Raw genomic sequence first — 240,255 nt, forward strand, 5'->3', positions numbered from 1 at the left:
ATTAAATTTTGCCATTAACCAAAAATGTGTAGATTTTCCCAAGAAAGAGGGATCTATTATTATATTTCATTTTTTATTTCAACTTTTATAACGCACGCTGGCCCTGTTTTTGTAGAAAACGTATGTTTTTATAAATACTCTGATTTAAGGTTTAAAAAAAACATACATTGGATTTTTCATCATATTTAAAAACTATTGTCGAATTAAAATGGAAGCTTAAAACTAAAGCCAGTGTTTTTCGACAAAAAATACACAGGTGTAGATTCTCCTTAAAGCTATAGTTAACATATTTTATAAACATGCACTAACACAGCATAAAGTCAAATCCGACCATTACACAACGGATTTGTTTTTTTTTTTTGATAAAAATATTATATCAGACTAAATGTGTACGTTTTGAAGAAGAGTGTTATTGTAAAAGTACATTAAAAAAAACTAATTTCAGACAATACCAGCGCAGTATAACCCATCACAGTATAAAATATCAACTACAGTTTTTTACAACCTTTAATTAAACAAAGAAATACACAAACAACTTGAAATATGTGCCGTGAATGTTTTTATTTATTATAATTTTTTCCCCTAACGACGATATATGTGGAGGTAATATGTTGATATAAATTATAGTAAAACTATAAAAATTTTAAATCGATTTTTAAACCTTTGAATTTTTTAGGAAAAAACCATGAATTTTTGCTCCATAATTCCAATGTTTTATGATTAACTATACTCATAAAACATATCCCATGCGGGATTTAGTAATCCCATATGGGAGAAACCGCAAGATATGTTAGTGGTCGATTAGTTGTTTTCAGATTTAAAGACTTCAAAAGCCAAAAACATTTATACTATGCCCTAAACCCAAAACGAATGATTTGATCCCTTAAATATATGTAGTATTTTTTTTTAAAAGATAAATCAACGCATATTCCGTAAAATTATAAAAAAGTTATTAGGTAAAGGTAATATTACCTATTGACTTGGTGGTGGGTTGAGTAGCTCTAGTATATTTGAGATGGTGGCATGGTACGTCCCCAAGGCACTGTAAATATACATTTTCAAATTAAGTTTCAATAAATCAACAGTGTCATGTACAATATACGACAAGTTATCTAATCGACGCTGTTGCTTACTTATGAGGCACGTGTTGGCCAAATACTATTTGCTGCTCGTTGCTAGACGAACTGCACGTCAAGCTGATTGCGTTGTCGTTGTCTCGGTCCAACAAAAATATGTTTTCGGCGTTTCGAGTCAATTGTCTGATCTGACGACAGGGCTGTGCGTATATCTTGTCATTGTTAATGGACGCGACGAAGAATAAGACCGAAGACACGTGCGAGCAAATCGTCGGTTCCTCCATGGCGGACGGCATACCCAAGAAGCCTGTAACTGTGTTGACCGAAAAATGTGTTAGACAACCACAGTGGGCTAAAAGTCTCATTATATGTGTTATTAGTATATTAATCATTTTTTGAAAATAAAATAAACAATAGTTGCACTTTTATTATTGTATATGAGTGGTATCGCGGTTATATTTTACCACAGTAGGTGTGTTAGAAGAATAGCATTTCCGGACATCACATACCGCATCGGATGCATTTTATCAGACGGCGCGTGCATCATTGTCTATTAATCGAAATCGCGTCAAGATATGCGAGCTCGGCGCTTTAGTTTTTAAAAAATCTGAAGCGAAAATCTAAATATTTTCCCTTGAAACAGACCCCCGAGAGATGAATTTTCACGTACGGCTACAATTAGTGGTTCTTACCGGCGTCGGCGTTGGTCAGGCAAATGGGCTGTACGATGCCGTTGTTCAAGTACACGTCGACGTGTCCCACCGGCGCCACGAGGCCGAACCAACCGGCGTTGGTGTGTATCGCGTCCACGAAAATGGCACTGTCTCTGCTGATTTCCGGGGACTGCTCGAAACAAGTGCCGGCAGCGTCCAAAGCTGATGGCGACGGAGGGTAAAAAATGATTAATTGTGTGGCGATAGGCCTCGTTTTTACATACCGGTGACTCTGTTCAACGTGCGGCCGGTGATTTCTTTGTACCGCCTCCCGGTTTTGCCGGCTATCTGGGCGCCCAGACTGAGCCCGACCAAATGCGTGTGGCTGATTCGCGCGACGACTTCTTGTATGAGCGATATCATCTCCGCGAGTCTGTCGGCGATTCTCGGCAAATAACAGTACCTGGACCGCGGAAAAGACGAGGCGAAGTCGTACAGAGTGAAGCCCCTCGCCATCGACATGCCCGAATAGTCCACCAGAACAACGTTGAGGTCCTCTGTCCCGTTTAAGTAGGCTGTAACCGTGAACCGACGTGTAAAAATGTACTTACCGACAGTGTGTGTGTGTGTGTGTGTTGCCGACTTAGAATTATATTGTCTAACCGTCTCGAACAATCTTAGGGCCTGCCACGTCCACGGACTCGGCGAAACCGTGTAAATACAAAACGAGTTTGTTGGAATCGGCAAATGGCGCTGCGTTTATCGAATCTTTGTCCACGGTTAACTCGGCCGAAGACTTTCTAGAACGTTGTTTAGCGTTTAACGACGATTACAGCCAACAGTTTACCAAATCGTACGCGAATCATAAGCGTAGTGTACAATTCGTTATTATAAATTAAGTCGTTCCAAAATTCGGAACAGTTTCTCTCACTTTGTGTACAAGTAGAACTTGATACTGTTTTGGTCCGAGGGCAAAGATTCGCAAATCGCACCGCTATCCGTGTTCAAAGGGTTCGGTTTGGAACTTCTCAGCAACGTCAAAACAATTAAAACGATACTCAACATTGTATAATTCATCTTTGCCGTTATAGTGTAGTAAGCCCACGACGGAAAAGAAGCAACTATGAAACGCTCTTCCGTTAACGCGTGAAGACTGAAGTTCTCGAGTGTCGACACTCATCGACTTAGGTTAGTGGACCGTATTAAGTACTTGTGTAATTATTCATTTTCGTTGGCAATTTGCATAGTATTTTTAGCAGTTCGTGATTATTAACGCTATATTATTTTTGCAACCTTGTTGGTTTTATTTAAATTATAGAATAATTTAAATAATTTTTTTTAAGAACAACTTAACTCGTGACATGTTTATTAATTATTATTCGAAATTTACTCAACGTACATAATAGATTATTGTAATGAAGGCATGTAGCACATGCCTGTCATTCACGTGTATAATGAGACCGATTAGGATAGTCCGATTTCAATTCTGTAAAGATATACGACGAGTTTTTTGGCAACTTTACTAGGTTACAGCGAAAAAATATTTTTGATTTTTTGCTTTTTTTAAGGAAAAAAATTGGGTTTTAATAATGAAAAAAAATTGCAAATTTAATTGATTTAATTATAAAAAACTGAAATTTTTAAATGGAAAGTGGCTTAAAAATTAAATTAAATTAAATTAAAAATAATACCTTAAAGCTTATACAAATTAATCGGTAAATTAATTGATATAGTCGAAATGTATTAAAATCTCTTTTTTCTTAACTATGTGCTCGGTGAAGATGAGACATCAGGCGTAGGTGTCGTAGTGCTCGGTGAAGGTGTTACATCAGGCGTAGGTGTCATGGTGCTCGGTGAAGATGATATATCAGTCGTAGGTGTCATAGTGCTCGAAGAAGTTGTTACATCAGGCGTAGGTGTCATAGTGCTCGAAGAAGTTGTTACATCAGGCGTAGGTGTCATAGTGCTCGGTGAAGGTGATATATCAGTCGTAGGTGTCATAGTGCTCGAAGAAGTTGTTACATCAGGCGTAGGTGTCATAGTGCTCGAAGAAGTTGTTACATCAGGCGTAGGTGTCATAGTGCTCGGTGAAGGTGATATATCAGTCGTAGGTGTCATAGTGCTCGAAGAAGTTGTTACATCAGGCGTAGGTGTCATAGTGCTCGAAGAAGTTGTTACATCAGGCGTAGGTGTCATAGTGCTCGGTGAAGGTGATATTTCAGTCGTAGGTGTCATAGTGCTCGAAGAAGTTGTTACATCAGGCGTAGGTGTCATGGTGCTCGGTGGCGATGCTGTTGTTGTTGGAGATGATGGTGTAGGTATTGGCGGAATTGGTGGAATAGGTGGAATTGGTGGAATCGGAGGAAATGGTGGAATTGACGGAAATGGAGGAAATGGTGGAAATGGAGGAATTGGCGGATTGGCGGATTGGTGGAATTGGTGGAATTAGTGCTGGAGATGGTGGTAATGGTTGCATAAAATATGATATCGGCAACGGCAGCATTGGATATGAAGGCGGTGGCGGAGGTCGCGAAACTATGTTGTTTATCAACCCCAAAATGTTCACTAAAATACTCAAACTGATAATAAAGTTCATTGTAATTTGCGTCAAGTATATATCAAGTAGTTACACCAAAAGACGAACGAAAAGTCACTGTTCGGAACGAATGGAGTCAAAGCCAAGTCTTCTGTGTTATATATAGGATTCGAAAAGTACTTGATGATCAGTTATCAAATATTCTAAATAGCTTTATTTTAAAAACAGACTCGACATTCCGATTGAAACCGCCTGTTTTTAATCGTCGATAGAATTATTATTTTATTTGTTGCTGAAAAATGATTTACGATACGCATGATAAAGAGTGTCGTATAATGGTGTCATTGAATTTGTGATATATTGACAAAATAGTATTATGATTTATATAGATACCATTTAGATGAAGTCTAATAAATATAAGACATCTTAAATTTAGTTTATAAAACGAACTAATTAAATTCAGGCATAATGTGTCGCAGTTCTTTTTATTTTCGGCAATCCTAGTTACCTATTAAAATGTGAATTTAAATTTAAAAGCAAACGACTATTTTATATTTTTTTAAATACGATAAATAAATAAATGGGACAAATGAGCTTGCAGTATTTTTTTTATAGAAACAACCAGGCAACTCTATAATTTATTTATTTAATTTTCTAAATAATAATAACATTATAAATTTCTAATTTTTTTCAATTATAATTACAAATTAGTGTTGATTATTATTATTTAAAAAAAAACTTTCACAGCATCAAAATATTTGTCAACTCATTTAATATGTATTCATGTACCTACTAATAAATAATTGTTTTAATATTTACTGTTTAAGTTCTATAGTTCTGTAAGTATTTTGGTTACACTAGTCATTCGCATTTCATGTAAGTAATAAAACTAAAAATCATAATTCCTAAAGAAATTAAACTAGTATTTAAAATATGTAAAAAAATACGAATAACTAAAAGTTGAACAATTATTTGTAATAAAATTATACAAATGAAAAATTATTAAAATAGCTTTGCACATTACAATTTTTCACATGCCCAGATATCAATACCCTGTAAATGTTATGATGAATTCAAATGTTTTTTTCAAAATTTGTATTGACATATTTCCAGGAACGGTCTTTTCGAAGTAGAAACATAAGGGTTAACGCACACCTAAAGAGCAAAACTGCATTAAACAGTGTTAGTCAGCCTAATACAGTGTTGCTAAAATTAGAATAACCGAGATTAAATAGTGTACGCATATTAATAACACAAAAACATTTTTGCTGTAGTTTGTGAACAACACCGGTCACGACTAATACTGTCTGAAGTGTTTGCATTTTTCTTTAGTCATTGTTGACAACGAATATTTTTTTGAGTTTTATAATAGTTTTTAGTATTTGTAAATATTATATTGTAAAGTGTATTTACTTATTCCTAATGCAAAAATAAAACGTGTATGCGTTATAAAAATTGAAAATTGTTTTTTATATATTAGGTAGCTTCCTCTTTTCTGTGTTAATAAGTTTACAGATTCTAATGGAATGTTAAGTTACGGTGAAGCATTCTTGTGCGTTTTAATAAATGCTAGCGTAGTGACCCTTAAGGTATTTGAAGAAAACTTTCTAAAAATGTACATGTTTTTCAATTTTAAACACATTTCTGACCCTACTCGGTTAGATTTTTCTATTTTACCATACAATATGATACTTTTCTGTTTAAGAAAACCAACCCGAATTCAGCAAAACAAGTCTTTATTTTCATTTCCAGTAATATATTTCAACTTTTTCTGAACTATGAAGTTAAAATCAATATACTCTAAAATCTAAAAGCGCTGTTTTACACTATGCATTTAGTGAATACAATAATGTCTACGTTTTTATCATCTTCCATAAAAAAAATAAACGCAAAAATCTTAATTATTCTCTATTTATACATTTTTACTCTGAACTTGATATATTCTACGAAAATGATTGTTTTATTTTACATCATTGCCACTAGTAATTTGTGTCGGGTGAAAAGAATGCAATTTGCTGCAAGTTGTTACTACAACAATATTAGTCCATCGAGTCATTGACATAACTTTAAGTGCCAACCTCAGTACTTTTTTTTATAATCCCGTAAATAGCACTACTGAAAAGTGAAAAGATATGATTTTTAAGTAATAGATTTAGTTTTTAAATAAACAATAGTACCTACTTGACGATATTTATACAGTACTTTTTGTCATTCCAATTAATAATTTCAATATATAGGAGTGTAAATATCACCATTTTATTATTTTAAAAAATTATTATTAAATCAACATTGACAATATGAGTGTTTTATTATTGTTTAAATTTCAATACAGTTACAAGTGTTATTAGACATTGTGATATAATGTCTATAAAGTGTAAAATGGTTATTTAACGATATCCCAAATAATTTACCGGTCCTGTCTTGTTCTTTCTTGTTATCATTTTGTGTATTATTGTGAGTGTTATTTTGTACGTTCTCAATCTGAGACCGTAATATTTTTAATGAAAATCGAACACATTATGCTTTATGCTAATACAATTATATTATACTATTTATCGTTACACGTGGGAAGCATTATACGGCAAAAAATATACTAATAAACATTTGTTGAGTCTCAAGTGAGGTCGGTGTCGAAATAACTCTCAGAAAAAAGCGTCGATGCGAATCGGTAGCTGGTAGAAATATTAAATATCGATAAAAGTCGTTGTATAGTCAATGACTATTGCATAAGGAATGTGCTTAAAATCGTGTATATAGCTATTAGCCATTAGTGTACATTTATAAGGGACTTGACTTCTACACACTAAGACTTGTGCAGTGCGGACTTTATCCACGGATACCGTATTGCCTAGCTGCAGTCGAACACCTATAAATGCAATCAAGCAAGCGATTCCGTCCACTAACTCTCGCTATAATTTGTTTACTGCGTAATACTTACTTTTTTTTAGATAACACTCCCACAAATCCTGAAAGGACTTGGCTATTAATAAAAAATAGTAGGTGATTTTACAACATAAAAATGCAAAACATCGAAGCTAAAACTAAATACCGTATAAACCAGCACAGAAACAATAATATTCTCGATATATCACCAATGACTTAACCGTTATACGACACTCTTAACCGTGTATGATTAACGAATTTTATATTGGCAAAAAAAAAATTATAATCCTATCAACGATTACAAACGGCGGCTTTGATCGAAAAGGCGTGGTTGTTTTTTTATATAAAACGATTTAGATTATTTGATAACTGATCAGCGAGTACTTTCCGAACCTATATATATAATACAGAAGACTTTGGATTTTACTCCATTAGTTTTGAACAGTGACTTTTTGTCCGTATTTTGGTGTAACTACTTTGATGTATACTTTATGCAAATTACAATGAATTTCATCATCAGTTTGAGTGTTTTAGTGAACATTTTGGCGTTGTTAAACAACACAGTTTCACGATCTCCGACTCCACCGTTATATCCAATGCTACCGCCGCTGATATCATATTTTATGCAACCATTACTACCAAATCATATGCCACCATCTCCACCTCATTCTATGCGACGTCCTCTACCAAGACCTACACTACCATTTCCACGAAAGACTACACCATCCACTCCGCCATCACCTAGACCATCATCTCCACGATATTCAACAACAACTTCTCCTTCGAGTACCATCTATCATACACCATCATCTCCATCATCACCTAGACCATCATCTCCACGATATTCAACAACACGGTTTCCATCAAGTACCATATATCATACACCATCATCTCCATCATCACCTAGACCATCATCTCCACATTATTCAACAACAACAACATCTCCATCAAGCACCAACAATTCCATCATCTCCATCAAGCACCATCATACACCTGAAGAATACAAGGTATAATCATAGCAAGTTAATTTTTTTATGATTTTTTATGTAGTTTAGTATTTATTATTAACGTTTGGGCAATGTAGTACCAACACAAAATTGTAATGCTTAACCAGTTTAAGATAATATTAAAAAATTAAAACTGTTTAGCCTTTGATTTTTTCACATGATAAATAAAAATAATACGTATGTAGTTATGTAGTATTTCAATAATAGTTGTTAAAATGTATTATTAATCATTTATTACTACGACAAAATAACAGTTATTAACATTGTATTTATTTTTAACATTATACACATAACAATAAATCTAATCATAATTTAATTTAGTATTAATAAAACTGTTTTAACTAAATGTACCTAATATAAATTAATAACAATCCGCATTATTTTTATTTTTTTCAAATATTAATAAGTTCGAAATACTTTTGATCTGATGATTGGCAAAATGTTTTCAACACCATCGAGTCTTTATATTACCCTGTGGTTATTGAACAAAGTTCTGATAAAAAAAATGTTTTATGTCATTAGTCCTTACCAATACAAATTATCAATTATAATCAATGAAATTACTTGAATATAATGAATAAGGTAGTAGAAATTCTCCAGGTTCACATTGCGCCTTTTTTTTTATGTTTTTAATGTCGAGTTTTTTTAAAACACATTAGGTTTTTTTTTTTAAATGACTTATTAGAAATGTACATCATTTACGCCACTATTCAATTTATTGCTTAGTATAACTTTGTTAAAAAATCAAAATACAATATTATAGATAAAGCGCATGTTAATTGATAGTGACAATATTTTGTACTATGTAGGTATGGATTAATTTTTGGAAAATATTAGTAAAAGATAAAAATTAAAATTAAATGCATTTGGTAATGGCTCATAATTTTAATTTGTTGATTCATGTGATGTTACATAAAATGACCCAATAGTGTTATTATTTCATGTCGTTATTGTTATTTATGTTAATATTTCACAACATTCAATGACTAATTGTTATACGACACTCTTGATCGTGTGTGTATTTAACGAATTTTATAGCAACAAATAAAATACCTATCTTCTCGACGATTACAAACGGTGATTTTACAAGAAATGGCCTGTCTGTTTTTGATATAAAACGATTTAGATTATTTGATAACTGATCAGCAAGTACTTTCCGAATCGTATATATAATACAGAAGACTTGGCTTCGACTCCATACGTTTCAAACAGTGGCTTTTTGTCCGTATTTTGGTGTAACTACTTTGATATATACTTGATGTAATTTACGATGAATTTCATAATCAGTTTGTGTGTTTTAGTTAACATTTTGGTGTTGATAAACAACACGGTTTCACAACTTCCGTCACCGACTTATCCAATGCTGCCGACGCCAATATCGTATTTTATGCAAACATTACCACCAAATTCTAAGTCACGACCTCCACGATCGCCACCAACACCACCATCTTCACCACCAATTCCACCACCATCTCCATCATCGCCTATACCTTCAACTCTTCGATATTCGACAACAGTGGCGGCTCGTGGATATGTGCATGGCCGCACCCCCTACGGAAATAACGAAATATTAGACATAGTATAATTGATTTGATATTTTATGTTAAGGTTAGGTTAGATTAGGTTTATATAGTTTATTATAGAAGTTAATTATTAACATTTTTAGGAAGTAAGGTAAGAAATTGCAGGTAAAACATTTAGCAAGTCCGTTCATTTTTTTTTTTTTTTAATTTCTATGTAGTTTAGTATTAACGTTAAGACAAGTTAATTACCAGTTTAAGATAATATTTAAAAACTAAAACTGTTTATACTTGGATTTTTTCAAAAGATAAATTAATATAATACATAAATCAACACTAGTAAAGATAATAAAATTCTTTTGGTAAACATGTAGTATTTAAATTTTAATTGTTAAAATAAATTATCAATCATTTTTTACATTGACAAAACAAAATTATAATTATTTTTAACATTTAATACGTAACAATAAATTATATTATACTTTAATTAAGTTTTAATAAATCTGCTTTAACTAAATATACCTAATATAAATCAATAAATATCCGCATTATTTTTATTTTTTAATATTTAATATTTAATTATCTCGTTATACTTTTGATTTGATAATTGGCCAAACATTTTTAGCACCATCAAGTCTTTATATTTCCCTTTGGATATTGGAATAAGTTCTGATAAATAAATGTTGTCATGCACTTCCCCATTAGAATTTTAAATAGTTAATGAAATTACAAGAATATAATGGACTAGGTAGTACAAATTCTATTATAAGATAGTTGTTATATTTAATATTTATGCTATATTTAAGTGATATCATTAAATATTACTCTAATCAGTGATTAAATTGAAGGAAGTCGCGAAGGGTGACCTCTAATATTTTTTATTTTTATTTTAAATACTGATTACCACCCCTCCTGATAATTATCCTGTATAAATTAATAACTACCATATTATAATAACAAGATATTTAAGTTTTTTTTTTTAATTTTTCAAATCTTTTCATAAAACTATTGAATTTTTTTTGGTACATTTTACGGTTATACGTTTTTTGAAAAATCAAATGCAACAATAGATATTTTGTTGTATATGAAGCATTTTATTTTCTATCATAAAAAAACAAATAAAATTCGTCGTACGACATACACCAACCGATTGTCATAGAATGCAAAAATAATTTTTAAAAAAACTAGGTATAAATAATACTAAAAACAACAGAAAACGCGCTTATAATATATTCGATTGTAATAATATTATTTGATTTACATAAATAAACAAGTTTTGAAAAAATCGATAAACGTTTTGAATGTAGTCGTTGATAATAGCTTATCTGACATAAAAAAAATAGGTTTAAATAATAAATCTGTATTAACAGCTAAATTAAAAGTACTATTAACCTAATATGTTAATATATAATAAACAATGTATTATATAATTGCATGTTATGTAATGTTTATACACAATGTTATTGTGAAATGGTATAGAAAATACAAATAACAATAAAATACATTTAAATTAAAATACGTTTTAAGTATTCAAAAACTTATAGTCTTATCAAAGGTTTATGTTTTTACACTGAAATATGTTCGTAGTTGTTTGTTATGGCGCATATACCAATTAAGAACTGTCGAACAAATTAAGATCATAGTTCGATAAAATCTCAATTGGTAGAAAAACCATAACTGGCATAAACTTTGTCGATATTATAACAGTCGAGAGGATCAGTTTCAATATTTGTTCAAACCCTATAAGAACACTCATCATTGTGTATACATTGTTGTTATCTTACATTAAAAAAATACATCTCTACTACTATATTAATTTAAAAAAATTATCTTGCTGATAATAAAACTTAAATTGAGAACTAAATATGAGATTGGCTATTTTAGACTCGCAGTACAGCTATAATTGTTGTTCCGGTAGTTCCATCATCGACATTATTACCAATACAGATGATCAGCCAAATATTTTGCGTGCACAACATTTATTGGCGTACATCTTAGTACCATTTATATGATTTATTTAAGTGCTTTTTAAATGTCTGCAAACCTCATAATAACAGTTGTAGTCTGTAGTTGAATTTTCTGAAAGTTTAAAGTTAACATTACTACATAGTAGTTTAATAAAGACTTTTTTAATTTCGAGAAATTCGAAAATTCCTAGACTTAAAATCCACGATAAAGGCTTCCTGAAACTAAAAGGCCAATAACATTTTTCTTGTCACTAATAAATGGTCTTACAAATATTAATACATCATAAATTACATAATAATGTACTTAACTTTTATTCTACTTAAAAATCAGCCTAAATAAACAATGTCGTTACTCACAATCAGTAGTCGTCTGTTTAAGTTAATCCACTAGAGAAAGAATTATCTTAACGAAATTAAAACAACGATTCGATTACTCCTGTTAGATGATTGTAATTGCAAAGTATGAATGAACATTAAAAAAATACTTACATTTTTCCGAATTATCAACATTAAACATGTTGCACTTTGTAATCATCATCGGCCATCGTAGTTGTTTTTCTCCATTGGCTCCTGCTGTAAAATTATACAAATACTAATTAGGTATACAACCGTTCTGATGTTTGTTAATACATAAAAAAACTTACCTTTCTGTGTTAATTTTCTTGCTACAACTCGCATATTTTGCAAGTACCTACAACAATTTATATATTAAAAAATACATTCAAATTAAGTTTACTTACAACATGGGAAAAAAATATAAAGTTGAATCAACTAAAATCGTGACTAATATAGGTACACAATTCATAGTACATTTATAGTTGCAAAAAAAGAATAAATAATTCGGCTAAATAATGGTTTAGTTAAAGCAATTATTTATTTAGACATTTCAACTATACGTTTATTGTGTCACTATATTAACCATAATTTTAGTTGGTCAAGCCATATATTTTTTCCGCGAAATTATACACTATTATAGTCTTAATGCAAGTGATCGAATTCTAAAATTACTATTTTTTTTTATTTTTACTGCTCATAAACATAAAAAATACCTACAGGTATGTATAATTTATATTTAAAGTTTACCTAAGTACAATAATCGTTAACAAACAAAAAATACTTAGTAGGTCCTCGTAGTCACTTGACTAAGCTTACATATCAAAATAGAAATACCTCAACAAATTTAAATTAAAGCTGAAATAAGTCTATCTCGATAGGTAAATCATTAGTATTGTCAATATTAATACATATTATATATATACACTATAAAAGGAATATAGTTACAAAATACATTATTTATTAAATTCCTATATAATAAGATTAGTAAAAGCTAAGGTTCTCTCTGTAGTCACTTGACTAAGCTTACATATCAAAATAGAAATTTCTCAACAAATTTAAATTAAAGCTGAAATAAGTCTATCTCGATAGGTAAATCATTAGTATTGTCAATATTAATACATATTATATATATACACTATAAAAGGAATATAGTTACAAAATACATTATTTATTAAATTCCTATATAATAAGATTAGTTAAAGCTAAGGTTCTCTCTGTAGTCATTTGTCTAAGCTTACATATCACAACAGAAATACCTCAACGAATTTAAATTAAAGTTGGGATAAATCTGTCATGATAAGTAAATCATTAGCATTGTCAATAATAATATACATATATATTTACACTATAATAATAATATAGTTACAAAATAATATTGTTTATTAAATTTCTATACAATAAGATAAGTGAAACCTAAGGTTCTCTCTGCAGTCATTTGTCTAAGCTTACAAATCAGCAACAGAAATAACTAAAGAAGTTCAAGCTCTATTGACAGTATTTTTTTGGTAAAATATAAATCAACAAGTACAAAAAATATCACAACTATTTTTAAATGTGTGTTTGTGATAGCTTTCATCATTATTGACCAATCCAACATTTTTTCGGGCCAACTCCTTCAACACATTTAAATAATTGATACAACTTAAAAATAATTGTTTTATAACAAGTTCCTTATGTTGGGATAAAGATAAGAACACCAATATGAGTAATGCGCAAATGCAATTCCTATAGAATGCAATCAAATAGATTTATGGAGTAAATTCATTTTACAATAAAAAAACAATTCAAAAACAAAAATTCCTTCGGACGAGCAAAATTTTACGCCGGCTACTAACCCTATTTAGTCGCCTTTTACTACAAGCGAGTGGTCCCTAAATGCATACTGATCTATCAATATACATAATATCAAAGCTTACAATATATAACAATAGAAATTACAAATGAAAACTATTTTTTTTAATTTATTCAATACTTAATTTTACAATAAAACAGAACAACTTACATTGTGCCGTTCTATGTATAGCGTCGTTTTTTTCTCTGGATCGCATCGGGACAAGTCCTGTGACAGATTCTGCCTGTAAACCTCACTCTGTGGAGTCTTTTCAACCCATTACAACGCTGTCTCCATCATCGTGTACGATGATTCCAGTGAATAAACTTCCTTCCTCGTAGACTTAATTTCCAAATTGTTGTTGGATCCGAAATGGCTCATAATCCAATTTCCTAGACAACTAAAAAAGTTTTTTACAGTTTTAAGTATAAATTCGTTTAGCAATATAAAAAAAAAAATAAAAACTATATAGATACAAGTAATAAATATACAACTCAAAAAGTAAAATTAGTATCAACAGTCGTCAAAAAAATGGTCTTAAGCCAAACCCTAGTCGTGGTCGTTTGTCGTATAGCTTACCAGATAGGAATATAATATCTTAACAAATACAAATCAATGTTTAAATATAAATATAACAATTCTGTAGGATAAACCATCATTCATGTAAACTAAAAGACAACAGCCCGTACCTATTCGCCTGTAGTAACCGATCATTGAATAGCAGATATTTTGGACGATATTACATTTATAAAAGGTCACAATAAATCTTTATTAAAGGATAACTATTAACGTTATGATATTCAAATCGTCTTTTCTTTAAATACAATGTTCTTAAAATAAAACTTAATTAAAATCAGTATATTATTATAACTTAAATAACAAAGTTCGATTTTTGTGTTACTTGTTAGTTGTTAGTTACAAACAAAAAAAATGTTACAATATGTTTTAAAACCAAAGTAGAAAATGGTAGTTACAAAAAAATATTGTTATTAATAATTAATTTTAACAAACTCTTGGCACAATGAATTATACATGTAAGGCAGTTTTTTAATTCTTGTTAAAAAGTAACAAATTAACTCAACAAACCATTATTAACCAACAATTATTATTAACGGATACAATAACGGTGATATTACTAAGATCTCAACTTGAATATTTATAAAACAACAATTTGCGATATTCATTTTCAAGTTATCTTCTAATGCTTAGAAGCAAATAACAATTTACTGTACAGACATAGTCTGAGTACACATAATCTCTCTTAATTTGTTTATTGGGAAACCATTTAAAACAAATCATTGTAACAGTCTATAGTTAAATCTTTAAATCATTAAGTTTAACAGCATTACCCGATTACAAGTTTACAAAAACTGATTTATTCATGTGGTTCAAATACAGTAGTCGTCTGTCATAGCTTACCATACAGAAAATTAAGTTCTAAACAATTAAAAAGTAATGTTTGAGCAAAAATGTTCTGTAGGCTAAACTATCAACGTAAACATCAATAAATGATTATAATTTGAGTACATTTTTTCTGAGAGTTAAATTGAGGCGCCAAGTTTCAAAACCAACTAAAATACATCTTAAAAACGCGTGAAAAAATGGCAATACTGTATTACATCGTACGCAAAACTATTATTGGAAATCAAATAAAGACAAACAAACTTTAACTGTATTGGGAAATTATTGGTTGGTTTAAAAATCGTCCACCTGAAGAAACTATTTGTTATTTGTGAACATTTTCAAAAATCGCTTTTAGTTGGTTTGGAAGCTAGACGCCTCAATTATCACTAGGCAATATTAATACTATATTAATAAAAAAAATAATAATCTAAACAAAATATTAACTATCATTTATCAATTACTAAAACTGGCAAACATTAACCGATATGATATTAAAATAATTTGTATAAAATCAACCAAATTACTTTTAAAAATTATTTTAATTAAATTTTAAGTAAAAAATAAATAAGTGAACATATTTTAATGTTTGAAAACAATTCCAAAATTACTTTTAAACAAAAATAAATTTTTCTCAGCTACGCACAATAGCTAATAATATATAAATACGAATTTCGTAGTCGTCTTTTATAGCCTACCACACTAGGATCCCTATTCTAAACAATTAAGCACAATGTTTGAATACGAAATCCCAGTATGCTAAACCATTAATGTTAACGGCCGGGGCTGTTCCGCGTCAATCTGTGGTCGTCTTATATAGCCTACCACACTGGGATCCCATATTCTAAACAATTATTAAGCACAATGTTTGAATACGAAATCCCAGTATGCTAAACCATTAATGTTAACGGCCGGAGCTGTTCCGCGTCAATCTGTGGTCGTCTTATATAGCCTACCACACTAGGATCCCATATTCTAAACAATTATTAAACACAATGTTTGAATACGAAATCCCAGTATGCTAAACCATTAATGTTAACGGCCGAGTATGTTCCGCGTCAGTCTGTGGTCGTCTAATATAGCCTACCACACTAAAATTCCATATTCTCAACAATTAAGCACAATGTTTGAATACGAAATTCCAGTATGCTAAACCATTAATGTTAACGGCCGGGGCTGTTCCGCGTCAGTCTGTGGTCGTCTTATATAGCCTACCACACTGGGATCCCAATTCTAAACAATTATTAAACACAATGTTTGAATACGAAATCCCAGTATGCTAAACCATTAATGTTAACGGCCGGGGCTGTTCCGCGTCAGTCTGTGGTCGTCTTATATAGCCTACCACACTAGGATCCCATATTCTAAACAATTATTAAACACAATGTTTGAATACGAAATCCCAGTATGCTAAACCATTAATGTTAACGGCCGGGGCTGTTCCGCGTCAATCTGTGGTCGTCTTATATAGCCTACCACACTAGGATCCCATATTCTAAACAATTATTAAACACAATGTTTGAATACGAAATCCCAGTATGCTAAACCATTAATGTTAACGGCCGGGGCTGTTCCGCGTCAATCTGTGGTCGTCTTATATAGCCTACCACACTAGGATCCCATATTCTAAACAATTATTAAACACAATGTTTGAATACGAAATCCCAGTATGCTAAACCATTAATGTTAACGGCCGGGGCTGTTCCGCGTCAGTCTGTGGTCGTCTTATATAGCCTACCACACTAGGATCCCATATTCTAAACAATTATTAAGCACAATGTTTGAATACGAAATCCCAGTATGCTAAACCATTAATGTTAACGGCCGGGGCTGTTCCGCGTCAATCTGTGGTCGTCTTATATAGCCTACCACACTAAAATTCCATATTCTCAACAATTAAGCACAATGTTTGAATACGAAATTCCAGTATGCTAAACCATTAATGTTAACGGCCGGGGCTGTTCCGCGTCAGTCTGTGGTCGCTTGTAATAGCTCACGCGAAGAGAAGTGAATTGCCAAACAATTAATATCTATAGTTTTTGCAATTCCACTCTCCACGCTAAACTATCAGTCTTAGTTATTCTTTCATCTGCCATAGTCTATCCTGTAATAGAAAAGTATTGGTCGATATTACATTGTAACGTCTCAATAACACTTTCATCGAAGGCTAAAATATAAACGTTGCTATGTTCAAACTATTATTTCTATTAAATACAATGATTCGGGTATACAAATTAACGTTAACAAAATAATACGATTTTATTTTGAATTACTATAATAATAAAACGTACATAACAATCGTACATTTTTAATCATAATCTTATTATCAGAAGTTTAGGTACTAATGCACGTTTTAAATGGAATGATACGATAAACACTTGTTATATTTTAGTTTAATTTCCATACTGTTGTTGACATACTACAAATACTTTTATTTTCGTTATCTCCTGGCAATATAAAAATATTAATTTATTTAATAATTGCACAACATTGATTTTTTGACACAATCTTAAGTTAACGAGAAATATTGTGGTAAGTTATGAAGCCACTTTAGAGTTCAGAAAGCAAAATTTAAATAAATAATTTAATATCTCAAATTCAAGCACTGTTTACAATTTTAAAGTATTTAAATTGTTGCATCATTGTTAGCAACGCGATGCCATTCCCTCAAATACTAATAATAGTTTGGTACTCTAATTATATGTTATCTTGACAATTTATTTACAATGTATTTTTGGTCGGCTTATCTAGATTATTTGATATAGCAAATTAGTGGTCACCAAACTACCAACTAATCGTTAAATCGTATTATTTCATTTTTTATACTCGAGGTGTCTTTTTATGGTGGATTTGGATAGTTTTTTGAAAGAGGGAGACTTTATACAGAATGTATTGGGCACATATTTATAAAAATGTATTATATCCAAAGTCTTATTATAGCGTTAAAAACTACATTTTGATAATCATTCACACACAATATTGGAAGTTTTCTTTTTTTTAAACAAAAAAAAAATCGATATAGGACCATTTTTAGCGGCATAAACGTAGTAAAGAACATTTGAAAAAAATGTTAAACTGTTAAAAAGTGGTCAATACAAGAAGAAAACCATGAAAAATAATTATTTTTTGTCTTCTGAAATGTAGAAACGTGAAAAAAAATGTTTAATTTTATTTTTAAAAAATTAAATAATTTCCACTTTAGCGGCTTCTAAATTTACTTTGAATCGAGTTCCTTAAAATGTAAAATCGGCTTTGTTAATTTTCAGATGACAAAATCATTAACCACCAACTAATCTTAATGAGGTGACATTTTTGGAGTGTGTATAAATACATTTTAACACCTATAGGGCATTTAAAACACAAAATGAACAAAAATTAAAAACAAATAATTGTTACGTAATAAAAAAAGGTACCTATTTAAAATATCATATTAAATATATATTCTACAATATAATATAGAACAAACTTAAAAATACAAATTTTTAAATTTTGGGTTCCTTAACGATAATATTGGTTGACGGGCACGAATTGCCGAATACTAATAAAAAACATACGTTTTGATTTTCTTGTTTGAAGGTCTCGACATTTTTAAGGGGCAGAAAAGTAGGTAACCAAAATAACATCATATATTCGTTCTCGGTTATGCCATTGATTTTACAATAACTAAAATAAATGGCTCTACATTCAAATAATTTATTTATTAGTTATTATTGCGCTCCATTAATGGTTATTTCTAAGTATAATACAAATATTATGCCATAACCGCCTTTCATAAAGTTTAAATAGAAGTAATTGCTTACTTATCACAAAAAACGTATAGATTATTATTAATAATTGTCGAACAAATTGCCTATCCGAAACTCCTAAACTGCTTCAGGGCTTCTACTACTTTTAAAATAACCAACTAAACTAAAACAAAAAATCCTCTATAAACATTTTGTAATAAATAATCTATCTATCAACCGCCAGAAAGCGTAAACTAATGCGTTAAGTCATTTAAGCAGAACTATGAAACTGCTTTCTTGATAAATGCCAAGTTATATAATGTCAAGTTTGTATTAACAACATTTAATTAAGTGATCGAAATATATAATACAACACATTACATAAGAAAATATTATAAATATAACAAATGCAATATCATTAGATACAACCCAATTTGTTGTGCCTAGCTAATTTCACATTTGACTGTAGAGATTATTTTTCTAATAAATTATTGTTATTATTTGCTAATCTTACAACTAACATTTTATATTAAACTTTTTATTATGGGTAAAATGATTGCCCTATTGTTGAAAAAATATTTTATATCAGAAAATAACTTTTTTTTTAGTTAAATAGTAAGATTTGAATTTTCCTAGAACTTTATTTAGACCCATGGATACAAATGTATTGCTTGTAATAATGTCTTAAATGAAGATGCCTGAAGATGGTAAGTGTTCCGAAACGTTGGCAGACAAGCCAGGCTACTCAAGTGGGAGTAACCGCAAATTGTGTAAATAGTGTAAACATAATACCTCACACAAGTTTTAATAATTTTTCAATGTCTTAAATGTTATAAAAAAAAATTAGTTGTGTATATTTATACGGTACACGCTATCGCGCATGATCTAAAAACTTAAATCGCGATTTGGGAAAAAATAAATCTTAAGCGTCTTTAATACTCGACGTCCGCCATGTTTGACCTACAATCCGGGTGGGGCTCAACCGGGTGGGGCTCAACGGGGTGGGGTTAAGAGTAGTGCGGCTATTTACTCTGCTGTAAAGGGATGATACGCAAATCGGGGATTAAGTGATTTAAACGTAAAAATTTCAATTTTGACATCAACCTTACCGCATAGGTCCCTGTAAATTGTATACGTGCAAAGTTATCGAGGTTTTTTTAGCGTACCTACTAAACAGCCGCCATTGCATTATCTACTAGTGGAAACGATTGTTCTAATAATTTATGCGATTCGGCATTTGCACGATAAACAAAACCACGGTGTTCGGTACGGTCGATTCGAGTAATTTTCTGAAAAACGTAACACCTTAAGGAAAATACGACATCTCATAAAAAACTTTGTACCTACATCCGTGCGCCGTGTGGTATAGTTCATGCATACTTTTGTACATTTCAAAAGCAACACAACGGTTACAAACAAACGAATACTCACCCATTTGTGTGTTGATCGAAAGTGCTTCGGATGTTGTAACAAATTAATAGGTTTCCGTGCACCGAACCGACAATGGACAACACATTACACCGCGAAAACGGCGGACTCCTTTTTTGGGGTGTGTTCCCCAGCGGAGGTCGTGTAAGTGTGATGGCGCTCGCTACCAGCCCTCAGTTATAACCAGCCCAGATCGATATTCCGCCGATTAGTGCTGACCGCGCGGTTACCAGCGTTTACCACGAACACGGCGCTTTACACAATTACACGTTTTACGTACTGGTAATTTTGTTATTTCCATTAAAACCAATGTTATACGCATAATTAACAATCCGCGTAAACCGTATACATTTATTCAAGTCCGCCATTGATTTTTAACGTTTCAGAATAAGTGCGCGATTGTGCCACTGTCTGTTGGCCACACTGTTTTTTGTGCCGCCGAAAGGGTGGCTTCGCAGCTCCGTGCGGCCGCCGCCGCCGCTTTTTGCAGCCGCGCCGCCGCCGCCGACCCTACCAACGACGGCGCCACCACCGACGCCACCCCACATCCATCTCTATCCACTGCCATTGTTCGTAAGAGAACGCCACACCCGTATTGATTTAAGAGATTCGGTAAGGGCAATCCTCCCAGAGCTCGTGCCATCGGTGTTTTTACCGCCATTGTTGAAAAACAACGCACTGCAATTAAATGCATGAGGCCAGCCTGGTGTAACTTTTATTTATATATATATATATATGATCATTGCAGCCCTAATAACGTTTGAAACATAAACACAGTTTGGAAAAATCCGTTCTGATTGGCCAATGCCATATACCAAAAAGTCCACTATCGAATTCATAGAATATAAAATTTCTCACTCGCTGTCGTTGGCGGGTTTTGTGGAATTCGAAAGGGTTTCTAGTATTGCACTAGTCTTTGCAGCAGCTAAACCGAATAAATGTACAAAATATAAATAATAATAACAATACTACTAATGCTAGTTATATTAATAACAGTAATAATAATAATCTGTAATAATACTAGTACAAGCGTATACAGTGTAACACAAGCGTAGTTAATTAATGTGTCACATTAGATTTATCTGTTGAGGTGTTGAGGTTTGACCATTAGGGGACACATAAAATTATGTAATCGATTTCTACAACATAAACCTTATGTGGTACATAAGTTGTTGTTATTATCTTTTGTTAAAAATTAACTTCCAAATAAAAATCCTTATATGTACGTCATTTATTTATCTGAGCGCGCGGCAGTGCGCCAGGCCAAGTTCCAGCAATGGCAGTGTATCTTTACACGAACCAATTTACCCATTTTTTCTAACCCACATATCTCTGTTTCCTATTTTTTTTGTTAAATTATCCATTGAAAAATTAACATATTTAACATAGTTGTTTATAATAATAAATAATATAATAGGTTATAGTTTTTTTTTTTTTTTTGTAGGTGTATTTTAATTAACTCGATAGACTGCATTATTACGATCTAGATAAAAATCGTTCAGAATAATAAGGTGTAATTTAAGCTATTTTACGTATGTAGGGCTATCGAATTATTATAAAAACGAGAAAGGAGCTTGAACGGTTTTCTTCATATTACAACATTTGTATCTATTGTAGCTGATGCCTCGCTTGGTTTTTATACATCACTGGAAATGTATTTCAATGTTATAATATTGTTAATATACCAACAATATATTTCGCAGTTTCCCTTCATTATTGTTATTACTATTATAATTACTATTAATATCGCTTTAAGTAATGTGTTTCAAGGCGTTTTTCCTTATATTAATTATTATTCACATAATAATGAGATAATTTATCAAAAAGGCGGCTATCGGCACGAAATTTCACTCAGAGCTTACACCTTGAGCAAAAGTAAGAAAATGTCGATTACCTGCTAGTTAATTAAAGCTGTCGATAATGCATCTCTAACAGCGGCCAATGACCGTGACAATTGTTAAGACAATGCATTTATATACTTTTAGATATCTTAATGATTTATTTATTTTTATTAAAAAAAAAATACGCAAACCAAAAATTAGTTTGATATATTATGAATTAATCGAATTTATCAAATATCCAATATCAAATTTTTGAGGAAGCTGCAGTTAGCTTAATGATAATTTTGTTTGTTTATCTTATTTGTTTTTCTTATGGTGTTTGACAAATCGACTAAGGCATTCTAAATCGCCATATAATTTCGCTTATAAAAATATTGAAATTTTGGTTTTTGAGTTCTTAGCGCCTACACGGAAACTTTATAGATATCTGACGCTCGCCAATATAAATATATGTACGGTAAATATAAAACTAAATAAATGATTTTATAAGCAACCGGCAAATTGGGCAGGTGTGGATAACGTACAGTTCATCAATATTCCATGCGTTGTTGTGTGTAATTAAACGCTCATTTATGACAAAAAAAAAGTGAATGTGAGTGAGTGTGTGTGTATTCATGTAGGTATGTAACCGGTAATCTGTGAGCGATCACTACTCATTTCTCCTTTTTCGCAATAGCATAACTCGACACGAACGGTACACGACTTACAATACAATGCAATTCTTATTTTATTTTTTAACAAATATCCCCGGCGCCCGGCCACGGACACTGATAAAAATTAACACGGGGAAGATCGCACAAAAACGCGGCGGTCATCTTCTTAAAGCTATAATGTTACCCCTAAACATTATTACTATTTGTTGTGCATAGATATAACATATAATAATAAATGGTCCGTCGCAAAATAACTGTCACATTTTTGTTCACATTGAAAGTGATCCTTCTGCTTCGATATGCACAATCCCTAATGAATGTTTTATCAGAGTATAATTTTGTTACTTTATCCAGTTTTACTAATTAAAAATGAAGAGAGAAATATATTGTTTAATACATAAGTATGCTAATTAAACAACTGAGTTGATACTAAGCCGTTATTCTCATATTATCCGATAATAGTATAGAATTAATTGGTAATACAAAAATTAGCAAGTGTTTTACGTTTATATACATATTATGTATAAAATAATATATTTAATTATATGATAGTGGGTGTGTGCTAACTATCACGACGTGACCCCAGATCTAACTAAATATGAGTATTCCTTTATTATACAGGATGACTAAATATTATGCATGCATCAGATTTGTATGATTCACCATCAAACAAGTCAGTCGATCTGTACAAGTCAAACTTGCTACAATGCTTGCTCTACTCTGAACTACTAAATGGGGTTCTACGGTGTTTGTAGCGGGCGGGCAGGGGGAAGAAAAAACTGAGGATATGTCAGGAACGTGTATATCAACAGCTGTTAAATGAGACAAGATCGAACATTCTGCGTTCATTCTAATTTCTAACCGAAGTTCTAAGGGTGCAAAAGTAATCATTCACTAGAAATAGCAAAAAGTGTTTACCGAAAAAACCTCAAATTTGACCCTAACTCCCAAAATATGAAAAATATGGATATAAGGTACAAAAGCCTTCGCTATAATGCATTTGTGTTTGGTAAATAAACTGTTTTTATTTATTATTTTATTTTAGCACCCCTTAATTTTGAACTCTAGGTGCGCCTATGCACACAACAGCAATAATTAAAGTCTTCAATGTAAAGAAAGTTCTGATACCTGGGATAGTCACTAGATTGCATGTAAATAGTAAATACACCATTGAAAGCGATAAAACTACTTGAACATTTTAGCTGTCGCAATTTTTTTTTACGCAGTATTTCGCATGTGTTGTTTTGCTAATAGTTTCATCAAACGCATTTATCAAAATTAAATTTATGCACATTATTAACGGCTAACCAACGACAGTCTCGACCAGACAGTGTTTCACTCTCCGGGTCGACTGTGTCCCCGTCAGGATGTTTCCTAGCCACCAATAATCTCCATGGCCGTAATCCCAATTTCAAAACGTACACATCTATATCATATTATGTTATTATCATAATATTATGTTTGCGTGTGGTGTAACATTGAACGGTATATCATAAGCGGTCGTTAAACGTATTTCGAATGAATTACTCGCATGTGTAGGTTGGGTTTGTGCTGCTGAACGCACTGAAAAAACGGTAAATGATATAGGTACACACTAGGCGACCGCCTTGGTTGCTGTTTGCGCCGTCTCCGCGGCCGATCCCGTTGCCCTCGGGGCCGCAAAACGTGTCGAAACCGATCATAAAAATAATATATATAATACAGCTGCTACTACACTACGGTGTAGCACATGGCCGCAATAGCGTTTTTGCACGAACGAACTTCGGATTTGAAAACGAAAGTAGGTCCTCAGGTATAATATAATATTTTTCCCCCCCGTCTGACCCTAATTATTTAAGTATGTAATATATAGGCTGCAACGTTGTTGGTGACAAAATGTTGTCAGCGCGCATTTGATCCGTACGCTGTATTCGATTAGTGCGAAACTCGGCAATTACCTACACAGCTATATAATCTGTAAAAACGTTGTGCTTAGGTGTATAGGTATCCTCCGGCGTCTTAATAAGCACTCGGTTCCTAGTCTGGACGTAAGATCCACCTGATCCTTGACCCGGATCGCCTGGAATCGCGTAGCCTAGCCTGTGAACATGTACTGCGGTTGTTGATTAATATGGTTTATCGACGAACTGAGTAATCTAATTAGACCAGACTAATTAGTCATAATAATAAAAACGAAATAATTTGTGTATTATACCGTCGCAAGGCTGCGAGTGGGTTTATATGTATGCAACATACTTAACAATTTTGATTTATAAGTAGTTTAAAAAAAAAAAATCAGATATTGCTATTTAGTATTCATTGAACAAAAACAATAAACGGCTGTTTGAATAATACGATTTTAACTGTAATTCTGTCGTTTTTAATAATAGAAAACTATTAATTTTAATCTTTCTTTTTATCATCCGGTTTAGTTTGCTTCTCTGTCTTCTTTAATTCTTCTTTCAGTTTTTTTAGTTGAGCTTCTTTCTTTAAACATAAAATTGATTTTCATTTATTTATTTCTAATTTTATAAACATTATAGTTTAAACATCTAGAACCTCTTTACGAAAGTATTCTTCTTCCAAAGCAGCTCCACGTTCGCCCATTTTGCCTCCTGACTGTCTGATTGAACCTCCACCTCCTCCACCTTTACCTGCACCACTACCCACGGCCGAGCTCATGTTTTTGACTTTTCTGTACAAATATATAACAAATAACTAACAAGTATCTAATATTATGTTATTCGATTTAACTATACACTAAAAATTACTTCTAAATTCTTACATTCCAAGTAAGTTCGATAATACAATTATATAGTAATCCGTGATGCTTTAGGATATATAATTTTCATCAAACAAATAATAACTTTAAATTTTCATAATTTACTTGTTAAAGAATAATTGGTGACTAATAAGTTATGATAAGTTTAGAAGTTGTGTTAGTTGGAAAGACTTAAGAAACACTTGTGGTGTTTCTTTGTGTTAATCGAATAACTATAAATAATGTTTCACTAATAATCGAAATCATTAAAATATAAGCTATGCTAGTTTCTTTGTGTAAAATATTGAAAACATGATTATTATATTATTACTATTATGTTAAGCATTTATCTACAATACATACCCTATTTTAAACAAACACTGCAACGCTTTGTTTGAATTCATTTTATATCCAATATTCGATTGTTAATTTTATTTTATCTAAATGTTTACTCTAAACAAGTGAACAAATAAATTATTTATCGTTTTAAATACTCTATCGTTAAGTACATAACGACTACATATTTAATTTCTTTAAAACTATAAACCAGTATATTTAATTGTGTTTACATAAAATCAAAATACTATAAAATGTATTATAATATCTGTCGATAGGCGATGGTCAACGTTGCCATCATGTTTCTCGACGAACACGCTTTCAGGACAGGTAGGTCATCGCTCCGCCGTCCTATAGGGTGGTGGCTCCTTTTCATTATTTTTGTATTATTATTATTATTATTATTATAAATACCTTTCTCTTTATTTTCAATAATATACTTAATTAAAATATTATCTTTTTATTTCATTCACATCTTTCAACTCTATCATGTTTAATTTTACTATAGTGGAAGTCGTGGAATAGGCCTTTATCACATTAACATTCTTTTCCTACCTCAATTCAGTGTCCGTACACAGTAGAATACTAATGATAGGCTATACTGGTTCTTGTGATTATATAAACGCTAATTGTTTATTCGGTGATTTATTGATTCCGAGTGGAAACAAATCAATACCAACAATTGAGTAATCAGTACAGAAATAGCTTTAAGTGGGTCATTTTGAAAAACTATACTGATAGTTTACATAACGCATATATTTTCAATGTATAAAAAAATAATTAAAATCGAACATTTCAAAAAGACACTCAGAATTTCCTTTTTTCATCATTGACATTATTCTTACTTATTGAAAATAACTGCAAGTATTTTATCATAACAGTTACATTTTATAGAATATTTAGCATTATACCTAGAGAAAAAATACAGATTAGTTTAATTAATTTTTAGCAAGCCTAATATATATATATATATATATATATATAAATTTTTGTTAAAAGTATTAAAACAAATACAATGTCTAAATCAAGTATAAAAACATTGCACAAAACAACACTTTTACATACTTTCTCCGAGTTTCTTTTGCATTTTTCGTTTGTTTTGTGTGTAAAACTCGACTATAATTAAAAATTTTCCATTTTCCTATCCGAATATTAAGATAAGTATTTTTAAATAATTGCTCTTATACTACCGCTGTTAATCAGACTTTCCGGATGGACGAAAAAAATATAATAACAATGAATATGCGAAGGACTACAATATTTATACAGGGTGATTCTTTTATCATGGAACACTCAATATCTCAATATGTTTAATTATTTTAAACCCAGTGAGATATTGAGTGGCCCATGATAAAAGAATCACCTTGTATACCAATATATTTATTTTTAAAACATAGTTGAGGCAGTGCTTTTGTGTTTGCTTAAGTGAAAGTTTTTCTGTCGTAAATGATTAAAATTACATTTTCCACGGTCAATTTTTTATGACAAACAAAATTAATTTTTAACGACTTCACAAATGTCGCTTTGTAATAGTTTAGTGATTTAGTTATTTGCCCGAACCGTAGTTATGTTGATAGTCATTATAACATGTTGAGATGTAGTCATTAATATTGGTTTTTTTTTTTTTTTTTACTTTTGTGTTAAAACCGAAAAAAAACGGTTAACGACGACTAAACTGAACACTTTCGTATCGTTGCCCGAGTATTCTTACTTAGTTTTATTGTCAGATGGGTATTTTCAAAACCTTTCAGTGGGGAAGAGGGGTTTTAAAATGTCAGGAAACTGTATAAAGACATAATTATAAAATAAATACTTGTATTTATTTTGTACCCATTTTTTTGGAATTTTGGTCGCTCGTTGTTTATTATTTTTTCTGCTGAATATAATTGGAAATCACAAATTCGGTGTTAGCATAAAATTTACAAAACTTGGACGGGTTTAACAACCTGAGGGGCTGACGACCGACTTATACCGACGTGGGGAACTCCACAGCTACAACAGGTCACCGTTTTATGTGTGCATAAGTACATGTTATACAACGCTCGCGGTAGAAGCTGTGCCGGACAACAGCCAGACACTTCCCTGATAGAAATTAATGCAAGTGTTACACAACTACATCGAAAAAGTAGCCGACCTTGTAATCGGTATTATTTCACCAAAAAATATGTGTTGTTTGATGGTTCTTTCTGTGTTCGACCAGCGGGCCGGCAAGAAAATCCACTAGTTGACCGTGAACCTTATTCATGCATAATATGCACGCGCATCACTGCATGCACTTATACTTTTGTTGTTACGTTTTCACTATATCCGGATAACGCAGTTCAATACAACAACATTAAAATGATTATGGTCAATATAGTAATAGGAAAAACATTAACACCGCCAACGTCGCAATAAACAACATGATGGTCCACTGAAAACTAAAGCAATCAATATGCTTATAAATTATAATACGCTGCGGGTAGCTGTTTTGAGTGGTGATCGCCAAGGACGAGAAAACTGCTGACCCCTAAATCGAAATTATTGTGCCTAGGACAGAATAGTTGCTTGGACATCTTAAAAAATTCTAGGGACGAACTAAAAAGAGCACATAATGAGTAAGGATGAGTAAGAAAAATAATAATATTAGTTAGCCCGATGAGAAGAGGGGTTGAATGATCTCTGAAGTATAATATATCTTAATATCGGCTATGGATGCGTTTTCCAAACAAATGTAAACCATGTACAAACCAAAAGCCAATAACCGATTACTGGTAAGTCGAAACCCACGTCGTTTTCTGTTCGCTTGGTTTGAGCTGGTCGCGTCGTTATGCATTTTGTAATAGCACTTAACGTTGTGTTACGTCATTGCCGGTAGCTTATAACTATGGCCGGACTCGTTTTTAATCATTAAATTCTCCAATTTGAATATTATGTTATTTTGCTAATAAATTATACTTTTATCATATTATATTAATCAAACTGATATTAAAGAAGACTGCAATAAATGAATAGGCAATAACTGACATTTCAAAAGTATGTTGAAATATCAAATGCAGTAGATTTTTAAAATAAAAATATACATTATAACTGGTATTTTTATTATTATTTTTTTTTTTACATAAAATAATTTTAAATTAACTTTTGTTTTTTTTTTTGGGGCAAAAACTGAAGAAATTTAAACAAAATTTGACCTTTTTTGCTTGAAACAAAGAACCAAATTTTTCTATGAAAGCAAATTTCTTCTTCTAGAAGTCTTCAACGTTGTAAAATACATTTTTTTGTGATATTTTCAACGAAGTAATGAGGAATTTTTAAATTATTTTTTGTTACAAAAGCACATATTGTATATTTTGGATTTGATGTTTGCATGTTGTTCTTAAATCAAAATTCAATATAAAGCTGACTGAGGGTGAAAAAAACATTTTTTTTGTATTTTAGAATTAATTGAAAAGTATTATTTGAAAAATATAATTCCTCTATGGGATTTTTTAAGCTTATAGAGATTGACTGAAATGTCCAATTGGTTCATAGTTTGCAGTAGTTGAAATAATTTGCCTAAGTATTAAGCGTATTCGGCCAACAACCATTAATAGTAGGTGTAGGCGTTACGATTCGCTACGCCAAAAAAGCTGTTGCAAACAAAAAAATTATACATATTTAATAGTAATGCATCTATCACAATCAGCCAGTAGCTATGTAACTTATGTAAAAAAGAAGGTGAAAGCTCTGGTACACTAAAACTCGCACATACAGTTCAAGCAGCTGAGGTTATATTTAAACCAACTACCGACTAGCAAAAAAAAATGTCAAATGTAACCTTCAAATTTCTTAATCGACCAACGTCGTTAACGATTAAAAAAGATATTACAATAACAACAAATAATAATAATTATTTATATCCACTTAACTCGCATAGGAGTGATATCCACGTGAAGTCAAAACACAATAAACTATGTCGTAAAACGAAATAATCGTTCTGTCGAAAATCCTTTTACGATTTTGTACTTGTTGACGTCACGTCATTGGGGGAAGGGGAAATCAGGAGAAGGTAATGTTACCCTTAAGGCTTCGTTGTGTTTAAGTTTTTACAACCTAACCAGAGACGTCCTACGGTGGGGAGTACTATTTTGACAATAGCACACATTAACTATGTTTGACTAAAACGTTTTTTTTTTTTTTAATTTCGAACATTTCGACATCGATTTCGTAGATTATGTTATGATCGGGAAAAAAAAATACAAATATATTCAATCGAAAAGGTAATGAAACGACAATGCGCGTTAATTTAAATATAGCTTTTTACAACAAAACGGTCAATGATTGGAAAACAGCGTGAACCCAGGTCGGGTCAAGACCTCATGAACACAATGTAGGGGGTCACCTCCAACAGGCAACATAATAATATTAAGTAGGTATGTGATATTGTCGTCGTGTCGGTGTCGTAATCAAAATGGTAGATACAATGTACAATATTATTATATGATAGTACTGTACGAAACATATTTATTGCCATTTATTGCCGGTATTGATTTTTTTGAGTAAAATATTAATTAATTTTGTTTACAAAAAAATTAAAAATTGTATAGAACATTACAAACTTTATATTGTGTAAAAAAAGTGTTTTAAAGCGTCTTGTATATAAATAAAATAATCCTTACGGAAAATACAAACTTTAAAGGTAATTTTCAAAAAAATGAGATTCACCTTAGCCACAGATATTGCGCTAACGGGATAACGTTGAGATACGATGACCGAGATTAAGTATTAGCCGTTTACATATTATGTACATAATCATACATATATTAATACATAAATATGTATGTACATTATCCACTTGCATAAGTTAACAGCACAACCTTAGCAGACAATAATGCTTATCCAACAAATTTGTTGGACATTGTTGGAGAAGAACGAAACTTTGTTGGACCTTATTTTCGACACTAAGAGCTTTTTTACGCTAGCAGCACAACTTTTTGTTGGCTAATTTTACAAAAATATTGTACTTGACTTCTTGTTGGACATTGTTGGAGTTTTTTCAAAGGAGTATATTATCCTACTCCTATAGAAGCCAATGGTGTTATTAATCATTGTTCATTATGTTCATCGACGACTGCCAATGTCAAACCGGCGCGGCGTTGAGTACAATAATAATCATAAAAACGCAATATAAAACGCTAATTTACAAGAAAAAAATATTCTGTACATATTATACTGTTAATGTTTCTGACTTTGATTGTTTACAACGTCTTGGCCGATGCGAAAACAGCGTTAGGCCAGATTGGCCAAGTCCTTCGAATGCAAAACAAAAAAAATGCCCTTGGTGTCGAACACACCGCTTGTAAAAACGTATCTAGTCGAAATGATTGCCATCGTCGCAACACGGATAAGGTACAGTGAGTTCGAGATGATCCCCAAGATAAAAAATGTGTGCTCTATAGTATCCATCGAATGAGCGGTTACACGTTTTTAACGCCAAGCGGTTTCCACGTTAAAGTCCGGGTGCGTCATATGTCACAAACGGATTTCCCTCTTGGGAGTCAACGCGTGTGACGTAGGCGTAAGCATGTATGAGCATATTAAACCAGAACCGGAGACAACAATGTACACAAAATCTAAATGACCTAAGTGTTTTCCTGTTAGGTCGAGTGCAGAATAAATGCATCGTGTGCATATCACAAAGAAAAGAAGCTCGGTCAAGACTATCTGAATATGACTGGTTAAATACTCCCAAGTATTATAAACAGACACAAATCCAGAGGGGCCACCAAAGGGGCTTTAACCTCCCCCCATCGGTATCAAAGTTATGAATTTAAAATATAATAGCATACGATACTTCCAAGTTCTAGAAAAATGTCTTTATTTTCATAATTGAATTATTTTTAACAATACAGTAAATAAAATTGATATTAGATCTAAAAGAAATTAGGAAACCATGTTTTTACTAACCTCGATCAATCTTAGACCGACGCCCGATTATAAATAAGTAAAATGTAATTAGAAAAGACTAAAATCTATCTAATATCTATAATAGAATAAATAAAATTGAACGGTGGGCAGATAAAAGGAAATAAGTGAATTTTAGGCAAATTGAATCAGACAACTAAACATATGTAAGCTAATACACATACTATACATTATGTAAAAAAATGATATTTCCACGGCAAAAATCCAAAAAGTTATTAAGAGTTTATAAAAAATGTAACATAGAACTTAATGGAAAATAAAATGTTTAAAGCTCATTCTACGAATGACTACCTTTTGACTTACTCCATTTTACCCTTCTATTAATATTATTTTATTATCAATAATAATTTTTTAGAATATTGATCAATCAAACATCTATCAGAGGTATTAAATTTGTTGAGATAAGAGTAATGAGGGCCCATAATTGCATACACGTATAATTTATAACATGCTTTTTACAAAACGCAAAATTGGACCCGTGTCAGTCTCATCAATTGACAATTGTATCAATAAGACTTTGATACTGGCAATATGATATGATACTACACTACTGTAATATATTACAATACTATACTAATACTGTAATTATATGATATTACACTACTTACGATGCCTATTATCGCATTAACATGTACAAAATTGAAAATTATATTTTCAAAATCAACCTTCGAAACGCGTGATGGTCTTGCGTTCATGACACAGTGAATAACGTTGGGTATAATTTATAAACGTAAGTACAGTTATCAAGTTTACAGTCACATCGCTTGTCTACCTATTAGTCATTAGGTGCCCATACATCATGACCATGATCGTTTTGGTATTTAATCCCAAACTGACATCCACGTGTTGGTTTTCTGGAAAAGTCCTCGAGAAAATACAAGATCACAGTGAAACGCGAAGGTTAGAACAAGACAATAGGAAGACGTTTATTGTCTACTTGCTTGCGTTATGACTTCAACTATGGATCGATAAAGTAACGTTGGTACGCTTTTAAAGTCCTTTATGTTAATAATGTGTTTCCAACAGTAATTTTTGGGCGCACATATGGCAGTCAAGTGTACAAACAAAAATTTTGAAATATAATCTATAGTACACATTACTCGCATATGTAATGTTTTTTTGTAACATTTTGTAGACAAACATTAACGTAGTTCTTTGTAGCTAATTATGTGGTTTTTTTTGGTACTTTGTCATTAACCACAAAACACTGCTTGTTAATAATGTAAATTACTTTTTATTGCGACAGTCGAGATAATAATATAAGGAGCTCACTTATATCCTTATAAACAAATTAATAACAACAACATAATTTTGTCTAGTTAAGTGTAAGTTAAGTTTCCAGCGAAACCGCTAATATCAAATATTACAATAAAAATATAATGCAATTAATGTTGGCTAAAGATCAAATAGACATTCAAATAATTATTACAGTCTTAAGTCCCGAGTGGAACTCAAATATTTATTTGAATTTTAAAATTGCCGGGAACTTCTCATACTAGCTGATAAAAAAAAAAAAATATATTACTAAAATAAAATATCCACAATACTGTCATAATAAAATATGTAGAAAATAATTTTAGTTCTAAATTAAGTTTTTCCAATAAATTCATTGTTTGCGTCGAATGTGTTGAAAAATAGTAACTGTGTAATCATTGAAACTTTCAAATATATATTATGCGAATTTTTTCATCATACCTACAGTGAAGTTTAAAAACATCCGAGTCCTGTCTACAAACGTATCGCGCGACGTCCTACGCTAAGGTTACAATATCCGGACAAAAAACGCACACATATACATTATACCGTATTTAATGTTTACTGTTTAGCGTTTACTATATCAGATGACCGGGTACCATTTTACATTATTCGCTGCCGTATTAGTGTGTTAAGGCCACCGTCGCCTAAATTTTTGTGTTTTTTTTTTTTCTCTTCTTTTTTCGGAGGGAAGGGAACTGTGTCTGGCAGCGTGCGTTTCGGGTAGCCGACCGAATCCACGTCGCCACGACCCAAGACCGCTGCATCAGTTCGCACGGTGTCGGACTCTCCGGTTAACGTTTGCCATACGCGAAAGCAAGTTCCGTTCGCCGCGCTTGTGTGTTCGTTTCGTTTGGTTTATTTTTTACACTTTTTTATCTTCTTCTTTTGTCGGCACCGCACTCGCGTTTCTAATCCGATCGCCATGTCTAGAAGGACGGACTTGGACTTGAGTGACGATCAGAGGTTCGCTCTGATGAAAGTAAGAATTTCATGTTATTTTCATCTATACCTTTCTTTGGCCGAACTATTTTTGAGTTTAATCTACAAGCGGCATATTTTGCTACGAACAATGTTTCGCTAAACATCGTGTTGGTTTTAGTATTTGATTGTTTTTAAAGAATGTTACGTTATTACTTACTATTAATCAACTATAGTATGTTGTCGTTACTCGATGACATTAATTATGGACGCGGGTAAAAATAATCATTCCTTCACGTTTGTTTTATCTTTAAAAACAACAACACCAACACTGGAGATGAAAATATACCTAATAATATTGATTGGAGTTACCAATATTGGGTAATATTGCGGTCACGTATTATGATGTATTATTATATATTGTATAAATATTGAAAATAAGGCTTTCAGCCAATATTGCTCTAAATAACGCCCTTAACCCCCTTTTCGACTCAGTTTAAAAATATTTTTAATTGCTTAACATTATTATGATTATTGCCGAAAGATGTTTTTAAAATAAACAAAAAACGTTTGTTAAAAAAAAAGTAGAACATAAGCAATATCAGAAATAATAAACTTAGTAACTAAGAACCGAGTATAACTCAGTATTCATTTTAAAACTATAAATTCGAATATTCATAGCGAATATCGACGTTACTTATTTGCTCGTGCAATGGACTGTAAACTGTCTTCGCTTTAATGACTCGTATTATACAATAATAGTTCGCTCATTTTATGGTCTATGCTAGCAATTAATAAATGTAGTGTCTTTTACACTACGTAAAGGTATAGGTTTTTATATTATGTAGGTAATGGAATTTAGTCCCACGGTTAACGATTATGCCTAGTTAATGTATCACGTTTTGTTTGCTTGTTTGTACAACGAAAATAAAGGTTGCAAAATTTGTGAACTAAAAACTTATCTATCAAAAGACAAACCAGTGAAAATTCCAAGCTAATTTTTTTGTTTTATGGGAAGTCAACAATTCTTTCATGAAATTATTCTTTCAAACATTTTTAAAATCCACTAACATTTTGTAGAGTTTAGTGACTTAAACTTTAATTATTATATAGAAAACCTTTAGATCAAGTAATAATTATTTAATTCATTACAACACAAATGATTACTCTTTGGACTATGAGACACACGGAGTGCATAGTAAGGCTTCTCATCAAAAGGTGTTTTTTTGGTTAGTATTATTGCAACTATTAAAAATAATAAATAAAACGAATAAAATATAATACACGATTTTATTATCATAGTAATAAATGATTAACTAAACAAAATTGAGCATAATGTCAGCATGTCGATAAAATAAACATCTTATTGCAATCTTGGATTTTTAGTTCATACCCCATTTATTTAATACTTCTCTGATTCAATTACACCATTAAACATTTATATTTAGCTACTTCCTCTGTCTCAAGTTCCCTCCACATTCATTTTTTACAATGCCCTTTACTGCTTCATCGTTCTGTTGCTTGGCTCTTCATGATACGTCCAAATCACACAACAACAACTTTTTCTTTGTTTTCGATAAATTATTTATTTATTGATTTTTTACAAAACTATATAATTGTTTATCATTGTTTTTAATAACATTGCTTTTGAGTGATCTAATTTCGTGTTGATATCTTCTCGGTCGATCTCACACGTGACTTAGACAGTCAACAAAAATATTCGCCGAGCTACAATTATATAAGTACCTTAGTTTTAATTAGGAACCATAGCCGTTTTGTTTCCATCACTACTGAAATTTTGATCTGCTGTTGCGAACAACAACATTACTTTATAGTTCATCCGAGCCAGCAGACCAGAAATACAATATGATGTACAAACTTTGACGTTCCGTTGCCTACCTACTTACACTATATTTTATTAGGCACTTTACACCGTGTTGCTACACTGTGTTTACACGGTATAACATAAAGTAACATGATTGTTGCACGTCGTTGGCGTTAATTCCCTACTTGTCATTAGAATCAAAAGCGCTACGTGGATTTACTTGGAAATCACCGATTGTTTTTTAATACGAACAATAGGCTTTGCAAACTCCATAGAAATTAGTTATTGCATTTTTTAGCTGGTTAGTAAGACACCAATTATTATTGGTGTTTAAACGAAATGAGTCAACACCGTCTTATCCCTTTTTGCGGTTATTTGCGACGAACTAGGCTGGGTAAGGTCTTGTTTGCCACAAGTACAATAACCGTTAGTGCGATAATAATAATTGTTGTATTATAAGCGAAAATTGCATGGGACACACCTTTCTAGCAGTGTGTTTTCAAAACGTTTGCCGTCTGCTGTTGAGGTAATAAATGTCGCGACCACTGTGTGTGGACAATAATCAGGACTTAATGACCAAAGCATAACGTACTTTGCTGGTCGCAAACGCTTTACGTTAGGTTTGATGAGTTCACAATTTACCCCTTAAGAGTTATGAGCACCCCACTCCCATCAATCCCATGTCGTAATCGTATCAATTTGATTTTTAAACTGTCTTTTACTTTTGAGTAGGCCCAAAAGCTATTGGTCGACGGTTATAACTTATAAACTCTACAGAACGCCACATTAAACATTTGAATAATTAAATTAAAAAAAAATAAACGTGAGAGTTTATTATTGACCGATTAACGGTAAACCACGATTAAAACGTTGGTAAAATCGAGCATTAAACCAAACTAAATTTAGCCAAACTGGTAAGAAAGGTCATTTTAACAAGTATTTCAAATACTTCAAATTCCAAAACATTTCGTTGAATAATAAATAAACAGTTCTATTAGCAGAATTCTAATCATTTTTATACAAGTACATAATATATTAATTTAGAATCATTGGCACTCTAGACACACTTCTTTCGTTGAATTTTTGTGTAACATTACTCTAAAGAGGCCGATTATTTCATTTCATTTAATGTACTGGTCTCACCTTACACAGACAAGTTATACGTTTTTTTAAACAAATTCACATTTTTTATCATTTTTAAAGCAAGTTTGATCTCAACTAAGTATTATAAAATATCAACCCATGCGTTCCATCATAGATAGTCCCATCCACGTTTTCATTCTACATATTGCCGAATTCAAAAACTTTAGTCGGTCTAGAGTATTCTATGCATCTAGCTATTCTTGATTATCTTAAAATTATTGAAACCGCGGTTTATCTAAACCTTTACAATAATATATGCGTTTGTGTCGTGCAGAATAACCGGTACCTACAAGCGATTCGAGAGCACGACAGTAAATCCTTTTTAACATTCGAATTTCGAACCGAATCTCATTAAAATAATTAAGTCTGTTATACAAACGGCCGATTGTCCTATTGTGAAGTGTAAAACATAGTATTTTTTTTTTTCAAAAAAAAATATTCAATGACGAACCTCCGTGGCAGCACATAATATGTATGTATATTGCATATTATTTTATTGCTCAACCCTTCGCTATAGAAATCCATACACGCTTTACCACAAGTGATACAGACTCGGGTTTTTTTCTGGGCGAGCACACAATAGTGCTATAATCAATTGTACCCGATCATCAACAGGTTGTTTTGGGATTTTCCTTGCCGCAGAACACTAGTCGGGTGAGGGCGTGATCTATGCGAAAACGTTTAATTGTCCGACCAACGGCCATGATGACCGCCGACTGTAATTTATTTGACACCTAAGTCACGTCCCTCTTATGTGAGCATAAGGAACGTCCGCGCTTTTTGGCACAACAATATTTATCCGGAAATCACTACAGTACGACCTTGGCAACAAATGTCAAAAACACTAACAGGAAACTGGTCGGCACGGATCACAATACGAATCTTATTGAGCTCCTATTCACTCGAATATAGTCATTCCAAAAGAAAGGAATAATCTTTCGTCGTCTTCAGAAACAAATACACAAAAGCCACAATGACTGATGAGCAAGGCTATTCCAAAGCTATGCCGAGTTAGGTCCGGGTGTATAACAGAATTTGAGGGGGAGGAGGGTAGGGGCTTATAAATTGTAACACCTGCCAAAAGTAATTTTATGTCTAATTTATTATTAAAAGGATCCATATTTTTATACATTTAAAAATACTTGTCGATGTAAAATATATTGCTGTACAACAAAACTTGACTAGAATACAAATATACTAGTCTATTAGTACCTAATACTAGTCTACTAGTATTAAAGTACATCAGGAACAATGTTTTACCTCCTTATTGATATAAATGCAAATGAATGCATTTTAAGGCGGTCATACACGCAACGTTATACTTGACAGGTACACTTGTTTATGTTACCTGTAAAGGCAAACCGGAACATGTGTATGACATGAGACTATCCACAGTTTTTCCGCTACGTGTGTGATTATAGGATGTTCAGGTTTACTTGACATGTTCACCTGAACAAGTATAGCTGCCAAGTATATCCAAATCTGACCTAAGAATTTCTTTTAGCACATTTCTTTTTTTTTTTTTTATGTCTTCCTTGTAAGTTGAAAACAATAATCAGAATTTTTTTTTGTGCTTAACCACAGATCATACATTAAACCAGTTCAGAATTCAACATAAAAAACAAAAATATATAATTTAAATACAATTATTTAAACGTACAGACATGTTGAAAATACTACAAAACGGTATTTTTTACAACTTAGGTGGCAAACTAAAAAATAACTAGACGTGCTAGAGAAATTATAAAGCCAGATTTGGAATCACCAAGAAAAAAATTAGTTCTACCGTGGATTTTGTTGTGTATAAAATCGTATTGTCTTGTACAGTAATCAGTATAATTTGTCATAGTATAACATAAATAAAATTTGACATGAACAAGGCGTTTTTAAATAATTCTTTTCAAAAAATGTATCCAGACAAGTCACTGAAAAACGATTCCTTATATTCTTTGACATTTTTCAGCTTTATTTTTTTATCCTTTCATTAATTTTCGTGACAAAAAAATTGTATCACTTTGCCCTCCATTCAAATAGTGTGTTTTATTGGGACATGTACTCGAAAAGGCTGTATTTATAAAATATGTATAGTTGTTTTGCTATTCATTTTTTTTTATTTATATAAAAAACAATTTTTTTCTTAACTACACAATGATTTTATTTACAATAAATATCCCCAATTTTTTTATTTCGTGGTTAAAAACTATTATATTCTAAACGTAATTTGTTAAATATTATATGATATTCGTCGACTTGACTATTTTTATTTTGTATCATTATTTAATAAATCGTTTACTAATAATAGTATGATGCGAACAGGTGTAACATACAACATAATTGCCAATACAAGTAGTATACCATTACATACACAATTATTTGCTTTGCAGTATGACTGGTTTAAAAAACACAATTTTTTATTCCTATGCAGTGTCCTCTCCTTTTCCAAAAATATAAGCGCATACATAAGACTCAATAATAATAATATTGTTATTATATGTTAAAACCACGGGAAAAATATAATAAATAATGATTCCGCTCAAAAATATTCATGTCACGACAGAATAATAATGATGCATACAATTTTACTACTTATTTGTACGTATATTATGTCGTGTACGTTTTTGGATGTCATGGTCGTGCCATTTTTTTATAAATTAACATTTTTGTATTTAAAACTATTTTAACCACTTCTATAAGAAACTATGATTTTAGTGAATACTTTACAGTATAAAAAAAAATACTAGTTAACAACCCGGTAAACTTGTTTGACAGATTCGCAAATGTAAATCATTACCGGTAATTTCGCTCACCTTCAATGATCAATCATACGTTAATAATAAGTATCTGTTTGGGATTTTCTCAAACTTGACACACTGTAGCGTCATCTTATTTAAATCAATAAAATAATACTGTCTAACTATACGAATTGTATGCAAAAATTACGTATGTCTTAAAAAACATATATGATAAATATACATTTAAAAAAAATGATTTGTAATTATTATTAAACTATTATTTTTTTTGTGCAAAACTCTAAAAACTATTTCCTAAATTTAATATTTTAATTGTTTTCTTACACTTGTTAATTGTTTTGAACGACGATAGCCACTTTAAAATTGTTGTAATTATTTTCATGGACAGGCATGCACTTATTTATCTGTACTTTTGAAATATCATCTGGCGATTGATTTTGAGGCGCTTCCTCTAATGCGTATAGGATGATTAGTTTAGCTACGATACGGAAATGAGAAGGTATTAATTTTACTAAAGTGATGTGTTAGTTTTTGTTTTTTTGTGTCTACTGTCTAGACCAACGATGACACTTTATTACTGGACCGACGTCGTACCATAATAATATTTTCAACGGAATTCAACCGAACAATTTTTTTTATTCTAGAAAAATATGAAAATTACTTAGTCAATAAATTTGTGTTGGCAATTGGTAAAAACGTACCATATCATAACATCAATATTGGCATATTGTCTACATAATAATTTTTACCTAGTGAATATATAGATTTCTTTCGCCATCTCAACAGATTCCCACTGTAGCACTTTCCATGGTAATCCTTCATATCAATTGCCGACACTGAACTGTTCTTACTAGATAAGTGACCCCCACGTAGTCCGTCTCCATTATTTTGGCTTTTTTTTTATGTTAAACAATTAGTTAATGACGCATTGCTAGGCTTACACGCGCTACTCGATGACACTCATTGTGATATAGGTGTTCAAATTCGATGTAGTTAACCGTTTGTTATTTTGTCAGCAGTTCTAATTTTTTTTATATAAAAAAAACACAAAAAAAAATTGAAAATTCCTAATGAAAAAAAAATGTGCCGCTAATCGAAACCGCACAAATAAGGTCAACGAGTTAGTATACTAACTCACTACTCTCTTTTTATCGGTATAGAACGGACGAAAAAAAAACAGTATACCATAAATGTGTAGAAGTTCGAATTAATTATTATTGCTCAATCCGAACGTTTCTTTTGGCTTAACATACATCTCCGATCACTTTTTCTTCTCGTTACCGATTTCCAATTATCGCTGTACTTATACATAGCTATAGATAATATGCTTTTATTGGTCTGTCGGCGCCTGTGCCGTTACCTTACCCCCCCCCCCCCCCCCGGAAAGCACAATTTGTGCAAAACGTTCACATGGTCTGAAATTAAAAATAAACATAGTATTACATTTATATTATAAGTATCATCATTATTATGTATTCGTGTTTGCCGTTCTTATCGACGAGATGCGGGATTCGTTTGTTGGCACATGTTTTTTTTATAATTATTTTCATTATTACTGTATTTTTTTTTTAACGATACACGACATGTCGTCGGACTTAAGCCGTACTCGTAATAAAAATAAAATCATAAGTGTACGCAATCCGCAGCAACAGTCGCCCGTGTAGCAGTTCCCGTTCGTTACCTCCGCCGGTGACCAACCTGCGACGGCCGACGGTGAAAGTTAAAGATCGGTTTTTGTATATTTTTTTTTCATCTATAAAGACGAGACCATACTATATATTATTATACACTTGTTACACAATATATTATGTTGCCGGGCAAACGGCAATCGCGTTTGGAACTGCAGTTTGTTAGACGTTTTGATTTCCTCCTCCTCCTCCAGCTAATAATTGTATTCCATCATCTCCATCTCGCCAGCGCCGTCAAATCCGTCACAATCACAATAATATGCGTACGTTATTATAATAAATAATAATATGTATACATTATTATTATTGTATTATGTACCCGTGTATCTAACGTCGCTCGGAAAGCGCGAAATTGCACAATTTTATTTTTTGTTTGTGAGTAAGTATTATTTTACCTTTGTAGTTGTTGTCGCTTCGGTAGAAAAGAAAACATGGGCCTTGACCTAACGCGAATCGCATTGAATAGAAATGATTATTATTCTCCAGTTAGGAGGTACCTTCTACCGCAGTAGTGAGTGTGTTTTTTTTTTGCATAGAGCACAGCGCCGTAGAGCAAATTTGTGTACAACAACTACAAAAAAAAAAAAATACTTTTTACTTCTAACTGTAGGATCATTCCCGTTTAAAAGTATAGGCGGAGGAAGGGGCGGTCCCCTTCGGCCAATCGACTGATTTAAAACCAATTTTTACGCGGTTGATTTCAACTTTTAAAAATTCAGTGTTGTAAAAAATCTTATACCTTCTATTATAATATTATAATTATTTTTAACTTATTAATATGAGCTTTAATAGGTTTTTTTAATGCATTTGAATCCACCAGAGAGTTACATTGGTGTGCATCTTAAAATAATATAAGGCCTGAGTATGCGAAATAATTAAGTTCAATTTTTAAAAGAAAGTTAACCTATGTATAGTTTTAAGATGTCTCAAAACATACGTTTGAACCGTGTTACGGCGTCTATCCTATTTATGGATAGACATAACGGATAGTAATATATTGGAAGAAGGCGTAGGCAAATGAACACATCACGAGTGTTCACAGAAAATATTATCTGTAATCGCGATGACCTTTTCCAGTGCTGAATTAGAAACGATTTTGAACTAACGATCAGTCTAAAGAAATGTATGATTTTTCAAGTTATAACCAATACAATAGATGTTAATCGTAAATAGGCAAATCAAAATTTACCTGATTCCCCGTGGGCAGTAGTTAGCAATACGTACTTAGTCCGTATTAGAATGACACCCAGGAACCACTTAACCACAAAGATTGCAAAACAAAATTCCCTGCAATGTTAATAAACCATTCAAAACGTTCTGAACAAAAGGAAATACAGCCAGCTTCATACACAAAAACCAGATCTTACATAAAGAGTTTAAAAGTTGTATTGACAAGTATTATGATTTATGAGTAGGTAATCAAAAAGCATTTTTTTTTTTTAAAGTCGCTTTTACCTTTTGGTTCTCATCACTTGAAATCATTTCTTTTAATTTATAGCAGTTTCTGTCGTCCCATATAGTAATCGACTTTGGTGTATGGGATTAGAGGCACCTTGGCAATAATTAATTTTCAAATTAAAACTTACATCAACAAACCAATGTACGCTTCACTTCGCGACCCACCAATTATATTATTATTTTCACAACTTCAACGTTTTTTTGATGTTACAGCTTTACTGTAACTTAATTGCTCTGTAGTTTATGATCCATAAAAAAAAGACATGAAAAATATATGTTTGCTCATTAAAAATGAATTTACTAGCTGTAGAATATACTAAATACTTATTGCGGTAAGCCAAGTGGAGAAGTAATTTTCTTTAAAGCTTTTCACATTGTCATAACTATATAACAGATTATAATATAATATGTACCGGTTATAAAGGCATAAAAACATATTTTGATTAATCCGTAAGTGACAATCTATCAAATCAAAGTGCAGCTATCAATCGTCATCAACATAATGTTATAATCAAATATTGTGTCTACGCTGCCTGCTATATTCAGCTAATGAATTATTACATGTTATTTGTGTGGTACGATATTTAAACACCTCGGGCTTGGGCCTAGCTCTGTCGTTTGTTATGAAATTCCCAACAAATGACCTCACGCCAATGGAAGACCTGTGTCATTACGCTTAAGTACAATACCGATAGGTTCCTTTTGATTTCATTTGAACATATTGTCTTACGCAGCGGCATCCCGGCCTGTGCTAACACATACAAACGTGTGTGTATTGTGATTAATGGATTTAACGATTCCAAATTCTAATTTCAAGGCCACTTTTTTATGTCACGTTATAGGCTTTGTGTCCGATTAATTGAACAACGCTATTAGCCCAATTATTATTGCAGCGGAATGAAAATTTAAATTAATCAAACCGTTTGAACTTCGCCTAATATAACACGAGTTATGACCCTGAATCGATGTCAAATCAAATATTGACTAGCGACACGTAAAGAGAAAATCACACTAATCCCGCATTGTTTATATGGGTTCAAATGGCAAAACAACAACAACAATATATAATATAGCCTTGGTTAAAAGTATGTTCCTTGTTTTTGTTCTAGTTAAGGAGAAGCGTCGCGGACTTGCACTTGGATGAAAAATACGACGATTGTTTTTTACTGAGATGGCTCAATGGTAATAAATAATGTTATTTTCAATAAACAGTATCTGGCCCCTTTAAAAAAAACGTACACTGTAGAGTATAGGGTAGGTATACTTTTATTTTCTTACCACGAGCTTACATAGCTGCAAACTGCACTTGTCTGAGTTATCGCACTGTTTAGATAAATGGTAGTATAATTTCTTGATCGATTAAAAAAATAATAGAATAATCTAATGTTTTGTAATCTCGTGAAGTGAAGTAGGTATAAAAATGTAAGTTTCGATTTTTTATTATATACGTACAATAAGCAGGACGTTTTTTAGTAATATTTAGAATAACCCCAAAAAAAAAAACAATTCAAATTTTTATATAATATTCAGTTAACAAAATATCAGTAAATAAACTTTTACTTTTATTTTGGTTTTTTAATTCTCCATATTGTTATGTCGATGAACTCACTTGTCACTTGTTCTTCTCTCCCCGCCCTCTTACGCTTGTAATTCATACAATAAACAATGACTACGGTGTATAATTAGTTTAATATCTAATCGAAACGTTGAAATACTAAAAGGAACCGGTTGATTTAGTCAGCCAAACGCGTGACGTAACGTGCGAGTTTGTAAATTTGTTTTCATGTACGCTTTATGTGTTTTGCAGCTAGAAATTTCGATTCGAAGGCGGCTGAAAACATGTTGAGAACCGTAAGAACCTTAAGAAAACCGGCATAGACTTTTCCGGTGTTACACGGTTTGTTTTTATTTTTTTTTGCGTTTTTCAGTCGATGAAATGGCGCGAAGAGTGGTCGATCAACAAGGACGACGGTTGGAAACCTCCTCAAGTGCTGATCGATTACATTCCCAGCGGTATTTGCGGGTACGACAAAGAAGGTTCGCCCATAGTAGTCATACCTTTCTCGGGATTTGACGTGTGCGGGTTAGTCAAGTCAGTGTCGCCCAAAGACATGGTCAGGTTTTTGGCACAAAAAGTCGACTCTTACTTGGAAGTCGCGAGACAGTCGTCGCTCAAGAACGGCCCCAAAGCGTCTCAGGTCGTCTGCATCGTCGACCTGACCGATTTCAATCTGAGGCAGTTCACCTGGAGACCGGGTACACAATTTGCCACTTGTATAAATTATACCTCGAATCGCTATAATATGGTCCGGGCCATTTCCCAGAGAAGGTTGCAACAAATGGGTCTCTCGAATTTGACATCGCCTCATCTGTAATATACTTATAATTAAAAATGTATGATAATATTATAAACGAGTGTGTGTGCTTCGTTGGGGAAACTGTTTGCTCGGCTTAACCTCATGACCAAAATACATCATCTGACACCGTCGTTGCCAACAAAAACGTCTCACTGGGTATTCGGAGACATTTAGGGAATACTTAGCGTTAGCACTTGTAATGTGGTAATTAACAATTCTTTACATGTCACAATCCACGTATCATTTTTCTCCGTTTAAATAATAACCGTAAGTTAACTCTACTGTTACAGCACACCCTGTCCAAATGTGGTTCTCTTATAAGTGGAAAGGAGTTGTTTTGCGATTCTTTATTTTTTTATTTTGTCATACCAATGTCATTAGCATAAAGCTCATATATTAACACTTATAGTCTATGAACTGTGCGCCGATGGGTTTTTTCTTTTCTTTTATTCAGAAAGAACAGTATTATTATGATAATAAGTCCTGGACACTATTATTATTATTGCTTTTTTGATACCACTAAAAAAATAACGTATTGTTTACCTACCGTGCAGTATTTTGTTAGAAAGACACACCAAGTCGAACACGCGTTTGACATTATATAATGAGTAATAACATAATAAAAATAACAAATGCTAATTGCAAACCTCACTCGGTGATTCCATTCTGACTATTTGTTATTTTGTATTTTATCATATTAGATTCAACAGCAAAGGTTACTATAAAATTAGCTTATTCTAGTTTCGATTTATAGTTTTGTTGTTGTTTATAAGTTCATATTTTGTTTTTTTTTACATACTAATGTCTTCAATCGAGAAGATAAACGCCTGGCAATTACTTCCTGATATTTCCAGTTAAAGAGCATCTACATTATAATATGCCTGAACGTGACTGTGATCGGTTGAGATTTTGTGCATGATGTTTTGTAATTTTGAACTCTTACTCAACCGAGTCGCATGAAAGTTTATTATGCATTTCGCCAATCCTAAAACATTTATTTTGAATTGGTTTTAACTGGAATTACTATGAAAAATTTTAAAAATCTTAAAATTCCACTGCAATATATTAGATACAATTATCATCGAATAAATGTTCAATGTAATATATTACATGAAACCTTATTATATAGTCATCACCAGGCTCATTAGAAGAATAGAAAAAAACTAAAATTTTGGCCTTGTAAAATTGCGTTTTTTCTCTGAAACGCGATAATACACCTTATTGACGCAGGATGATTGTCCATATCGCACTTAATGAATAGAATATCAGTTATTTTTGGCCAATATATGTGATAATCGACGCGTGTGCGAAAATTAAAAAAAGCAATTTGATTTTTTTGTAAGTCGTAAACAATAATATTATTATAGTTATTATTAATTTGGCAGCCCATACTTGTGGTTAACAACATCATCAGTATCATACTATGTTATTTATGTCTTGTTCAAAAGTGCCACTCATCTTTTGCACTTTTTGTTTGCGAACAGCATCTACTGCAGCTGATGAGTGTGATTAATTAACTTTGCAATAACACTGGACGACATCTATCGTTTCAAATTATATATATATATATACGTTATACATACATAGGGCATCGTCACCTTTTGTTAATAAATTTTCACGAAAACCGCAATGACGTATAAAACATCCTCGTAAGTCGGTTAAGCCCTAGTTAATTATGGATAGTATTGTAGGATAGTCATCGGGCATACCGGGGCAATCAATCATTTTCACAAAAGTGTTTTGTTGCAGCTGCCGAATTGACAATAACCCTGTTGCAAATGTACGAGGCCAACTATCCGGAAATACTAAAGGCCGTATACGCAATCAACGGTAAGCAATTAATATATTTTGGCAGAGTATCGTAGGTACATCAATTGTCCCACCTGTACTGATTTCGAGACGTATCCATTTAGAAGCAATTTTAATTAGCAATTTTTTTACATTGATTTTTTCATTAAAAACAAACATTTTAAAGAATAAAACTACAGTTAATCATCTCTATTCCCATGCGTGAATCCTTAATTTACTGTTGATCTCAAAACGTAGAATATTTCCTATATATTTGATCATAGTAATTCATAGTGTAATAAAATTAAATATGAAGTGAAAATGTATAATTAGCATACCTGGTCTGTTATGAGTTATGACTAAATTTTATATGTAAATACTGATTGTAGCTCCAAAAGTATTCGCTTTCGCCTTCAACATATTAAAAAACATTCTGACCGGAAACACAATGAGTAAATTCATAATTTACAAAGCGGATCCCAATAAATGGAAGGCCGTTTTGGCCAACGGCATCGATCCTGATCAATATCCAGCGTACTTAGGTGGTGCACAGACCGACCCAGACGGCAATCCAAAATACGCAACTAAAGTGAGGCATTTTAGCATTAAATACTGACTAAAATAATACCAAAATACTAATAAGTATTTAGACCAAGACTAAAGTGCTATTGTAAGGTCTTCACTTGAGAACTAATATCCGAATCTATCGTTAAATTAGGAATTCTTACTCTCTCATCATAGAACCCGTATAAATTACTGGAAAGGATTAAGACTATAATTTATTTTTATTTCTACTACAAATTTGCAATCCGAGAGTGAGTATTGTTTGCTATTATAACTCGAAGTAACAGAACAGTTAATATGAAATACCGTTAACATAGCACGGCGTAATTAATAGAGGAGTTTTAAAGTCATCTGGGCAAGGTTTGGAGAAAAGTAATTTTGTTACAGGAATTTGGACACGCCTGAACATTATCATTGAGTATATATTACAAGTATATAGTACAATATGTACTCAATGACATTATTTACGCAATTTTGCGTTATTTAACAATTAACGGTCGTTGTTAAATTTAAGACATCAATTTAAACATCGAGTTAAGCTTTTTTGGGGGGTTGCTCTGTTATTCTGCAGAACAGATAAATAAAAACATATATGTTATTGCGGAGAAAAGTAGGCGTAGGCATTATATTATAGTATAATATACTGTTATGTGTGCATTTTAAAATTTACATACAATGTATTAGTATTACGTGTATAAGTTTGCTTAACACATTTTTATTTTCCAAACCAAACATTATACAATTTACGCATGCCTTACTTTGTGGTTTTAGATTGTGCAAGGAGGAAAAGTGCCAAAGGAATTTTACGCGAAGAACGACAAGAAACAATTGCTCTCTGATGATTACACAACTGTGAACATAAAAAAAGGCGACAAGCTATACCTGCAATATTCAGTGACAGAACCACAAAGTTTTCTCAGGTAATTTTCGACGAAAACCCGGAGGTCAATTGAACGGCATTGACTTTCATTAATAGATTAGGTCCACACTTCACACGTCAAATATTTTTAATTTAAAAAAAAATTACAGCAAAACTCAAAACTAAAAACATTAATTTTTTAAAAATGTGTTTTACTATTTTTACTTAAACTATAACGTTCATAAACTGGTACACGAATAACTAGTGTCCGTTTAAGTTGTCGATGCTCAGTTTGAAATCATTAACGTTTCCAATTTAATGAATTTAAATTAAATTTCGTATGCGTATTGCCTATATAAAACGCCTTAAAACCAGATATATTAAAATAATCGATTTTCCTAATTAAAAAAAAAACTATATTCTCTACTTGTTTACAACTAGTTAACGTCTACTCGAATTATTTTCATAAAGCCATTCTAGAATAAAAAATAATTATACCTAACTAAAATCTGATATTCCCAAGAACAAATTCATGTACTAAAATGTTTCATCCAAATTACAATTATAAAAATAAATTTCAATATTTAGGTATTTTTATGATACAAAATATAAGACATTTGTTTACTAGAATCTGAGCTTATGAATAACAATACATTTTTTTTCGATAGGTGGCATTTTAAAACTGAAGGACATGACATCAAGTTTGGGGTTTTAGCGACAGATTCGGAAAACATACAAACCGTTGTATTACCAATCAAAAAAGTGCCCTGTCACGAATTTGAAGAAATCGGCGTCATAGTATGCAAATACCCAGGCATATGTAAGATATAGGTTTTTTAGGTTACCATTGGATTGTGTGCTTATTGTTAACTTGTATTCATTACTAAAATGTTTTTTTATCTAACAGACACAGCAGTATTCGATAACAGTTACAGTTTCATACGCAGCAAAAGGCTTTCCTACAATATACGAGTCACGTTGCCAGTGTCGGAAAAGAACACGATGGCGATTGAACAACTGGGCGAGGTGGAAGAGTGAATAGACCCTTATGTAACTTTAACGGGAAATAAAACTAAACAGGGCCACTCAAATCAAAATTATTCAAGTTATATTGTATATCGTATTACGTTATTACAGTAATATATTAATAATAATTTTCATTTAGGATAAATACCGTCTTATAGAACTTAACTGAAATAATAATAAATTACCTAGTAAATATTATCATCTGACAATATTGTAAAGATAAATATTTAACAATAATTATAGCATTGGCTGTGCCCGACAGACTTTTATATACATAAATGATCTGATGCCATTATTATTATTTAGGAAAACGTTATTATTAATAGCTAATCATCGGAATCTTCAAACAGCATATTAACCAAGTCCGGTTTCAAACATTCCTCTACTTGAAGTTTATGCAGCGTACCCCATTTTATTATCGTTGGCAAAAATTGCAATCTTATTCTTTTGTCTGTTTTAAAAGGATTTCCAGGACAATTTTTCCACCTGAAACACAAATGAAATGTACCCTTCAATGATTACATTATATTTGTTTGTGTTTTAATGTATAAGTACTTTGTTATTTTTATTTATGTCTTTATATATTATATTATTGTGTATTTTTATTTTATTTTTTTTTTACATATGAAATATACAATTACAAATACAAAGTATAAGCATTTGATCTTATTCTATTGTTTTTTTATAAGTAAACCTACTAAGTGTTACAATAGCTCAAAAATAAATTACTGCACCGACCCTTAAACCATCATAGGCCTAAAATAAGAGAGTGACTTACCCCCCCCCCCCACTATGATATAAAAACATTTTAAAGCAATTTATGGACTTTTTGTTATCATTCTCAATAAGTATTCAGTTTACTCGATTATTTTATTGAAGTTAGATATGCAAATCGACAGAGTACGTCTCTTATAATAAAAATAATAATAACATTGATAATTAAAAAATAAATAAGGAAAAGTAATTTATCAACTGTACAAGTTGTTTTAAGATAAAAGGACCATAGCCCATGACAAAAGCTCCCATTCTCTCGTCATAGACACTTCAGTATTTACCTTATGAGTTATTAACTAAATAATTCAGATTTCAATTTCTTATTCAATACAAATTAAATCTGTAATAAATTAAAATGTTTAATTAAAATGTTAACGTTCTACACAATAACCCTACAACTGTATGATTATATAATAATTATTTTATAAACTTTTAATAATTAAAATACTTATTAATCTAAGGATCGTCTTTTAAAAACAACGACTGGTCGATATCCTGCTTTACACAATGACTTTTATTATAAATAGCTTTTAAAAATGTAGACCGCCAAGATATTGTGATTGCAGTTGAGTAAAGTGAGGGTATAAAAAAATATTCCCAGCTACACTTTTAAGCACTAATAACTCCAATTGCAATAATTAAAATATGGTTCTTGCTTAGTGAACACTTCGAGCGAATTTTTAAAAATTTGAAATCTAATAAAATATGACGTATGTTTTACTTAAGTTATAGAAGTTTATAAATACAAAAAACTGGAGGTATTAAACAAATTATGTTATCTTATAAAACAATATAAACTAAATCATCGAATATAAGCTTATCCTGGAAATAGAATGTCAAAGATGGAAAACTAACAAATTTAAGATGTTATCAAACTTCAATTTTATGATTATTAATTACTTTTTAGAAAAATTTAAAGTTGTTGAAAATTGGATACATTATTATTACTACTTGAATATTCGAAGGATTCGAATCCTTATTGAGATTCGAATATTTGAATATTCGAATATTTCCCATCACTAGTATTTACATATTTAGAGGTCATAGTAAATTTGAAAACAACTAGTTACTTAATTTAAGAAAACACTTCAAAGTAAATCTGTGGTTGGGTACAGAATTTCATTATACTCAAGTTATTTCCTGGAATTATTCAATATATATAAACCATATTTGTATCTTAAGTTTTAAAGAAATCTTCTAAAAATTCAAACCATTGACTTAATACAAATTGATTGGATTTTCTTTTACTCACTCTTCTCGTTTTCCTGCATATGCATACACTAGATTGACGTCTTTCAATAATTGTTCATTAAGCTCGATTTGATTCTGGATTACTGGTTCAGCTGTGTATTTTTTTAATTTTTTTAAATATATACAAATAATCATTACAATATCTTAAATGTGACATCAGACTCGAATAAATTATGATCAACAAACCTAGAACACAATCCGAACACCAACTCTTTCCGGTTTCGTTGGGAGTTCCTGTGAACACGACATATGATTTTTGATTGGCATCGTCCAATTTTTTCATCAGTGTTGTAAATTCTTCGTAATTTTTCGTGTGGTGTAAGTGAACCATTTTGTTTTGATACTATCAGAATGAGTTAAAAAATCATATACAGTTTCAAAACTGAGCAAAAGTTGTTATAACCTTCAGGTTTCACTTGAGCAATAATAATGACTTATTCGTCGTAGTCAATTACTACTCGTGTCTAGTACTGAATATTTACCTATACAAATTGTAAAATAATTTGCTGCACTTGTGGTTTTTTGTTTACAATAAAATTAACAATAATAATAGTTATCGTTTAATTTTTATCACCGAATGAATGTTTGTTATTAGTTATGTTATCAGCTTCAGTTTTTGGTATCAGAAAGATTATCACTACTTTTGCTGAGAGTGATAAGGCACTTGAGGGAAATATATTCTATCCCGCGACCCGCAGAGAGCAGACTGCAGACGTTGATAAGTATGATATGTTAACGTTGTTCCATATAATATTCATGATTTTAATATCGAGTACCGAGTATTGGCTAATGGACGGTGGACCTAATTTGCTGTAAAATATTGTGTTTTCATCGTTTTTTTTGTTATTCATGTTATGTAGAAACCCGTGAGTACTGGCTTGAACTATATGTATATGTTAAGTGTGTTATTAACATCAACGTGTAATTAATCGTTCTAATAATACTAGCAATTAGAGCATTTAATGTGAACTGTGACAGTATTTACAGCTGTATCAATAATAATTATAATAATATTATTGGCCTCTCGAATCACCACAGAATCTATGCACACACAAATACTGTAGTCGTTTTTTTCATATTTTTTTAATTCTGCAGTAGGTAGTAATAATATCTAAAACAAATAAACTTATATTTTAAAACCACAAAACGTTTAACTGCAAATGCGTTAGATAACGCTTTATGTTAGAAACCAATTTTCTTCTTGATGTCATCATTCTCAATCAGTTCTGGACGTCGCACATTGTTCGGCACAAAAGATAACTTAGTGGATCCTATACAGGAATTTAATTGGCACTGCTATAATAACTTTAATACTCGACCAAAGGTTTGTCTACACCAATAATAAACATATGTTTTTAACTTAGAATATAGTAAAAAAATTATTAACCTTTCTCATTGACAATAATCTAACTCAATTTTCGGTGATAAGTGGTGTGGCAGCTATCTAATGCATGATTGGTTTTTACAGGAAAACTTAGGAAACCATATATATGTTAAAACTGCATTAAATATAAAATACTATATTACGCCAAATTAAAATGCACAAAAAAAGGTATCCGGTAAAGTAAATTTTTGGTTAAGAATATATAATATTTAACACATTTAAATTAGTTGCTGGTAGCATGAACTTTTGTAGTAACGTAAAAAAAATATTGTGTGGTGATTTAAAATATAATAAGTTTCATTTTTTTCCAATTAAAGTTTTTGGTTTGTTTTGTTGTGTGAATAAATTATGTTGCACATCTAGTTGCAATAAAATTGTTGTATTGTTTGGTTTTTAATAAATAATATTGCACTACTTCAAATTAAATTTCAAAATTTTCTTTACATACATAATATATACAGTTAAATCCTCTCTTAATCCTAAATTAAAATAAAAAATTATTTTTTTAATTTTACTATTTGAAGAACAAAATGCATTTAACGCAACAATTATGTTCTTTGGTTCATTAAACACCACCCAAATTTCTTGGTTATTTCTTTTAAACTATTTAATTCTCTGTCTCCTATTGTTATGTATAATATTTTTGGTCTTTCTTAATCATAAGAAATGGAGTGTGACAACTAACAGATGTATTGTTTACGCTCACTTGAATACCAATTAAACATTTATTTAAATGTACATATTTAATTTGTAACAGTGATCTAAATTCAATTGTAAATATTATATTTCCTTAAATACCACAAGCTGTAAATAGTTATTCCTAATCACTATTATGCCCTTGTCAAAATGTTGTGTATGTTCTTTAAATTGTATGTAAAGGTTGTAAAAACACTTATGCCTACATTGCTCATTCCAAATCTACTTAATAACAAAAATTAGATGACTATTATTTTATTATTGTTCAGATAATATATCATTAATGTGTAAACCTTGTATTGTTTACAATTAACTTAACGCTGTGGTTTTAAGTTAAATCACAATGACAAACATTTGAAAATTAAGAATTATTGAAATTTAAAATAAAAATTGAATTGCTAATCTTCTGTTTGATGTATTCGTGTTTTAGTTATGATAAGTATGCTTATTTTTATGTAATTTGAAAAATTGAGTGACATTCTTTGTCTAACTTTTTAACATACTTTTAATCTGGGGCTTTATGTGCATGAAAGTTACACATTTTGAACTTAAGTTTTATATTTTAAAATTATTCATATTATAAAATACTAAATATTTTATTTCTTTTTTAAATATTAAAAAACTCAATTTAATGAGCAAGTTTTATAATAAACAGCAAATGCTAATGTATATAGTTTTTTTTATACTTATTTTGAAAATTATTTTCATCTTGATTATGGTGTTGGCATTTGAATGTTAGCCAAAGTTTTTGAAGTTTTAAATTTATATTGTTAAATTTATCTTCTTTTTAACACGTCATTGTTTTGCTATGGTTTATAGGCCAATAGTATGTCGCAGTGCGACGTTACCGAAGGAGGCGTACCTCTTAACTCGCCTGCCTTTCTGTCTTGGCGGAAATTACAATTGAGCAGAGCTAAACTCAAAGCTTCCAGTAAAACATCAGCGTTATTATCCGGTTTCGCCATGGTAAATATTTACTTGTAGTTATTATTGAAATAGTTTACCAATATTGACTAGCTTAAAAATTTAGGTCGCTATGGTGGAAATGCAAATCAATGACGATTCTAAAGTGCCGGAAGGGATGTTGGTAGCATTTGCTGTATGTACAACTCTGTTAGTCGCCGTACACATGTTGGCTTTAATGATCAGCACGTGTATTTTACCCAATATTGACGCTGTATGCAATCTCCATTCGGTAAGTCTCGTCCACGAAGCTCCACACGAACGTCTCCACTGGTACATTGAAACGGCATGGGCGTTTTCAACACTTCTTGGGCTTCTTTTGTTCTTGGCTGAAATAGCTATACTATGTTGGGTGAAATTTTACGATGTGTCCAAGTATGCTGCATGGTCTGCTGTGATAATGTTGATTCCCGTTTTGGTGATATTCCTTGCATTCGCCGTGCATTTTTATCAGTCGATGGTCGCTCATAAATATGAAGTGACTGTTAGCGGTATTAGGCAATTAGAACTGTTGAAAGAGCAAATAGAAGCTGGTGATTTGGAACGCACCAACGGGTTACTACAAAGTATGCACAACACTCAAGTTGTTTGACGTTCTTCAGCAGTGTAGTGATAATGTAAAGATCATAACGTTTTGTAATTACAAAGGTGCTTTTTTATGCATGACTTCCATGTATTCTGACAGAACAAATAATAATGTACCGATATTTGGGTTTTTTTAATTGTCGAACACTATCATAACATTTTTTTTTAAATAAAACCCTCATTATTTTATCTCCTTGAAGTCATCAGTATCAAGAATACTCACTCGTTTTTTTTTTTTGGTACTATTGTTTTACCAAAATTATTTTTTAGAAATACAAAACAAAAATATAATAACCTTGTTTTTTATTTATTTTTACATTGTTAATAGATTATAAATTAATATTGTTGTAATTTTATTCGTAAGCGATTATTACCGTTGTTCTCAAATAAACTTTATACAAACTTAAATAGACATTTTTTTTAGTAACTTCTTTATACATAATTATAATTGTTAATAAGCTATTGCTTATTAACAATTTTTCATGTCTTTATATTTTATTATAATTAGTAATTATTATTCTTTTTTATATTTACAATATTTTTCAAATACGAGATGAAATGTTCAAAATAATTAGTAATCAAAATAGAATACTACAACAAAATATGCCTAGTAATTATGTTATAGTCTATATAAATATTTATATTGATGTATTAATTAAGATTTTATACTTCCAACTTTCAATCAGTCACACGGGGTAAAAATTTACCCCAGTCACATAACTAAGTTGTGTGACTGACGTAAAAAGTGTACCTAAGTCACACTTAATTTAATTTTGATTGGAAACGACGTGACCGATAGAAGGTTTAAATAATTTTTTTTTTTTATATAATATTATTGTTTATTTTGTATAAATACATAAGTAACTACTATATCTATAACTACAATTTACCTAAAACTTACATTTTTTTTCTTTTGTTTGGACACAATATGTATTAGCTGTGATAACATTATTGTACATAAGGGCTAGCAAAAATATTTTATAAAAACTGTATAGTAATTACCTTTTTTTTTCTTTAGTTCCTTAGATATTAATTAGCAATTTCAGTTGATTAAAAACAATGTTTACAATGGTTTTGTTCTTCTAAGCAAGTCAAAAAAAATAATTCCATTTGTAATCGACAATCGTCAATGTTGTTTAAAATACAGTATAAAAATATTTGTCCAGTCATATCATCGTTGTATACCGCTATGTTAATTAATATACTTAATTTGCTGAACATTCCTAAAAGTTGTTTTATTTGTTTGAGAAATAACACAATAATATTATTATAAGCTTAAAACGCTATTGATTAAGAAAAAAATCAGCTTACAAAGAGTATAAATGTTGGTTCGTCTCCCGTTTATTACATTTTTTCTATTTTTCGTTCCCAACGTAATACTAAATCTAAATCCTGTTTAAGGGTTTATATAAAAGTAGAACTCAAAATTGTCTTTCCACTCGGCCACGTGATTTTTTTGGGCATATATTATTAATAGTCATTATAGCATCTCTTGTATTCCTTATTAGTTTCACTTTGGTGAAAATATCGGCTTCGGGCTTTCAAGTACCTAGCTGATTTTTTTGCTTACTACTTTGCTTCTGTATTTAGATCACTAATCCGAGGTCTCTAACTTAATTCTCGATAGTGTCAAAATTTACCAGTTCTACAATCTCAATTGAGGTTCATGAAGCACTTAGTACTTAATAAGTGTCGTGATATCCTTTATGTACCTATTAGCAATATTTTAAACAAGTCTCTTGGTAGATGATAATGGTACTTTTTCAGCGGTTAGGAAAGTCAGTCGTGTTACTCCAATATTAAATTTAAGAGAGCCTACACATGTTTCTAATTATAGACCTAATTATTTAGTCTACCATTTATTGGTAAACTTTTTGAGTATATGTTAGTTCTTAAGCGAATTGAGCGTGTATCTTGTCTACGCTTTCTGTTAACCAACATGGCTTTATTATATGTTGTTCCACAACTACAAATGGTATTGACTTTTCGGAATTTGTTCGTGACGCTTAGATAGAGCACAAGTTATTATTGTATATACATTATACAGATTTTCCTTAGGCGTTTGATACAGTAGATCACGGCTCTCTGGTATTTATTGTTCTTCATAAACTTGGTGTTGGTGAGCGTATTTTACCGTGGCAGCGTTTGTATCTTATTAACAGGTGACAATTTGTTAATCTTCTCGATGTGGCCTCTGTTCGGTTTGAAATGATATCTGGTCCTGGTGTACCTCAAGGTGGTCAATCGTCTTTTATTGTTCAATATATTTATAAGCACTATGTATTTATTGTGGTTATTTCATGCCGAATAGTTCTTTTTAATGATGACGCAAAACATTTTACACGTATCTCATTTCAGGATGAATGCACCGAGCTACAAAAAGCGATTACAAGGTGTAGTGATATGGGGTTGCTCTTGCCCCTGAGAATGTAAGGGTACTGTCCTCTTGCTCAGACTACAACAGAATTTCCTTATTATTTGGATGATCTACCTCTGAAACGGTTTTTTTTTTAAGTCTTGATGGATCTTGGTATTCTCTAGTTCAGTAATAAAGTATTATTTTTATGGTGAAGGGTATGTACCGCCATTTTCACCGCAACTTGATTGTTTGTCAAATATAATATTATATTCCCCGTCTTGTTTAATGGCATTACACGCGCTATTTCAATAGTTATTCATTAGTCCGTTCTGTACTTAAGTATAGATCTATGGCTTGGACTCCAACCCAGTATGTGAAATCGACGCTCCGCGTCTCATTGAGCGTATAAGTATTCGAGCACCCTGTATTTTTACCAGATCACAAGAGATCTTCTACATTCGAACCTCTCGTTTGAGCCGTTCAAATTCCTCGAGTAACGACCTTCGACCCTTTACTTAGGTCAAAACATGTCAGAAAATTGAAAATAATAAATTAATCTTATATTAATTATTACATAAATATATTAAAATTATATATTATATTACAATATGTTTTTAATATCTTGTGTCTTAATTTTTTTTTTAATCACTATTATTTATGTGTTTTTGTTTTATGTTATCAGCTGCTAAAAACGTCGTTTGGCGTAAATTTGTATAAAATAAAATAAAATCTATTGTTATTTATGTGTCTTGTACTTTTAATAATAAATACAAATAAAAAGGCAAATAAACCGACGATTCTCGGTTTGTTTTACACGAAAAAAAATTAATTTTGTTTTTGTTATAATTTTTTTTTTAGCTGCTGTGGAGAAAAAAATTATTGCCTTATGTGTATCGTGCAAACATTTTTCGAGATCTGGTTGTCGTGATGGCGCCTGGCGAATAATATTTTAGTACTTAAAACATTTATTGTGTGTGAAATAATAATAATAAAAAATAAAAAAAAGCTATGGAAACAATTTCGCAAACCGACTAGGTCGTCGTTTTCGACTGTATATATAATATGTAGTTTGCCCGCATCATAGTAAAAAATAAAATAAATAGAAGTGCAAAAAAAAAATTAACAGTGGTCATAAACATTTTCAAGGTACCCTCATCGCATCGGTTGAATAACCTTGTTTGCCATGCGCGCACATAATAAATTCCAATCGAAGATTAAGTACAGGTTGTGTGTGTATTTTGCATAAAACAACTCGGTTTTAGTTGTACCACAAAATTACTAATTCTATGTACAATTACCTATTCTAAGTATGTGTATCATACCGCAGTTGTATGCTGCAGGCAGCTAAACTATTGAACTCGATACAATGCTATAGCTGTAGGTAAACTACTACGCCCCATGCTGTCCCTTGTATAGTGTACAAGCTGTACTTAAACGACCATAACACACACTGTTGAATTGAAAAATCATACTAGCATGTAAGCACAATTTTTGTAGGTTAACATGTATTTTCTGGGAAACTGTTAGCTGGGCAGTTATAAAGTTTGCCTTTACAAACTTGCCTACAAGTTATTCTAGAAAAATGTCGATTCTATAGTGGTATTTTTCTATTTATAACAAAATTTTATTTGTTTTTTTGGAACAAAATACATTATTTTTTTGTGTTTTTTTCTTTAAATACAAGTCGGGTCTTAAATTTTCTTTAGCACATCTTGTTACCTTTTAAATCCCCTACGAGTACAAAATACCGTAAAGTTGTACTTTTGCCGTGTTTTGTGCGTTTGTATAATTTTCTAAAATATATATGTATTTCCAATAGAGAGACTTTTTGTTATATTTTTCCGGAATTTAGGATTAATGTAGATTTTTTAAATTGTTTTTTAACACAACAAATTGTACATTTTTGTTTTGTAAGTTGTAACTTTTTATCCTATAATGTGTAATCACAAAGGAATTTCATTAAAAAAAAAAATTGTAACTTTGGTGACGTTTTAAAAAATAATATAGAACTATAGATGTGCTAATGAAAATTTTAGTCCAGGTTTGGATTTAGCGAAAAAATTACAATGATATAAATGTTAAATATTATTATTTCATTAGCACGGTACCTAGGTAATTTAACCTTACCTACTCTTTTACCTCGTTTGATGTAATACAATATATTTTGAGTGGGGGAGGGTGGTCAATGGTTATGTCTTATGGGTAACGAAAAATGTAGAAAACAGGCAATATAATAAAAAAGAAACTATTATACCGAGGCATAATACTTCGGTAGCTGACTGTATCGATTGACATACTAGATACTAAGAAAAAAACTGAAGTTTACTGTCAAGTGATGGGAACAGGATATAATATAGTATATATTGTACAGAATATAGAATAATGTGATACACGTTGAAGTATCCTCGACATGGTGAATATTCAAGACACAAGTATTTGTGTGTAGGTACGCACGCGCGTGTGAGTGGTAATAAAACAAAGAGATCAAAATACCGAAAAAAAAAACCCGTTTAAAAAAATATAAAGCCAGCACGTTGGGACCCGGCCGAGTACTTGTTTGGAGAAGTATAGTAAATTTGAATCATCTAAAATTTAAGTTGTTAAATGTATAAATTCGAAGGTGAAACCTGAAAATGCCAAGTGGTGCAATCGTGACCCTCAAAAAGGAACATTTTCCCGAGAAAAATATATTACTTCCCTGCTTGGGTTACAATTAGTTACACCAGTTTGTACCTATATAGATGAGGTTGCATCACTCGACTTTTCTTAGTCCATACAACTAAGAAAAAAATATTTTGTTTTTTTTTTTTGTGAGAAGGGGAATTAAAAATATACGGCCATACACAATTGACGTATAAAACATGGGAAGTGAATGTATAATCTAAAGACATTTTATTCTATAAAATGTCTCAGTTGAACTAAACGTAATTACGTTATGAGCTAAAGACGTATTAATAAAAATAAAATTACACTAATTAGCCAATTAACGATAATATGTTGCTGGGTCTTATGAAAGATCGCATAAACGTTCAATAAAATTGTAACGAATATTTATCACAACAGTCAGAGATTAAAGTGTCCTTCTGTCTCTGAAACCACTTAAAAAGCTGTTACGAAAAATTCGCAGGTTATAATGCCTAGTGTGATACCTTTTAACGATTATGGCTTTTAACTTATTAGTTTTTTTTAATTTCAGTCCTAGATGGTTAATTTTTTAAGCGTATTCCACTTACAGGCATTTACGCTAAGAATTAACGTTTTCACATAATATACCTAAAGATGACGAAAGTTTTATTATAAAGAATAAAAATATTAAATTGAAAAACGCAAATGGTATATTTTTCAACGTGTTTTGTTTATACACGAACCATCTAATAATAGGAGTGCTTAAGTGTTTTTGTTGTGTATAAATATGTTTTTGCAGTTGATATAACATGATCGAATAAATTCAAACAAAGTACACAAATATTGGCACTACTTTGTGTTATGTATATGATATATTACCATTTTCACAGTTTGAAAAACCGAATACAATTTGTCCTATTTATTAAATAAAATCTATAGGGAAATTTTTTCATAATACTTTTTTTTTTTTAGTTGGCCGCCTAACAACTCTTTTTTGGTCCACCAATATTCATAATCATTTTGTATCGATATTTATTATTTTAAAAGATTACAACAAAAGAAAAAAAAACCAAATTATTATATATATATATATATATATATATATAGGTATACAATATTATGTTATATAAATTATGTATTATTTCTATAATTATTGTTAAACATCGACGCATTTTTGTTTTTAAATTTGACTACTGAAAATTATTAAAATTATTATTTTAATAAAAACTCCAACAAAGAAAATAGTTTTATTGTAATATAATAGTACATAAATCTCAGTCCTTGTTGCTACCACAATAAGATAACAATGGGCACCGTGGGGAGGGGAGAGTCTCCCGTTTCGTTTTCCCCCATCGACCGACCCTCGGCATTCTGTCGCCATTAGTCCGTATAAAAATATTATTGCGTTATACATACGAGTATACGACTGAATCTCAGGGTTGTCGAAATAGAAGACAAACAAAAAATACAAAATATAACTACGGATCGTCGTCGGGTCAAAAAAAAAAAAAAAGATGAAATAAAAATTAAGACATCTACTAGGTGCATACTGCATACTGCAAGGCGTTCGCATTGTAAACCTATTCGGTACCAGAACTGGTCATCAAATTAAACATAATAATAACTATTAATTAATGAAATTATCATTTATTGTGTGACCTCAAAAAAAAAAAAATTTAATAATTTATAACATACGTTTTTGAGGTCTATATTCTTGGTGGATTAACATGACCGTATTCAGCATACTTTTTCTGGGAAGGATGCAGGTTTAATTTAAGATTTACCATGACTGAAAACAAAACAGTTGTTTGGAATTGGGTTGAACCCTTATGACGGCCATGTGTTTTAAGTCTACAGGCTAGGGGCCACAGGTACTGTATAGTGTACACTGTACACACAAAACCGAAATAATATTATAGTATACTATACGGTTATATAAAAAACTGGTACTAATTTTATGCGGTGTGACTAGTCTGGGAATTTTTTAGATGGCCTGATAGCCGAAGTCCGCACCTATATTGTTAACTGTTCACCTTAAAATTTTTTATACTTTAAAGTACCTTGTAAAAAAATGTATAAATTATATTACGTTGTTAAGATAATAAGTATCTAGAAACCTAGGAGACGAAATTTACCGGATGGTCTGTATCAGAATGACTATCTCCTGACCAGAGTTTAATTCCCACCATGCCTCTACGAGTGTATTAATAATCGTGGAAGTGTAAATAGCTGATGAATAATAATTTTGGCGGCTAAGCCGAGAGATGAAGACGGTTCCGGTGCGAACGCCGCTTTACAATTTGGTGGATGAGACTGTGGAGTATAAATATGTATATATATTTTTTATGTATATATGTATAATATCATTATAGTGGTAGTAGTGGCGAGCATTGTTGAAATAGCGAGGCGGCGGCAGCGGCGGCGGCGGTTGTGTTGATGTCATTGTTGTCGCCCGGTGTTTTTTCGACGGGCGGCGGCGCAACCTTGGACGGGGACTCGGCGAGGTAGCGGCGGCGGCGGCGGCTGACTGGGTTTTTGTTTTCCCAATGTATAGACGGAAAACATTATTTTGTTGATCGAAACCCGGTGCGCATGCGCCGCGGCAACAACGCACCGCGACCAGCAGATGTTCACTAAACATTGTTTTATAACGTGAACTAAACCCAAGGTCGCTGCAGTTTGCCATCAACCATTAGCCCATTCAAACGCGCGTTTTACCATCATCTTGATACTATTGTACTTACCACACGTTTATTATTCCAACATCAACAACATAGCCGGCAACATCACCGTTGTCGCCGACGCCGCCTCGATAGCCGTTACACGCTCGCGTCTCCCTCTCTTTTACATGCCCTCCCCTTAATATTTTACCATCGCTTTTTATTAATTTTATTACCAACGCCGTTCAACTGTATCTTCGTCTTTTATGTGTGTTCGTTTTTTAACGCATAAAACCAAAATCGACCAGTCCGTTCCGTAATCCGGCCCCCCCTCTCCCAAAGGTTTGTTTTTTTTTCTAACCCCGAGTCGACCGACGTTCGGTCGTAGGAGGGCCGCAACAGTGCCGCAATGGAATGGTACCGCGAACAGACCATTCAGCTGATCGACTTGTTCCGGGCTCGGCCGGCCCTGTGGGACACCAGTTCCGTGCACTATCGGAACAAGCGGATGAAGAATGAGGCGCTGGAGCAGATCAGCGCCAAACTCAAGTGTCCGAAAGAGGAGGTGGCCAAGAAGATCTGCACGCTCAGGGTGCAGTTCAGCCGCGAAAATGTCAAGGTGAAGCGAGCCCGTGAAGCCGGTACCATGTACAACCCCAAATGGTTCGGCTATCAGTTGCTGTGCTTCCTCAACGACCAGTCGCGGTACTCGCTGGGATCTGCCGGCGGCGTGCCGAACTACGCGGCCGCCGTCGCAGCCGTCCACGCTGCTGCCGCCGCCGCCGCAGCCGCTCAGAACGTGAGTATGAAATATTATTCTATCAGCCGCAGACCCGCAGGGATGACGGCGCGCGCCCGACGGAACGTGCGACGCGCGTTGTTTTTTTTATTTATCGCTTTGCACAGCTGCGGCCTGCGTAGTCCTCGTGCATTATACGCAGCGCGTGCGTCGACGTTGCATCCGAATTACGTTTCACTCCTTAGACATTACTCGTGCCGACTATTTTTGTCTGACCGACGCAAGTTTCTCTCTTATTATTCTACTCTTGTGGCGGGTTATGGTTTGCACTGCACCCCCCTCCGCCCCCCGAAAAGGCCCTCTTGTTACTCTTCCTTTAATGTATATTTAGGTGGGGAAATTAAGTTGCTCGTGCTACCTGCTAAGTGTCCACTTCTTATTTCTTAGGTTTTATTAATATAATTTTATATAAAACCACTTGGTATACAACGAAATGGTTTAAAAAGCAATAACCGATTAAATGTCTATAAAAAAAACTTACAAATGCTAACTTGGTGTATTATAATTTTTCATAGCAAAGTTATAATTACCACACAGTTTATCGATCTTCAAAAAACATACTTAATGATGTCAAATGAAACTATTTCTCCACTTTTAATTTTAAAGTGAAAGAATTAGTCAATTGACCATATTTAAATCTAATTTGTAAAAAAAAATGATGAAAAAATATTATTTACTTTACACATCAACGATAAAATACATATTTTAGCATTAATAAAAATATTAGGATAGTACGTACGATGGTGAGGAAAATGGGAATGCTCTAACATTTTTTAACGCCCTCAAAATCGCGCCTGATAAGAAGATAGCTAAAATTTGTATTCGCTGAAAATACCAAATTTTATTTAGGAGTAAAGGACAGTTGGTGTATATTTTAGTGTTTTGTTTAGTAGGAAGGAATGATTCATTAGCGAAATAAAGGAAAAGGTTTTTACTTTTGAAGAAAAGGCAGAAGACTTAAATGAAAAATATCCCGCCATGATAACTTGATTGACTAATAAAGCCGCATGACCAGGCTTTTATAAAGATTTATTTATATTTTTAATGACGTTTTATCTTAATACATGAAATTTGAATACGATTATATTACTTATTAGTTATTAAACAACACAAATTAGTGTTTATTTTTCCCGTTTGAATTAGTATAACATACTCTATGAATCAAATTCAAATATATAAAACTAGTTTGTGTTTATCATATCTTGTTTTTTTTTTGTTTTAATGTTCATAATTACGTTGAAATTGAATAAAATCAATAAAATTATTATCAACTATTAATTACAATAGCACGTTGTAAAATAATGCCGCACTAAAATCGATATCTATGTGCTCAACTATGATTTAAATAAAATAATATTTAAATTTTCAAATAAAATAAAATCTACTAATGCAGTAAAGTAGCTTTATGTTCAACACAAGATCTAAGGTCAGTCAACCTCTCCCTCCAAACTTCGCATTGTCCGTCGCCTTCTCAGTGATCGTCTCGTACATGTCTCCATTAGCACGTCTGTCCGTTTGTTGTAATTCGGTTTACCTCTACTATTAACTCCTATTTCTCTTTATTTGACCCTAAAATCGTATTGATGATCTTTATTTGATTTATTTGATTATTATATAATAATCTTTGTCTGACCTTCTCTTAACACATTTCAATACATTTCAGCATAGCCTTTAGTAGGTAACATAAAGCCTTTTGCCATTTTAGCCTATAGATTAGATTAGTTTTGCATACTACTCGTCACGTTCGTTTCCTCAATTCTTTTACACAACTGATACCATATATGAGTTGACTCTCTCGGATTAATAAATAACATAAATAACATTAGCCTGTATAACAAGAGAGAGGTCGACTCTCTAATGTGCCCCGGTTAACCGGTGTATTCGTTGTATGTTAATATGGGAATCGCCATTTTCGTTGCAGATTTTTTTTTTTACATTGGGCCAAATGGGAATTGAACACAAATTGCGACCCTTGTGAAGTCGTGATAAGACCGGTTGGCCACTCTCTGATTTCAGGTAGCCTCTCTAATATTATTGAAAAAAATGTCCTCAACAAAAATAAAACAACCAGTTACACGATGTTTTATTCGGGTAATAGTTATGATTTAATTGTTGTATCCCCTGCAGGAATAGCTTGACAATTTGAGTTAGAGTAGGATACCCTCCACCCCCCCCCCCACCCCTTCCCCGTTTGTGCGCCACTGACAACGTCAATCACAACAATAAGACGTCTCTACATGGGCAACAACAACCGGAAAAGATGACTACAACATTACAGAAACATTCTATTGTAGCAATTTTCAGTTGTTGTTGTTGTTGCTCGCACGCAAAAATATGGCTGCTTCGAACTTTTAGACGACTTTCACCAACAAAACGCACGTCAAAGTGTTTTTTTTTTAATTAAAGTCGTAGCGGCAGATATTTGTGTGTACCTACATATGATTTGCATGTATTTTTTTTTTTATATTTGTTTAGTCAACGATGGCGTTTCACAAACGTACACGACAAAGATACACTACAATCTAATATGCCTATACTGATTTTAGCGTCCCAAAAAAATATTAATACGATTTCACCGTGTACATCGTTATTGTGTTGTAATTCCACAAACTGTTATTACGTTTAATAACTCGTTTATTTCGAAATCGTTTTTATGTAGTTTTCGAAATAATAATTTTCGAATTTATCTACTGTTTTACTGCTGGTAACGTTTAAAACGAAACCAATTTTTATAAACCACACTCGCTCCGCATAATTGTCAAAAAAAAAAAAAATCAATTATCCTATACAATAATTGCGATAACCAGGAATGATGTGTCGAAAATGCACATCCTATTTTCCTGTTTTTTTTTCTTCCCCAATGACGTTGGGCGCAAAATAATCACGGTCCACCTAATAACAATGATGTAAAAATACAATAAAAAATTATTATGTAGCATTTTGTGTGTTCATACAAAAGTCAAAAGTCGACGGCGTCGCCCGTGACAACTTATATTATTCCATTTTCAACATTAACATAATATCATTACACGGGGAATCCGTTTGATTACCATTATATATATTATACTTTTTTTTTTTTTGGAAAGGGGAGAGTTTTTAGAGTCGTAATTTTAAATGTGATAAGATGATGTCGCTCAAAAAAATTGCTTCAGTCTTCGCACGTGCAATTATTCATTAGCATACACGAAAAATGTACTACACGTTTCTGCGATCACCCTGTAAAAATGTCTCGATGCGCTTCGCGTGCGCGATGAACGTTTTTCTTTAAAAGCTAAATCGTGTAATGCAATGTTAACGCCGAAGTAATTCGATTTTAGGGTACTGCCATAGAAAATTATAGATTTTTAATAGATTTTTTGAACTTAATTCAAAACTGAATTTGGACGGTCTAATTATTGTATAATCTTACTTCAGTTGATACATATGTATACACTCGATTAATACACTGACATATTTATGCATATTATATTTTAAGTGCTTTAGTGAAGTTTTTAATTATTTATTAACGATTCACTTTTTATCAGTAAAACGGCATTATTATTATTGACAAACGTACTAATATTTTTGATAATTTCAATTATTTTTAAATATTACAAACGTCTTGGTGTAAAATACTTAATTAATTTCACTGCAATAATATTGTACACCGAAAAAATATACAGTTGGTTCAACTATAATTTTATGGTTAATGTGGGCACACAATAAATGTATAGTTGCAATAAATAAATAAATAGTTAAGCCAACTAAATATACCTAGTTGCTAATATTTCTTTAAACTATACATTTTTTTCCGCGTAGGATTTTTTTTTTCATACTCGAGTTGTACAAACAACTAAGCCTGATAGAGACAACCCGAGTTCAGATTTGAATTCATCCCATAAGTACAAATATGCACTTGGAAATTAACGAAGTAAGCTCGGCCAACCAAATGTTATGGTCGCAACGCGGTGCGATTTATTTGATTAACTTAATTGGTTATTAATTATTGTCGCCCCGCACCAGTTGTGTCACACCACCCAGAACTTATGAGACGGCGGAATGTTTAAAACTAATAGTAGGCGTTCGAGTGTTTATTAATTTCAACTGATTTAGTCCAAGTCCAACAGCGGATCCCTAGGCCTGTACAGATAGTGATTTTCATAAGTAAATCTCAATGTACGAAAACCACATGTTGACGAAACGTGTTATAAATTCGGTTTATTGATTTTTGTAAATGCGTTTTTAATTATTTTTTATTGTTGATACTATGTTGTACCGCGTATTTTTTTTTTTGTAATGCTACTGCTAGTGGCTAATATATTAATATAGTAGTAATCGACGTTTGTTATGGTATAATCTGCTCGTTCGTTTGGATAAACTAAAAATATAATTATAACGCATACATTTTTTTGGGGCCCTACAAAATTTTGAACAGGGCCACACAATAATATTAATCATTGTTGGTCGGACCGGCACACATTGTCGCTGTACGTTATTCGAATGCAAATAAAAATATATATATTTTCCTCTCGCTCTAACGTTTGCCTGTGCATGATTTATGGTAATTTGTATTTTTTTTTTTTTTTTGTTAAATACCAACCTTGGCCAACAAATATAATAAACATTCGCGATACAATATACGTCACACCGTGAGCACGTTAATTTTTGCCATACAATTTGAACTCGTTTGGAAATGGCAAAAAAAAAAACAACTTGTAATTCTCAACTCGACTATAATAATATTATTATAGAAGGTGTAACGTTTATGTTTATTGTTGTCATCTATCTCGCGTTGAATCTCAAGTATTTTCAATGATCCGACATACTAAAAACATCAAGTGATTAAATACTACAGTCTTCCCCTTTTTTTTTGGAAAACATTTTTCGATAGATCGAACTTTTTTTAAAACATTACTCCCAGTAAAATCGTTTCTTTTACTTTTTTTACCAAATTTTATAATGTCCAATTGTTTTTGTTGCCAGCCGACCATAGATTTGACAAAAAAAGTCTTAAGCCAGATGGGTTTTTTTTTGTTCAAGTTCAGAAAATTATTGGTGTTTACCCAAAATTATGGCTTTTTTAGGGTTTGTGTAAACCCCTAAAATAACTTAATCGTGTCAGGCTTTTTGTACAACGTTATAAATGTCTAATCCAAATCGTATTTAATTTTAATTGAAAACTCTGTCATACGATGTACAAACCTAGACAATTGAATAAAACATTAACGTTTTTCAGTTATTTCTATAAAACAAAAAATAAATGTATTTATATAATGTTCCATTATTGTTTAAAAATAACCCCAATTGACTTAAAATTTACAAGTATCGTTTTTTTAAGACTATTACTGCAATTTTTTGCGCTTTGAATAATTCCTTAAATTTATTGTCGTTTAATAAATAGACTTGAATTGATTAACCCGAATATGGTTCTTGTGTTAGTATATTTTTATTAAGTATCTTGAGTTCTATAGGGATTCAGAAATTAAACTCTTCATCTGGTTTATAGTAAATTTTTTATATATCCGTCAAAATAGTCGAGAAAGTGTTAAACTGAATGTTCTCCTCTTCCAGTCGTGTCATTGTCCACTATTCGGGCATTTGGTTTCGAGCTATTCTCCTTTTGGTCGGTCATAACAATATTTTTTTTTTGGCAAGTCACCCTAAATAAGGCGTACACGCCCATATACTCGCGTGCACGAAGGGTTGTAGAATTAATGACGGTCGGGCGACACGTTGAAATCTATTAACATGTTTTCGCTTTTATATACCAGACTGGTCTCGGTCGCGGTTTTTGCCGCTTTGGGCTTTATCGCCAGTTTTGAAAACGGTCGAAAATTAATTTCATTTTTTAATTGTATGTACAATTTTGAATAATAACGGTGGAAATCTCGACGGATGATTATATTAAGGTTTCGACGATAATGGGCCAAAAGTTTTTCCTCTACTCCCTCCACTCCTTCTCTCTTTCTAGGGTATCTTAGGCTATCTCATCGTTTAAATGTAATAAGTACACATTATGATTCGGTACGACAAAGCGTAGTATTGTTTGGTGGTCAACTACTAACTTCCAGAATATTAGTAGTAAAAATATATTTGTATGATTTTACGTGATAACATTTTTACTGAACCAAATCTGGCTCTGATTGATTTTCTTATATTTTTCACTATATATAACAAAAAAACAATACTGAGTGTTTTAATTATTTGTTAACGGATCGCGTTTGTTTTTTATACTTGTAGTTCTAATGCAAATTATAAATTAGCTGTACAGCACGATTTTGGCATATGAACATGCATTTTGCATGTAAATTCTAATTAAAAAATAATTATTTGTATAGATTAATAGTTTGTAAACCCTTTGGGTGGGTCACACATTTTTTTTTATTTTGAGATCATATAATAGCGTTTTTTGATATAAGTTTTTGTTCAGAATGATGTGAAAAATTATAATTTGTTTTTCATGTAGGTATCGGTAAAAATAGTAATAATATTAAAACAAGTTTTTGTTTAAAATATATGTACTTCAATCTAATGAATTTCCTAAACTGTCTCTCTCCCACGTAAATAATAGTATGTTATGTTTGATTGTCCGTCATCACCACAAGCGGTCCATTAATAATATGTTTATATTATATTGTAGGTCTATACAACTTGCAATCCATGTAATATATTATTTACTAATCCTTGGCAGATTGTTTGAAATATGTCGTTTGTCATAGGGGTATATTTTTTTTTTTTTGAGAATGACATTTCCTACAAATATACTACAATATGTTAAACGGCAAAATTGTTCTGTCATCATCAGGTTTTCAGATCGGTAAATTTGTTTATGAATTTCAGTGGATATAAATGATCTGGAATTTACAAAAGGGAACTTTGTGTTGCAATTGACGGAGTTTGGTAATTAACAACTTTATGATATCATGTGCACAAAACGTTTAGTTGTAACTCATTATACGGCCAATGCTCGGAGATCAGCCATAAGATTTATACTAAACAAATGCAAACGCAATCAAACCGCGTGAAACAAACATATTTGTATACATGCTCGTGTGTGGTTTAATTGTTGTTCAACAAATACAGTCAGCAAACAAAAGTCTAGTTTAAAATTGAAAATAAACTGTTGATATTACAATTAAATTAATTATTTCTCTTGAATATATTTTTACATAATAATCTACTTGATTGGATGAAATCCAATGACTAACTGGCCAGTTGGGACAGAGATAGCACAAATGTGGAGATAAACAATATAGTTAGTTAAAGTTTAAGCTTCGATTTTTTATTAGGAATATTAAGTACCTACTTATTAGGCATATTTCCGAAAATGTATTTACCACATCTCATAATAATCGATGTTTGTTTTATCGAAGCTATTAACAATTCGTTGGGTTGGTTAGATAAACAAAATTAATATGTTTATCCGCTGAAATCGACATTCGACAGTGATACTTTTCGAATGACTTACCTAACTCCTAAGCACATTAGCTTTGCGCACAATGATTGTGCATTAGCAATTTGAATTAGGTACACATGTTTGCACATTAGTAACTATTGTCTAAGTACAGTGAACTTGCATAATATATTGTAATTATTTATACAACAGTCATTGTTGGACGCCGAGTTCGGCATAAAAATGATGGCCCATTTAATGATAATATATTAGCCATAACGCGTTATTTCATTTAACTATTATCTCATTATGTTTATTTGAAGTATTAAACTATTTTTAACAGGATAACGGGATTAATCTCGAGAAATCGAAATCGCATCCGTTGCTCTGTAATATCATTTTTACTACAATTACCCGGTTCGATTGTCAACCGACTTAGTTTTTTCTTCTTTTAGTTTTCATAAAACATACAGTTGTTTAAAAAAATATGCGTCTGGATCGTTTTGGTAACATTAATCGCTCCATGGCCTTTAAATGTGGCTATGCGAACTTTGACAATGGCCGCCGGCCGACGTCAAAAGTCCACAAACCGTACTTCACTGGAACCGTTTCAAAAGAAGAACTGGTCAAATTAAAAGTATATTTTATAAAACATTTTGACTGTTACATAGTAAGACAGTTGTCCGTGTTGCTTAAGACCTAATACGGATGTATCAAATTTTTTTGGCGAGGGGAAGACGTGTGACCTCTACGACTCCAATACGCACTATGGTGGCTTTTTTATTATTCGTATGAATTTACAATTTTTAACTCTAGTCTCGATAGCAATTAAACGATAAAAGCGCGAAGGATAGTAATAGTGTGTGTGAGTATGTGTATAATTTGATCAGCATGAAACTATTTGCTATAATATGGCGAACGTCCGTGTAGAACGAACGAAATCGTCATCATTACAATAACATATTGTTTGAGCGTTTTGCCATTAATTCTGAAAACGTTGCCCAAAGCAAAGGCCAAAGAGGTAATCGATTTAGGACGGAGCTTGAATGAAGTGAACTTAATACGTTTCGCGGTAATTGTTGTTCGCTATTTCCGGTCGTTTGTCTTAATGTCTCACGTGCAACGCGACGTTAATAGATTATACACCGGAGGATTGATTAAACCCTATTGTGCGCGTGCGTTTATATTATTTTTTTTGGCTTTCGGAAATATTATTACTCGACCCGACGCTTTTTGAGTACGGACAACGGATTTTCGAAACGTTTGAAAATTATTATCGTTATCGGTCCGGCGTTTCTGCCGTTCCCACAGGAATAACTCTGACCGGAATTCAGTATTCCTCCGAATTTCGGCACTAAAAATAATCATTTGCGTTTGTACATCCTGCATTCTTGTGTACGAGGAGCCTGATGAATTCCGAGTGCTTAGAGTGCATATCCCTTGAGTGCGAAAATCAAATTCAGATTTGTTTAAATGTCATGTCATGACACAAAAACCGTCCTCCAAAACCGTCGTCATAATTATATCACGTGCTGTAATTTTTTTTTTTTAATTCAAATATTTTCATTAGTTTAATTATACTGTCCTTGTTTTTTGTAGTAAGAACTAAAATATATTTTTTTACATTATTTTTCGCTGAATTCTAAGCGACCTTCACTAACCTAAAGTCATTTGTTCTTTTTTACGTTTTAATTTTTTTTATTGAAGAACTATTTTTTGTTTTGATTACAAATTATTCCTTTTGCATTGAATTGATACACATTAGAAATAATTTTGTCATTTTGATAAATCAATAACTCTATGTTGAATTCCATGTTCGGTGTCTATTATAAAATTGTAAACATTAAAATGTCATATAATGACGATTTTACCACTTTCTTTGTTATTAAATTGAGTAAAATAACGATTTGTTGCCATAGGACTCGGTATACTATATTTAAAGTACCGACTAAGACAGTCAACAGACAACACTAGATAACGTTGTTGAGAACAATAATAATAATATAAATAATTACCAAAAAACAATCTGCATTTTATTACTATACGTTTAAAAAAACAATCAATTGGTTTATTCTAAACTGTTTGAGTTGTCTGTTTACTGTGTGTATTTTGACGTTTTTATCGATAAGATTCGCTTTCCCAAATGCTGTTGATTATAATAATATTAGTTATTGTCATTGGCTCGATGGACGACGGACGTCAACAAGCTAAATCGATAGGTACCAACATGCATTTATGTATAACATTTAATTCACTTCATCTTGCATCGCTCTTAACCTCTTACCAATAAGTCTGGGATCGGTGAGGCATAGAAAATCGGCTTGGGTCTGCCGTGTGTGATTTGTGGAGAATAAAAAGTATGGCAATCTCAGACACATACTTGACAAGATGCCCTAATTGCCGTTTCTGTTTCTGTATCCCCTATCACTTGATGGAAACAGCCATTTCGATTTATATCCCCTTCGGCCGCCTACGCAATCAACAGCGGCTTTAGGCCGTATATATATATATATATAAAGTTCAAGCAAAACTTTATAAACAGATAAATCGTACAGCCGTGCTCGCAAATTCAAACTCTTGCCAGGCGATTGTGCAGAATAGAAAGTTTTTTAATCGTCCCATATCATATATCATGTTTACCCGTAAACCCGACCCTGTGTATCTCGTAGCGTGTATCCTTTGTGTCCATTACATTTATCGCCTTCCATTTCGCCCAATCATCAAAAGTTTCTTATGTTGAAGTGCAAAAACCTACAATCGATACACGGTTTGTTTGCAAATGGCATTCTGTACGCAAAAATGTCTATCGCCAACAGGCGATTTACAAAAACTATGTTTGACACTAGGTGTTACTGTGTCTGAAACAATATATTTTGTGCTGCGGTCTTTTAAGACTTACATAAATGGCTAAGAACGAGTAGTCAGAAAACGCCGGCAAAAAAACATCTTAGTTGATGGAGTGTATCTAATTCTAATAACGTTTCAAGTATTATATTAAACAAATATTATACTTTATATTTATGCTATGTTTGTTGTGTTCCAGCAGGATGGCGAAAACCAGCAGTTCCAATGGGGACCAACGTCCGAAGACAGTTTCATGGAAGCCAACGACACGAACACGAGTAGCTACGAGGCGGACAGCGTGCAGGCGTCCATGATGAACGAGACCAAGGACGAATACCATCACATGGACCAGTACCAAGAGCCAATAGTGGACGTGAAAGAGACGCAAAACAATATTTCGTGGTCGTACGGCCGGAAAAACCGGACGCAGCCCGAAGACACAGACGACGACGATGACGGCGGTGGCGGCGGGGGAGGTGGCGGTTACAGGAAGGTGTTCCGGATGTCCCGACCGGAGACGGACGAGTTCAGCACGTTCTCCGACTACGTGGCCGAGCGGATGCGCAACCTGAAGGCAGACAAAGCGCTGCAGCTGATGGCCCGGCGGGACATCGAACAAGTGTTGTTCAAGTACGAAATGAAGCTGTTGGAACAGAAACGCGACACCCAGCAGCCAGAGACCGTGATGGCGGCCACCACGTCCAAGTCGCTGTCGCCGACGCCCACCAGCGACTCGGAACAGCAATAGCCGCTACGCATGTACCAACTGGACGCCGACCTTTGATGTGGTTAATACCATACGTATTATTTATATATGTATTATACAATCTAATAATGGCGTTGATTAACGTAAGACAATGAAAAGAAAAATTACATTACACTATTATGTTCGTTATTAGTTTTTACTCGTAAAAAAGACTTTTTTTTAAATATATGAAAAACTTATTGATTCCTATTACTTATTAGTGATTGTTTTTTTCCTCCCATATCCTTTGTGAGACATATTTTCGAAAGGTTATTTTGCAACAAAAGCCGTATAAACCGAGCCGAATATTAACGCTATTGGCGGCTTTAAAAGTTTGATGTTCACATTTGGTTTTTGTGAGTCTTGCTTTATGATTGGGTAAAAACAAACTGGTCCCTCGAACCGACTTGTAATTGACCACTTGTGTCAATACAGGGTGATTCACAAACTGTCGATTTGCACACACCAAGATCGTGTAGACTGGCTCATAGTCACATGTTGGTTTTTACTAATCGCACCAAATAATCTTGGCGATATTCGATTTTGTGCACTGGTGTGCTTGACAAACAGCGTTTGTATTTTTCTAGTTTGATGTTTTATTTTACTCGACCGGGCGTGACAATCGAACTGTACTCTGTATAATATTTTCTGGGCAACTATATTAGTTTAAAAAAAAAATCAGTACAGTGAGGACTGATCACAAGCAATTGATTAATTATAGTATGCATGATTACTAATAATAGATACAATCAAAATAGTGAGAATGCATTAAAACATTACATTAAATGTACACAACGTGTTTGTGCATACTATATTTGTGTAAAAAAAATGTTATTACCTACCTAATATTCAACAGTCAATACACACCATTCTTTTGTTCATTATTATTAGTATTGTATTTTTGTATAGATTAAATATATAATTAATGTTTGCGATAAATCGTTAACCTTGAAGTTAGCACTCACAATCGAGATATTATTGCTCTAGCAAAAAATATGTATATTAATAATTTTAAAATTAACTAGGTATTATATTATATGAAGGGGCTATACACTATATATTTATTTATAGCGGTAATTTTTGTTTTATTCTAAAGTTTTGTTATTTTAATGCTATGCAAGTATTTGCACAAGAGTCAATGAAGACTATACATATAGGACAATGTAAAATTTGTAATGTTTAACAGTAAATAAAATCGAAAACCTATGCAAATAAACTGAAAAAGGTCCACCTTTGCTCTTGCATAAAACAAACCAAAAATATTGTAATTTTTAACTATCGGGATAATGAGTACAATTTATGTTGAAACAATAAAGTATAAAGATACTTTTTGAAACAACTATCATTCTTGAATAAGTACACGTTTAATTGCTCCTTAATAATATCTATACATTATTTTAAATATCATTTAATACATGTATTATTGTATAATGAATTTTGTTAGCGCACAGCTAAAATCAATAATATACCTACTTCATTATTATCAAAAACTATTTTATGTTAAAAAAATAAATGAGTGATTAGTGGCGTTTGAAATATGTAATATTATGCAATTTTTTTGTTTTTACTAATTATTATTCTTTTAATTGTCAATGTTATACGTAGGGATTCGGCTCGAAGAAGGACCAGGTGAAATTTCCCCTGAGGGATTTCTACTTTTTTCACCCATCGGCCACTGACATCTAAGCATTACTGATTACATAACAAAATACCATTATCTTGACATGTCTTGTGCGTTACTCGGTCTCAAGTTTTTTGGACAATTTTAACAATAATATTATACTACCGCATAGTTTGTCAATTAACCCCCCCGACCGCTCAGAAAAGCATAAAATATCAAATAAGTAATAGTTTATGTAATAAAAAAAAAAGATCAAATAACTTTATGATACACGATTGAAAATGTGACTTTTTTCAACAGTGTGCGTATCGTGTACAACAGAAAAGTTCAGGGGACAAAATCTCCATAAATGCGACTAAGTTCAAACTCGGTTGGCCTATCCGCGACTTGAACCATGTTGACCTCCCGGGAAAATGTTTTTGTAGTATTGATCGAACCTGGAAGTGATAGTTCAGGTACGACCTAAAACGCACTGTTATATTTTAAAAGTGAACGCTTACATTTGATTTGACATTATTTATATAATGTATATAACTATTTATTATCAATGATACTAAGCTCATATAAATACATAATAATGTGGCGATTAATTAATCACGGCCTGTATTTAACTCTTGGAAGGTACTTGGTACATTAAATATGTCCCGAGAAGGTTTTTTTTTCATACAAGTTGGCATGAAAATCTTATGTATCCATTACACGTAGAGCTTTTTAATGTCCATAAAAAATTTACTTCTTATGTCCTATGAATTTTTAAAACTATATCGAATTGTTCATTTTCGTATCGCGTTATGCGTTTATACGAAAGCAAAACATTTTGATGAAAAATACAATTTAATTATTTAGGACCTAATTATGGGGTCCATGTTCCATGATATTATTTTTTAATGAGTTTACTACATCAATTATATGCGCTTGGTAAAATTTATCTGTCACGTCTAAATTCGAATATCACTCTTAACGACCCGTGTTAATACGCACATCTATACATCAATATGTGATTTATTATTATTATATTTAATGTCCATAGAATGAGCGACGTCTATAACTCGGTACTAGATAATTTGAAAAAATTAAAGAACAAGTTGGACGTTTTCCTTATTTGGTAATTTACTAAAACGATTGATTTGCTTAGACACAATATCACGTAGGTCCACAGTTCTTGTAATTATAATAACAGTCTTGTGTCCTAGTTTTTATAAATAACATCATGACATAAATAACAGGCTTTCGCTTTCTCAATAGATATGACTTTCTAAAAATTCAGACAGAAAATATTTTCTTAGCTTTTTGAAAAGAATGGAATATAAACTGTTTACCCTAGAAGTTTTTCTCAGTTGTTTTAAAATTAAAGTTATTATTCGAGCTTCAAATATTTGTTTTTCTTATTACTTAATGCAACTAAAAAACAATAATCACTTTACTAAATTTCCACTATCGGTTTCCGACAAAACATAGTTAAACATATCATCCTTTAACCGTTAATTATATTATCGATGGAGGCCTTAAAGGAACGCACAACACCTACATAAAATATGACAGAGTGTTTTATAGAAAACATTGTCATTTTATTATATTTAAGTGGCTGTGATGGTCTAACAACAAAAAGTAACTACCAATAAATCATTATCATACAGTATCTCTGTATTTATAAATATACACTACAGTTCAAGCTTTAAAAAAATATTTGCGAAAAATTGCCTATCCTTTACTCCTTAATAAATAAATGATATGGAGTCTTCTTAAGTTGACATAATCCAACCTTCTTGTGGTATAATAATACACTATATTAGTGGCACAGGTATTACCTAAGTATTTTCAAAATATGTCTTAGAAAAAATAAATTCAAAATGTTGGGAGCCCGTTTAATAACAATAAAATAAAAACAATATTATCAAATAGATACTTGTATTTTAGTCCCTATTTTTTTGGGATCTTCCCCCCCCCCCCAGGTAGATACTCCACTGTTTAAATGTTTAGAAATATATTTTGACGTTTGTAGGTTTATTTTCTTAACGAGTTATCTTTATTTGTCAACAATAATAAATACAAACAAAAATATTCAAAAAACTAATTGGTTAAACGTGTTTGCATAAATAGTAATTATAAAGAAGTAGACAAGAGTGACGCCACACTGATAACTTTTTGAGTAAAAACATAATTCTTGAGAAACTTGAAACAAAACAAAAAACACGTTTTGATGCAATAATAATTAGTTATCGAATAAAACATTGCACATGCATTCTATTAGGAGGTATACACGTACGTTATAGCAAATATTGTTATCTCTATAATATTACTACCGTGTTACGATTACTCACCATCAGCAATATCATATTACGAGTTGATATCATTACCTGAAAATTATTACAGCCATTGTATTGTGTAAAATTCGACCATAATAATGACCGTCGTTAAACGTTTTTGTAATGATCGACGATTGATAAATTTAATATGATACTAGACTGTTGGTCTACCCTGATCTACCCTAAACTAAACGTATTGTAGCTATTTAGCTGATTTTACTCATTTTCCAGCACCTTCTTTTATTTTTAAATGGTAAACATACTTATTTCGAAACACCATTAATACTCGAAGGCTGAACTTTTCAAAACAATTTCATGAAAGAACCGTAAAGTTGTGTACAAGACAAAAGGAGGTTAATAATTTATAACTATTATTTATTAGTAATTATTTTAGATACCTAATCAACTAAATTTTATAATACTGGCTGGGTCGTACCTAGTTCACCGAAGTCACCTTGTTTTTTATTTAAATGTCGGGTTCAATCGATACGCGCACTTTACGTTAAAAAAACTATAACAGACACGTACCCACTAATAAAATATATAATCTGTGTGTATGATCAATTAGGTTAAACCAACCAACAGTATCTGCCTATTCGGATGTATAAAAAATAAGTATAATCTATAATCATTTTTGAAAAACGTTCAAATATTTATGTTATTAGTTATTACCAAAATATATATTATACGACTGTAATTTATAAAAAGCTAAAAACAAAAATAAAAATGAATGGTAATTCTTGTGTCGTCATAAAATATTTAGTGTTGGTTTTCGGTGCCCGTCCAATGCATCCAGTCGTTTTTAATTTGTATAAGTGTTCTAAGTTATAATATAAACTTAATTGTATTACAAAGACGATGCCTACCGGATATCGTACTACCCAAGAACAAAGTCATAAAATTATTTGTACCTAGCTTCTCTTATTTTAGTAATGAAATTTACGCTTAAAGGGGGACATAATCTAATGTAAATACTTTTAGTTTCCTCCGGCCTTTCGATGTGCGGTCGTATACAATATCCAATTTTATTACTTACAACATTAATACAAACAATAGCAGTATAATTAAATTAAGTTATATCGTTATAAGAATAAAAAATATATTGCATTTGCTAAACTTTTATATTATATAAGTAGTCGATAAACACAATATTTGTTTACACAATAAATCTTACTTTCTATTATGTGTTTCCATTTTGACAATCATTTTATGTAAACTTACTAACTTCTTTTATAAATCGCACTCGTACACAATTGAGTTTCTTAAGGGGCCTCTATACTAGCATTTATTAAGGCGCATTGTATAGGCAATTTTTCGCTAAACTTAACGTTAAGCTAAAATGTTTAAACGTACAAATTACCATAGGAAAGAAGTATCTATATTGATAATTAATTTTTTTTTTCAACTTTTATAACCCATATAGGATCTATTTTTGTACAAAAACATATGTTTCTACTTCAAACGTACTGTTCCTAAGAATTCTTCGATTTGAGTTTTGAAAAACATTTGTTCAATTCTTCATAACATTTTCAAGGAAATGACTGTGGCACAATTTTTTATATTATTTTTAGTTAATTAAGTATTTTAATGTAAAAAACTGCAATTTTAAACTGAAATAATTAACTAACAAAAAACAAATCATAAAATTGTGTCAAAATCAATGCCTTGAAAATGTTATAAAGAATTCAAATCTTTTTTCAAAACTTAAATCGGAGTATTTTCTTGGGAACTGTACGTTTGTAGTAGAATGAGTTGTTATATACTTGTTTTCGACCAAAAATACGCAAGTGTAGAGGCCTCTTCATATTTTAAATCCAAGTAGGCGAAACAATAATTTGAAGAGATTGTGGCGGGGCAAACGTTTCTTTTAGATAGTTTTTAAGATAAATTTAAGCATGAACAAATATGCATACCCAGTAATTAGAAGACAAATTAAATATTACCAGAAAGTTTTTTTTTACACTTGACAGCATATTGTAAAACTTTTTGAGCAGAAATAAATGTTTACGACAGTGGACATGTTTTTATAACAATAAAAAATATATTTTTGAGTATGCATAACGACTCTAATAATTATTGGTACATGATATAATATAACAAATGACATTTAAATGTGGGCGAGGCTACACTGTTGAACTTGGGTCAGTATAAAATCGAGTCTTGTGATTAAATATTTTATAAAGTATATCTGAAATTCAGTACAGTAACTAATCACAAGCGGTTATCAATTCGACCACTGTTGGCCGCTATGGACTTGTGACGTTCCACAAACATCAGTTATTATAATAACTTACGAGTTACGGTGTATTTGTTCTGTTGATTTTTTAGCTAACTAATACACGAATTTTAAATCAAACTAGTTTGTATTGTCTTATTTTAGTGTGTACAATATACAAATAACTTAACGCTCAGTCCAGCCACATTCCATTTGTTTGCATATCTGAAATTTAGGGAAAAATCAAAATCACAACTCAAATGTCGAACACCAAATATAACATTCCAAATGTTTGGGAGTTGTGTTTTTTATCGGTGCCAATCATCGTACCGCTTGCTGTTTATATGTTCGAAAAATGTTGCTCCAACAAATATCGTAAACTCAACTCAAAGGTAAGCGTTGATATTTTCTTCTCTGATGTATATTTCATTAAGTGTTAAGCCAATATTGGTCGTGCCCTTTGAACCACCTGACATTTGTTTTATTCAGTGAACTTTGTACTGTACATAACATTCGCAATGATTTATTTAACAGAAGATTGCAAAAAATCACTGTCTGTCGAGCAAACACTCGATAGAAGCTTTTATCTAAAGTAAACCTTAACTTATAGTAGTGTGATTGAAATTTTAAATAAATAAACAAATTCGAAATAATTTTGCTACAGTTTTTAAACTATAACGTTATTCCTGCATTAATGTATAATATTTATTTAACCTAACGTCATTATTATTTACGTCGCATACCTATATTCAAATAAAATAATTTTTTGTATTTCAACATGAAGTTCAAAGTTAAAAAAAGTACTCATTAATTTTTATTGTAGTTTATATGGTCGTGTGGGTATAGTGACAGTGTGTTATTGCTCACTGTCAACGGTTCGACACTCAGTTAGGCAGCTCGGTATGCTTGCCGTAAAACGTTTAGTGAATAGGAGACTGCCATCCCATTCATTGGTGACATACTGACACCTGTCTCTTATAGCAAATTTGTCAGAAAGCTTCGAAGGAAATAGCGATGACCCTAAATAGGCCACTTATGCTGATTCCTTATCATAATTAATTTTAACCTTTTTTTTTTTTTAATTTTGCATTTTACAGGTCGTGTTAATAACTGGTGCCAGTTCCGGTCTAGGTGAAACTTTAGCTCATGAATTTTATTCTCATGGCTGTGCATTGATTTTGACTGGCCGTAGTAACACTGAATTAGAACGAGTCAAGAGTGATTTGTTGAGCAGAAGTGATGTAATAATATTCATTTTTTTTACTAAATAAATGTAGGTAATACTTAGTTTAACTTATTTTTCTTGTCATAGGTGAAAAATGTTAACAAACCGTGTACCCTAGTCTTGGATCTAATTGATCAAGCTACAATAGAAGGCGTCAGCCAAAAAGTGTTAGGTGTTTTCGGACGCGTTGATATTCTTATTAACAATGCTGGTATCAGCTACAGAGGTAGAGCCGAAGTGACAACAGCTGAAGTAGACTATCAAGTAATGTTAGTTAATTATTTCGGACAAATCGCTCTAACTAAAGGTAAGAATACTAGTAGTTTTTTTACTTTTCTATATTTCGTAATTATAATCATTTGTGTAATTATAGAATTAATAGTTATTGTGTTTGTTTTTGATTTAGCTATATTACCTAGTATGATACATCATAAAAGTGGCCATATAGTAGCAATCAGTAGTGTTCAAGGGAAAATAGCTATACCATTTAGGTGATGATAAACTTTATGTTTCATTCATATCTTAATTCAATTATGTTGTTTTAAGCTACTAAAGTTGTGTCTAATTAAATTTTTCTAATTTTATACAGATCCGCTTACACCGCGTCTAAACACGCCTTGCAAGCCTTTTTCGATACCCTGAGAGCAGAAATTGCACGCCATAAAGTAAAAGTAACAGTTATAAGCCCTGGGTACATTCAAACGAATTTGTCATTAAATGCGTTGACTGGAAATGGATCAAAATATGGCAGTAAGATGTTTTTTAATTATGCTCAGTCGAGTTATTGCTGCAACCTCCAAACTGATTTACTGAATGGTTTAGTGAACTACACCTAGTTTTCAAAGTCATAATTATTGAATTTTCTATTATTTTTTTCAATCAATGGGTATTTAAACTTAATTGATTTGTTTTTGATATTTCTTTAAAAAAAATGTAAAACTCTACATTATAAACATTTCAACAAAAAAAAAATTGTATAATACATAACACCCTTCTTAGCAAAATCATTGATGAAGCAATGATGTTAATGACACCTACAACTTTGATAAAAAATTATTATTTGTTAAAAAAAAAATGTTTGTCTATAATGTGCAGTAGTGAGTACCAATTTAATATAAATAGGTAGATATTCTCTCATTGACTTTTATGACACTTTGGCACTGTGTGTATGCTTTAAACTTCTGTTAAAAATATAAATTAAATATTTTATTTAAAAAATAATTTTAAAGTTAACCTTTTTTAAAGCTTTTTGAACCAAGTTCTAGCTGAATAAAATGCAAGAACATTTTTGGCCAAAATTGGTCTTTTAAAGAAATTTAATAGAAAACAATTTAAATTCTCTACACAATATGTCTGCTTGAAAATATGTGAAGAAATCAAGTTGTTTATATGGCTTGTTAATTGTTTTAATAGAATAATTTTAACTAAATTTACTAATGTGATATTTATATAGTAATGGATGAATCGACAATGGATGGTTATTCAGCAGAGTATGTTGCTCAACGAATAGTAGAAGCAGTGGTTAATAATGAACAAGAAATCATTATAGCGCCGTTTTATGCTCGATTGGCAATAGGGCTACGGTACATTTGGCCTAGGGTTTATTTTTGGATCATGAAGTGTAGGGCTGAACGGCAAGCTGGTCAAAAAATGTAGGATTCAAGGATTCCCTGCCATCAGACGGACGAGCTTCGGCCACAGCCTGTTGTCGTCGGCATACGGGAATCTCGCATTTGACATACAGCCAGGTCAGTCAGCTAGACTTTTAGATATTAGAATTTAGATGTTATTTTTTTTAGTACTTTTAATTTTGTATCCTTATCATTAATTCTCTTGTCATTAGTGGTGCACAGTTTTCAAATTTACTTGGATGTGTGTGTTTAGTTTGAATACTAAAATGCTGTGTTTATTGTTATGACGGGTTGTCGTTAATTTAGTAAAATAAATCTATGTTGTCTTTCTGTTTATATTGCATTCAATTTATAATAAGCCGCTGTTAACCAAGGCAGCGATACTATAGTTGAAGCTTAATGAACTGGGGATTGGTTGCTTCACCTTCAGCTACTGTTTGGTGATCAAAATACAATTTAAGTTTCTTAAAAATTTACAGTTTTGGTTATAGAACAAAGGCTACAACAATCATATTTTTATTAAATTATTATGAATTATCTTTGCAAAGTATAGCTATAAGTAAATTGTCCACTACAGTACATTTTACTTTCTAATTAAAAACAAACCGTCCATTATATTTTGCTTGAGCAAATTAGAAATCATTATATTTTTTTTACACTGTATTATTAAAAATAAAGAATAATTTTTAGTATAGTGAAATACTATTTTAATTCCGTAATTAAATCCTATTATTGCTTACAAACTGTTGATGTAACTTAACGTTAAATTAATTTGTTATCTGTTTTTTAACAACTGAATATTGATAATTTGAATAAAACTAAGTGTGTCATGTTATTGATATTCAAAATAAATATGATTAAGAAATGGGACAAAAAGTTATGCTTATATTAATTTATATGACCAAATTGTTAAACCTATCTAATTATTGTTATTATTTATATTTTTAATTATTTGGGTATATTTTGCAAAACTAAAATTTTTTTTAGAATGAAATATACTACTTAAAATTTTTTATTAGGTATTTTATATAAAAATGTGTACTCACATTTTTTTTAAAAATATATTTTAAATATTTTATTTTTTGTAATTTTTAACGATCAAGGGTTAATGTTATTAATAATTAATGCTAATTTTTTAAGGTGAACTTGCTATACTTTTTTGCATCGGTATTTAGTTTACTACCTATTCAAGTCAATTACATTATGTTAATTTTATTCATAAACTGTGCATCACTGGCTATGTTAGTTTAAAACAAAAATTTACAATCAACGCTACAATTAGTGTAGTATTAAACTTTTGCCTTTTATAATTGTATAAGATTGGAAACTTTTACGACACCATAGGATTAGATGAATGTGTGTTTTAGTCTACTTTATATTTAAAATTTTAAAAAAATATTGACATTTTTTCCATCCATTTTTTAGTACAACAATTAATTTTTTTTAACAATAATCAATCATAAATTTATAATGATCTCTTTTCTTTTTTTGATAATAATAATTGTTTACTATTATTTATATATTTATTCGTTGCTTGATATATATTTTTATGGTGCTTGTTACACATTTTGTGTTACTTTTTATCACATTTATGACAATATTTATATATGATCTTTTACCACGTAATTTTGAATTATCACTAAAATTATATTATTTACATACAATGATTTAAATAACCTTGGCGTATCGACAATTACATTTTAGTAACCTTGTATAGCTCATTTAATATTAGTAGATCTGACTTGTGTCAATTATTTATGTATACTTAATAGTGAGTTGTTAATATTATAGTTTAAACCTTAACCTGTTTACTGTTAAAACAAATTGTTTTATTTTATAATCATTTTATTCTAGTCTGTTTATACTAGTTTTTTATTTTTAGTCTGTAATAATAAAATTACAACTATTTAATGTTACAATGGTAGACAAATAAAAGTTAAGTACCTATTAGTCAAATACTTATAACAATAGACATTTTAGAGATTTATAGTTGTTATTTTTTATTTATACTTTTTTATAGTATGTTAAGTAAGAAACCCAAATGTTATGTAGAATCATTCGAATCTGAGACTAGGAAAAGATGCCATAGTTCAAAATGTTATTGTTGTGCTTAACGTATCTTAAGATTTATTTGTTTAATTTTTCTTATAATTTATTATGATATTTTGTGATAATACCCAAATATTATGTTTTGCCTAAGTAGATAATGTACAATTTTTTTTTACTAAGCACAAAGTACCAATGTAATTAAATGTAATGTCCATGCACTCAACGTAAAAAAAAAACTCATTTTTAGAAAAATAATGTTTTATTTAAAAACTACACAAGACACAAATTTGAATAAAATATAAGATGCATCTTATTTAAATTATAACATTTTCTTCAGATTTTTTGTCTCTTTAATAGTTATTTTACTACTTGCAAACAAGGAGGTTTAACAATAAATCACATTCAAAATTGAAGATTGTAAAACCTAAATAAATATACTTTAAATTTTCAGTCTATCAAATAATGGTATCTACAAATTATTAATTTGTCTGTAAATAGAAAAAATTTTACAGACAATGGAATTCGTAAATTTTATAATTTAAACAATGGTAGGATACGTTGCTGATATTAAAAAAAATATTGATCATTATAATACTATTATCAAAACAGTATGGGAATTTTATATGCATTTTACAAGTGCGACTTAATTTGGCATGCTACATTCGACTTAAATCTCTAGGATCTTTATTAATAGAAAATAGAATTATATGTATAATGAGAATGGTCATTTAATATACTGACAATTATTGCCTTTAAAATAAAAACAATTAACTAAACAAATTAATTGTTCTGTTACTTTCATTTGAACATTATATGTAATACATTTATGAATATTGAAATTTCGAACACAAAATTAAACAAAATACATAAAATTTGTTATTCTTAACATTTAAATTTAAATTGACACACAATTATTCTCTTCATTTGACAAAACCAATACATATACCTTTTTATTTTAATGGCAACAGCATGGTCAAATGTTAGTAATTTATTAAATTAATTAATTAATAAATGTGTAGATTTTTTTAAACTACAAAAATAAAATTCTGGCTAATTTAAAAACTTAATTTAGATGTTTGAGAAGTATCAGTTTGCTCATCCGTTACCATCAAGTGTAAGAAATGTTCGCAACAACTATTTTTGTTTGTTATAACAAATATACATTTATGAATTCACAATAAAATGATAACAATGACTTTTTTTGTTTTGTTTTTTTAATAAAAAAAATATATTTGGTAGTTGTGATAAAGTATATTAAAAAATTAATGTTGAAAATATTGGGTATAATATAAAATGATTTTAAAATATATAGTATTTTAATCTATTTAACACAAAAATATAAGAGCTTCATTATTCTTCTTTCGACTTGCAACTGTACAGTTAGAATGCTTGTTTAAAATTTACAATTCTGTGAATATTGAATCAAAGTTCACAATTATATATCTTTTGCATTAAATAATACGTAAATATATTGGAAATAAATATAAACTACAATACAATTTGGTTTAAGTTATAAAATATTTCTTCCAGCACTCATGCAGGTGATATTATATATTTTTTTAATGTTATGTAAACAAGAAATACAATTTTTAATTTTATTCTCAATTTCTGTGTTACTTAACAGAAAACTTTAGATTGAAGGTTGACACAACCTTATATATCAGGCACTTACAATTATTAGTTGTTAAAGAAAATCAAATCAAATGAAAACAAAGTAAAAATTATATTTTATATAATTATAAAATATTTGTCTATACCATCATGTGCTCGATTTTAGTAAGTATGCGAGCATGTTACTTGCAATACTCATACAGTTTCCAGATACAATATGCAATAGATGCCGTGGTTACGGTGGTGTGAACAATTTTCCGTTTAGTATCGCTACCTCGCTCTATAACTACTGGCAATGGTGGCGTGTTATCTTCTTTTTGCAGAGATTTCAACCTTGGATCTCTGTGTACTTGGTATTTGCAACACGGATCAAATTGCCAAGAAACCATGTACAAACCAGTGCAAACAAATGATACCATACACAACGGGCCATATATCAATGGTTTTGAAGACCATGGGTACGCTAAATATAACAGAATTTTAAATACAAATTAATAAATAGCTAGTGGTCTAGTTGTAAGGGATACATAGCTAACTTAACCCTTACTTCACTACTATTATTAGCTATGACTACTCCACCCTTATTAGCTTTTCTACGACAGAGGCTTCGAGACTTTACTCAATGATAAAAGTTATGATTATGTTAAAATAGATTAACAAATGTTTACTAACTGTCATAATGAATACAAACTGAGATATATAATAAATATTTAACATATGAAATCTCCTAATACACATCATATATTTAGAGGAAAAAATTATTATTTATTATTCATTTTTTTTTTTTTTGACAATTTAAAAAGCTGATACTCGCTTATTCATTTAATTTATAGGCTACTTAGCACTCAAACACAAAACTAACAGTAACATAAATTCAATTATCTACATTTATATTTTAAAAATTACATACCTATTCCAATAGATAAAGTGCCTGTTAAAATTGCGATTTTAGATATACAATTTCCCACTGTTATCCACCGTACAGTTTCATCAGCCAATTGTGTTGGCTCAATTATAATATATTTATAGCCAGCCTCCAATGCATTATCCAACTCTTGTTCAAATATCTCTTGCGAGTTATCATTGTCATACACTTCTCTAATTATAGCTGTATCTTCTTGATTTATAATTCTGTAAATTCATAAGGTGTTTATCATAACCACAAGATAACAACATGAACAAATTTAATTAATAAATAATAAAAGGTGGTTTTGATGTAGGAAATATATGATCAAAACTTAAATTTGAATACTTACTCGTACGAAAGCATTTTCTAAACACAGTAAGACTGTTAAATTGTCTCATTCATCATATTATGGTTTCAATAATAATGTATAGTTAACTCTCATTTGAAGTATAAGTAGCTGTTCAATTTCTGGTGTAAATTTTCAAACTACTATTTTCTATACGTGTATTCAGAGTAAAATATATGTACGAAGTTCATTATAAATATCTGTAAAGGTTTCCCTAAACAGGGCCTCTCAGGTTTGACTCTTATAAAATATCAGGTTTCGTAAATTAATATTAAAGAAAAACAATTAACAGTAATAAGATCAAAGAGCTGTGAAAACGACATTGAAAACAGAAAAAATGTTCGGTTGATAAAAACCTACTGATAAAATCAGTTTATCATGGAAGAAAATATGATTCACCTCTAATTTTCTAATGTGAATCCTTTTTTTCCATGATAAATAACATATGTGCAAATATTTTACCGGCTTTTTAATACACCAATACCACCATACTAGTATTTTTCACACTATTAAGTGTTTTAAATAGAAATTCATTTTAACTTGAATTCTTAATTCAATTTTAACTAATATAAAAGTAGGTAGCTGAATAAAAAAAATGGAAATAACTACCAAATTGAAGAGAATGCTACTATCACAAGATCTTATTTCACAGGTAATTAACATATTTTATCCATAATGTTATAACTTATCATTTATGTACCCAGTACCTATATAACTGTATTTTCACAATACTATAACAAATTTCTCAATTAACTAAATTGTCATTTTAGGGGGGAAGTTTAATACGAAATCAAAACTGGTAGACTCAAATAGCTTACTTTTTAAACATCAAGCAAAATCAGAATAAAATAAATTAATATAGCACATAGGAACACAAAAAGTTCGATTTGAACAATAAAATAATTGTATTAGCCGTTTTAACATTAAAATCGGTCTTAGTTTAAGAAACCCGAAAAATATCAAAATTTATTTTGACGACTCCATTTAAACTGAAAGGTACAAAAATAAAGAAAAAAGTTTTAGGAGTTTTAAAATCTTATTTTTAGATTAATTAAAATTTTTAAGTTAGTAAGTTAGTTTACATTAAAAGTGAATAATGATTTAAGGAAAAACTTGAATTTAAGTAAACCTGGTTTAAAATCGAATCAAAAGTGTAGCATTGATTAAATTGACAACAACTTTATTTTATAATTTTGAGATTTTGCAGTTTTAAATTGCGGCAAAAAAATTATATAAAAATAATTACAAGAATTTATTTTAAATGTTTTTTTTTTTTTTGTAATTTTAAAGTAGTCTCATTAATACGTCGCTTTGTAATCCTCAATCTAAGTAGTTGAATAATTGTATTATTTGTCTACTATCATCGTCATATGTTTTCTTCTTACTATTAAACCGTAAACGTAATTTTTATACTCATTTTGGCTTATGTCAGTTATGCATTACATAATAAAAGCGTTCCGTAATTTTAATTTGAAAAATATTTAAATATTTTGGGTGTTTTTTTCTAGATTTTAATAGGGAAAGGGTGAACTTTTACAACTTTTGCCACAATAAAGTACCATTTAAATACGATTTGTGAACTATACACTTGTTACATGAAGAAAACAGTATAGTGGACTTAGGATTTGGGAGCTATCGTAGGTTCAAACACAAAAATAACAACACATAATTTTAAAAACAATACATTCTTATTTCTTAGCTCTATGCATAGAAGCTAATAAATAATTAAATAAATATTTAATAAATTTACAGTCCTCTGGTGCACATCACATAATACTAAAACGTCTATTTGTATGGCATAGAACATAATATGTATTTCTTTGTTTCAGGACAAATGTATCAGATTTATGATCCATGTATTAAGAGACCCAAAAAAGTTTGATTACATCAGTACTAAATTTTTAGACGATGACCTAATTCAATTCTTATGTGAACCATTACTCTCCATCAAAACTTCTCTATTGCAGTTAATTTATTATTTGTTTGTTTGCGTTATATATTTATTTTCTGTAAATTAGTGTTTATAAAGTTTGAAAAATATTTAGAAATATATGCTTATGCATATGGATGTTGTCAAAAAATCAAAAGTTTTACGAACGAAATGATGTGTTGTATACTTGCAACAGCTTAATGCGGACACTTGTATTTTTGTTAAAAACCAAAAATCCCGTCGCGACCAATTTAATTCAGTTGTTGGCGATATTTTTGAAAAAGTAATGTATAATCTTTAATCCATTTACGGGCACATCGGTGGGTAGTAGAAAACTACTGTAGGGAATACTGTCTTGTTTAAAAAAAACCTATCTCAATAACAAATACTCATATAGTTTTAAATTATTCGTTGTAACATCACAATAACGTACGTTACAATAGTTTTAAATAAAAGTAATATTTATATTATAAATTGTGTTATATTTAGGTATGTCAAAATTTAAAATAGTGTCCATACTCGGGATGAAAAAAATATTATTGTATTTTTCTCTCTCCCTGAATTTCAGCCTTCAAGTGTCATTTGACACAAATCGAGGATAATATATTTGATTCAACAACTTTTTTTTTCATTTTTTACAGAGGTGGTAAGAAATTAAGAGAAGCCTGTAATTTGTCGCAAGTGTTGACTGTAGTGAAAATGATTTTGGCAAATTCGGCCAGCTTGCCGGATCGTTGTACGATCAATTCTGTATCCATACTAACAACAATACTGTCGTGTCCTTTAGTAGAGTTAAATGGCAAACTCTACAGTACGACGATTTCTGTGTCCAAGACCATTTGCAAAATTATAGCAGAAAAAAAAATCATAGAACCGCACATAGTCGGTATAGCATCTGACATTTCAAGCAGTATTCTAAGGTATAGATGCAGTCTTATTTTAACTACTATAGATATAATATACACATATTGTCATGTATTTTTTTTACTTGCAGATTCTATTCGACGATTATGAAGAGAATTCAATTGAATGCTAATCTAACGCAACACCGTAATGTTATAGACCCATTGAAGAGTGTTGCTTGGTACATGATTAAGAACGTGAGCTTGCCTTTCGTCCAGGTAATTCCTGTCCAGATAACAAAAATAAATAAGTTATATATTATACAGTCATATTTATAGAAAAATCTCAACTCAAACATTTATCGTAAAACATATTACAAAGGGTTGAAATGTTTAATCAGTCCTTTCGATGTCACTTTGCCGCCGCACATCCTTCACAACGTCGCCAATCAATACGCGACACAAGGAATGATAAAAGTGTCCTATGAACTACTTGAATCTAGGTGATTTGTTACTTAATTATACAGAACCTTACACTACTTAAAACGATAACTGATAAGAACCAAATTGGTTTGTGTGACAAACCCCCTACCCCCAGTTTCTGACTATAAAATGAATATATAAACTACTCTTATTCGGTGCCTCTATCAAGGCCTGTGTTTAGAACTATACTTCCTCTAGACACAAACCACAAAATTAAATTATGTCGGATTTTGGCACAAATGGTTCAATTGTAAATGCATTTTTTTTTAATTAGAAAAAAATCAACATTTTTTCCCCTTTAATTTTGTGTTGCATTTTCATTTTTTAGTTTAATAATTTAACAACGGATTGTTAAGTTAGGTTAAACATTGCATATACAATTGCCTCGTTTGCTTAAAATGATCTTATGGGACTCTAGCTTCAATTGGGGTAAGGTGAAGAAGAAGAATAAAGAATACCATGAGATTGCATTGAGAACATTAACTTTATTTTCTTCATTTTTTGTGCCTACCATTTTGGTTCTCGTGACTGATTGTATAGCGGTTCATAATTTATACCCGACCTAATAATCAACCGTTACATTGTCATTTTTATCTTTTTAGTGATCTAGGCGCTTTAGCTGAACAATTGCTACTAAATATTATATATCGTCTAGCAATAGCCAACTTGGAAGTCGAACTGTACTGGCCAGGTGGCTTAGAAATGTTCTACAATCAATTGGTTGAGGGATTCAGACGATTCCCAAAGACTCCTAAAGACGTTTGTGCGACGTTAATAAATAATAAAAATGTTCACGTCAATCAAACGATTATCATTTTTATATATTTTTGTTTTTTAACATGTTCCGAGTAAGCAAGTCTCGTTTCGACAATATATTATTAATTATTGTGTATTTTTATATTATAAGGTAGGTACAATCATTTGGTTATGTTTTTCAGCGTGGACAACGAACCGTTGTACTTGGAATCGATATGTGTGTATTTATATTCGAATAAGAATCAAATTCACATTCCTCTACTCAAAGCTGTTCTTTTTAATATTTCCGTGAGTAGTTTTGCGCTTCGAACGACAGTCTAAATTGTGCGTGTATTTTTTTCGTTTGGTCTTGATTTCATTTTTACCAATAATTAATCACAGCTGTCGTTTGTATCACATCATGCGGTGAACACAATTCCCGGATTGCCGTCTGCTACAAAAAAATTGGTCCAACTGTTGACATCCATAGAAAATGTCGACGTAGTTTTTACTCTCCATCCGGCACAGTTGTATTTTATGTTTGCTTCAAATTTAATTCCAGTTAACATCAAACTGCGACTGGTAAGTACTTACTGGTATACAATGTATTGATCTGCTCAGCGTGAGCTAGGGGAAATAAACAAGAAAGTGATAACATACAACTATCAACTAACTTTTGTCACTCAGTTTTATCGTGTATTGTTAATAGTAGTAAGATTTACCCTATTGTAAAATGGAAATCGGGTGGTCAAATTCTAGATAATGCTGTGTGAAACCAATGTTTATCTCTTGGACATTATTCAACTAACTGAACAGACAGATAACAGTAACAATAGGGTATGAAATCCGAATAAAAATACGATTATTGTTTCCCACCCTGCACTAGTAGATTATATGATGCAGACCGAGGAGTAATGTATTTATTTGAAAAAATATTGATTCATTTTTAAGAGTATACCACATTACCTTTTTTTTTATAAAAAGACGTCTCAGGATATGTTTATTTCCGTGGGACAAGCAGTTTTTGTGTAAAAATATATTCATATAAAATTAAAGATCTGTACTTAATTTTTATTTCGATGTGGGCGATTTTTAATACATAATTTCAGAGAAAACTATAAAAGTACTAAGTTAAATTCAAATAGTAATTACATTGGAATAAATCTCGTGGTGTTTGGACAAGGGAAATAAGTTTAAATGATTGTATCTACGTATTTTCTTTTGTCTATATTAGTTTAGTTCATTAGACTTAAGCCTAAATTACTTTTTACAAATGATAAACCGTGGTATAACCCGTATATGTTCAAATAATTGCAGAAACGACACGAGTCAATTTTTTTATATGCTCAATGAAGTATCACATGACTAGAACATTTAATATAATACATTATAACATCTTTGAAAACTCTCAACTTATCTCGTCACAAATTTAACTAAAATTGAATTTTACTCTAGTCGCGTCCAATGTCCATGTTGTCTTAAGTTAAACAAGTTGTAAGTAAAACGTGAATTTATTTTGTCTATATTTAGGTCAGGTTGTGGATTATGAACTTAGATGACATAACTTCAAATGAAATAGAAAAACTGTGTTTGAACAACTGCGATTCTAAATGTTGTTTGCTTGTGAGTATTTTAAGTTTATACGACGTACGACAAGAAACTTTAAAATATTGTTTATGTATATTAAGTTATTCATTGTCGACTAATTAAAACGATTATTGAACACGGTGTTTAACGACGTATAGGATGTACTGATCAACGAAAAAGATATGGATGCCGTCAAAATGAATAAAGGTTTTAGTATAGTTAACAACATAATAATCCAAGAAAGAGACAGTAGCAAATACGATACGGTATTGTTTATCTGGGACTTGTTGCCTAAGTGTTTGGGTTCTTTCTGTTGTGCCGAAGAACCAACAATAGGAGGTTGGTCTTAGTGTAGTTAGATGGTATTTTTTATCTTCGACTAGGTACTTTAATCGGAGTAGTGGATTGTTGTTTAAACAAAATTATATTGTTTTTGTACAGATAACAATTTATTATGCCTCCTCAATCTGGCCGAAGCTTATCCTCCTCCTGAAAAACTAGACTGGACGTTAAACGCTCAACGAAATACTGCCTACACGATTTCGTCCATTATTAAATGTTATCAACTAAAAAGTTCGGAACACCAGAATTTGCTGTCGTCACTTTTACAACACATCCTTACCATAATCAGATTATCTTCTGCCGACGGTAATTACGATCAGTGACGCCGTGCGCCGAACGCTTTTTATACAGTTAACTCTCTCATTTCTAATTTAATTCAAGTTTTTTTTAATCGTAATAGTTTAATAAAGTAACTTTATGTAACTATTATAAGTTTAAAAAGCCAGCACAACTAGGAGCTTATTGGGATCACAGAGCTCTTTATAGATATAGATTTTTCAGTACTTGCTTGATCGATCTACTCGATTTTTTTATTTTCGTTTTTAATAATATTGTAAAAATCAACAAAACAACTTTGCAATTTATCACAAAGAAATAATTAATTCCCTAAAAATAACTTTAAAATTATGCCACGGTCGATACCTAGTTAATGTTATGAAAAATCCAAATGTTTACTCAAAACTTAAATCTGAGTATTTTTAGCAACGTTCTGTTCGAAACAAATGTTCTTATACAAAAATAGGGCCAGTGTGTGTTATAAAAGTTAAAATGAATTATCAAAATATTTTATGTATTAGTATATAAACTTACAAATTTTAACGTAATGTCAAGTTTTAGTGAATAATTGCCTATACAATGCGCCTTAATAAATGATTGTGTAAAATCAATACCTTTTTACTTTTGCATCGAAGCTTAAATCAAAGCACATAATTATAAAAATAATTTCACTTCTCTTAGTTCTGCACCAAAGCTAAAGAAAAATTAGTATTAATTATACACTTAAAAACTGTTTCAGAAAAATTAAGAGCTTTAAAATGCTCTCAGGATTAGGCAAAATTATATATTCATAATAAATTGTATTAGAAATGTTGAAGGGTTGAATTATGGTTGTACTGCTTATGTAATATTGGGCTATTTAAAAATATGATCGAATGGATGGGTAAATATGAATGCATTATTGATTACATTTTTATTTTAATTGTCAGAGGGATAGGATTTATGTTTGGCAAACGGTGGATGGCTCTGTGATTTTTGTGTGCAACAATAAGTTACTAATCAGTTAGTTGTCACTAATAAGTAATATTTCAACTAAGGAGTTGGTCAATTATGATAGGTTAGGTTATTGACTAATCTTCTCTTTCTTATAGCGACGAACACGATTAAAAACCACAAAGATTTTCCGTCCATTCTGGCAGATTTGTGTTTATCCGAAAGGAACAGTGTCTGTTCTCTATCTTTTGAGATTTTGATACAATTATGTCAAAGACCACAAGCTGAGACCTTGTTGCTGGTAAGAGTCTCATGCTAAAACAATATTAATATACAATACACCAAAAATACCGTAGACTATACTCGGTACTAGCTTTAATACGTTTTTTATTCATCATTCTTATAGCATTCCATCGCGTTACAACACAGACATATTTTGACCGCCATATGTAGGATTTGTCACAACTGCGTTGTGTCATCTCTCACATTATTCCAAATAATTATACGAAGCAAAGAAGAAAACGAACGCAACTTCGTCGAGTTGGAGGAAATACATGACGTCGAATTTTTAAAGTCCGTTTTCTTCCAGTTGGAAACTATTATATCGCTGGTAATTTAATACTACGGATATTCAACTATTGTAGGTAACCTTCACCCGTGAGCCTAAGATAACTAATACACATTTTTAGCAAACATAAATTATTATATTCGCCCGTTAGACACTTAACAATTCCCAGAAAACAAATTATAACTTGTATAGGTATTTAAAAAAAATTAAGCTTGTTTATATATTTTCATTGAAAATAAAAATATTTACTATTTGCTAAATGCGAGATTCACCCACGAAGCAAATGCCAAATACCCATTATTAAGAATAATTATATTGTCGACTTAAATATATCTATCATAAGAATTAATTGGCGTTTTTAGGGATTGGACTGGGTATCGGATCACGCCTGGAAATGTATGGAAACGATGTTGTCTGCCGATTTTTCGAGCTATCCACATCTACAAGAACTGCAATATGATTTCGCCGCTGATCCATGGCTTTATCTTTTAATTAGAAATTTCAAAAGTTATAGCGAAAATTGTTTAGAGTTTTTAAAATTTTGGTTCAGACGCTATGTATTGAGTTGAGTATATTAAAATAAAGTTAACTATCTGGAAGGATGAACTATAAAACGCACGATTTGAGTCAAATTAAAATCGCCTTAAAATAAATAAATTACACATAATTTTCGTTTTTCAAATTTATTATTAAAATTTTAAAATATCACCCAAGTAAATTACATTTAATAACTATTAATAAGATGTTTAAGTTGATATCTGTAATTTAAATACTATCTTTTATTTATAAAAAAAAAAATGGCAGAACGTTAATTTTTAGTAATTTATTCATTACACGTTTTGTGATAAATATAGATATAACTATTATTTCATTAATTTTTAAGTTGAATTATGCACATATTTTTTTTTTCCAGACAACGAAGGAAAAAAATACATAGTCCATGGAAAATCGATTTTATGTACAAGTTTTTTGGATAAAACGGTAGTACATATTTCCATAACTTTAATCAATCAAACATATAAAAACGAAATGGTTATGATCAAAGCCAAAGAAATAATCCAATTGGTAAGTAAAACATTTGTGTATTCGTTGTGAAGAATTTCTTTAGAATATATTTATATATATATATATAATAAAATATACTCAACATCAAAGATTTTAGATTGTAAAATCACTGCAATATTACCCGAAGAGTTATTGTGCAAGATGAAAACAATTGTTCAAAAATAGGTACCTGATGTTAATTGTATAACTTTGTATTTTTACTTTTTCTATCAAATGTATTTTATGTAGTTTAACTAAATATTTAACAAATTACATACATTTTTTAAATCAATTTTATTTTAACGTTGACGAAATGTAATTTTTTATTTAAAGCTAAACTAATTATTCATTAAAACATTTTAACTAAACCATGAATTAACATTAAATGTGAATAAGTGTTAATTTAATATTAAATTATAATTATATCAAGCCACTTTTTTAACATATTATAATTTATAGAAGTACCTATTGTAAATGTATTGTTACGTATAGATTGAATACTAAAATATATAGTTTTTAATTGCAATCCAGATCGTGTTTTATTTTTTACAATTTTTACAAGTTTACATGGAAGCATGTCATTGGCGTGCAACTAATTAATTCTTCTTTGAAAAATGTATTTTTATTTTTTATCTGGTTAGATTCAAAATTAATTTACTTTATATATATATATAGGTACATCAGTCTTAAATACATACAACATTATCAACAATTTATCATTTATAGTTAAAAATTGAGATAAAATAAACATTTAATATACTGACAGGAAAATGCATTAAGTCAAATAAAAGTGAATTTGAACTTGGGTACAATACATCATGATAATTAAAATACACACGGACAAAGTTTTCACTTATCATACATTTATGTGCTCTAGTTTTAATATCGTAAAAATGTTTATCTTGTGTGACTCTGGGACTCTTTGACATAATTATAAAAAACTTTAAAAATGACTATGAATCGCATATGATCTTACTTTAATATTCGTCGAAAACGTACAAGTATTATAAAAATGATTTATCTGAAGTTTTTTTAAAAATAAGTTGCTGCCAGAAATATTATATCCTAATTAATAACTTAAGCTCGTGATGAATAATTTTTTTTTTAAATATTTGTTTTAATGTTCTTTGTTTGTTAATCAAAGTGCGGTTGGCAATTACGACGTATATTTTACTAGTCAGTTATCAATCTCATTTTTTGTTATATGACATCGATATATTTAGGTACATTTTCAAGGTTATTATATTCTTCTGGATTGATAGCAAATAGCATGTCGCGGTTCTTACTAATATAAATAAATAGAGGTTCTGAGTATTATAATGTCTTCAAAACTACAAATTTTAGTCCATGTACGTTATCCCTTATAATCAGAGACACAGTATACCAGGAAAACAGATTACATAACCGATAAAAAATACTTTATTACTTTATTAGAAATGACATCCCAAGATTATATATTTTACTGGAATATAATAACATTTTATCACTCAATAGCCTTCTCCCTGATTACAGTGTATTCATGTCATATACTGTAATTGTTGACAAATTATCGTCAATCGTGTAGGGGTAAATAAGGCAATTTAAAGGTCGGCGGCGATTAGACTATCGCCCCTCTTCTCCTTGGGTCGGGTAGTACATTTTTTTATCACATGAATTTTATCTTATAATACATTTGAATATACTCTATTTAAATTTTGTGAGATAAAAATTAATTATTTGGTAAAATCACTTTTAACGAATGGGTCTATACAGATTTTTTGCAATCAATTTTTATTTAATTAAAACACCTGGATTTTATTTAGACAGAACCTAGTTTTGAGTTAGTTGTTCAGAAGACATACATTTTGGTCGTGCTCAACTGTTTTTTTCAGTTAGCAACATTTTGAATTTTAATCGCTTTAGTTTTTGTTTATAAATCGCCTCCCCCTCCTTAGTGATGTTAATTATATACCCCCTGACACCTAGTCATGATTTATTATAGGCTTAATTCTATTATAATTATTGGATTCTTTGGTTACAGGTCGATCAGGATTCATGTAGTCTCATAATATTCTCCAACGTGAGTTAAACTGTTAAATAAAATGGTGCGTAAGTGCGTATAATACATATAAACGTTGATTATGAATAGATACATTGTATTTGTTATCAATGATATTACTTACTTAATTACTTATTATATTACTTCACAATATCGCGTTGGTTATCGTTTAGATTACTGTTGAGACGTGCGCCGTACCTCTGTGTATCACAATAGAGTATAGGATTTACAAAGCCGTATAGTTCTTACTGTAGGTATGAATAGATAGGCATTTACTCTGAACTGTATATGGAAAACTTGTATGCCTGTGCACAACTGTAAATATTATTTTAACAATCTTCGATGCATATTGTGTTGAATAGGACGATGATTTGTTTTGAAATATGAACGTGGAATATTGGACCTAAGGCAAAATTGTCAGAACGAATGGCGGGATATCCGCCAGAAGAAGGCGAATGGTGATTTGTTAGACATCATCATATTGTTATTTTCATTTCTCATCCGACGACTGCGTGAATGAAGGAAAGTAACGGTACGTCGATCTTGCGTGTGTGTATAGGAAGCGCATAAAGAATGTGCCTGGATAGTGGAAAAAAATAAAAACAAGCGTCTATTGGAAGAGGTAGTGGTACTCAGAAACGCATAAATTACTATCCGGTATCTTGTAAACAGAGTCAAAAGGTGCGTACATACATATATACACGTGTGTGACGTTGTTGCCAGAAGAGGTTTGGCATCTGAAAATTGTCGGTACCTAGACCGCGCAAGGTCGACGGGCTGCCTTATATGGAAATCACCTATAATGAAGAGTATATATTATACATTATGATTATGATAAACCGAAATGGACCCGTCCTACGTCGCGGACCGTGTGTGTGTTTTTATACGTCTTTAGACGACTGTTACAAATAATATGTAGAGGTCTATTAACCTAATTATGCGTTTGTACAACTATATTGCGCGCGTACCGTCGCCCACACCAACGAGTTTCACTTGCACTTGACTGCCGAGGAGGTCCCACAGAGAAAGAGAGAGAGACATTGCCGGCTATCCGTTGTTATTGATAACCGTGCGACAGAATACCGCTTTGGAAAGTTTTTTTATTTATTTCATTCCTTGTCGAAGACTCTGCGAAACTTACAGCGGTGGGTAGTAAACATTAAAAAAATAGCATTATTATGTGTGAATTATGTAAAACGAACCAACAGTTATTTGTCGGCTCGTACTGCTATATACTACGTTTAGTATTTTTGGGCGCGAATCTAGAAATTATGCATATTATATGCTTTACTCTAAATACCATTTCTGCATTAAACCTAACAGTTGGCAAATAAAAATCATTAATTTTAATCATAAACATACTGCTCGAAAATACGTACCATGCCATTTGGTTTAAAGGCTAACAAAAAAAAAAAAACACTTCTAATTCTTAAAACAACATTTATTTATCAAACCAACAGAGAAAGTTTTTTTTTTAATTATAATAAACGTTTTGTTTAAAGGATATTGACTACAAAAACACTCCAGTGTAAATATTATTTAGATTAAAAAAAACCATAAAAACAAAATATTAAGGCAATACCAGAGAATAGATAAAAGCAGAAGGGTCATTTTCAATGTAAGCAAAAAATTGACGACCATTTTGTAAAGAACTATTTAGTATGATGTGTTATATCTATACACAACTAAAAATAATAATGTATAGTTATAGCATTATAATGGTGTAGCCTTAAAGATGGCCGCCGCGTTTTTGTGTGATAAGTATCTACCTCATGTTAATTTTAATCGGTGTCCGGGACCTGAAAATACCTACTAATATAATATTTGCGTTTTTAGTTATATAAAAACACTATAACGTATATATAGTATTCATTATAAAATTGCGACACATTGCTATTCAAAATATTCATGTAGCAGTTTTCCTCATTGCACATCTTATTATACGATAAACATTGATTATTTATGACTATAAATTGATGTTGTGACTAATAGTTAGCCTTGCTACAATATTATATTACCCATAATAATAATTTATACCCAAAGCAAACCGACAATTGTAAATTTGTATATAACTAACATTATAATTGTTATGAGTATTATTAATTTGTATTTATTAAATAAACGCTCTAAGGTAAAATGTATAGTTTGTTATAAATACGCAGATGTAAAGAATAACAAAATAAAACTACCAATACTTTCAATAACTAAACAAAACTAATTGGGAACATCCAAAATAAAAAACTGAAAACAGTACAAATTATTCAAAAAAACTAATATTATGTTCTACACAACTTCTAAAAAACATAAATATATTTTAAAACAATAAACATTAAAAAGTTGGAAGGTTATCCTTAATAATATTACTAGTCGTGTGAAAGACATCATCATTATTATATGAGGGCTGAGGCTAATGCGCCCTGTTTATAGGGGAGAAATAATTGTGAGTATCCTATGTGTAGAGAGAGAGGGAGAGTATCAGACGATTTCTAGTTGTAGGAAAGAACATCTATATAAATTTGGCTAAGAAAATAATAAATATAAAAAACCACAGATCATGTTTTTAATATTTTTTCTGGAGTTGCTTTGTGCTTTTCAAAAAATGGGGTTGAAATTTGATAAGTACTATTATGGGTCAGCTGTGATTGTAAAAGTTAAACATAATTTTTGTTATGGCTGCCCTTCCAAAAAATATTCGGTGTTTTTACTAGCAGTAGTAACTAGTAATATAATAGCAAATAGAAAAAACATTTTGTAGAGGTATTTATTTAATTTATGAGAATCCGCCTTCCAAAGATATTTTGGTTCATAGTTCAAAATTTCTAAATCAGGCCCTGAAGTACAATTTCATATTTTGTAATTACGTTCGGTCTTTGGGTTAAAAGGTATTAAATAAAATAGAATTTTTAACTTTATAATAAATAATTAGAGTTAACCTAATGTCCGTGCTTTATACTATCTTCTAAAATTCGATGTGTGTTATAAATTATAACTTATACAATTACATTGATGGTTACAAATCAAATAGCGATAACACCAAAACCATATATGAGTTGCTACTGTTTTTTGTTTTTTTCAAAGCAAACTTTTTAACTTTTAACATATAATTTCTGTTTGACACGTGGCCACATAATTGTAAAAAAAATATTAATCAACTGTCGCCTAACCTCTTTGAGTAATGAATAATGATCAAAATATGAAATAAATAATGAACAAATAAAGTTGTTAGAAGATGTCGTGGTCAAAGCTCAGAGGACTTAACCAGAAATTGAATCTAGTCAGAAAGTCTTCTTGTATGTTGTGCAAATATATTGTTAGATATAACATTTGAGCGACTATATTAAATATGTTCATTTAAAAGCGGAAGGCTCCTCCATTAGCTTTTTGACTAAACTAGGTTATAGTAAAGCCGGTCTATAATATGGAAACGATAATTGAACGTCTACGTGCCGCCATTTTCTTTGGAACCATTCAGGGGTTAATAGACTTTCGAGGAAATCAAAAGTCCTAGGGTCGTGTGCTCGCATTGTGTGCGATAACCGTACAATAGGGACACTAAGTACAGTTTTGTGTTTTCAACGAGTCGCTTATCATCCTACTGGTACGATGCGATCAAGACTCACACAATAGTGGTATTAATAATATTGTTAGCATACGTAAAGCATAAATATTTTGTTGTAGCCGCGTTTCGAATAACATTTTTTTTAAATCTAGCAGTGTTCGTTTTGCAGTTTTTTTTTTTTTTTACTGCGAATTTTTAGTTTCGAGTAAACATTCAGCGGCACCATAAAGTTTATTTTTGCTTATACACGTCCTTGGCAAAAGGAAATAAAAATTACCATTACAAAGAGCCGTCGAGCCAGCTCAGAAAATGAAAATCAATTTGCACAGATCGTTAAACTAAGTAATAAATGTTGTAGAGGGAATTTTTTTTATGCCGTCAAATTATAAATATTTTTTTATTATAATTTAAATTAAATTCCATCGGTGTTCGACAGCGCATCGGGATCTAATTAGGAATACTCGAACATGAAAGTGTATCTGGATAGGATCGATCAAACAACCTGAACGCACTATAGCAGAATTTCTTATAAAGCTAGAGTTAGAGTAGTCGATACGACAAAAATAAAAATAAATTATCATTTATTAAATTGGCAATCGTACATACACCTACGCCACCAGCGTTAGGGATCGCTTTAGTAAAGTCTAAGAGCCAAGAAAATCTCTACACTAGATATTGATCAAAATACAAAAACCTCAGCTATATAAATATTTTAATAGTGTGATAATTAATGAATTTAATTTGACTCGGTGGTTGTGTTAACAGACGTGGTTGTTTATTGATATTATTTTCATTCGATCTAAAATGTGTGCTTACTCGATCGGGAAATATGTAATGAGAAAACTTGAAACAAAAAAATGCGGTCACCAACTTTTTAAAACACTAAATTAATTTAAAACCATTTACTTCCCCTCACATTCATTTCTATTTCCTCGATATGTGATTTCTGTAGTACTAATTGGCAGTTTGACGGAAATATCTTGACTTACAACACGTTTTACAAGTTAAATAAACTTGAATAGGTACTTTATACTGTTGCCGGTCATTTTATTTCCAATTTTTATTGGACATTCAAAATACGAATCTACTAGAAACTGGAGAAGCAGGCTTTAATTAATGTAAATAATAAATCGTTATATTATTTGTTTTACTTAACTTAAAAATTTTATAACTTTTCAAAAAACTTGTCTACTTTCATAGTGTTTAATTTGAAAAACAATAAAACTTAAATACAGATTATGTGGTGAAACGTGTTTAGGCTAAATTTCCAATAGGCAATACATGTAACCCCATCTTTACATTCAGCCCACTTCCGTGTCAGTGAGCAGAGAAGTGAGCATGAAAGTTGGCAGCGCCAGTATGTAAACACTTCCTTAGCGCCGACCATATATGCTCCTCGCATTATCGCTGCCCAACGCTCTCTCCAAGGGCGGTTTTTTGGGCAGCACGAGCAGCAGCCTAACCGGTTAATGTTAACACTCAGTGCTTTCGACGCTGCTACTAAAGTATTTTTTGAAGTAAATGCAACAGCGCGAGGAGCAATGGCAATGGCTGAATGTAAAGGTGGCATGAGGATGATTGATGATTGACATTGATAATTATTATTAATGAAAACGGAAAGTACATTGATGAAGATTTAATGACGAATATCAACTACTACTACTCACCACACTTTATGAGACATAAATACACAATACTTTCTCATATGCTAGATATGTGTACTAAACTTAATTTACATCGTAAGCATTTTGGTATATTTAATTTAAAAATTTATAAAATATGTAAATATTTAATAATAAAAAAAAATAATAAATTTGTAAAACTATAGAATGTAGGTAATTTTATACTTAAGATGTGATATATGGCAGTTGAAAAGTGTGTTTTTTTGCCTATATAATATGCTTCTTACGTCTTGTGCTTTTTCACGAATACATTTTATGTGTGTCAATTTTATACAAGTAATTCTAACGCAGGCGTTTTTTAAATATTGAACGATCAATATATTTCAAACGAGCCATTTTTTCTCCGTTGCGCTGCCCTTTTTCAAGCTTGGGCCGTTACGAGCATTTAATTTCGTTTTAATATTACTAATATTAATATTTATTACAATATAATATAAAATGATACATCCTAAACAACCTTTTATCTTCCGGACGACGCCCCCTATACGTGCGGCATTCAGCTTGTCTAATTCGAGTCGGTCGTTTGTAAATAAATATTATTTATAATAATATAAGGTGTTTTGCGACACTTAAATCCCGATCGAAGAAAACGCTCAAATATATCAAATGAATTACATTCACGACGACTCTGGTAGGCATACCGTACACGTTATATCTTACGCGTTCGATGCTATTCCTCAGCAGCCGTATGTAGGAATATTATTGTGTTAAATTATTCGGTTTTCCTTTCAAAACTCTGTTTAATATTTCAACGGTACACGTCTGTCATAATATGATAGTCGGTAGGTAATCGGTGCTGTTTTGCATTCACCACGCACCAAAACATTATTTTTATTGTTGTTTTATTTGTTCACGAAAAAACGTATTCAATATTCCAAAAGGAAGACGTGCGCGTTAGGTGCATAAGCAACAAAAAAATAAAAACAAATAAAAACTACTTGCTCGTACTATACGGGCAAATAATAACCGAAAAGGACGAAGCAGTAGCGCTCTGAATCGGTAATGCGCCGCCGTCGCATCGGTTTCCATAAGTGTTTAGTAAGTGGTACAACAGATACAATACAGATATTATACCTGTGATAATTGTTAATTTGTTTTTTTTTTTTAGGTGTCGGTTTTACAGCATGTACTTTAAGTGTTTATTAGTGGTGTTTGGTCCCATATAAGCGTTTCTCGATACGTCATTTTGTAGCTGATGTAGTGTTGGACAAATATCAATGTTACTATTTTTTTCACATCCAAATGACGGGTGTTAAATAGACAATGACAATATCACATTTGGAGGTCGTGAGACCTTCCAATCACATTAACGACAATTATTGCACTGTACACAAACTGTTAAACACCCAGTCGTTAAAAGTGCGACTTGTGCCTTGTGTGTTGTTCGTTGCGAAGGACATAACTGTTTTATTATTATTAAAGGTGTCGCCCGTCGCCGCCAACGAGAAGGGCTCGTCCATTGAGATTAAAATCTGTATAGTTTTTTTTTTATTTCAGGCCAATGCGAACGAGAAACGCAAATAAAATGCGAGTAAATAATATTGCACAATAACTTCATTACGATGTAACGTTATATTATATTGTAGGCCCGTCGATAATAAGTTATTAACTAACGCTCATAATATATATTGTATACACTCGACTTGGTGATATGTTTACAGTGTATAAAGTGGCGGTATACTGATTGAACACAAAAAAAAAAAAATGATTACCATTCACAAAGGCGCATTGAGGGTGTTGAATGACGCGTGATGTACTGTTTGTATTATAATTTATGTATCGCATATCATCATTATTCTCATTTTCATTCAATTCCTGCGCCGTCACTCTAATGGCAGGCCATACAGGTCGAGAAAAAAGACTGAGTGAATGAAACCGAGTGAGAACAAGCTCAGAATGAACGCCAACGCTTTCCTAATTTCCTTTCAGGTCGATCGTTATCACTGAATGGATTTCCGATGTAGTGTCGTTTCCGCAAGTTTATTAATGGATGTATCGATGGTTTATCGACTGGTTGGTGAGTAGAGGCTAAAGAGACTTAGCGACAACTTTATTCAGTAATTTGTTGTCAGAGTAAATAAAAAATTAATATTATACATTGAATAAAAATTTATCAATTCATTATTTAGAAAACTGTAAAACTACGACTACTACTAATTAAATATTAAAACCGGCGTTGGCGTCCCCTTAAAAGTTAAAACGGATTTATCATTTAAAAAAAACTGTTATAACATTAATTTGTGGTCTGTAAAATAATCTTCCATTAGTTAATAAATTATACACAACTAATATATTATATATACATACACATTTCATGCTTAGGGCAGTATTGTACTTTAAATTGTAATAACAATAAGAATATCAAAGCAAATACGTTTTCAGCTGCCATAATCAGGTTATTTTATTTAGTGTTATAGGCCATAGCCCATAACTAAACAACATTATTACTTATCATAATTATTGACAGGGTTTCAGTGTTTAAAATTAAACGTTTCAACTTTAACACAAACCGTCTAATTAAAAATATTTGCAGGTACTTCAGTTGAAATTCTATTTAATTTGTCGTTAGTAAAATACTAAAATGTAAAATGTTTTATTTTGTAGTCAAACTATTAGTCATCAACACATGCATGTGTAGTCAGTAGCTGGAAGCATAAAATATATATTGACAATTATGTTCCTTACATAATAGTCAGTATTAACATTAAAATCAAATTGCATTTTCTAGTTATCCGTAACTACAATTAATATTGAATAATAAAAGTAAATTGTCAATATAATATGAATAATACAGTATAGGTACCTAATTTTATTTTAAACGTATGGTTATTATTTCAACTAAGTACTTAGTTAATAAATTATGACTTATACAGAATGTAAAGCCATTGATTTAGTTATTTATAAAAATATGTGCCCAAGCTGCAGCTATACGTACAACTATTATTTACTAAATAATCACTTAAAAACAATTTTGGGTTGAAATTTTTAAATAATTAGTAAGCATTTAATTTGAGTTTACACCATATACGGTAATATAATTGATTAATTAATCACAGATTCCGAGTTAAATTACAAAAAACCGTTTTTTCAGTGATGTATTGTAGTAGTGTAGTGGCGTTTATTTATACATATCGGCTTTGGTTACCCTTCTTTACCTCCTACAAGTCGTTATGGCCACGAGAAAATAAATTATGAGAGCAAGAACTCCAGCCGACCGTTATGGTTGGAAAATCAAAAAACTACCAATTAGCGGGTGGACAAAAATCGGTTTTTAAAAAGAGTAAGTAGTTCACACAATAAAAATGCGGCCGTAAGCATTGTATTGCATGTTAGACAATAGTGTTTTTCACACGCAATTTAATGGGTGAATTTCGATTTGCTGAGTTAAACAGTAAACGCCAAGTATTGTTATTATTGTTTTTCACCTAGTTAAATTATTTGCAGTCTGTTACCTTTCTATAATCAACAAAGTAAATTTATGTGTATTAACACATAAAATTTGACATAAAGCCACAGAATAAATGAAATCAGAATAGAAACATTGATAAACATGGGAGATATAGGGCGCATTATCTATGACCTTCGGCCATTTTCTCAGTGGTTGTTATTTTATCATTATATTTATATCTAATTTATAAATATATATATAATTCATTTATTTCGGACCACACAGAAAATGGCCGCTGTTTTTTGTTTACACAATAGCTTTCCATTCTGATTTCATTTATTCAGTAATAAAACTTCCAAAATTGAATCAATAATTACTCGGACTGGGATGCCTCAGTTTAATCTCTGTAATGACTACAATAACAATGTATGTCACACAAAGAACCACCCATTTATTAAACAGAAAAGACACGGGTACAGGCAATTTGTATATAAAAAAAAACTTGTTATAAAGCCAAAATGTTTGAAGTCGTCCAATATATTAAACTTAATTTGTTGTGCTATGGCAATGGAAACAATACCACGGAATAGAATAGACGCTTCAAACATAAAGGATGGCAATAATACGAATGACTTTCGTTAGTTTTATAATAATTTTAAAAGTCATAGTTATAACTTTATGGTCCAATAGTTCCGCGTGTTTTTCAGTATTTTTCGGTGATTAAAGTCCGAATAAAACGTTATAAATAATAGGACGTAAAATTGTTCGGTCAATTCCGAGAAGGATGAGATAAACCGAGATAGCATGACTGGGCCACTGCAATCCACCCCGTTGATACGAGTTCGCAACAATCGATTTCTATTATTAGGCGAAATATCATATTGTATCGTTGAATAATAATTCAGCGTTTTTTTTTTTTGTTTTGGTCGGATACCGGAAACACGCGAAGGAACATTGCTCACAAAAACCCTTTGTAGTCAGGTCCGGTGACATTCGACGACCGATAATCGTGCGACACAAACGTCATTAGACATATTTAGTGTCCCGGCAGCAGCTGTGTTCGGCCGATTTTCGATTTTTAAATGTAGGTGTTTTAGTATTATATATGTATATATATATTTTTAATGTCCAAGTCCAAGATGTATGCATCTCATCATCGGATCGGTCCAATCCGCGTGGTAAGTGCTTTGGACAGTGCTTGGGAAGACTTGAACGATCTGCTCAACGTGAGTACTTGAAATATTGTAATGACCATAATCGTAAAAAAATACTCGTAATAATAATAGTACAACAACTATTTCGATAAACGTCGCACGCTCTCAAAAGTAATTGAAATCATTAATGTGTTATTATTATACAACAATGGCGATAAATATTATTATAATTCGAGCACACAATGTGTATCATGATCTGTACTCCATGGTGTTATTGTTTTGTTTTTCCATCTTCGATATAACCTCCGGTCCATTTTTGTTTATTACCTTTGAAGTAGTGCGAAGCCGGTGTTCGTGCATAGAATTAATACATCTTATGACGACGGCAGCGTAGGATTAAAATATATTATTTTTCTGTATGTCAAGTGGGTTACCAATTGGTCTACTCGAGTAGCGCCGGATGATGACTATGACACAATAATTATTATTAACAAACTTTACCAAATTGACTGCACCACTCAGTTGACCTTCGTTGTTTTTTTAAACAATTATTTAACTATTTCACACATCCAATGTTTGTATTGTTGTCGCGTTTTGAATTTGTCCCGAAAGTCAGACCACAAAAGTTAGAGTATGTTGAGGTTAGTTTAGGTTAGGTTAGATTCAACATATAATATTGTTATTAATATTGAAATAATTAAATATTTAATTATAAAATAAAAGTTTACACATATATTCTAAAATATTAAATACGTATCACAAACAAATGATAACGATACTTTGTTGGAAAAATATTTTCCTTGAGACACTGAAAAATTAAAAAATTAATTTTTCGAAGTGACGAGAACCAAAAAGTGATTTATTAATATAATATTTTTTAATTATAATTTATTTTCTATCTGCGTGCGTTTTGTATTTTTTCATATATTTTTAAAGAAATATTGAATTTAACTTAAGAATATATCACCTATATAAAAACATTGTCAAAATAATTTTTGTTTTGATCTACTGTAAAAAAACTACCTACTTATACCCTATTTATTTAAATGTTCTGGTTTTATATTCTGGTTAGTTGTAAGTCAATTATAATTACATTTGAAGGTTTTCAATGATTCTTATCTACACAGTTGTATTACTAAAAAATGTACTATCTCTATGTGTACTGTTAAGCACTCATACCAATGAGCACATATATATTTTTGAGGTATTCTCATTTTTAACGCCTCTCAAGTAAAACATGGCTCCCTAAATCATAAGGGGAGGATTTAAAAAAAGCGTGTTCAAAATAGAAAATGTTTAATGTTTTTCTAATATAATACACTCTTAATTGTATTCTTTATCACATGTAACAAAAAATATTTTAGGCTTTCTGGAAACTCGCTGTCGGCATGCAACAATATTAATATAGGCTAATATTACCTGTAATATATTATAGTTGTCAACTGGTCACTGCCCAACCTATTCCTTCGCGATTTATATTAAGTTGTATACTTATAAATTTTAAGAGTGGTGTTGCTTTGTGTTGTAAGTATTAAATTTGGTATGATATAAAGCTACACTCCGTTTATCAATAATCATTAAAAAACACAGTGAGTTCGAATATCTTGTGGCGAGTGGCGTTATTTATCTTACAATTGATGTCATCCTTATGATTTACTGTTTATGAACATAAGTGGTGATTGTGATCGAATAGTACTTGTAATAGGCAATAGCACATGCTAATAAAATTAATTAATACTATTATTATAATTGTGTGGTGCAGTAAGGCGACATTATTATAGATATTGAATAATATTAATTACAGTCCTCTTAATTAAAAATAACCCTACATACATCGTTTTCAATATCGTTTTTAAATGCAATACTTCTATAGGAGGTTTAACTATTTTCTATATTATGACCTAAATCGACATACTCCTTCTTTTTTGACAACAGGTCGAGTCAAATTTCGTCACACCACCTTAGGTCTTATTGTTATTTAATTTTATTCCAGTTATTTTTCTAACATGTGTTACACCTAGAGCAATAAATGTATAATTATAAATATTTTCTAAGTGTTTTATTGAGGCTTGGTAGAAAATATTACAAGTATAATTTATTTGGAAATAATTAGTTAATGATATTTCAGAAATATTGAAGCATTTGTCTTACAAAATATTATGACGTAGTTCTATACTTATAGAACTAGGTATTTTTAAAAAAATGTTATTAAAATATTTTGAAATTTAATTATTGTTATCAGCTGTATGTGAAAAAAAAACGACTGTCGGTTTTTATTACTGTAAAACATCAAAATAATCTCGAAAACATCGACTAAATTCTCGACTACGATCCGAGCAACTTAGATTATTATTGGAAGAAGAAAAAAAATAATATACTTAATGAAGTTTTTTTTTTTATACTTTCTCTTAATCTAAGCGGGTACGCCTGGTTTTGATTATGTCAGTTTTTGGGAGGACACTGACCAAAAAAAAAAATTAGCTATAGGTGTACAATTATAGTTATCGCTTTACTGTAATATAGTACATACAATCGTAATACATTAATGGATCATTAATGACCACCTTGAATGAAAATCTCGGTTAGAGCGAATATAGAATGACATTACTTAGCATTCAACTGGTTCATTTCTACTTCTGTGTGGGTTAGGCTTAGTAATATGTATGATTTATGGATGTAGGAAGTTTTGTGTAGTTTTCTGCCTACATTGCCTTATACAAAAATAAAAATAAAAACCCCTCCACCGGTTGGGCCGCATGTGTTTTGAGAAAGTCGCAGTATTCATATTTTAATAGATTCCGTCTCATATTATGTAACTTGGGTAAAAATCATCGTTTCTAATTTCTATGCCAATTTAATCATGACTTTTTAGAAGTCAAACTACTAGTACGCAGATAATAATATCTTATATCAGTATTGTACGACGGTAATAAATTAATACGTTTTTATTACATCTCTGTAACGTAATTGGGACAAACCTACAGTACCACTGCACATATTTAAGTATAACATAGTCTTGTGTCTTATGTGTTAATCGTAAACTTCATTTTTACTTAGCCTTGCGGTGACCACTACTTGAAAACGCGCAATAGCAGGTGTTGCCCGGTGTAGGTAGGTAGCTATATTTTATTGGCTGCCTCGGTGTAATCGATTGTAATCATAGTCTATTTTAAGAAAACGTCAAACGAACAATAACATTGCAAAATTAGGGGCATACCTGTGTGCGCCAAGCATTTTAATTTAAGGAAAAATTTCAAATCCAAAAACTAAGTCTTAAATAAATAATATTTTTTAAAACGACTTAATTTAATAGACAGCTCTATACTTTTCATAAACTGATGATTGTTGTGTTATTATTATAGTATCTTACATTTTTGAAACTAAACAGTGTCCGTAATCGTATCGTGTCGTATATAATAATATAAAAATATGGTTGTGGAAAAATGCTTATCTTTTACCTATTCATGACAAAAATATTTTCCATCCCGAAATTACTATTATTATCAACTTAGACTTATTATTTAGTAAAAAAATTCATAATTTTAAAAACAAAATTGGTAATTTTAGTAAGAGAAATTATGAAACAAACTTAAAAATACTTGTATGTTTTATTTTTTGAACTAGAAGTTTTTTTAATTACTCAACCTAAACATGTTCAATTAATAGTAAGTTTGTCCAGCTTTGATTACCGGTAAACCGTTTTGTCTTTTCGTCGGTACACTGGTAACACAAATTGCAATCAGCGACTGCTTCATCTATAACGATGTTTAATTTCTGCTCTAGTCAATTGATCTACAATCGTTTATTGGGTATCGAGTGGTTGTAAAGAAATTGTTGCATGGTTATCCTTAGCCGAAATGATTGTGCTCGGTTCCCTTGAGGATCTGTGTTTATGCCTGAGGCCTACAGCGTCCAAAATGACGGTATAATGTTTATTTACAACTTGTTGTCGCTGTGTCTAAATACATTATCTTTTATTGGGTATAGATCATCATAATATTAATACCTAGTAGAAACTAGAAAGTCATCGAACATTGGGATGCGTAAAAATCCGTTTTGTCGATTTATTGTAAGCTCTGTTAGTGCCGTGTGAAACTTCTCTATTCGGGTTTCAATTGCACAATTACTTACATACTTGCAACGACTCACGATTTTTATCGTCGTCTCCTAAAAACCGGTTTGTGCTTCTTGATTTTTCCTAATTCCTCACTGTTTTTTTTTTTATACCGACGATGTTACTTAACACTACCAGACAGAGAGAGAGATTGTATTTTTAACTTGTGTGTGTTTGTGTGTTGTGAAGACGACACGAACCGAAATCGTGTAAGTGCTGATGTTTTTTTTTCTTATAATCAACATGAGAAAGACAAGACTACCGATTACAACCGCCATAGTGTATTTTGATTGGCTCGGCTGGTTTTAATGAATACCGAATTGAATGGCAATGCATTCTCTCAAGTGTCGATCGATTCCGACAAGGAGAAAACACCCTATTTTCCATATCGGTTTGGTGGCATCCCCTCCCATCTTCCCTATCATTTGCGGGTGTTCGCCGTTGCCTTTTTGCAGACTAGTACACAATCGATAACTCTTAATACACCTTTTACAGTTGTTCATTTCGCATAAGAAAATTCGGTTGCTAGTAATTAACAAGAAAAACTATAGAAATTCCGGAAAACACGAGGGTTGTTGCTTGTTATGGGTAAAAACCACTTGAAGTTAACCGTTTTCTAATTTATTCTTTGTAATTAGTATTGACAATTTTATTTGTTGTAAAATAACACCAAACGTTTGATATTCAAATATTGCGTAGTTTTTTTGCAGACTATCAGAATTCTCGCTCATGCGTGGGTAAGTAACATTACTTGTCAAAACGGCAGTAAACCATGTTTTGGGTATAAATGATACTCACTCGGGTGTCAAAATTTAAATATTCTATGTTTAAGAAGTAGGGTTTGTTGTGCGGCGTGAAAAATGATATTAAGCCATTATGTTTGTATTATCCAATAAGAGTAACAAGTGCTTGTCTAATATACTAGGCGTAGAGCTTATGCGGCTTAAGTTTCCCTGAAACAAGTCCAATGAAGTATGGACAATGAACAATGAATAGTTTTTATTAACGGTCAGTTAAGGACGACGCTTGCCGTTAATTTAGCGATTTTCTATGCTTTCTAGTTTTTACCTCACGTACCCATCAACATAATATCTGGACCCTGGTATAACTTATCAGAATTGGAATTTTTTAATTTTTTTAATAAGAGAATTCCTAAAAGGATGTGCCTTATTGGTTTTGTTAAACGTAAACATACGCAAATCTAGAGCTTACAAGTAGGATCTGATACTTCTGATATTGTCATAGGTACTCTCTGTTAAAGAAAACTTGACATAATACTGAAAGCAAAATAATGAATGTTTTTTTTTTTTGTCAACTGTATTTTTATTTCGAGGCATCGTTAGTTCTTATGAAAGTTATTAGGGTTTAGTATTTTTAAACTAATAAAATGAGGAAAGGTTAAGTCTTAGTCCATGGTTTATCCCTTCGATCTGCATCCAAACAAAAAATATACCAGACATTTTATTTGCCATAATTATCGTTATTTGAGCATCCATTGAACTATATTTGAATTATAAAATATTCATACCAGATGCGTGGGTCTAGAAATAGTTTAAAGAAAATGTCGGGTATATTCAGCTAAGAAACTCGACTAATCATGATTAGCTAATAAATTATTAAAATGTTTGATACAACAGCGCTTACACGTCATGCTTCCTCTGCACATACAAAATTAAAAGAACTTTTCTTACTTTTCTAATTGTAGTAAATTATTTTTATTAGGTGTATAATATTTTTCAGTGTTTTTGTTTCAAGTTTTTACTTTTGTTGTTAATCTGGTGACTAGATGTGTAATGGATTATGATAAAAATCGGAACCAGTTTAAGAATATAAACAAATGTCTCGATAAAAACTTGACCTGTCTAGTAATACAGAGAGGTGCCGGAGCAGCCACCGTGACCCCTAGGCCCTAAATCGCAACTTAATTACATATTATGTAGAAATAATATTACTGCATCAATAATTAATAATCGTGTGTAAAGTACGTCGTGTATTTTGTACGTTGGATTGTGTTGAAAACCAGTTGTTTGTAAACACGGTTTTTCTGCGAAGGTTGAATAATAATAATGTAGTTATTAATGTAGTTCCTTTTAATTTCCCTTTTTTCGACAATTATTTATTTGATTAAATATGGTTTGAGTGTCATAGTGCCATGTCGGTAGAAGAGACCCGAATATTAGATAAAGAATCGCTCGATTTGCACCAGAAAAGTACATGAAAAAAATAATCATCCTGTTATACAGTGTGGTCAAAGAAATATTAACAATCATCTTAGAACAAAACATTATTTATCTAAAATATCACATAAATATTTTGTAAAAAAATATAACAATTTAAATATGTTTAAAATGTAATAAATAATAATAAAATTAAATATTATTCTTGAGTAAAACATTTTGAAAATATCAGTGTTCCGATTTTACTTTTTGGGTACATATTATTGGATTTTAGAAATGTACAAAATATCATTTAATTTCTTTACATAGATTAAAATCAATCAAATTAAACAACCTGAGCCGTTAGGCAACCGGTCTACATAGCTGTTGACTAGGACTCTGATTTCCTTAGTAACAATTCTGACACAGATCGGAAACGCTATGGCCAACAGGTTAATTTTTGCATTTTTTTACAATTTGTTTTCACATTAATATTAAAAAGCCAGCTCAGTGGGGTCGAGACTTAGAGGTGACGAAGCATATAGGATTTGGGCAGTTCAAAGGTCTTCAGGAATTCCGTATCGGTCGATGGTAGAAATATTGAATATCGATAGAAAGCGCATGTGCCTCGTTATGTGTATGATGGAGTACATTTATAATATTTGACTAAATATAAATATAATTATTTTATTGAGATATTGGATTCTTAAATATGTATATATATATATATATAAAAGCGAAGCGATATAATTTGATAATTAATTAATATTCAAATGTTAAGGGTAATGAAGGGTAAAGTTACGTGAAGGTACCTGTTTTTTAGTGGTTTAGTCTGTATAAATTAGTATTCATCTTGCATTTTAAATAGGGTCATTATTTTCGAGGTCGTGTATTAAGTTCATCAATAGGTTAATCAAACGGTGTGCCATATACTTTAAGATGTTGACAGTTTTTTAGTAAAAATTCACAATTTGTGGTATTAGGGTAAAAAGTGTGTATTTAAAAAATGTTTAACATCAAATGTAATCCTATTTTTAATGACCGCAAATGTTCTGAAAACGAGCTGTATTTTGTTTCTTTTACTTTATAATTAGAATATACATAATTTTCCTTATAATTCAGACGTATTTTAATAGTTTACCTGTTTAACTGGTTTAAAAAAATCCTGATTCGATATGAACTACTACAGACGATCAAAATAAAAAAATCTTAAAAATAATTTAATCAGTTAAATTGTATTATTTAGATTTTGTTTAGTGGCAATGTTGCCTTGCATGGATATAAATTATTATATGGGAAAAAACCAAGATCTGAGTGTCACAATATTCGATGTTTTAAAACAGCAAAATTGTTTTTGGAATTTGTTTGACGAACAGTATCACACGAGTGGCGTAAAAAAATATAGCGTGCCTTGCTTAAAAAATAACTATTTGGCTATGCATACATAATTAGCGTTATAACCTGTTATAAAAATGAAAAACAATGACAAATTTATCTGCTAGTTAACGGGTAGGAATTTGTATTTTTGGTATTATTATTTGGTTTTCATTCGGGGCACCTTATTTGGTATTTTATGTCTTCCTACAAAATTTACCAACTAATAAGATCAAATTCAATGAAATTATATATTTTTTTAATTTTTACTAGAGAATATTGCAGCATAGGTAATGTGTTTTTAGAAAGTTTAACTTCGGGTTTCTGTTATCACGTTAACGAGCGACTTGTCATAAATAGTGGATCAATCAATTTTTTACAGGAGGGAAAAATGGAAATTACATTTTTAATGTGATCTTAAAATATTAAAATGTTTACAAATTAATGTATGGTCAAAAACTTTTATTGCTTTTATTTCACTCTTCTTTATTAGACACGGATAATGTAATGTTATTTCTTTAATTTAACGAGGAAAAAAAGTAATTTTATGACAATTATAGGTGGAATAGTAGTAACTAATGACTAAAATTAGTACTACAAGAAGTCCAAGAGAATATTTATTGTGAAATGTTTCTCAATGGTGTTTCCATTTTAGTCATATTATTGGCCTTGGCTAATAAAAACTGTGCCTACTATTTTTTTTTATCAAAAATCTAATAAATGGCAAACAGATTAGTAGAAATTATTTTAACACGAAATTGTAAAATAATTTTACAGAAAATTATTAAGATTAAAACTGACCAAAATGTATATTATACTACTTAATTTACATTTTTTTCATTAAAAAAAATGTTATATATCTAGTCTTAAGATTAAGTTTTACTAAATATTAGATTTATATAGTTAATAGATCTATTTTTTGTTTAATTAAAAAGTATTAAAATTGAAAAACATTTGTTTTATAGTAAAACATGACATTTGTACAAATAGAAAAATACTGTCTATTCTTGTGAATAAGACATCCAGTTATCCAATATGGTTTATTTATTCGCTTTTATGAAGTTATTTTACATAAAAAGTCATTCAAGAAAAAGAGGGTTTAATTTGCAAGTCTAAAAAGCTGAATTGCTAAAATATTTAGTTTACTTATTTTCCTAACAATAGATACATTACTTTTATTTTTAGAATTTATAGATAGCATTTATCCCTACTCCCTAGTAGCGAATAAACAAAACGAATAAAATTGTAAAATATATTAATATTGGTTACTACGGCAACGTATCGATCGAACGTACAGCCCAAGACGGATAAGGTGTCTTAAACTTATGTTTAATATGTCTGTGAGAATTTTTCTGCAGATTTACTCGAGTGACCTGTCAGCTGCAATGGCGTGCATTTATTTTTTTGTGACTTACGGACTGTGAGGAGCATCAAGAAATATTTTTAAAATGATTATACGGTTACGGTGTACCCATTACTTCTACTACCATGCTTATTGTACCGGCAATTCTGACGAAAATGTATTTAAATAAAAGCACCGTTAATTTTGACGGCGATACATAGTTTTTGCTGTCTTTAAATGTGTTTATGTGGTGTAAAACATAGTTATTTTAAAAGTTCAATTATTTTTAAGTTATGAAATATCACAGAATGCGGGTGACAGACGTATAAGAAAAATTATTTAAGAAAGGTTATTTTCGCTTAGTTAAGAAATATTGACCCAAAAGTTATCGTGAGAAATAAAGCAGTCGTTGGTTGGAATCTCGTTTCGGAGTAGTAGTTGCTATAATAGTGTTTTAATATATTATAACGGCATCGCAAATATTATTAGTTGATTAGTTAAAGTACGCCCGTCCGAACTTTGGATGATGTCGCGTTTAGGAGGCAAAGCCGCGGGGGACGTGCCAACGGCGGAGAATTTAAATGTTTAAATTTTCCATTAAAAACCACCGCGACGGGTTGTCGAACATTATACACGTACCCGACATTGTACAAATAATTTAATATTCGTACATTATAAAGTAATAAATAATGGCGATGATCATGATAATAGTAGTAATAGTAATATTAATATTAATATTAATAAAGCGCTCGTCTCTTGGCGAACACGGAGCGGTGATAAAAAGGACGAGTCTGTGGTATTTCGGACCCGGGGGTCGTCCCGTGGTTTGGTCGGAAGGTCGGCGAAACAAAGGCTGCCGCCGCCGTTGTCGTCTGGTGGGGGGGCCCGATCTGTTTCATCGATTTGCGTTGCTGCGTATGTGTGTGTGTGTGTGTGTATGCCTCGGGTGGTAAGCCGAGCGGTGGGGAGACCCGTCGGCTTCTCTCGCGTCCCGTCGACGGCGGCTATGGTTACGGTGTCGGTGTGGTGTATGGAGAGGTGGAAGAGAGCAGCGCGGCAGGCGACCGTACGGCGTTTCTTCCCGTGTCCAATCCATTCGTTAGATTGTGTTTGTGCCACTGAGCGTCTGGCTCGCTCTGTACGCCGTTAACGAAAATAATATTAATATAGTATATTCTTCAGTGTATGTTTCGTTAGTTTTCCATTCGATCGTTACCCGTTACGTTTGTTTTTTATGATATAGTTTAGTTTTGTTATTATTCGTATTTTAGTTAAATTCCCAATTTCCAAACGGCCCGCGGCCGAAAACAAAACGATAAAATTTCTTAAGTTATTTTAATACATATATATATATTTTTTTTTTTCGTTTACCAACGGAAGTGCGCGTTGGTCGCCGCTCGTTTTTTTTTTGTGCGCGTGTGTAAAATTAAGTTTTTGTGTAATTAAATCAAATACAAAAACGAAACGCCAGTATCATCGACACGACACCTTCGCGTAGCATGTTAGGCCGTCGGTCGTACGCCCTTATAATTTTGTGATAAACACGGTTTTAGAAAACGGCCTCAAGCTGTGGGCTGCAACGCCCTATTTGATCCCCCATCAGGGGCTTTACTATCCGGTGAGTACTATATTAATATAACAAACGTTTTTCTATTGTTTTTCCTTATTATAAATATTTTGGAAAAGTCCGATTTTGTTGCTTTTCTTACATCATTTGGACGGACAACTGTTCCACCCCCCCCGAAATGTCCGGGCGCACCCCCTTAACACCGCACGCCACCGACACACCTAAAATCGCTCTACTAGGGTTAGGTTACAATAGAACAAAATATTATTATCATTACTTAGCACTGTACAAGCGTTTGTAAGCGATACACAATGTCATGTTATCTCGCCTTGGGATCTTCTGGCATTGTGTTGGGTGCGAATATTATACCGTTTCTGTTTTGGCTGCTTTTAATGACGGTAGTTAGGGTCTGTGTCACTATTTATTAATAAATAATATTGTTATCTTTTTTCTTCGGGATGATAATGGCGCAAAGGTTAATAAAATTGTGCACTGATAAACTCGATGCCAAAACTAGTTTCGTTACGTACCGCTGACACTATCTGCTGATATCTTTTTCTTTTCTCCGCCATTATCTCTCTTCCCTCTATCGTGGAGAAACGACATTAAAATATTTATTATTATACATTATATAAATATATATATTGATTGACTTTGAGTCGACCGCTGTATAGTGGTGTTGACTGATGTTTTAACATTGCACGGACTCGGAACACGGCCGTCTTTTCCGCGTTGTACATAAAACATTACTATTCTTTTGTGTTTTCCAGTCTTTGTTGTAGAAGTTGAAATCACTTACGGCCAACCGTTGCATTCCAACTAGCATTGTCCGAATGCGCGAACAATTTATTTATACACAATTACAACTCCTAATTACCATCCGGACGAATATATCGCGTTTTTATCGCTTTCTCGAAGTGATTTCCAAACGATCATAATAATATTTTTAATACACATTTTGTACCTAGATGTGTGCCTAATGCGATGTAGGTACCCTTGGGCGATGGCCGATGGTTGTGAGGTATACCGTGTACAACACCTCTATCGTTTAGAAAATACCACGGTTGTGACGCACATGCTTACACGGTGGCAGGGTCGGTTTCAAGTTACACGTACCGAAATTATAATAAATGTACATACATAATAGTGTAAAGCGCGGCCAATGCACACAACAAGTGTTGTCTAGCAAAAGGCGCGCGCAGGTAGTCGTTAACAACAGTAGTATACAAATCTAATGGGTCAATATAATATGTATTTGTGGATTGTTATAATAATATTGATATTATACTGGCCGAAGGTAGTGTAATTTTTTAGAAAATATTTTTCCAATAGTAGGACTGCGGGGAAAGCAAAGGAGACCGGGAGTGATATATTTTTTGTATGTTGTTTCGGTAGTTTTCATAAATTAACGAATGACTGGAGAACGGTCGGTCAAGAGTTACACGCGATGTGACGTGAAAATAATGCGAACGCTAGTACACGTGACAATAAGGCGGTTAATAAATAATGCTAAAAAAAACCATATAGAGTACATGATAAAATGTGTATTATCGTCCGCTTACCCTTTGACGTGACGTGACGACTGTGTAATGTCGCCTACGCCTCTGACGCTGCTGCATTAGTGTAATTAAACGACGGCGGCATCGACTAATTAATCTAGAAAACCGTATTGTTATGATATCTGGTTTGGCGTGGTCCTGGTAGCGTGCACCGGCAGATAACGCCCAGTAGGTTTTTGTTTTTAGTGTCGGTCCCTAGGGTACACGTCAATTGCTATTCGGAATGTTCTATAAAAGAGCAGTGTCTGGAAAAACGCCCTCGTTCGGTTGAAATTTCGATGCATGACTGAGGGGGGGGGAGGGTCACAGAGTATTTCCAACTGGAGCACCTAGTTTCCACCCGCAGAGCTTAACAAATGCAAGATAGAAGCTGAATATTTAACTCGGTACTTAGTATTACAACTGTAGTGATAGGGAAAAACGTTTATTTTTTTGGCTTGATAATGATATAATTCGAAGTTGTCGTTTCCGTTTATCAAAATTTGTCATCGAGAATAACTCACAAGTTTATCTTAGATCAGGCAATTGGAACATATTTGAACTTACCGTTTCGGTTGCATTATTTTCAAAATCCGAAATTGTAGAGGATTATTTTGCGTTCACTTCTATATAGTGAATTTTGGATGACTTGCAAACCGTTCCACTCTCGCTTCGATAAAAGTTTTTTTTTAACCTCGTACATTATGTGTCAAAAATAAAACCATACATTACATATAAAAACATTATGATACTTAATTAAATGTAGTATCGATTCATTAGACGTCGGGACAACATCGTTGTTTTTATAATGTTTTTTGCTAGTAGAATTTACAATGGAATTATATTTTCTTACAAAAATTTGTTGGTATTGCAATCGTTGAAAATCTCACCAAGCGTTTTTATGAGATTATAATATTATTAAGATTGTATCGTATGTTGTATTCGCATCATTTACAGTCCGGATTGCTGCACATGGGTTCAAAGGATGGGATCTAGGATCTAGGATCTACCATAATAAAAATAATACTTATTATTATTACAGAAAAATGATAGTCCATGTGTGCCCTCCAAGCTTAGCGTATTTTCCGTCCGTTAAACGACTAAGTTTTTTTCCCTACATTGTTGTACCCAAGTACGCCTGTATTTGGCACGATCGCGTACCAATTTGTCAAATTACAATTAGCTGATTTATTGGGTAATTTTTATTATTTTATGTGCTCGACCATACGATTAACGGCATTCGTTTTAAGTGCCTTATTATTATTATCATTGAGCAGAATTTACAACGTTTCGGACCAGAGATGGACCCCAGCCAGATTGAAATAATAATATTGAACACGTGTTCCGTACTGGATGTATGTATGTATATCCTGTACTGTATTGTACTGTAACGATATATTATGTGTGTACAAAACGCATTCTGACGACGTTCAGTATCGCAACTTAGCGCGGGGCTTGTGCAACCGCATATGGGTCGTGTGTATTTGGCCTGCTTAAATCACTATGCGTGTTATTATGGTTTTCAATCATTACAATTGCAGTTGAATAGTAATTATCGCGTAATCGTACCGTTTAATTTCAGTATTTTTTTCTCCTTATATTTTTATCATCCAAGCAAGTCATCGCGCATAGCAACACGTCGTTGTTGTGTATTACGCGTGATTTTCGGTCGGGTGTTTTTTTAAGATTTTAATTGATAATACATTATTGTCGTGTTCGATTTTAAACAATCTAGGGACGGCACTGTGGAGTAGACCAATGTCCGTTTGAAAAAAATTAACGTTAATCCGCCATTGCTATTTTGGTTGAAATCCAATGAATTTTATCTGTCGACACTTGGAGCCTCGGTTGCGACATCATTGCCGCCGCGCGCCGTTTAATCAACGACGGACGACGCTTTTTTTTTTTTACATTTTTAAAGAAGAAAAAAACGAAAGCTCATTCTTGTTTCGGGGAGAACTTTTTGCAATTAAAAAGTTCACTCTCTCTCCTCCTCCCGATTTAGCACACCAGATGCGATAATTAGGATTTTGTTCGGATGGCCGAACAAAAACCTCTAATTGACGGCGGCTGTGTGTTATAAGTTTTGACCGAAACGGACCTTGTGCCCGTTTGTTAAACCGTAGAGATGTACAAAAGTGTAAATTAACGTTTTTTTAATGGAAGACAACAACACTGAAATAAAATGCATATTATTTTACGATTGTGTCTCGTTACACGAAAACTAAATAAAGGGTCGCCCCGAAAACAAAGTTTTTGTCCACTTAGAAAAAAAAAAATTGACAACTTCTTTTCATCGACGACGAGGTGAATTATTGGCTGTTTCTTTTATTCATTTATTTGTTTTTTTCCAAAATGAATACCATTTGACTGTCCCTCCCGCGTTGCATTGTTGTGTAAATTATAATTATCATTGATGTCGTGTAATCATAATATATTGCTTAATTTATTTCTATTTACAGACTGAACAACAAATTAAACACCGTAAAGCAGATGTACTAATAATAATATGAGTACAATATACATATTTATTATTGTGTATGTTTTTTTTGTTTAATATTGGAAAAACATTGTACCTACAATACTATTATTGTGTATAAAAACCGCTATGTAATTCTTCAGACGTACAAACGATCGGTGACGTCCGTATAATTTCCAGTTTTTTTTTATGTATATACATGATTGTATTTTTTTTCTCTTCTCTACTTTTCTCCGTTGGTTTCTCGTTCGCATACGGTTGTTCTCAGAGGTCGACCTAGGAAACACATGTCTGAAGTCTGTGGCCGGGGGGGGGGGGAGCCGTACACATTTATAATTTATTTATCCTATCTGTGTGCTGTGTTATATGTGTGTGCGTGATGATGACGGCGACGACCAGCCACAGGGGCGGCTCCTCTCACATCTGTTAGGTTCGTCGAGGAAACAGAAACGAAGGATGCCGCGATGGGAAAATGTCATTAAAACACAAACACACACACACAGCGCTGCACACATGCTATAACGCCGTTGAAACATTGATTTTCGCTGGCGTCGGTCCGCTCGTGCCTGAAAACTCAAAATTAAAACATTGACGTTTGTCGCGATAAGTGTAAAACCGAACGAGGTTTTCATGTGTGATTTTCCATTTTCCATTTATCATTTACCGGCAATCGCTATCGCGTGTTCGCCCAACGTTTTAATCGGTTCTGCCGCCATCGCCGCCACCCTCCACATTCCCTACTGTTCTAATGCAAGTCTGTTAAATTATTATCATCGGTATTAATGTTGTGCTAACGAGAAACTTCTCGGCAGTCCGGTCAACCCGTTAAAATATTCTATTAAGTATTTTTTAACCTCGAGTTTAAACGACCTAACGAATATATGCGGTTACATCAAATAAAAATATAGTTAGCAATACTAATTACTTATTAAGTTTATTGAGTTGAAACTTGAAACATCTGTATAGAATAGTTAAAGGCCGCCATCAAAATGTATTGTTGGCGCGAACGACCGACATTGCCAATAAAAATAAACTGTATCATAAAATTGTTAGCCTGAAATTTTTGCTACAAGCCAAATAGATGTTTTAAATTAAGACTAATAGTTTTCTTAGAAACAATCGATTAGGTATGCGGCAATGTCATCTATGAACCAAGAAAGTATTGACTATTTTGTGGATAACATATTTTTAAATAAGTAATTATACTGCCTGTGAGCACGTTATTTTTAATTGTATGGTCCGCTTATGAATGACACACTTATTAGTTATTACAATTGAATGGTGATTAATATGACGATGAGAATTTTTTTCAAAAAACTATTGTTGCCCATAAAATATTTGTCAACAAAACAGTGTGTTTATTTTAGTAACATTGAAAAACTGTCGAGTATTATAATTCCATAGAAATGCAATTTTTTTTACCTATTTTGTTCTCATTATATTCGACTTAATAGAATCGGGAAGATGAATTTTTTTTGTAACTTTGGTCATTTGTTTTGCTTAAGTAATTTTTTTAGATGCAAGTTAAGCTAAATATCTGTTCCTAAAGGTTAGATTGAAGCGTCCTATTTTTTTCCCTGTTTAAGCCGAAGACATTGTCGAGTGCAGACTTCAATTTGCTGGTTTCGAATAAAACGTTCGCCATTGGAATAACTAATAGGAATTTATGATGTCTCGATTGTCGTCGCCCATTTGTTATGGTGGCGTGATGCAGCTCTCGTCTCGGTACATTCCATAAAGGCGCAGTCGAATATTGCTATTATATTATGACCATATAATAATAAGTGCTTAATTTTTTTTCCGCGTTGAAATTAATTGTCCGTGAAATATTAATAAAAATTCTTGACGTGCGATGTTTATCACACACGATTCATCAATACGCAGCATTATCTCTTGGACGGAATATCCGTTGTAGAGTATCGAGAATCGTTCTTTGCTCGCATTTAATCGATATGAATAATGTTTTTTCTTTAAACTTTATTTTGTAAAGCTCTTCAAATTGATAAACTTACTGGTTTTGTATTATGTACACCCAACAGTTATTTTTGGGTATACTTTGCTGCACATGTTATGATGATATAAATGTGTATAAGAAAAAATCAAAACGCTGTACTACATTACAAATATATACATATATATATTTTTTTTTCTAACTACCTGTCCCGCCATGTTGTGCTCTGTTAAACGGCGTGGCGCCCACATCCCGTGTAAACAACGAGCTCGTCCTTGGCGAAACCCAGGAAAACTTTGTCCTGAAGTATACTTACGCCTTTTTCACAATAATAATGTAAAAACAGATCAGTCGGAGACCAACAGCAGAACGAACATCCGTTATGGACAGACGATATTAGTGTTAATCGATTAAGTAATCTGATCGCCTTCGGTGTGGCACGGATTCAACAATTGCCCGTCGAACGATGCAATTGAAAATAATAATAAACGTCTCATTTTGGCAACTGCATCACACGTTTCTCGCTCCAAGGCTGTGCAGTAGGTATATCTACAATATTGCAAGAATCGGCGACCTTCGCAGACACAAAAGGGGGTGGGGAGGGTCAGAATGAAATATATGAGTATTATGCCAATGTCGGTTTGTTGTTACCTAGGAAAACTTCCACCGGCCGCAAGATATGATTTAATTTTTTGATTTTTATTACAACGGCAGTCTCGTTAATGAGTTGGTTAACGCGGGTTCTCTTAATTGCGAATTAACGATGGCCGTGTTAACAAAAAAACACTTCTAGTTTGTATACAAACAGTATACTGTTTTGTGCTTGTACATCCGGTCGGAGAACGATTGTAGGGAATCTTCCTTCCTGTCGCGATCCTCGGACCGTGCAATACCATTACGATTTACATTTGGTTTAGGTGTCTCGTGTCCGGTTCGTTTGTTTTCTGTGCTAATGCCGCTGTAAAGCTAACGATGGGGTTTTCATAAAAAAAAAAAACACAGAGCTAAGTAGGAGAAAACTTCTTCTTTAATTGAGCCAAGGACGCGCGACGTTTTAATAATGCGGTGGACGCGCCTTGAGACTGTCGAAATACCGTTGCGTGCTGTTATACTGCTCCACTCCTATTCGGAACAACAATAGTAAAATCCTACGGCCGAGATTTTTTTTTTCTTTCCAATATTACAATAATTAAGTTGCACTCTTCGAGAAGAGGGAATCAAAAGCACGTGTCGTCTGTGACTGTATTCTATTATGTATTGTGTGTACCACCTGTTGGCGTTGAACCCAAAAGAAACCAAAAAAAAAAAGCCGCAACATGTAGCAACCGAGTTTTTGTGTGGGTAGAGTTACTCGTATGGGTTTATATTTTATATGTATACATATATATATATATACTATATATATATATATTATTATTGTTATTATTATCGTTGTCAACACCGTGAAACCGTAAAAGAGTCAACGTCGCGATGACGGTTTATCGTTTTCGCTCAATTGACTCGATCCGTCATTAACCGTCTAACGATGGCTAATAAGAATTTATTGTTTTTTGATTTTTTTTAAATTCGATTTTATTGCCGCCCAAACGGTAACAACGATCTTGTGTAGGTAACCATACCATAATATGCGTGTGTGTATGTGGATCCGTTGGTAGTACTATTTACTACTACCCCGGTTTTCACTTTCAATCTTCCTAAAAAAAAAAAAAAACGAGTGGGCCAGGTAATGCTAGAACCAGCTTTAGTCGGTAGTCTTCGCGGTGCGTGGGAACATATCAAGATATTTCGTTTAATTACACGTGCGATTAACACGCTTACTCAAAGAGGAATGTGTCGGTAATAATAATATTATGATGATTACCTAGATGTGTTGTAGGTCTTTATAGACTAGCAGGGAAATGGGACGAGTGGAGATGGCTATCGACAGCTGCTATTAACAACCGAGTGTGTTTTAATTACGCTATTAGAAAAAAGCGTAACCGAATTCGTTGGATTATGGCATTGGATATAAACGCTTTTTTATAGGCGCATGTGTACGCTGAATGTGCATAGGATTAGTGTATAAATCCGAAAATAGTATTTAATTATTGTGGATAATACTTATCGAGAATAATTGTTTTCTGTGCAACAAGTGGGTACGGTTTTCATTTTGTTTTATCAATAGTTTATATTGTGAAATTCTGCATAAATATTTTGAAAAACAAATCGTACCTTATGCACCAAGTGGTGGCTAGGTATTACACAAGTATAGTGGATAAAAGACCTAAAAAATTATGTATGCGTATCCCGTATAAATAATGGTATCATGGTAGATTATCCTAACAATTTTATTCTTAAGTTTATTGCTAAAATTATTTTAGACGCGTCATTAAAACTAACGAACTATATATATATAATATTTATATATTTTGATTTTTTTTTTTTGACAGTGTCCTATGATTTACTACTGGATTTATGGTCATTCTTATGAGTTAAGTTAAAAAATGAAATAAAATTTAATAATACTATTTTCTAAATAATTTTTACGTATTTACTCCTTTAAAATAAACATATTTCTATGAACTTTAAAACGCATATTTTTACTTGATTGTTTCAATATATTGAGTAACATTTCGTAGCTGAAGTATCGTCAATTGTATAACTCAAGTATCTTAAACCAGGCCAAGTGCGTATTAACTATATACTTATGATGTTTGGCTCTAGAATTGTTGAATTCAATGTAAAAATTGTTTATGATTAATTTGAATTTCTAGACCACAATAGGAGTTCGAACTCTGGTCTTGTTATTATGTAGTTTATGAATAATGTTTGTTTACTAAAATAGCATTTGTTCAAAACTAATAAACCATTAGCGATCGATCAGATAAAACTAAACAAGCATCTACGTTTAAAACACTTTGTCTCTGTTATTTTTTTTATATACATGACATATTTTGATGAATAGCAAACTTTTAATAAACAATCTCTCGTGTAGTGTTTCTAACCTGCATAATCGTGTACATGTTTCTCGTGCATTTAATATCATTATTGTGTAAGCTTTTTTTAGACTTTGAGTCTTCATTTTTGTTTTATCAAAACTATTTTTTCATTTGTCAAACCATCGTGTATAGATTAATAGGTACATATTATTCGTGTTGGATGGTAATACACTCGTATTGATCGCGGACGATCACGTGTCAAGTGTATTTTTTATAGATCTAAATAATAAGTTAGCCCAGTCGGTTCGGTTATCGTTCGGATTTGCTTTCAAATCCGGTCCATTTGTAAATCTTGTAATGTTGGTGTTTTTTTAGTAAACCGTCATTACGTTATGCTGCGTGCGATACGTTGTATATTATTGTAATCGGTCAGAAATTATATCACTATTATGTGTAATTTTTTTTCATCGGGGGAGGAGTTACTGATGAGCAACGGTAATTTCGTAGAAGTCGACCTTATCGGCGCATTGACCTTTGCCGGGTTTCGACGTCTTTACTTAAGACTCGATAACGAAACGCATTTATAGTTGTATGTAACACATTGTAGACAAGGTTCTGGCATGCGTACACGGTTTCAAAGTCCGTCTGGGACGGTCAACCAGAACGACAGCGGTTTGCCGTTTATGTATTATTTTTAAAGCCAACACGCTCTGCTGTTTAGAACAGCTTTAACTGGTGTTTTTTTTTTTTTTTTTTGGCATGAACCGATGGTGAAATTTCGTTCGTTCACGGTCGTCCGAATAAAAAATTAATAAATAACCGTCAATGGAAGAGAAGAGCCATTCAAAAAAAAAAGTACATAATAAATGAAAAGTTTTTTCTGTGTACTACGGGCCGCGGTCGGTGGTTACCGATTCTTCGCGGGTATTGAGATAAAAAAAAACTTTAACGCGAGGGGTGTGGCCGAGATGAAACGTGATAGCTTGCTAGTGTGTATAGATCAGTGTTAATCGATCCCGCGGGATGATCCGAGTTTATAGTTATATATGTGTTTCTTTCTGTTGTGGAGAGAAGAGGTCGACGGCGCTGTGATGGCGTCCAAACCGGTGTTTATTTTTGTAAATTCTTCTCGATCGTTTACCCCGAAACGAACACGAACCGCCAGTTTTTTGATACTACTGTACATTTGAAAAAAAGAAGAAAGAATTTTAAAACGTAAAAACAAAATCTTATATCATTCCTCGTGCCTTTCAATTGTATATAATGGTCATAATTGGTTGAATATCTATATATTGCGTTAGTATAATAAACAATAAATCGTAGACGTTAAAATATAGATAAGCCATGTTTTTCTATTTGATACTCGTCTTTTCTCATTAGATTCTACGATAGGCTATTCTACGAAATCCAGATAATATGTCCAGAAGTCTCCTCTTATCGGTTTAGTAATCAATAACACTGTTTATCGGATTGATTAAAAAGGTCAATTAAAAAAAATAAGTTCTACATAAACCGCCTGCTAACCGTTGGGCTGTACATCGAATACAAATTATGATTATTCAAAACAAATTAAAAGCAATATTTAGAGGCTAAATATTAATAAATAACTCAGTAAATTATATAAATATTTAGGACCGACGACATTCGCCTAAAACTAACCTAGTTAAATTGAAAATTGATACATAAAAACGTCGTTATTAAATTAATACCTTTTCATTTTATTCAATTAACATATTAATATATTTGCAGGCAAGTTATTAAAGTATGAGTATCGCATAATTAACGAAGTAAATACAAATCTGTTAATTAGTTGATTCATGTGTCTTGGGCTTATGTTATTTTAATTTAATGTCAAATGGTTTTTAACGAGCAATGTAATGATTAATGAACATCGCTTTGAAAATTTACATATTTTTTATTTTAATGAATGTATTAAAAACAATTCTAGATTGCCAAACGACATTCAGCATTTTCCAAATAATATAGTTAGATATATTTTTGTTGTGGTATATCTTGGAAGATTAAGTGCTTAAATGTGTTTTACGGCTTACGCCTTTGCTTGTTAAATTATTAGTTTTTTTTAATCCTGCGACAATATGATGTGAAAAATAGGATGAATTTTTTATTACATCTAAAATTTGGTATTTTTATATAATTATTACGTTCAGACATAGTATAAAAAATTGACGTACGAAGCCTTCTATATTTCTTTTAGCCTCTCGAAAATGTAATATTATGGCCCTCGGATAACGTTTTTTAAATATTACCCAAGTTCTTAGCCATGGTCGAAAATATTTGACGGTCGGCTTGCCGTGTACGTTTGTAGATCCGGCAACGTCGATCCGGCCTAAACAAAGACACGTCGAATAATTGGTCGGTTTGAAGTTCGCGGGCTATAAATTCAGTCTAAATTTAGATCAACGCCGCATAATAAATCTGAGCGTAGAGGAAGCTCTTGCTAGCCAAAGAAAAATCGTCGCACACGCACCGACATATATTTTTTATTCAATTCGTCGTCGTCGGTGTACGTTTATTTTATTTAACGACGAATTAGGCGACAACGGGGACGACACAATAAACGTCAATTTAACTCAATTTTTTAAATAGTTCACTCTCGTGTCGTTTTTTTACTGCAGTGCTACGACACGGGTGTATCATAATATGTGTATATATATATTTTGTATAGTCGTAGGATGTAACCACTTGACGATGTAACTCGACGGCCTAACCGGCGTGTTAATACCCGCAGCAATAGTATTTTTATTATTATTATTATTTATTTTGTTCACAAATTTTTATATATCATTGAAGAGCAGCAAAACTCGGCTGTAACAATGGATACTACACATCCTTTACCCCCTCCCTCCCCCTTTCGGTCGTCCTCCAAATTGACGGCCTCTCCGGTAGTACACACACAATATAACATAATATATATTATAACAGCGTGTTCCGTTTGTCCGCACACATCCTCATTAGTAGACCGGAGTGGATATACCGTGAAGCTCTGCCACTCGACGTTAGCTGTTTTTTCCGTGATTTACACTTTCGCCCGCAATAGAGCTACTATTTTCTATTGTACATTTGTATACATATTAATAAGTCTTTTAGGCTTTGTAATATTTCCTCGAGCTCTCCCTTAGATTAAAAAAAAGGGAGTCGTGGGTCTGTCAAACAGAAGCTATGTTTTAAAATAATGCCGGTTCCGGTTTTTTTTTCCATTTATTATTGTCATATTACTCGATAATTGACTATTATTCGCGAAAACAAAAAAAACCAGACAGGATAATATTAGCAAATTATGTAAACATACAAGGCATGTGTGTTTCTCGGTCGTCACGAATTTAACTCGCAGCTTTCTAGGAGCATGTATGTGCCTCGTCTACACTTATGCATAATATAAAATATAAATAAATACTGGTATGACCATCATCGCCTTGTATTATAAAATTAAAAAAAATAAATTCTCCGTTGTTACGCAACGGCGTTGTTCTACAGAGAAACTTTTTGAAAACGTCGTCGCATAGTTTTACTAGTATATTATACAAAGTTACTGTTACAGCTATCATTTATATGTCCTAAATAATAATAATAATAATATACTTGTACGCAGCCAACTATAAGAGGAAAAAAATAACTGCAATTAGTATGCCGCTGGCGTGCGACAGATTTTTGAAACTGAGAAAAAAACTGGTGTTCAAATAAAAATTACTTGTTACCAGCCGTGGCGTGGCCGTTTCTCTCAATACTCGTTTGGCCTGTTTTTTAACCATTGACATTGGCTATTCATCCAACATCGGCTGATGGCAAATTTTTTTTAACTTTTAAACATTTTATTCATGTAAAGTGTTTATCTCATATTTGCCAGCTTTTTCCCCAAACATTTTTCCTCATTAAATTTCTCTATGGTGAGGTCAGTAATATTCTGTTTCTCTACGTCGTCATGCTATTGTTGTTAAAGTGAGCGAATCATACCAGTACAAAGTTTAAACAGTAGCGTTTTACGTATTATAATCACATTCTTCAATAATTGTATGAATCTTGAAGTTAATTAAGTTGCAAGTGTAACACAAAGTTTGTGCTTGGTCAGCAAATCGCTCCGTAGATTAACGCTTTAATGTAGTTTAATAAGTAATAACATTACGGTTATTATTATTGTTCGTTAATTATGTTAGTCTTTAAAGGAGGGTAGTAAGGAGATAATAAGTATATTCTTATTATATAGTATCGTCGTGCGTTGTCATATTTTTCATATTTTCTATCTTTTTTATTAACTGCGTATCTTAAATGCAAGTCTCTCGAAATGTACTACATAGTGTGGTCATCTAGGAGAAAACGTTAGATGTTAATAAAAATCTGTTGGTATTATGAAAAAACATAATTTCTCATGTATAGAAATCCGATTGATAATTAATGCACAACGATAAATTAGCACAGAAAGAAGGACGATGACCTTTTCTCAGCTTAATTAGTTGCTTTGAGTCTGATAATTATGTTGTTCGTCCCGTTTTATTGTAATTTGACTGGTTGTTGATATATAAAATTAATACCTGCACATGGTTGGTTGTAAATTCTTCGATGACCGGTTAATGGTAGGACCCAGTAAATGATTACGAGCTTGCTTTATCATATGTAATAAAACATTTTTTTTAATTTTTACTTATTAATATTTCGAAATTTTAGAATTTTTTGTATTAATCGTTCTGCTAATAAGTACCGATACCTGCCTTTCTGTTTTCATTTACAAAAACTGTATATAATTTATATATATTATTTTGTACAAAATTAATAAATCGAACTTAATAAAAAAAAAAAAAAATCCAGAGGTTAACTAGCATATTATCTTGCTAGCTCTTAAAGGATTACCTATATTTTAAATAACGACATAAATGATGATAATATCATTTTATTCACGTCTTATTATTATTATTATTATTTTTTTTTTTAGCAAATGGTTCAAGGAGGTATTGATCCATATGCATCTCTGGCTGCTGCATCGGGAGCTTTTCCTATGCAGCAGCCCGGTCAAATGGCCGCGATGACATTGAAAATGGCCAATCCTCAGCCGCCAACACTGATGCCGGCAACGGTAACTGCACAACCGACACCGGCTCCTCTTCCCCCGGTGTCTGTAGATAACGATCCTCCTCCACCGCCCTCAGCGTATTCACCTCCCGCTGGTCTTATGGCATCTATAGTAGCTTCTCAACATCAACACCAACAACAACAGCAACAACATCATCAGCAACAACAACAGCAACAACAACAACAACAACAACAGCAGCAGCAGCAACAACAACAACAACAAACGGTTGTCACAGGACTGATGAAGTCTGAGTCTCAATCGACTACAGTCACCGCAACATCACAACCGGTAAGAGTTTCACAGGACGTGATTATTATTTATGGTAACATTTGCTAACATTTCTGTTCACACACAAGTAATGGCCTTAGCTACAATTTTTGTATAATCCAAATAGCTAGTTCACTCGTAATATATATATATATTTTTTTTTTGTAATGTATAGTTGGAATGTACTAATGCCACGAATGCATTGACTACACCGGTGTCAGTATCTGTAGCCTCACCAACGAACGTTACCAATGTTGGCGCTGGGTCCCCTTGTTCATCTAGTGAAGACAAAAATGCCCAGTCAAAGAGACTTCATGTATCAAATATACCCTTTAGATTTAGAGAGCCTGACTTGCGTGCCATGTTTGGGGTAATTAATTAATATTGTTTGATTAATATTATTGACTACGTTATTTCTTGTAGACTATTTCTACTAATTAATATGCTAAACACCTATTATTGGGAATGAGCAGTTATAGTGTTAAAGAAAAACGATTTATTGTTGTATTTTTGTAAATCAACAATTTTTAAGAACTGCACATGCCCAATATTGTTAATTTATGTAATATTGAAATTAATATTAAAACCATAATGTACAAGCTTAAAAAAATTATATAAATTAATGATATAGTAAAACGTGCATTTACAGTTTTAATCAATACAGAATTAATAAAGCTTTTACTTTCAACATAATTATTATGTTGTAACGATGTGTACATTAATATTAATCAATATTTATGTTATGTTATGATAATAGAATTATAATGACATACAACCGAACATTTCTTTTTTTCAGCAATTTGGACCAATACTAGATGTTGAAATTATTTTTAATGAACGAGGATCAAAGGTAATTATGGTTAAATTCATTAATAATGTTATACTTGTTTATAAAACTATTCATAATAAAAAATAAAATCAATTATTCACGCTTTATAAGTAGCTAAAAAATAAAAATACATTGACATTCTTAGTTATTTCAATTAAAAAAAATATATAACAAATGCATTTTTTTGAATAATTGGCTATTTAAAATAGTAGGTTTTATATTTTGAATCATTTCAAATTAAAAATAATATCTATAAAAATGATTAATTGAATACAATGTACAAACTTGTATTTGAATTACTCTAGTCTCTTTTATTTCATAACAAAATAGTTTAAACAAAACTAAGACATAACTAATCCCCAAAATTATTAGCTTCCATGTTACACAATTTACTTTATATAATACAAACTAAATGTAGTAAATTAATTTTCAATAAAATAATATAATTTTTTTTGAAATTTAAGTTCCTTTTTTACATAACATTTCCATTTCCACAACTGAATATTTTTGGGAACATTTACACAATGCTATAAGTAGCGCAATTTTATTTTATTTTAAAATAACACTAGTTTATCATTGACACGTAATTAAGAGCACAAATAACGCTAATAAAAAAAGTAAACCGCTTAAAAGTACCACTATTTTGTGAACGCTATACATAATGAATGCTGGACTAACTTAGCATTTATTCTACTATTTTATTTTAATTTGTTGTATAGTAATAACTGTGAACGTCAATGTTCGCTTATCCCAAACAAATTTAACTAAAACAAATCATTTATGCATATATATATATATATATATATTTCTCTTCATCAAAAATAATATAATCATATATACTTTATTTAAGACAACGAAAACGTATAAGTTATAATATTACTATTATAAAAAATTTTATTTTCTGTTGAGTTTGTTTATTTGCATGTGTTTTGTTGTGTGTGTTGCATGCAGGGATTCGGTTTTGTAACGTTTGGGAATAGCGCTGACGCTGATGAGGCTCGCGAACATCTTCATGGAACAGTTGTTGAAGGCAGAAAAATAGAGGTTTGCATGCAAATATTTATGCTATTTATATATATATATAAATATACATATTTTTTTACTTATAATTTATATAATTTTACACTTATTACATAGTAAGACTAATCACAACGTAGAGTCTTAATTAATTATGAACCATTGTAAAAATCATATTTTTGTTAGCGCTTGATGTTTTCAGTGCCATCCTGAACCATCAATAGCATAATATTTTACAATTTTATACTACTATTTTAAGAATTGATTAGTAAATAGTTCAATTATTTTTCCTTGGTGAACCTATTAACGAAATATTATTAAATAAATATTGATGGTACATGAATGGTAAATAAATAATAGACTTTATAACAGGGTGTCTTTGAATGTAAATGTTGAATTACTATTTTTCATCCATCTTGCCAATATTGAATGCTTGGTTATGCCACTTCAAGCAATAAATATCAGTATTAAACTGTATTTGAATACTATTTTGTGTACTAGATTTATTGTCTGCATTCAATAATTCACACGAGTACTGCTGTGAAATTATTATTTACATATTATTGTTTGTACTTAAATGTTGTTGATAATAAATTAAGTTACGTATATTCAAGTACATTTTCATATTATTTTATTTATTTTTGTGAAATTAATGTAATTTTTAAAAATGCAGACCATGATCTTTTCATTTATACTTTTATATTATGTTTACTAATTAGGTTAAATGCTTTAATACCGTGCCTCTTACATACACCTGTATATTGTTTAACAATTAGCTAATAATTTCATTATTGATTAATTTTGCTAAAAATATGTAACCACTAATTTTATTTACCGAAAGCAATATAAAAATGGCTATCGCGTGTCTTCTTCTACCTATAAAGTATGTTCAAAATAAATTATTGGTCACACTTTGGATTATTGTTGTTGGTATTTTCTAGTAATGTAATTATTATTATAAATGTTTTATGTGATGGTTTTTTTTTAAATTACTTTGATCTTAGTTAAGACTAACATTAAAATTACAATTTCTTCTCAATTTATTTATTTTTGTTTTTCCATTTAAATGATCACAATTCTTAGGTACAAAATATAATTTCAGCAAAGCCATGTCAAATCAAAAACACATAATTTTCTTAAATTTAAGTTTCCGAATACTATAAATATTTAAATATTTTTAGTATTACAAAATAACTAAGATTTCATCTTAAAAAAAAACATTGCTTCGAAGAAAACATTTATCTTAATATAATACCTAAATATTGTATTATTTTATAAAAATGTATGCATGCGGAAAGAAGATAAATATACCTATATTGTGTATTGGAAATGGGATGTTGTGTGTGAAAAAATATTTGTCCTTGTTTTTTTTTTATATATAGAAATTTACAGCTTCAAAATTCTTTATTATTTTCATGGGAAGGTCTCTCACAATTTTATTTTTATGGCACTCGATTTGTGAATGTTCAATTCTGAAGTATATGAACTACTAGTGATTTTATTTTTTACCACGAGCATTATTTAATTATAATAATGTGTTTTTTAGGTATTTATATTTACCTTTTTTTAATGTAGTGAATTTGAAAAGAAAATTATGCATTATAATTAGCATATTATTATTCTGGAATTTTGTATTGATAATAATAGATTTCAGTCCTTCTAAGTATCAAGATGCTGGAAAGTAAATTGTATGATAATTTGCATGATGCTTCAGTCACGACTTCGGGCCTGGCTGTAAATTACATTTTGTCTTGTCTCGTTCCTCTTTCAATGTGCCTATTTCCTTAATCGTGAACACTTAGCTGTATTCCTCGATAAGTTATTCTTTGACAAACATCAAACAGTAAATAATATACCCCTTGTTTTTTTAGTATACTTTCACATATTCTAAAATTAAATAAATTACAATAAATAAATAAATAAATAAACAATACCTTCTGACTATTATCTACGTATTTCCGAAGGCCAAAATTGATTGTAGGTTACAAACACTATATAGAGGTCTCGTGTCAAGCCTTTCTTCTTTTTTGTGTTTCAAAGTGAGGTTCGTCAGATTATTTGACATTTCTTTGCTGATCAGTCAATTTAAACCAGATGCAACTGCCCCCAAGATTCTGGCACAAGTTGTGTATTATGTCGTTGACGGCGAGTAAGTATGTTAGACTAAACCACACACTATTGTAATATAACGATAGCGGTTGTTTTAAAAAAAAAAATTATTTAAGTTTAATAAAACTGTGTAAGTAATGAAATTGCAACAGTGTGGTAAACAATTACTGTGTGTTAACGCAAAAAGTTGCGATTTCATTGTCATACTTTGTGTATTAATTGTGTTGTACTCTTAGGCATTAAATTAAGTGTATTGTACTTAATTATTTTAAATTTAGTTATTAGACTGGACATATGAAAGCTGTACATTGTTTGTTTTTTTTTATTAACTCTAAAGTATATCTTTTTAACTATTTTTTTTTAATCTGATAGGTAAACAATGCGACGGCTAGAGTACAAACAAAAAAAGTGGCTGCTCCGATACAATTACCTAATGGTGAGTACACTTGTTTTAAATTATAAAATGAGGATACATTTAAATTTATAAGTTAGGTTCTAAATACATTACACTTAACATCATAAAATACAACACATCGACGTTCCTTCAAAAAGCAAACGAAAAACAACACTTCAGTTTGGATAAACAAAGGGCTGAAGTGCCGTTTCTCGTTCGACTTAGGAGCGTCGACAGATCGCTATACTTTTTTGTGTACACAGAGTATACTCACTGATAGCTTTCATCACTTGCTGTTTGCTTTAAAATATTCTTTTGGCCATTTATAATATTTGTTAAAAAATGAAAACACAATTTTTATTATTACTATTTTACTATTATAAATTTGATGATATGAGTTGACTAACAACTTAATGGATTAGGTATTTAACGTAGGTGGTTTTTTTAAGTATTAATTTTTAGTTAATTTACTAAGGTAGAAAATAGTGCGGTTTTTGAAACCAACATTTTTAAAACTATCATCATAGAGTTTTTCTTACATGGTGTTTAAACATTGTTATGTCTTTTGGTTGGTTTCAATAGTATTACTCTCTAGGAACGGAGTATTGCCAAATCTTGGTGAGAAACTATTTGTAAAACTAGTGCATGTTTTCAAAATGTAAATCATAGTGTTTTTGAAGCTTAATTTGTAGTTAACATATATTACGTCAATGTTTTGTGCTATAAAAAATAGCAATCTTACAAAAAAATTATAATTTGTTGATGCATGTGTTTTGTATTATTATAAATATGATAAATTAAAATATACACTATAATTATGTATTATATATGATTAATTACACATATATTACTACGTTTATTGAGAAGATTATATTTTATACAATTTTAACTACTGGTTATTTGGGAATTTTTCAAGCACACGCTATTAAATTATGTTCTAGTTCTTGCGCTTTTAATAATTGCACTAGGATATTGTAAATATTGTATGGTAAATTAATTAAGTATTGGCTAACTTTTGGTTTGTTCTTGTTGTGGTTTGCAGTTTGTGTTCAGTGGCCTGAGGGTAAGTAATCAGTGCATCATAAATTGTCTAAAAATTAGTTTGCATTCACTAATATTTTTTAATCCTATAGTTTTGTCGATTAGCCGAATATATTTTGTAATGAATTATTGATAGTTATAATTTTAAATAACAGCATGATTAAAAAGTAATACTATTTTATATCAGAAAACTATTGACTATTTGTGTGTGAACTTTACGATTTAATGATATTCCCTTATTTATACGAGTTGACTTGTCTGCTAATGTTTTGAAAGTATCGTATCTTCCATCTCGGAGGTTACGGAGCATTCTCAAGTCGTGTAAATAATGTGAATACAGTTAAAACGCCCACACAAATGTTAACCAATATATTACCGACTAATTATTTTCTTCTCAAAATCTGTGCTAAAATACTTAACTCAAATAATACTGGATGTTTTATTTAAAACAATTATCATTCATTAAATAGTCGTCTGTTAAACAAAAATATAATTTTTCTTTAATAATTGTTTAGTCGAGTAGTTGGTTACTTTCAGAGAGCATGACGATAATTATGAATAAGCATTACTATTTTTTTTTTTTTTTTTGTCTTTAACGTTTAACTTATAACGTGTTTCGTCATTCAATTCAGCTGCTGCAGCCGCGTTAAGAGGAGCGGCTATACAACGTGGTCGAGCTGTAGCAGCAGCGAATGCGGTTCGAAACGCTGCAGCTATGGCGGCAGTAGCCGCAGCATCTAACGGGGGCTTCTCATCTGCTGGTGCTCCTGGATTCAACGCTGCCAGACTACCAGCTACCAGTATCGCCGTTACACCCAACCAATTGCAGGCTATCAATGCAGCTTCTGGTAGCTATGCCCCGTGAGTTGATATCATCGTTATATTAGTTTCACAAACGTATGTTATGTGTAGTACTTAATAAGCAAATATCTACAAGAGGATGTCACACAGATGTAATTTTAGGACGCATGTTAATTAGGTGCAAGTACATAGTAGTTGTTATTTAAACGGTATATAACTCTAACCTAACGTCTAATTAATAGAACGTGTGGCGACCTCTTAACAAAACATTATATTATATTATTGTTACACAATCTCCACCGACCTCATTCGTTATTGCTCAACTATCCCAGTTCAAATCATTTTTAGTATAATTTCGTTCAGATTATATCTATTCAACAGTGAATAGGATCAATAAACGGTTTTATATTTGTCCCGTATGACTAATATATTTTCATCGTATTTCGAATAGTAAAAAAAAATAAATTATTTATTCGGTTTTACTATAATACTATTTATCTATTATATTTCGTGAATAAAAACATACAAATATATTTTCTTTTTAGAAATTACCCGTGTAAATAATACAATACATTTTTGATAGTACTCTTCTATTTAGGATGTGTAGTATTAAATCAATTAAATATTTTTTTTTTATCTTGAATTGTTTTCTGTATTGCTGTGTGCTGCATAATAATAACAATACTATTATATGGCCGATAGAACTCATATCTTCGTGTGCATCGTTCTAAAACACGAGAATGTGCATCCTCGTAATAAAATATATAGACATGTATCCTTGATGGTCAATGTCCAGTGATTATTGGTTTTGTGGCATAGTCTGTTGAAGTCTCTTTGTAGTATATATTATTACCAAAATAAAGGCACTACTTTTATTATTTCCCCCCCCCCTATTTTTAGTAATAGTCTACTTGCATCGTCCGCAGAGTTGTAGTGATAATACATTTCTTTTTTACATTTTTTATCTCGATAACCTAATGAAAGTTTTATGCTGCCTGGCCAACGGCATAAAAAATATGTAAGTACACCATGCGCGCGTTCGCTCTGTCTCGTGCACTGGAAACAACTGGTTTTGCTAGTTTTGAACTTGATAGTTATCACCGTGTGCTGATATAACACATTACCCAGCGCAACGTTGTTGTAGCCGCTTCGGAGACGACCCCCATAAAAATACGGTCAATATTCTTTGTGGCCGTCAACATAGTGTTTCTGTTTCCTAAATGAGAACGCAGTTTGAGCTTGTGAAATAAATTCTCAATTCCCGTTCTATCGCGTGAAACCAGTTTGGATGTCACTTGGCTTCCATTAGTGATTTCGTTTATTTTTAATTACATGATCCATCCGTCCGTGATGATTATAAGCTCTCCGCAAAGGGTATATATAGCTCGTTTTTAAAAAAAAAATTTCAGAAATCTCTTGAATTTATTATTTTTTATTAACGTAACGTCATAAAAATTGTTTGTCTAACTGCGTGGGCGGACCTGTGGCGGAGAGGTGTAAGGGTAAGGGCATCACATTTCTTATTTAATTTTAATGAAGCGCTTGGAAAAGTATTGGGTATTATTGACGGTAGTACTATTTACAAATCGTTCTCCCAATTTAACAACTGACGAGGACAAAACTCACCATATCATGGTATACATGTCTATTGAATATTGCAAGTGGTATAATAAAACACGATTTTTTTATTAATTATCCTAAAATCATAACTGGACACGCTACTGTTTTACAAATTCCTTATGTTGTTGTATTGTGACAACAAACTATGATATTATAGTATTAATAATGCAGTCGGTGGCGACATTTCGTGCGCTATCCTTACACTATAGTAATAATGTATGAATTTTTAATAAACGTGCTTCACTCACAAAACAGTATATTATCGGATGGTGTACCTATGCTGTCCATTAGATTTTATTATTACCTAATATTATTATTAAGTTTAACTACCCCAAAACATTGTTGAAAATCTGAGAAAAACTGTAACTTCATACTTACGGCTTTTCATTTTGACCATCAGTAAAATGTGTTTCAGCGGAGTTTACTATGATCCATTCCTGGCAGCTCAAGCTGCAGACAGTAACTACAGGTTACAGGTAATTTTATTAATTTTTTAATTACTTATAATATATTTTTCTTTTCAACCGGTAATATGTTATTCATACCTATTACGCTATACATGTTTTAAGAGCGAACACCTTATGTGTTAAATTAAAAAAAAAAATTAAGTTCTTCGACAATCTGGGCAATTGCCCTATTTTTTTACCATGATTTTTAAAATTTATCATTTATATTTTATTGTGCTACTCCCGTCGTTTTATTTTTTTGTTTTTATTTGATAGCTTTACTCTACAAAAAAAGGGTTTTATATTTTTTAAACCATAACAGCCAATTATAAAATAGAAAACTAGATAAAAGGTGTGCCGATAAATGAGAATTAGTTGAACTGGTGTTGGTATTTATTTTTCAGGCAGGAGCAGTCAATGAGGTAAATGACGATTCATATAGTATAATCACAAATGATTAATTCTTTTTCCCATCATCCTTCTTGTTTCTTATCATACTTATTTGAAATGTTTTGTTAACACGTTTTCGACTCGACCTCTTACGTTCCTACTTGTATTATTATATTAATATTCGATCAACGCTATCCACCAAGTCGTCATTCTCAAAATTCGTTAAAAAAAAAACCTCTTATGTGTGTAACGGATTACGAAAGTCCGAAAGGGAGCTATAACGTGAGTCTTTTTGTACCTAAAAAAAAAATATATAAACCAAAAACAAAAACATGACGCGAATGGCATGACCGGCCTTTATTCTTGACATCACCGCTTATAACGTATATTTATATATTATTTTACATTGTAGATGTGCACTGAGAGATCGGTGTATTGGCAAATTTGTTTTGTATTTATATGCGGTTATAAATTAATGTTTGTACATACCTATAATATTAATGCAGTATTAACAACAAATTCTGACTGTTCGGAATTTTCTCCACATTTGATTACATACTTACTAATCTGTTACATACATAATAGTATAATATGTAGAGCGCTAATCTATTTTATTAACACGTTTTTGTTTTGTTTTGCACAGTCTTTGAATCCTGTGATTTTTGTTTTAGAAATTGTATAAAAAACAATTATGTTTTTTAATCTTTATTATTACAATAAAAATTATACTCGAATGCGGGGTCTTCATAATTTCACGGATGTTTTTCTCTCCTGATTACATGAAAATTTACGATATATGATGTAGATACATAGTTTTTATATATTATGTTATTATTGTTGGTTTTATACAGGAATTTATAATTAAAATTATAATTTATAAAAGGGAAACAATACCTACTCTATCAAATAAATTCTGTGGAAAAAAAGTCTCTAGGTACTTAATATTATAGTTATTTTCAGTTTATTTTTGTATGAATTTCTTTTTTTTTTTTAATGCGTGTGAAAAACTGAATTTGTATTTGTTTCTTTAGATTATAATATTTTGCGTCAATTTGGTTAAAAAAAAGTAAAATATTCAAAACCCGATGTACAGTTTACCGATTTTAGAACTTCTATTATGATTTAACAATTTTGTGTTTGTGTGTTATTTGAATCGGTGGACCAAAACTAATAAAGGGACGACTTTTTATTATATTTGTACCTAAGATGACAAAAATAACATGTTTAAACTCTTATTATAATGGTTAAACATAATATTATTTACTGATATATTGTTAGTGTCTAGAATGAAAGGGTGAAAAATGATTATTCATATCGATCGTTAAATATTTCAAACAACACGATTAATGTGAAAATGTGTCACTACCAGCGGTTGGCAATAATTGGCCACAGTTGAGTATTTAAACATTTCTAAGTTAGAATTTTTTTTTTTTTTTACGTTATGATTGGTAATAACAATAAGACTGTGCAACATAATTAATTTTAGCGTTTTGTTTATTTACGGTGGCGGATTTGTTTGTGAAGAGTTATATTTTATAATATTATAGTGAAATGCAGCCTTAAACAAAAAAAAACTTTGGACGAAAGTCGAATAAATAATTTTGCATGTGACGAACATAAAATAATTTACTTATTTGACGTATGAGCACAACTCACGCGCTAACTATATTTATATATATTTTTACATACAAAGAACTACAGGTTAAATAGTATTTGATGCGTTAACAAATTGGTTGATCTTTGTTTTTAGTTATTTATTTGATTTTTTTATTATTATTACTATTATTATTATTATTTAACATAAAACTTACATGTGTACACCACAAGCACGTGTATAATATGTATATGATGTGCGTCGTACATTAATTACGATTTATAACTGTTTTTGGTAATTTGGGTTGCCTGTTGGATGTTTCTTTTTCTATAATCTATTATACATGTATGTATCCATATAGAGGGATGAGACTACAACTGTCCTTATAAAAACATTTTTTTTTTCTGTATAACAGAATCATTTGAAAAACACGAAAGATAAATGAAAAAGTTTAAAAGACATAATTTATAAAACTGTTAAAAATTTAACCAAAACATCCATATTAATTTGTTGTCAACTTATTACATTTGAGCATAATCACGAAAAACTAATAATAGTGATGTGCACTTTTTAGTTTCCAGATTCGGTATTTTTTCAGTCTCATCCCTAATGTATTATACATATTATACACAAACGTATTGTTGTGTATTGGCTGTTTTATAATAGGGATATGATATTATATTTATACTATAATAACGTAGACAGAAAGTTATGCTTGTAGCGTTTCATACTGTTTTTTTTATTTACATAATTTAATTGAATCGGGTGGTAATAGGTATTATAATCTATAAAATATAATTCATACTAAGTAGTTTTTTTTTTACTTTTGGCAACTGAATATTTATCGTAATTGTAATAGTTATTAACGATACCAATAATAATATTAATAATGATAATGATTTCTCTTACTTTTCGTATTGCTAGAAATTTGCCTCTATTATTTCTATTTCTGTTTTAATGGTACTTGATTTCATTATATTTAGGCGATATGCCACATATATTCACACCTATCACCTATTAGCTAAACATACAGCTAACCTATGCATGACAAAATATAATTTAAAAAAATGTTTTATGGGACCATGGTTCCACTGTGGGCCTTCTATTTTCTGATGATAGCTAATGCGAATATCCCAGATAACACCTGGTGATTTTCAAAAATATCATTCCGTTTAAAATATATTTACACAAGTTTACATTAATACAGTTTTTTAGGACTGCGTTAAATCATCTTCCTAATCGAACTAGGACAAATAATGATTTCGGTTACAAACAAAAAAACCATCATTAAATTTTAGATTGCGTCTTTCGCCTATCAATCGACCGGGAAATGTCGCGAAAGTATTCTTCTATGGTGTTGATATATAAAAAATTCAACGTAATGTGTTCGTTTAAATTATATCAATCAGAACACGTGTCTGAATAACGCCTACAGTAATTTGTTTTATACGATTCAAGGGTGCATATTATATTAACAAAACAAAAAGAAAAGTTAAATGTCATGTTTATATTAATTTTTATTGTATATCCAATAAAATAACTTGCACAAATTACAAAAAAAAACAATAATAATGGTATTACTATATTAATACGTATATAATTCTTTAATCAACATCTATATATATATATGTATTATTTTTTCTACTCGATTTAATCATTTAATAATAATATTAAATAATGCTTGTTTGATTTCGGTACAATATAACGCGCCCACATGTTTGTGCCTTGCATTTTTTTTCCTAATGTAACTTTGATGTTTTTTTTTTTTTACTAATCGTTCCGAAAACAGGTAGCTGCCGCAGCTGCAGCCGCGTCGCCCCTGCTTAAGGCCGCAGCCGCAGCCCAAGGGACTCCAGCTCTGTCGTCGGCCGCAGCGGTGGCACAGGCGCAACAGGCGTCCTATGTAGCGGCCGCCACGTACACGGCCGCCGCGGCCAGAGCGTACAACGCAGCGGCCGCGGCCGCCAACAATCCGATGGCCAATCCGGCCGCTGCTACGTACACGGCATTGCCAGCTGGGTGAGACCGACGATCACGCCTCGTCTAAGTTTAACATTTTTTTTTTTCTTTTTTATAATTTTTTTTTTAAGAAGCAATTGGGGGTCCGACAAGTCAATATGTTACCATGATCATTTAAACGTTAAATTGTCGTATTGCAATTAATTAAAAAAATAATCAGATCGCCCCAGATAACGTTGATTTTTTCGTAAACAGATTTAGCCGCCATAGTCCATTTTTTTTTTAACTTTCATACGTTATATTTATGAAAGGATTCAATAACAATAATACTTCCTTCTGTATTTATGTCGCCACTGAAATACTCCCAAATCCCTCAATCGGCGCCACTGTAAATTGTTATTTAAAAATCAAACGAATAACTAACTTCACAAATATCGAGTCCACAAATGCCTACCCTTTGCACGCGGTTCCACTAGGATTCTATACTTGAAATGCAAAAAAAGTGTATCATAAATTTAAACAACCCCCCGTCCCCCGTGGTGTAATAAATTATATAATTATATGTAATTTGTTGTTGGCGTTCACGGTTTAATTGATCATAGTAATATTTACTTGTAGTGTTATTAATAAAATATATATGTGCATGCGAAAATTATAAGTTTTTATTGTATTGTAGTGATAAGCTTCTATTATTTTTGTTTATTCGTTTGTTTATTTCGCTTTGTAGCTTATTGTTTTAATTTCTTTAGACATCTATTAGTTATCGTTTATTGTTTAATGTTTGCCTTTTTGGTTCAGTAATCGCTGCATTCACTTTTTTTCGTGTTGCGTGAATTTAATTTGTACCTATTATTATAATTATTTCATAAAAGAATGCCTCAAGTATATTAAAGAACACATATTTCTCGATTATTATTATTATGGTTTTTAAACAAATATATAATTTCTACCCATTTTTATTTCAAAAGATTGACGTTATTTTTCTAACAATTTTTAATTTTTTAATTTTAATTTTTTCCCTCATGATAGAACTAGTGTGTTTTTCTTTTTATTCTCAAAACTCACGTAACATATCAAAATACTCATATTTCAATGTTTTTCTATTTTTTATTATAACAGATATACTGGGCGTGAATACACTACTGCAGATTCATACTTAGCTAGCCACGGTATCGGTCCGGTTACTGGATATGGGGTTAGTATAACAATATTTAATTCATGTCACCTATTATTGTTTTAAACTATTGTTATTAAAAATGACACATTTTGTACTTGAACGACGGCCTAAAAAAAAGCAGTTAAAATTTTTTTATGTTTTTATATGTGTAACGAAAACCTTATGCCTTTATCTTATGTACGTTTTACTATTGTATAACGGACTATCAGTTCTTATTACATGTTGATATATTTTATGATTTCAATAAAATATCAATGGCAATTTGATATTTTATTGTCTCTGTAAATAGTTTATATTTCACTAATAATTCATTCAGGTATCGTTTAAATAAATTGAATATTTTTATTTTAAACTACCAGTTAATTGTTTATTTAACTTTTTTTTCTAGCCAATGTACAGAAGTGGCTACAACCGATTCACCCCGTACTGATTATTATTACATGTTATATCCAAGAAAACAGTCTTAACCAAGCGATGTTATATTTAAAAAAGAAACGGCAGCCATATACATACAGTAGAATATTTTATTCATCAATTTAAACTTATGAGTATACAAATTTTAATTTTTGTAATTATTTATCAAAATGTTATTTTTTAGGATACTTTTTATTTTTGCTGTTGTATAAATCGTAATACCAAAATGACCCAATCTGCCCCCTCCCCTGAACAACCAAATATTTTTTGTATAGTCTATTATTAATGTAGGACATTTTTTTTTATTTGTACGTCATTTTTGTTTTCTAATTCTCATGTAAAAACGCAAAATAGAATAACGTTGAACAAAAAATACTTAGATTAGTATATAACATATATATATATTATTATTATGGTTATAATTTTTTGAATCTCTCAATATTGTGTTGGTGAGCGGAGTTAACAAAATTATCATTGTGTAAAAAAAAAAAATACTACTATTTGTTATTATGCAATAGATGTAATAATATTTTAAGTAATGTAATGATGCATGCTAAGTCATTGTGTCAGAGACTCGTCATCAACAATGGCCAACAATATTCTTATATTAGCTAAAAGTAAAATGTTAAACTTAACAGTCTTATGACAAATGATCTGAATTTTCACCAAAAAGCTCTCTAATTTGTTTAATTTTTTATTTTTCTTAAGTTCATAATTATAATTTAAGTTTTTTTTTATGAAAGCTCTGAACAAGATACATCACTTTAGATCTGTTTTTGTTATTATTATTACCTATTATATTTACATTGTGTTAAATTTATTTATTTAAATAGCGAGTACAAAAAAAAATGATGATGATTTAATATTATAATAGCGCACAATATAGTATATATATATTATATATATTTTTTTTTTCTTCCTAAAAAAAAAGAACGCACAAACTATTGTGTAACAAAACCAAAAAACTATTGTGTACCAATCACTTGATTGTTATACTTGTATCCAAATTTTGTTTTCCCATACCTTTGTTATTATTTTAATTTGTAATGATATTTTATAAAATGAACAATTATAATATTTTATGGTTCCAAATTTAAACGCTGTTTTGTTTTATGTTTATTACTCGCTTCTAGATTTTTCCTTACTCTGCTATGATTTAATAACAAATTAAAATGATAGCAAAAATATTGATTCATCTACATTTATTTACTTATTTACCAAGTATTTATTAATTAACTTTTATTAATTTGAGTAAGGGTTATGACGAAGAGAGCTTATTTATTTAGCTTATAGCCCATATTTGGCTGGGAGTAGGTTCTATTTGGACCTAGGTCGGTTACCAGGTGGTGTATGACATTTCTGCCATGCTTAAAGAAGCTAGGCAGACTGTTCTCTTAAATAGGTTGCCATGGTAAGTGAGCTAGACCGCTCGTGGCCAAATTCGAACCTGCAGCGATGTGCGCCAGCACCGCCGCCTTAATATATTCGGCTACTCCTTCGCCATAAAAAGAGGTGATGTAAAAAATACGAGTTATGTTCCTTCATAACTCTTATAATATATATGTAAACAAAATATTGTAGTTTTCAAAATTAGTAATATTCATAATTATATGTAGTTATATATTTATTTACATAAAAAAAACTTTATAAATAACAATTTACATATTTTAAAATATTGATTAATAAATATGAACTCTATATTAAAAGATAAAAAAGAGGAAAAATAAATTAATTTTTGTACTAATCGAACTTAATAATTTAATATGTGTGGCTATAATAAATTAGACAAATGAAGAGTGTTGTTATTGTCATTTGTATGATTATACATAAAAATAGTTAAGACTCATTAATGTAAAGTAAATTATTCCAATTTAATGACATGTAACTATGTTATAAAGTATATATTTTATTAAATGCATATTTATTTATTATAACAAAAATTTCCATTTGTTTGCTTCCGAAATTGTTAAGAGACCTAAAATTAAACGCTCAAAAATAACATTGAACAATCTTTGTTTCTTTTTATTTTAGAACATTTTTAATCAAGACACAACGGCCGTTTAAATTAATTGTGTAATGGTTTAAAAACAAAGTCCATTCAAATTAGTGTTTTTAATTTAATTTTATTCATTATATGAAGCTAAAACTTGAGCTAGTTAAAAAAAAGAACAGTAAACATCCACACAAAAATAAATATAAACTTCCATTGTTACAAACTAACATTATCATAATCAAAAAAATTGTGACTTGTTTACACGCGTTGTATTTCAAACAATTTCACTTCAGTATCAAACCAAATAGGAGGATCAACATTTCTATAAAAAAAAAAAATGATTCATGTAAAAATTACAATATAATGGTGGCTTTTCGTTAGTCACATTACCTTAAAAATAACACTGCCCACATGTATGTTCGAAACCAAGCAGTCGTCCCAGGATTGGACTGATACTTTCGAATTAGGATCGGATGGGGTACAGGTAAAAGTCCTACTAAAGTTCCATGTTGCAAAAATTTTAATATTTCACTTTCGTCTGTCAGACCTCTACAACAATCAGATATGACATTTTAATTAAAATATTGTTTGGGATATGTGAATGGCGTGACTTACTTATCAATACATATTTTTTCTACTTGAGGTACAAGCACTTGCAGCAATCTCATTATTGTTTGCAATGGTAGCTTTTCTTTCCATGATCGTACCCATTCAGCGGTTGGTGTCCATTCGGAATCATCCTTGATTAACAAAACGTTAATAAACAGTTATGTTATGTTTTTATGAAATTATAATTATCTATTATGAGTAACAAGCCACCATTAAAATGTAATGCTCATTTCTATTTTACATGTAAACAGTTACCACAATGAATTAATTATAGTGTATATTATAGTTTGTTATACTTTATTGAAGCAAACTTTTATAGATCATTTAAAATAAAAAAAAGGTTACAATCAAAATACAGAATAGTTAACTTTAGGTAATCCACTCATTTTCTTGTAAAATAATTGCAATCTTGTAGTTATTTACTTAAACCAACATTTTTCTTATTTTACAATATTATAAAATATCTAAATATTTACCTTTTGGTATCATTCAGTGTAATGAACTTTTGATTTTTGAAACTTAAATACATGTTATCAACTATGAGTATTTTGACAGGTTAATAACCAACATTAAATATTTGGTTTAAAGCTAAATATACAGTAAAGTAATGTCGTAGATAAAAATAATACTTTAATCTCTTCCTCCTGTCTTAACTTTTAAACTTAAGTAAGTCTAAAATAACTATTACATAAAACTGGTTAGTGACCATTCAAAATGATCAGCGAATTACTCCTAATGTAAAATTGTATCTAAAAAATTGCAATCATTTTCTGTGAAAATGAATGGATCTTTTCAAACTGATCACTGTGTATGTATTTAACATTTCCCTCTTCGCGTAGAATTGAAGTAGCATGCAGTAGATACATTTAAAACTGGATATTCATCAAAACCCAAGCATATATGTAAGCATTATGCATTGTTTTTTTAATTATAGTAGACCAGATAAAATTATTTGTACTTATTATACATTTACTATGTAACAAATATTTAAGATTAATCAATAAATAATTTGTATTTGTTTTCTAAACATGAGAGAATGTTGTAGTAAAAAATGTTTTGTTTTACAATTATAATATAATACAATTGCTTAAATACAAATAATTTAAATGCTACAAAAGGGGTTTGTAACATCCATTAACATTAGTAACATATTATACAAGTTCATTAATATTATAAAAAAATAAAAGTAAAACCTTAGGCGAAGGTGTCTTGGGGGAACAGTCTTCTTGGTTAGAAGGTTGACTCACAAATTCTTTAGTTATGCCATTAGACGTAACTAATTCAGCGGGTAAAGTTACATTGCCGGGATGAGCACTTTCACGTTCAGTAATTTTCATTACCCCTGACATCACAGACACATTACACCCGGTTAGTAAAAGCAGTCAAGATACATTGTTATTTAATAATTATTGATAGTGTTAATATTTGTTATTTATCTTTACGATAAGCATTCAATTGTTTTAGTTTTACCAGGAGTATCAGGTAAGGTAGCATTAAGAGTTCCTGGCTCAGCCGGCAACGCTGGAGTAGAGCCTTCCATACTAGGCATTTCAGTAACCATAAGATTGACTGGACTTATGACCTCTAAACTTCGTTTTGATTTTTTTGTTACCGACTTAGCGATTGTGTTATAATCTGAAGGTAGATTAGCTAAGCTATGAAACACTTGTCTTTTGCGTATAATTGTGTAAACCAAATTTGAATTACCTGAAATACTTGAGAAAATAAGATAATATTACCAAGACATTTTTCGGGGATTTCACAAACCGTCAAATTGATATTGAATGATATTATTGAATATTTCCAACAAAAAAAACACCAAGTGATTAGCAGATGGAGACGAGAACAAAAACCAAGGGGTTGTAAACGCTTCCACTAAGTGTAGAAGTTTAGTACTTGAAACCATCGACAGCGTCTTCAAATAAGGAGATACTAAAAAAATGATATTAGTTACAAATTTTAAGTTTGGATTTTACAAAAACTATTTTTTAAACAAACCAATATATGTACAAACCGTTTACTAAAATAGTCAATAAGCAATCAAAAAGAGGTTGCATTCTATTGTGACCGGTAGTTATGATTTTATGAAATACAACAATGAGTAGATCTGCGTGTGTACCACTGAAAACTGGGATATCCATTGGTATCGTTGACGTGTATGGTTTATTTAGACGTACTCCAAAGTTCCGTTCTCCACTCAATAGCAACAATATAAACACTCCAATATGCATGAGACCAATTCGAGCTAAAGTTTATGTTAAAAAAAAATATAGAATCATATAACTAGTCAATACTTGAGGTGGCTGAGTGGGTAAAGCGTCAGTGTGTTTGTCGCTCACTGTTGCCGGTTCGACACTGTCACAGGCGCTCTGTTTGCCGGACAAGAAATTGTCTAGTAAAAAGGAGCCGCCATGCCATCTCCAGCGATAGACTGACGACCCGTCCTGGACAGTGAATTCGTTTAGAAACCATCATCTCATGATAGCAGCATTGGGCCATCAAGGCCTGTTAAGCTTACATGATGATGATGATAGATAGTCAATATGAGAAAATAGTTACTTACATTGATCAGCTCTAGAATCATTTAAATGATATAAAATTGGAACTAACACATCAAGAACGTCACTGCTTTTCAATACAAAATATAAAAATTTCTGCAAGATAAAGAATTAAAATAATAACATTTTATATAAATATTACTAAAATAAACAACACCTTCACATCATTGTATTAAAGCTAAAATCTACTTACTTTGTTAAACTCGCATATTTTCCAAAAAAATATTAATAACTCTTGATGAAACTGCACTTTCTTTGTAGAATTTGGAAGGTATGTTTGTCGTAAGGGATTCGTCAACAGTCTTGTGAATCCATTCAAAATGAATGCAAAATCTTCATCTCGATGAACACGCGATAAATAATTGATGAATAAATTATCGATGGATGCTTCATCGCTCTGTATATTATAAGCAAGTAATATACGTATGAACAAATTAGTAAGAATTTTGATTTTTCAGTTCAAACTAATTACCTGCTGTACGTCAGAATCTAAAGCAACAATGAGAATTTGTAAACAAACATCAACTAGTGGTTCAGTTGTGTCAGCAAACAGAAGATGGTTGTATGGAAGTCCCATGCCAATCGGGTCATATCCACAAACTGTATTTAAGAGCGATGTAAGCATAGGCAATGCGTGACGGTTAGAAGCTGAAGTAACATATTGAACCCATCTGTTACCATCTACAAATATAAATGCTAGTTAGATTATACATATAATACAAAAAAAAACTAATATAAATAATTATTTTTATGAGATTACACTGAAACTACTATGTAAAATCTTAAAAAAATTTATTTTTAAATAGTAAATTACTTTGTTGGGGGGAATATATAGCCTGACTGAAGCATGTTAATAACAAACGAAGAAGTTCAGTTCGATTTGATTCAAATGCAGCATTTTTGACAGGTGACTGGGCAAAACCAACACCTTTTTCCCAAATGTATTCACAGCTATCAACAACTTGTAAATCTTCTGCTTTGTCCTAAAGAGAGTAGTAAATTTATTTTAAAAATAAAAAAAAATAAACAACATTATGTCTACTTACTGGGCAATTTTTACGAACAGGAGTAACTGTAAAATCTGGACAAAATAATAAATCCTAAAAATATAATAATTAATAGGTTTTTAAAATAAATAATTAACTGAACAAACTAAAAATTAATTACACAAATAGCACTGCAAAGAGAATGGGCTAATGGTATAGGAGGATCTCCTTTACCGGCTGGCAGGCTCGACCAAAATATATTTTCCCAATCTGGATCTTCAAAAATATAAGGAAGAACTCGTGTTAACAGCCGAGAGCAATTCAAAACTGTTGACATCATGAATGCAAGATAATATTAACAAGTTATCAAAAAACTTATGGCCTATAGGTTAGTACCAATCACGTACTAAAAATACATAAATGTATAAGAACTATTTTTATTCTATACCTGTATTTTGATCTTGCTGGGTACGGCAGCTATTCTCCACAGCCTTTACAAACTTTTCTACTGCCTTGTAACATAATGTTGCAAGATTAGCTGGCATGTCTTCCCTAAGTAGCCGAATTTCAGCAGCTGGTACTAAAGTGAAGACATCTTGCACATTAGTCACATTCTCCGACCAAAACTGCTTCCAAAAGTCATCATCCTCTGCACTTATAGTCTAAAACAACCAAACAATTGTAATTGTGTAAGCAAATAAGTTCTCATAATAGCTATTTACTTGGGTTTTCGACGTCAATTGCACAACAGCTTTTCTGAACACCAATTTAGTGTCAGCATTACCCATTTCAATTTTTTTTCATCCAATAATCGTTCAGTCGAACTTGAACCACTGGAAAAATTTTGAATTCTTGCAAAACTAGCCTAGATTTTTTAATTGTGATACGTGTTAACCCCTAAGGATGACTTTTGTTTAAACATTTTGAAGAAAAACTTTGCTTATTGAATTACTTGTTTTCACAATGGCCACTCGGTATATGATATGATATCATTCGAATGATAAGTATATATGATATAAACACAGATATATATAATAAACTAGATTGCTAGCTAACTAGCGATAAGAATTGAAACTGACGGTCCGCCATTCTGGTGGGATTTATGTGTGTTATCAATGCATATAATATACATCTGTATATATAATTATATCAATATTATATATATATATATGTAATTGTTATAAACATATATTATTCTCGCGTGATAAGGTTCTAATTCCCACCGAAATGGCGGAAAGTGGCTGCCTCAATCTTCTCTATTGGTGGCATGTACAGTTAGCAATCTAGTTTATTATATATATCTATGGATATAAATGTTATTGTGTGTATATACTATAGCAATTAACAAACTCATATAGGCATCTGGCATAATATCGATAAGGTGTACACTAACTTGAGCGAGTATTATTATTTTTTATTATTGGTGACGAGCTATTGCGTTACCACTTTCCTAAAACCTTTAATGGTTTATTGCTTAAAAATTAAAACTTTAAGTACTTGTATAATGCAAATTATGAATTATGAACATAAGAAGTCAATACAAGAAAATTATATATTGTTGCTTTCCTAGGTTCTTTAGCTTAAACAAAACAATTTTGAAACATTCCCTAACAGATAAGCGGTGTTATACACAAAAACGGCGACCGATTTCATGTGGCATCCCGCTGGCAACGGAGGTACCTTCGTTATAATTTATGAAAGGGCGGAAGGTACATTATGATGAGGGTACCTCTGTTGCCAGCGGGATCCCGCATGTAATCGGTCGCCGTTTTTGTGTATAGCACCGCTTATCTGTATATTCTTAAACACTTAGGTAGGCTTAGGATAAGGTCTTAAACTATAAGATGCACTATACTACTGCAATATCACAATGAAATATTGATAACATAATGTAAGCACTCACCGTGCATATGGCGGCCAAACTTCATGGCAAAACTGAAGTTGTATATTTCTATGATTATATGTATGATAATATTTTTTCTGTTATCAATTATAATATAATCAAATTATTTAAAAAATGCCAAATATTAATTTTATATTGATTGGTACCTAAAATCTAAATTACCTTTTTAAGAAATATTTCTTACGAGTTACCGACCGTCAATATAGGTCAAACAAATTTCATATTAAAAACAGTTATTTTACCCATTTTTCAAATAAAATAAATTTGTTTTAATAAAAAAGAAGCTAATCGTTCTTTTTATTAAAATGTCTGAAGGTTTTAAACGTAAGTCAAAATGTTCATCCACTAATTTTAATACAACCAATATCAATGAATTGTTTTATTTCAGCATACACGCCTGGCTGGAATGATCCACCATCGTATTCATTTGAAGATTCAGTGAGTGCTCAGCAAAAAAATCGCCCAAAAATATTTGATCGGATACCAGCTCGAGTGATTGGGAATTCTCAAGAATCTGGGCATAATGATGAACCTAATCAAGTACTATTAAATGCAAATAACTGCTCTGCCAGTAATGTTTTAAATCCAACTGAAACTTCACTGCAAACTAGTGACATTTCTGTGGAACAAAGGTTACCATATGTAATAACGTCATTAAATGAATCTATTCAAAAATCATCTTTAACAGAAGTAATTAATCTCAACTCTTTATTGTTTTTTTTTTTAATTTTATATTTAACCTATGTTTTTAGCCTAAAAAGGTAGATATTAGTAAGCGGCTCTCCAGATTGGAGTCCAGTTGGAATGATAGTCAGTTTACAGATGTAGTACAACAAAAAACAGTAGCTTTAGTTAAAGGTAATCAGACATTCTATAATAAATTTTGTATGGTTTTAATCAAATCTTTTTTTTAGCAATTGAAAGTGGAAATTTTGCGGAAGCAAATAGATTACAAATGGCATTGATGGTTGATCATACGAGGCAATGTAACACTTGGATACCAGCTATTCGACAATTAATTAATCAGCATATTTAAAATTATATACAATTTCATGTTCATATTTATTACGTGTTTATTTTTAAACAATTTACCAAATTACTATTTTAATAATAGTTAAAAGTTTACAACAATAGATTGGCGTAAGATATATATATATTTTTTTAATTAGAATTGATTTCTTAAATATAAATACATATTATTGGATTAAAGGTTCTATTAAAATATTACTCTTTTAAAAATTGTATAATTAAAGCACAAACTATTGAAATTATTTAAAAATTTTAGTAAGATAATAGAAATGTTTTGATGGGTTCAATAGGTAACAATAATTAGTTGAATTTTGTAAAATAGCAGAAATATATGGCCCAAGTGCATTAATTCATTTATAACAGAAAGGAAAATAAGTTTTTCTTTGTAAAGTTTTAAAATCCTAATTTTAATGATTAAAGGACAAGGATACAAAGGGTAAGATTTATAAGCAGGGACGTATTTAGATATTTTTTTTGGGAGGGGGCTGAGGTACTAACTCATAATAAAAACTTGACAATTACTTGACTTGAATATTAAAAGTTTACAATTCTTATCATATAGGCCCATAGACAGACTAAAAAAAATTTCGGGTGAGGGCTGGAGCCCCCTCAGCCACCCCCAAAAATACTCTCCTGTTTATAAGTAAGAATGAATGTCACTTCTTTTGTACGATATTAAGATTAAGAAAATCATAGTAGTAATATTTTTACCACAGCTTTAACTATCATGTATCAAAATTGACAATAAACACATTGGTTAACGATTACTTATTGCATAGCTACTTTATTCTTAAGACTCATTATAAAGAGAACTGTAATTTTTTTAGCAACCAGACAACAGAAGAGGTTTCTATACTTGTCAGTGCTATCAACGATAACCAAGAAACCTAAAAAATATACGTTTGGGCTGTTTGTTGTCCTCATAGCCTATAAGCGTACTCACAGCCTTGTTAAGACTTGAGTTTTTTTTAAAATTGAAAATAAAATTACAAGACAATGGGCATAGCTAACTGCTGGCAGTAATTAATTTGAAGAGTGAAGTTTTAAACATCAACCATGATAATAATATTATGGTGTTAACAACAAAATAGTCTCTATACAAGCTCTGCTCTCAGTTTTGAGTGTTAATAGTTTATTTGATCAGCTGTGCGACCGCGATTTCTTATTTACAACAACAAAGATAGTGATAATCATTAACGAGTGTACTGATAACATCAACAGAATAGCATAACAACGTAAATAACTGTATTAATAATACCAAGTTTCGGGAGAGAGAATAATGTAACCGAAAATAAATAACGATTTCAGTCTGTACTTACTAAATTTGTAATTATTTTCGTGACAGTTCTAACCATGACGTCCAACGATTCGGGAGTAGAAAGCAGTACAGACAATGATGAATGTGCTCAGCCTCAACTTAGCAAGAAACTGGTATCGTCAGCGGAATATGCCTTGGTACCAGCAGGTAGAACGAGAACTAATGATAAGTCACCCATGGCTATGCGCTTAAACATTAGCACCGACCCTGTTGTGTTTGCAAAACCCGTGTTTGAGGAAATTCCGGGCCGCAAGCTCAAATGTCTGTTCGAATTGGCCAATCCCGCACTCCCAGGACCATTGGACAGATTTCAATCTGTAAGCTTTTTGGCAATCGGTTTTTTAACTATTTCTAATATTGCTCACTTAATTTTGTCTAGTGTTTAACTCCCATACAAGAGTATACAGAAATGTTGCTGGAAATGGATAGACAAAGTAGTTCATCTCAATCGAAAAGCAATGTGGGTCCATGCCGCGTGCATGCGTGTCGTGGATACATCAAACATAGACAAAAAGTCCTTAACTTCAGAGGTAGCGATTGAAAATCATTTTATTTGCTCAGTAAAACGTAAATATGTAATTGAACGTTCTAAAATTATTTCAGATAGTCACAGACTCTGTCGTGCAGCATCCTTAAATAACACAGAACTTTTAGAACAAATGTTGAAGGCAGGTGTTAATCCAAATTGCTGGGACAGCAGAAAACGCACACCTTTACATTTGGCTGCATGTAAAGGTTACACCGAAGCTGTAAGGTATGTATAATTGATCCTTTGGAAATATAATAAATGATAAATTATAGTGGCTTATGAACTTTCGATAAAGTTTGAGAATAGTTGATTGTTGTATGTAAAACATTATATTTAATTTAAGGTTGTTATTAAAATATGGTGCCAATCCAAATATCAAAGACTCGCTTGGAAATAATCCCTTACATTTGGCTGCTTGTACACATCACATGGAAGTAGTGACATTGCTTTTGAAGGGTGGTAAGTTGAGTTATTTTCCAGAAATGTGAATACCTTAAAGATACAATTTTATTAACTAATATTTATTTTGTTTTACAATTAGGAACTGATGTTAGTAGCTGTGATGCTCATGGTCGAAGTCCTTTACACTTAGCCCAGTCCAAGCTACGATTATTGACACAGTATAAGAACGATGATGCTTGCTCATGTATCAAAGAGACTGTACTACAAGTAATTGACATGTTGCTTGCATATTTTGATAAACAGCAAGGCAGCTCAGACGAAGCTGAACTCCTTAATGCGTTCCAATCTCGATTAAAGATTTCAGACACCGAAGAACGAGTTAGTACTGAAATTCAAGATTTATTAAACAATTTGTCAACTTTAAAGTTGAATAAATAATCATTTTATACATCCATTAATGTAATTTTTTTTTTGCATAACTAGAATTATTACATATTATTATTGTCTCATTAGAGAAAATCGTTTTGTACTATTTTTAATTTTAATTTTTGACCAAAAGTTATACCAATAACATTTTTATTATTGTATTATTGATGTACATATATATAATTTTTTTTTGGAGTGGATCTTTGTAAATTAATTTATTTTTAATCAATGTTTTTTAAAAATAGAAAATTAATTAATCACTCAAATTTGTAGTAAATACAATTTGACAAGTTATTATTTATTTCTGAAACTAAATGTAGGAACAATGCACATTTATATAAGTAGTGAAATTTAATTCTCTTAATTATACTTACTTCCAATTAAGAAGAAAAAATTAAATGATTATTGGTTGATATGGAATTAATTATTTGTATTTCCTATATTAGTTCTTCTTTGTGAACTTGTGTATGGTGTAATATGTTAGTAGAAATTAAATTACTGTTTATTAAAAATAATGTAAAATAATAATTAATGTTGATATTACGTATTATAGCACATTTCAAATTTTTGATAATAACAATATTTATTGGTTTTGAGTTAAATAAATTAAAAAATAATCTTTTTATGAAGAACCTATACAATGATTTGTACTTTCATACACAGCTTTGTATAATTAGTAAGTAGCTTTAAAATTATATTGAAATAATTAAATTATTATATATATATATATATTTTTTTTTTTAAATTGTACTTACGTTTATCACTTCTAATTTGATCTGCCTGTTAGAAATAAATGTTTAACGCAGTTAAAGTAACAAATAGTTAATATCAGATAATGAAAAGAATTGCTATGTTGCTATACTTACTATTTAGGATTATAAAATCATCGTCCTCATTAATTTTTGATAATTATTAAATAAAATAATTATCAAACAATAATTAAATAGTGTAATAAAGAATCAAATCAATGATAACTTGTGCTGTCAACTGTTTCATCATGTTACATAATTTACCACCGGATGAGACAAATATCAACTGCTTATGCTTGACAAACACTTTAACAAATTTATTTATTTATTTATTATATGTGACACCCCAGAGAGGTATAAATACAGGGTAATATCTACAAAATATTAATTAAAAATATAATATTTCAACTTAGGAAGTGTATCAAAACAAAAATCAAAATTACTATATAAATTACAATTATTTATGATGCGGCACTCCGGACTGTATAAAACATAGTTTTAATTGGAAGGGGGGGGGGCAAACGTTAGGTTTTTCTCGGATTAAAAACTGGAACTATAAATTAAATTTTTTCTGGAAAATTCAGGGCAATCAATGTCGCCTTTTATTAGTTTCGTCACATATACCACGTCCAAATACATACGTCGTTGTTGCAGGGTGACTAAACCGCAACGCTTCAGAACTACCTCAGGTGACTGACCTACCATTCCTAACTTTTACGTACTCATTGAAAACAAAATTTATCATCGAAAATATATGCTGTGGTGATACCAAAGACATGACATTATTTATGACATCCCCCATATAAAATTCCTGCGCAAAATGCAGTGAAGCAGAACTTGAATAGTATTAAGTGTAACAACAAACACGCCTATTAGATCATAATACAGTCGGAGTAAAAAAAAGTCAAGTTAGTCAAATATAAAATAAAATAAATTATTTGGTAACTTTATTTATTGAAACACCAACACATAGAAATACTTTTTAATATAATACATAATAATTATAATTTTAACAAAACAACAAATTTTTTCTTTGGTTATAATTAGCAGTAATTAACATATTGAGCAAGAAAAAATATATATCACTATTTGCAACTTTATATTATATAATAATGCATAAATTAATTTTTATATTTATATGCTATTTACCTTTACACCAAAATTGGTCCCTCTTTGTGTAAATAGAAAATACATGGTAACATTAAAAGTTAATTGTAAATTATAAATAAAATAATTTTAAAAAAAAATAGAAGAGAAGGTTAACATTAGTATATTAAAAAATAAATAACATAAGAATGATTTTTTAACTTTGTAGGTTGTTGACCTGGGTCTACTAGGACATTCTCTGAATCCTCTTATGTCATAAAAATTCATACCACATTTACTTAATTATTTATCATGAACATTTTTGTCGAGCATACACATTGGTAATACCGGGCATAATTTCTGCCTGCACTGGGCTATGTTTTAGTAATTCACCATCAACAACAATGTGGCTACCACCCGACAATGGTTCTAATCTAAATGCTCGGACAGGAACCATTTCAACATTAGGGATATTTAAATGGGTTCCTGATGACAATGCCAGCAAAAACTAAAAAAAAATATTTTTTTAGTATTTTATAATCTAAACATATTCTTTTTTAATTTAAATTATGAATTAACAATTCTTAAAAACTAATTGAAATCTAATATATAAAATAAAATTAGGCATTGTTAGAATTCAGAAGAAATATTTAGAAAGTTTAGAATATTTAACCAAATTCTTAAATAATTACATTTGATCTATATTATAATTGATGTACTTATGATCAAACCTGGCAAAAATAAAAATTAATTTACACAATAACCAAAAAATTATTTAAATCAATTTTGAATTTTAACCTAAAATATGTTCCATTTAAATAGAAATAGACAAATTTAAATAAAAAAAAACTTGGATAAAAGTTCAAGAAATAAAATAAAATTTTAAAAATAACTATTTGGACCAGCCATATACTAAGTTATTGAAAAAATATATTATTAAAAAAAAATTTATTTGAAAATATATATAAAAATGTAATTATAACAACTCATTTTTTACAAATTATTATGTTATTTTTTATTTGTTATTTAAATAAAAAATGCCCAGGTTTACTTATATGTTGAGTGGTACATACTTGTAGAAAATTTGCTCTAGATATACCATTTCTAACAATTAACAGCCATATGACACCATCGTTTAACTTTGAATCTGGTGCTAGTAATACATCTTCGCTGATATGAGATAAATATGAAGCATGTATCATCACAAATTCTTCTAAAAACTCATACAAAATTAGATATTATAATTTAGAGGATAAAATATGCCAGAACTAACCTTCTACAACTTCCCAATCTGCAGGAACAGGTTCAGATAATGGAGGGATTTTTGATGCAGGTCCACGTATCCAAATATCTGACTCTTCAACTACATCTGGTATTGATTGGAAACTAGTTGCTTCCTTAACAGACATAAATGTACGTTTAGAGATTGCGGATGAAAAACTTTCAACTCGTTCCCGGGAATCAAACTCTTCAAGCTAAACACAACCAAAATGCAATTAATTATTTAATTGTTTGCTTGAAAATTTAAAAAGTAAAATTTGATAACTTTAGACACAATATTACTGAAACCAGATTAAATTATAAACAGTTATGTTTTTTAGTTCTGAGATGTTAGTGTTAATATTTTATAGTTTTAAGCTAGGTACCGAAATACTAATCACTCTAGCTTAAAGCTATAAAACTAAGCAGATATTTTTTTTTTTAAATATTGTTTTCTTCAATGTAATATGATAGCATGATACATTTGTTCATAATCAATACTCACAGGATCCATTCCAAATTCGATTGACACAGGCCCATCGTCAATGATATCTTGACAATCGTAAAATGAGCTTGCAGTAAAATTATTTATTTTAATATTGCTGTCCAAATTATCAATTTTATTATACGATAATCTAGCAGGGTAACTCCTTAAACCTATTTGAAGGGAATTACACTCCTTGTAAATGATTTCATGTCTAGCATTTTGGATTAGATTTTTTAGTGGTATAAATGTTTTCTGGCTTACCGATGAGTCTAGCAATAGTCCAAATAGTGAACCTAGGGCTACCCAATATCCTCAGGCGTTCACTTTCAATATCAATATCAGCAATAAATCCCCAACCGACTGATAGAAATGAATATACAACCTGAGAAATAGTTTCAACTCTGACTAAATCCATTGCACACCGGTTACCACTCACAATGTTTAATGCCGATATAACTATGGGATCCTCCGTGTAGGGTTCACTATAAATGATTAACTAATTGATTTTAAAATGCCGTTCGAAAAAAGCTATTTGTGCTCTCACTTGGTCTCAAAACTTATTGATTTGGCCAATCCATTGCCTGATCCACCTGGAATAATGGCTAATGTCAGATACTCAAATGCTCTTTGCCAATCAGAGCGTTCCATAAGACCATTGATGATTTCAAACATTAGCCCATCTCCTCCAAGTACGATTATACCTCGACCCCATTTGTAAATATTACTGGTCCTCACTAAATTCCTGTCAACAAAAAGAAATCTGGAAGTAGTGGGTCAACATATAGTACAGCTGTTCCCAAACTGTGAGGCGCGCCTCTCAAGGGAGGCACGAGGTAAATATTGATATTTTTAGCTCTACGATAATTAATACAAATACATACTGCAAATTAGTAATTCATTTATGCATAGGAGGCGCGATTATTTGTTTTTATTTATAGGGATGCGTGAACCAAAAAAGTTGTAATACATTCTGGCTGTACATATAATATATAAAAAACTACATTCCAGCCTAACGAAGATCAAATAAATTATGTTAACACCTATTTATTTTTCATAATAAAATAATATGTACTCTTATTTCTTACAATATGTAACTTTTTATTTTCATATGAAGGCATTCTTTTTTATATACAAAGTAAAAAAACTCAATTGGATAATAGGATATTGAAATAATTTAAAAAATAATATAAAATAATGATTGTTGAATAAAGAGGAAGTTTATGATTAATTTTAATTGAATGAAGGACAAATTTGTTTACTAATAAATATTTAAGTTTATATTTACCTCGCATCATTTTGCATGCATGTGATATGTAAATCGTAGTCAACATCAGCCATAATTAATATAGGTGCTACTTTACGTTGAAATATTTCTCTTGCTTTTCCAACACCACTTTTTGGGTTCACAATTACTAATAAACGATTAGCTGGAAAAAAAAATTATAATACATAAGCTTAATATTTAAACATAATAGGTACTACACAATATTCAATTTAAAGGAAAAATGTGTACAACTGAGGCACATAAAACCAACATACAATGCAAACACAAGTCAAAACTGAAGGACAAATATCGACATAATTGATAATTACCTACAAATGATTATGAATACCAATATGCAAATAATTTTTAACAATAGTTTGTACGTACATTATCATTAATTTATATTCATAAAAAATACAATAATTTTCAATGTTTAGCTTTGAACAGAGATTAGAAGATACCCGGCACCAGCTAGGTATAGTTAGAAAATATGAAAATATTCATATTATGTGTTATAAAGTTTTTTGTATTAAAAAAATATAGGCAGGTACTATTAAAATATGTCTAAATAAAATCATATTATGTAACCACATATTATTTTTCTTAAATAATTAATACATGAATATATTAAACTATCATGCCATAATATTTGTTATGGTCATAAACTATTGCATTGAGTTCTGATATTTTATTACTCTTATGTAAATAAAATACGGTGGGTTGGTGTACTTTATTAATCTTTATGAACCACATTATATATTATGTAACATACACAGTAGTATAAACTACACTTATTGGGATGTCACACCATGAAATTTTGTATAAATTTTATTACAAATATGGCTAAACAAAAAACCTTTATAATATCTGTATATTTATAATTTAGGGTCCGACTTATATAAACATTAATTCGACAAGCTTATATTATAATTGATATAACTATTAATTTAATTAGTTAATTTCATTACTAGAAACAGACATTTTATTTTATCAAGATCTTTTATCTGCTTCTTGTCCATATTTTGTTATTATATAGTAACAATGTTTTAGCAGAAATGAGTTTTTAATAATATTAATACTGTGCATAGAAGTGTAAGAGTTTAATTATGATTGGCTACACTATTTTTTCTTTCACTTTAAATCATTTGTCTTGTGTGTTAATTAAAAAAAGCACAAGACTTAAGTTCAATGAGTACCAATTGAAGTCTAGTTTCTCATCAAAAACTAATGATACCATTGAGAAACATTTTAATAAAATGAATGTATTGATTAAATTGCAATGTACTGGTTGTTAGACAATACCACTAAATTATCTGGTTTAATGAACTAGTTGATCAAAGGGCAGAGGCATTCAATCAATTTATATAACGAATGAAATATGTTTATAACCCACTATCTGTTAACACAATTTACTCTACTATTAATGTAACACTTAAGACTATATAAAAATAGTACAGTAATCCAAATTTAATACCTTTTTTACATAGAAAGTATATGATTAATTTCACTTAGTTATAATCAATTATTTTTCTTGTAGAGTGGCTTTCTGATACATACAAAATGACCTAAGATGTTTTATAGTTAGCATAAAAAAATTTCCCTTCCCTAACTAATTATATTTTCATAAACTATAGATTTAAAAATGACTGTGTACTTTATTAATAAAAAATGTTTTTATTAACATGACACTAAATGGTCAAAAACCAGTTATAGTTAATGGTTTTCTAATTTGAACTATTTTAAAATTATATGTACTACTCACCCACAGCACTACATCAATTATTAAGATTATGTTAAGCATTACTTCTCTTCTATTATATAGTCTACCAAAAGTTTTAAACTGAAGAAATAATTATTTAAAACTGATAAACAATTGGTTAGCAATAACATCCTACTAATAATATAGAAATTAAATATGTAATTTTCCATTTGTAAATAAAAAATCAATAGCAATATGACACCAGATTTGAATTTGTTACCTTAAGCTTGATTTTACTTGTACTACGGCACTATAATAATATTATGGTCATAGGTGTTATTCAACTTACCTAAATACCGATTGTCAGGAAGTGCTACTATTGTTCTACCCTCACTACGAGCTCTCATTAGAGAACTAATTGAATGTTTCCATTTTTGAGCAGTTTTTAGATTATCGTTATAATTGTTGTAATTGCGAAACCTGAGCGTGACGGTCATCTTGTCCCGTCTCTCATTTTTCATGGCGACATTTTTTAAAATGTATGCATACACACACAAGTAAGCACTGCAATCAGTGGAATCGTCATAAGGAACGCGTACCTGGCAGTTTGCGGCATTGGTGTTTTTTACGGGACGGCAAGCACAGTCGTTAGACTTGCCGTTGTTACGCATGCATTTACATCCGATTATGTCATTGACATGGATGAAATCAGTTTTAACTGCACCATTGAAGTTTTTCTTCAGATACAACCCACTGGAAGTTAATGTTACTGTGTATGAATACTGTTTTCTAGATAGTGCATAGAAAGTCTCTTCGAGTATTGGAACGGCCGCGTCGCTGGCTCCTCCGTTTCCGTCCATTTTGCTGGAGATCTGAGCGGTTGGTTGAAAATCTAAGGTTCATATAAACGGCTTGGAGATCGGTCGAATATACCATGAACAACCCACAACTCCCCAACACCGTCTTAAATTCAAAACTGAAATTACAACGTCGTCCACTAGTCGGCAGTCGCAACACGATAGTGACGTTACGTTACGGCGCAAATCTAAAATTAAATTTCCTCTCCCGAGTCCGGTAACTCTTTGATAATTGACCGTTATCAGCATTATTGGGGGGGAGGAAACGCAATTCTTGCAGTGTTGTCACATTATAGTCATAGGTTTTCATGTCACATACATAGTATCTATATAGATAGCAAACTCGCGCGTATTATTGAAGCCTATAGCCCTTATGTAAGGTGGGGCAAAAACGGTAGTTAGCTATCGATATCTTTAAATAGTGATAGATTTGACTATGATAATATCAAAAGTATCGATATTTCACAATCGTTTTTGCCCCACCTACAAATGGCTGCCGGCTTCAAATAATCGTTGTGCGATTATATCTATTATCTACTATCTAGATGGTAGTTAATAGTTATGACTTATGTCCATAGTCCACACGACATATTTCCCACGATTAATAATATCTATAATATCTAAAACGTTTTATGCCATAGACATAATATTCCTTCTCTTATGCATAATTACTATGCTCATGTTCTATACGATATTTTGTTTTAATTGCATTCTGAAAAAGAGACATGAATACATCTGCATATTATTATTATATATTTTTTTATTATTTTGCATTAAGCAGCGGTGCCGACTGCCGATCAGCATGTCTATATGTAAAATGTATTGTGATTTGTGGTTATATAGGGCAACATATTATAGGGGTAGGTCAGTGGGTGAGTAGACGGAGACCAATATGAAAGCTGGGGACTATTAGTCTCATAAATTAAAATACAAATATTTAATATTATGCTTAAAAATAATTCGTTCGCTGTCCAGAATGTAAAATACCTATGCGTTGGCTAAGACGTGTGATTGATTTAACAGTCATCAGATAAATAAATCAAACATGAAACACTTGTTGTTTTATTTACGCTTTAAAGATATTTTGCTTATACTACAATATTATATTTAAGTTATAACTGATTGATGGTTAATGGGCAGAAGAAACTCTGAATCGAAAACACCCATCTTGTATAGGTTTACAATTAAGTGTTTAATACTTAATATGTAATGCTTTCATTAAGAATATTAGAATTTAAAAAATCAATTTAACCATTTCACAGTCATTACATGAATTTCGACGAGTGTTAATACCTATTATCAATTGCATTATTACATTAATATTTATTTGGTATTTGGTAGACATTTTGTGACTTGCGTGTATTATAAAAGCAAATATAGATTTAGATGACGATGTCTATGGATATGTAATTATTTATTACCTTGACTACGGCCAAAAAAACTCCCAACAAATAATTCGCATAGAAAAGGCTAACATCATCTGGTTACAATACAACTAACGGTTTATCTATTTTTTCTCGTAGAGACTACCTAGATACCTACACTATGTACGACAATTGACATTGATTTTTACGGTCGAATAACAAGACGTGTTAGTCCTGTAGTCGTTATAATAGTGCGAAATTAAATCATATTAAGCTGAAAATATACCGGCCATGGATACAGACGCTGTTGATGATCAAACCGTTTGGAAAACTTTGGTCGACAATTTGCCGCAGTGCACCGTTTTAGAATCCGTAGAGTTTCCCGAGTATGACGACGGTTGGGACGACGAGGACTCTTTTGGGTACCTGCACGCTGTGCAAACGGATTTAAGAGACTTAATCGCCATCAATAATGTATTAAAAAGTCACGGCCATTTGGCGAGTACCGTGCTCGGGTGGCTGGTGCACAATCACAGAATATCGGAACGCATGGTCGAGTACAATGCATTGAGGGACAGGCTGGCCAGGCATGAAGAGGAGGTAACACACAAACTGGATTGCATAAAAAAACAGTTGAGCGTCGAAAAAAGCTTAAGACAACACGACGAAACAACTTGCGACCGTGCCGAGTACTTAGCGTTGCTTAGACAAGTTGAAAAAATAAAACACCGCAAAAGCATTAAAGAATGGCAACTACAAATGTATAACAGAGAAATCAGGAAATTTGAACGGGTGAGCAAAGCAATAATACAAAACTGTGTATACGGCCGTATTTCAGTTTATCGCGCCCCCAGTCGACGCCGCCAGGCTTAGCCAAATTTTTGAGGACGGATTTCAAAATTTAGTTACGTTTTTTTGGTTTTCGTTTCAACTATCAACCTGTAAAGAAGAGGTTTCTTAACGTTAATTAATTTTTTTTTTTTTGGGGGGGGGGGAAATTAATCCCGAATTCCCCTATACGACCCTAGTAATTATAGCGATTGACTATTGTGAAATTTTATGGTAAATCTAAGTACATTAAATTTGTGTAACGGTGTTTTATACCTTCTTTTTAAGGCGGCAGGAATCAAACACGCTGACGAAAACGAAATTACGGATTTTTTAGAAGCTATAGATTAGTACACATTATGTAATGTTTTATTGTAAAATAAATACACATTTGAGTGAGTAATGAGTATAAATTATTATTTATTATGATTTATGTGCATTTTATATCAAATTAAATTGCACGAATCGTGCAGATTGACTTTGTACAGATATAACATTTCCCCTTATAATTATAATATGTCTTCAGTTTTCCAAATTCCATTGTCCATAAAATTCATAATATTTATGTTTGAATTGTCCGATAGGCGAGAACACTAATAACAAGACAAAATGAAATGTGTTGAGAATTGAGGAAATGATATACAAGAGGACCTTATCAAAATATTCTAACACAGTTAAGGTGACAGTGTTATCGAGGGGGTCAATATTTATATTTAATGAAAAACTGTTGTAATAACCAAACGAATATTAAACTTAAAGTCAATTTTTTACAATATTATAGCAAACGAAGAGATTAATAAAAATTAAAAATTCAAACGCTAACATTTTTTTATCTACATATCAATGAAATTAAAACATTTATTTATTAATTTTAAGTATAGACGCCAATCGGCTGTTTTAATTTACATAGTTGACATAATAATTAAAAGTACATTTAAACAAAGGATAACAAATATAAATAGACGTAACATAAAACATGTTTCCATTTGAAAAAACGAAGTCCATACTTATTTTACGTATAAACGATGAAGGTAAACATTTTCTAAGTATTGGAAAATATAGTAAAATATGTATCTAAAGTATAGGAAAAAACGATTTTCAAAATACTAATATTTTCTAATAAAATAAGTGTGGATCATCCTGTAATACGTAAATAATTCAAAAATAGGATTTCTTTGTATTTTGAGTGTAAATATGAAACAATCATAGCGATAAAGCATTTAATTGTTAATTGTTTTCTTAATTCGATTGTCCTACTTCCTACTACGGACTTACAATACAATGCATGTGAATAAAAACTTTTCATAATGGCAATGGTGTAAATTTTGTACTTTTACTTTATACAGTACTATAATATTATTAGTCAATAATTTTCAGATAATTTTTTAGTATATAGAACACATTACATACATACATTTTTGAAGAATATCTAGAAATATTTGAAAAAGCACCGACTATTATCTTCTCATTCTCAACATCATATTTTTGGGAACAGCGATTGTCCGCGTTTACGAATATAAAAACTAAGAAACTAGAGCAACTTATTTAGAAGAAGAAATGAGAGGGTATATCTCTGTCAACTATTCGTCCAAGAGTTAAATGTATATTAGTATATGTAACATATGTCAAGCTCAAATATGCCATTAAAAAAATACCTCAAAAACTTAGTTTTTTCTAATTTTTATGTAAAGTTTATCTTTTTACAAATATTTAATTTTTTTAGCAAAATCGCCTACTACGAACGAATTTTCGATACTTATCCTGCATGTTTGTTACAATTAAATGAATGCGCCAAATTTTTTGTTTTTTTTTCGATTATTTTTGGCTATGGTCGTATAGGGTATTTTTATATTTATTTTCACGACCAAAATAACCGAAAAAAAATCCAAACCAATTTGAGAACATTCATTTTATCCGGACAGATATGCAAGTATCGAAAAGTTCAGCGAGGGGGTCCTTCAAAAGTTCGTTCGTATTTGGCCTTTTTATCTCAAATAACTATTTTTATATTTTTTAATAAATAAAATAAAATAAATTTACACCACAATTATGTTATTTATTCAAACATAAGACTTGGTGTGCCGTAACAATTTTGTAAAAGATGTTATGTTCAGTCTTTCCAAAAAAGTGGAAAATCACTGATATATATTATATAGTATGTAACCGTTATATATACTGACTACTGTATATTATAATAATATAGCGAAGTAATGAGAAATACCTATGATACATTATGGAAGGAAACCAGTATAATGGTAATTAAAGGTAATACTCGTAATGGGGGGGGGGGGGTACTATATCATAAGATTATAAACCACAAATTTACTCCATCCTACTGAATCGCTGTTTCAGAGCTTATTACACCTTCATACCTATTACCTATTATGTAATGTGTACCACCTTTATCAGCTATAAATAATGTAGGAAATTTAATATTATGTTTTAGATATATTATATTTTACAATGTCAAGTTTTTAAATTGTGCAATTATTTCGAAAACGACCTTGACATCGGACAATTAGGTATGATTTTAATTATAACTACCTATTGTTATAATTATTGTATATATATATATATATATATATATATATAAATCATTGTTGCTCTAATTATATACAATTAACAATGTCCATTTGCATTGTTATTAAATATTATTACACGGGAGGCCGCTATACATATTAATTTATTTGAAAAAATACTATGTTATATAATATATTTATCATTCACAAATAATTGTATTTAACTAAACGTGATTTGTATGTATACAATTCGTGCCCTTAACCGAAACTCTGATATCCTCTGAACCTGATATTTAGAGAAATTAATAGGTTAATGACGAATTAAAAAATTGAAGAAAAAAAACATAAACAACAAAGATTTGTTTATATGTGGCATTTTGAGTAAAACCACGCGGTAATCGGCTCGACCTACTCAACATTTTTTTTTTAAATTTTTTTGGGATCAATATAAAATATTTATTTTTTGAAATTTATGTCACTCATATTTGAACCACAGAAACAACGTAAGTCACCAAATATTGAAAAATGAGATAACACATGGGATACGTTTTATATTGATATACGCATCATGTGTAAACGTTTTGGAGAGAAATATTTAATTTTAAGATAGTTTTTCATTGTTTTTAATTTTGTTTTCTCTTTTTCGAAATACTAAGTCTGTACATCAAAATTAAATTTAACAAAGCAAGATTTATATTAATTATCAATAAAAAATATTGTATTGCAGTAAATTAGTAGTTTTTTTTTACTCATCATTGGAATAAAGGTGAAAAATTAATATTTTTAAAATTAGTATTATAGGTAAACACGCCTATTTATGATTAACTACGTGTATTTCAGAATGAACATAAGTCTAGAGTGTTTACTACAGTAATAAAACCACACATTTGCATGACGGAAAATCATGTATTTGAGAAATGACGTAAGTCCAGCAATTTCAAATGCATCCTCCAAGGCCAGAACGAGGTCAATATTTTTTTTTTTTTTTTTTAAGTTGTGTATCCTAAACGAGCACTTTCCATTGGACCTTTCAGTTTCGCCGATATACAACACTGGTAGCGTTAAAACAGTTTTTTATTGTTTTCTCCTAATTACATTTTTTGGACTTACGTTGTTTCTCAAATATGTGGTTCATTTAAGCCTGAAATAAAGGTTTTTAAAGTTATTTTTCACAAAAAATCTATTTCGGCTAGTTTTAAAATTCTGAAATTTCTATCATAAAATCAGACTCAAATCAAGTATAAAATAAAATAAAATATGTTAAAATATAACAAATATCATATCAAATTTTACGAAGACATGGTTTATTTTATTATTTATAGTAAAAAAACTGAAATTATAATTTTTTTTTCAGATTTGGAAAAAATAAATTTCATTACTAAAAAAAAAAAATAGAAATAAATCTCGGCCCATTCCCGTTATTAGACGAATATAAGACTTGATTTGAGTCTCTGATTTTATGATACAAATTTCAGAATTTTAATACTAGTCGAAATCGATTTTTTGTGAAAAATAACTTCTTTGAATTCTTTGAAACATATATAAAGTAGATACTAATGTTATGAGTATGTATTCTTTTAAATTTTTAATACACAATACATCTGATATGAGATCAAAGTTTCATTATTACTTTTGTATTAAAAAAAAAAAAATCATATTGGGTTTGTTAAAACAATAAAAAATAATTATAAATAACTTTTAATTGTCATTGATATATTAACAGTTGTTCTGAAATAATTATTTTTAAGGACATCAAATTTGTACTTACAAGCATATTCGGACATAAATTTATTACATTTACAAATACATTATTAAAAATAAATAATATATCAAATTTATCAATTACCAATTGTTGAAACTATGAAAATCATAACCAACATCTTTTTTCTTTTTTTTTGGTACTTCGTCATTGTCAGTTCTGAAAAACACAAATGGTATACCATTTTAAAGAGTAATTACAAATCATAATAATAGAGCCAATCGAAGCAATTAAAAAATATATTAGTATTTACTATTTAATAATGTTTAAGAATATTATAATAAATATAAAAATAAAAATTACTTAGTCGTTTTCAAAACGGATGGGTTTATGTATTTGCCAACACCAGACTTGTAAGTTTTAAGTTTTGCGCCAGGTATAGCAATATTAGATATGGTACTTTCTTCTTGTTTGGCCATTTGACTGCTCGATTGGACATTACTTATGTCTTCTTGTCGTTCTTCAGCAATCTAAACATAAACATTATTTAAAACATATGTGTTATATACATGTATATATAAGTATATACTTTATCATCAACTTCTTGATACGGGTCAATAAAGACGTGCGTACGTATTACAGTTATATCAGTTATTGGCCGATCTTTGTTATCTACTTCAATCTCTTCAATAGCACTCAGAGTTTCAAAACCACCAACTATGCGACCAAAGATTGTATGTTTGTTGTCCAAATGTTTACAAGAACGGTAAGTAATGAAACTATAAAGACAATAATATAAAACATTTAAATTAGTGTGCATACTTTATAACAAATATTTTTTGTATAGAACTCACAACTGAGATTTATTAGTATTAGGTCCAGAGTTTGCCATTGATAGTATACCACGACCAGAGTGAGATAAATTTTGTTTAAATTCATCTTCGAATGGTTTACCCCAGAATGACTCGCCACCTTTTCCTGTACCTGTTGGATCTCCGCCTTGGACCATAAAATTACGAATAGACCGATGAAATATTGTACCATCATAATAATCTTTTAGACAAAGTTTAATAAAGTTTTCACATGTTTTTGGAACTTCTTGACAAAATAATTCTAAATTGAGCTGTCCATAGTTGGTAACCAAACGAACATAACCTACAATAAAAACAAATTAATATTTTGAAATTAGAAACATTACTTAAAAAGACACCACACCATTTGCGATTTTTTGAGTTAATTAAAAATAGTTTTTAAATATTTCTTCAATCGATACTTTGTAAAAGTTATGAAGAATCCAAATATTTGTCCAAAACCTAAATCGGATTAATTTTAAGAATGTTCTGTTCATAGTAGAAACATATATTTTTGTACAAAAATAGAGCCTGTATGTAACCTGTATAGAGACTATAGAAGTTAAAAAAAAAATGGAATATCAAAATTGATCTGTCTTTTTTGGGTTAGTATATATGTTAACAAATTTTAACTTAATGCTAAGTTTTAGCGAAATATTGCCTATACATGGCGCCTTAATAAATGCTATTGGCTCCTTATTGAGAAATTAAAAAAAAAGCCTAATTTCTTAATATTAAATTATATATGAGTTAAAATGCAAAATATACTAATTTCCTTTAATAATAACATAAAAATGTTTTGTTTAACTATTGGCAAATTTCGAAAATCTAATAATCATAATACAAATTCCATGTCTGGATTATTAGTGGTTTCTATCAAATTGAGCTGAGGGCCGAGGGGAATGGCGACTCCATTTTACTAGATAGTCTCTAGCACAGAAATTGGAGCTGCCTGACTGCATGTCAAACTAGCGACATTAAGTGCTAACACATCACATTAACTTGCTTAAGTAGTAAAAACTGAAATCTTTGGCTTCTAATGCTTATACATTAAACAACTTTTAAATAATATTTCAAATAAATGTGTTACAACCTTTCTTCTTAATTCGTTCGTAGCGTATTTCATTTTCTTCTAAAATTGCTGCTTCGTGTTTCCATACTGGAACCATAGCGGTGGAGGTAAAACTTGCCGCAACATGACCGGTCGAGTAATGGGCCTATAATTAAATGTTTAATTTAAAACAATACACAAATATAATTATAATTTGAACAATTTAATTACGTACAGCATTCAATTTATCTGGTTTTTGTATTGCTTCCTCGATTTTTTTTTCCGGTTCTTTATAATCTCTGCCTAAAGTATCCAATATATCCCTAGTTGTTTTTGAAACAGTTTTCAAACGCCCTTCTGGATCTTTAGATTGAGCTTCTTCTTCTAAAATGAACATAATCGAAATTGGTAACTGTACGGTTATAATATAATAAATTATAACCAAGTAGATTTTTTTTTTTTTGTAGACTTACCTGGATCTATTACTTTAAGCTTTTTTACAACATGGTGGAATTTGGCAATATTAAATTTTGCCAAGTTTGTTGGATCTTGAAGAGTTATAATGTCTTTACGCTGGAAAGGTTCATCTGTTAATAGATCTTTCCAATTTTTTGTTTTTATATTTAACTGGTCAATAGCTTCATATGAAAACACATTGCCAGTTGTTTTGATGGCAACAATGTGCGAGTGTTTAGTCAACTGCTTAAATAATACCGGACAATGATATTCTCCAGCTGCATTACGGTGGAAATTTAACTTAGTCAGTTTTTTTATTTCGATTGGCTAAAAATAAAAAATTTAGAAGATTTGTTTATAATTGACAAAATATTTATTATACTAATATTTAAAATAATGTTTTGTTTACCTTTCCTGTAACTGGGTTGTGCTTGAACTGTTGTACATATTCAAGCAACGCTTCATACTCAAAGATATTTCCATCGGGATCACAATAAGGGTTTTTAAATACGACCAATGATACACAACAATGGTCAAAAGGCAATCGAGCAAACTTCGGTTTATCGATCCCAGGTCTTTTACCTCCGTATAACGTTGACCATTCTGTATACGTAAGGTACCTAACATAATAACATAACAAATATATTATATAGGTAATAATTGAATTTTTTTAATGTAATAATAAATAAACTTACATTTTATCCTTTTGATGTTGTCGTTTACCCATCTTGAACGATTTGTTTCAACAACCGATTTAGAGTGTAAATTCAAATCTAACTTGTACGTACGCTGTAACTACTTTTTATTATCTTACACTGTAAGCGCTAATCTGAAAGCTCCAAACAAGCGCAGATGAGAATTAAACTTAATTTAGTCTGCGTTACAACTTGCAAGTTGATATCTTATCAATTGCAGTGATAAGATACGATTTTCATTATCAACAACCTTTCGGCTTAATCATACAGTAATATTACTTTATTATAGGCGTCAGGCGATTGCTTGAATCGTTCAAGAAAAATATTGAGTTTGATATATCACTGACAAAATCAGAAACAGAAAAATATTAAAATATTACTAATAAAAGAAAAATGTACAGAATACCTCATTTGACCTCTGTAAGTTACCATTTTATTATGCTTTTAAGCACCTGTGTGATAAGTTTATAAATAAAAAAACATTAATGCCATTTGTTATAATTGATTTCAGGTCAGCTCTGCCTTAACCCGATCACAAGTAGGTACGTTACATTCAGTTGGTCGTTTTCAGACTATAAATACGTCGACTAAAGATGTTAAACCAAAGTATGTCAATGTTATACAAAAAAATTAATGTTTTTCTTTGATGTTATTCAATTTTTGTAAATTGTTGTGTTATAGATCACGCTTTTTATTTTATTCAATTGGCACTTTATTGACTGGTGTTTTGGGGACAGCTGGTTTAGTAGTCTACTCTAAAAACGATCCTAAATTCCATGAATTATTAATTACAAATGTACCCGGAGTGGACAAATTCTTAAAAGTATTCGATGAAGAGGATTTGCTAAAAACTAGTAAAGAATTAGGTGGACGAATAGCATGCAAAGTTGGCCAGCAAGTGAAGTCTCTGAAAGAAAAGTATGATTTATAGACAAAACATTTTTTTTTTCATTGCGGTTATTTTTAATACAAAAATACAAGTTATTATTACTTTTTTTTTAGATTTATAGGGCAATCAAATGATGTTTTTGACAGATCTATTGAGAAGAGTAAGTTAAAATTGATAATTAGTAATTATTATAATTAGTAATAGTAATTTCCAACCATTTTTATTATAATACAATGTTACTAAAAATATTATGTATGTACAACATTTTTCAAATACAATGTTTATGTACTAGTAATGTATTCTCACTATTAAACATAACATTTTTTTTTTCAGTTAAATCTGTTTCACATAAAATACCGACTAGCATTCCAAACATTTTAAAAGGAGAAGAGAAAAATTCTTTAATTGTTGAAGGTTGACAAATTTTTTTTTTATCATTTTAATTGTTGTTAAGTTTTTAATAAACTTGTACATTATATTATTGGTTGTAGAATCTGTAAATCAAGCTAAAAAACTTTCACAAAAGATTGAACCTGTCAAATCCAAAATTGAGTCTAAAACACATCAAGGTCAGTCTATATTTTAAATTTAGAAATTCTAAAGAAATTCTATTCATAATAGATTTTTTAATTAAAAATTATTTAACGATTTTTCAAATTATCTTAAAATTAGTTGAACCAGAAGAACAGAAGCCAGCAATTACAATTTTACCGCCAAAACAATATTCTTTAGATGAGTTGGAATCGGAAATTCTTAATTATTCTTCTTTGGGAATGGAAGCTTATAATTTAGCAACTCAGTCATTAAAAGGTGATTATAAATTAAGAAAATAAAAAAATTATCTTATTTATAATTACTAATTTTTAACAAAAATGTATTATAATTTTTAAGAATACTCGGATAGTATTTACAAACTAATTGAAAACTCAACTGAAAAGATAGATCCAAATTTAAATGATAAACTCCAAAAACTAGAAGCAAAAAAGAATCAAGTATACACAAAAGCCTATCAAGATGCTAAGAAATATAAGTAATACTATTTAATCATTATAATTAATTTATGAAAATTCAATATATTTCACATATTTTTAGACAAGAATTGATTAAAAAACAAAAACTATTGAACGATCCCAAATTCGAATCTACTCCTGATAAATTAGCAAAGGCATTACACAGAACAAACGATATATTACAAGAATTATCAAAAGCTAACTTGACATTAGAAAGCGAGGTACATAGGTCAGAATTAATGAACAAATATCAATCTAAAGTCAATAAAGGGCAAATGAGTCTAATTGTAAGTCGAAATGGTACTTGATACTTAGTATGTATACCATTAATTGCATTTAAAATTTTTTTTTATTAATTTGTAGGAAGAGTTTGAGTCTTTGTTTCCAAATTCCGACATCACTCAAACTAAAACTAACGAACTAAATGCCGATTATGACCTGTTTCTAATGTATGCTATGAAAAAGCTAAACCAGTATCAGGATCAACTCGCTAAAATAGACGTACGTGAAGTTCCCAAGCTGAAATAGTCAATTAAGTTGTTGCGATTTATTACTAAAAATAATTTTATGTTATTAATGCAGGCTCTTCATGATCGTAAGTTAAAGAACGCTATGAATTCGGAACTATTTGATGTAGAAGCCGCAAACCGAGTGAATTCTCGAATAAGCTCTGAAATACATAATTTGGAAAAACAATTTGAAAGCCAGGTTTAATATGTTTAACATACTAATTATTAAATTTGAACTTTGTTTTAATCTTTGAATTTTTATGTTAAGTTATATGTAATAAAAAAAAGGCTAAATATTTTTTAGTTGAATGAAATAAATGTGAAAGTCGATGAAAATATGCAAAATCAGTTAAAATTATATACACAAGCTCATGCAGACCTTGTTGTCGAAGCTGTAGAATCGACCAAGGAAGAAATTGAATTACGCGTACGCCAAGAATTGTCAGCTATTGAACAGATAGAACGCAAAAGGTATCAAGAACAATTAGACAAATTAAGAACAGATTTGCAAAATGTGGTTGATAACTTAAAAGGTATAAATTTAATATTTTTTAACAATATAATATTGTTATTTTTGCAACAAATATTAAGAAATTTATTTTCTGAAATTTAGAACGAGCTGAAAAAGAAAAAAAAGTGTTTACTAGTCAAACCATCTGGGAAGCTTGCGAGAAGTTAAAGTTATCCCTTTCAACTTCGGATAATGACAAACCAGTTGATATTACAAACCATATAAATTCAATAAAAAAAGCTGGAGGTAAAATATCAAGTATAATAAATGTCATTAATTACAAATAGGAAAATAATATATTTATATGCAATTTGTTATTTTAGCTTCTGATCCGATCGTGAAACAAGTTATTAATATAGTCCCATCCAAAGCTTTTGAAAACGGTGTGATCTCCAAAGGCCAGTTAAAGGAAGACTTCAACCAAGTGGAGAAAAGGGTTTACCAAACAGCTTTGATTCCCGACAGTACCTTCAATCTACCGCTAATGGCTTTTAGCTTTCTCATTAGTTTCTTTATAGTTCGTCATTCACACGTATCAACTGCCGAAGTAAACAACGATGAATTTGATCCGTCGGAATTAAATACATATGAAATCATTGAAAGGGCTAGGTATGTAAGTTACTAGGTTTTAAATTAATTTTACTCATAAATGTTATTTTCTTCAGATATTGTGTCGATAGAGATGACTTCATGCAAGCGTTGCGCTACTTAAATTTGCTAACCGGTTGCTCATATGTGGTCGCTAAATCTTGGATGAAAGAAGCTACTGTGTTTTTGGAAACTAAACAAGCTATTGATTTGTTGACAACTTACGCTACAGTGTAGTCGTCACCAGTTATTCATAAATCAACTTAATTGTTTTGTTTTTAAGATCAGTATTTGGATCGTCTTAAAAACTAGAAAGTGTAATTTGTTTTAACTTCAATGTTTTGGCTTTTTTCGAACTTTTTGTATGTTTTTTGGTTAATTAAATACTTGATTTTAGTGTACATAAATTTATTAATGTTATTAAATAATTTAAAAAGTAATTCAGTGTAATGACTCGTTCATGAGGTACATAGTGGATTTTTCTGAACTTTTATCTCACTTAAATAAAAACTTCCTTAATTTTATCTCGAAACCGTTACAAAAAATGGTCAAAAGTATGTCAATACAATTGTTAGTTATATCATGGTAACGACAATATTATTTTTTTAAATCTAAAAAACAAGGTGAAATATTTTTTTTTAATTTTATAAAATTAAAAAAAAAAATCACACATGAAAGACATAATTTTTATTGTAACTCAATATTTTAGTAAGTTATACGAAATTGTAAAAATTAATAACAAAATATTAATCAACAATTTAACAAATAGATGAGTTTTTACAAAAAGCTCTAAAAAACTAATGCTGTTTAAATTTTGTATTTAAAAAAAAAAATGTACTTATTGTGGTTTGTAGATTTGTTTTCTAATTTTTTAAAGTTAATTACTGAGAAAGTGATGTACTTCAACTTGTCTAGAACTGTTTATATTTTTCAAGAGGGTGGGGGAGGGGCCCTCAACTTGTACATAACTTTTAGGCCTCTACTAATACCTAATTGTGCCAGTGGATCGGTTTCACCAGTAACACATTTATGTTGTAAAAGATGTACAAATATTTTTTTCATGCATTTAATTACGGTTAATTATTTATTTATTTCATTTACTTTTAACCATTTAAAGATTGGAAAATTAGTCCAACATCATAAAGAAAAAAGTAGCTTTAAGTCTTACTTGACATTATTCAAACTAATAATATAATTGTTAAATTTAAAATGGTTTAATAGCAACTAATAAAAAGTCTTGGAAGTGCAATTAAAGATACATTTTAATAATAAATTATTTTTAATTATAAAATATAAGCATTTCAAAAGTGCAAACATTTATTATTTCTACAAAACACATTGCATCGCTTAAAAGCTATCGTTTAAGCACTCTGATTAGCTTTTAGCGATTCTAACAGTGATTTTTCTTCTGGAAAAATAGCTTCAGGTGGTTTTAAATAAAAAAATTCCGTATAAGGCAGTCGGTCAGCAATTTTGGTACTCCAATGATGTACACAACATTGCACTGGTACTCTTTCTTTGTTATTAATCTGTAGAAAAAATGCCATACGATTTAACATAATTTAAGTCACTAAATAACTGATAAATAATGAAAATAAAAAAATCTTACAGTAATATAAGATATAAATGATTTTCCTTCTAATGTCATATCAGGCCCACTTATTGGTTTTTCTGGTATTTCAATACAATCGTCACTAAGGATTTCAATGTTCATTTTACGCAAAGCTACTCTGACATGCCATCGTTCAATCGTCCATGGTTCTTCTTTATTCATGCACAAACCCACAACTGCTTTTCGTAAGTAATTCATGGTCTAAAACAATAAAACAACAAGTAAATAACTACAAATTGTTATCATCACTTTTTATAAAACTTAACTCACTTTTAAAGCAAAAATAGAACTAGGCTTTTCCTCGTCTTTTGTAACATACATTTCATTTTTCATGTTCTCTACATTTTCGGGAGAAGCGTAGACAGCTAATTTTGGAAGAAGAAGATAATCGTATGCATATGATGGTTTAACAGATACTTTTTCTCCCTTTTGACCTAAACCTAAGAAATCAGATTTTAAAATATACAAAATGTATATTTTGTAAGTGGTTATGTATTTTTAATGTTTGACGTTTTTGTGTATTTATACTAAAAAAGCATTTTCAAAAAAACATTTTTGCAATGTTAAAAAGGTTATAAGCCTTGAATTTTACCTTCAACAAAAGAAGTCAAAATAACATCGATATTTTCTTTTTTTTTATTATCTAGATATTCAACATCATAGACGAAATGTCTTCCTTTTAATATGGGTTTTTGATTTGAGTTTTTCTTTTGCAATTGGACTGGATGACGGCGTTTAATTAAAACTAAGGACTGCAAACAAAATTTTATATATTATAATTATACATACAAATTTCACATATAATGAACTTTGCGCATTTAAAATGTTGTTTGTAAATTTAATCAGTTTTTAATAAGAGTTAAATTTCAAAGTGATCCGGTTTAGTTTGATTTAGCGGATTAACGCTCAATCAACAACGTCATTTCCAAAGAATACCCAATACTATCTGGTTCAATCCTCACCCGGCTTAGCTGAAAGATTGGTTTTTGAGCTGTAAGAAATTTACAACCGTGTTTAATGATTCCCTCCATCATTCAAGTGATTTATTTGTATGTAGACGATTCGCAAAACTATATATGTAATAGGGATGAAATCGCGATTCACGAACAGCACATTATGCAGCCGGAACGATTCCTAATATCAAAATAATGATAAGTGATAACACTTCTTATCAAATTTACTACCTATTAGCTGCGACTGTGGTCGTATTAGAACCGCCAGCTAGCATTTGAATCAATTTACCAATCTGATTAGAAGTTAAATATTTTAATAATTGGTATCTGGTACCTACCTATTTACTTCAAATTTACCAGCAGTTAACAATTGCATAGGCGGCAGGCGCAATTTCAATAAAACAAAATTGAAGGTGCTTAAACTGCATTTTCCAGGTTAATAGTTTTTTTGAGCATGGATGTTGTACAACAATTTAACGCTAGACGCTAGTTTATTAACTTATATTATAAAAATTAATAAAATATTACAATTTACAGTTATTTTATACAAAATGTATACGCCTATCTTGTTCTGCAGTTGTGAAAAAGATAGTATATTTAAATAATATTGACAAACCTGTAATTTTGTCCTGCCTCATTGAAACCCATAGCCAAATCTTTATTTTTCTTAAGCAAAAAAACAACGTACACAAGATGCAGAACTAATGAGAAGTGTGAGAGCTACCTGATATTGATAAATTTATTATACTGAAGAATAAATACTGTTGCAACTCCGCAAAAAATGTTTGGCTTTATTTGTATTAAACATGTTTATAAGCAGAGGTATTAGCTATTAAGGGGACTGCATGCGGTCTCTTCGCCTTTTAGACTAAAAAGCCAGACAAAATTTCGACTACTTACTATAGTCCGATTTAAATTCTTTAAGATAAACGAAATCTTCGGCAACTTTACTAGGTTATGTAAGAAACAGATTTTTGATTTTTTACTTTTTAATGAAAACAATTTGGGTGAAAAAATTAATTAAAAATTGAAAAATGTAATTTGTTTAATTACAAAAAACTGAAAATTTTAAATTAAAATCGGCTTCCTACATAACATAGTAAAGTAGCCAAAGAATCACTCGAATCACTTTACAGAATTGAAATTGGAACATCCTACGTAGTCGACATTTCGTCTGGCTTTTTGGTCTAAAACAAACCGAATTGGCTTTTATTTCCTCGCTTAGATTTTCGTGTGGTCCATCCATCAGAGAACTAGAAACGCCTAAAGCAGCGCACAACAGAAATTGCGGCAGACCATGCTCAAAAATAGATGTTATATTTTATTCTATCGAGTTGTTGTATGTTTATATTTGCATTTAAAGTTACAAAAAAGGATAATCACGCCCCGGCCTGAATTTTGCAAAGGCTATCGGGTAAAGTAAGTTCGCACGACTTCCAATTATTATTATCGTTGTGTTAAATTGTCCAGAGAAGTTTTCCGAAAACCGAAAAGGGGCGGAGGCCGCTCTCGCATGGCATACGTGTACTACAGTCCACAATAATTATAATTATTACTTGACATGCTGTGAAGTCAACAGCATCGGCAGACGGACAGGCGACTGACGGTCAATTATACATGATGTCCCGCTGACACAGTTCCCATTATATGATACACCCTGTGGCATGCGCGTGTCGCACGCAATTAAAACGGTCGGTCCCACGGACCGCCTTTGAAAAAATAATATGTTTTTTAACCCTTGTTTTTCTTTATTCCCTTGTATTGTGATCCCATTAAACAATACCGCCGTGCTGTGAAAAGAGCGTACAACTGTATATATATATATATAGTATATTAAACAATATGCGTAGGACGATTCGACCGATCGGCTATGCCGCTGTAACGAGATAAGCCGAGAACCATAGTATACAAAACAATGCTCACCAATTCCGCGATTTCTATGTGAAAAAAACTCAAGCGTACGGTAGATCTACGTTCAGTCCGATTTTTAAAATTTAAAAACCTATAAAATCAATACATTCTCGGCCAACACAGACATAACATAGAATCAGACAAATTTACCTTTACAGTTGCATCAAAATTTACAATTTTCGTCGTTGTCTATTTTTCTTTAGGTTAAGGTTGGAAAATGAAACATATTTAATATTATGAGTTTTTACTCCAAGGCCCATCTGCCTTAGATATCCAAACTCACTTGATTCAATGGAGTGTTAGATCTGATATTGGATCATATACATCGGATAGAGAATTTTCTGACACCATCCCCGAGGTTAACAGTGTACACGAAAGCAACGGTAGAGTTAAAATTCCTTTTTAAGATATTTATTACTAAAATACATGTAGACGTAATATATAATATAGAATATTTAGAGCGCAGCTTAACAAGTCGTTTATAATATGATATAAAGCCATTAGGATAAAATAACGTATATACAAATAAATAATAAATATTCTACACAATTTGTAACAGGAATAAATAAGTCAAGCGTTTATACATAAGATATAACCGCGCAAAAACCGGTCGCGTACTATAACAAAATATGCAATACATAATATATGTATAATAATATTATATAAAACATGTATAATTCTTTATATAATAGATATTTATATGTACAACAGATATTCACACGTATAATATTATAATATTATTTAATATTTATTTACCATTAATGTATTACTAATTATATGAAATTTGATACCTAGTAGTGATAGGTACTATTATTTTAACTATAATTACGATAGTACTTATTTATCACACTTTTCCGTATTGATACAATATTATATTTTATTTTTTTAAAAATATAAATGTGTAATTATTAAGTTAATGAGTCGTGTGTCAGTCGAAATAGTATTGGTAATTGTACTATAAATATTATAATAATCTGTACAAAAAAAATTCTTAGAACGAATAATGATTATTGTAATAGATAGTTAATAGAAATAAAAGAAACGACGACCGTGTATAAGTACACAACAAAGTTTATAGGTAACATTGTTTTAAAATCTCGTTGATACGCTATGCTTTTCGGTTGAACGGTTCTGTGAATGTTTGTGTGTTTGTGTGATGTTAGTGGGACAATGACGAACCGCAGAACCGGTGGGCCACTGTCCCTACAAGTGTATTGTGTCGCCAACATCAGTGACGACATAGGAACGGTGGTGGTGTTGGCCCGGTGGCGCTCGCGGGACGGCGGCCGGTCAATTAGTGGACGTACTCGTTGACCTGGTAGTGTTGCGGCGGGGTATCCACTATGACGCCGTGATGGGCGGCCGTGGGCATGGCGGCGCCGACGGGCGTCAACGTCTGGTACGCGGCGTGCTGGTCGTCGTGCCCCATAAGCATCGCCGGCGGCGTGTACCCGCCAGCACCGGCCTGGTGGCCTAACATGCCGCGGTCACTCTCGTTGGAGCTGGAACAGCTAGAACCGGAGCTGAACGGCCGCGTGCACGTTTGTTCGTACGGGTAGAACAGGTCCGGATAAATGTACTCCTCGCCTGTGTACATGTTCGGCAGCATGTTCAGACCGTTGGCCTGCAAAGCGTGCGGTTCCTGCAACCCAAACAAAGGAGAAGATTAGGGCTTGCTATACTGTGTCGTGTGAAACAATATAAAATACTTAAAATTAAAAATTGTTTTTCAAAGAATAATTTCATTTCTAGAGAACTAAATTATATATTAACAAGGCTGGGTATTGGTTAAAAAGTAAAAAAAAAGTTATGGTCATTTTAAATTTCTTAACTTAACTGCGTACTTTTTATACATTTTACCAAGTTAAGTTAATTTTTATAGTTACTTTTTTTTATAGCCAATACATTATTCAAATTATATATTAAGTAAACCATGTTCTACGTTGTTAATTTTGTAGTAAAAATAATTTTCGATTTGAATTAATTATTATTTTCGCCAAGTATAAAAATATTTATTTGCGAAATTCAATGTATAAAATTGTTTTATGAACTATAAGTTAAGTTGTCCTTGTAATAAATTGATTTGTTTTAGAATATTAATCTCAATAACAGTTATTAAGCAGGTATTATTATTTATAAACTAATTTAAAAATTTTTTTTTTATCGAGGAGTTGTTTTTTAATTATACGTCTTCTAAGTTATTACTTATTAAAAGACGTATAGTTGAAAACTTTGAAAGCCAAGAACGTTTTCATAAATTTAAAACAGAAAATAACACAGCCATGTCGACAGATATTATCGTCCATACTCAATGGCACAACACGGGTAGAAGCAACGGGACTAAATTATAACACCCCTAAAATAATATACGCTTTTGGAATGGATGGCCCCTCGCCCTATTGAGCCCCCTGCGCATTTCTCTTGGACATTTTTATGCCGCTCAAAATACGATTTCCAAAAGTGTAGCACTTACCGTAGTGTTATTGACATAGTCGCTGTAAAGGCCACCGCTCGAGTCGCTGTACTCTTCGTCGGTTACCACGGGCGGTCTGTGGTATCTATGGTTCTGGTTGGGATGCCTCTGGTTCTGAGGCGTTTTCGGCTTGCTCTGGACCACCGGCGTCTCGTCGTTACCGTTTTGGACGGACGGGTTGTTGTTATGAACCGACAAACGAATGTCCTTCACCTCGGACTCGCTGAAAACAAACGATATTTATTATAATTTATCACAATAATCAAGACGTGACAACAACATTGCGCAGCGCAAACTGCAAAACAATGTAAGTAACTATATATTAGTGCTCACCTCAACACATAGTTGACGCTGACTATGCAATGCGGTCTGGACGACCGGCTGTTGTGCACTATGGTCGCGTAACTCTGCACCCACACCCATCCGCCGTCTCTGGCCAAAAGCCTGTAGTATTTTGTGGTGACTTGACCTTTCAACAACACTGCGAGAAACAAAACAAAAAACACACACACACATAAACATTAGACCTTACATGATAATATGTTTACACGTATTTTTTGATACGAAAAAAAAGTACAAGCCAATAAACGTCAGAGCTATATCTGATCTGTCCCCGAAACCACTCTACGCACAACGGTTGCTCTGTCACTAATTGTACAGTGTACATAACAATTCGCACTCCACGCACATAGCTTGCTTTATTGGGTGTACCGTGTATAATGTGTACATAGTGTGTAACACTTACGTGTGTGATGCGAGAATCGCATGTGCATGATGTCACAGCCGTGTATGTAATGGTAGAGGGTTTTCTCGATCAAGTCTTGTGGTTCGTAGCCCGTCAGTTGCGATACCCTGTAATCCAACACGGTAAAATGTAACGTCATACTTTTTTTTTTTTTTAACGACCGTGCAAGCGCGTCGTGCGGTAAAAAAAAAAAACAATGGGGAAAAAAACGTTAATCAAATACAAAAGGCGAGCATTGCGTGTGTACGCTCAACGCGGTAATTTGTATCTTACCCTTATGTACAGTGTACACACACACACAAAAAAAAAAAACTGGTAACCGACCGTTGGATGAGTGTTTTTTTTTTTATTTTTGTGCTTTTTTTTATCAGCAATTGCGCTGCGCCGGCGACTTACCTGGCGTCCAGGAATATCAGTTTCAAATCCAAACTGGCTCGAAACATGAACATGTTGGAATGAAGTTTTATCTCGGTGATGGCGTGTGGAGGCAGCGAATGTCCCACGGCCACCAGTCCGACGGTCTCCAGTCCCGGGTACTGTCTGACTTTTAGGTAGCCCGAACAATGGATCACCTAATAACAATTTAAAAAAAAAAAAAAAAAAAACGTTTATGTTAAACGATATTTTAATTAGTAACATTATTAATGTTGTGTCGACGTGATTAAAAAAAAATTTTTTAAATGCCTGGTATGTTTACGGACATGGCGTGAAAAGAGATTAGACTGTAGAAGAACGCAAAGGTTGATGTTGACCCAAAAAGTGGAAAGATGGTTGTTAAGACATTGGAATTGCGCGTGTTATTAACAGAGATGTGACGAGGCGTTGAAAGGCGAAAATTCGAAAAGGCAATGCTAGAAAACGAAGCACTTGTTCGCTGACAATGTTTTAAAGTTCGAAGGACGTGTGCCGAGCCCGCCGTTGTTTGTGTTTAAACGACACTTGGACCATACGACGCTTTCTAAACTTTCTTGGTATAAAACCCAATCGACCAAGCGAGCCCGTGTCTATAGATTTTACCACTGGCCCCAATATTTCAAGATCCTCTATGCTTACCCGCCACACCTCTACCCCCGGGTGACCCTACGTTCATAATTACCCTTAAGACGCCGATGCACGCTGACTGACATAATAATATGAGTACAATGACGATTGAGACTTTTGTGTAAACAAAGCGTATTTAAGTTATGTATTACAAATACGACTATGTGTATGCGTTATAATATTACCACTTCCGGTCATAATATTATTACAGGATGTACGAACTATGATAGTATAAGAAAAAACACATAACGTGTACGGGACCTGTTCTAAAGGTCTGTGCAATAATAGACACGGTATACTGCACTAGCGTGTGTGTATACGTGGGTGTATGTATATTATGTATTATTATTATATAGGTAATACGTGCGCGCGTTGGGAAGGTGTCAAGAAGTCCATTCATGTAACGGCCGAGACGTGACTACGACCGAAAAGACGAGATTTAAAAGTATTGGAATAAATTAAACGCGGGTCGTCTCTATCTCTCTTTTCACAGGTGTGAGATATTTTTTCCTCTTCTCGCACAGATCTATCACGTCCGGTTCATATGTATATATATATATTATATTTCTAGGTGATTTTTAGAAAAACGGACCTGACAAAAAAAAAAAAAAATACCGAAAAATACCTCAAGACACAATGGACGCCGGTACGTGTAATAAAAATCGTATATAGGTGTCCCAGACACGTTGGAGCCGATCGTGAGGTATCAATGAGCATTCGGGATTAGAGGCGCAGTTGTCTCAATAATACCTAATAATAATAATAAACCTAACCTTAGGTATCATATTCTACACCTTAGATGCCTGTACCTAACCCAAGTCACGGCGGATGTGCGACCGCGGTTCGGCGTAATCAATCTTCGGATGTACATTATTGTGACACATATTATATGCCGCACGTGGAGTACACGCATACGGGGCAGACGTGCCGGCGTTGTCCGAGCCAATGGTACATAGTATAATAGCACATCCTATAGAATATGGTTTCACTCTCTCCCGGCATCCGACTTGGGGACACGTTTTGGGAAAACTCTGCAAATTATACTTGCACACGTCCGGCGACACACCTATTATGTTATTCCACAGCCGAGCCCACCTATTACACAAGCACCAAAAGGATACTATTGTATTGTACAGGGGAAAAAAGATCATCTTCTTCTGTGTTCCGTTCCGGAATTCGGACAATGTCGTTACACGTTAAAGTTAAAAGGCGGTCCGCCATACGCCCACGCGACAAAACGTGACTTGCCATGAGCTGAGAAAATATATGGACATACCTCCCGCCATGTTATACGTTTTTCTTGTGATATTGTCCTATATTACCGTCATTATCATACATGCTATTTCAATGTATTGTGTGCATGTACACATTTTACACCTATACGTCGCATTTTCAACGCGTTATTGTAAAAATTCGAGAAAAAAAAACATATTATAATTACCGCGTAGGACGTGACTGCGCGCAAACAAAAATGCGTTCCCATCGAATGCCTTTGTAGAAATTTACCGAAAATACAGTTTTAGCCAAATGGTAGGTATATCCGGCGTAGGCAAGATATAGTATACAGTCTATAATTCGTAATGATATTAAACGCTAGATATTGTACAGTGTACCTATAATACCTACAGAGTACAGGCAAAAGAGTTTTAAATAAAATAAAATTTTCAAAAAGTTCGAAGTCGAATTTTGGAACAAAAATCAGATATAAGCATTATACTTTACAGTACATCATCATTACGAAGTAGAATCGGTGTAGTCATTAAACTTGTCGATAACGCTACATTAATTCATTCGCTAATAAGTAATACCTATAACCTATATATAAATTAGGAAAATTTATTTTTTTCATATGACTTATCACCGGAAAATGTCGATTTTAAATTAACGTTAAAGATTCATAATTATAAATCACTAGCAACACCCACCATTACAAATGTTAGATTTTTTACCGTATTGTACGGTGTTACCGGAAAAAAAATGTTTGGGGTACTCTTATACGATTTCTATTTAAAATTTAAAAAAATTCAACAAAAAACATATTAAACGGCTGTATAAATTGCACTAAAATATTGTACCCTTAATACAAATTTACTTGTTTTTCAATTAATTAACATACTATCTCACACAGACGATGGGAAGTGCCCCTTAGCTACCGACGTTTATCTTATATTATTATTTTTTTTAATTTAATTAACAATAATTATTATGGTTATTTATTGTTTTTTTTTTTTTTTTAATTTAAACAATAAAAATATAAGTATCCAACGTTCAACCAAATCTATTTAATTCTCTAATTTGCTCCAAGACAAGACTTTGCTTCCAGGAATCCGTTCTATATTATAGTACTATCGCCGCCATATATTTTGATGCACCTGATATTATTATTATATCTGTTATTTTTGCGCCTTGGCCGGCGTTTTCCTGTTTTTTTTGTCATGACAAAAAGGAGGAGTGCCGAGAGGACTGTGTTCGGAGAGCTCAACCAATGGTAAATGCTCGTCCTACGCAGGTAAGGCGGCGGCGGCGATAAACGCTAACACACCTGGCCACTGCAACATGGCGCCCGTCTCTTCTATATTTTTTCCCCAACCGCATCCGTTCTTGTATATTTTGAACCCTCTCGCTTGTATTATACAACAATCGTCACCACCTCACTTCCTCCCCGTGTAATATTATATTATTATTACTGTATACAGTGCGCGAGTTTATTACGGGGCCCGACTATGGCTCGCATTAGCTGTGTAATGTATGCACGAACACACGCCGCCGCCGAGCACATGAGTGATTTTTATGGTCTACACTTAAGCCTGTGTTGGCGAGTGCAACAAAAACAGAAAAAGTAAAATCAAGATCATAAATCACAACGTCTACTAAAAAAGTATGTACATACATGATGTACGATTTTCCTAAATCCGAAACACACGAAATGCATTCTCGTGCATGGGTCCCATAGAACGATGTGGGCTTTGCAGTCAACATTGTGGTGAACATTTGACGTTAACCCCGCCCTTTAGAACCAAGGGTCAATAAAAAAATACATCATAATTTTGTTGAAATTTCTGTTGTGGTTAGGAGCAGTTTGAACTTTTAGTTCTAAGGTATCTAAGGTACGCAAACAACACTATTTTAGGACCAGAACTAAAATATAAAAATTGTATACTTTTTTTTGTTATCGTATCCGAATTTCAATTCTGTTTCTGCCATTAGAATTTCTCTAAGACGGTAATTTGTTTTTAAAACACATCCATAAATCCAAGCTTCGTTTACGAAATAAAAATTAGCATTTTTCACACTAAATTAAATGATGAGACCAGTTCTAACTAAAAAAAATGAAATAAAAACTAGGTATACTTGAAAATACATTTTAAAAAACCAATCAAAGTACATGACACGCTGAAAACAACAAACAACGGTGCTTTTTATAACTTTATAGAGGTGGTAAAAAAACTAAGACGCGCTAAGACAATTCTGAGATCAGATTCAGATTTAGCGACAAATAAATGTATTTTAACTTGTGTTACAAAAAAGGTCAAATTTTGCTGAACAATGCAATTGGTTTATTTTTGTTTTACTAAATTTCATACACAATAATATTAAAAAAAAAAAATTTAATGAGATAAAACTAAAAAATGTTAACAAATAATTCCCCTAATTATGTCGAATACTTTAACAGTTATTCCAAGACATACGCATTAAACTTGGTGTGTTTAAAATCGCGTTCATAGGCTTAAATTATATATTTAAATAGCTTAAACACATTTACAAGGTCACCGATTTTTCCTTATGTTCATTGTTTATGTAAATGTGACTATATTATTTGATGTTATGGTTATACAGTAGGTTTATGCCCGCCGAGTTTATATATTATAGCAGTACATATTTTTCAATAAATACAGTTTCCAAATTCCAAATAATTAAAACTATTTTTCTTCACACTTACTTCCTATTATTAGTTGAAGGGCACAGGGGAAAAACGGTAGTGTCACATTATGACAATTTTTTTTTTCAAATCGTTTTTTTCAATTTATGCCATTATTTTTTTTTATTTGTGTCAATAGATTGTTTAAATAAATACATTTTTTATTAGAATAGCATTTAATGTGATTTTTTTTGTTCTTATGTAAATGGGAGAGGAATTCACGAACTTTGTTTTTGATATACTCTAAAATTTTCATAATGTGACTACTACCGTTTTTCCCCTGTGCCCTTCAGTTATTAGTTATTATAAAGTTAAAACCGTTATATGTGTCCACTTGCCAATTGTCATTGTACCTACTAATCGTTAAATACAATAGTTCTTATTTTGTCTTTAACGCATAAAGCTGAGATGTTAAAAAAAAAAATGTTAAAAATTATGAGGCAATAACAAAAAAATGTGGTCGAACCGACTCTAGAATGAACTTTGAGTAATTATAGATACAGAAAATTATTTTTTTTTTTGTTATTTCAATGTTAGTTTACGCTTAGCATACTAAGACTGACGATGACTATTATATGAACAGTGAACGTTACTACGAATATATAGTAAACACGTTTATTTTTTTTTCTTCAGTTGACCGAACGGGTGTTTAAACTTCTACCAGACGGTTTTATAGCTCTATTGTTTAGGCTGCAGTTAAAAATATGGTATAAACATAATAATACTAAGCAGTCATTAACCTCGAAAATTAAAATGAAAATATGCACTAAGGTGCATTTTGCATCAACGAGCGTAGCTGTCGCATAAGTACAATACATTTAGCTAGGCAATTACAATAAAAGACGGTAATTTTTTAATGGCAAAGGCTGAGATCACCTTAAACAATCTTTTCTAATATTGAAACCCCTCCTTCCCAAAAAAAAAATTGAAAACATAATATAAATTAACCAGTTTTCTAAAGTAATTTCTCTAAGTATTCAAACTTCAAGTTGTAAACGCTTTATAATTCCATTATAGATTTTTACACCTATACCCAAGGCTAAATTTATTGTCATATACTCTCTATTATGTTGTATTTAACCACGCACTATTTTAAACAATTTTATTATGATAAATTAAAATTATTTTAAATATTTTTATGTAAATTAACGTTTAAGATTTCACGTCGATAATAATCGTAGATAAGAACAATTAAGATCAATAGTATTACAAAACCTATTTTATAGGTAGGTACTATAATACGCGTCATAACCCATATTGTAAAACAAAAGATTTCAACTGCTTAGAAGTAAACAGTGGCCTATTAATCATTCTACTGGTATTTTTGTGTCGCGAAAAATATTTAGAGAATTTAAGCAATAATAATATCATAAATCGTAATCATTTATATTTTACCTTATAACCGCCAGTAGTTAGGCCAGCATTCCTTTTGGCCAATACACACTTCATTCTAAGAAAAAATGCACGTTCCACTTCAAAGTCTGTACAATACAAAAACAAATGAGTTAGTTTAATATAATAGAGAAAACAAATTTACATTTTGTATTTTTTTTTTCTAGTTTATATTTAATCGGTCGATAACGTATTTCAATTTATACTCACTTAACATCATGTTGTCGGTCGGCATTAAATTAGGCGGCAGATGATGAGGACTAAGCACTGATATCATTTCGTCGTGGTCAGCTTGGTGGATGTACTCGAAAATACTGTTGCCGGTCAACTCAACCTAAATAAGTCGATAGGAAAAATCCCCAAAAATATAATATTATTATACGATTTTGGATGTATTACTAAGCTATGATAGCTGAAAAATATGTATTATCTATAAAAAACGAAGATTATAGTCTATATCTATATAAATCTATTGCCTGGCAGTTAAAAATTAATATTATAGTGGTATTTATTTATGATTTATTTAATACTTTGAATATAATAAAAATAGTTATATAATATAATATCGAAAGAAAAAAACGTATAAAAACATATATAGGTATGTCGAAATATTTAAAAACATGTATTATAATACTAATATATTTTTATATTATAACAAATAATCAAAATTAGTTAAACATGTATACTGAATGTTACCTGTGACAGACCCAAATGGACCGATGCGGTTTCTGAAATATACATAATCTTTCCATCTCCGCCCACCACAAATATGAATCCGTCCAGACTCTATAGTACATAAAAAAAAAAAATAAAAAATACACCAAAACTATACATAAAAAGCTTGTTGACAGAAACTCAAAACCTACAAAGCCTTTGCGGAAGTCGATCAAAGTTAATTTAAAGAAAAAAATGTAGATTATTGATAATAATAACGTTGAAATAATTAATACCCATTTAAAAATTGGGGCAAATTGAGGGGCACCTGACCTTATGCGTAAATGTAAATTCTAAGCACAAGATCGTTCCACGTCGTTTATCTCCCTCATCGCCTTACTTGTTATTAAGCCTATAATTATTGTTGAACTGTAGATTTATCGCAAAGTAGTCATATTTACCTGTAGTAGATGGGAGCCGAGTTCTTTTATGCACGCTTCTTTGATGTGGTTATGCGGCGTGGCAGCACCCCATGCGTCTCCCAGACCTATGTATATGGTGCAATAGAAATAAACGGTAAAGATCAAATCGGTATGCGCCTATTAGATTTCCGTTTTCACTACGTTGTTGGGTAGGTAGGTACTTACCGTCTGGGAAGACGTGTCTCATTTTTAAGTAGCTAGTCGTCAACCGGATCACCGAAGCTTTGTCTAGTTGACTGGTAATGGCCGAAGGCAACGGCAACAGCTTGGCGAGTTCCAAAAATTCTGCATTTTCGTTTTCCCTGCGCGTCCTGGCAGCGTTTCTACTCCGCTCTCTCATCTCTAAATACGCACAAAAAAAAAAAAAAAATATATATTAATAAATATACACCGAGTAAACGCGCGAGATGCGGATTTACCGCCAGCGTGCATTTTGAAATTTGTTTTTCTATAGCATAAAACTATTACAATACACACGAACGCACACGACACATACACATGTAAATTAAAAAAAAAAAAAAAAATTGACAAAATAAATCAACGGTATTTGTGGTGCCGGACACGATAGTAGGAGAAAAAGAAAAGAAATTATAAGTACTGTATTGTTTTAAGTGTACACATATTTTTTTTTTATCTGAGACTGAACCGACTCTGTTCAAAACTATATCGGAACTGAAACGACATTAATATAATTCGACTACACATAGCCGCGGTTTGTTTACCAAAGCAACCTTGACAATGGATATATTGTTTATAAAAACGGTCACTTTTGTTTTATTTCCTAGTCTTTTCCAAAACGGAATGTTGATATTATATCCGTTGATGAAAAACCGTTGACCTCGCGTGTTTGTTGTATACGTTTGCGCGACGGGTCATTTTCCTCTGAACCGTTTTGCTATAAACTTAAAATTAAAAAAATACTAGTGGTGGTATATAATGCAGTATACCTGTAAACGTAGTTCTACACAAAAGGCTAGCCGCTGGGCGGTGCGTTTTTATCTATTTGAAATAGAAGCCCCGTAAAGTATAGAACAAAAAATGTTTAACTCCGTAGCCCTTTTTTTTTTTTTTATAATTGATTTGTCCATGCTTATATTTTCATTATAACCGACAAACGTATAATTTCCACAAATTCTGTCCGACTTCTAAGAATATCGGCAGGACCGGGAAACTATATGTCATATAAGAAATATGTATTACAATACAGATTACAGATTACAGCTACAGGTATATTATACCGTGTATACAACATAAGGTACGCGTGAAGGTGTTGAGAGCCGAGAGGTCTACTTAACGTATTACTATGAAATAGGAATACATATAATAAATAATAGTAAGAGTACGTTTGATCTTTATAGAGTGTTGGCTTGAGATATTTTATACTGCGCAGGCCAAAAAAATCACATTTTTTTCAATGTATAGAATAATTCTTATAAGCTTACGGATCCGATATTTAACCAATTGTCAATTGAAACTGTATACTCATAAATTAGCTAAAATTTATACAAATCGCTAAGTTCAGGACATGTCCAATTTTTTCGGCAAAGTTATTTGGTCGCGCAATTTTCCTCCCAACACCAAAATGCATATTTAATATTAATAGGAGACATGTCCTGTAGTCGCATATGGTCAGTGTGTCTAATTTCAGCAGTTATATAATATATGTTTTGAAATGCTTGAGGATATTGAAGTATACATTTGTATTATGGAAAGTGAAAGATAAGTATTATTCCTAATAATTCTTGTTGAATTCATAAAATATAAGACATGAAACACAATTCATAAATGGCTACGGTCGACACAATAAAAAAATTGAATGCGACCAAAACATGATATTTCTTTGTAGAATGGTATTAATGAACTTGTAAGAAGTTTTACAGAATGTTAGGTATTACTAATTAATTTTAACCGTTTTTTGTGACTCCTGTAAAATTCACATTTTTGGACAAGTCCTCTTTCTGAACTCAGATTGTAATGCTTTTTATTGCATGTTTGATGTATTTAGTTCAATGTCATCGGTTTTATGTTTCATCGCTCGAAAACCAATATGTAAAAAATGTTATCATAATGCTACATGTATAACGTAAACATAGAATAATAACTATCCTATAACGTCCAGTTCGATTTGAAACGTCAATGTCATCATATTTTTTTTTTAGATACTAACACTGCTGTGTACCTAGAAACTACTTGCAAATAATATTCTAACAACTACCTATTCGTGCGATAACAGATAGCTTGTTATTGTTAAACGCAAATGTAAGTGTAAGAAAAAATCGTAAAATATAATAGTAAATTATGAGTTAAGAGTTTCCATTTAATAATCATTGATTTCTTATCGCACAATTATTTTTCAGTCGACTCTAAAACAAATATGTATATTCAACTAGAACGGTAAAGTTTTTAATCGAGATCAAATGAATGAACCCACTGGATTTGATAAATAATCCAACGATAAATATTGAAAAATGTCACAAACTTCTCTAAAGTCTATAAGCGGGCAAGTACGGTAAAAAGTATGGGTATTATATTTATAAATTTAACAAATTTTGTTTAAACACACATTCCGTTTCGTCATAATAATTTGAGGAATTTTACGGTGCAATGTCTCGACGTGTACTCATAACAATATATTTCAAACGGTTACGTCATTTAGCAAACAGAAAAACAATACCTCGATATAATTAACAAAACGTGAAGAACGCGTACGTTTTTTTCGAAATGCACCATTTTAATTGTTGGATCATAGTTATATAGTAATATAACACTACACGGCTCTTGTTTAACAAACGGTATCCGAATAGATCAAAGGTTTTTTTGGAAAGTGGACCCAAGTTAAACCAAGTTGAGAAGGTAGCGTCCATAAGTAGTCTTGAATCCAATTTTAACGTTCATTTATTTCAAATAAATTTAGATTCGGAAAAAATGTCGTCTACCGCAAAAAAAAAGGTTGAAATCTCGTTTTTGCTACAAAACAGAACGGCCGCAATGGCCAGCCGTATACTTAACTACATCAGCTTTGATATTTACCGTCGTTTGGCTTTTCTTCGCGACCGCAATGGCGGCCAAACGCGGCTTAAAAACGCTTAAGTGTTTGAACAAGAAAAAAAGAGAGGGAAATAGGGAGAGCAAAGCCGGTGTCGCGCGTGCAAGGGGGGACACCGAGATAGTGACGCACGCGGTTTCGCGCTATGAAACGTGATTTATCTACTAACGATCGAAATCCGTTTAAGCGCAAACGTTTCCAGACTCACGTACTTGAATAATATTTCCGACGCAATTTTGTTGATAATAAAAAAAATTAAAAAAAACGTAGAACAGAAAAAAGGTGGCCATTTCAGAACTACAACTTAGCCGCCACGTAGATGTAGTTAAATATCGCAGTATTAGTAAAATAGTAGTTAAATACGAGTGTATATTGATAAAGTAGTAAAAGCAAATATGATAAAATCTGTTTTTGAGTTAATTTTTATGCACGATAGCGTAATATAATAATAATATGTACGTATACCTTCGGGCACGGGTATCGCGGATTTCCTGTAACACTTCCTCTTGGTCTTCATTTTTAACAACTGCTTTTGACACATATTATTAGGTTTGCTGTGTTTGCACGAGATCTAACTTGCTGGTCTATGGACACCGGACTGGCGTGCCGGAGACGAATGAACGCCGTAGAGAAATTTCGAAAATACTAGACCGTATATATTTATGGGGGTGTCAACAGGTACGGTGGTAGATGACCGGGGTGGAGGGGTAAAAAAGGTAGACAGAGGGTCGCCTCGGCCGCCGGGCTCCTCGCAGTCTGGCTGACCTGCATAGACCTTTGTGCCCGGCAGAGAAACCTTTCGGGATAAGTCACCTCTGCCCGAGCGGATGCGTTTTATTGACGGCTAATGTAGTGTTCTTTTTTTAAAAAAATCCCAACAAATTTTCGGTTTGTTTACATACATTTCACGTGTTACCATTACATTTTACACGTTGTCAACTCGGTAGAACATAAGAATTTCACAGGTAAACCATTCAAGAGTGCATTCTGTATACGCTCTCGCACATTAAACATATTTTAAAATACAAATTTAGGACCGATCGGGAACAAAACCGCCTTATTTCCCTATATTACATACTAGCCATTCAGCATTTACCGTGTAAATACCTATATATATTCCACAGTTATGTACAACAATTTAGGAGCACTAATATTTTTTAATGGTTTTTTTTTTAAGGTTTGTTAAAAATATTAGAAATATTATAAAACATATTAATATGTACAACATTTGTAAGTAGAAATACATTTCAGTAGCTTATTTTATCATTGTTAGACGTTTAGGTAACAATGGACGTATACAAAAAACTTAGGCTATGTCGGTAGTATAACTTATACTGTATAAGACATCAAGAATACTATATTCATCTTATATGTATATCTATCAAGATGTACCTACACAGAAAATATGCATAGTTGGTCCAACTAAAATTATGGTTATTATAGGGGCACAATACATTTCTAATTGGAATAACTAAATAAATAGTTCGGCCAACTTTTTATTTAATTATTCCAACTAGAAATTTATTTTGTTCCTATATTAGCTATAATAATTTTAGCAGGACCAACTATGTATTTTTTTCCTGTGTGCCACTATAGGACTGCAACAGTAAAAATTGTCCTAACGTAAGTCACTCCCTTCGTCATTGAGTTTCACATTAGCCGTTAGGTATGAAATATATGTGGAATAAAATGTGGCACGAATAACATAAAATAGCAGTGACAAAATTGTACGCGTAAAATTGGCGTATACACACTTGTACGCAAATTGGGAATTATGTTTTTGAGGGTTGCTAGGACAAAGCCTCGAAATCAATATCGATTCAGGAACAAAACAATAAAGTAGACGATATGTATATAGGTAATATAATTATACCTAACTATGAATAGGTTAGTTGTGCAATTTCTAAAATAATTATGTTATATAGGTTATATTGTCAATTCGTTCACGTGGTAAACGGGAAACTATAATTATTCATAATAGCCACGTAGTCGATATGATATTATTTGTTTATATATATATATATATATATATATATATATATATATATGTATGTTATATTAAATAATGGATATTAAAGCATTTTAGACAACTTAAATTTATAACTATTAATTATTAGTTAATAATAAATTAAATACAAATTACATTTTATTTTTCTATATTTTTTTAAAATATAGATGTATAATAAATAGCTGAAAAATTCGCAAAAATAATGGAAATAATATATTCTTCACATTTATGGCCTTTGTTTTTTTTAAATTATAATATTATTTATTACATACACGTATGATACGCCGAATTAGATTTGTCCTTACAGTGCAAGACCAATCAAACGATAGTAGACATATCACGTATCTATCATCATACGCATAAAAAAGCTTACCTCGTTGTTGGTCCTTCAATTGCTATATTGTTGACTGTAAACGTGTATAAATATAATTCACCTTAAACTAGAAAATTGAAAGTAAAAAACGTGTACCTAATCGTGAGTTTACATTTTAAGTTTTGTCACTAGCGATAATACATTCTGGTCAGTAGCGATTTACACAGCTGTTAAAGTTTATGAATATTTGGTCCCTACCAGTCTTCTGTTGATAGGGACAATTCAGAAATGATCTAACAACCATTTAGTAACAATCAGTCGCCTGTTGATTGTTATTGCTTGTTGATTACGGCCAAATCGTCAACTTTATCTACAAACCAATCGGCCAGTATCACCGATCATCGTTTGAAATGTGTTAACCTGTAGTTAATATGGGTTATCACTCGTCAAGTAGTGATTAACAAATTATGTATAAGTGAATCTGCGGTCGTGTTAATCGACGATCGAAATAACTTCTACCTCCTTCCAGAACCCGTTTAGTGTTGAGTTGGCCGTACAACATATTAATATATTATACAGACAATAATGCAAGTAACCCCCATCTAACCCCCGCTTGAGGGCACCCCTAACTCGAGTCTCGTTAATCCGCAAAAGTCATGCCTATTCAAACGAGTATACGCATAACACATTATAATATTTAATCACAGTCATTCCAATGGAAATTATTATTATTCATTTTATAACCCCAATGTCAAGCAGTAATAGCTGTTTTCGAAAAATCAGTTCACGCGATATCAAACTAATCACCACGACATTTATAATTATTTTGATAATATAATTATTAGGGTGGTCCTTGTGTGGGATTTGGAAAAAAAATATCGAGGCTCCCGCCAGACAGGTTTCAAATAATGGAAAAAAAATTGACAAATCTATTTACATTTTTCCTCTCTAAAATGAGTGCCTATTTGTATACATTACCTATATATTTTTTTCCAAATTTCACATAAGGACCATCCTAATAATCATGTACTATAAAATTTCCCAAAATAAAAGAAAAAAAGAGGACCGGCCAATGTTTTTGGCCAACGTTGTAGAGTACAAAAACAATAATTCTAGACAGCAAAAATATACGGCACATAAGCCGTAATTTTAAAGTGTAAAATTAGGTATTTTTTAATGGGTCATACATTTTTGTACAATTCGTAGAGTATGGTAACATAAACATTAGTATACACTGTAAGTCGTTGTTTTTTTGTTGATATCTTAAATAGCTTCGTTTATATGATTTGTTTAAAAATTCACATTTTTCTGTTTTTCATAACCAAAGACATTATTTAATATTGTTTTTTTAAGTACGTTGTAGTTATCATCAAACATTTTAAATCCTACGACCACTTTAGACAAATTAGGATGGTTTATAGCTACAGGTAACCAATAATAACGGGAAAAATAGTGAAACTTGTTGAAAATAGACGCTATGATAAATTACTAAATATTTACTTTTTTAAGTACTATCCAGAGCTTTATCAATGTTTGAAACTTAAATGGTAACGTATTTACACATATTTAATTACATTTTTCAATTTAGAACAATTTGTTGAACACCTTGACTGGTCGATAATCAGTTTTAAATACTTACTTTTAATGTTATTCAAGTTTAAAATTTAGTAACTTTAAAAATAATTATTCCAAACTGGTTACAGACTTAGTCAAAACTTTAAGTAAACTATTTTTAATTAAAAAAGTTACCGTTTAAATTTCTTAAGTTCATAAAACTATAAAATTTACGAAAAAAAAAATTAAAAGTTGAATTTTGTTTAATACTGTAATATAAACTACAAGGTTATAATTATTTTCAGAGAAAATCAGTGATTAAAGGATCACCTGTACAGTGTTCTAATAAATCGATATACTTAAAAATGTGTTAATATTATTTTTTTTCATTGTACAGTTGTATTCAACATACCAAGCCTACAAGGGCGAACGAGGCGGATTTTGGGGAGCGTGCCGGTTGTAGACTGAAATAATTCCGGCACACGTCCAAAAAAGATCAACCATTTTAATGGTAGTAGATGCTTGTAGAGCAACCCATCGGTTGTGTGTTCGAGGGGACCAGAACAAGAAAAACACTCAAACTCCCCTCGTCCCTGCCGACACGAGTGCTTATACGGGATTTGCAAAACGTAATTGAATTCAATTGCCAATGGGCGGCAAAAATCGCTCTAACCCTTCGTCATCCCTTTGGTGTATGTGTTTATACTTAAAACACGACACGTCCCCGGTAAAAGACCAGTCCTTTTATCAAATTAAAACACTAATCCGCACACTTATACTGGATAAATAGTGTTGAAATAATATTTTCGCGTATCGCCTGATTTTGAAATCGTTGAAAATACTAAACTAAGTACACCAGTTTGTGTATTGTGTTTTGTGCTGCAAAAATATGTTGTTTTTTTTTTTGTATAATTCAGCAGACAACCCAAAATAAAAACCCATCATCCCACCGCCCAAAGTAGGTAATCAGTATATTTTTAATTTTTTTGAAATTAAGAACTAACATTTAAATAGATTAATATAACATATTATTTTAATTTAACTATAAACAAGGTTACCTTAAATCTACATGTCAACGCTTATTAAATAGTCTCTTGTACCGTTACAATGATGAAAAAAATACATAAGCCCTTCCCCAATGTAAGGCTCATTTTTTTACCTAAATATTATGGAAATTCTGAACTTTCCTAGCATACGCTTTCCTTTCATTTCCTTTTATAGCTACGCCTGTGGTTAAACGATTTAAAAATGTTCTATGCAGATTATTAGATATTTTTTTTAACCGAAATTCCCAAAAAAATAATGAAATGAAATTCTATAACTTTCCCTCTTCTCGAAAATTGGAATTAATACTACAATTTTATCCAAACGTACTAACGTAAAACGTTAGCAAAGACTCTTGTGTTGCACTTTGCAGTTAGTATATTCCGAGAAAGGAGATGATAATTTATACAAAATGGTGTGTTTAGAGTGTTAGGGTAGAAAATAATGAATGAATGCGATTCGACAGTATAAATTGTAAGCTCAGACGTTAGTGACAAGTGGAATTACGATAATGGTGCCCGGGTATAGGTGTACATTTTTCAAGCACATGTAGTTTATTTCTCGTTTGTCACTAGTATGTACATAGGTGCGGTTTTTATGGCGACACACTTGATCAGCTTATAAGCAAGGTTATAAGAACCGTCGAGGATAGGTACGTATGATGTTGTTTTCTTCGAATTTCGCATTGAAATAAAACATTTCTGTATTTTTTTACGTTGCCAGCGCTGCCAGACGACATAATATAGGACATGCATAGATAATTATTTTCATTTGTTAAATTTTTACAATTACAGTACAACAAAGCTATAGTTTACATTTGAATGCAGTTGTATACAAAATGGAAATAATGTCCTCGTGAAGTATAATTGAAAATAAAAATTGCGAGGGAACCCTAATCGAATAAAGCCCAATAATAGGTATTTTATGTGGTCTTAAACAATTAACTGTTGTTCGTAAAATTACAAAAAAAAAAAAAAGTAATTATGAACGCTTTCCGTTTAGACATAATATTATATTGTAATAACAGAACAAACGGTAAAAATGCGAACGAGCTATGGGATATATTGTGTACACGTGACGTGACAAACAGCTTTGACACCACACAGATTAAAGACAACCGAATATCTTACCACCAGACACGCGTCACAATATATCCGTACATTCAGCTGATAGCTGTTGTGTATTTACGGATTAAGTATACTAAGTTTCTACTTAGTACAGGAATTAAAAGTTAGACACCCGCAGTTTCCTTTAAAAAGTTTATATTATTTCAAAGACTATATTAATGATCTAGTCTCGAGAAGACAGTCATGTGTACAAAGAGTCAAAGCAGCTCAAAACTCAGTTAGAGCATGCATGCCATAGATTATTAAAATGAATATCAAACTAAATTTGAAATAACCGCGTCAAGTTACTTTTTTATTACTTTTTTCTTTGTTATTTGGGGTCGTTAAACTATCACATTCCTTTTTTAATTATTTAAAATGTTCATAAAAATGTGTTTGTATCTTAACGCATAGATTTCATTTAGCTCCGATTCGGATCTGGGAAGGTTGGTATTGTTTTTACAATATGTACCTACGATAACTTTTAAACCGCTGTACTGATTTTTTCAAATAACAAGCAAGATAATCAGAAATCGTACTCGAAAGATTCCTTATTGGGACATATGTTTTAAAACTTTACCCCCTCCCCTTCAAAAACGAGGAAGACACCCAAAAATTTACATTGTTATAATTTATATTTAAAATTTCGGGGTTCTATAACTTTTTTAAAAATAGTCGAATTAGTTCCATATTTATATGAAATATTCTTTAGACATAGAACTACGGATAAGCGTTGACGAACCAAAAATATACCATAAACCTTTTCCCATAGAAGGGGTAGAAACTTTTTCTTTATTTAATTGTATGTAAATATTTTTAATATTTCATCGAACATCGACAATTTTAATATTTAAAAAAAATAGACTCGTCTTAATTTTTTTTTTTCGTATTCGCCGCTTATCCCTCGCGATTCAGGTATAAGTCACTGGCAGTCGATTTACCTAACCTGCTATGATCTGCTTACATGCTATTGTCATAGTGGACACCACTTCGATATGGGTGTCCAGTACAGATATTATTATTGTAATAATAATAATACCGAGGTATTCTCTCAGACGTCGTTTGCAATCCGTCGTGCGGTCAATAAATAATTATACTCTGTATACCTACCTACATCTATAGGTAGGTATAAATATTAAATATATGTGTATGTATATATATATATATATTGTATATTGGCACATGTATAAGTGTATTTGTACCTGTACTCCTGTTAATGTCGGTGCCAAGTCGTCTGGTGCGATTTGTTGGCCGTTACTCGCACTCGACACGAGTATAAAAAACCAAATGAAAAGTCCACAACCGTGACTAACGGATGCCCATGCGACAAAAACCCATGACCCTGACACCCATTATTGTTGTACCTTAGCGATATACACCACTACTCGAAGCCATTTATTATAATAGCATGTGTAATAATGTTCTAAGAACCGGTGGCGTACTCGTCAAGAAAATGCTGTTGCCTATAGCCATCTCATTGATTGTTTTATTGTCTTATTTTAGCATTGATGCGCATTGCGCCCCGTCAACACAATTTATCTCTACTTCTTCTTTTTATTAAAAAAAAAAAAAAAAATGACATGTTATACTTAAAATTGTCTGTGTATTTTAATATTGAACAACACTTTGTTTAATATTATTTTAACATTAAATATTCTGATGAAACATGATTTAACAAATTTTAACAACAATTTGAAAACGTTAATTTTATTTTTTGCTGTATGGAATCTACAAGAAGTTTATAGTTTGAATTAGAACAGTTAAACTATTTTCACTTCACTATCTATTATACATGTAGAAGATGATACTGTACACGGTAAAATATATGCCGACTGGTTAATATCTAATATAGGGAAATAATACGGTTTTGTTCGTACTGGGACCTAAATGTGTATTATAAAATATGTATAATGTACGTGAGCGTATACACAATAGACTCGTGAGCGGTTTACCTGTGAAAACCCTGTGTTCTACCGAGATGACAATGTATATAGTGCGATGGTAACACGTGAAATGTATGTAAACAAACCGAAAATTTGTTGGAAATTTAAAAAAAAAAGAACGCTGTACATGGGCCGTCAATAAAAAGCGTCCTTTTGGCCTTTGGTGACTTATCCCGAAAGGTTTCTCTGCCGGACACAAAGGTCTCTGCAGGTCAGCCAGACTGCGAGGAGCCTGGCGGCCGAGGCGACCTTCTGTCTACCTTTTTTTACCCCTCCACTCCAGTCCCTTACCACCGTACCTGTCGGCCTATACCATAAGTATCGGTGTATAGTGTATGATTTTCGAAATTTCTCTACGGCGCATTAAAAAAAAAAAATCATGAAAATATTTGATTATCATTTTTGGTCGCAAACTGTAAAATATTTTCATAAAATGTTTACTGTATTTGAAAAGTAAAAATAATTGTTTTACTATTACTTTTTACAAAAGTTCCCTATACCATGTTACAACAGTGAATAGTGTTTAGTCTGTACGAGTATTATAATATGTATACTGCGATCCCGAAGTAACTTGCAGGACTATCCCGGTCCTAAGTTATAGTATACCACACACGTGGATACCGTCGCACGTCGGCCGGGCACACGTGTGTAATAATGATAAGCGTTAAACTGATTTAATTTCACGTTGCGTTAACGTCTCCCGTTATCAATTACCGCCCCGATACACTGTGCAGAGCATTTATTGTTATAAATATATATATATATATAAATATTATATTGAACCTATTCACAAGAGCCAGGCCGTGGTGTTACTTATGCTCGGTCAAGACAGTTGTAAGTATGTGTGTGTGCGTCGCCGCCGCCGAGACACAGCACAGGTGTCCGAAAATCGATTACTCGCACGTTTGTGAAGCCGATTTGTCATAGTGTAGAAAACAAAACAAAAACCCAATACGTACGTACACACATATTATTATATAGGACATGTTATATATGTACGACTATTATTATTTTTATACATTTGAAATGAAACGAAATACCGTCTGGCCCCCATAAAAAACAATAGCGCCTAAACGCGCAGTCGGATTTAAATAATATATATATATATATATATATAGTATTAAAACGACCGAGTCTACTCTTGTTTTGACAGCGTTAACGTATAATCCGTGCATTATTATTACCCGACATGGGTATTCATTAAAATAAAACTGTAGATATTATATTATCGAATCGACATTAAAAGCAGAGGTATTGCTACAGCCTACACACCTGTAATTTGTATGCGAAAAGTGGAAACGCTAGGGATTAGTATGTAAGGGCAGTACTTACAGTAACCGTATAACATTCATACAATGGATAGAGAACAATTTTTTCTATGCCGTAACATTTTTAGTTTTTTTAAAACTTAAACATAATCAAAATTATTCATTATCGTAAAAAATAATACCCCCCCCCCTTTTTCATTTGTTTATAAAAACATATTAAGTATAGATATTAAAAAAATTAAAACGCCACGGCGTTATTAATGTTATTATTGTTCCTGAGAACGAATATTGTTTAGGTGTTGTTGACGGTTGGTGTTAACTTAAGAAATGACAAATACATTTTCAACTACAAATTACAGTTAAAGTACTTAGAGAGATACAGCTTTATTTATCAAAAAGAAATCAAATTTGCATGCTGCCTTGCGATACAGCATACTGTATTAATATTATAATACATACATAATAATAATAGAATACCATTCGCATAGTTTAAACACAGTAATGACGGTAGTAATACCACACATCACCCGTAGTAATGATAATGGTAATTTATTAATAGTAGTTCAATTTTTAGATACATAGGTAAGCTCAACTAGATGTATGTTCTCGACTAAATTTCTAAATGTATATAATTACTAAATTATTATTATATTATTTATCTATGAAGTTGTGAAAATAAATCATGTATAAGCGTAAAACTTATTATACTTGGTAAATATTAAAAATGTCTACCCTTATATGTGTATAGTATTGTATTATATGAATAATAACATATTGTGATATGTTTTTATTTAATTTTTTTTCCCTTTTTTTTTAACGGTACATAAAAGTGTAGAATTACCGGCTCGACGTGTTTTACGACAGCGGGCAGTATATGGTAACGGTGGGGGGAGAGGGTGGTTAGACCCTAAACGTAATCGGTAATACAAAACGGGCAATATAAGTCAGCAAGTAGTTCGCCGATACAGTGTACAGCAATAATAGTAATACCAGCAATGTCCAATGTATTATTATTATTATTATTATTAGTATAAGCTACGGAAATTATTGTGTTTATACCCGCGCTCGAGCAATGAGCAGGAGTCGGGACTGCGTGCATTTGCCACGATATTACATATATTATATTATATATTGATATTATTATACAGTGTATATTATACACACACGCTGATGTCGATTCTGAATGTGGACCGCAGAACGGAATCAGCTTAGTTCGCAAAACAAACAAGTCGTAAAGAGAGTGAAAAAAAAAAAACTCATACGGATTATTGTTGTGATTAGCTTATCGTGGTAGACCCAAGGACTTCGGATTGCTGCCGTTGCGCGAAAATAAAATAATAATAATAATAATAATATTTGTCATAAATATTAAACACGGCGGCGGCGTTTTAATCACAAATAACATTAGTGTCGAAGGTCCACACGTGTAAGGAAAATAAACGCCATTCCACTACGCCCGAGTCCCAACAGTCTAATCAAAATTTTCTATATTATAACAACAAACAGGCAGTGGAATATTATTATTTATTGCAGCTAAGAATTACAATCTAGTTGGTTCAACGCACGCACAAATCGACATAATAGGTGCCTGTACAATATTTTACTGTATGCATAAAATTACCTATTGAGTATGTATAGAGGAGCAAATACCATTGTAAACACGATATATATGTATATCCAATAATAATATATAAGGTTCATGAAATGATAATTCAGTCGTCAGTCTTCACGTTCAATATTTGAACACCTAACCGTTTCGGTAAATATTGAACGAAAAGACTAGGAGGTAAAAATGTAAAAATACGATTTACCTACGTATACAGTGTACTCGTACACAAAAAAAAAAAATATTTGTTTTAACACAATATTTGAAAATCTGTAAAAAAAAAAAAAGAAAGATTAAAGCTCATAAACAGAACAGAACAGAAATACAATACTTTTCAAATTTAAATTGCTTATTCGTAAAATTAAAACCTATAAAGTCTATGTTTTATATTTACTGGAGCGACTCAATGCTCTTGTACCCAGCAATACTAGGCTTCAGAGTCACTTTTATTTACCTTTGGGCAAAACGAATTTTGCTAAAAATTCCCCCCTAATTAAGATGATGCGTGAATACAATGACATTGTATAGTTTTGTACGAAGGCTTATGATTTATTTTTATTGTTAGTAGTAGTTCTTTTGTTGTACTGTTTTTTTGTTACTTTTATACTGTTGTATGTACTTATTTATATTATTTTTAAAAAAGCCGATTGGCGTCAATTTATAAAATATAAATAAATAAATAAATATTTATATTTTAAGTAGGTACATAACTAGTATAAAAAAACAGTTTAGCATAATGATATTGTAAATATTTGTACAATCAATGTACGTTTAGTCTAGTTTTTTCCCCAAAACGACTTATTGATATAATTTTACGGCGTACCTATGCCCCTTAACGATGACTTCACTGTATCTGTATTAAAAAATACGATTTATTCAGTAAAGTCAACTTAACAAGTTGTTTTCACACTTATCCCTTTCTAGCCATTTACCGCATCTTTATTCTACTTTTACTTTTTCATAATTTAGTTTTTAAATGTACATAAATAGGAAGATTTATTTATTTGTAAATATTTTTCTTATATTATACACCACATCCGTTGGCCGTAGCCTAGTTAAGATACGTATTAACACAGCCATTAACGAAGTAAAAATAAAATGTACGGCTGTAAGAAGATGTTGGCCTTTCTATTGAAAAAAAACTGTACTTTAGTTAGTGTAAAACAAACATTTAGCTGTGGCTTATTAATGTTACCTACTATTCTGAAGTACTTTAAAGTATGTTTGTTTTACACTAACTAAAGTACAGTTTTTTTCTATAGAAAGGCCAACATCTCCTTACACTTAATTTGAGTTCAAAATGTAAGTCGTGTAGTGTAAATTAATAGTAAGTGTAATATTAAATGCGTACTACTTTAATATTAAATATAATTCAAATATAAATTACACGGTATTTTTTGACATTTGGTTTATGTTTACTAATGTAACCTTTTAAACGAACCGTAGTTTTTTTATTTGATGTTTATAAAGATGGAAAACACTAAGAAATTACGGTAATATTGACTTTTTCGGTTAATTTCGAGATATTGGAAATTATTATCGGAGTATCAATAAGTCTAAAATCTAAATTACATTAGGTTGATCGATTATCCAAAATCGAAATTATTTTCAGTCTAGATATTCTCATTGTAATCATAAATGCATAAAGAAGTACCAAGAATATTTTATTAAAAATGTTTTGCCATTTTTTAAGTGAACACAAAACGTGTATAACAATATAAGTATGAATGTATGCATTTAGATCGAATCTTGTGATGTTTGTTAGGTTTAAAAAATGATTTAAAAATAATTGTGCTTATAGACTATTTAGACCATTTCGGCGATACAATTGGTAAATACTAAATCAGCTCAAAAGTAGAGAACTAAATACATTTTTTTTAAGAATACCTACGGACAAGTCACTTATACCTTTGATTTATAAATTATAACACTAGTGTTTATAACCAGTAGGCTTATAAAAATGACCGAATGTTTTGAAAAAAACTAATAAAGGTTGAAGATGTTATAAATTGCATTTTTATGTAACGATTGATACGAGTATCAGAATAATACCAAAGATAATAATCTATACGGATTCTCATAGGAACATTTTTAACTCGTTTCCTATACGGCCTGTGTGAAATGCGGGCATTCTTATAGATACACAGAGGATCGTGGGATACACAGTGGGAAAGATATTAAAACAAGATAACCTCGCCAATTCGAAAGTGACGTGTTAATATGGATTAATCTATCTTATCCGATCGAACCAAAATAGTCATCAGTCATCCCTCACTACACTTTATATTGGAATCCGTAGAGGCGACTGGACCGGTCCAGTACTGTCTCATAAAAGCAGTGGCGTAGGGGAGGGTTTTGAGGGTTCAACCCCCCCCCCCCCCCCGAAATTTGTGGTTGGTACGGCACTTATGCAAATTCATTTAATCAAAGTTAATTTATAATAATAATGATATCTATTCTTATTTTATAACCCCCTCCCCCGAAATTATATCCTATATACGCCACTGCATAAAAATATACTCTTTTAGTGAGCTACTATTCATTAAAAAATTAAATTATGGATGTTATCGTTTGAGTTTCACAACTTGATAAACCTTTAGGACAACTAGCAATGGTAAGTATTTAGAAATTGTGCTGTGTTGTAAAACGAAGACGTTTTCAAAGAAGATTTCCCATGAAATGTGGTTTAATTTATGTCGTTTATGTTGGACTCTTATTGGGTCTTAGTGGGTTCTTATTTGGTAGAAAAAAATGTATGAAAAGGTAATTACAAAGTAAAAACTAAATAAAGAAATATATAAAATTAACATTTTTCCAATTTAATCTTTTTTTTTTTTGTTATTCAACAATTTGTACAATGATATTACATTAATTTTGTTCAATTATATAAAAATAGTATCACCTATCGTTTTTTGAGCAAATTGCTATTCTGAAAGTCCCACTCCTAATGCCCACGGCTCTTGGGCCTTAGATATAGTTTGTGCTGATATAAGTGTAAAAAGTGTTGAATTTTCAAAATACGCTATTAGTAACGATGTAATGTAATGTTCGAGTATAAAACAAAATGTTCAACGTATGTTCGGATTGCTGGTTTGAGAGGAAGTAAGTCATAAATAATAGACAAGGCTTTTATGTCTTGTACGCGTTATGTGTATCTCGCGGTCTGCACATTACATCAATGAACGTCATGAAGAAATGCATTCGTCACGTCGACATGCGTCAAAGTCGTTAAAAATACATTTCGCCAAACAGCTTTCGTTCTCCATTTCATTCTCCTTCAGGTCTGCACCAAGGATATTTCGTCCCGAGACCAGCGTGCCCGTGATCATAACTATTATATTCACCGAGTGTGTGTCCGCTTGTATGTATAGTATGAAACCCAATGAAGTCGGATATCCACACACGTATCCGCCCGTATGGTATTGTTACACCGGCCGTCTCCGCCATGTAAAACGTGCGGTCGCAGAAAAGAGAGGACCCTCTCCAACCTGTCAGATAATATATGTGCGAGCACATCGTGTGCGATCATGCAAGATAAACACGCGTAGGTAAAACGTACAACAATCTCACCGCTTTAAGTGTGTTTATTTGTTATTGTCCACGCCGCAAATACTGCAAGTATTGTTACCATTGTTATCACCACATTCATCGTACGGTGTAAATAAAATATTATGCTTGATTTTGGCGTGTGGTTAACGTGCGAGTTTCCACTCGTATCGCGCGCCAATATCGGCTCTAAAGTGTCGAAAAATCAAAATATCTGCTCTTCATCTGCGCGCCAAAAATTCGTTTGACATAATATTTTCAAACAACACATGACACATACAAAGAGTACACGACTCGTGTTTAAAAAAAATCACATCTCAATGTGTTTGTGAACGCCGTCGTTTCGTTTTTTGTTTCTACTCTAATTCTATCTATAGGTTTTTTAGTTGTTGAAATTAATTTACACGAATACAATAACTACAGCCATCGGCAATGGTGTTTTATTTGTTTCGAAAATTCCAAGGACATGTCGTTTTTCAATTCTGTTCTTATAAGTCACAGTCGATTTTGTAACTATTTAATAATCATTTTCAAAAATATATTCAGTCAACACGGTCACGTTGGCGTCACATGAACATTTATTACGATTAGCTTGAAACCACATGTGTCGGCGGTACATAATTTTCCTATTGCCGTAACTTGTAAAATAGCATTGTGCGCATATTGAAACAATAATCGAAAACTTGACCACCCCCCCCCCCGTCTTGCTTGCCGGCACACCCCAAATTTGCGACTGTAGTGATATTTGCCATTTGTTGACCTCGATTATAGTGCTTCCCTGTAAACTTCTATACACAAAATATATCTGATGTGAATTTCACAATAATATCAAATATTATGTAGACACGCGAGAGTAAACGTGGTTGGAAATATTCAATCTACAATATCTCGTGCAAACGCAGCTGCTGCCATGCCGGTGTCGTGTTACATTTTTTTTTTTCTAATAAAATTAAAAAAAGAAATAGGTGTTTGGGGCCACGCCGACGGCAACGCTAAACGATTTCAAACGAACCGAAACCCGCTGTCACATATGTAAATAAGTGTTATGTGCTATTATTTTGTCGGCGAAAAAGGGACCCCCAAAATTAGTGTTAAACGCCCAAAGTGATTAATTATACGGATTTGTAAAAGTGCCGTGTTTACTACAAACACGAATGAAATTAGAAGCCGCGACTATACCACCCTATATAATATATAGTACATGATTTACTACAAGCCTCCTAGACATTTTTGTAATACAAGGATTTTTACCCGCGTTGTACGCCGCGCCGTATGTTCCTAATACAGGAAACACGAGTAATTATATACTACCCTGAATAAGTTATACGATCGCTTGATCCACACATATACAGAGTAAATATGTAAAATAATATATATATATTTGTTTTTATCGGAAGCAAGAAAAATCGAAAACACACAAACCTTCGTGCTTATTATTCTTGGGATTTTTACAAAAGACGGATAAAAAGCCAAGATCCTTTTTGGACAATTTTTAACACTAACAATTGGAAAATAAAGATTTTATTGTCGTTGAAGTTTATTGACTTCATGTCTAATGTAAACTATAAGAATTTTTTCAAATACATTTTAGACAAAATAATTTAACTATTTCACACGCAAACCATAAGCCTAAAATATTAAATATTTTTTTGTTTTAACAATTTAGCATATCTTTCGCGTCGTAACTCAAGACAGAGCCAGGTAAACAAATAGACAGGGCTAATGAATAATGACCCAGTAGAAAATACAGTGCCTATACTTAATGATATTAATTGCATACAATAGATTTTCATAATTTAATGTAACCCAATGGCCTTTGCCGCCGAGGGAAATAATAATAAAAAAATAAAACAAAAATAAATTTTCTAAAATGTATGAGATTTTTATACTGGGCATTACGGAACGCGAAATGATATTAAAGGAATTACCAAGCATTTAATGGTTCTTAAAACAATTAATGAACGTATGTACAAACTAGAATTAGATGTCGGCAATAGGCTCTGTCTACATATTTTAAGTAAAACATTGTTTTTTAATAAAAAAAACAATAAATAAAAATTGTTTTTAGTTAGAATGTTGAAAGAGTTTTAGATTAATCTTTCTTTGTTGAAATATTCTATAAATTAAGGATCACACTTTATACGATGACGACGAGGGCATGTTATTAAAGTAACGTAACAACTTAAACCCACATTTGAACTTTTCAAATTTTAATTTATTAATTTTTCCATGTGTAATGAAGTTTAAAATAAAATACATACTTCGCAGTATAAATTATTATAAAAATCCATATTCTATACACTTTTTATGGAAGCGCTAGATCTCTTTTAAATAGATTAAACTAAAAAAAAACAACACTTATTTGTCCTTCAAAGAAAATCATTTTACAAAACCCACCAATGCCTTGGTATACGCTGCTAAGGGGTTGCAGTTTAAACGCACATTGTAAAGGACCCCTTAGGGGCGGACCGCACAAATGACGTGGGCTTTAAAAGCTCTTGTCAACTTTAAAGTTTGCTAATGAGGATCCCCTCAAGGAGACGCCAACGACTCGTCGGTGTACAATACCCGCTGTTTTATATTCCATATAATAATAATAATTGGTGAAGTAAAATACACACAAAAAAAAAGCGTCTACTGTGTGTTTAGATTTAGGGAAATGAATATACCATAAACGCTTTACTTGTATTAACTCGTATTAGTTCGTAGCTTAACCGAACCATGCAAGTAGGTATTTATTTGTATACTATAGTTAAACTTAAACGTCTAACTATAGAGTAACTAGTAAGTATTGCCAATGTAAATAATAATTATATGATATATATATAATGTGTATATAGATATACGTTTTCGGTACCGAGAAAACAAAATGAAAAAATACATTTGTAGCTTAACCTCGTGGTTAGTCATCAAGAAATAGCAACGTATGATAATATTATTACCGTCTAAAATCAATCTCTAACTGCTGTGTAATCGTTATACTACTTAGCGTGTATACGTGTATCAATCTATTGTTATAAATTAAAACCGGTAAAAAAAAATAATACAATCTCAATTTTTATAAACAGTTTTACAGCCTATAGTATATATATATACATATATCTTATACATACATGTATCCTTCAACATCCTAAAAAAAAATTATCGACGCAGACTCAGCTGGCGACTTAACAGATTTTTATGGACAATGAAATTGTTAATACATTTATGGTCTGAACTCTTAGTTATCAAATTCGATTTATTTTGCTAATATAAAATGTCGATTATGGTACTTTTTAGTCTTAAAAAACAACAATATATATTATTTAAAAATTTGAGTTGATTTTAAGTTATAACTTATGACTCATTGTAATATTATGCTAATGAAATTCGTATTAAGAGAAAATAAAAATAAAAATACTATACAGTTTATTAGATAAGATAAAAGAACATGATCAAAAAACTTATGGCAAATACATTGCTCGCAAAAGATCTATTGATCTGCAATATACATTTGCATTCATCAGATAACACAGGAAGTGGTATCGTTTCAATTAACTAAAATATAGTACTTTATGATATGGCATTATAAAATAATGGCAAATTGAAGATAAACGAGTAATATCAAGTAGCAAAAATATATATTATTATTATAAATACTATGTAGTAGTATTAACGGCAGTAAACCATGATTATAGTGTGATTTTTAAAAAAATAATATTTAGGTATTATTGGTTAATTAAATTTTATATTAAATGTTTTTCAAAATGTAATTTACTATAAACAGTTAAATAAACAACAATATTTTTTAATAAAAAATATATTTTTATTATTTATATTAAAACTACTAACTAAATCAATACTGTCTGAATAAATGCATAACAACCTTTATGTTAATAGAAGTCAGAAAGTAATGGTCTATGCCTGTTTAAGAAAAAAATTAGATCAAAATTAGGAAAAAAATGATAAAACATCTACCTATTTTGTTACATTTCAGGTCGGTCACCAAAAGCTTTAAACACAGAATTAGGAACTCGTCTTAGGTTAAGATACATACTCTCGAGGGTCTATGTTTTTAATTTTTTTCAAATTTAAAAAAGTTCAACTTTTTGGTCTCGTATTTTCGATATTATAATCCTGTTAAGTTAGATTTAAGTAATTTTCCTGGGCACATTATATAAATGGTATTGAAACTTACATAAAAGAAATACAAGTAAAATAATCATTTTAATTGTAGTCTTATTTCTTGTTGTATATACTTTTCTTTTATAAAAAAAAATGTACTATCTGTGTACAACATAATAGAAGTCAATAACAAACATTCGCAAGAAGTAAATGATATTTAATTGAATATTAAACATGTGAGCGTGTCGCGTGAGAGAAGTAGGTGATATCTACCTACATACTATTTTTCCAGTAACTCTTTTGAAAACGTGTGTGGAAATTTAAAACAAATACAGAGTAAAAAGTGATTAAAATACAATTTTATTTTTAGAAGCTAGTTTAAAAAAAAAGTCACTTGACCTTTTTAGTTTGGTTTTTTGTGGTTAAGACTTAATATTTTTATGAATGATTACAGGAAAAATTACATAGTTGGTCCAACTTAACTTATAGATAGTATAGGAACACAATACATTTCTAGTTGGAATAACACTAAACAAATAGTTGACCCAACTAAATATTTAGCTGGCCGAACTTAATGTACAGTTTAAAAATTATATGTATACTTAAATAAATAAAATTTAATATACAGTACTGTATAGTTTATACAGTTCTAAAAATGTAGTTGGTAGGTACGTCACCTAATTTTTTTGACCTTATTTAGTCGTTCCAACTAGAAATGTATTGTGTCCCCGTGTTCACCATAATTTTAGTAGGACCATCTATGTATTTTTCCGTGATTTCGTCTTGTTTACTAGGTACAATTTGGGGGGGGGGGGGCTGTGGAGGTTCAGTGTGCTTAGTACACTCAAAAATTGTCTGTATTCCTTGCCTTAAGACTTAAATTACATGGAGCCTGGAGGTTTATAATCAACGCTTAAGCACACCCAGTTTTTTTAATGAAAACGCACCCTTGCTCGCTTCCGGACAGTACAGTAAAAGGCCAAACCGCTGTCGTTTAAGTCAAACACTAGGTATAAACATAAATTACAAATATTTACTAGAGATGGACAACAAAATCCAGAAATGCGGGTGTAGTAGTGTTATTAGTGCGTTGTCTGTCGATAAGACATTTTCTGACGTGTGGTTAGTAACGTGTGTAGTCAAGGTAGGCGGCACTCACCTTGAAAATAATTCAAATTTCCGTTGTACTCCAAACGCAACTTTAATCCTTCGGCCGACGACTTTATCTTCAAATGTATTCGGTTCGCAACGGGTTAATTTCAATAACGGCAGTATTTTTGTATGATACCAAGGTAATGTTTTTTTTCCTAAAAACACATCTCGGCCTGTCGTAGGCACAAAATTGCGTCGTTTAATTTACTTAGACTTTAGAAACAAAAGTCGTCGGATCCCGGTATCGTCTGCACTGATGAGACCGTCGCCAGCGGGTACCTTCGGATGCTGCTGTAGTTGGCGGTCGTCAAACTGCAGGGGGCGGCGACCACGGCGGCCAATCACGGGGCGTTGGCCGCCCGCACTGCCTTGCCGCGGTTGCGCGTCGCCTAGTCTATCGTCCACCGCCGCCGGTTTTTGCTCTATTTTCGAATACCCCACAAAATAATATACCAAACATTAACGTGACGTTAATAAATTATCATTTCGGTTATCGCACACAAAAATATGTCATAGGTGTCGACTTGTAACGTATCGAAGCTATGTGTTACCGAAAGTTCGCACGGTCTGTTCCTCAGTATTAAACAAACGATAATTAGAGTAGCGCGGGGATGGGGTGTGGGGATACACGCGAGATAAAAAATGTTTTCACTAATATATCGAAACATAAATAAAATCATACTGCAAAAAAAGGGTGTAAAGAATGGTTTCCATACCTTCAACGGAAAATCGTTGTGGTCGTTTTCTTAGTTTTTGACTCGATACCGAAAGTGAAATGTACCTAAAAAATACTCCTAACGAATTTGTCACTATTTATAGACTATTTTTCGGATATGTTTAGGTCATAATAGGTTAAACATGTTAAGGGTGCAGTCGTGCAGAAGTAAACTCTTTTTAACTTCCGGTGTTGTCTTTCAAAGTAAATTCGGTGGTCAATGTCTGATCTGTACGAAAAAAATGTTGTTTAAAGGCATTATTTCCTAGATCGAGTTATCATGGGTTCGAAAACACAAATTTAAAATAGCACTGTAGGTACTACACGATTTTGAAATAAAACCCAATTATATAAATTTTATAAGATTTTCTAGCATTTAAATTTGTTGTTAAACCTAAAAAAAATAAAAATCAGAATTTTCATATATTCTTTTGTGTTACAAAACTGAAAGTGCTATATAAAGTCAAGAGGTCAGTTCTGAATTCAGCAAAACATGAGAATAATAAAGACTAATTGAAAATATATATTTTAGAAAAAATACCACACAACGTTCTTTTTTACAACTTTGGAGCCGATTTAAAATATAACTAATCATGTTAGAGCAAAACTGGGGCCAGATTCGGATTCAGTGAAATAAAAAGTAATAGCATTACACGCGTTAATATATGTACCTATATTTTACGATATACCTACTTGTTTGTAATAACACACATATATTATATGTAACAAGATAGGTATACTTAAATTGTATGTATTTTATTACTATTATAATACTTGTGTGTTTTAAATTAAATTTTGACAAGTTTTACAAGCAAAAAAATATCGTTAAATTTGTTTTGGAAACCGGTTTTCTATCGGTTTTAATTTATCTACGCCTATACCTCGGTGCTCAGTTATAAACTCACAATCAGATGGTTTTATACATATTTATTCATTTATTGTAAACTACACTCTACAGGATTAACCCAACAGTTATCACACAAAATGCTAATTCAAAAACATAATAATTGATCCGTATTCCTCGTGTAAATAAATTTAAAAGAAAGTAATATATAATAGTTTGATTAATTATGGATACTTCTTAAAGCTCAAGAATTAGATGCATTAATAGGAAGTAAAATGAAAAATGTTATTAAAAAATTATTATTACTAAAAAGAACATTTGCACACTTTATAAAAAGAAAATAATTAACTATTTTTATTAATCAACTTTATCGTATCGGAATGACAAACAAAAATATTAAGTGTACAAACTTACAGAACTGTACATAGAACTTAGAAGGATAAAACCGGATAAAAAATGTTTTTTGATCATCTTTTGACCTTACAACGATTCGTCAAGAGCTTTTGCTCCACTTTGTTGCTGCTGACGCAATCGATTGTCGATTGCCTGCCAATATTTTCAATATATTTTACCGGCTCAAAACTTGGACCAGTTTTTACTTTTTTCTCCAGAATAACTGAGTTATTTATTTAAATTTTTATTACTCCTTGATTCTGGTTCAGGTTCCATTGCATCTAAAGACTACTTTTGATTTTACTACACTCACAGCAGTTTTAGCGCATATTTACCTATTCATAAAATACTGATCAAGAGTTTATCTAAATTATTGTAGATAGAGACCTCAGACCACGCTCGGACGTTTTTTATTTAATTAAAAACTCAAATAATAAATTCAATTTTATTTTCATTTGAACGAATTAAAATATAAAATTACTAGTATACTATAAGATTATATTTAAAATACAAATTTAATTAATGTAGTATATACAAATGTATTTTAAATAGCTATAATTATTTGAAATTTGTTTTTAAATAAAAAATATTCAAGTTTGTCGGGGACCAAGTTATTGATATTTAGATTAGATAGAATTTTGCATTTTTTTAAAGCGTATATCTTCGCAGCAAAAATCCTAAGTAAACATTCTAGTATAACTCCTAATATTTAAGATTGTCCATAGGTAAATATGCCCTTGAGCCACTCATTGCCAATAAAGGTTCGCTGCGTTGCAAAAATACAATGCCCGACTGCATTGACAATAAATATTAAATATCCATATAGATGCCTCTTTGCTATGTGAATATAATATAAGTGTACACATTTTAGCTCTACGTCAAGTTTTAGAAAAGTGATTATATTATAGACTATACGGCGGATAGCCTGTAGAGTACTGCCATTGGTTATTTTCATGTAAGAATTAATTTTATGATTTTTACAGTCGGCCGAGTTTCAATGTAAGTATATAATATTATACAGTTTTCCCGAAACCAATTGCCGGGTGTCAGCAATTTTCGTTAAATCCGGGTGCAAATGTCAACACTATATCCGAATAGGGAGGTGTATATCCCGGTAACCATAGCGACGGCACAAACTGTTCCCCTTCGGCTACCGTTGTCTCGTCGACCAGTCTCTTCCCACGTATATACTTGCAGTACTTACGTATATCAATGTGTATACTTATATTATATATATATATATATACATTGTACGTACGTCGGTTTGTTCGGCTATTTTCCAGCAATTAGACTCGTCGGTTATAAAAAATAAAATAAAAAACACACGAGGGTAAAGAAAATCACGAGAGCCCTCGACCGACAGATTTCAGTTTACTCATTGTTCTATAATGAACGGTTGTGTATACACGACACACGTCAAATAACTTACACCGGGGGTAAAAAAAAAAAAAAAATAATGATAATAGACTGTCTTAGATATTTGAACAAATAAACAGCGTTGGTATTGCAAATAATTGTGCCTATAACTTATGTTCAGAGAACATACGATTTGCGATGAGCAAATTTGATTAAATATATTTACTTATTTAAAAAAAACCGATCTTACACGCAATTACACAAAAAATACAACTGTAATATAGTTTAATTTTGACATAAATTGTTAGTTAATAACAGAGAAAGATACAAGGTCCGGATTCCCAAGGAACAGTGGAAGAAGGTATTGTAAAACAGAGCATAGTTCTTTTAAAATAGCAAATTTAACCGAAGTTATTTTTAAAATTCAATTTTTTTTCACATATTAAATGCTGACTAAGTTTCAAAGTTTAAACGTTATTTGTCTAGTCCTTACAAACATTCATAATGTGTATCCATGTAAGTTAATTATGTTTTTTAACATTCCTATACTGCCTACAAACTTATTTCAATTATAGTAAATAACTACTTAAGCCACCGTGTTATATTCAGCTTACAGTTTTTGTTACACTCACTTACACCTACAAATATTAATACACTTGAATAGTGTATGTAATTTTATGAAAAAACTATAGTATAATTAAAAACGTTTAAAGCTGTTTTCCCTGATTTTGAAATAGATGTAAAACTATGTGCATTAATTATTTTAGAGTAAAAATTAAGCATTTCAATTTTAGCTTTACATGTAACTATATTATATAGGAAAAAAGACATCTATCTATAATAATATTTAGACCACTAAGGATTTTGAGATCTATGGACTGAGTAGGTTAGTTTAGAAAACTTATTTGAAATGTTTAGTTTAAAAACCAAACAAATGAAATTTTAATTTTGAAACTAAATCAAAATTTCATGTACCTATTATGTATTAAAAAATATAACTCCATAGACGGAATAATTTGAATAAAATATGGTACTTAATAAGTTATCTATTCAATTTTTATAATGTTTTTAAGAAACCAAGTACATTAGTACATTTGTTTTATACCATTTGATATTTTTTCAAATTATTTATTTAGAGTAACATATTATTAAGTAAAATATTAGAATTTTTAAAAATAGACGGACGACCAGGCTGGATGATTCGGTATGGACTATCTTATCAAATAAAGAAAAGAAAATTTGATTTAAAAAAAATATCCTAAAAAAGTTTTTCTTTAACTAAACAATTTACGGCACCGATTTTTTATAAACATCTAGACTTATGAGAATACATTTTTTTAAGTTTATTTTTTAAATACAAATTTTATAGTTTAGCTGCTAAACTTAAGCACATTTCGAGTAGTGTTTTTAAATATTTTAAATATTAGGTAATAGGTACACTGATATACCTATTTTCAAACTACTCGGACATTTTTGATATGTTCTAACTTGTATTTTTTTTTTAAATCTTGGTTATAGCATTTGTTAATCTATAGTAAAACCGTAATACAATGATAAATGTAGTAATATTTTCTCTAGAGACTGGATACTTCAGGAAAAAGTACATTACGAGCATCATAATATAATTTTTTTTTAATTTTATTATCAATGAACAATGAACTTCATACTTATAATATCACACGGAGGAATATGTGGCGCTGTCTATAGGTAATCGTACAATAAAATAAAACTATTTCAGTTACGTAGGGCCTCGCGACTATGATTTATTAAGGGGCATTGTATAGGCAACTTTTTACTAAATTTAACATTAATGCTAAAATTTGTAAACAGCAAACCTATATTATATAGGAAATCATACAGAAAAGAGGGGTCTATTTTGGTATTTAATTTTTTATCTTCTATTATTTTTCAACTTCTATAATCCATATTAGTTCTATATTTTTGTACAAATAGACCCTTGGTATTTTCATCATCCTTTGTGCTCATAAAGGCCCGATTTCCATTCTGAAAGAAGTTTTGAATTCCTCGCCATATCTTCTGTGGTTTGTAGCATCGAGTATCGACTACTTTTACTTATATATATCTAAGGAATTTGTTAAATGTAAAGTTACTTTTACTTCCTACAACTCCCTGAAAAAAGGGCTAATTAATGTTTAAACTTCAAAGATTTTCCAAATTTTAATTTTTAATATCGAATAATCAAACTTATTTCGCGACTACACATATTTTGGAAGTCAACTGCACATTTTAAATTTCTTACCGTAGGTACAATTAATATACTAATGTATCTTAAAATAGAACCTGCGTCCTGCACTACGTGTAGGTATTGCTTTAAAAAAAAATTCACTAAATTATTTTATTTCAAATGACAGTTTATCGTGTACTCTGTTTTTATAGAACGAACCTGATTTATAATACGGTAACAATTCACGTATATAGTGTTTTTAGAACTATTTGAACGTTGGTCAAAGAGAGTGTAGATAGAAATTTGTTCGCTTGTCTATACTCATTGCCGACAGCTGTTTTTCAATATTGATAACGGTTAACTGTGTATTATTTTCGCGGTTTTTTTCATTCTAATTTATCGCTTAGTGTGCTCTTCTGGTTAGCTATTGTATATGTTTCGCCTCGTTCCGGTTGTGACGTTTGGGACGTTTTGTGGCAGCTGCAAATTATTTATTTTTTAATTCCACAGCGACTAGTCTACACGTCAACCATTTGCAGTTCCACGCTATAGTTTTTTATGTGCCGTGTAAGTATTACAACTGAAATACTGTATGAATTTGCAGATTAACGGTGTAAATAAAAAAATATATGTGTTACATACTTATTACTGATTTTTTTTTTCTTCAATGTATTCTCATAGCGCAATAATAACTGACAACCGATGGCGCCCGGAACGAGTACCGATGCCGAACCGCTGAGCATTCCACGCGAGTTTGGTATCAAACGCGAAAACAGCGAAGCTCCGGAACAAGACGAAAAGAAATTCAAGGCGCCTCCCATCGTCGAGGAACCCATTGTCAAACCCACCGTGCGATGTAAATATTGTTACAAAACCCAAACTGAAAGCGCAATCATGCCGCCTAACGCTGAACCGGAGTGCATTGTGTTGACCAACGATACGTTGGCCAATATTTACACGGACAATTTCGATTTCATTCAGCACAATCTCACTGATTTTAGTATATACGACGAAAACGGACACATGTGTTCTATCGACACGGGTATGATGGAAAGGAACATGGCGCTGTATTTAACAGGTTATGTGAAACCTGTTTACGATCATAGTCCGAGTATCGAAGAGGGGATCCCCGCCAAAGAACTGGGCCCAATACTGGAATGGTGGCTCTCTTCATACGACGGCGGCGACAAAGCTCTGATCGGCGTATCTACCGACTATGCTGATTATTTACTAATCGAACCACACCCTAAATATAAAAAGTATATGACGTCTGTCACTGAAAAAATACATTTAAGCAAGCTTGTTATTGAGAGCATATTAAATAATAGTGAATCGGACGATCCAACCTATGAAGATATTTTAAATTGCATTGTTAATTCTGTTAATCCAGCAACAGGAAATAATTTTACTGAAGAAGACCTTATTGCTCATGCTCAATTTGTTCTTGATCAAGTGACCGAATACGATTCAAACGATACGTATTACTTACCTTTAGCTGAAACTCAGTGTATCGACACATTAACTCAGCTTTCTGGTGCAGCGAAGCCTGTTAAAGCGCCGTCTAGAAGATTAGAAAGAGGTGGACATCGAACTCGAGGTGTTAAAACAGATGTTGCCAAGCGAGAATTTAGTAAAGCAACGACTACTGAATTAGTAAAAGAAGTATTTGAAAATATGTTTGCTGCCCAATTGGACGGTGAAGATAAAGAGAACGATGCCACAGTAAACTGCAATAAACTGATAAAAAATGTAATCGAAGACGCTTGTAATGTAAAAATTAAAACAGATGAAGAATCTGACGTTGATGATATTAACAACAGCCAAGTGATGTGGAAAAATAAAAAACTTCGTGAAATGATGTTTGTAGTTGTAAAAAATACTGATTTAGCAGTGCCGCTTATTGGGCGCATTGAATATTTCTACAAAACAAACTTTAAAGATAAGGCACACATTAGCTTATTTATGCATAGTTATGAAACGGTATTAGGTGAAACATCAGATCCGCATGAAATTTTCGCTTTAAAAAAATGTAAAAATATTGAAATAAATAATATTGACAGCATACTTAATGTTCATCAAAAACTTCCTAGTGATAATTGGTTTAAACTCGGTGGTTCAAAATTAGAAGATCTTATGGAGCCAGTTAATCGCAATGACAAACAATCATTTTTCTATCAATTGTGTTACGACAATGAACTAGGACGTTTCGAATATCCAGGTTGTTATTTGAATATTGAAGAAATGAAACTAAGCGAAAACTATTGTCGTAATTGTGACAACGAAAAGGTAGAAAAAAAATCACAAATGCCAGTACTTCTCGAATTTATTGAACAAGATAGTAAAATACTGTATTATTATAAAATTAAGTATAAACGCGAAGAATATAAAATAGGAAATTTTATTTATTTAGAGCCTGATATTTTTTTAAAAGCCAAAAGAGCAAATTTTGTTGATAAAAAGCGATTTGTGCATAGGGATTCAAATAAGAATAAAAGTCCTCAAGGACTTAGAAAAGTCGACGAAGACGAATACCCAGAGTATTATCGTAAAACTCTAGAAAACACTATGCGCGGTTCAAACGAAAACACTCCCGATCCATTTGAAATAGCTGAAATATTAGCCATTTACACTTTAGACAACGATAAGAAAAATGCTAGACTTATTGTACGGCGTATGTACCGATCTGAAAAAATACCCATAGAAGACTTTGCCAAAAATACCGACATGAACTTGTTACTTTGGTCAGAGGAAGAATTCAGAGTGACACATGAAAACATATGTGGGAAATGTTATGTGGCCTACATCAATAATATTCAAGAGCCTCTCACTTGGACAGCAAAGGGACCGGATCGTTTTTATTTTAAGAACAAGTATGATTTTTTGACTGACACTGTTGTTCCAGATCACGAGCTGCCCTGCTCGGCAAGACTTACTGGCAAAGAAGTTTACGTGAACTACAATTATAAATATGTAGACGAAGACAAAATACAATATATTCCTAGTTATCCAAAAGTCGAACCCTTGAGGGGCTTGGATATATTTGCTGGCTGTGGTGGTTTGTCGAGAGGCTTAGAAGACAGTGGATTGGTTAAAAGCAATTGGGCTATCGAGTGTGACGATAAGGCAGCGGCCGCATTCGGATTAAACAATCCTGAATCGACAGTATTTGTTGAAGACTGCAACTATCTCTTGAAACAAGCTATGGCTGGTAATTTGACTAACGAAAAAAACCAAAGAATACCACAAAGAGGTGAAGTAGACTTCATTTGCGGCGGGCCTCCATGCCAAGGATTTAGCGGTATGAATCGTTTTAACTCTGGTCAGTATTCATTGTTTAAAAATTCTCTGATCGTATCGTTTCTCTCGTATATTGATTTTTATCGTCCAAAATTTTTTGTTATGGAGAACGTTAGAAATTTTGTATCATTTAAGAGAAGCATGGTGCTCAAACTGACGCTCAGGTGCATCACTCGAATGGGTTACCAGTGTACGTTTGGCATTCTTCAAGCGGGTAATTTTGGAGTTCCCCAAACTAGGAGACGATTGATTATATTAGCCGCAGCGCCGGGTGAAAAACTACCACTTTATCCAGAACCCAAACACGTATTTAATCGTAGAGGTTCGAGTTTGAGTATTCAAATTGGTGATCATAAATTTAGAACTAATTGTAAGTACGATGAATCGGCCCCTATGAGAACAGTAACAGTTTATGATGCATGGTCTGATTTGCCCGAAATAAATAACGGTGCATTCAATGAGCGTATCACATATAAATCCCGACCGCTTACACATATGCAAAAACTACTCAGGTTTCCAAACCATCGTTTTAGCGAATCTGTACTGATCGATCACATTTGTAAAGACATGTCTCCTCTTGTTCAAGCTAGAATGGAACTCATACCGCTCGGTGAAGGCAGTGATTGGAGAGACTTGCCCAATATAGAAGTAAAGTTATCGGACGGAACAATGACGACCAAACTTCTTTACACGCACAACGACATTAAAAACGGAAAAGGCAAAAATGGCGCATTGCGAGGAGTTTGTCCGTGTGCTAGCGGAGACAAATGTAACCCGCAAGATCGTCAAAATAATACAATCATTCCGTGGTGCTTACCCCATACCGGTAATAGACATAATAACTGGGCTGGACTGTATGGTCGTTTGGCTTGGACCGGGTTTTGTTCGACTACCATAACTAATCCCGAACCAATGGGCAAACAGGGTAGAGTGTTACATCCTGAACAACATCGTGTCGTCAGCGTTCGAGAATGTGCAAGGTCTCAGGGCTTTAAAGACTCGTACATATTTTATGGACCTATTGTGAACAAACATAGGCAAATCGGTAATGCCGTTCCGCCACCAATGGGCACAGCAATCGGCTATGAAATAATTAAAGCCATGACTCAAAAACCCACTACTAAGGTAGTAACGTATGTACGAAAAACGGAGAAGGAGGAACATATTGAGATTGTAGTGAAAAAATTGTAGTGAACTGGTGTAGCTGTAGCTGTTTCCTATTGAATAGAAAATAGCTAAGACTTTTAATTTTTGTATGGTGAATTAAAAAAAATCATATGAATTCTTCGCTATGTGATTATTGTCTAATACCGCTATTATAACTGTATGCAAATAATTTTATTTTTTATAACCGTTCTTCAATTTTAAATTATAACGTATTTATTATGAACTCTATTTATATAGAAATGTATTGTATGTATTATGTAAGAAAATTATTTAACCTTAGCTGTTTTAGGCAATCTATAAATTATAACATAATTATTTTTATTTTAATTTAAGGGTGGATGATATTATTATCATCCTTTTTTATACAATAATATGTATATACTTGATTAATGTTTTCTTTTTTCGATATAGTTTTAACTTTAGGATTATTTTTTATTAGTTATTTTATGTTTAATGTATGCTCAATTTAATTGGTACATCATACAACTTGTATCGTTTGCCAATTCGTACTACTTTACATAATTTTAGTTTTTTATTAAATATGTATTACACATAAATATACCATTGTTTTAATATATATATACCATTCGTTTATTGGTAAATTAATTATAAATTAATGCATTCAATTACAGCTTTGCTTATTGTTTATTTTTAGATTCCATGTCAATTCTGTTTAGATTATTTTTGTCAACAATTGTATGTACATTTAGTATTTGTATTACTATTATTGTTTATTTATTCCTCCATTACATACAATTACATTTAAAATAAATGTATACTATTAAAACGGTGAAAAAATATGTATATTTAACAACTTTTGCTAAGGTTTTAAACCTAAAATGTATTATGTTTTTTCCAAGTTTTATAAGGAGAAACATAATTCAATTTTTAAGTAAAAACATTTATCTGTTAGTCAATGTTGAAAAAACGAATTGACCAAATGCCAAAAAAGCAAAATTGTATTTAAATAAAATATTATTTATTTTTCTAAATAATACATTTTTTCAAGTAATGCCTACCAGGTGATTCTTTTAACGCTCTACACCAGGTTACTCTTAAAATGATATTTAATAAGGTTACTATTTAAGTTTCAAAGTTGATAAAGTAAAGCTCTAGTAAATACTGAAAATAGTAAAAATTAGAATACTATCTAATATTGTACTATAGCATAAATTAAATTGTTTTCAAAAGGAAACACTATACAAAATATTTTAATAGTAAATTAGTGTAGGGCGGTAAGTAAAATGTATTTCAATTAAACTTTTATTTTATACGTTAAATAGAAATTAAAAATTATTTGATGCACTAAATAACAGTTTATTTCAAATATATCTAACTAATAATTTTTTATTTTAATTTAAAAAACCTAAATTACTTGGTAAAAAGTTTTTAAAAAGTATAAACATATTATTTATTTATTATTATGGGCCTAACAATTGATTTTTTTTATTTATATTACGTATAAAATTGATGATATTTCTCTTTTCTTGAACACTAAATAAATACACAAAACTATTAACAATATTGTCAGTAATGTTATTTAATATATTTAGTGACCATTTTCATGAAACATTTTTTTCAAAAAGAAAATAATAACATTCCAAAACTATAACGTTATAAATAATGCTTTCTTTTAGATTTTGTGTAACGTCTTGACATGTAATGGTCGGCACTCGATTATAAATAAAACTGTATAAGAATAATGTCCAACTCTAACAAAACACAATATACAACTATGATTTATTTCAATGATGTTCATTTTTGTAAATACAATTTTTAGTAAACATAAAATGTCGTATACTCTCTTCTAAATAGATACAAAATATGTGATCTGTTAAATTAAAAAAAAAAAAATGAATTTGATATATGGTGTAAAAATTTTAACGACTGAAAAAATAACAATCACGTTACGCACGCAACATTTACAAATATAAAATAACATTAACATTATTACATATTAATCGAAAAGTCAATGGGATATTGTGGAAAATAAAGTTAGTTTCGACATCCGAAAGGAATTTAACGCCTGTAAAAATTAATTTATACTTGTTAGTCTATCCAATATAATTGTGTCATGTTATTTATAGATTATAACACAACAATACAAAATAAAAGAAAAATATTCAAGTTTTCACCAATAATAAGTATATGTTTGAAATAATTATTCACACGATTAATTGATTGACGTCAGAGTGAAATCAATATTTGAAAACTGTTTTTTTTTTTTGGCACGAAATTTATAACTTTATTGCGCTTAACAAAATTGACAGCCTTTAAAATAAGAACATAATATGGCTATCTTTAATTTTTTTTTTAAATTAATAATAATAAAGTAATTTGTAATTCAGTCAAAGTCGAAATTGGTGTATACAGTTGTTTTAACATATTGAGAAAGGCGTTAAGCGGTAAATGAACATAACAAATCAAGACATATAATTGTCATTATACAATTATAGGATTTTCCACAAATTTTATAAACATCCGCATGTACAATATTAATATTATAAAAACATTTTTATAACTAAAATTAAGAGTAATAATTATTTGATTTATTAAACACGCCAAGAAACGATTGTGCACACTAACATTCACAAGTCATGGATAAATGCAATAAAAAAAGGTTTGTTTCGCTTAATTCAGTACGTAAAAATTATATATGAGCGGGATGAGACACGTTGGTGTATATAAAGTGATAAAATACATAATATACAATTTGTTGGGGATACATATTAATACTAATAACTACAATATAATATGAATCTTATGACTGGCTCGAATATATAATCTGGCTTTCACCTAATTGATCATTTCTAAATATTTTTGTTTATGCTTGTTAAGCATTTCAGTGACAGTGACGAGTTTCTTCAGCGATGGTTGAGTTTTGCTGAGATTCTGCAGTTCTGTCAAATGTGTTTTACAAATATGATGTAAAGTACCCAAATTACGAGCAGGATCTCCTTTTATCTTTTCGCCTTCGCACTCTGGTTTCTCAGACACGCTGGACAGTTGATCTAAAAACACCACCATTCTCTCTTTGTTTTTTAATATGAATGGATTTACTACTTCCATGTATGGTTCTTTGCCGCCAAATTCGACGAGGTTTGCCAGATTTTGTAAGCACTTGGCCACCATGATCAGAGATCTGGCCGCCATAGGTGGCGGTGGCTCGGGAATGAGATTGAATTGTCTGGGGTTTAAAATAGCCGGACACAGGAGACGCAAAAAGATGAACCCTGACACAACTCGTGTTCTTACTAATCTTTCGTAGGGCCATTTGTTCATGACCATTCTCTGCAGGCATCCGCATATATAACGTAAAGTCCGTGGACACGCATCGGCAGACATGAAAATAGATTGGGTGATTTCATCCAACACTACGAGGAGAAATTCAGCATTATCACAAGCATCGTCGGGCGAGTCCATCTTACACGGATTTAACTCACATGATTGTTTACTATCTAACAATTTAAAAACAGTTTGTTGTACGGCGGACTTGAGAAATTCTGAGCACATGGACTTCATGTAGAGATCCATCAGAGTAGTGGTGAGTGAAGCGGCCCTAAACAACGTAGTGGTTTCATCTTCTTTAAATATTTCTACGTCATTAAGATTCCTTAAAAGTTCAGCTACTTTTTTCTCGTGTTGAAATATTCCCATCAATGACGTAGCCAAAGGCATTCGGTCTTGATGGCATAGATCTGCTAAAGCTCTAACTGCTTCTAGTTCAGGGTCGAGAATAAGCTGTTGCATTGGTGAATATTCTTCAGTCGGCATGATTAGATCGTGTAAATACCTAGTACGCAACCGTAATGATCCCCACTCTCCTATAGGCGTAACAACGCCGCTCAACGGATACCAGTCCTCTACTTCGGCACCATTATTCAGTGTATTTAGATCCACAGTCAATTCAGCCACTTCAGTATCTTTAGACCTTTTTCCTTTGTTATAAACGCTTATTGTAAATGTCAAAACATCCAAAGGAACGTCATCCAGGGCAAACTCTTCGTCGAAAACGGGATCAGGCCCACTTTTGGCTCGAGTTTTAGCTACTTTTACTTGATTTAAAGAAATTATACAAAACGGATTTGGCACAAATTTAAATGGCAACCTATGAGCATCAAGAATGTGTAGTTGTAAAAATCGTAATTCACGTAATTTTTGCGCTTTAGGAACTCTGGACAGTTGAGTGACGCAGTACATTCTTAGAGCTGAAACCCATTCTTGAAATGAGTCCTGCGATGTCGTAGACAAGTAAGTTATGGTGGCCAAACAAGGTAATGCTCTCTCGACCAATTGAAAGCAATTAGGCTTATCAAAGACGCTTTCGTGTACAGGATATAAGTAAGCGCAACTTAATTCAATCAAACCTTTTGGTTTAGTTCTTTTAGGGTTGTCATAGAAACATAAATGAGTATCGACACCATCAATGATTAAAACAAAATATAAAGATTTCCATTTCTTATTTTTATCACTTTTTTTGTACATATACCCTTGCATTTTAATTCCTTTGACTTTCTTAAGTCCTACTTGTTCACGGCATTCTCGAAGTGTCGCGTAAATTTTTTCGGCCTGCTGCTCTTCTTTTTGTTTAATTGGCAACTCTAGAAGATCGTTTGAATTTCGACATACTGGCAAAACTAGAGTATGACCTTCGACTATTTGCTCTTTTCTATATCTATTTATGACAGCGTCGAGACATTCAAACGTACGACCACCCATTAAATACCTCACACCTTTCTTCTCAATTCGAAATCGTTGAATTTGATTGTTGACGTGAAAGAATAGTGAATAGTCGCCCGGAGAATTGTCGCTGGGCCTGACAAGAAAACTTCCTGGACCCGATTTGACTAGCATATCGACAGCTTCGCTTTTGGTCACTCCAGGATGGAACCAATCAAACACTGTGTTAGGATCAATATTTTCATCCAAATTGTCTACCTGTAAAAACAAACATTGTATTTAGACAAATTCTTAACATTTAACGTCAACGTTTAGATTCTTATCTACCTATTGTATTTACTATATACATTTTTTGTAAACTACTATTTGCATATCAAACATCTTAGTACATATTTTTTTCAATGTTAGTTGTTACACTTACTAAATCTCTAAAAATCATTCCCTGTTCGCCCGTCCTATGTGCTGTTACCCAAAGCCATCCATCTCCCATATCGTTGTGAACGAAGAAAATGTCTCCTTTCTGAAAAGTCAGCTCATCAGTGTCCGGCATTTTAGTGTATGGCAAAATAGCCACCACTCGTTTTTTATCATTGACGGGCTCCGGAGGTGCCACAGGGTGCACTAATTTCTCCCTCTTCAACAAGTCGGAACAATTTGTATAATAACCAATCAGATCGGATAGACTGTCAAACTGACGTCCTCCAATGTAAAAATCTCCACACACTGCCGTCACTCTGAAATGATTGATACCCGTACGTCCCAAATAGGACAATACATACGAACCGGGTTTGCGATCACTTTCGCGTACCAGATAACTACCCGTCTCGGACGCTTGCCACAACCGTTCTTCCGCTGCGTATCGACTCAACCGGCCGTGGTACCAGAGATCCTCGGGTGGTGCCTGTAACAGCGATACATTAGAGCCGTCTGGTTCGTCATGTTCGAGGAAAGGATCGAAATCCTGATCTAGCACGTCTTGGCTGTCCTCGCTGTTGAGGCTCAGAGTGGCCTGCAGCTTGTCCCGTAACACCACGCCTGGGCCACCTCTAATGAACTCGGCCATAGTTTTCTTTATGAAGTCAATTTTGGATGTCCACCTTATGTACCTTCACATGTCGTCGGTATTCACCGACCGTTTCAGGCGGCCACGCGTACCCACCCACTGACCGGTCGCGATCCACCCAAACCCTTTCGAAATTACTGTAAACGCCAAGCAACAGAAAAATGATCAAATCAATGTAGATAATTTCCAAGTAATTGATCCGACAAGAATGGTTTGCTGATAAACATGATTCATTGTTGTGATAACGTTTTCGGATTATCAACTACTCAAATGACATCAACGGTGCAAAGCGATTCGGATCGACGACAAACACTCAAATCGCTTACCAAACGGCGAGATAACGCTTACAAACTCACCGACATGGAAGCCGGGATAGGGTATTATGATAAAAATTAAATAAACGCTTCCAAAATATTTTCAAAAATTTCTTTTCTCGTCGTTTTACATTACAATCCAATTATACTTTTCTTTTTATGTGAGATTTTTATTAGCTACAAAATGGATTCAAAAATGGACACAACTCCGGTAGAAGAATATCCCCCTGTGGTAAGAGCGTGTACTGTCAAATTATTTCTCCTTCATAAATACTAAGTACGGTAGCTAATAACTCCAAAATCGATACCTACTTGAGGATATTAGAGGTAAAATATAGGCAACTTTTGGCAACATGTTTAGAACTATAGTGTTTATGGTAATGAGAGTTCTCACAGTCACTTCTATAATAGAAATTAAAATTGCTTAGCATTAGAACCTTTTGGTCGTCTCAAGTTTTTTGCATTCCCTAGTAGACCTACAACAGTAAAATAATTAGCGTTGAAAAGATGATAAGTTTAACTGTATGTTTTGTTGAAACTGTTTGTAAAAAAAATAATTTATTTAACCTTAAAAACTGCTAGGTATTTTTACTAGTACTTTTTCCCCGATGAATTAATGTGACGTCTAAGCAGTGACAAAGTGTCATAGGAGACAAATTCACCCATTTTTTTAAATTTTATTTAAACAACACATTTTTAAGGACAATATTTTTTTAATTGTCTCCCTGACTAAGTCTAAGTAATATAAGTATGTATGTTTTAACAAAGTATAAGTTACTACTGTACATTGTGTGTCGTGTTGTACATATTTTAATGATATTGCGTTTGTTAATTTTGCAGAATTGGGGCAATGAGAAATTAGAAGAAGCACAAGAAGCGGTCAGAGAAAACCAATGGGATGTCGAATCTTGGGCGATATTGCTACGTGAAGCTCAAACCAGATGGATCAATGATGTCCGATCTTTTTTTGAAAAGCTTGTTGAAACTTTTCCAACGTCAGGCCGTTATTGGAAATATTACATAGAAATGGAGGTAAACAAAATAAAGTGGATCGATTGATAACAACAACCGTCTGAAATTTATTCTACTTCAAATTGTTTTATTCAATTAAGTGATTGATCTTGATTTGAGAGATAGACTTTCATTTTGACTGTTCTTTTCCAAAAAACCACTATAGAAAAGCTTACTATAACTAATTGGTCTAGCGACTAAAAAGATGAAAAACCAAAACCAACATTAAACCTAATACGATCAAATTATACATTTTCAAATTGTGTGTACATTATTTTTTTGCTTTATAGTTTATTGTTTTTTAATATTTATATCAATTATTATGTTTAGTCAAACTTAAAAGTATTAGTTTAGACTGGTTGTCTTAGTCAAACATTTAATTGTAAATGAAAAACATACATAATGATATTTTTAAACTTATTTATTGTTTTAATTTTTAGATGCGAGGTCGAAATTTTGAGAGAGTAGAAAAGGTAAAATGAATTATGGTTGAATTTAATTAAATCAGAGTTGGCAAAAATTTGGATTTCTTTTTAAATCTTTATCCAAATAAGTTGTATAAAACATTTCTGGGAGAAAAACTCAGGGGAGGTTTTTTTGCCAACACTGTTTTAAATACATTGTAACATTAATGTTTTAAGATAGTTACATTTTTATCTTTTTTTTTAGCTATTCCAACGTTGTCTTGTGAAAGTGCTCAACATTGAATTGTGGAAACTTTACCTCGCTTATGTCAAAGAAACCAAAGCTCTTTTGCCTACTTACAAGTATTTGAAAAAATATGTTTCATAGTATTTTTTTTTAATGAAATAAGTCTGAAATTGTAAGTTTTCATGTTTTCTTTAAGGGAAAAAATGGCACAAGCATATGATTTTGCATTAGAAAAAATTGGCATGGACATTCATTCACACAACATATGGCAAGACTACATAACATTTTTGAGTAGCGTCGAAGCAGTTGGGTCGTATGCCGAAAATCAAAAGATCACAGCCATCAGAAAGGTAGTAATTTTTTAACCGTCAGTTGTAATGGTTCTTAACATGTTTTGTATTTAGGTATACCAAAGAGGTGTTGTGAATCCTATGATAAGCATAGAGCAACTATGGAAAGAGTATTTAGCGTTCGAACAGAGCATTAACATTATGATCGCCGATAAGATGATGATCGAACGGAGTAGGGACTATATGAATGCCAGGAGAGTTACCAAAGAGTACGAAGTAGTTATTAGAGGATTGAATAAAAATTTCTTAAGTGTTCCACCCACAGGCAACATGGATGAGATGAAGCAGGTAAGAAAAAAATGTTAAACTTATAACTGGTACGGTGTTAATCACCACTTTATAATGTAAATCATATGACGCTTCTTATCACTTACCAGTTACAGGTTAAGCCTTTGACTTTAATGTTCATCCAAATTAATTTGTGATATCATATTTGTAAACTCTTATAGGTGGAACTTTGGAAAAAGTACATAATCTGGGAAAAATCAAATCCCCTGAACACTGAAGACACGGCACTCATCACGAGAAGAGTGATGTTTGCTTTCGATCAAGCTCTGTTGTGTATGAGCCATCATCCCGATTTTTGGTACGAAGCAGCACAGTTTCTAGATGGAAGCTCAAAAATTTTAGCCGAAAAAGGAGTAAGTATAATAATAATAACTAAGTTCAAGGTTCCATTTCCATAACACATTTTGTGATGCGAAAATGCCCACACAAATTTTAGATTGACCCCAGACTAATAACGTATTCAATAAACATATTTTTACTTTATAATGTATTGAGAAAATAAATATATCTCTGTTATAAAATATTATATGTATATATAATATTATATGTAACTTAACTATTTACTTGTTTTGACGTTTTTTATAGGACATATCGGCCGCTAAACAATATAGTGATGAAGCATCTAATGTTTATGAAAGAGCAATTGGAACGGTCTTAAAAACAAGTATGTTATTGCGTTTCGCTTATGCCGATTTCGAGGAAGGTCGAATGAATTATGAAAAAGTACACAATATTTACAAAAGTTATTTGGAAAACGAACATGCCGATCCAACCTTGGTATAAATAATAAAAAATTACTATTTTGTTTCACAGATCTATTGTATTTTATGATTTTATTTTTAGACTTACGTCCAGTATATGAAGTTTGCCCGTCGAGCTGAAGGTATTAAAGCGGCACGAGCAGTATTTAAAAAGGCCAGGGAAGATTCGAGGTCCAAATATCATGTATGCGTATCAGAATGTTTATTTAATATTAGTTAACCGATTGATTTATTAAGTGAAAACCTTAATTTTTGTCTTCTGAGCCCAAAAACATATCCATGATTCTATGTTTTTATATATGACCAGAATATTAACTAATTATGTTTTTAATAATTAGGAGAACTTATAAGTTAAAAAAAAAAAACAATAAAAATGTATAATATTTACACTTGGTTAGTTTCCAAAAACTATAAAAAATATTTTTAAATGTGAAATCTGTGTTTTCCATACAATTATTTGTCTTTGGTAACCATGCATTTTTTTTCCAGGTGTACGTCTCTGCCGCCTTGATGGAATATTACTGCAGTAAAGATAAAAACATAGCGTTTCGCATATTCGAGCTTGGTTTAAAAAAGTATTGTGACAATCCTCAATACATTCTCAGCTATATCGACTACCTTTCCCATCTCAATGGTATTTTTCTATTATAGAATAATAGAAATAACTTTTTAACATATAAAATAATCTATATTATTTACAGAGGATAACAATACAAGAGTATTGTTCGAAAGAGTTTTATCAAATACTAGTTTAGAAGCGGAAAAATCTGTGTAAGTAATGTACTATATTAATTGAACATTAGTTCAATCTGCCAGTATGTAGTTGGAGTCTTCATAATTCATTTTTGTTATTTTAATCACCATTTTGTATTACATATTCAAAGTTTAATTTATAATTTAACCTTAGATTATAAAACAAAACCAATACCTTCTCGATTTCATATCAAAGCTAAAAATAACAACCCTTTCCAAAAAATAAAGAAAGTGTACAAGTTTAATAATACTTAAAAGTAGACACGGTTGCGTTGAGACCAGACGTATATAAAACACAATATAATTTCTGTAATCAGACCAAGTCATATAAAAATATAAAAACGCGATTACAGTTAATACAATAATTTGTATACAATTTAAAAAAATTACCAGCTGGTAATATTTACTTATTTTGATTTTTTACAAAAATTTTGGTCAGATATATGGAGCGATAAATTTAATTAGAAAGTAGCCACATTATTCTTTGGAAAATAATTGTAATTTTGTAGTTTATCTTATTGAAAATATTATTGTCGACATTTTATACTCAACTTTTATCTGAAAATTCTAATAACACCATTTATCGATTATAAAATTAATAGTTTTTACCATACACAACAGTTTTGCATTGGAGTAGGTGATTTTATCGCTTTCAATTGTAATAATTCCTAAAAACATGCGACTTCTCCGATCTCTATATGCTCTGGTTAGGATAGTAATTATTATAAGATGTACATAATAATATGTGTTTATATTTTAGAGAAATTTGGAATCGTTTTCTTGAATTTGAATCGAATATTGGAGATTTGTCGAGTATATTGAAAGTAGAAAAACGAAGATCGGCCGTTCTTGGCAAAGTAACTAATAGAGTTGGCTAAAATAATCTAGCTCAGTTGGTCTTTTTTAAAAAAAAAAACTGGGTTATTGCTGACTGAATAATAAATATAACGTAAAATATGAAATATATGTATTTAATTATTATTATTTTCTTAGCTCGTAGAGTTTGAAGGTAAAGATACTGCTCAACTTGTGGACAGATACAGATTTTTGAATTTGTTTCCATGCACGAGTCCCGAGTTGAAGTCGATTGGATATAACGAAGTTTCCAATACGGCATCAAAAACGATGCACAACTCGCAGCAAAGATCTGCCATTACTGATGGATTAGATGATTTGGAAAACCGACCGAATGAGAAACAGTTACCGGAACCCGATGTTTCTCAAATGGTACCATACAAACCAAAACTGAATGCATTTCCGGGCGAACACATAGTGAAAGGTAAATTGGTTACTTGAACGGATAACTTGTATTTTTTTATTTTTAATAAAAAAAAATAAACATTGACCATCATTTAGGAGGAACGTTTCCACCACCTCCAGCTGCTTGTCAACTTATGCAAGTGTTGCCGCCTCCTGGATGTTTCCACGGGCCATTTGTTTCCGTAGATATGCTTATGGACATTTTCCATCGACTCATTCTTCCTGAAAAAGGTGAGATTTTCTATGTAATTGAAAATCTTGTAAGAGAAAAAAGCTTAAGGGGATTGAATGTGGTCTATTTTTGGACGTTTTAGACCTAAAAGCCTGACAAAATTATGGTCCAATTCAATTCTGTAAAAATATTTGAGTTTATCGATCTGTTTTCTAGGTTATTGTGGGAATTTATTTTTGATATTTCAATTAAAATTATGTTTAAATTCTGTTTTACTTAAGATTTTTTTTATAATTCTAGCACCAGCGCCAAAAGCGGATAACGGTTGTGACGTTAAATTGTTTGATACTGCCGTTTCGGTGCAATGGGCAAACGAGGATTTGGGTGCCCATGGCGGACCTAACAAAAAGAAACGGAGAATAGGAGGACTATCGGGTAAAGGGGAAGATAGTGACGAGGACATAAATTTAGCTCCTCCGGCCAATGATCTTTACCGTGCCCGACAGCAAAAACGTGTAGTGAAATGACATGATGTTCGGCTGTCCATCACTTCCAATTAAGAGGAACCAACTGCGTTTACACAAATATTTTGACTGTACGTTAAACGTAAATATTTATCCTATTCGATTATTATTAATCATAATTATTTTATAGTTTTTTATTTATATTGCATGTATTTTTTTGTATGATATTTGTCCAACTGCGACCGAGTAGCTCTAAACTTATATTTTTGTACATGAAGTCGTGAATCGAGCTCGACTATCTGACTTGAGAAATTCTAGCCTGCTTAGAGTCTGATGTATGTAATTGACAAATAAATGGAGATACTTATTATACTCTTGGAAAGCAGTGAGAAAATAAAACAAATCAAAGCATTCGTTTTTAATACGTCTATATTTTTAACCTGTTTTTCATTATAACGAAAATTGGGGGGGGGATAAGTATGTACAAGGTTTTGCAAGCTTTGGGTTAATTTAAATAAATAATTGTTGCTAAAATTTTAAATGTTCTATAGTTTATAGTTGTTTGTGTATAATATGACATATCTTATTTTCTTTTATTGTCTAATAATTATTAATTTCGATTATGAAACTTATCAAAACTATTTATTTTAAAAAAATCGTCTAGAAAAATATTTTCAAAGAATTATTCATATTAATAATTATAACTAGGTAATAATCTACAACATAATTAAATACATTTTATGATTCAAAAATATGTAGGACTTTAAAAATGAAAGTCCTAGCATCTAGTTGAAATCCTTGAACTTTTATTCCTTTAAACCACTTTTAAAATTTAAATTATCATTTTCCTTTTTCAATATTTTTTTTTTCCAAAAATGAATATTGTGTTCCAGACGGCAAAACTAACAAATAA

At 31.4% G+C, this 240,255-nt stretch overlaps 22 protein-coding genes across 44 annotated transcripts; 13 read left to right on the forward strand and 9 right to left on the reverse strand.

Annotated features, from left to right (window-relative positions):
* Positions 1-966: 966 nt before the first annotated feature.
* On the reverse strand, positions 967-2,895 carry LOC126842686 (pancreatic triacylglycerol lipase-like). The gene is made up of 6 exons (XM_050579773.1): positions 2,661-2,895; positions 2,393-2,529; positions 2,014-2,304; positions 1,769-1,951; positions 1,134-1,389; positions 967-1,042 (listed from the first exon to the last, which is right to left on the reverse strand). The coding sequence occupies exons 1-6, from the start codon at positions 2,804-2,806 to the stop codon at positions 973-975; spliced, it is 1,083 nt and encodes a 360-aa protein (XP_050435730.1). The 5' UTR covers positions 2,807-2,895; the 3' UTR covers positions 967-972.
* Positions 2,896-7,319: 4,424 nt separating this feature from the next.
* Positions 7,320-9,847, forward strand: LOC126842693 (DNA-directed RNA polymerase II subunit rpb1-like). The gene is made up of 2 exons (XM_050579785.1): positions 7,320-8,155; positions 9,457-9,847. The coding sequence occupies exons 1-2, from the start codon at positions 7,640-7,642 to the stop codon at positions 9,472-9,474; spliced, it is 534 nt and encodes a 177-aa protein (XP_050435742.1). The 5' UTR covers positions 7,320-7,639; the 3' UTR covers positions 9,475-9,847.
* Positions 9,848-33,879: 24,032 nt separating this feature from the next.
* On the forward strand, positions 33,880-50,103 carry LOC126842685 (SEC14-like protein 2). Its single transcript, XM_050579772.1, has 9 exons — positions 33,880-34,115; positions 44,028-44,100; positions 44,726-44,769; positions 44,847-45,174; positions 47,025-47,105; positions 47,453-47,652; positions 48,399-48,547; positions 49,155-49,306; positions 49,394-50,103. The coding sequence occupies exons 1-9, from the start codon at positions 34,059-34,061 to the stop codon at positions 49,522-49,524; spliced, it is 1,215 nt and encodes a 404-aa protein (XP_050435729.1). The 5' UTR covers positions 33,880-34,058; the 3' UTR covers positions 49,525-50,103.
* On the reverse strand, positions 49,573-52,148 carry LOC126842696 (thioredoxin domain-containing protein 17-like). 2 transcript variants are annotated; one of them, XM_050579788.1, is made up of 4 exons: positions 52,020-52,148; positions 51,724-51,880; positions 51,539-51,629; positions 49,573-49,998 (listed from the first exon to the last, which is right to left on the reverse strand). In XM_050579788.1, the coding sequence occupies exons 2-4, from the start codon at positions 51,866-51,868 to the stop codon at positions 49,839-49,841; spliced, it is 396 nt and encodes a 131-aa protein (XP_050435745.1). In that variant the 5' UTR covers positions 51,869-51,880; positions 52,020-52,148; the 3' UTR covers positions 49,573-49,838. The 2 variants fall into 2 exon arrangements, with proteins under 2 accessions (XP_050435745.1, XP_050435746.1); XM_050579789.1 differs by having other exon boundaries at positions 51,941-52,113.
* An 81-nt stretch (positions 52,149-52,229) lies between these two features.
* On the forward strand, positions 52,230-58,211 carry LOC126842691 (calcium release-activated calcium channel protein 1). 5 transcript variants are annotated; one of them, XM_050579780.1, is made up of 4 exons: positions 52,231-52,403; positions 53,006-53,096; positions 54,437-54,583; positions 54,648-58,211. In XM_050579780.1, the coding sequence occupies exons 2-4, from the start codon at positions 53,076-53,078 to the stop codon at positions 55,170-55,172; spliced, it is 693 nt and encodes a 230-aa protein (XP_050435737.1). In that variant the 5' UTR covers positions 52,231-52,403; positions 53,006-53,075; the 3' UTR covers positions 55,173-58,211. The 5 variants fall into 5 exon arrangements, with proteins under 5 accessions (XP_050435735.1, XP_050435737.1, XP_050435739.1 ...); XM_050579781.1 differs by lacking the exon at positions 52,231-52,403 and adding an exon at positions 52,738-52,861; XM_050579778.1 differs by lacking the exon at positions 53,006-53,096 and having other exon boundaries at positions 52,230-52,861; positions 54,648-58,210.
* Positions 58,212-62,755: 4,544 nt separating this feature from the next.
* Positions 62,756-74,714, forward strand: LOC126842690 (uncharacterized). 2 transcript variants are annotated; one of them, XM_050579776.1, is made up of 2 exons: positions 62,756-63,608; positions 74,024-74,714. In XM_050579776.1, the coding sequence occupies exons 1-2, from the start codon at positions 63,219-63,221 to the stop codon at positions 74,570-74,572; spliced, it is 939 nt and encodes a 312-aa protein (XP_050435733.1). In that variant the 5' UTR covers positions 62,756-63,218; the 3' UTR covers positions 74,573-74,714. The 2 variants fall into 2 exon arrangements, with proteins under 2 accessions (XP_050435733.1, XP_050435734.1); XM_050579777.1 differs by having other exon boundaries at positions 74,027-74,714.
* A 5,983-nt stretch (positions 74,715-80,697) lies between these two features.
* Positions 80,698-86,811, forward strand: LOC126842689 (dehydrogenase/reductase SDR family protein 7-like). The gene is made up of 6 exons (XM_050579775.1): positions 80,698-81,103; positions 81,809-81,952; positions 82,024-82,243; positions 82,343-82,427; positions 82,526-82,686; positions 83,390-86,811. Exons 1-6 carry the CDS (start codon positions 80,972-80,974, stop codon positions 83,590-83,592), a joined length of 945 nt encoding a protein of 314 aa, XP_050435732.1. The 5' UTR covers positions 80,698-80,971; the 3' UTR covers positions 83,593-86,811.
* LOC126842694 (transmembrane protein 11, mitochondrial) lies at positions 85,974-88,819 on the reverse strand. 2 transcript variants are annotated; one of them, XM_050579787.1, is made up of 4 exons: positions 88,484-88,819; positions 88,138-88,358; positions 87,374-87,690; positions 85,974-87,024 (listed from the first exon to the last, which is right to left on the reverse strand). In XM_050579787.1, the coding sequence occupies exons 1-3, from the start codon at positions 88,495-88,497 to the stop codon at positions 87,410-87,412; spliced, it is 516 nt and encodes a 171-aa protein (XP_050435744.1). In that variant the 5' UTR covers positions 88,498-88,819; the 3' UTR covers positions 85,974-87,024; positions 87,374-87,409. The 2 variants fall into 2 exon arrangements, with proteins under 2 accessions (XP_050435744.1, XP_050435743.1); XM_050579786.1 differs by lacking the exon at positions 85,974-87,024 and having other exon boundaries at positions 87,037-87,690.
* A 227-nt stretch (positions 88,820-89,046) lies between these two features.
* LOC126843009 (uncharacterized) lies at positions 89,047-92,646 on the forward strand. The gene is made up of 8 exons (XM_050580303.1): positions 89,047-89,132; positions 90,310-90,446; positions 90,526-90,693; positions 91,052-91,330; positions 91,405-91,531; positions 91,592-91,755; positions 92,338-92,505; positions 92,643-92,646. The coding sequence occupies exons 1-8, from the start codon at positions 89,076-89,078 to the stop codon at positions 92,644-92,646; spliced, it is 1,104 nt and encodes a 367-aa protein (XP_050436260.1). The 5' UTR covers positions 89,047-89,075.
* On the forward strand, positions 92,490-97,426 carry LOC126842684 (uncharacterized). Its single transcript, XM_050579771.1, has 11 exons — positions 92,490-92,583; positions 92,674-92,779; positions 92,873-93,052; positions 94,001-94,093; positions 94,216-94,396; positions 94,499-94,705; positions 95,767-95,909; positions 96,015-96,218; positions 96,539-96,740; positions 97,090-97,241; positions 97,339-97,426. The coding sequence occupies exons 3-11, from the start codon at positions 93,008-93,010 to the stop codon at positions 97,384-97,386; spliced, it is 1,275 nt and encodes a 424-aa protein (XP_050435728.1). The 5' UTR covers positions 92,490-92,583; positions 92,674-92,779; positions 92,873-93,007; the 3' UTR covers positions 97,387-97,426.
* Positions 97,427-119,061: 21,635 nt separating this feature from the next.
* On the forward strand, positions 119,062-148,719 carry LOC126843698 (RNA binding protein fox-1 homolog 2-like). 14 transcript variants are annotated; one of them, XM_050581386.1, is made up of 13 exons: positions 119,075-119,645; positions 133,426-133,851; positions 134,006-134,200; positions 134,627-134,680; positions 135,611-135,703; positions 138,158-138,221; positions 138,762-138,797; positions 139,853-140,081; positions 142,042-142,117; positions 142,492-142,509; positions 143,763-143,868; positions 147,150-147,225; positions 147,596-148,719. In XM_050581386.1, exons 2-12 carry the CDS (start codon positions 133,429-133,431, stop codon positions 147,188-147,190), a joined length of 1,335 nt encoding a protein of 444 aa, XP_050437343.1. In that variant the 5' UTR covers positions 119,075-119,645; positions 133,426-133,428; the 3' UTR covers positions 147,191-147,225; positions 147,596-148,719. The 14 variants fall into 14 exon arrangements, with proteins under 14 accessions (XP_050437347.1, XP_050437342.1, XP_050437339.1 ...); XM_050581375.1 differs by lacking the exon at positions 143,763-143,868 and adding an exon at positions 145,861-146,090; XM_050581389.1 differs by having other exon boundaries at positions 119,076-119,645; positions 142,057-142,117.
* A 691-nt stretch (positions 148,720-149,410) lies between these two features.
* On the reverse strand, positions 149,411-154,855 carry LOC126842744 (protein HID1). The gene is made up of 15 exons (XM_050579869.1): positions 154,490-154,855; positions 154,216-154,429; positions 153,949-154,094; positions 153,828-153,881; positions 153,596-153,764; positions 153,254-153,462; positions 152,975-153,178; positions 152,787-152,877; positions 152,238-152,468; positions 151,991-152,155; positions 151,694-151,930; positions 151,417-151,565; positions 150,230-150,354; positions 150,005-150,163; positions 149,411-149,936 (listed from the first exon to the last, which is right to left on the reverse strand). Exons 1-15 carry the CDS (start codon positions 154,553-154,555, stop codon positions 149,873-149,875), a joined length of 2,283 nt encoding a protein of 760 aa, XP_050435826.1. The 5' UTR covers positions 154,556-154,855; the 3' UTR covers positions 149,411-149,872.
* Positions 154,856-155,762: 907 nt separating this feature from the next.
* Positions 155,763-156,864, forward strand: LOC126843500 (steroid receptor RNA activator 1-like). Its single transcript, XM_050581062.1, has 4 exons — positions 155,763-155,994; positions 156,059-156,360; positions 156,423-156,528; positions 156,585-156,864. Exons 1-4 carry the CDS (start codon positions 155,976-155,978, stop codon positions 156,704-156,706), a joined length of 549 nt encoding a protein of 182 aa, XP_050437019.1. The 5' UTR covers positions 155,763-155,975; the 3' UTR covers positions 156,707-156,864.
* A 994-nt stretch (positions 156,865-157,858) lies between these two features.
* Positions 157,859-159,707, forward strand: LOC126843499 (ankyrin repeat domain-containing protein 54-like). The gene is made up of 6 exons (XM_050581061.1): positions 157,859-157,980; positions 158,045-158,334; positions 158,397-158,547; positions 158,621-158,771; positions 158,890-159,005; positions 159,088-159,707. The coding sequence occupies exons 2-6, from the start codon at positions 158,053-158,055 to the stop codon at positions 159,384-159,386; spliced, it is 999 nt and encodes a 332-aa protein (XP_050437018.1). The 5' UTR covers positions 157,859-157,980; positions 158,045-158,052; the 3' UTR covers positions 159,387-159,707.
* A 1,444-nt stretch (positions 159,708-161,151) lies between these two features.
* LOC126843503 (sphingosine kinase 2-like) lies at positions 161,152-166,977 on the reverse strand. Its single transcript, XM_050581063.1, has 8 exons — positions 166,269-166,977; positions 164,242-164,383; positions 163,501-163,698; positions 163,218-163,438; positions 162,975-163,126; positions 162,483-162,684; positions 162,283-162,422; positions 161,152-161,717 (listed from the first exon to the last, which is right to left on the reverse strand). The coding sequence occupies exons 1-8, from the start codon at positions 166,777-166,779 to the stop codon at positions 161,520-161,522; spliced, it is 1,764 nt and encodes a 587-aa protein (XP_050437020.1). The 5' UTR covers positions 166,780-166,977; the 3' UTR covers positions 161,152-161,519.
* A 6,185-nt stretch (positions 166,978-173,162) lies between these two features.
* LOC126843104 (RING-type E3 ubiquitin-protein ligase PPIL2) lies at positions 173,163-176,462 on the reverse strand. Its single transcript, XM_050580427.1, has 9 exons — positions 176,240-176,462; positions 175,954-176,164; positions 175,562-175,871; positions 175,324-175,472; positions 175,131-175,254; positions 174,041-174,341; positions 173,776-173,965; positions 173,550-173,716; positions 173,163-173,405 (listed from the first exon to the last, which is right to left on the reverse strand). The coding sequence occupies exons 1-9, from the start codon at positions 176,269-176,271 to the stop codon at positions 173,330-173,332; spliced, it is 1,560 nt and encodes a 519-aa protein (XP_050436384.1). The 5' UTR covers positions 176,272-176,462; the 3' UTR covers positions 173,163-173,329.
* Positions 176,463-176,493: 31 nt separating this feature from the next.
* LOC126843103 (MICOS complex subunit Mic60-like) lies at positions 176,494-180,186 on the forward strand. Its single transcript, XM_050580426.1, has 15 exons — positions 176,494-176,659; positions 176,751-176,845; positions 176,921-177,157; positions 177,242-177,288; positions 177,462-177,542; positions 177,620-177,697; positions 177,801-177,938; positions 178,020-178,158; positions 178,221-178,425; positions 178,502-178,639; positions 178,721-178,846; positions 178,952-179,180; positions 179,261-179,404; positions 179,482-179,767; positions 179,824-180,186. The coding sequence occupies exons 1-15, from the start codon at positions 176,633-176,635 to the stop codon at positions 179,981-179,983; spliced, it is 2,130 nt and encodes a 709-aa protein (XP_050436383.1). The 5' UTR covers positions 176,494-176,632; the 3' UTR covers positions 179,984-180,186.
* An 809-nt stretch (positions 180,187-180,995) lies between these two features.
* On the reverse strand, positions 180,996-182,492 carry LOC126843062 (39S ribosomal protein L9, mitochondrial). Its single transcript, XM_050580369.1, has 5 exons — positions 182,321-182,492; positions 181,951-182,110; positions 181,629-181,798; positions 181,356-181,559; positions 180,996-181,275 (listed from the first exon to the last, which is right to left on the reverse strand). The coding sequence occupies exons 1-5, from the start codon at positions 182,390-182,392 to the stop codon at positions 181,108-181,110; spliced, it is 774 nt and encodes a 257-aa protein (XP_050436326.1). The 5' UTR covers positions 182,393-182,492; the 3' UTR covers positions 180,996-181,107.
* A 2,522-nt stretch (positions 182,493-185,014) lies between these two features.
* Positions 185,015-217,859, reverse strand: LOC126842926 (single-minded homolog 2-like). Of its 3 annotated transcripts, none has more exons than XM_050580155.1 (11): positions 217,626-217,859; positions 195,094-195,270; positions 194,908-194,993; positions 194,489-194,578; positions 194,003-194,126; positions 193,796-193,881; positions 187,837-188,012; positions 187,441-187,547; positions 187,029-187,176; positions 186,696-186,918; positions 185,015-185,864 (listed from the first exon to the last, which is right to left on the reverse strand). In XM_050580155.1, the coding sequence occupies exons 2-11, from the start codon at positions 195,266-195,268 to the stop codon at positions 185,517-185,519; spliced, it is 1,563 nt and encodes a 520-aa protein (XP_050436112.1). In that variant the 5' UTR covers positions 195,269-195,270; positions 217,626-217,859; the 3' UTR covers positions 185,015-185,516. The 3 variants fall into 3 exon arrangements, with proteins under 3 accessions (XP_050436112.1, XP_050436113.1, XP_050436111.1); XM_050580156.1 differs by lacking the exon at positions 217,626-217,859 and adding an exon at positions 200,356-200,564; XM_050580154.1 differs by lacking the exon at positions 217,626-217,859 and adding an exon at positions 195,348-195,445.
* A 5,666-nt stretch (positions 217,860-223,525) lies between these two features.
* Positions 223,526-228,303, forward strand: LOC126843318 (DNA (cytosine-5)-methyltransferase PliMCI-like). The gene is made up of 2 exons (XM_050580745.1): positions 223,526-223,678; positions 223,793-228,303. Exon 2 carries the CDS (start codon positions 223,814-223,816, stop codon positions 227,597-227,599), a length of 3,786 nt encoding a protein of 1,261 aa, XP_050436702.1. The 5' UTR covers positions 223,526-223,678; positions 223,793-223,813; the 3' UTR covers positions 227,600-228,303.
* Positions 228,304-229,132: 829 nt separating this feature from the next.
* LOC126842781 (ras GTPase-activating protein 1) lies at positions 229,133-233,536 on the reverse strand. The gene is made up of 2 exons (XM_050579927.1): positions 232,677-233,536; positions 229,133-232,513 (listed from the first exon to the last, which is right to left on the reverse strand). The coding sequence occupies exons 1-2, from the start codon at positions 233,316-233,318 to the stop codon at positions 230,372-230,374; spliced, it is 2,784 nt and encodes a 927-aa protein (XP_050435884.1). The 5' UTR covers positions 233,319-233,536; the 3' UTR covers positions 229,133-230,371.
* Positions 233,537-233,690: 154 nt separating this feature from the next.
* LOC126842782 (protein suppressor of forked) lies at positions 233,691-239,764 on the forward strand. Its single transcript, XM_050579928.1, has 15 exons — positions 233,691-233,864; positions 234,473-234,664; positions 235,084-235,116; positions 235,313-235,410; positions 235,491-235,644; positions 235,699-235,932; positions 236,094-236,285; positions 236,518-236,709; positions 236,776-236,877; positions 237,183-237,327; positions 237,395-237,464; positions 238,207-238,303; positions 238,440-238,725; positions 238,803-238,937; positions 239,179-239,764. Exons 1-15 carry the CDS (start codon positions 233,817-233,819, stop codon positions 239,403-239,405), a joined length of 2,205 nt encoding a protein of 734 aa, XP_050435885.1. The 5' UTR covers positions 233,691-233,816; the 3' UTR covers positions 239,406-239,764.
* The last annotated feature ends 491 nt before the right edge of the window (positions 239,765-240,255 follow it).

The sequence above is a fragment of the Adelges cooleyi genome, unplaced genomic scaffold (genome assembly GCF_023614345.1).
Source record: "Adelges cooleyi isolate 19-005CV unplaced genomic scaffold, UGA_ACOO_1.1 ACOO_flye_CR_arks_rails_tigmint_CR_PRNA_574, whole genome shotgun sequence".
Lineage (NCBI taxonomy): Eukaryota > Metazoa > Arthropoda > Insecta > Hemiptera > Adelgidae > Adelges > Adelges cooleyi.

What these genes read in the sequence shown, in the direction of transcription:
- LOC126842686 (XM_050579773.1), bottom strand. Translation starts at nt 2,806, where the DNA reads ATGAATTATACAATGTTGAGTATCGTTTTAATTGTTTTGACGTTGCTG. An exon ending in CCCTAAGATTGTTCGAGACG is followed by an intron (nt 2,305 to 2,392) that starts GTTAGACAATAT and finishes TCACGGTTACAG; the next exon opens with CCTACTTAAACGGGACAGAG. An exon ending in CACGTTGAACAGAGTCACCG is followed by an intron (nt 1,952 to 2,013) that starts GTATGTAAAAAC and finishes CGTCGCCATCAG; the next exon opens with CTTTGGACGCTGCCGGCACT.
- LOC126842693 (XM_050579785.1), top strand. Translation starts at nt 7,640, where the DNA reads ATGCAAATTACAATGAATTTCATCATCAGTTTGAGTGTTTTAGTGAAC.
- LOC126842685 (XM_050579772.1), top strand. Translation starts at nt 34,059, where the DNA reads ATGTCTAGAAGGACGGACTTGGACTTGAGTGACGATCAGAGGTTCGCT. An exon ending in TTTACTGAGATGGCTCAATG is followed by an intron (nt 44,101 to 44,725) that starts GTAATAAATAAT and finishes TGTGTTTTGCAG; the next exon opens with CTAGAAATTTCGATTCGAAG. An exon ending in GCAGTTCACCTGGAGACCGG is followed by an intron (nt 45,175 to 47,024) that starts GTACACAATTTG and finishes GTTTTGTTGCAG; the next exon opens with CTGCCGAATTGACAATAACC.
- LOC126842696 (XM_050579788.1), bottom strand. Translation starts at nt 51,868, where the DNA reads ATGGTTCACTTACACCACACGAAAAATTACGAAGAATTTACAACACTG. An exon ending in GTGTTCGGATTGTGTTCTAG is followed by an intron (nt 51,630 to 51,723) that starts GTTTGTTGATCA and finishes AAAAATACACAG; the next exon opens with CTGAACCAGTAATCCAGAAT. An exon ending in TATGCAGGAAAACGAGAAGA is followed by an intron (nt 49,999 to 51,538) that starts GTGAGTAAAAGA and finishes TTTGTGTTTCAG; the next exon opens with GTGGAAAAATTGTCCTGGAA.
- LOC126842691 (XM_050579778.1), top strand. Translation starts at nt 52,742, where the DNA reads ATGTCATCATTCTCAATCAGTTCTGGACGTCGCACATTGTTCGGCACA. An exon ending in ACTTTAATACTCGACCAAAG is followed by an intron (nt 52,862 to 54,436) that starts GTTTGTCTACAC and finishes TATGGTTTATAG; the next exon opens with GCCAATAGTATGTCGCAGTG. An exon ending in TATTATCCGGTTTCGCCATG is followed by an intron (nt 54,584 to 54,647) that starts GTAAATATTTAC and finishes TTAAAAATTTAG; the next exon opens with GTCGCTATGGTGGAAATGCA.
- LOC126842690 (XM_050579776.1), top strand. Translation starts at nt 63,219, where the DNA reads ATGGAATGGTACCGCGAACAGACCATTCAGCTGATCGACTTGTTCCGG. An exon ending in CCGCCGCAGCCGCTCAGAAC is followed by an intron (nt 63,609 to 74,023) that starts GTGAGTATGAAA and finishes GTTGTGTTCCAG; the next exon opens with CAGGATGGCGAAAACCAGCA.
- LOC126842689 (XM_050579775.1), top strand. Translation starts at nt 80,972, where the DNA reads ATGTCGAACACCAAATATAACATTCCAAATGTTTGGGAGTTGTGTTTT. An exon ending in ATCGTAAACTCAACTCAAAG is followed by an intron (nt 81,104 to 81,808) that starts GTAAGCGTTGAT and finishes TGCATTTTACAG; the next exon opens with GTCGTGTTAATAACTGGTGC. An exon ending in AAAATAGCTATACCATTTAG is followed by an intron (nt 82,428 to 82,525) that starts GTGATGATAAAC and finishes AATTTTATACAG; the next exon opens with ATCCGCTTACACCGCGTCTA.
- LOC126842694 (XM_050579787.1), bottom strand. An exon ending in CACTTTATCTATTGGAATAG is followed by an intron (nt 87,691 to 88,137) that starts GTATGTAATTTT and finishes TGTTATATTTAG; the next exon opens with CGTACCCATGGTCTTCAAAA.
- LOC126843009 (XM_050580303.1), top strand. Translation starts at nt 89,076, where the DNA reads ATGGAAATAACTACCAAATTGAAGAGAATGCTACTATCACAAGATCTT. An exon ending in TGAGCTTGCCTTTCGTCCAG is followed by an intron (nt 91,532 to 91,591) that starts GTAATTCCTGTC and finishes TCATATTTATAG; the next exon opens with AAAAATCTCAACTCAAACAT. An exon ending in TATGAACTACTTGAATCTAG is followed by an intron (nt 91,756 to 92,337) that starts GTGATTTGTTAC and finishes TTATCTTTTTAG; the next exon opens with TGATCTAGGCGCTTTAGCTG.
- LOC126842684 (XM_050579771.1), top strand. Translation starts at nt 93,008, where the DNA reads ATGTTTGCTTCAAATTTAATTCCAGTTAACATCAAACTGCGACTG. An exon ending in CAGATTATCTTCTGCCGACG is followed by an intron (nt 94,706 to 95,766) that starts GTAATTACGATC and finishes TCTTTCTTATAG; the next exon opens with CGACGAACACGATTAAAAAC. An exon ending in CCAAAGAAATAATCCAATTG is followed by an intron (nt 97,242 to 97,338) that starts GTAAGTAAAACA and finishes CAAAGATTTTAG; the next exon opens with ATTGTAAAATCACTGCAATA.
- LOC126843698 (XM_050581375.1), top strand. Translation starts at nt 133,429, where the DNA reads ATGGTTCAAGGAGGTATTGATCCATATGCATCTCTGGCTGCTGCATCG. An exon ending in TACACGGCATTGCCAGCTGG is followed by an intron (nt 146,091 to 147,149) that starts GTGAGACCGACG and finishes TTATTATAACAG; the next exon opens with ATATACTGGGCGTGAATACA. An exon ending in GTCCGGTTACTGGATATGGG is followed by an intron (nt 147,226 to 147,595) that starts GTTAGTATAACA and finishes TTTTTTTTCTAG; the next exon opens with CCAATGTACAGAAGTGGCTA.
- LOC126842744 (XM_050579869.1), bottom strand. Translation starts at nt 154,555, where the DNA reads ATGGGTAATGCTGACACTAAATTGGTGTTCAGAAAAGCTGTTGTGCAA. An exon ending in TATATATTCCCCCCAACAAA is followed by an intron (nt 153,463 to 153,595) that starts GTAATTTACTAT and finishes TTATATTTGTAG; the next exon opens with ATGGTAACAGATGGGTTCAA. An exon ending in ATTGACTATTTTAGTAAACG is followed by an intron (nt 152,156 to 152,237) that starts GTTTGTACATAT and finishes TCATTTTTTTAG; the next exon opens with TATCTCCTTATTTGAAGACG.
- LOC126843500 (XM_050581062.1), top strand. An exon ending in AAAAATCATCTTTAACAGAA is followed by an intron (nt 156,361 to 156,422) that starts GTAATTAATCTC and finishes CTATGTTTTTAG; the next exon opens with CCTAAAAAGGTAGATATTAG. An exon ending in AACAGTAGCTTTAGTTAAAG is followed by an intron (nt 156,529 to 156,584) that starts GTAATCAGACAT and finishes TCTTTTTTTTAG; the next exon opens with CAATTGAAAGTGGAAATTTT.
- LOC126843499 (XM_050581061.1), top strand. Translation starts at nt 158,053, where the DNA reads ATGACGTCCAACGATTCGGGAGTAGAAAGCAGTACAGACAATGATGAA. An exon ending in AAAAGTCCTTAACTTCAGAG is followed by an intron (nt 158,548 to 158,620) that starts GTAGCGATTGAA and finishes AAATTATTTCAG; the next exon opens with ATAGTCACAGACTCTGTCGT. An exon ending in GGTTACACCGAAGCTGTAAG is followed by an intron (nt 158,772 to 158,889) that starts GTATGTATAATT and finishes ATTTAATTTAAG; the next exon opens with GTTGTTATTAAAATATGGTG.
- LOC126843503 (XM_050581063.1), bottom strand. Translation starts at nt 166,779, where the DNA reads ATGGACGGAAACGGAGGAGCCAGCGACGCGGCCGTTCCAATACTCGAA. An exon ending in TCAATAAGTTTTGAGACCAA is followed by an intron (nt 163,439 to 163,500) that starts GTGAGAGCACAA and finishes AATCATTTATAG; the next exon opens with TGAACCCTACACGGAGGATC. An exon ending in AGATTGGGAAGTTGTAGAAG is followed by an intron (nt 162,423 to 162,482) that starts GTTAGTTCTGGC and finishes ATGAGTTTTTAG; the next exon opens with AAGAATTTGTGATGATACAT.
- LOC126843104 (XM_050580427.1), bottom strand. Translation starts at nt 176,271, where the DNA reads ATGGGTAAACGACAACATCAAAAGGATAAAAT. An exon ending in ACAACCCAGTTACAGGAAAG is followed by an intron (nt 175,872 to 175,953) that starts GTAAACAAAACA and finishes TTTTATTTTTAG; the next exon opens with CCAATCGAAATAAAAAAACT. An exon ending in CGAACGAATTAAGAAGAAAG is followed by an intron (nt 174,342 to 175,130) that starts GTTGTAACACAT and finishes TTTTTATTGTAG; the next exon opens with GTTATGTTCGTTTGGTTACC.
- LOC126843103 (XM_050580426.1), top strand. Translation starts at nt 176,633, where the DNA reads ATGTACAGAATACCTCATTTGACCTCT. An exon ending in ACTAAAGATGTTAAACCAAA is followed by an intron (nt 176,846 to 176,920) that starts GTATGTCAATGT and finishes GTTGTGTTATAG; the next exon opens with ATCACGCTTTTTATTTTATT. An exon ending in CAAGATGCTAAGAAATATAA is followed by an intron (nt 178,159 to 178,220) that starts GTAATACTATTT and finishes ACATATTTTTAG; the next exon opens with ACAAGAATTGATTAAAAAAC.
- LOC126843062 (XM_050580369.1), bottom strand. Translation starts at nt 182,392, where the DNA reads ATGATGGAGGGAATCATTAAACACGGTTGTAAATTTCTTACAGCTCAA. An exon ending in CAATCTTTCAGCTAAGCCGG is followed by an intron (nt 182,111 to 182,320) that starts GTGAGGATTGAA and finishes TTTTGTTTGCAG; the next exon opens with TCCTTAGTTTTAATTAAACG. An exon ending in GTTCTATTTTTGCTTTAAAA is followed by an intron (nt 181,560 to 181,628) that starts GTGAGTTAAGTT and finishes TTATTGTTTTAG; the next exon opens with ACCATGAATTACTTACGAAA.
- LOC126842926 (XM_050580154.1), bottom strand. An exon ending in GACCGACAACATGATGTTAA is followed by an intron (nt 193,882 to 194,002) that starts GTGAGTATAAAT and finishes TGTATTGTACAG; the next exon opens with ACTTTGAAGTGGAACGTGCA. An exon ending in GCGATTCTCGCATCACACAC is followed by an intron (nt 187,177 to 187,440) that starts GTAAGTGTTACA and finishes TGTTTCTCGCAG; the next exon opens with TGTTGTTGAAAGGTCAAGTC.
- LOC126843318 (XM_050580745.1), top strand. Translation starts at nt 223,814, where the DNA reads ATGGCGCCCGGAACGAGTACCGATGCCGAACCGCTGAGCATTCCACGC.
- LOC126842781 (XM_050579927.1), bottom strand. Translation starts at nt 233,318, where the DNA reads ATGGCCGAGTTCATTAGAGGTGGCCCAGGCGTGGTGTTACGGGACAAG. An exon ending in GAATGATTTTTAGAGATTTA is followed by an intron (nt 232,514 to 232,676) that starts GTAAGTGTAACA and finishes TTGTTTTTACAG; the next exon opens with GTAGACAATTTGGATGAAAA.
- LOC126842782 (XM_050579928.1), top strand. Translation starts at nt 233,817, where the DNA reads ATGGATTCAAAAATGGACACAACTCCGGTAGAAGAATATCCCCCTGTG. An exon ending in AATATTACATAGAAATGGAG is followed by an intron (nt 234,665 to 235,083) that starts GTAAACAAAATA and finishes TTTAATTTTTAG; the next exon opens with ATGCGAGGTCGAAATTTTGA. An exon ending in GCTCTTTTGCCTACTTACAA is followed by an intron (nt 235,411 to 235,490) that starts GTATTTGAAAAA and finishes GTTTTCTTTAAG; the next exon opens with GGAAAAAATGGCACAAGCAT.